Source organism: Bufo gargarizans, chromosome 3 (assembly GCF_014858855.1).
Source record: "Bufo gargarizans isolate SCDJY-AF-19 chromosome 3, ASM1485885v1, whole genome shotgun sequence".
In the NCBI taxonomy this organism is placed as follows: Eukaryota; Metazoa; Chordata; class Amphibia; order Anura; family Bufonidae; genus Bufo; species Bufo gargarizans.
The window spans coordinates 49871088-50159445 of record NC_058082.1 but is presented as its reverse complement, the minus strand read 5'-3'; positions in this window follow the sequence as shown (position 1 = coordinate 50159445).

Genomic DNA, 288358 nt, shown 5'->3' with positions numbered 1-288358 from the left:
ATGTGTAATAAAGGATGATTTGGAGTGTCGGTTCCTTGTAATATTTGGCAGCCCTTTCCCTTAGTGCATAGGCTTTATGAGTGTAGGAGTCCCACTACCTGAACAATTGTACCACAATGTGAATGCCCTCCTTTATGTGATATACAGGTTGTATCGGAGTGCCTATTCCTTGTAATTTTTGGCAGCACTTGCACTTTATATACAAGAAAATATACAGGAAAGAATGTTTCCTAACAATTTTTCCTCTAAAATTGATTTTATCTTCGGTTTTGTGAGTATTATTGTCAGTCTGTAAAAGTGGCGTACTACTCGGACACCATCATTCCCAGCAGCGACCTGGGAGTCCAAGATGAATTGAGACATCCTCCCCATGCTGTTCCCGAACCATTTCAGTGGTGTTTCCATCAATTTCTGATATTTTCCTGTGAACCAGTCACCCTCCCCTCTTCAGAGCAGGGGGTGCCTGGTTTAATGCTCTCGTTATCCCATTGACTTCCAATGTGCTATGGTGCTCTGTAGAGCACCCAAGCATCCCAAAGTGTTCTACTCGAGCACAAGAGCACCTGAGCACTTTGGTGCTCGATCCACACTAGTGTAGTTTCCAAAATGGGGTCACTTATTGACACTTTCTAATGTATAGGTGTTGTACCGCAGGGTCTCTGCAAATAAGATGGAGCGCCTAAAAACCATTCCACACTCTAAAAGCCAAATGGCGCTCCTTCCTTTCTGAGCGCTTCCATGTGCTCATACAAAAGCTTACATTCACATTTATGGGCCCTCCTCCACCAACCTGTACAGTTGGCACAATGCAGTCAGTCAATTAATGTTCTTTTGACATTTTCCAAACCCAGACGTCCATCACACTGCCAGATAGATAAGCATGATCTGTTACTCCACAGAACAATATTACAGTATCAAGCTCAAATTTATTGAGTTCTTTAGAACGAGCCATTCTTTCACAAATGTTTTTAAATGCAGACTGCATGGCTAGGTGCTGGATTTTATACATATGTGGCAATGGGACTGAATTATTCAATTATTAAGAGAAGTGCCCGAATATTTTTCTCCATATAGTGTATGTAAAATGTACAGATGGCATTAAGACCATACACCATGTGTTTATATACATATGTCTGGATTTACAAGACTGATCCAAAAACCAATTAGAATAGATATTAATGGTGATTATTGAGCACTAAGCTGCCATTGTTTTGTAATCTTATTAATTATCACTCACCCACCGTGCTTGCTCTCCGGCTAGCACGATATTTAGCTGTATCACTTCATGCATTTAATTAGTGACATGATTAAGCTAATTAAAGAGTGCATTTGCATACTAAATCAAAAGCTAATTCCTGGCATGTGTGTTTCTCCTTGATATCAAGATAACCAGATATTTCAGGATATACACCAGAAATGATTTTGCAATGATTTTTATTTATTTTTTTATTTTTAAAGAAGAAGTAATAACGATATTCATGCAATTTCAGAACTGAACAAGTGGACGTACTGAACCAGTGACAGGCAGCAATATCATAAAGATTGAGTGCAAACCCAGTTCAGTTCTCACTGTGTGAAAAACTAAATCGCAAAGATGTGATATTGATATATAGACACTGACTTCACTTTAAATACCTTTTCATGAGAAGGACCACTACAGTCAGTCACTGTACCTTTATGTGGCGGTCATGTGTAGACATGACTTCAGCCCTGCAGCCCTTTAAACAAAGACCAGTGGGAACGACCAAAACAGCAGCGCAGTTATGACAGTTAATTCAAGTAGTGCTTATTTTGCTATTTTATGACAATCCCTGCTTGCGTCCAAATGTTTCCTAAACCTCGATGACCCCTTTATTAATATTCCAGTTGCATTATCTTTAACATAGCCAAGACGGATCCATCTTGAACACCATTCAAAGTCAATGGAGAACGGATCAGTTTTCTATTGTCCCAGATTGTGTCTGTGAAACGGATCCATCCCCATTGACTTACATTGTGTATATTTTTTTACTTTAAATTTTTAACTATTCCTGTAGTGCAATGTATTTTAATGTCAGTGCTGTATTGACATTCTCCAGCAGGCTGCGCCAGAGAGACATGGCCTGCTGGAACGCTCTGTGGCAGGCCTGGGGCTTTCCGCGTTCTCACACATTGGCACCCCGCAATATCATTCATAGGGTGCCAATGGGAAGCAGAGGAAATCTGCTCCCTCTGTAACCACTTACATGCTTCAGGCGCTATTGACCACGGCTTGTACTGGGTTAAATGGCTCAGATTTGCACTGCTGCCAATCTGGGCTATTAGAGTAGAATCTTGGCTCTAATGTTAGAGCCAAGCCCAGCTCTTCACTGCATGGGAGACCTGTGCACCACTTAGACCGGGGTGCCATAAAAAGGCATATTAGTGGTCACTAATATGATACAAGTTAGCGAGAACAATTTAGAGTCAGTTTGGGTTACCTTGCAGCTTGATAATCATAAGGTAACTCATGTAGGTGTGATATATAAACCACCTAGCCAAGTCAAAGAATTAGATGATCTACTAGTTGAGGAAATAGCTAAAATGACATTGAAGGGGGAAGTTATCATTATGGGAGACTTCAATCTTCAAGATGTAAACTGGAAAACCAAAAAAGCTAGTTCTTCCAGGAGTACAGATATTCTAAATTCCCTACTGGGATTATCTCTACAGCAAGTAGTGGAGGAGCCAACCCGGAAGGAGGCCATTTTAGATTTAGTATTCACAAATGGGAATTTGGTATCTGATATTACTGTAGGGGAAAGCTTGGGATCTAGTGATCACCAGTCAGTGTGGTTTACTATAAGTACAGTGACTGAGTCACACCACACAAAAACAAAAGTTTTAGATTTTAGAAAAACTAACTTTTCTAAAATTAGATTAGTGGTATACGAGTCCCTATCAGACTGGAACAGTTTCATTGGAGTCCAGGAGAAATGGGACTACTTAAAAGTGGCACTATTGAAGGCAACAGAAAATTGCATTAGGCTTGTCAGTAAAAGCAAAAAAAGGAAGAGACCACTGTGGTACTCAGCAGAAGTGGCCAAAATCATTAAAAACAAAAAGATAGCATTTAGTAATTATTAAAAAAAAACTAAACAAGGCTGACAGACAAATTTATAAGATTAGGCAGAGAGAGGCCAAGCAAGTTATAAGAGCTTCTAAAGCACAGGCAGAAGAGAAATTAGCTCAGTCAGGGAAAAAAGGCGATAAGGCATTCTTCAGATACATAAATGAAAAAAGGAAACTAAAACAAGGAATTACCAAATTAAAAACTAAAGAAGGAAGGTATATGGAAGAAGATAAAGAACTAGCTGACTGCCTCAATGCATACTTCTGTTCAGTTTTTACAAAGGAAAATGAAGGAGAAGGTCCTCAGTTAGGAAAGAAGACTAATGAATCTTTTGACGCATGTGTCTTTACAGAGGAAGAGGTTCTAAGTCAACTGTCTAAAATTACAAATAAGTCACAGGGGCCTGATTGGATACACCCAAAGCTATTAAAAGAGCTCAGCGGTGAACTAGCAAAACCATTAACAGATTTATATAACCAATCACTGGCAACAGGAGTCGTGCCAGAAGATTGGAAATTAGCAAATGCTGTGCCCATTCACAAGAAAGGTAGTAGGGAGGAATCGAGCAACTATAGGCCAGTAAGCCTGACATCAATAGTTGGGAAATTAATGGAAACCATACTTAAGGAGAGGATTGTGGACCATCTAAACTCCCATGGATTGAAAGATGAAAAACAGCATGGGTTTACTTCAGGGAGATCATGTCAAACTAATCTTATTGATTTTTTTGATTGGGTGACTAAAATAATAGATGGAGGAGGTGCAGTAGACATCGCTTATCTAGACTTTAGTAAGGCTTTTGATACTGTCCCACATAGAAGGCTTATCAATAAAGTGCAGTCATTGGGCTTGAACTCCCATATTGTTGAATGGATTAGGCAGTGGCTGAGGGACAGGCAACAGAGGGTTGTAGTCAATGGAGTATATTCAGACCAAGGTCTTGTTACCAGTGGGGTACCTCAGGGATCTGTTCTGGGACCCATATTGTTTAATATCTTTATCAGCGAAATTGCAGAAGGTTTGATGTTCCTGGAGGAATACACCAAATGGCAACTAAAATTTAATGTTGATAACTGCAAGATAATGCACCTGGGACGTAAAAACCCAAGAGCAGAATATAAAATCAGTGATACAGTCCTAACCTCAGTATCTGAGGAAAGGGATTTAGGGATCATTATTTCAGAAGACTTAAAGGTAGGCAGACAATGTCACAGAGCAGCAGGAAATGCTAGCAGAATGCTTGGGTGTATAGCAAGAGGAATTACCAGTAGAAAGAGGGAGGTGCTCATGCCGCTCTACAGAGCACTAGTGAGACCTCATTTGGAGTATTGTGCTCAGTACTGGAGACCATATCTCCAGAAGGATATTGAATCAACAAGGTAAACGAGGAAAGAATATTTAAAAGAAGAAAAACTGCTATAAGAGGACATAGTTTTAAATTAGAGGGGCAAAGGTTTAAAAGTAATATCAGGAAGTGGAAAATTTCAGCCCGCACAACCCCTAGCAGGTGCAGATTGCTGTGGCGAAATAGAGATATAAATGTAAAAACACAAAATGCAATCAACATCCAGCATAAAGGCAGGGCAGAGTGCTGGTTGCAGTGTGCGATTGCATTTTGTGTTTTTACATTTATATCTCTATTTCGCCACAGCAATCTGCACCTGCTAGGGGTTGTGCGGGCTGAAATTTTCCATATTTTTCTCTTTGTAGTACGTATTGGAGGCGTGGCGATCTCCAAGCAGTCAAGCACACCTGTCCAGTTAATCTGCCCCCTGGAGGCTGGTCTTAAAGTCAGTATAAAACTGAGTCTGCTTATACAGCACCTACCAGTAGCCATTAGGCTCCAGGAGAAGTATAAAGTGGGCTCAGCATGCATGTGAGTACTTGCATCCCTGGATCCGATGAAAGCTGTAATGGCACCGGACGGGGTTAAAAGCAGAGTGTGCTTGGCGTGCATGCTGTACCTGCGCTCCCTGGACTTTATGTGGCTGTCATGGCCCATAAAAGGTAGGAACTAGTGTTAGGGACCACTCATGAAGGCGACCTTGACGTGGTGAGTGGCTTATTACGCTTTGGCCAAAATGTACACCAATGCCTTATTCAACATCCAGCATAAAGGCAGGGCAGAGTGCTGGTTGCAGTGTGCGATTGCATTTTGTGTTTTTACATTAATATCAGGAAGTATTACTTTACTGAGAGAGTAGTGGATGCATGGAATAGCCTTCCTGCAGAAGTGGTAGCTGCAAATACAGTGGAGGAGTTTAAGCATGCATGGGATAGGCATAAGGCCATCCTTCATATAAGATAGGGCCAGGGGCTATCCATAGTATTTAGTATATTGGGCAGACTAAATGGGCCAAATGGTTCTTATCTGCCGACACATTCTATGTTTCTATGTTTCTAAGGGGTTAAGATAGAAATTATTTCATAGCCATATACAAAAAGAGGTTCGTTATCAAAGAGACAGAACAAGCAGTTCTTGGAGACATTGGAGACAACAAGGCTAGCTTCAGGTGTATGAGTTTTGGCGCCTTGTCAACCACACCCTTGGCTTGACAAGTATAGAGAACATGCAACAGATCACAAGCCGGGGCCAGCGTTAGGGTCAAGCCTAGTGGTCCCAGACATCAGCCCATGTTTTCATGGTGATTACACAATAGTGCGCTGCAAACCAGGACAGTCATAGAAGGGACTTATGTGGACTGCAGAAGACCTCCATCCAACCCTATTATTATTATTATTTTTTTATGTTGTACAAAAAAATCATAGAAGACACATTGATCAAAAAATAAGAAATTTCAGACCACACACCACAAAGGGAAGAAAATGATTAATGAAAATGATGAAGGAACTAAAGAAAAGGGAAAAAATAGTGGAAAAGAGGGGGAGGGGATGGAGAGGGCTACAAGGGAGAAATATTACCCCTAAGGTAGTTTCTAATATCCTTAAAATAACCATAATAATTTATTCAGATGTTCCATCTTTGGAGGAAGGTACTTATTTTTTTGTTTGATCTGTATTATACCTATGTCATTCATCCATATATAACATACGTGTTAAATTTAAATATAACCTCCCAAATATCGGGAATAGTGTTAAGCGAAGTGAAGCATCTGAAATGGAATTCGGGGAAACGCATCCGAATTTCCTTGCTCTTTGTAGTAATTAATTACTTTTCCTAAAATAGCGGCTGCATGTGTTAGAAAGTGAGAGTAGGTGTAGAGGAGACAAGCCCAGGACCGTGAGATCGCCCATAATGCCGTGCAGCCAGCCATTCCACAGGTAGCCATCCCCCTGTGATGTCACAACTAGGCAGAGCCCTATAAAATCCTGATCCCACACAGTTACCATCATTTTCCTGTGAGCTGAGCATAGGTAGAGATGTGACAAAATGCTCATGCACTAGGGACAGTGCTGCTGCAAACTCTTAACAGAGAGTGTAGGACAATATTGGAGAGGGAGAGTGCAGGGAGAGTGCAGGAATAGTGTAGGAGACTTCTGAACTACAGACTCTGCTACAATTTATCGCTGTGTTGCTTATCTCTAGCACGCATCTAGAAATATAACTCATGAGGAATTGGCAAAGAGACGCAAATAAGGGCAAAAAGTCGAAAAAAAATGAACTTTGTGACTTTTTTAGACGAAAAACCAGGCATACCTGGCTTCATAAAAGAGCCCCACAGTTTTTTTTTATATCAAGTTACAGTTGTAGTACATTTCAAGGGGTATCCTCATCACAAACAATGGAGAAATATCGCTAGGATATGCCTCCATTGTCTGATAGGTGTGGGTCCCACCTCTGGGACCCGCCCCTACAATGTGAACGGAGCGGGGAAATGAACGGAGGGTGCACTGCACATGCACAACCGCCCTCCATTCATTTCTATGGGGCCGCCTAAAATAGCCGAGTGCTGGCTCGGCTATTTCCATCTGCCCCATATAAATGAATGGGAGCAGGGGCCACGCGTGCGATGTACACTCTTATTCCCGTCTATGGGAGCAGCGGGGAGCAGTGCTTGGGGGTGGACGGACCCTGGGAAATATCGGGGTCCTCCAGCCACAGCTCTCCCTGCTCCGTTCGCATTGTCCTAGCGATATGCCCCCATTGTCTGTGATGGGAATACCCCTTTAACACACATACTTAACTAGATGTGTTAACTAAACTAGTTGTGTTAAGTCGACACCTTTAATTGCTTTTCATTAGATTTTGTTTTGGGATATCACGATGACTTAAGAAATTTGAGTTAAGAGTGTAAGTGTTAACTCTGCTAAATCCGTACATGTGGCATCCAAAAAATGACTTATCATCCATCATGTTTCCAATCATATTTGATTCATTTTCATATCTAGGAGAGCTAACTCAGGCATATAGTTGGTATATCACAATAAATCTAATTTCTTCTCACTTCCTTCAAATATGAAACAAATCACTATCAATTCACATCTCTAATGAGGGAGCCCCTGTTTTCATCAAGGGCCTGGATTTCCAAAACAGAACCAATATATCTAATTATGAGATATTAAAGTCTGATAGCTTAAAAAGTTTGTCCAGGATTGTTTTTCAATACCCCACCAACGCCCCACCCACTAGGACCTGTTAAGACAGCTATGGTTACCTGTTCCCCACTGCTCCAATTAGGCTAAGTGGATCCTGGTCTGTCTTCACTGGATGTCCAGTTACTGCCCTGTAAACTTCCAGATAGTGTCAGGTGCACTACTGCAGCCAATGTCCCCAAGTGGTAGATCACAGCCGGACAATCCCCTTTAGGGTATAGATGGTTTTTATTATGGAGTTTTTTCCAGACACTGATCTCATCACTTCCCAACGATTTTTAAAATCAGGAACAGGAATGCCTGTTATTGAGAAGATCAGGATCTGCTTTATTTGCTTTAGTGTTCCACCTTTGTCTGAAGTTGATTTTTCAAGCTGTATCCAAGGATTTTGTACTTCATCTGACCACCAATGGGTCCAGTATTGACATTGGTCCCTCAAAAAACTAAATTTAAAAAACTTCAGCAAGCAATATTGAAACACGTATAAACATTTTAATGGTAGAAGCATGATTGCCCTAATCTAAAATTATTTGAATTTAGAGTTTTCCAACAGACTGTTTCAGAACAGGAAGGAGATAACAGAACAGATATGGTGGACCTATATACCAGTAATTTTTCATTAAAAGAACATCAGAAGAAAATAAACATATCGCCCAGCTCCTGTCAAACCAGGAACAAGTGATGTAAATGGTGCCTCTTAGAGAAGGTGTGACAGAACACACCAGTACATAGGTTGTCCTATGTTAAAAGCTATTGCTCAGCTGCTTGGCAGCACGAACTCTACCGGCTCTCAGTCTGACTAATGAGAGGAGTAGTGCCTGGCAGGAAACTTGCCTTCAAGTGTGTGACTAATCATCAATCTTCTTAATAATGCTGACAACATATTCTTTCCCTTTTCTCACCTAGTTAAAGTCTGCACAAATAGTAGCAAATTAGCCTCACACATGGAATGATAAAAAGCCTCTAAAAGGTTTTCCATGCTTTTTGCAGCTCTTGGGTTTTATCCAGAACTCAAATGAAATGCAATTATCTCATTTTAGAAACTTAAAATACTGAATATTTTTTGAGATTATATGTTGCCTTTCTATTATTTCTATGCATTTACAAAATAACCTGAAAGAAAAAACAGAATGGTTGCATCATGATTATAAGAGATGGGTCATAGTGAATATTGAGAATATTCCTAGTGCTGTATCTCAAGTCTTTTATTACAAAAAATATTTCAAGAGACTTTCTCACACTTGGAATAATTACTTGGATATCTAACAAATAAGTGTAAGAATGATGCATTTTGCTGCTTTTCTTTGAGAGGATATAGAGAATTAGAACATTTTATTAGTCTTGATGCTCGGGTGCTCGAGTAGAACACTTTGGGATGCTCGGGTGCTCGGCAGAGCACCAGAGCACAATAGAAGTCAATGGGATAACCAGAGCATTAAACCAGGCACCCCCGCTCTGAAGAGGGGAGAGTGTCTGGTTCATAGGTAAAGGTCAGAAATTGATGGAAACACCACGGAAATGGTTCGGGAACAGCATGGGGAGGATGTCTGGATGCATCTCGGATTCCCAGGTCGCTGCTGGGAATAATGTTGTCGAGTAGTAGGCCACTTTTACAGACTGGCAATAATACGCACCAAACTGAAGATAAAATCGATTTTAGAGGAACAATTGTTAGGAAACATTCTTTCCTATATATTTACTTGTATATAAAGTGCTGCCAAAAATTACAAGGAAGAGGCACTCCGATCCATATTCATGGATTAACTATGAATATGGGTGTACTAGAATGAGGAGCATGGATGGCCTATGAGATAGGAGAGATAGCACCCCCCAAATCCTGACTTAGGCCTCTCACCCAGTTAAGCCAGTACTCTCTGCTCTGTACTGATGAGGAGTAGAGATGGCCTTGCAGTTCGCCAGGCGGTCATTTTGTGGCGAACTTTGCTCGCGCCAAACAGATGAACATATGGCGATGTCTGCGGAGCCATATTGTTTTGCAGTGTGCCGAACTTTGACCCATGAAACATCCATCAGGTGGGACAGGACAGCCAATTGAGACACACCCATTTCAGCACATGGACACACCCACTACCCTATAAATAAACCCTGTGTGACAGCCATTTTACATTCAGTTTTTTGCCAGTGTAGGGAGAGGTTGCTGTGTGGAGCAGGGACAGGCTGTTAGGGACACCAAACGCTAGCTAATAGGGCCACAAAAGTCCTTTTAAAGACTGGTATAGGTGTGCTATCCATAGGTGTGACATACTGAGGGGTGTGATATACTTATAATATACTTTCTAACAAAGAAAGTATATTATTGTGCATTTGTATTGTGCAGCAGTTGAGTGCAGTTCTGCTGCGATACCGCAGCTAGATAGAGGGACAAACGCTATTGAAATAATTAATTGTAACTGGTGTGATATACCTGTTGCCACCCCCAAAAAAAATATTGAGGGGTGTGATATACCTATAATATACCTTCTAACATAGAAAGTATATTATAGTGCATTTGTATTGTGCAGCAGTTGTGTGCAGTTCTGCTGAGATACTGCAGCTAGATAGAGAGACAAACGCTATTGGAATAACTAATTGCAACTGGTGTGATATACCTGTTGCCCCCCCCAAAAAACAGATTAAGGGATGCGATATCTCTGCTTCCACAGCTTCCACAAAATACTGATTAGGGGTTTGATATACCTGCTTCCACAAAATATTGTTTGAGGGGTGTGATACACCGACTTCCACAAAATATTGATTGAGGACTGTGATACACTGTCTTTTACAAAATATTGATTAAGGGGTTTGATATACCAGCTTCCAGCAAATACTCATTAAGGGAATCTATATATATATATATATATATAGGTGGCCTTGCGGTTCGCCCTGCGGTCGCTTCGCGGCAAACTTTGCTATTGCGCGGTTCGCCAAACAGGCGAACATATGGCGATGTCGGCCTGCGCCATATTCTTTTACAATGTGCCGAACATTGACCCATGACACATCCATCAGGTGGGACAGGACAGCCAATTGAGACGTTTCAGCACATGGACACCCCCCCAACCCTATTACAGAACCCGATCTGGCAGCCATTTTACATTCAGTCTTTTGCCAGTTTAGTGAAAGGTTGCTGTGTGGAGCAGGGACAGACTGTTAGAAACACCAAACGCTAGCTAATAGGGCCACAAAAGTCCTTTTAAGGACTGGTATAGGTGTGCTATCGATAGATGTGACATACGGAGGGCTGTGATATACTTATAATATACTTTCTAACATAGAAAGTATATTAATTTTTCAGAATTATGTGATTTGCATCATTTATATATATATATATATATATATATATATATATATATGCGTTTTTATGTGACGTTACTCTCATGTTTGTAATCTTAAAACTTTTCAAAATAAAATAAAAGAATTTACAAGAAAGTATATTAAAGTGCATTTGTATTGTGCAGCAGTTGTGTGCGGTTCTGCTGCGATACTGAAACTATACAGAGGGACAAACGCTATTGGAACAACTAATTGCAACTGGTGTGATATACCAGTTGCCACCCAAAAAACTGATTGAGGCAGGGTGTGATATACCTATAAAATAATTTCTATATAATGCATTTGTATTGTGCAGCATTTGTGTGCGGTTCTGCTGAGATACCACAGCTATACAGAGGGACAAACGCTATTGGAACAACTAATTGCAACTGGTGTGATATATCTGTTGCCCCAAAATAAACTGATTAAGAGGTTTGATATGACCTGTGGCCAGAGATGGCACAATTTGCCATGGAACTCTTGGCTTGCCCCTCGTCGAGTGTACTGGCCGAAAGGACATTCAGAGCAGAAGGGGAGATCGTGACCGATAAGCGTACTCGCCTAGCTCACGACAGTGTGGACTACCTCACATTTCTAAAAATGAATAAGGCATGGATCTCGGTGAAATTCAACACCTGTGGCGACCACTTTTAATTGAATTTCCTCATGGAGAGTGTTCTTGATCTGGCCAACTGTTGTGAAGGGTGTTTTCTTCACCAGGGAAAGAATTCTTCGGTTATCCACCAAGCCTGGGACCCAAGTATCAGTGCTGCTGTCCGCAAACACAAACGACAGAGCACACACACCACACAGGACACCAGGAAACCATATGCTGCAAAGAATAGACATGACACACAAACACATCCTCATAACATCGTGTATAAAGAATACATAACAATTTGTTTATGACCACAAGGGTGGCCCCCACTGGCAGATGTAATTACCAGGAGGGTGTCTCCAGCAAAGCATGTCTGAAGAACCCCTCAGCTTCTGATCTCCAAAGAGGCTTTATAGCCCAAAGTGGCCACACCCACACAGACACACACAGGAGAGGGAATTAACCCATCCAACACTAACCAGGGAGTGAAACCACTTAAAGGGGAAGTGTCCAAAAGAAGATCACACTGCAGCTGTTACCGCAGGCAATGACATGGGTGGCAACCATGTCCTGGGAGTCAGCCAGAAGGCCGAGACACTGCCACCACATGTACACATCCAAACCAAACGTTGCCACGGGCAGCCACCTTAAAGGGAAGAGTCACAGTGCACACCTAACATAAGACCTAGTGCACACCAGACATACAAAGTGCATAACATACACATACACAACCAGGTGTAACCGCATGCACTTGACAGTAAGCTACCTAGCACCAGCTCCGGCTGCTATACTGCCAAGTACAATCATGTTACCAGAGGCAACATACAGCAGCCCTCACCATGTGGTTGACAATAAAACCAAACCGCAGGCAACTGCATGCAGATCCTGAGTCACGACCATGACCATGGTCGTGACAGATTTACACACACGCACATACACACACTCCCCTATGGCCCCCCGGACATTCTCGGTCGAGGAGGCATACGCCCAGCTTGCCTCCGACTCCGAGAGTCCCAGTGAAGACGAGGATGACCCCACTTTCCTGTTGTCATCCGCGTCCTCCTCATCATCTAGCGATGACGATTAGCCCCCAAGGCGGCGTAGACACCGCCAGGCGGACCAAGGGGACCGCCATGCTATGAACCCTGTGGCCCACACTAGTACAAGCAGCTCTGGGGCTCATGCTAGTTTTCCGGCCCACCAGTTAAATCCATCGGAGCATCCTGCCGGTGAACTTGTCTGGTGTACCCCAGAGCGATATTAGCCTGTGATTCCTGATTTTGTAGGCCAATCAGGAATCCAGATTTCCACAGTGAGCTACACTGAATATGACTTTTAAAAAAAAAAAATCAGTGACCCACTGGAAAATCTGATGGTGGAGCAGACGAATCTGTACGCCCAACAGTTCGTTGCTCAACACCCAGGCTCCTTTTTGGCCAGGCCTCGTGGCTGGACGCCGGTCAGTGCAGCCGAGATGAGGACATTTTGGGGCCTTGTGCTGCATATGGGCCTGGTCAAGAAACCTAGTGTTAGGCATTACTGGAGTAGGGACGTCCTCTACCAGCCCCACTTTACAGTACGGCCATGACACGCTCCCGGTTTGAGGCCATCCGGAAATGTCTGCATTATTCAGATAATGCAGCATGTCCCCCGCCAGTATGTTCCCTCCAAGTGGGCGAGGTATAGCGTGAAGCTATACAAACTTTGTGAGAGTACCTCAGGGTACACTTACAAGTTTTGTGTATACGAGGGGAGAGATTCCCGTATTCAACCCCCAGAATGTCCCCCCACTCTGGGTGTTAGTGGGAAACTTGTGTGGGACCTTATGTACCCACTGCTAGATAAGGGTTACCACCTTTACGTGGATAACTTTTATACTAGTATCCCCTTGTTCCAGTCCCTTGCCGCCAGATCCACGTCCGCTTGTGGGACCGTACGGGGTGCAATCCGTGCCCTTACCAGTGAAAACCTGTTGCTGGTCAGATATAAGGACAAGAGGGATGTCCTTGTACTGTCCACAATTCATGGTAACAGCATCACCCCTGTCCCTGTGCGAGGTTTCGTGGCAACGGTCCTCAAACCTGATTGTATCGTTGACTACAATCGGTATATGGGAGGAGTTGATCTCTCTGATCAAGTCCTCAAGCCATATAACGCCATGCGCAAAACCCGGGCATGGTACAGAAAAGTTGCGGTCTACTTGGTGCAGGTTGCCTTGTACAACTCTTTTGTACTATCCCGAAGCGCTGGCAACACAGGGACATTCCTTCAGTTCTATAAGGCAGTCCTCAAGTCGGACCAGGAAAGAGCAGGCCGGAGTACCTCGGGAGCTGGAGGTGCCCGGATCGTCCCTGGCCAAAACTTTCCAGGTGTGGTTCCCCCATACTGGAAAGAAGGGACAAACCCCAAAAAGGTGCAGAGTGTGTCGCAGCAGGGGGATACGGAAGGACACCACTACTCAGTGCGACACGTGCCCCGATCATCCGGGCCTCTGCATTGACGGTTGCTTCAGGGAGTAGCACACTTCCATGGAGTACTAAATTTATATCCCAATTTAGCCACTGACTATCGGATAAAAAAATTGGTTCTCAGACTTGAGACACCCAAAAAAAAATTTAAAACTAAAATAATTTTTAAAAAGTATACAAATTAGGTATCGCTGCGTCGGTAATAATCTCCTCTACAAAAATACCCCATGACCTAAACCCCCAGATTAACACGGTCCAAAAAAAAAAAAGTGTACATAACAAAAATGTTAATAGCAAGCGATCAAAAAGTCATATAGCCCCCCAAAATAGTGCCAATAAAACCGTACTCTCGTCCCGCAAAAAATGAGCCCCTACATAAGATAACCGGCTAAAAAACTAAAAAAATAAATAACTCTTAGACTTTTGAGATACAAAAACATTTTTTGTATAAAAAAAGATAATATAGTCTAAAACCTAAATAATTGTAAAAAAGGAGACTTATTAGCTATCACCGCGTCCGTAAGAATCTCCTCTATAAAAATACCCCATGACCTAAACCCCAGATTAACACGGTCCCCCCAAAAAAACGGTGCAAAAGAAGAACTTTTTCTGTCACCTTACATAACTAAAATTTTAATAGCAAGCGATCAAAAAGTCACATAGCCCCCAAAATAGTGCCAATAAATCCGTACTCTCATCCCGCAAAAAATGAGCCCCTACATAAGATAATCGGCTAAAAAAAAAATGACTCAGACTTTAGAGATACAAAAACATTTTTTTTTATCAAAAAGGATAATATAGTCTAAAACCTAAATAATTGTAAAAAAGTAGACTTATCACCGTGTCCGTAAGAATCTCCTCTATAAAAATACCCCATGACCTAACCCCCCAGATTAACACGGTCAAAAAAAACAAAACGTGCCAAAACAGCTATTTTTGTCACTTTTCCATTTCAATCCGTTTTTTTCCGGTAACAAAGCAAGGGTTAACAACCAAACAAAACCGACATGGTTTCTCGAAGGCCAATTTTGATGGCCTTTTTTATTGACACCATGTCCGTTTTGAAGCCACCCTGATGCCCCCCTAGAGTAAAAACTCCATAAAAGTGACCCCATCTAAGAAACTACACCCCTCAAGGTATTCAAAACTGATTTTACAAACTTTATTAACCCTTTAGGTGTTCCTCAACAGTTAATGGCAAATGGAGATGAAATTTAAAGAATTTCAATTTTTGGTAACCTTGCCTCACAAAAATTTAATATAGAGCAACCAAAAATCATATGTACCCTAAAAATAATCCCAACAAAACTGCCACCTTATCCCGTAGTTTCCAAAATGGGGTCACTTTTAGGGATTTTATACTCCAGGGGTGCATCAGGGGGGTTGAAACAGGACACGGTGTAAATAAACCGGTCCATAAAAATCAGCCCTCCAAAAACCAAACGGCGCACCTTTCCCTCTATGCCCCGCAGTGTGGCCGTACAGTAGTGTACGGTCACATATGGGGTGTTTCTGTAAACGGCAGAGTCAGGGCAATAAAGATACAGTCTTGTTTGGCTGTTAACCCCTGCTTTGTTAGTGGAAAAAATGAGTTGAAATTTAAAATTAGGCAAAAAAAAGACATTTTCAAATTTCATCCCCATTTGCCAATAACTCTTGTGTAGAGTTGAGCGAACACCTGGATGTTCGGGTTCGAGAAGTTCGGCCGAACTTCCCGGAAATGTTCGGGTTCGGGATCCGAACCCGATCCGAACTTCGTCCCGAACCCGAACCCCATTGAAGTCAATAGGGACCCGAACTTTTCGGCACTAAAACGGCTGTAAAACAGCCCAGGAAAGGGCTAGATGGCTGCAAAAGGCAGCAACATGTAGGTAAATCCCCTGCAAACAAATGTGGATAGGGAAATGAATTAAAATAAAAATTAAATAAATAAAAATGAACCAAAATCAATTGGAGAGAGGTCCCATAGCAGAGAATCTGGCTTCCCGTCACCCACCACTGGAACAGTCCATTCTCAGATATTTAGGCCCCGGCACCCAGGCAGAGGAGAGAGGTCCCGTAACAGAGAATCTGGCTTCATGTCAGCAGAGAATCAGTCTTCATATCATAGCAGAGAATCAGGCTTCACGTCACCCACCACTGCAACAGTCCATTTTCATAAATTTAGGCCCAGCACCCAGGCAGAGGAGAGAGGTCCCGTAACAGAGGATCTGGCTTCATGTCAGCAGAGAATCAGTCTGCATGTCATAGCAGAGAATCAGGTCAGGCTTCACGTCAGCCACCACTGCAACAGTCCATTGGCATATATTTAGGCCCAGCACCCAGGCAGAGGAGTGAGGTCCCGTAACAGACAATCTGGCTTCATGTCAGCAGAGAATCAGTCTGCATGTCATAGCAGAGAATGAGGCTTCACGTCACCCACCACTGCAACAGTCCATTTTCATAAATTTAGGCCCAGCACCCAGGCAGAGGAGAGAGGTCCCGTAACAGACAATCTGGCTTCATGTCAGCAGAGAATTAGTCTGCATGTCATAGCAGAGAATGAGGCTTCACGTCAGCCACCACTGCAACAGTCCATTGGCATATATTTAGGCCCTGGCACCCAGACAGAGGAGAGGTTCATTCAACTTTGGGTAGCCTCGCAATGTAATGGTAAAATGAAAATAAAAATAGGATTGAATGAGGAAGTGCCCTGGAGTCCAATAATATATGGTTAAGGGGAGGTAGTTAATGTCTAATCTGGACAAGGGACGGACAGGTCCGGTGGGATCCATGCCTGGTTCATTTTTATGAACGTCAGCTTGTCCACATTGGCTGTAGACAGGCGGCTGCGTTTGTCTGTAATGACGCCCCCTGCCGTGCTGAATACACGTTCAGACAAAACGCTGGCTGCCGGGCAGGCCAGCACCTCCAAGGCATAAAAGGCTAGCTCTGGCCACGTGGACAATTTAGAGACCCAGAAGTTGAATGGGGCCGAACCATCAGTCAGTACGTGGAGGGGTGTGCACACGTACTGTTCCACCATGTTAGTGAAATGTTGCCTCCTGCTAACACGTTGCGTATCAGGTGGTGGTGCAGTTAGCTGTGGCGTGTTGACAAAAGTTTTCCACATCTCTGCCATGCTAACCCTGCCCTCAGAGGAGCTGGCCGTGACACAGCTGCCTTGGCGACCTCTTGCTCCTCCTCTGCCTTGGCCTTGGGCTTCCACTTGTTCCCCTGTGACATTTGGGAATGCTCTCAGTAGCGCGTCTACCAACGTGCGCTTGTACTCGCGCATCTTCCTATCACGCTCCAGTGCAGGAAGTAAGGTGGGCACATTGTCTTTGTAGCGTGGATCCAGCAGGGTGGCAACCCAGTAGTCCGCACAGGTTAAAATGTGGGCAACTCTGCTGTCGTTGCGCAGGCACTGCAGCATGTAGTCGCTCATGTGTGCCAGGCTGCCCAGGGGTAAGGACAAGCTGTCCTCTGTGGGAGGCGTATCGTCATCGTCCTGCCTTTCCCCCCAGCCACGCACCAGTGATGGACCCGAGCTGCGTTGGGTGCCACCCCGCTGTGACCATGCTTCATCCTCATCCTCCTCCACCTCCTCCTCATCCTCGTCCTCCTCGTCCTCCAGTAGTGGGCCCTGGCTGGCCACATTTGTACCTGGCCTCTGCTGTTGCCAAAAACCTCCCTCTGAGTCACTTCGAAGAGACTGGCCTGAAAGTGCTAAAAATGACCCCTCTTCTTCCTCCTCCTCCTCCTCCTCCTGGGCCACCTCCTCTTCCATCATCGCCCTAAGTGTTTTCTCAAGGAGACATAGAAGTGGTATTGTAACGCTGATAACGGTGTCATCGCCACTGGCCATGTTGGTGGAGTACTCGAAACAGCGCAACAGGGCACACAGGTCTCGCATGGAGGCCCAGTCATTGGTGGTGAAGTGGTGCTGTTCTGTAGTGCGACTGACCCGTGCGTGCTGCAGCTGAAACTCCACTATGGCCTGCTGCTGCTCGCACAGTCTGTCCAGCATGTGCAAGGTGGAGTTCCACCTGGTGGGCACGTCGCATATGAGGCGGTGAGCGGGAAGGCCGAAGTTACGCTGTAGCGCAGACAGGCGAGCAGCAGCAGGATGTGAACGCCGGAAGCGCGAACAGACGGCCCGCACTTTATGCAGCAGCTCTGACATGTCGGGGTAGTTGTGAATGAACTTCTGCACCACCAAATTCAGCACATGCGCCAAGCAAGGGATGTGCGTCAAATTGGCTAGTCCCAGAGCTGCAACGAGATTTCGCCCATTATCACACACCACCAGGCCGGGCTTGAGGCTCACCGGCAGCAACCACTCGTCGGTCTGTTGTTCAATACCCCGCCACAACTCCTGTGCGGTGTGGGGCCTGTCCCCCAAACATATGAGTTTCAGAATGGCCTGCTGACGTTTACCACGGGCTGTGCTGAAGTTGGTGGTGAAGGTGTGTGGCTGACTGGATGAGCAGGTGGAAGAAGAGGAGGAGGAAGCCGAGAAGGAGGAGGTGGCAACAGGAGGCAAAGAATGTTGCCCTGCGATCCTTGGCGGCGGAAGGACGTGCGCCAAACAGCTCTCCGCCTGGGGCCCAGCTGCCACTACATTTACCCAGTGTGCAGTTAGGGAGATATAGCGTCCCTGGCCGTGCTTACTGGTCCACGTATCTGTGGTTAGGTGGACCTTGCCACAGATGGCGTTGCGCAGTGCACACTTGATTTTATCGGATACTTGGTTGTGCAGGGAAGGCACGGCTCTCTTGGAGAAGTAGTGGCGGCTGGGAACAACATACTGTGGGACAGCAAGCGACATGAGCTGTTTGAAGCTGTCTGTGTCCACCAGCCTAAATGACAGCATTTCATAGGCCAGTAGTTTAGAAATGTTGGCATTCAGGGCCAGGGATCGAGGGTGGCTAGGTGGGAATTTACGCTTTCCCTCAAATGTTTGTGAGATGGAGAGCTGAACGCTGCCGTGTGACATGGTTGAGACGCTTGGTGACGGAGGTGGTGGTGGTGGTGTTGGTGGTACATCCCCTGTTTGCTGGGCGGTAGGTGCCAACGTTCCTCCAGAGGCGGAGGAAGAGGCCGAGGCGGCAGCAGCAGAATAGGCCGAGGCGGCAGCAGCAGAAGAGGTAGCAGGGGGAGCCTGAGTGACTTCCTTGGTTTTAAGGTGTTTACTCCACTGCAGTTCATGCTTTGCATGCAGGTGCCTGGTCATGCAGGTTGTGCTCAGGTTCAGAACGTTAATGCCTCGCTTAAGGCTCTGATGGCACAGCGTGCAAACCACTCGGGTCTTGTCGTCAGCACATTGTTTGAAGAAGTGCCATGCCAGGGAACTCCTTGAAGCTGCCTTTGGGGTGCTCTGTCCCAGATGGCGGCGGGCAGTAGCAGGCGGAGTCTCTTGGCGGCGGGTGTTCTGCTTTTGCCCACTGCTCCCTCTTTTGCTACGCTGTTGGCTCGGTCTCACCACTGCCTCTTCCTCCGAACTGTGAAAGTCAGTGGCACGACCTTCATTCCATGTGGGGTCTAGGACCTCATCATCCCCTGCATCGTCTTCCACCCAGTCTTGATCCCTGACCTCCTGTTCAGTCTGCACACTGCAGAAAGACGCAGCAGTTGGCACCTGTGTTTCGTCATCATCAGAGACATGCTGAGGTGGTATTCCCATGTCCTCATCATCAGGAAACATAAGTGGTTGTGCGTCAGTGCATTCTATATCTTTCACCGCTGGGGAAGGGCTAGGTGGATGCCCTTGGGAAACCCTGCCAGCGGAGTCTTCAAACAGCATAAGAGACTGCTGCATAACTTGAGGCTGAGACAGTTTCCCTGGTATGCATGGGGGTGATGTGACAGACTGATGGGGTTGGTTTTCAGGTGCCATCTGTGCGCTTTCTGCAGAAGACTGGGTGGGAGATAATGTGAACGTGCTGGATCCACTGTCGGCCACCCAATTGACTAATGCCTGTACCTGCTCAGGCCTTACCATCCTTAGAACGGCATTGGGCCCCACCATATATCGCTGTAAATTCTGGCGGCTACTGGGACCTAAGGTAGTTGGTACACTAGGACGTGTGGATGTGGCAGAACGGCCACGTCCTCTCCCAGCACCAGAGGGTCCACTAACACCACCACGACCATGTCCACGTCCGCGTCCCTTACTAGATGTTTTTTTCATTGTTATCGTTCACCACAACAACAAAAATATTATTTGGCCCAATGTATTGTATTCAAATTCAGCGGGATATAAATTTGAGGCCTTGTATTTAGGCGCTGGGTGACCGGTATGGATTTACTAACAGAATTAGACTTGGAAATGCACAGTAGCGTGTGTGTGAAGTTATTCTGAATGACCCTATGTGCACCTTGAATATTATATACCCTTTCAGGGATAGATTTCAAATAGCTCTGATATAGCAGGAACCACTAAATTATGAAATTGCTAAATTGGGAATTGTACTTCAACCCAGAACAAAAAATGTGCTTTGACGGACACTAAATAACTTTCCCAGCCACAACAGTACAGCGGTAACGAGAGATTTAGCGGGATATAAATTTGAGGCCTAGTATTTAGGCGCTGGGTGACCGGTATGGATTTAGCGACAGAATTAGACTTGGAAATGCACAGTAGCGTGTGTGTGAAGTTATTCTGAATGACCCTATGTGCACCTTGAATATTATATACCCTTTTAGGGATAGATTTCAAATAGCTCTGATATAGCAGGAACCACTAAATTATGAAATTGCTAAATTGGGAATTGTACTTCAACCCAGAACAAAAAATGTGCTTTGACGGACACTAAATAACTTTCCCAGCCACAACAGGACAGCGGTAACGAGAGATTTAGCGGGATATAAATTTGAGGCCTAGTATTTAGGCGCTGGGTGACCGGTATGGATTTAGTGACAGAATTAGACTTGGAAATGCACAGTAGCGTGTGTGTGAAGTTATTCTGAATGACCCTATGTGCACCTTGAATATTATATACCCTTTTAGGGATAGATTTCAAATAGCTCTGATATAGCAGAAACCACTAAATTATGAAATTGCTAAATTGGGAATTGTATTTCAACCCAGAACAAAAAATGTGCTTTGACGGACACTAAATAACTTTCCCAGCCACAACAGGACAGCGGTAACGAGAGATTTAGCGGGATATAAATTTGAGGCCTAGTATTTAGGCGCTGGGTGACCGGTATGGATTTAGTGACAGAATTAGACTTGGAAATGCACAGTAGCGTGTGTGTGAAGTTATTCTGAATGACCCTATGTGCACCTTGAATATTATATACCCTTTTAGGGATAGATTTCAAATAGCTCTGATATAGCAGGAACCACTAAATTATGAAATTGCTAAATTGGGAATTGTACTTCAACCCAGAACAAAAAATGTGCTTTGACGGACACTAAATAACTTGCCCAGCCACAACAGTACAGCGGTAACGAGAGATTTAGCGGGATATAAATTTGAGGCCTAGTATTTAGGCGCTGGGTGACCGGTATGGATTTAGTGACAGAATTAGACTGGGATATGGCCAAAAAATAACCACACTATTGCTGGTTAAATGCACTTGGTGACGGGCGCAGCTTGCCCCTGATGTAGTATATGGCCAAAAAATGAACAGACTATTGCTGGTTAAATGCACTTGGTGTCACAGCTTGACGAACCACACTACTGAGGGTTAAATGCACTTGGTGACGGGCGCAGCTTGCCCCTGATGTAGTATATGGCCAAAAAATGAACAGACTATTGCTGGTTAAATGCACTTGGTGACGGGCGCAGCTTGCCCCTGATTTAGTATATGGCCAAAAAATGAACAGACTATTGCTGGTTAAATGCACTTGGTGTGATAGCTTTACCAACCACACTACTGAGGGTTAAATGCACTTGGTGACGGGCGCAGCTTGCCCCTGATGTAGTATATGGCCAAAAAATGAACAGACTATTGCTGGTTAAATGCACTTGGTGACGGGCGCAGCTTGCCCCTGATTTAGTATATGGCCAAAAAATGAACAGACTATTGCTGGTTAAATGCACTTGGTGTGATAGCTTGACCAACCACACTACTGAGGGTTAAATGCACTTGGTGACGGGCGCAGCTTGCCCCTGATGTAGTATATGGCCAAAAAATGAACAGACTATTGCTGGTTAAATGCACTTGGTGACGGGCGCAGCTTGCCCCTGATTTAGTATATGGCCAAAAAATGAACAGACTATTGCTGGTTAAATGCACTTGGTGTGATAGCTTGACCAACCACACTACTGAGGGTTAAATGCACTTGGTGACGGGCGCAGCTTGCCCCTGATGTAGTATATGGCCAAAAAATGAACAGACTATTGCTGGTTAAATGCACTTGGTGTCACAGCTTGACGAACCACACTACTGAGGGTTAAATGCACTTGGTGACGGGCGCAGCTTGCCCCTGATGTAGTATATGGCCAAAAAATAAACAGACTATTGCTGGTTAAATGCACTTGGTGTGACAGCTTCACCCTGATGTAGGCTTTAGCCAAAAAACAACCACACCATTGAGGGTTAAATGCACTTGGTGACAGGCGCAGCTTGCCCCTGATTTAGTATATGGCCAAAAAATGAACAGACTATTGCTGGTTAAATGCACTTGGTGTGACAGCTTCACCCTGATGTAGGCTTTAGCCAAAAAACAACCACACCATTGAGGGTTAAATGCACTTGGTCGCAGCTTGGATGCACTTGGTCGCAGCACCGCACAAGACACAAAATGGCCGCCGATCACCCCAGAAAAAAGTGACTGACAAACGGTCTGGGCAGCCTAAAAACAGTGAGTGAGCATTTGAATTTCAGCAGCTCAATGATGCACAGCTGCAGATCGATCGATTAATCAAGTGAAGTCCTTTGGAGGAGTTAATCTGCCTAATCTCGCCCTACTGTCGCATCCGCAACCTCTCCCTACGCTAATCAGAGCAGAGTGACGGGCGGCGCTATGTGACTCCAGCTTAAATAGAGGCTGGGTCACATGGTGCTCTGGCCAATCACAGCCATGCCAATAGTAGGCATGGCTGTGACGGCCTCTTGGGGCAAGTAGTATGACGCTTGTTGATTGGCTGCTTTGCAGCCTTTCAAAAAGCGCCAAGAAAGCGTCACAAAAGCGCCAAGAAAGCGACGAACACCGAACCCGAACCCGGACTTTTACGAAAATGTCCGGGTTCGGGTCCGTGTCACGGACACCCCAAAATTCGGTACGAACCCGAACTATACAGTTCGAGTTCGCTCATCCCTACTCTTGTGCAACACCTAAAGGGTTAACAAAGTTTGTAAAATCTGTTTTGAATACTTGAGGGGTGTAGTTTCTAGAATGGGGTCATTTTTGGGTGGTTTCTATTATATAAGCCTCACAAAGTGACTTCAGACCTGAACTGGTCCCTAAAAATTGTTTTTTTGAAAATTTCTGAAAAATATTAAATATAATTCCCCAAATGATCCAAACATGAAGTAGACATATGGGGAATGAATAGTAATAACTATTTTTGGAGGTATTACTATGTATTATAGAAGTAGATCAATTGAAACTTGGAAATTAGCATTTTTTTCAAATTTTTGGTAAATTTTGTATTTTTTTATAAATAAAAATGATTCATTTTACCAGTGTCATGAAGTACAATATGTGACGAAAAAACTATCTCAGAATAGAATGGATAAGTCAAAGCGTTTTAAAGTTATCAGCACTTAGAGTGACACTGGTCAGATTTGCAAAAAATGGCCTGGTCCTTAAGGAGAAATAAGGCTGTGTCCTTAAGGAGTTAAGAATGTTCCAAACTGTTGTTTTGGCCAAGTCAAATGTTTTTGTTATCTCTCTGATGGGTTTGTTTTGTTTTTTCAGCCTAATGATGGCTTGATTCACTGATAGTGACAGCTCTTTGTATTTCATCTTGAGAGTTGACAGCAACAGATTCCAAATGCAAATAGCACACTTGAAATTAACTCTAGACCTTTTATATGCTCATTGTAATTGGGATAATGAGGGAATAACACACACCTGGCCATGGAACAGTTGAGAAGCCAATTGTCCCAATTTAGGCACATATGCAAACTGTTGTAATTCCTACACCGTTCACCTGATTTGGATGTAAATACTCTCAAATTAACGCTGACAATGTGCAGTTAAAGCACATCTTTTTCGTTTCATTTCAAATCCATTGTGGTGGTATATAGAGCCAAAAATGTTAGAATTGTGTCGATGTCCCAATATTTATGGACCTGACTGTACCTCCTGCCACATAATCACTTGATCTTTTATGTACAGTGAATGCATAATTTTTGGGGCCTGTAGTCTACTGGCCTGCAGTAAAATTGATATCTAATGACCGTCTAATATATCTCCATTCATATAATCACTTGATGTTTTCTGTCCAGTGAATGAATAATTATTGGGACCTGTAGTCCACTGGCCTGCAGTTAAATTGATATCCATTGACTGTCTAATATACTTCCAGCCACATAATCACTTGATCTTTAATGTACGGTGAATGCATATTTTTTAGGGCCTGTAGTCTACTGGCCTGCAGTAAAATTGGTATCCATTGACCGTCTAATATACCTCCAGCAACATAATCACTTGATCTTTTATGTACGGTGAATGGATAATTTTTGGGGCATGTAATCTGACTGGCCAACAGTAAAATTGTTATACTGTAACCACCTAATGTACCTCCAGCTACATTATCAATTGTTCTTTTCTGCCTGGTGAATGAATAATTTTTGGGGCCTATAGTCCACTGGCCTACAGTTAAATTTATATCCAATGACCGTCTAATATACCTCCGGCCACAGAATCACTTGATCTTTTATGCACGGTGAATGTATAATTTTTGGGGCATGTAATCTGACTGGCCAACAGTAAAATTGTGACCGCCTAATGTACCTTCAGACAGATTATCAATTGTTCTTTTCAGTCCGGTGAATGAATAATTTTTGGGGGCTGTAGTCCACTGGCCTGCAGTCAAATTGATATCCATTGACCGTCTAATATACCTCCAGCCACATAATCACTTGATGTTTTCTGTCCGGTGAATGCCTAATGTTTGTGACCTAAAATAAAGTTTTTCTAGGCTCCAGCAGGCCACATTTTTGACAGTTTCCCTCTAAGAGGCATAAAAATGGCCCCTGATTAAAATACATTTTTGTGGGAATTTTTGCTATCGATCCCCCTCTGGTATGTCACTATCCATGTTGTGGGACGATTTGTGCACTTCTTGTAAGTATTTGGTGGCTGCAATAATGACTTGAAGGCTTTTCAGGTTTGCCTGCCATTAAAGTGAATGGGGCCCGCCGCAAACCTGCAGTTCGCGAACATTTGATCATGTTCGAGCGATCACGTTCACGAATCGTCTCGGCCGATGTTCGTTCATTACTAGTTCTATATGCCTGTTTCCAAATAATACTGATAAAGAGGATTGATATAGGGGCTTCCACCAAATATTGATTGAGGCCTGCGATACACCACCATCCACCAAATATTGATTAAGGGGTTTGATATACCAGCTTCCAGCAAATACTCATTAGGGGTTCTATATACCTGTTTCCACAAAAATACTGATAGAGGGGATTGATATACCAGCTTCCACCAAATATAGATTGAGGCCTGCGATACACCGGCTCTCCACTAAATATTGATTAAGGAGTTTGATATACTGGCTTCCATCAAATACTCATTAGGGGTTCTATATACCCGTTTCCACAAAATACTGATAGAGGGGATTTATATACCGGCTTCAACCAAATATTGATCGAGGCCTGCGATACACCAGCTTCCACCAAATATTGATTAAGGGGTTTGCTATACCTGCTTTCAGCAAATACTCATTAAGGGCTTATGCACAAGAACAGTTTTTGCGTTCCGAATACGGGCCGTATTTTGATTTCGGATGCGGTTTGTATACGGAACCATTAATTTCAATGGGTCCGCAAAACATGCGGACAGCACTCTTTGTGCTGTCCGCATCCTTTGCTCCGTTCCGTGGCCCCGCAAAAATTATGAGGCATGTCCTATTCTTGTCCGTTTTGCAGACAAGAATAGGCATTTCTATAATGGGCCTCCTGTTACATTCCGCAAATTGTGGAGGCACACGAGTGGCTTCCGTTTTTTGCGGATCCGCAATTTGCAGACCGCAAAAAACTTCACTGTCGTGTGCATAATCCCTAAGTGTTTCTTTATACCTGTTTCCACAAAATACTGATAGAGAGAATTGATATACTGGCTTCCACCAAATATTGATTGAGGCCTGCGAAACAAGAGCTTCCACCAATTATTGATACCAGCTTCCAGCAAATACTCATTAAGGGGTTCTATATACCTGTTTCCACAAAAAACTGATAGAGGGGATTGATATACCAGCTTCCACCAAATATAGATTGAGGCCTGCGATACAAAGGTTTCCACCAAATATTGATTAAGGGGCTTGATATACCGGCTCTTCTATAGGAACTTTGTCACAAGGTCATTTTGAAAATGACAGTCAGAGGGAGGCCATTCCGCAGGTGTGGTAGGGGTCGGGCAGGTGCACCAGGCCAAAGCCTAAGTAGGAAGTTGGAGAAGGTGTGTGCGATTACGTCAAAGGATGCACGAGAGTTGGTTGAGTGGCTCACTCAGCCTTTCGCTTTTGCACCCTCCTCATCCTCTGTATCTGCACCCTCCTCACTCTCTGCTGTGTGCACCCCCAAAGACATCCCCACCACCACTATAGCCCCTCCACTCGAGTCAGAGGAATTATTTTCCCATCCATTCCCAGACCTTACCGATGCGCAGCCATTCTTGGCATCGGATGAGGAAGAGGAGTTAGCAACGGCTGCCACCTTGCGGTCTGACAACAGTACCTAGATAGGCCCAAGGAGGGTGCTTCCTGCTGTTGCTGCCTACTCTAAGATCTCGAATGTCAGTGGTGGTGATGGCGACGATGATGACGTGTTGATGGACGTCACGTGGGTGCCCACAGAGAGGAAGAGGAGGGGAGTTCAGAGGGAGAGACGGAGCAGCAGATAGGGAGTAGGAGGAGAAGAAGCAGGCAGAACTCGCAGTGCACAGGAGGCAAAAAGCTCCAAAAAGCGTACTGCAAATGTATCTTGAGCGAGCTATCAACCATGCACGGTCACATCTAGTGCTCCCAGGACTGCGGCACATGGCAGTACGAACTCTGCAGCAGGACAGGTTCTGGGGAGCTTGGTTTCCTTTCACCGCGCCAGTGGCTGCTCATGCGTGACGCATGCAGACTTCTGCGGCCATTTGATGAGATCACCAAACTGGCCAGTGACATCGTACCTTACGCCTTCTTTCTGGAGCATGCATTACGTTGTGTCATTGATCAAGCCGTCGAGGAGCAGGAGCTGGAAGATGAGGAAGTCGCAATGCTGAATGAATTCCCAGGGGGCCAATACATCTGAGGCAAGCCAGCAGGAGTCTGAAGAGGAGTCAAAGGGGGATGGTGGCTGGGGGGAGGAGGAGGAGGAGAAGCAAGAAAAGCAGGCTTTAAACTTTTCGGGGAGCCCTGGTGTTGTCCGTGGCTGGGGGGAGGAGACGAAGACAACATTCTCCTGAGCGATAAGCAGGAGCCAGGGCGCTGCACCGCTTCCAATTTAGTGCAAATGGGGGCCTTCATGCTCCAGTGTTTATAGAGGGACCCCCGTAAAAAAAGGATAAAGGGCAAGGACCAGTACAAGGTGGCAACGTACTTAGACCGCCGGTACAAACACAAAATTGTGGACATATTATCAGCATCACAGAGGGGTGTTAGAATGCAGCATTTCCAGGCCTTGCTGCGAGAGATGCTGCATTCTGTTGTTGCGGGTGCTGGCAGAGGAATTTCCACCCACAGCGAAACAGGTGCGTGTACCAATCCTACCAAGAAGAGGGCGGTTTGAAGATGTGTTGGTCACTTAGGATATGAGATCATTCTTGCAGCTAACTTATCGACAGCCGCCCTCTGGATCCAGCCTCAGGGAACGCCTAGACCGACAGGTGTCCGAATAGATTGGGTTAACGGCCGATGTGGACGCTCTCATAAGTGAGGAACCCCTGGACTACTGGGTATGCAGGCTTGATCTGTGGCCAGAGCTGGCACAATTTACCATGGAACTCTTGGTTTGCCCCTTGTCAAGTGTCCTGTCTGAAAGGACATTCAGCGCAGCAGGGGGGATCGTGACCGATAAGCGCACTCGCCTAACTCACGACAGTGTGGACTACCTCACATTTCTAAAAATGAATGAGGCATGGATCTGGTAGGAACTCAACACCTGTGACAACCACATTTAATCGAATTTCCTCATGCCAGCCTACACATATTCCCCAGCACCCAAAACAAAGAATGGTCCCTGTCTTATATAAATACAGCGGCATAAAACGCCTTTTCCGTCCGGTGAATGCCTAATGTTTGGGGGCTGTACTCCACTGGCCTGCAGTAAAATTGTTATCCAATGACCATCTAATATATCTCCAGCCACATAATCACTTGATCTTTTTTGTACAGTGAATGTTTAATTGTTGGGGCCTTGGAGGAATTCAACACCTGTGACAACGACTTGTTATCGATTTTCACCTATTATCATTTGGGGTTTATTAAAGAGGGGGGATTTCGTTAGCCATGTTTTTAATCCAATTTTATATTTTTAGTTCTTTTAAACATATGTATTTGACATGTATTTGTACTGGACTACAGTAAAATCGTTATCCAATGACCGTCTAATATACCTCCAGCCACATAATCACTTGATCTTTTCTGTCTGGTGAATGCCGAATGTTTGGGGCCTATACTCCACTGGCCTGCAGTAAAATTGATATCCAATGACCGTCAAATATACCACCAGCCACATAATCACTTGATCTTTTCTGTACGGTGAATACCTAATGTTTGGGGCCTGTACTCCACTGGCCTGCAGTAAAATTGTTATCCAATGACCGTCTAATATGCCACCAGCCACATAATCACTTGATCTTTTCTGTACCGTGAATGCCTAATGTTTGGGGCCTGTACTCCGCTGACCTGCAGTAAAATTGATATCCAATGACCTTCTAATATACCTCCAGCCACATAATCACTTCATCTTTTCTGTACGGTGAATGCATAATTTTTATGGCCTGTAATCTAACTGGCCAGCAGTAAAATTGTTATACCTTGTCCGCCTAATATACCTCCATCCACATAATCACTTGTTTGTTTCTGTACTGTGAATGCCTAATGTTTGGGGCCTGTACACCACTGGACTGCAGTAAAATTGTTAGCCACTGACCATCTAATATACCTCCAGCCACGTAATCACTTGATCTTTTCTGTACGGTGAATGCATAATTTTTGGGGGCTATAGTCTATATGGCCAACAGTAAAATTATTATACCGTGACCGCCTAATGTACCTCCTGCCACATAATCACTTGGTATTTTCTGTACGGTGAATGCCTAATGTTTGGGGCCTGTACTCCACTGGCCTGCAGTAAAATTGATATCCAATGACCGTCTAATATACTGTCACCACCAGACATCTGAGAAGCTCTGCCAGATGTCCTTAAGAACCTCCTCCTTGAGGTTCCTTTTGTTTTGCTTTCATTTTCTCATCTCGTTAGCCTCTCTCAGCTGTCATGTAGTTGCACTGATTGCATCCCTTTAAATCCCTTCCTATACTGCATCACTTTGCGGTTTATATTACTTCCTGGAGTGTGTGCATGCTGATGCTACTACTGAGTCTTCTACAGATAAGTTTTGTTCATTCATTTGTGTTTTCCTATTTGCTGGATCCCAGGTGACCCTGACTCCCTCCATATCAAGTGTAGGGAGCCGGTGGTCGTGTCCCCTCACTATTATAGAGTGTTCAGGTGTTATACAGTCGAGGTACGAGGATATGCGATCATCTACCAATGAGATTTTCGCATAGGCTGAGCAGTTAGGGAGAGAGCCAGGTCTGTTGCAGGGCTCTCCCTTTTGTTCCTTAGTTTTGGATCCAGTCAGTCGGATCTTCATTTTGTGTCTTCTAGTTTTCTGTACACCTTCCGTGCCAGTATGGGGGTCCATAGGGAGACGTTATACTGTATGGGGGCAGCCACAAGAAGACATTTTAAACCGCCAAAACCGTCTCAAGCATGGATCCGGTTTCACTTTTGACTGAACACATGCAGGGTCTTTCATTGGAGGTAGCAGATCTCCGTAAAACTGTCTCTCAGTTTCAGGTGACCGGTTCAGCTTGCGTTCATGGAGTTTGTTCTGAGCCTAAGATCTCGCTCCCGGATACGTTCTCCGGGGGTAGTGAGAATTTTGTTCGTTTTAGAGAGGCTTGCAAACTTCCCCATTCCTCTGGTGATGAGGAGCGGAGGGTGGGGATCATCATCTCGCTACTCAGGGATAACACTCAGTCCTGGGCCTTTTTGCTGCCGGTGGGGGCACGGCCCCTCCGTTCAGTGGATGATTTTTTTTAGCCCTGGGTCAGATATATGATGATCTGGATCGTATTGCTCTGGCTGAGTCTAGACTACGTCTTTTATGCCAGGGTAAACAGTCTGCAGAGATATACTGTTCAGAATTTCGGAGATGGGCAGCTGATACTGGTTGGAATGATGCTGCACTCCGAAGTCAATTTTGCCATGGTCTTTCAGAGGGATTGAAAGATGCATTTGCCTTTCATGAGAGACCTACCTCCTTGGACTCTGCCATGTCTCGGGCCGTTCGTATTGACAGGCGTCTTAGAGAGAGAGGAGAGATCACTCCTTCCTGTCATACTCAGTCCAAGGACAGTGCGGCGGTCTGATTCAGTGCACAGGGGTCTCAGTCGCTCTCAATCCCTTCTGAGCAGGAGCCCATGCAGCTGGGTTTGATTGCCTCTGACAATACAAGATTCAGCCCTCATAGGAAGGCTTGTTTCTGTTGTGGGGGCATAATTTATTTGGCAAATGTTTGTCCCTCTAGGAGATTCAGGCAGTTTTTTGAGAGTAATAAAGTAACAAAAAGAAAAAAATCCTCTAAAAATGTTCCATCTGTTACTATTGGCAAGGTTGATGCGGAAATTGAAGGTTTTCCGTTTGCTTGTAGTTCCCGTTTTGTCCTACCTGCCAGGGTGGCGCTAGAGAGCAAGAACATTTTTTGTGAGATTTTTGTAGATAGTGGAGCAGCTGTCAATCTCATTGATAATCAATTTGCTATAACTCATGGTTTCCAGGTATACACTTTGGGAAAGGATATACCTGTTTTTGCTATTGATTACGTTCCACTTTCTCAGAAATCGTTAAAGGGCATAGTTCACAATATCCGTTTGATTGTGAGTGATACTCATGTTGAGGATGTGTCATGTTTCGTCCTAAGTGGGTTGTTGGGGCTACCCTGGCTCACTAAACATAACCCCACCATTGATTGGCAAGCGAGGCAAATAAATGGGTGGAGTGACTTTTGCAGAGAGAATTGCCTCACGACATCTGTTTCTGAGGTTTCTACTAAGACTGTACCATCTTTTCGCTCAGAATTTTCGGATGTGTTCTCTGACAGTGGTGTCCAGGAGTTGCCCCCCTCACAGGGAGTACGATTGCCCTATTAATCTCACCCCAGGCACCAAGCTGCCTAAATCTCGTTTATACAATCTCTCCCAACCTGAAAGGGTCGCTATGCGTGCTTATATCCCTGAGAGTCTGAGAAAGGGACACATACGAGCCTCAAAGTCACCTGTTGCCACTGGTTTTTTCTTTGTTAAGAAAAAAGATGGTTCTTTAAGACCATGTCTGGATTTCAGGGAGCTGAACAGTATCACAATTCGTGACCCTTATCCGCTTCCTCTGATACCGGACCTGTTTAACCAGATTGTTGGGGCTAAAGTTTTTTCCAAGTTGGATCTAAGAGGGACATACAACCTGGTCAGGGTCAGAGAGGGGGACGAATGGAAGACGGCCTTCAATACCCCTGAGGGCGATTTTGAGAATTTGGTTATGCTTTTTGGTTTGATGAATGCTCCAGCCGTCTTTCAGCATTTTGTGAACAGCATTTTTTATAATTTAATGGGGAAATTTGTATTAGTGTATCTAGATGACATTTTGATTTTTTCTCCTGATTTCAAAACTCATAAGGAACACTTACATCAGGTCTTGCTCATCCTGCAGGAGAATAAATTGTACGCTAAACTGGAAAAATGTGTGTTTGCGGTTCCAGAAATTCAATTTCTGGGGTTTCTTCTCTCCGCTTCTGGTTTTCGCATGGACCCCGAGAAGGTCCGCGCTGTGCTTGAGTGGGAGCTTCCTGAGAATCAGAAGGCGCTGATGCGTTTTTTGGGTTTTGCCAATTATTACAGGAAGTTTATTTTGAATTATTCCTCTTATGTTAAACCACTCACTGATATGACTAGAAAGGGGGTAGATTTTTCCTCCTGGTCGGTAGAGGCACGTAAGGCCTTTTCTAATATCAAGGAGAGTTTTGCTTCCGCTCCCATCTTGGTACAACCTGACATTTCTCTACCCTTCATAGTTGAGGTTGATGCTTCTGAGGTGGGTGTGGGTGCGGTCTTGTCTCAGGGTCCCTCTCCCAACTCTCCTCCGCAGAGAGAAATTACGATGTGGGAGATAGGGAGTTGTTGGCCATCAAGTTGGCTTTTGAGGAATGGCGCCATTGGCTAGAGGGAGCCAGACACCCTATTACCGTGTTTACTGACCATAAGAATCTGGCCTACTTGGAGTCAGCCAAGCGTCTGAACCCGAGACAGGCCAGATGGTCTTTGTTCTTTTCAAGGTTTAATTTTGTTGTCACGTTCCGCCCTGGGGTTAAGAATGTGAAGGCGGATGCCCTGTCACGTTGTTTTCCGGGAGGCGGGAATTTTGAAGACCCGGGTCCCATTTTGGCTGAAGGTGTGGTGGTCTCTGCTCTTTATCCTGAATTGGAGGCAGAGGTTCAGGTAGCCCAGTCAGAGGCTCCTGATCTTTGTCCTCCTGGGAGGTTGTTTGTGCCTCTCGCTTTAAGACACAAGATTTTTAAGGAACACCACGATACTGTCCTTGCTGGGCACCCGGGGACAAGAACCACAGTGGATCTCATCGCTTGGAGATTCTGGTGGCCGGCGCTTCGTAAGTCGGTTGAGGGTTTTGTGGCAGCCTGCGAGAACTTCGCTCGTGCCAAAGTCCGTCATTCACGGCCATCAGGTCCTCTCCTTCCGTTACCCATACATCTGTCCATGGACTTCATTACGGACCTGCCTCGTTCCTCGGGGAAGACTGTGATTCTGGTGGTGGTGGACAAAATGGTGCATTTCATTCCTTTTCCTGGCTTGCCCAATGCTAAGACGCTGGCGCAGGCATTTATTGATCACATTGTCAAATTGCATGGTATTCCTTCAGACATAGTCTCTGATAGGGGCACACAGTTTGTTTCCAGATTCTGGAAGGCTTTCTGTTCTCGCTTGGGAGTTCGGTTGTCATTCTCTTCTGCTTTCCACCCGCAGTCGTCCTTATTAAAACCTTATGTCCAACCCATTGTACCCTCGTATTTGCCTCCTCCTCCGATTGTGGTTGATGGTAATCTTGAATTTCAGGTCTCTAGGATTGTGGATTCTCGTGTTGTCCACGGTTCTCTCCAGTACCTCGTTCATTGGGAGGGTTATGGTCCTGAGGAGAGGATGTGGGTCCCAGTGATGGACATTAAGGCCACTCGTCTCATCAGTGCTTTCCATAGGTCCCATCCTGAGAGGGTGGGCTCTGAGTGTCCGGAGTCCACTTGTAGAAGGAGGGGTACTGTCACCACCAGACATCTGAGAAGCTCTGACAGACGTCCTTCAGAACCTCCTCCTTGAGGTTCCTTTTGGTTTGCTTTCATTTTCTCATCTTGTTAGCCTCTCTCAGCTGTCATATAGTTGCACTGATTGCATCCCTTTAAATCCCTTCCCATACTGCATCACTTTGTGGTTTATATTACTACCTGGAGTGTGTGCATGCTGATGCTACTACTGAGTCTTCTACAGATAAGTTTTGTTCATTCATTTGTGTTATCCTATTTGCTGGATCCCAGGGGACCCTGACTCCCTCCGTATCAAGTGTAGGGAGCCGCTGGTCATGTCCCCTCACTATTATAGGGTGTTCAGGTGTTATACAGTCGAGGTACGAGGATATGCGATCATCTACCATTGAGATTTTCGCATAGGCTGAGCAGTTAGGGAGAGAGCCAGGTCTGTTGCAGGGCTCTCCCTTTTGTTTCTTAGTTTTGGATCCAGTCAGTCGGATCTTCATTTTGTCTTCTAGTTTTCTGTACACCTTCCGTGACATATACCTCCAGCCACATAATCACTTGATCTTTTCTGTACGGTGAATGCATAATTTTTGGGGCCTGTAATCTAACTGGCCAACAGTAAAATTGTTATATGGTGACCGCCTAAAGTACCTCCAGCCACACAATCATTTGTTATTTTCTATACGGTGAATGCTTAATGTTTGGGTCCTGTACTCCACTGGCCTGCAGTAAAATTGATGTCCAATAACCGTCTAATATACCTCCAGCCACATAATCACTTGATCTTTTCTGTCCGGTGAAAGCCTAATGTTTGGGGCCTGTACTCCAGTGGGCTACATTAAAATTTTATCCATTGACCGCATAATTTACCTCGAGCCACATAATCACTTGTTATTTTATGTCAGGCGAATGCATAATTTTTAGGGCCTGTAGTCCCGTGGCCTAAAATAAAAAATTTCTAGGCTCAAGCAGAACACATTTTGGAGAATTTCCCTTTTATGATGCATAAAAATGGCCCCTGATTAAAATAAATCTTTTTTTGTGGGAATTTTTGGCATTGATCCCCCTCTAGTATGTCACTGTCCATGTTGTGGGACTATTTGTGCACTTCTAGTAAGTATTTGGTGGCTGCAAATATGACCTGAAGGTTTTCCCGGTTCGCCTGCCATTAAAGTGAATAAGGCCGCCGCGAACTTGCCGTTCGCGAACATTTAATCGTGTTCGCGAGCCATCCCGGCCGATGTTTGTCCATCACTAATGAGGAGTGATCACCCCAAAACAGCTGTCTGCAGATGAGGTGCTGGCTTAGCTAATATACGTGTCATGTCTTAAGGCCTATTTGAACGGTCAAACATTGACTTATAGGATAGCTGCTGTATAATGGGTGGCATTAGAGGCAGAGCTTGTTAAGAGCTCATTTGCATCCATTTCTTCCCAGAATTCCAGAGGAGCATGCATGGCCTATAAGTATCCTCATGCCGACTAAGGCGCTCTCTCCCCAAGGAGAGACAGTACCTTCCCCCCACAAATTCTGTACTAGAATGTAATGCACACGGAGATACACTCTCCCAGCAGTTTAACTTCCGAGCCTTCACATTGAGATTTTGCCAAGTGGGCTTAATATGATTAGTCGGAGTCGACTGGCTGTATCTATTTTTATCATGGTTTGTGAAATTCAGAACAAATCAAATTTCTTGTCGAAGTTCGACGATTCGGCCAAGTCATCTCATTATCATTAGATGGTAGCCACATTTTTTTTTTAAAGCTCTGTTGTTTAGCTGAAAGCTGATAAGGATGGATAGCAACACTATACAGTCTTTGTATGCAGATCACTGTAACTATGTCATATCTGGGGAATAAGGCTGTACATCATCTCTTCTGGAATACTATTTTAGTGTATGGACAATATGTAACAAGTTGTACTTACAGTACATTAAATGAATGAAACTGACATTTTTTAGATACATTCCATTAAATATTTTAATAGTCATATACTTTACCCTCTATGTTTATTTTATGCAGCCTTTTGTATTAGCATTTTTTTTATATGATTGTCTTATTTAGAAAGCCTAAAAATCTAATGCAGTGTGTGTCCCTGCCTGCATTGTGTGTAGCACAGGAGTTATTTAATTTCTCCTCCTTTATCCACAGACAGGTTTAGCCATTAGAGATGTATTTATCTGACAAATCTTAAAGCGCTATCTGCAAATAACCTTGCCCTGATGTTGCATTAATTAGTTAATTACATTAATTACTAAATAATTAATGCATTACATAATCCAGTGTTAATTACTGTTTACAGGGTATTTAACACACCTTGATGCTGAAACTAAACAAATATGGTGCTCAGCCTCTCACAGCTGCGTCTATAATAATGTTTCTGACAACCAGAAACAGCTATTTCAGGATGCACAATTTGGCCACATAATGAAGGTTATTAAAATGTAATGTTTTAATGATGTAAGGGTCTAGTTTGGATTTTGTTGTCCTTGCTATTAGAGATAACTATCTTAAAAGTATCTTACTATAAAGAGTTAATTGATACCAGCGCTGCCGCCACAAAGTCCACACTCTGCTAATTATGTCGCTAGTGATGGACGAACATCGGCCACGACGATTCGCGATGCAATCGCACAAACGGGCCCAATTCACTTTTATGTCAGGCGAACCTGAAAAACCTTCAGGTCATATTTGCAGCCACTAAATGTACTTATTAGAAGTGCACAAATCGTCCCACAACATGGACAGTGACATACCAGATATATTATGCGAATTTGCAATCTCCATTCATACATTTTTTTCATTGCCAAATATCGGCAATGTCATTTCCGCGTATGCGCATTGGCAAAATAGACGTGGCCTACTGCAGCAACTGGTTTCCACTGACCCAAAGTTGGATGCGATCAGAAAAGATGGCAGCAATTTTCGCGACGTTGAGGAAGAACTCCTGATCACTGTAAGTATTTTGACATTAAAGCAGTGTATTTGATTACATTTCACATGCATGTCAGAACAATCGCTTTATATGCAAAATGTGCCATTGTGAAAATCCCTAATGATGCAATTTTTTTTCACGGTACACACAACTTCACATTTTATAAGGTCTCAGTAGATATTAATGATTGGTGCACTTATTATTGTTGTAACATCACAGCACTATGTCTGTAGCATGTATGTATGGACAGCAGAGAAATATCTCTCACATGCACATTGCACATCCATTTTCCTGCCGCACGCTATATACCACACACACACAGTGTATAGAATATAGTTTATGTCCTGTTGGTCAGGACTCAGGAGAAGCTTTATTTGTCAGATCGCCAGTATTTGCTGGTTCATTTAGAGTTGGGTGCTCCAGCTTTGCACCCCATACCTTACCGTCCCTTCACTAAACAGGTACATCTCTGCTCAGCTGGACAATATCCGATTGCTCAGACCCCAAATAAGAAACATGGACACATAATATAAATGGATAAATTAGGCCACGGCCAACGTTATTTAATAATAGTTAAACAAATGAATAGATTCCATAAGACATATTAACCACTGAATAGTCCAGCCATAAGCTTTAAAAAAAAAAACATCTAGTCCACTCGCCACCTATCGGCAAGCGACTTTACCCCTCCTTCTTATAAAGTGACCGTGACCAAAAAATCAACAGGGAGGGCGGGTGGTAAGCAGATCTTCAAAATGTGGCTTGGAAAACAGCATAACACTGGCAGCCACTACAATTATATACCCACCATAACACCACCCAATAACCCCTTATCCAATGTCCTAATTGTTGCTGGGGTCCCCTAAACTTCAATAACCCAGCAACAGTACACTATAGGACACCTTCCTAAACAATCCCCTGCTACCTCATCCTACCTAGTAACAGACCATTTTTAGCCATCTTTACCACTTGTTTTGCTAGGTAATTTACAGCCAAAACAAGCCTAAGCCCCCATTGGGATAATTCTAATTCCATGCAGATCCCTCCATATTGTAATTTCTGGATATTTAAAGTTGTTATGATTTCTCAGTTGTTTGTCTAAATTCTGAACATTGTGTGATTACATATGTTCCCATTCCATTAGTCCACCGCATGCCTTCCACCGAGGAATTGGAGGTGGTGGAGGTCTCCGCGAAGGAGAAGGAGGGAGAGGAGACCAGACCCTCCCATCATGTGGATGCGCCACCCCCACCAGAGGTTGGCGAAGTGGTGGAGATGGAGGCGGAAACTGCAGAACCCTCCAGCATCGCACTAGCTTAGGATAAGGAGGAGGAGGTGCACACAGCAATATGTTTATGTATCCATAACAAGTACATAAATATTAAAAGGGCCAACAATGATGGGACAACATAAAAAATACTCCACACAATGCACTAATTTGCGCTTAATCTGAATTGCAATTAATTTTTATATATTTTTTATCCTAACAGTAATTAAGAAAATAAATGCGAAAATAAAAAAGCTGCAGCAGGAGCACCAAAAAGCAATCAAGGCGCTCCGGGAGTAGCAGGAGCTAAACATTAAGGAGCTGCATCGCAAGACATTTGTGCACAAGGTGCAAAAGTTGGATGAGCAGCACCGCACTGGGATGCAGGAGGTGCTAGACCTGCTGGACCAACTTAAAAAATTGCCATAAAGGCATGCTATTTTTGTAAAATTGTTCATAAATATTTTTTTCGTTTATAACGTGTGCTATCGTTTTTTAAATATTGTTATGTTTTGGTGTAATTTTAAAAGATAAGGTTACAGTAACTCATCAGGATGAGGACAGACAGCAGCATCAGCAGGTAAATGTAACGGTTGAGTATAAGGCCTACACATGATGCCACAAAACTCAGCAGGAACAGACAGCAGCAGGTTCTTAGCAGGAATGTGTTCCCAGGAATAGTCCACTACCAGACCGGGGCAAGACCTAAAATAGGCATTGACCTGACAGCAAAGAACTTTGGATTCTGTGGCTGGAGGGACATTAGATGGTCACAGGATAAAAATGTAACTGTCGGCCAGTACAAGCCCCAAAAATTTGCCAATAGGCATTCACCTAACAGCAAAGAACTTTGGATTCTGTGGTTGGAGGGACATTAGGCGGTCCCAGGATAAAAATGTAACTGTCGGCCAATACAGGCAACAAAAACTAGGCATTCACCTGACATAAAAGGCTGAATAAACATAAAGCAAGTACCATTCTTTGTTCTGGGTGGTGGCAGATATGTGTGGACTGGCATGAGGAAATTCAATTACACATGGTCATCATAGGTGTTGAATTCCTCCGCGATCCATGCCTCATTCAATTTTAGAAATGTGAGGTAGTCCACACTGTCGTGAGCTAGGCGAGTGCACTTATCAGTCAAAATCCCCCCTGCTGCGCTGAACGTCTTTTTGGACAGGACACTCAATGAGGGGAGAGCCAAGAGTTCCATGGCAAATTGTGCCAGCTCTGGCCAGAGGTCAAGCCTGCACCCCCAGAATTCAAGGGGTTCCACACATTTTTAAGAGCGTCCACATCAGCCGTTAACCCAATGTAGTCTGACACTTGTTGGTCTGGGCGTTCCCTGAGGCTGATTCCAGAGGGCGGCTGTCGATGGGTTGGCTGCAAGAATGATCTCATATCCAAAGTGACCAACATATCTTCAAACCGCCCTCGTTTTGCAGGCACGGTAGGATTGGTTCCCGCACCTGTTTCACTGTGGGTGGAAATTCCTCTGCCGTTGCCGCAACAGCAGAATGCAGCATCTCTCGCAGCAAGACCTGGAAATGCTGCATTCTGACAGCCCTTTGTAATGCTAATAACAAGTTTGCCATTTTGTATTTGTAAAGGGGGGTCTAAGTACGTTGCCACTCAGTACAGGTCCATGACTTTTATGTTTTTTTTACGGGGGTCCCTCTTCAAACAATAGAGCATGAAGTCCCCCATTTGCACTAAATTGGAAGCGGTGGAGCGCCCTGGTTCCTGCTCATCGAGGAGGAGAATGTCATCCTCGGTCTCCTCCCCCCAGCCATGGACAACACCAGGGATCCCCGAAAAGTTTAAATCCTGCTCTTCTTGCTCCTGCTCCTCCCCCCCCCCCCCAGCCACCATCCTCCTTTGACTCCTTTTCAGACTCCTGCTGACTTGTCTCAGATGGATTAGCCCCCACTGGGAATTCATTCAGCATTGCAACTTCCTCATCTTCCAGCTTCTGCTCCTGCAACACAATGCACGCTCCAGAAAGAAGGCATAAGGTACGATGTCACTGATGGTGCCCTGGCTGCGACTGACCAGTTTGGTGATCTCATCAAATGTCTGCAGAAGTCTGCATGCATCACGCATGAACAGCCACCGGTGCGGTGAAAAGGAACCAAGCTCCCCAGAACCTGTCCTGCCGCAGAGTTCGTACAGGTAGTCGTTAACGGCACGTTTCTGCTGGAGCAACCTATCAAGCATATACAAGATGGAGTTCCAGTGTGTCGGGCAGTCACAAATCAGACGTCTGACGAGCAAGAGATGTCCCTGCTGAACGTCAGCAAGGCGAGCCATGGCCGTCTAAGATCTTTGAAAATGGCCTGCTGCAAGACGTCCTGGATCCCGGGGTATTTGGCAACAAACCGCTACACGACTAAGTTCAGGATGTGTGCCATGCACGTGTGCCATTTTGCCCTGTTTCAGCGCGCTCAGCAGATTGGCACCGTTGTTGCACACCACTTTACCAACTGTCAAATTGATCGGGGTTAGCCACTGATCAGCCTGTGACTGCTGAAAGTTGAAAGCACTGCAGGACCGGTGTGGCTCTAGGCTTCCAGGCACAACAGCCGCAGCACAGCATGGCAACTTCTCACCGGGCATGTCGAATAGGTTCTGGGGAGCTTAGGGGGTGCAGCGGAAGAGGCAGTAGCAGTGGAAAAGGAGGAGTCAGGCGAGGAGGAGATGGAGGATGGAGTAGGACTAGGAGTAGAAGAGACAGGCCTGCATGCAATCTGTGGCGGTAACACCAAATCCACACGGGTGCCACGGGTTACATGTTTGACAGCCATCAGAAGGTTCCCCCAGTGGGCAGTAAAAGTTATTTACCTTCCCTGCCCATGTTTGCTAGACCACGTGTCTGTGGTCAGATGTATCTTGGCAACGACACTGTGTGCCAGATATATATTAACTTGCCTCTGAACGTGGCCATATAGTTCAGGGATGCCCTTCTGGGAGAAATATTTCCTTACGGGGACCTTCCATTGCGGTGTGCCAATAGCCACAAATTTTCTAAAGGCCTCCGAGTCCACCAATTTATATGGCAGTAGTTTGCGGGCTAGCAGTTCCAACAAACCAGGGGTCAACCTTTGGGCAAGAGGATTATCGGGCGTCATAATTTTTTTACAATCGAACATTTGGGCCACAGAAGCCTGCCTTCTGCTAGATGAACGCGACAACGGCACGGTGGAAGGTGGAGTGGAGGATAAATGGGAGAAGAGAGGAGAAGGAGAAGAGGAAGGACATGGAGCACCGGGAGTGTGGCTTTGTGTGCTCTGATGGCATTGCTTCCACTGTGCTCGGTGATGGGAGGCCAGGTGCCTTCTTAAGACGGTCGTAACTAGGTGAGTGTTAGGCTTACCGCAACTTATGCGTTGACAGCACAGGCTGCAGATGGCAACACTATTGTCAGCAGCTGACACGTTGAAAAAAAACACACTGTGGAGCCATGTGCCGATGTCCTGGAAGCGCCAGATGTAACCGCTCATGGTGGATGGCTCGCTCCAGATACATTTGCAGTCTGCTTTTTGCCTCCTGTGCACTGCGAGTTCTGCTTGCTTCTCCTCCCTATCTGTTGCTCCATCTCTCCCTCTGAACTCCTTTCCTCTTCCTTTCTTGTGGGCACCAATGTGTCATCCAACGACACGTTATCATCGTCACTTTCACCACAACTGACATTATAGATCTTGGAGTAGGCAGCAACAGCGGGGACCACCCTCCTTGGGCCAATATGGGTACTGTCGTCAGACCGCTGGGTGGCAACTGTTGCTACCTTCTCTTCCTGATCCGATACCAAGAATGGCTGCGCATTGGTAAGGTCTGGGAGTGGATGGGAAAATAATTCCTCTAAATCTAGTGGAGGGGCTATGGTGGTGGTGGTGGTGGTGTCTTTGGGGGTGCACACAGCAGAGAGTGAGGAGGGTGCAGATACAGAGGATGAGGAGGGTGCAGAAGCGGAAGGCTAAATGAGCCACTCAACTAACTCTGGTGCATTCTTTGAAGTTATTGCACGCGCCTTCTCCAACTTCCCACTTAGGCTCCGGCCTGGTGCGCCTGCCCGACCCCTACCATTCCTGCGGAATGGTCTGCCTCTTCCTCTGCCTGTCATTTTCTAAATTACCCTTTGCCTAAGTCCGTACAGAAAAGCAGTATAGGTATATGGCACCCCTCAATCAGTATTTGGCGTAAAAAGGTGTATTGCATCCCTTAATTGTTTTTTGGTGGAAGACGGTATATAGCAATAGCACCCCTCAATCAGTATTTAGTGGAAGAAGGTATATGGCACCCCTCAATCAGTATTTGGCAGAAACAGGTATATAGCACCCCTCAATCAGTATTTGACAGAAACAGGTATCTGGCACCCCTCAATCAGTATTTGGCCAAAACAGGTATATAGCACCCCTTAATCAGTATTTGGCAGAAACAGGTATATGGCACCTCTCAATCAGTATTTTGTGGAAGTAGGTGTATTGCCCCCCTCTATCAGATTTAGTGGAAGAAGGTATATAGCAATAGCACCCCTCAATCGGTATTTAGTGGAAGAAGGAATATAGCACCCCTCAATCAGTATTTGGCGGAAGCAGGTATATGGCACCCCTCAATCAGTATTTGGCGGAAACAGGTATATGGCACCCCTCAATCAGTATTTTGTGGAAGTAGGTGTATTGCAACCCTCAGTCAGTATGAGGTGGAAGAAGGTTTATAGCAATAGCACCCCTCAATCATTATTTAGCGGAGAAAGGTATATGGCAGCCCTCAATCAGTATTTGGCAGAAAAAGGTGTATTGCACCTCTCCATCAGTATTTGGTGGAAGAAGGTATATAGCAATAGCACCCCTCAATCAATATTTAGTGGAAGAAGGTATATGGTACTCCTCAATCAGTATTTGGCGAAAACAGGTATATAGCACCCCTCAATCAGTATTTTGCATAAAAAGGTATATTGCACCCCTCAATCAGTATTTGGTGAAAGAAGGTATATAGCAATTTCACCCTCAATCAGTATTTAGTGGAAGAAGGTAGAAGGTATATGGCACCCCTCAATCAGTATTTGGTGGAAACAGATATATAGAAACCCTTAATCAGTATTTGGTGGAAACAGATGTATGTCACCCCTCAATCAGTATTTAGTTGAAGAAGGTATATGGCACTCCTCAATCAATATTTGGCTTAAACAGGTATATAGAACCCCTCAATTAGCATTTGGCGTAAAAAAGTGTATTGCACCCCTCAATCAGTATTTGGTGAAATAAGGTAGCTAGCAATAGCACCTCTCAATCAATATTTAGTGGAAGAAGGTATATTGCACCCCTCAATCAGTATTTGGCATAAACAGGTATATAGCACCCCTCATTAGTATTTTGTGGAAGCAGTTGCATTGCACCCCTTAATCAGTATTTGGTGTAAGAAGGTATATAGCAATAGCAGCCCTCAATCAGTATTTAGTGGAAGAAGGTATATGGAACCCCTCAATCAGTATTTGGTGGATAATTGTGTATAGCACCCCTCAATCAGTACTTGGCGGAAACTGATAAATAGCACCCCTCAATTAGTATTTGGCGGAAGAAGGTATATGGCACCCCTCAATCAGTATTTGGTGGAAACAGGTATATAGCACCCCTCAATCAGGATTTTGTGGAAGAAGGTATATATCGCAGCCGTCAATCAGATTTTTTGGAGGCAACAGGTATACCACACCCGTTGCAATTAGTTAGGCAACTTTTTCACATTGGCGTTTTGAATTCGGTTTGTGAGATCCGTTTTAGGGATCTCACAAACGGTTCAAAATGGATCAGTTCAGCCCCAATACATTCTGAATGGATAAGGATCCGTTCAGAATGCATCAATTTGGCTCCGTTCCACCTTCATTCCACTCTAGATGCGGACACCTGTCCGCCTGGCGATGCGGAGCCAAACGGATCCGTCTTGTCTTACAATGTAAGTCAATGGGGAAGGATCCGTTTTCACTGACACAATATGGTGCAATTGAAAACGGATCCGTCCCCCAATGATTTTCAATGTAAGTCAGGACGGATCCGTTTTGACTTAGAATTTTTTTTAAAAGAATAATGCAAACGGATCCATTCTGAACGGATACAAGCGTTTGCATTATAGGTGCGGATCCGTCTGTGCAGATACCAGACGGATACGCAAGTAACGCAGTTGTGAAAGTAGCCTTACTCCAATAGCGTTTGTCCCTCTATCTAGCTGCGGTATTGCAGCAGAACCGCACACAACAGCTGCACAATACAAATACACTTTAATATAATTTCTATGTTAGAAAGTATAATATAAGTATATCACACCCCTTTATAATACATCTATCGATAGCACACCTATAACCGACCCTTAAAAGGATGGCCCCTATTAGCTAGCGTTTGGTGTCCCTAACTGTACCAGCTCCAAAATGCAACCTCTCTCTACACTGGCAAAACACAAAATGTAAAATAACTGCGAGATCGGGTTCTGTTATAGGGTAGGTGGTGTGTCCATGTGCTGAAACGTCTCAATTTGCTGTCCTGTGTCACCTGATGGATGTGTCATTGGTCAAAGTTCAGCGCTATGCCCAAAAATTTGGCACATGCGAATATCGCCATATGTTCGTATGTTTGGCGAATCACGAACGAGCAAAGTTAGCCGCGAAACGACCGTCGGACAAACTGCAGGGTCATCTCTATATGTCACCCACTGAGCATGTTTGGGATGCTCTGGATCGGCGTACCGTATACGACAGTGTGTTCCAGTTCCTGCCAATATTCTGCAGCTTCGCACAGCTATTGAAGAGGAGTGTACCAACATTCCACAGGCCACAATCAACAATCTGATCAACTCTATGCGACTGAGATTTGTTGCACTGTGTGAGTCAAATGGTGGCCACACCAGATACTGACTGGTTTTCTGATCCCCCCAGTAAGGCAAAACTGTGCACATTTCAGAGTAGTCTTTTATTGTGGGCAGTCTAAGGCACATCTGCGCAATATTCATGCTGTCTAATCAGCACTTTGATATGCCACACCTATGAGGTGGGATGGATTATCTCGGCAAAGGAGAAGTGCTCACTAACACAGATTTAGACAGATTTGTGAGCAATATTTGAGAATAATGGGTCTTTTGTGTCTGTAGAAAATGTTTCAGATCTTTGAGTTCAGCTTATGCAAAATGGGAGCAAATCTGAAAGTGTTGCTTTTATATTTTTGGTCAGTGTAAAGCTAATAATCAAAAAAGCCAAACCTGTGCTGACATAAAACAAATAATAAAATTTATAAGACACGATTGGTACTTGCTGTTGGTAATTCTCACGGATGGTGTTGCAGAAAGCTGGAACTTATAAATAAACATCCGACTGGCTTGATCCCAAACTAAGGAGCATATGGGTGAGCCCTATAAAACCCCTAGAGCTCTCCCTAACTGCTATGACCATGCAAAGGTCTTTATGGTAGACGATTGCATGTCCACGTACCTCATACTATGTGACACCTGAAAACCCTATAATAGTGAGGGGACACGACCAGCGGCTCCCTGCACTTAATACGGACGTAGTGTAAATAGGTGACAGCTGGGAGAAGGAAAGGAGATGACAAAGTGAAACCAAAACATAGAACTTCATGCAGGTAGAGAAGAACATCTAACAGACCTTCTCACAGAAGTGGCGGTGACAGTACCCCTCCCTCTACGGGTGGACTCCGGACACTCAGAGCCCACCTTCTCAGGATGAGACCTATGGAAAGCCCTGATAAGACGAGTGGCCTTAATGTCCGCCACTGGGACCCACATCCTCTCCTCAGGACCATAACCCTCCCAATGAACGAGGTACTGGAGAGAACCGCGGATAATGCGAGAATCCACAATCCTAGAGACCTGAAATTCAAGATTACCATCAACAACAATCGGAGGAGGAGGCAAAGAGGAGGGTACAGTGGGTTGGACATAAGGTTTTAATAGGGACCTGTGAAAAACATTATGGATCTTCCAAGTCTGAGGAAGATCAAGACAGAAGGCAACGGGATTGATGACGGACAAGATCTTGTAAGGCCCAATAAACTTAGGACTCAACTTCCAGGAGGGAACCTTCAGTTTGATATTCTTTGTAGACAACCACACCAGATCACCCACATTCAGGTCCGGCCCAGGCACACGTCTCTTATCCACCACACGCTTATATCTCTCACTCATCCTCTTCAGATTACCCTGAATCTTTTGCCAAATAAATGACAATGAGGAAAATCTCTCCTCATCAGGTAAACCAGAAGACCCCTCACCAGAGAATGTCCCAAACTGCGGATGAAACCCATATGCACCAAAAAATGGTGACTTATCAGAGGACTCCTGGAGACGGTTATTTAAAGCAAACTCAGCAAGGGACAAAATAGAACACCAATCCTCCTGATTCTCCGTCACAAAACAGCGCAGATATGCCTCCAGATTCTGATTGACGCATTCGGTCTGACCATTTGACTGTGGGTGGAAAGCAGAAGAGAATGACAACCGAACCCCCAAGCGAGAACAGAAGGCCTTCCATAATCTGGAAACAAATTGCGTGCCCCTATCAGAGATGATGTCTGAAGGAATGCCATGCAATTTTACTATGTGATCAACAAACACTTGCGCCAGTGTCTTAGCATTGGGTAACCCAGAAAAGGGAATGAAATGCGCCATTTTGCTAAAACGGGCCACTACTACTAGAATCACAGTCTTTCCCGAGGAACGAGGCAGGTCTGTAATGAAGTCCATGGACAGATGCGTCCATGGATGGGAAGGAATGGGTAACAGGAGGAGAGAACCCGATGGCCATGAATGAGGGACCTTGGCACGAGCGCAGGTCTCGCAGGCTGCCACAAAACCCTCAACCGTCTTACGAAGAGCCGGCCACCAGAATCTCCGAGCAATGAGATCCACTGTGGCTCTGCTCCCCGGGTGCCCAGCAAGGACAGTATCGTGGTGCTCCTTAAAAACCTTGTGTCGTAAAGCGAGAGGCACAAACAATCTCCCAGGGGGACAAAGATCAGGAGCCTCTGGCTGCCTGAAACTCTGCCTCCAAATCAGGATAAAGAGCAGAGACGACCACCCCTTCAGCCAAAATGGGACCCGGGTCTTCAAAGTTCCCCCCTCCCAGAAAACAACGTGACAGGGCATCCGCCTTCACATTTTTAACCCCAGTGCGGAACGTAACAACAAAATTAAACCTAGAAAAGAACATAGACCATCTGGCCTGTCTCGGGTTTAGACGCTTGGCCGATTCCAAGTAGGCCAGATTCTTATGGTCTGTAAACAAGGTAATAGGGTGTCTGGCTCCCTCTAACCAATGGCACCATTCCTCAAAAGCTAATTTGATGGCCAACAACTCCCTATCTTCCACATCGTAATTTCTCTCTGCAGAGGAGAGTTTCCTTGAGAAAAAGGCACACGGTCGCCATTTGGCAGGAGAGGGACCCTGAGATAAGACCGCATCTACACCCACCTCAGAAGCGTCCACCTCAACAATAAAAGGTAGAGAGACATCAGGTTGTACTAAAATGGGAGCGGAAGCAAAACTCTCTTTGATACTAGAAAAGGCTTTAAGCGCATCTACCGACCACAAAGAAAAATCTACCCCCTTTTTAGTCATATCAGTGAGTGGCTTAACAACAGAGGAATAATTCAAAATGAACTTTCTGTAATAATTGGCAAAACCCCAAAACCACATCAGCGCCTTCTGATTCTCAGGAAGCTCCCAATCAAGCACAGCGCGGACCTTTTTCAGGGTCCATGCAAAAACCAGAAGCGGAGAGAAGAAAACCAAGAAATTGAATCTCCAGAACCACAAACACACATTTCTCCAATTTAGCGTACAATTTATTATCCCGCAGAATCATCAAGACCTGACGTAGGTGGTCTCGATGAGTCTTGAAATCAGGAGAAAAATCAAAATGTCATCCAGATACACCAGTACAATTTTCCCCATTAAATGATGAAAAATGCTGTTCACAAAATGTTGGAAGACGGCCGGAGCATTCATCAAACCAAAATCAAATTCTCGAAATGACCCTCAGAGGTATTGAAGGCCGTCTTCCATTCGTCCCCTTCCCTGACCCTGACTAGGTTGTATGCCCCTCTTAAATCCAACTTAGAAAAAACCTTAGCCCCAACAATCTGGTTAAACAGGTCCGGGATCAGAGGAAGCGGATATGGGCCACGAATCGTGATACGGTTCAGCTCCCTGAAATCCAGACAAGGTCTTAAAGAACCATCTTTATTCTTAACAAAAAAAAAAAAAGCTGCAACAGGTGACTTCGAGGGTCGGATGTGTCCCTTTCTCAGGCTCTCAGAGATATAAGTATGCATAGCGACTCTTTCAGGTTGGGAGAGATTGTATAAACGTGATTTTGGCAGTTTGGCGTCTGGGATGAGATTAATAGGGCAATCGTACTCCCGATGCAGGGGCAACTCCTGGACACCACTCTCGGAAAACACATCCGAAAATTCTGAGAGAAAAGATGGCACAGTCTTGGTAGAAACCTCTGAAAGAGACGCCGTGAGGCAATTCTCTCTGCAAAACTCACTCCAACCATTTATTTGCCTTGCTTGGCAATCAATGGTGGGGTTATGTTTAGTGAGCCAGGGTAGCCCCAACACTAGAGGAGTAGGTAATCCGCTTAAGATGACATAACATGACATATCCTCAACATGAGCGTCATCCACAGTCAAACGGATATTGTGAACTATGCCCTTTAACGATCTTTCAGAAAGTGGAGCGGAATAGATAGCAAAAACAGGTATATCCTTTTCCAAAATACATACCTGGAAACCATGCGTTATTGCAAATCGATTATTAATTAGATTGACAGCTGCCCCACTACCTACAAAAATCTCACAAACAATGTTCTTGCTGTCCAGCGCCACCCTGGCAGGTAGGAGAAAACGGGCACTACAAGTAAATGGCAAACCTTCAATTTCCGCGTCAACCTTGCCAATAGTAGCAAATGGAAAGTTTTAAGAGGTTTTTTTTTTCTTTTTGTTTTTCTTTTATTACCCTCAGAAAACTCCATGAATCTCCTAGAGGGGCAAACATTTACCAAATGATTTATACCCCCACAACAGAAACAAACCCTCCTCTGAGAGCTGAATCCTCTACTATCAGAGGCAAGCAAACCCAGCTGCATGGCCTCCTCCTCAGAGGGGATTGAGACAGACTGAGAACCCTGCGCACTGAATGAGACAGTCCCACTGTCCTTGGACTGAATATGACAGGAAGGAGTAGTCTCCCCTCTCTCTCTAAGACGCCTGTGAATACGAACAGCTAGAGACATGGCAGATTATAACGAGGCTGGTCTCTCATGAAAAGCAAATGCATCTTTCAATCTTTCCGAAAGACCATGGCAAAATGGACTTTGAAGTGCAGCATCATTCCAACCAGTATCAGCTGCCCATCTCCGAAATTCAAAAGTTTGGACACACCTTCTCATTCAAAGAGTTTTCTTTATTTTTATGACTATGAAAATTGTGGATTCACACTGAAGGCATCAAAATTATGAATTAACACATGTGGAATCATATACATAACAAAACAGTGTGAAACAACTGAAAATATGTCATATTCTAGGTTCTTCAAAGTAGCCACCTTTTGCTTTGATTACTGCTTTGCACACTCTTGGCATTCTCTTGATGAGCTTCAAGAGATAGTCACCTGAAATGGTCTTCCAACAGTCTTGAAGGAGTTCCCAGAGATGCTTAGCACTTGTTGGCCCTTTTGCCTTCACTCTGCGGTCCAGCTCACCCCAAACCATCTCGATTGGGTTCAGGTCCGGTGACTGTGGAGGCCAGGTCATCTGGCGCAGCACCCCATCACTCTCCTTCATGGTCCAATAGCCCTTACACAGCCTGGAGGTGTGTTTGGGGTCATTGTCCTGTTGAAAAATAAATGATGGTCCAACTAAACACAAACCGGATGGAATAGCATGCAAGATGCTGTGGTAGCCATGCTGGTTCAGTATGCCTTCAATTTTGAATTAATCACCAGCAGTGTCACCAGCAAAGCACCCCCACACCATAACACCTCCTCCTTCATGCTTCACGGTGGGAACCAGGCATGTAGAGTCCATCCGTTCACCTTTTCTGCGTCGCACAAAGACACGGTGGTTGGAACCAAAGATCTCAAATTTTGACTCATCAGACCAAAGCACAGATTTCCACTGGTCTAATGTCCATTTCTTGTGTTCTTTAACCCAAACAAGTCTCTTCTGCTTGTTGTCTGTCCTTAGCAGTGGTTTCCTAGCAGATATTCACACATTATCCTCTTAACAGTTGTTCTAGAGATGTGTCTGCTGCTAGAACTCTGTGTGGCATTGACCTGGTCGCTAATCTGAGCTGCTGTTAACCTGCGATTTCTGAGACTGGTGACTCGGATGAACTTATCCTCCGCAGCAGAGGTGACTCTTGGTCTTCCTTTCCTGGGGCGGTCCGCATGTGAGCCAGTTTCTTTGTAGCGCTTGATGGTTTATGTGACTGCACTTGGGGACACTTTCAAAGTTTTCCCAATTTTTCGGACTGACTGACCTTCATTTCTTAAAGTAATGATGGCCACTCATTTTTCTTTACTTAGCTGTTTCTTTCTTGCCATAATACAAATTCTAACAGTCTATTCAGTAGGACTATCAGCTGTGTATCCACCTGACTTCTCCACAACGTAACTGATGGTCCCAACCCCATTTATAAGGCAAGAAATCCCACTTATTAAACCTGACAGGGCACACCTGTGAAGTGAAAACCATTTCAGGTGACTACCTCTTTAAGCTCATCAAGAGAATGCTAAGAGTGTGCAAAGCAGTAATCAAAGCAAAAGGTGGCTACTTTGAAGAACCTAGAATATGACATATTTTCAGTTGTTTCACACTTTTTTGTTATGTATATAATTCCACATGTGTTAATTCATAGTTTTGATGCCTTCAGTGTGAATCTACAATTTTCATAGTCATGGAAATAAAGAAAACTCTTTGAATGAGAAGGTGTGTCCAAACTTTTGGTCTGTACTGTATCTCTACGGACTGTTTACCCTGGCATAAAAGACGCAGTTTAGATTCAGCCAGAGCAATACGATCCGGGTCATCATATATCTGTCCCAGGGCTACAAAAAAATTCATCCACCGATCGGAGGGGCCGTGCCCCGACTGGCAGCGAAAAGGCCCAAGACTGAGCGTTATCCCTGAGCAGCGAGATGAGGATCCCCACCCTCTGCTCCTCATCACCAGAGGAATGGGGAAGAAGGCGAAAATGGAGTTTGCAAGCCTTTCTAAAGCGAACAAAATTCTCACTACCCCGGAGAACGTATCCGGAAGCGAGATCTTAGGTTTGGAACAAACTCCATGAACGCCAGCAGAACCAGTCACCTGAAACTTAGACACAGTTTTACGGAGATCTGCTACCTCCAGCGAAAGACTCTGCATGTGGTCAATCAAGGCTGAAACCGGATCCATGCTTAAGACAGTTATGGCGGTTTATAATGTCACGGATGGTGTTGCAGAAAGCAGGAACTTATAAATAAACATCCGACTGGCTTGATCTTAAACTAAGGAGCATATGGGTGAGCCTTATAAAACCCCTAGAGCTCTCCCTGACTGCTATGCCCATGCAATGGTCTTTATGGTAGACGATTGCATGTCCACGTACCTCATACTATGTGACACCTGAAAACCCTATAATAGTGAGGGGACACAACCACCAGCTCCCTGCACTTAATACGGACGGTGTCAGGGTCACCTAGAATCAAGCCAGCAAGGAAACACAAATAAAGGAAACAGACTTATCTGAGGAATCAGCAGAAGCAGCATCCAGCAGTGAACACAATCCAAGAACAAGAATAAACCGCAAAGTGAGGCAGTATGGGAGGGAATATAAAGGGAGACAATTAGACAGCTGGGAGAAGGAAAGTGAAACCAAAACAAGGAACTTCATGCAGGTGGAGAAGAACATCTAACAGACCTTCTCACAGAAGTGGTTGTGACAGTAATATAATGTAAATCCTATTCTGGTTGGTTTCACTTTCGCAGAAAAAGGTAGAGGATAGTGCACTCTTTAGCTTCCTTCCCAAGCGCGCGGCTCCTTCTGGTAGCTCACTGTCACGGATGGTGTACAGGAAACAAGACAAAACAACATGCATATATGACTCACTGGATCCAAAGCTAAGGAACCAAAAGGGAGACCCCTGCACAAGACCTAGCACTTTCCCTGGCTGCTCAGCCTATGCAAAGATCCCAAAGGTGGATGCATGCATATCCACGTACCTCGACTATATAACCCCTGAACACCCTACAATAGTGAGGGGACACGACCACCGGCTCCCTACACCAGACACGGAGGGAGTCAGGGTCACCTGGGATCCAGCAAACAGAAAATAAAAGATAAATGTACAGCACTTAACTTTGTAGCAGACTGGGAAACAGGATCAGCATGCACACACACTCCAGGAAGAAGTATAAGCCGCCCCGTAAGGCATTATGGGGAGGAATTTAAAGGGAAGCAATCAGTCCAACTATATGACAGCTGAGAGAGGCTAACGAGATGAGGAACTGAATACCACAACAAAGAAAACTCAAGGAGGAGGTTCTGAAAGGCCTCTGTCAGAGCTTCTCAGCTGTCTGGTTGTGACACTCATGCGCACAAGGAGAAGCCGTGTTGCTGTTTCCAGGAGTATGGGTCTTCAGTGTGACGTCACACGCTCGTATCTACAGATGCCTCCTCATTCCACCCTTCCAACGCGTTTTTGGAATACTCAGATTCCTTCATCAGGGATAAGAGGGGTTCTTACTGCTTGTGGTTTGATAGGAGTCCTTCTACATATTAACCAGCCTTTGAAATAGGAAACTGATATAGTTCTGACATAAGCCTCCTATGATTGCTCCAAAGCTGTCCTCTTATCTGTATCAACATATATTATTCCTCACTGTGCAATATGTTTATTATCAAGTGAAAGTGATAAGAATATCATTATTATAGTTTCACCAACCTTTATGTGGAATATATTACTGTCATATAACTGCCACAATATGCTTCCGTATTATATCTATATATAGTGTTACCTCTACTTACCCAATACTAATATATTCTCACTGAAAAGCCTTAGTCTTGAGGGACTTAAAGGAAACCTGTCATGTGGATATTTGATTATAATCTAACTAATTATACACAGTCATTAACTACTAAAAAGTACCTTAGATGTATTCACTTACTGGTGTGACAGATGGTTACCTCATAATATACACACAAAGATGCCACATGCCGCATGCTAATGACCTGATTTGAGTCCAGCGTGATGTCATTGAGTCCAGCGTTTATTTAATGAACCGCTATAGCCACTCCCCTGCCCACCTGCTGCTGAATTATATGGAAAAAAACTGTCACTCAGCAGCAGGTAGGCGGGGAGAGTCAGGAGCTCATAAATATTCATGACTCATCATTATCAGCTGGAGCTTTTCAATACAAGATGTTGGAAGATTGACTGGGTCAATTAAAGAAACTGACCCAACATTTTGCTAAGAGAATCAGTCATTCATTTATGTTGCCCTTAGTTAGGACACCATAAAACTGGTGACAGGTTCCCTTTAAGAAAAATAAACCCTAAAAAAGGACATATGCCCATAATTTGAGCAGAATGGAACAGAAATGTATTAAAATGTTACAGATGAATAATGATGTGATTTTCCGTCCCGCGGATAAGGGGGGAAGGGGGTTATGGTTATTTCAGACTATGAACAATACGAATCTATGAGATTGTTGAATGATAAAAAAAAAATATCAGAAATCCAATATAGCAATATAAGTAAACTATTACAACAAAATTGGCCACAGCACTCTGTTCATAGAATGGCAAGGGTGGGTGCACGTCCGGGTAGCGTTCTAAGGCTCCACCTCCAGAACTTGTAAGTGTCACAAATATTTAGACAGCACTCCTTTTTTTTAGTGATAATTAAATGATTTTATTTCATGTTATTTCAGCCGGAATATGTGTTTTTTTTTGTCAGTTGCAACGTTTCAGGCGTAATAATCGCCCTTCATCAGGCACTCTGAGGACCACAATAAGTATACAGGAATGGGAAGAAAAAGGGAATTATAACTACAGAAGAGGCCAAATTTATTAATAATCAACATCCTAGAACATCTATATTTTACTACATGCCAAAAGTGCATAATTCAGAAACCCACCCGCCAGGGAGACCCATAATATCGGGTATCGGAAGCTTGACCTCTAATTTGTCCAAATATGTGGCCGTTATTTTACAAAATTATCTTCAAAAACTCCCAGCTTTTTTGAAGGACACAAAACATATCCTACAAATTTTGCAGACTATAGAGTAGAAATCTGATTATATTTTAGGCACCTTGGATGTTACATCGCTCTACACTATAATAGAAAATAATAAAGGTAGGGAGGCGGCATAATATTTTTTAAATAAAGAGAATAAATTACCACTTGAACAAATCCAATTCATTGGAGAGTGCATAATGTTTATTTTAAATCATAATTATTTCTAATTTGAGGATGCTTTTTATTTGCAAACTTGGGGAACCGCAATCGGGATAAAATTTGGGCGGAGCTTTGCGAATCTTTATATGGGGAGGTGTGAGGAGCTTGCCATTTACCCCGACGGCGTGCTTCACACGAATCTGGTCCTCTGGGAGAGGTTCATTGACAACATCGCTTTTATATGGAGGGGGGGGATTCACTTTGAGAATTTTTAATTGATATAAATGCAAATGATTTTTATTTACAATTTACACCTACTTTCAGTAAGAAGGAAGTACTGTATTTCTTGCCCCATAAGATGCACTTTTTTCCCCCAAAAGTGTGGGGGGGGAATAGCAGTACGTCTTATGGGGCGAATGCTGCCATTTTTACTCTGCTAACGCTGATGTATCAGCAGGGAGGGAGGAGGGGCTGGAGGCCAGCAACTCGAGGCGGGGCGAGGTGCAGTCACTGTACCCTATAAGTAAAGTGTGGCCAATCCATATGTAAAGTGTAGGTAAGTTAGCGCAATCCACTACTCACTATGAAACTCCCGTACGAGCAGGCAGTGCAGACTGATCGGTCACTCACTTCGTCAGGAAGTGAGTTACCGGCCAGCCTGCAGTGCCTGCTAGTACGGGAGTTTCATAGTGAGTAGTGGATTGTGCTACCTTGCCTACACTTTACATATGGATTGGCTACACTTTACATATGAATACTGGTATGAGCTGGGCCCAGTGTAATAGAGTACAGTGACTGCACCGGGCCCCTCCACGATTAAGACACCAGTTGCAGGCCTCCACCCCCTGTATTGGGGTTCACTATTTAGACAAGGACAGTGTTATGGGGGGATCTGTGGATGACATTAAAGCATAAGATGCAATATATGTCATCCACAGATCCCCCACATAACAGTGTAATCCACAGATCCCCCATAACAGTGTAATCCACAGATCCCCCCATAGCAGTATAATCCATAGACCCCCCATAACAGTGCCATCCACATCCCCATAACAGTGCCATCCACAGATCCCCCATAACAGTGCCATCCACAGATCCCCCATAACAGTGCAATCCACAGATCCCCCCATAACAGTGCCATCCACAGATCCCCATAATAGTGTCATCCACAGACCAACATTAGTTCAAAACCCACCAAAAGCACACCTTTTGGTTCAAAATATTTTTATTCTTACTTTCCTCCTGAAAAAGATAGGTGCATCTTATGGGCAGGTGCGTCTTATAGAGCTAAAAATACGGTAAATTTTTTGAGCCGGAATAATTAAATATTTACTCAAACGTATTATAAACCAACAGATAGCAATAGCTTCATCTCATTGGATAGTTGCCATTTACCAATATGGCTTATTCATATTCCCCGTAGCCAATATATCAGACTGAGAAGGAATTGTACGTCGGTAGAACAATCTGAAGGAAAAGGCTATAAAATTAATACATTTGAAAAAAAAAAAAAAAGAAGTAAAGCAAATTGATAGAAGTACCTGTAACGGTATGTGAGGGAAGGGAAGCAAATAGAGTTGAGCGAACACCTGGATGTTCGGGTTCTAGAAGTTCGGCCGAACTTCCCGGAAATGTTCGGGTTCGGGATCCGAACCCGACCTGAACTTCGTCCCGAACCCGAACCTCATTAAAGTCAATGGGGACCCGAACTTTTCGGCACTAAAAAGGCTGTAAAACAGCCAAGGAAAGAGCTAGAGGGCTGCAAAAGGCAGCAACATGTAGGTAAATCCCCTGCAAACAAATGTGGATAGGGAAATGAATTAAAATAAAAATAAAATAAATAAAAATTAACCAATATCAATTGGAGAGAGGTCCCATAGCAGAGAATCTGGCTTCCCGTCAGCCACCACTGTAACAGTCCATTGTCAGATATTTAGTCCCAGGCACCCAGGCAGAGGAGAGAGGTCCCGTAACAGAGAATCTGGCTTCATGTCAGCAGAGAATCAGTCTGCATGTCATAGCAGAGAATCAGGCTTCACGTCAGCCACCACTGTAACAGTCCATTGTCATATATTTAGGCCCAGGCACCCAGGCAGAGGAGAGAGGTCCCGTAACAGAGAATCTGGCTTCATGTCAGCAGAGAATCAGTCTGCATGTCATAGCAGAGAATCAGGCTTCACGTCAGCCACCACTGTAACAGTCCATTGGCATATATTTAGGCCCAGCACCCAGGCAGAGGAGAGAGGTCCCGTAACAGAGAATCTGGCTTCATGTCATAGCAGAGAATCATGCTTCACGTCACCCAACATTGGAACAGTCCATTGTCATATATTTAGGCCCTGGCACCCAGACAGAGGAGAGGTTCATTCAACTTTGGGTTGCCTCGCAATATAATGGTAAAATGAAAATAAAAATAGGATTGAATGAGGAAGTGCCCTGGAGTCCAATAATATATGGTTAAGGGGAGGTAGTTAATGTCTAATCTGCACAAGGGATGGACAGGTCCTGTGGGATCCATACCTGGTTCATTTTTATGAACATCAGCTTGTCCACATTGGCTGTAGACAGGCGGCTGCGTTTGTCTGTAATGACGCCCCCTGCCGTGCTGAATACACGTTCAGACAAAACGCTGGCCGCCGGGCAGGCCAGCACCTCCAAGGCATAAAAGGCTAGCTCTGGCCACGTGGACAATTTAGAGACCCAGAAGTTGAATGGGGCTGAACCATCAGTCAGTACGTGGAGGGGTGTGCACACGTACTGTTCCACCATGTTAGTGAAATGTTGCCTCATGCTAACACGTTGCGTATCAGGTGGTGGTGCAGTTAGCTGTGGCGTGTTGACAAAACTTTTCCACATCTCTGCCATGCTAACCCTGCCCTCAGAGGAGCTAGCCGTGACACTGCTGCCTTGGCGACCTCTTGCTCCTCCTCTGCCTTGGCCTTGTGCTTCCACTTGTTCCCCTGTGACATTTGGGAATGCTCTAAGTAGCGCGTCTACCAACGTGCGCTTGTACTCGCGCATCTTCCTATCACGCTCCAGTGCAGGAAGTAAGGTGGGCACATTGTCTTTGTACCGTGGATCCAGCAAGGTGGCAACCCAGTAGTCCGCACACGTTAAAATGTGGGAAACTCTGCTGTCGTTGCGCAGGCACTGCAGCATGTAGTCGCTCATGTGTGCCAGGCTGCCCAGAGGTAAGGACAAGCTGTCCTCTGTGGGAGGCGTATCGTCATCGTCCTGCGTTTCCCCCCAGCCACGCACCAGTGATGGGCTCGAGCTGCGTTGGGTGCCACCCCGCTGTGACCATGCTTCATCCTCATCCTCCTCCACCTCCTCCTCATCCTCGTCCTCCAGTAGTGGGCCCTGGCTGGCCACATTTGTACCTGGCCTCTGCTGTTGCAAAAAACCTCCCTCTGAGTCACTTCGAAGAGACTGGCCTGAAAGTGCTAAAAATGACCCCTCTTCCTCCTCCTCCTCCTCCTCCTCCTGTGCCACCTCCTCTTCCATCATCGCCCTAAGTGTTTTCTCAAGGAGACATAGAAGTGGTATTGTAACGCTGATAACGGCGTCATCGCCACTGGCCAAGTTGGTGGAGTACTCGAAACAGCGCAACAGGGCACACAGGTCTCGCATGGAGGCCGAGTCATTGGTGGTGAAGTGGTGCTGTTCCGCAGTGCGACTGACCCGTGCGTGCTGCAGCTGAAACTCCACTATGGCCTGCTGCTGCTCGCACAGTCTGTCCAGCATGTGCAAGGTGGAGTTCCACCTGGTGGGCACGTCGCATATGAGGCAGGGAGCGGGAAGGCCGAAGTTACGCTGTAGCGCAGACAGGCGAGCAGCGGCAGGATGTGAACGCCGGAAGCGCGAACAGACGGCCCGCACTTTATGCAGCAGCTCTGACATGTCGGGGTAGTTGTGAATGAACTTCTGCACCACCAAATTCAGCACATGCGCCAAGCAAGGGATGTGTGTCAAACCGGCTAGTCCCAGAGCTGCAACGAGATTTCGCCCATTATCGCACACCACCAGGCCTGGCTTGAGGCTTACCGGCAGCAACCACTCGTCGGTCTGTTGTTCTATACCCCACCACAACTCCTGTGCGGTGTGGGGCCTGTCCCCAAAACATATGAGTTTCAGAATGGCCTGCTGACGTTTAGCCCGGGCTGTGCTGAAGTTGGTGGTGAAGGTGTGTCGCTGACTGGATGAGCAGGTGGAAGAAGAGGAGGAGGAAGCTGAGTAGGAGGAGGTGGCAACAGGAGGCAAAGAATGTTGCCCTGCGATCCTTGGTGGCGGAAGGACGTGCGCCAAACAGCTCTCCGCCTGGGGCCCAGCCGCCACTACATTTACCCAGTGTGCAGTTAGGAAGATATAGCGTCCCTGGCCGTGCTTACTGGTCCACGTATCTGTGGTTAGGTGGACCTTACCACAGATGGCGTCGCGCAGTGCACACTTGATTTTATCGGATACTTGGTTGTGCAGGGAAGGCACGGCTCTCTTGGAGAAGTAGTGGCGGCTGGGAACAACATACTGTGGGACAGCAAGCGACATGAGCTGTTTGAAGCTGTCTGTGTCCACCAGCCTAAATGACAGCATTTCATAGGCCAGTAGTTTAGAAATGCTGGCATTCAGGGCCAGGGACCGAGGGTGGCTAGGTGGGAATTTACACTTTCTCTCAAATGTTTGTGAGATGGAGAGCTGAACGCTGCCGTGTGACATGGTTGAGATGCTTGGTCACAGAGGTGGTGGTGTTGGTGGTACATCACCTGTTTGCTGGGCGGCAGGTGCCAACGTTCCTCCAGAGGGGGAGGAAGAGGCCGAGGCGGCAGCAGCAGAAGAGGCCGAGACGGCAGCAGCAGAAGAGGTAGCAGGGGGAGCCTGAGTGACTTCCTTGTTTTTAAGGTGTTTACTCCACTGCAGTTCATGCTTTGCATGCAGGTGCCTGGTCATGCAGGTTGTGCTAAGGTTCAGAACGTTAATACCTCGCTTCAGGCTCTGATGGCACAGCGTGCAAACCACTCGGGTCTTGTCGTCAGCACATTGTTTGAAGAAGTGCCATGCCAGGGAACTCCTTGAAGCTGCCTTTGGGGTGCTCGGTCCCAGATGGCGGCGGTCAGTAGCAGGCGGAGTCTCTTGGCGGCGGGTGTTCTGCTTTTGCCCACTGCTCCCTCTTTTGCTACGCTGTTGGCTCGGTCTCACCACTGCCTCTTCCTCCGAACTGTGAAAGTCAGTGGCACGACCTTCATTCCATGTGGGGTCTAGGACCTCATCGTCCCCTGCATCGTCTTCCACCCAGTCTTGATCCCTGACCTCCTGTTCAGTCTGCACACTGCAGAAAGACGCAGCAGTTGGCACCTGTGTTTCGTCATCATCAGAGACATGCTGAGGTGGTATTCCCATGTCCTCATCATCAGGAAACATAAGTGGTTGTGCGTCAGTGCATTCTATGTCTTCCACCGCTGGGGAAGGGCTAGGTGGATGCCCTTGGGAAACCCTGCCAGCAGAGTCTTCATACAGCATAAGAGACTGCTGCATAACTTGAGGCTCAGACAGTTTCCCTGGTATGCATGGGGGTGATGTGACAGACTGATGGGCTTGGTTTTCAGGCGCCATCTGTGCGCTTTCTGCAGAAGACTGGGTGGGAGATAATGTGAACGTGCTGGATCCACTGTCGGCCACCCAATTGACTTATGCCTGTACCTGCTCAGGCCTTACCATCCTTAGAACGGCATTGGGCCCCACCAAATATCGCTGTAAATTATGGCGGCTACTGGGACCTGAGGTAGTTGGTACACTAGGACGTGTGGCTGTGGCAGAACGGCCACGTCCTCTCCCAGCACCAGAGGGTCCACTAACACCACCACGACCATGTCCGTGTCCACGTCCTTTACTAGATGTTTTCCTCATTGTTATCGTTCACCACAACAACAAAAATATTATTTGGCCCAATGTATTGAATTCAAATTCAGGCCTTTTTTTTACAGACACCTAACACTATCTGGCTATCTATTTAGGTACCGTATTACACTAATACAGGCACAGCAGTAACCACAGATTTAGCTGACTATAAATTTGAGGCCTATTATTTAGGCGCTGGGTGACAGGTATACGTTTACAGACAGAATTAGACTGGGATATGCACAGTAGCGTGTGTGTGAAGTTATTGAGAATGACCCTATGTGCACCTTGAATCTTATATACCCTTTTAGGGATAGATTTAAAGTAGGTCTGATACAACAGAAACCACTAATTTAGAGAATTAATAAAATTGGAAATTGTATTTCAACCCAGAACAAAAACTGTGCTTTGACGGACACTAAATAACTTGCCCAGCCACAGCAATAACCACAGATTTAGCTGACTATAAATTTGAGGCCTATTATTTAGGCGCTGGGTGACAGGTATACGTTTACAGACGGAATTAGACTGGGATATGCACAGTAGCGTGTGTGTGAAGTTATTGAGAATGACCCTATCTGCACCTTGAATCTAATATACCCTTTTAGGGATAAATTTAAAGTAGGCCTGATACAGCAGAAACCACTAATTTAGAGAATTGCTAAATTGGGAATTGTATTTCAACCCAGAACAAAAACTGTGCTTTGACGGACACTAAATAACTTGCCCAGCTACAGCAATAACCACAGATTTAGCTGACTATAAATTTGAGGCCTATTATTTAGGTGCTGGGTGACAGGTATACGTTTACAGACAGAATTAGACTGGGATATGCACAGTAGCGTGTGTGTGAAGTTATTGAGAATGACCCTATCTGCACCTTGAATCTTATATACCCTTTTAGGGATAGATTTAAAGTAGGTCTGATACAGCAGAAACCACTAATTTAGAGAATTAATAAAATTGGAAATTGTATTTCAACCCAGAACAAAAACTGTGCTTTGACGGACACTAAATAACTTGCCCAGCCACAGCAATAACCACAGATTTAGCTGACTATAAATTTGAGGCCTATTATTTAGGCGCTGGGTGACAGGTATACGTTTACAGACGGAATTAGACTGGGATATGCACAGTAGCGTGTGTGTGAAGTTATTGAGAATGAACCTATCTGCACCTTGAATCTAATATACCCTTTTAGGGATAAATTTAAAGTAGGCCTGATACAGCAGAAACCACTAATTTAGAGAATTGCTAAATTGGGAATTGTATTTCAACCCAGAACAAAAACTGTGCTTTGACGGACACTAAATAACTTGCCCAGCTACAGCAATAACCACAGATTTAGCTGACTATAAATTTGAGGCCTATTATTTAGGTGCTGGGTGACAGGTATACGTTTACAGACAGAATTAGACTGGGATATGCACAGTAGCGTGTGTGTGAAGTTATTGAGAATGACCCTATCTGCACCTTGAATCTTATATACCCTTTTAGGGATAGATTTAAAGTAGGTCTGATACAGCAGAAACCACTAATTTAGAGAATTAATAAAATTGGAAATTGTATTTCAACCCAGAACAAAAACTGTGCTTTGACGGACACTAAATAACTTGCCCAGCCACAGCAATAACCACAGATTTAGCTGACTATAAATTTGAGGCCTATTATTTAGGCGCTGGGTGACAGGTATACGTTTACAGACAGAATTAGACTGGGATATGCACAGTAGCGTGTGTGTGAAGTTATTAGGAATGACCCTATCTGCACCTTGAATCTAATATACCCTTTTAGGGATAAATTTAAAGTAGGCCTGATACAGCAGAAACCACTAATTTAGAGAATTGCTAAATTGGGAATTGTATTTCAACCCAGAACAAAAACTGTGCTTTGACGGACACTAAATAACTTGCCCTGCTACAGCAATAACCACAGATTTAGCTGACTATAAATTTGAGGCCTATTATTTAGGCGCTGGGTGACAGGTATACGTTTACAGACAGAATTAGACTGGGATATGCACAGTAGCGTGTGTGTGAAGTTATTGAGAATGACCCTATCTGCACCTTGAATCTAATATACCCTTTTAGGGATAAATTTAAAGTAGGCCTGATACAGCAGAAACCACTAATTTAGAGAATTGCTAAATTGGGAATTGTATTTCAACCCAGAACAAAAACTGTGCTTTGACGGACACTAAATAACTTGCCCAGCTACAGCAATAACCACAGATTTAGCTGACTATAAATTTGAGGCCTATTATTTAGGCGCTGGGTGACAGGTATACGTTTACAGACAGAATTAGACTGGGATATGCACAGTAGCGTGTGTGTGAAGTTATTGAGAATGACCCTATCTGCACCTTGAATCTAATATACCCTTTTAGGGATAAATTTAAAGTAGGCCTGATACAGCAGAAACCACTAATTTAGAGAATTGCTAAATTGGGAATTGTATTTCAACCCAGAACAAAAACTGTGCTTTGACGGACACTAAATAACTTGCCCAGCTACAGCAATAACCACAGATTTAGCTGACTATAAATTTGAGGCCTATTATTTATGTGCTGGGTGACAGGTATACGTTTACAGACAGAATTAGACTGGGATATGCACAGTAGCGTGTGTGTGAAGTTATTGAGAATGACCCTATCTGCACCTTGAATCTTATATACCCTTTTAGGGATAGATTTAAAGTAGGTCTGATACAGCAGAAACCACTAATTTAGAGAATTAATAAAATTGGAAATTGTATTTCAACCCAGAACAAAAACTGTGCTTTGACGGACACTAAATAACTTGCCCAGCCACAGCAATAACCACAGATTTAGCTGACTATAAATTTGAGGCCTATTATTTAGGCGCTGGGTGACAGGTATACGTTTACAGACAGAATTAGACTGGGATATGCACAGTAGCGTGTGTGTGAAGTTATTGAGAATGACCCTATCTGCACCTTGAATCTAATATACCCTTTTAGGGATAAATTTAAAGTAGGCCTGATACAGCAGAAACCACTAATTTAGAGAATTAATAAAATTGGAAATTGTATTTCAACCCAGAACAAAAACTGTGCTTTGACGGACACTAAATAACTTGCCCAGCTACAGCAATAACCACAGATTTAGCTGACTATAAATTTTAGGCCTATTATTTAGGCGCTGGGTGACAGGTATACGTTTATAGACAGAATAAGACTGGGATATGCACAGTAGCGTGTGTGTGAAGTTATTGAGAATGACCCTATGTGCACCTTGAATCTTATATACCCTTTTAGGGATAGATTTAAAGTAGGTCTTATACAGCAGAAACCACTAAATTAGGAAATTGCAAAATTGGGAATTGTATTTCAAACCAGAACAAAAACTGTGCTTTGACGGACACTAAATAACTTGACCAGCTACAGCAATAATGACAGATTTGGATGAATATAAATTTGAGGCCTATTATTTAGGCGCTGGGTGACAGGTATACGTTTATAGACAGAATTAGACTGGGAAGAAGTACATCAGCGACTTAAAAAGATTAAAATAGACAAATCGCCAGGACCGGATGACATACACCCCCGTATCCTAAAGGAATTAAGTAATGTCATAGCCAGACCCTTATTTCTGATATTTGCAGACTCTATACTGACAGGGAATGTCCCACAGGATTGGCGCATGGCATATGTGGTGCCAATATTCAAAAAGGGGCCAAAAACAGAGCCTGGAAACTATAGGCCGGTAAGTTTAACATCTGTTGTGGGTAAACTGTTTGAAGGTTTTCTGAGAGATGCTATATTAGAGCATCTCAACAGAAATAAGCAAATAACGCCATATCAGCATGGCTTCGTGAGGGATCTTCATGTCAGACTAATTTAATCAGTTTCTATTAGGAGGTAAGTTCTAGACTTGACAGCGGCGAATCAATGGATGTCGTATGTCTGGACTTCTCCAAAGCATTTGACACTGTACCACATAAAAGGTTAGTATATAAAATGAGAATGCTCGGACTGGGAGAAAACATCTGTATGTGGGTAAGTAACTGGCTCAGTGATAGAAAACAGAGGGTGGTTATTAACGGTACACACTCAGATTGGGTCACTGTCACTAGTGGGGTACCTCAGGGGTCAGTATTGGGCCCTATTCTCTTCAATATATTTATTAATGATCTTGTAGAAGGCTTGCATAGTAAAGTATAAATTTTCGCAGATGACACCTAACTGTGTAAAGTAATTTACACTGATGAGGACAGTATACTACTACAGAGGGATCTGGATAGACTGGAGGCTTGGGCAGATAAGTGGCAGATGGGGTTTAACACTGATAAATGTAAAGTTATGCACATGGGAAGGAAAAATGCAAGTCAACCGTACATACTAAATGGTAAAACACTCGGTAACACTGACATGGAAAAGGATCTAGGAATTTTAATAAACAGCAAACTAAGCTGCAAAAACCAGTGTCAGGCAGCTGCTGCCAAGGCCAACAAGATAATGGGTTGCATCAGAAGGGGCATAGATTCCCGTGATAAGAACATAGTCCTACCACTTTACAAATCGCTAGTCAGACCACACATGGAGTACTGTGTACAGTTCTGGGCTCCTGTAAACAAGGCAGACATAGCAGAGCTGGAGAAGGTCCAGAGGAGGGCATCTAAAGTAATAACTGGAATGGGGCAACTACAGTACCCTGAAAGATTATCAAAATTAGGGTTATTCACTTTAGAAAAATGACGACTGAGGGGAGATCTAATTAATATGTATAAATATATCAGGGGTCAGTACAGAGATCTATCCCATCAGCTATTTATCCCCAGGACTGTGACTGTGACGAGGGGACATCCTCTGCGTCTGGAGGAAAGAAGGTTTTTACACAAACATAGAAAAGGATTCTTTACGGTAAGAGCAGTGAGACTATGGAACTCTCTGCCTGAGGAGGTGGTGATGGTGAGTACAATAAAGGAATTCAAGAGGGCCCTGGACGTATTTCTGGAGCTTAATAATATTACAGGCTATAGCTACTAGAGAGGGGTCTTCCTCTGGATCAACTTGCAGGATAACAGGCCGAACTGGATGGACAAATGTCTTTTTTCGGCCTTATGTACTATGTTACTATGTTATATGCACAGTAGCGTGTGTGTGAAGTTATTGAGAATGACCCTATCTGCACCTTGAATCTAATATACCCTTTTAGGGATAAATTTAAAGTAGGCCTAATACAGCAGAAACCACTAATTTAGAGAATTGCTAAATATGGAATTGTAGTTCAACCCAGAACAAAAACTGTGCTTTGACGGACACTAAATGACTTGCCCAGCTACAGCAATAACCACAGATTTAGCTGACTATAAATTTGAGGCCTATTATTTAGGCGCTGGGTGACAGGTATACGTTTACAGACAGAATTAGACCGGGATATGGCCAAAAAATAACCACACTATTGATGGTTGAATGCACTTGGTGTGACAGCTTGACCCTGATGTAGGATATAGCCAAAAAATAACCACACTATTGATGGTTAAATGCACTTGGTGTGACAGCTTTACCCTGATGTAGGATATAGCCAAAAAACAACCACACTATTGAGGGTTAAATGCACTTGGTGACAGGCTCAGCTTGACCCTGATGTAGTATATGGCCAAAAAATACCCACACTATTGATGGTTAAATGCACTTGGTGTGACAGCTTCACCCTTATGTAGGATATAGCCAAAAAACAACCACACTATTGAGGGTTAAATGCACTTGGTGACAGCTTGCCCCTGATGTAGTATATGGCCAAAAAATAACCACACTATTGATGGTTAAATGCACTTGGTGTGACAGCTTCACCCTTATGTAGGATATAGACAAAAAATAACCACACTATTGAGGGTTAAATGTACTTGGTGGCAGCTTGTGCTGGCGCACCACAAGACACAAAATGGCCGCCGATCACCCCAGAAAAAAGTTAATTAAAAAACGCTCTGGGCAGCCTAAAAACAGTGAGCATATGAATAGCAGCAGTTCAATCATCCACAGCTGCAGATCGATCTCTGAATGAAGTCTTTTGGAGGAGTTAATTACTGCCTAATCTCGCCCTAACGTTGCAGCTGCAACCTCTCCCTACACTGATCAGAGCAGAGTGACGTGCGGCGCTACGTGACTCCAGCTTAAATAGAGGCTGGGTCACATGCTGCACTGGCCAATCACAGTCATGCCAATAGTAGGCATGGCTGTGACGGCCTCTTGGGACAAGTAGTATGATGCTTGTTGATTGGCTGCTTTGCAGCCTTTCAAAAAGCGCCAAGAAAGCGACGAACACCGAACCCGAACCCGGACGAAAATGTTCGGGTTCGGGTCCGTGTCACGGACACCCCAAAATTCGGTACGAACCCGAACTATACAGTTCGGGTTCGCTAATCCCTAGAAGCAAACCAAATACAACCAAAGCAACAAAACGCCAGACTAGGCCCCAAAGCTAGGGAACCGAGAAAGGTCACCACTTGACAATCCCTAAGCCTTTGCCTGACTGCTGACAACATGAGCAAATCCTTAAGGTGGAAGTACTCATGCGCTGGAACCTAAGCCTAGCTGAAACTGTAACAAACCCTCAGCTAGGGAGATGGAGATAAGACAACCGGTTCCTAGCGCTAGATGCAGGAACCAGCGTCTTCCTGAGGCCTAGCCAGAACACACAACAAAAGAGATTGAGTAGGACTTAGCTAAAATTACAATAAAGGATCTTCACAACAATAAAACCTAATCCCATAGATATAGTAGATGTTAGATTAATCACTGATCAAATACATCCTTTTTGACCAACAACGTATATTATCAAAGTAGCTTAAATAAAGAAACCTCAAATAAAAAGTTAAGCGTCTGGATATATCTTCACAAAAAACAAATGAATGAAAGAGTCTCATTTAGTCCCATAGAGGTCACAGACTTTAGCCTGAACATCCACTCTGTCTTTTTTTGGAGAATGATTTTCTCTATATCTCTACCCCGTGAGCATGGACGAATTTGCTCTATTACACAAAAGCTTAAGGACCTAGGGCAGTGATGGCTAACCTTGGCACTCTAGCTGTGGTAAAACGACAGCTACCAAGATGCCCCCTTGCTTGGCTGCTCTCAGAACTCTATAGAAATAAATGGAGCATGCTGGGAGTTAGCCATCACTGACCTAGGGTTACCACCATGTCTTTCATGTACGTGTCTAGAAATTGGGGTGTCCCTTTTGTGACTAATATCACCTAAGTGATCCCCTATCCTCCTCCGTAGTTCCCTTACTGTTTTGCCTACATATTGGAGTGGTGCAGAGGTAAGTCACTCCTGAGGTTTTGCAATTTGCAAAATCTTGTATTTTGTATTCCCTCTGTGTAGTAGCACTCTTCAAAGCTCTTAGTGGTGTGTGTATATATATATATGGGCATGTTATACAGCCACTACATCTATATATTCCACAGGTTCTTCTCTCCAACCATGTGCCAGATTGTTTTGGGGGGGGGAGGGGTGTAGTGACTGTGTACAAATCTATCTCTCAGAGATCTCCCTATTCTTTAGGTGATGGCTGGATGGTCCAGTATTACATCTCTGATATCAGGATCCATTTTTAAGATATCCCAGTATTTATTAAAAACACTGCGCACTCTCCTGCTTTGATTATCATATGTCCCTACAATACGCATGATTTGTTTCTTATTACTTGTCCTCTCGTTGTCCTTAGATTTGGGGATGAGTTATTCAGTCCTCTCCTTATTGCAAGCATGTTTGTAGGCATTATTAGGTATTTGCTGTGGAAATCCTCTACTTATAAATCTAGATTGTAAATCCTTGGCCTGGTGGTGGAAGTCTTCCTTATTTGAACAATTTCTGCGAATACGCAGATATTGTCCCTTAGAAATACCCCGGCGAAGACTAAAAGGGTGATTACTTTTCCATTTTAGAAGATTGTTGGTTGCCGTGGGTTTCCTAAATGTTTGCGTGCGTATGACACCATGCTCCAAAGTGATGTCAAGATCAAGAACTGCTAAATAGCTATCACTAAGCTCATAGGTGAAATGCATCCATATCACATTTGTATTAATGGTCTTCATAAACTCCATGAATGCCTCCCGGGGACCGCTCCATAAAATAAAGATGTCAATGAAGCAAAAATAGTCCCATCTATTTATAAGTGTCTCCATTATCACTTATTTATATCTTATATTTTATTTGTGGGAATAATTATATATTTTAATGCATTTCTAATACATGTTTTAGGGTAATTAATATACTCATTGATAGCTCCTTATGAGGTCACACAGAACCTGGGTCCCTAGCAGTCAATTCCAACCTGCCATGCAGCGGGCTCTGGTGAACACCTACATAGCCTTAGATATACTAGTTGGATTGGTAAAGGAAGATAGGTAGCAGATTTTCACTTTGGCAGTTGTCCTGGAAGTTGTCGTCTTCTATATTCTTCCTCGGCTCTGTTTCATAACACAAGATATAGAGAAACCATACAAATGAGATCTGGTTACTCTGATCAATGTGATTATAATAAACAAAGTTGTGTCTTAAAAGTCCAGATGGCATTAAAGGGGTTATGTCATGACCTATTAGAGCATCGGGCAACTTTTGGTCACCTCTCTGAGCCACAAAAAGAGACACTGACACAGAGCTGTGCTAACTTTGGCAAACTCAAACCATCCATGTCTTATGTTTAAATGAGAATTTAGCTACCTCATAACCACATGAAAAAAAAAACACCACAAACTCCTACCTTGTAAAAGGCACTAAATTAAAGGAATAACCAAGAGCTTGAGGATTTTATAATATTGCAGTTCCCATCGCAGTCATAGTTTCAAGCAGATGAGTAGGAAGACACAGTTGTGCAGATAAGTGATAAATTAAAGCGTAGGTTGATATTTTAGCAGTTTGAGCCAATAGCTTTAACTGAAGCAAATAAAAGCAGCATGAAGAAGATGAAATTATCTTGGAAGAAAAATGACTACCACCTTTACACTTTACTGCAAATGTAATCAAAATGATCCAATCTGTACTTATAGTAGTTGCCTCACTATTCTTATCAGTGATGAGGAGGAGATATCCTACCAAAACACAAAAGTAAGAAAGAAATAAAAACAGGATGGCAGATTTATTAACCCCTTCCAGACCTCCGCTATATTTGTACAGTGGAAATCTGGGGTTTAAACATGGCTCAGCTTCTCAGCAGGTGCCATAGCTGCATAGACACTTGAAGACAATGCCCGTGACTGGCTATAATGTAGGTCCCAGAAATGTAACCCCTCAGATGCCATGGTCAATGGTTGAAGGCCATTTGCTATAGCATACTGAAGGATCCGAGGCCTGCCATATGGAACTTGTCATGGAGCCCTGCCATGGCAACTTCAATATGGCAGTAATGTCATTGCAGCCAATGGGAAAAGCAATCAGACAATCGCATATTGAAGTCCCCTAGGGGAACTTAAGTGAAAAAAATGTAAAAAAAGAAGTTTTTAAAAATATAAAAATTAAACTCATCCCCTCCCCCGTATTAAAAATAAACAATAAAAAAATAAACATTATTAGCATTGCCACATCCTAAAATGCCTGTACTTTTAAAATATTTATCTCATATGGTGAATAGCATAACAGAAAAAAAAAAATCGAAATGGCTGATTCACATTTTTTTCATCGCTTCAATGCCCCAAAAAATTGAATAAGAGGTGATTAAAACATTACACACATTACAAAATGGCATCCTGTGTTGTGAAGATCAGTTGTGGTGTTAACGATAAAAAAAAATGTACTGGTTATACAAATGAGAGTTTAGGGCAGGACCTCAATTCCTCAGCTTTCCCTTGATGGCCCTCGGTGCGCTAAAGCCATCATTTGCATACAGAATATGTTTTTTTTTTCTCAGGAACATGGCGATTAATTTTCACAAGGAAATATTTTTCTATTCACATAGACATATGAGGGCTTGATTTTTGCAGGATAAGTTGTACTTCCCAATGGCACCATTTAATATTGCTTATAATGAAGAGGGAAGCTGGGGGGGGGGGGGAGAATCAATTTGCGGGAAATAGGCAAAATAACACAATTCTCCAGGTCAGACTGATTATAGCAATACCACATTTATATAGTTTTTCTTTAGTTTAGTCTTTTAATACTATAAAAAAGCCCAAAAACTTTTTCCATCGCCATATTTTGACCACCACAACTTTTTTATATTTCTGTCAACAGAGCTGTGTGAGGTCTCTTTTTTGTGGGGCGATCTGTAGTTTTTATCGATTTTTTTTGTGTGCATGACTTCTTGATCACTTTTTATTCAACATTTTTTGGGAGGTGAAGCAATGAAAAAATGTTAAATCAGCAATTTTGTTTTTTTCCGCTAAGGTGTTTACTGTACTGGATAAATACATTTTTATTTTAATTGCATGGGCATTTTAGGACCTTTATTTGAGGGCTCTTTTTTGTGGGGGGATCTGTTGTTTTTAATCGATATTATTTTGTTATGAATGACTTCTTGATCCCTTTTTATCAAAGTTTTTTTTTTTGGGAGGTAAAGCAATGGAAAAAATTTCAAATCAGTAATTTAGTTTTTTTTTCTGTTATGGCGGTTACTGTACTGGGTAAATGCATTTATATTTTAATAGCATGGGCATTTTAGGACCTTTATTTTTTTTATTGTTTATTTTTAGTATGGGGAAAGGGGAGTGATTTTAATTTTTATACTTTTTTTTTTTTTTTACTATTTCACTTATTTTAAGTCCCTCCAGGGCACTTTAAAATGCAATTACCTGATCGCATTTCCCATAGACTGCAATGATTTAATATTACAGCCTATGGGAAATTCATTATGTTCGTATGGAGCCCATGACTGTGTCAGGCCTCGGAGCCTTGAGAAGGCCTAAGGCCAAACAGCTCCCTCGATCTTGGCGCAGGGCCCCAGAAGAACATGACTAACCAGCATTTGAAACAAAACCACACCCATCTCCTGGCCTTCTTTGTGGCGGCCAGGCTGCATCACCCAAGCAATACAGTGTCCTTGTCATCAACTTCAGATACTTCTGCTGAGACTCCTCTTTCTCCTTGTCCTTCACCACATTGTAGGACATCCATAACAGAATGTTTGAACATGAGAAAGCTATTTGTGACCAGCAATCAGCTTGTGTGCAAGCTGGACTCCCACCTGGCTAAGTTGATGGTGGTGCAGTTGCTGCCGTACCACTTAGCTGTGGTAAATGTGGCTCAGCTCTAGGCCTTAACCAAAATTCTATTCAGCTGGCATTAGTACAGTACTAACATTTAATTCACCCCTCTCCTGCTTTCTCTGCTACAAGTAGCAGAAGCCATTTCAGCCAGTGCTACATAACGGAATAGTTTTTTTAACTGCTGGTCCTACCTGACGCACATAAGCAAATGGACATGTACCGCTTTAACAATTAGTTGCAGTCATACCTGGAATGTGCCCTTTCTCCTCCACATATCCTGTTCCCTGACCTAATGGACTTCTGGAAAAACAGATTGGAACAAATTTGGGCAAAAATTTGCACCTCATCTCATTCCTTTCTAAATGTGAAAAGTAGGCATGGTCTCCAAGTAGACATACTTTTAGTCAAGTCTGGACCTGCTTATAGCAAATGGCAATTGACAATTAGTGATAGATGAACATCGGCCGGGACGTTTCGCAAACGCCCCATTCACGTTAACGGCAGGCGAACCTGAAAAACCTTCAGGTCATATTTGCAGCTACCAAATACTTACTAGAAATCGTCCCACAACATGGATAGTGACATACCAGAGGGGGATCAATGGCAAAAATTTCCACAACAAATATGTATTTTAATCAGGGGCCATTTTTATGCGTCTTAAAGGCAAACTCTCAAAAATGTGCCCTGCTGGAGCCTAGAAAATTTTTATTTTAGGCCATGGGAGTGCAGGCCCCAAAAATGAGGCATTCACCTGACAGAAAAGAACAAGTAATTATGTCGCTGGAGGTGTATTAGGCGGTCAGTGGATAACAATTTTACTGCAGGCCAGAGGAGTACAGGCCCCAAACATTAGGCATTCTCCGGACATAAAAGAACAAGTGATTATGTGGCTGGACGTATATTAGATGGTTAGTGGATAACAATAACAATACAGGCCTCAAAAATAATTAATTCATCTGACAGAAAAGAACAAATGATTATTTGGCTGGCGGTACATTAGGCGGTCACTGAATAGCAATTTTACTGCAGGCCAGTGGATTACAAGCCCCAAAAATTAGGCATTCATCTGACAGAAAATAACAAATGATTATGTGGCTGGAGGTAGAGATGGCCTTCGGTTCGCCCGACGGTCGTTTCGCGGCAAACTTTGCTCGTTTGCAGGTCGAACATATGACAATGTCCACCGGCGCCATATTCTTTTGCATTGTGCAGAACTTTGACCCATGAAACATCCATCAGGTGGGACAGGACAAGCAATTGAGACATTTCAGCACATGGATACACACCCTACCCTATAAATAAACCTGATCTGGCCGAAATTTTACATTCATTCTTTTGCCAGTGTAGGAAGAGGTTGCTGTGTGGAGCAGGGACAGACTGTTAGGGACAACACTAGCTAATAGGGCCACAAAAGTCTTTTTAAGGACTGGTATAGGTGTGCTATCGATAGGTGTGATATAAAGAGGAGTGTGATATACTTATAATATACTTTCTAACATAGAAAGTATATTATAGTGCATTTGTATTTTGCAGCTTTTGTGTGCGGTTCTGCTGCGATACTGCAGCTATACAGAGGGACAATAACTGATTGCAACTGGTGTGATATACCAGTTGCCCCCCCAAAAAACTGATTGAGGCATGAGTGTGATATACTTATAATATACTTTCTATATAGTGCATTTGTATTGTGCAGCAGTTGTGTGCGTTTCTGTTGCGATACCTCAGCTACACAGAGGGACAAACGCTATTAGAACAACTAATTGCAACTGGAGTAATATACCTGTTGCCCCTAAAAATTAAGGGGTTTGATATACCTGCTTCCCCCAAATAATCATTAAGGGGTTCTATATACCTGCTTCAACAAATACTGCTCTTCTGTAGGGACTTTGTCACAGGGTCATTTTGTAAATGACAGACAGAGGAAGAGGCAGGCCATTCCACAGGGGTAGTAGGGGTTGGGCAGGTGCACCAGGCCGGAGCCTAAGTGGGAAGTTGGAGAAGGTGCATGCGATTACATCAAAGGACGCACCAGAGTTGATTGAGTGTCTCATTAAGCCTTCCGCTCGTGCACCCTCCTCGCTCTCTGCTGTTTTTTTTCCCCCTCAAAGACACCACCACCACCAAAGCCCCTAAACTCAAGTCAGAGGAATTAGTTTACTATCCATTCCCAGACTTTGGATTTGGTGTTACCACCACGAATTGCATGCAGGCCTGCCTCTTCTTCTCCTTCTCCTACTCCATTCTCCGTCTCCTCCTCGGCTGACTCCTTTTTTTCCACTGCTACCGCCTCTTCCGCTGCACACCTCCTAGCTCCCCAGAACCTATTCGACATGCCAGGTGAGACGTTGCCATGCTGTGTTGCGGTTGTTGTGCCTGGAAGACAATCCCCTGAAAGGACTGGACTTTGTTACAGCCTAGGAAGTGCTGGAGCACAGGCTGGAAAAGCCGCATGGTCGTACCGTGTGTGAACGGTGTTATAAGTGAGGTAGGAATACTCCTGTTTAGTTAGAGCCTAGACTGGCAAGGTGTTTGTTTTGTTGTTTTGTTCTTTGAAAATAAACCTACGTTTGGACCGGCAGCCTGACTGTTGTGGAGATGATTGTGAGAATGACCCCCGAGAAAGAGTTAATCTCTCACAATTGGTGGAGGATGTGTGCAGGCATCCCTGGTGAAAGAAGGCAAAGTGGTTGCTAGGGGCAATGACATTACCAAAAAGAGCAGGTGCTGCTCGTGCTGTTCTGGACACTTTTTGCTGGATTGCAAAGGAGTTGCTGTGTGTATTTTAAAGGGCCAGAAGCCTGGTGAGAGAAACTGACTGAAAAAGTCTCTGGCTAAGCGGACTTGGTTGCCGAAAATGTCTGTTAAGGTAACTTTTATGACGGAATATGCCAGACAGTGGCAGCATATAAAGCGGCAAGAAAACCTAGACAAGGAGCTGGGTTATGGCCCAAGTGAAATGGCATGTTTTGATGTAGAGCCGGAGGCGTTGAGGGCGCAATTGCAGTGGGCCCGTGAGACAAATTCTCCAACGCTGAGTGGACCCTCTGTAAGCGTCCACGGTGGAGGTGGTGTGCCTGGAGTTCCAGAGGAAAAGCGAACCTATGCCGTTGCCAAGGGCAACAGTCGGGAAGACAATGAGGTGGAGAGCGATGCGGCTCTCAGGAGTGCTTGTGTTTCCTGTAATTCTGCACAAGGTCCTACAGGGTGCGCCTGGAGTGACCGTCCAGGAGAGGTCCGGACTCCAGCCCATATGGTTTCCGATGGTAATGATTGCAGTAAGGAGTCTGCCGGTGGTCGTGGTACCAGGAACCCAGATCTCTGGAGAGATGATCTTGGTATATCTTCATCTCCAGAGACTGCAGAATCCGCGATGTCAGGTGGTAAGAACATTACTGTATTTATTAGGCTGGCAGACCCCGGGACAGTACGCCGACGACAGTTGCTACCTGCTGGGCCGGCAGGTGGTAAGTCCCAGAGGCAAGGAACTGTGGTGTCTGAACAGGCGGGTAAGCCTGTTGCAGTTGCTCCCTCGCGGAAGTCTGCAAGGGAGAAGGGTATTGTGTTGCCCAAATGCCAGTGACCAAGGCTAGGCTCGGGGTCGTGAAACTTAGAGATGCTATGCTAGCCCGGGTAAGGGGTAGCACGATACTGAAAACTAAGACTGGTATAGCGATAAATATGCTGGATAGACATGCGATTAAAAAGGACTGTCAGATAGTTCCCACCGGACGTGAGACTATGGTGACAGCTGGGACTGAAGTGATAACTAGAACCAATGGTGCCAAGTTATCTGCATTGCCTAATGAAAATGTGAAGTTATGTAAACTATGTGATAATGATGACACCCCTTTTCCTTTACAGGCAAAAAGCTACCCCTGCTGGCTTAATTGTTTATGTGGTAGGGATGTTGATTGATGGTGAGAGCACACAGCTGAAGGAACTCCCTGTGATAAATGTACAGGAAAGTGAGGCAATGCTAGAAGGTGTACCACATGTACTAGGTGCAGATAAGCAGTCTCCCCAGGGTTCTGTGGTTAGTGAGCTCAGGTGCAAGATAGATGAAAGTGGTGCGACCTATAATGTGAACCAGGCACCTGAAAGAGAGCCTGAGCAAGTGGAGGTGGTTCTTACTGAGGTGGAGTCTCCAGTGAGAACTGGGTCTTGTGGACCTGATGTTACAAATATGATCATATATGATGTGATGTTGGGCTCTGATATAGTTTTGTTGTTGTGGGGTAAGGTAGACACTTCTGCAGATAGTGATGAAACTCCTGCAGAATCTGTACTTGCCCATTTAAATGAAGGTCTAAGGGAGCTGCACATTGACCACCATGGGGAAAGAATATTGCCTTGCAGAAGTGCAGATAAATGTTGTGAGCACCGAGTGGAGCAATCCTACTCTGGTGAACGTGCAAGAAAGGGTAGCAGTCCTAGAGGGTGTATCACACGTACCAGAGGTGGACATGTAGTCTCCACAGAGTTTTATGGGCAATAAAGTAATGTCCCAAGAAGTACATGAGCTTCTTTGAGGCATCTTGTCGCGCGTTCCCGTACATAGACTTCCGGGAACGCTCGACAATGGGCGTTCGCTTGTCTCTGTATGCGCGATTGCAAACGCCGGTACAATCGCGCATACAGAGCGCGACATCCCGAACGCTCAGGTCTGAACCCAGCATTAACGATTGGGGAACAATATCCTGAGTGAACCTCTGGAGGATTTGCCAGAAGGCGATAAGTCTGATGAAGATCCCGATGTCCCCAGTGCCTCCAACCTTGATGAAAAAGAGGAGGAGGAGTTAAGAAGGCAAGGATATGGTCCCATGGTAATGAAGGATGAAAAGGCTAATAAAGTGAACGGAGACTCCAAAGAAACAGAGGCCGAAGAAGCTACAGCCGAGGTCTTGAAATGGGAGAAATTCTCGGATGTTCCAAAGACCAAAGTGAGGGCGGAAGGAGCGACTGCTGAAGTGGGAAAAGCCACTGAAGACGCAGAAGACTCTGAAGCTGCCCCCAAACCCGAAGAAACCCCTGCTAAATATAATGGAAAAGTGGTCCAGGTGCCTGGAAAAGGAGCGAGTTGTAAGAAACATGCTCTGCTGAAGCAGCAGTGTAAAACAAAGGGAGAGCGAGGTCAAAGAATAGAAAGAGAGGGTCTGCTTGTCACCTGGACACTGGAGTCTCTTAGACAATATCTATTAGGCAGAAAGCCAGTTTTGATAATAAACCAATCTCTGCTGGCATGGGTATGGAAAAATAAAGGGAAAGATGTGCAGCGGATGCCCTCTTACGAGCATCCGGGTATTACAAGTCTTCACCCCCACAGGTGTGAACAAAGAGGGGGATATGTGGTAAGGTGTGCAGTGCTGGAAGGCGTGTTGTCCTACTCGGGTACCTCAGATGAGTGAGACAGATAAAATCCAGAGAGTGGCAGTGGTCTCAGCAAAAGCATAGTTTGCTGAGACAGTTTTGTATACATTTTCTGGGCTGGATTTTACTTGGACTGGTAGTTAGGCAGTTGGTAGAGGGAGCTGCCATCCACACTCTTCCGGCACGGGTATTCCCTTTCACCTGAGGTGATCGCAGGTGAGGCCTGCTCTAATCAGGCTGCGATAAAGCAGTCAGAGGAGTGCATGTTATTATAGATTCATTGTGCAACAGAGGCCTGTTGGAGTCTCTGGGAGAGTGGTCTCAGCCCGGCTGGCTGAGGGGCCACAGGGCTAGGTGTTAGCTGAAACATTGGGGGACTCTGCGAGGTCCGGAAAGTGACTGTTGCAAGACCAGAGACAGGCGGACTTCTGGGCCACAATCCCCTGAAAGGACTGGACTTTGTTACAGCCTAGGAAGTGCTGGAGCACAGGCTGGAAAATCCGCATGGTCGTACCGTGTGTGAACGATGTTATAAGTGAGGTAGGAATACTCCTGTTTAGTTACAGCCCAGACGGGCAAGGTGTTTGTTTTGTTCTGTGAAAATAAACCTCACGTTTGAACCTGCAACCAGGCTGTTGTGGAGATGATTGTGAGAATGACCCCAGAGAAAGAGCTAATCCCTCACAATGCTTAGACCTCCGGTACAAACACAGAATGGCAGACATGTTACCAGCAGCACAGAGGGCTGTCAGAATGCAGCATTTCCAGGCCTTGCTTCGAGAGATGCTCCATTCTGCTGTTTCGGGTGCTGGCAGAGGAATTTTGACCCACAGAGAAACAGTTGCGAGTACCAATCCTACAGCGCATGCAAGACGAGGGCGGTTTGAAGATGTGTTGGTCACTTCAGATATGAGATCATTCTTGCAGCCAACCCATCTACAGCCGCCCTCCAAATCCAGCCTCAGAGAACGCCTAGACCGACAGGTGTCCAACTACATTGGGTTAACGGCCGAAGTGGACGCTCTGCGAAGCGAGGAACTCCTTGACTACTGGGTTTGTAGGCTTGACCTGTGGCCAGAGCTGGCACAATTTGCCATGGTACTCTTGGCTTGCCCCTTGTCGAGTGTCCTGTCCGAAAGGACGTTCAGCGCAGCAGGGGGGATCGTGACCGATTAGCGCACTCGCCTTGCTCACAACAGTATGGACTACCTCACGATTCTAAAAATTAATGAGGCATGGCTCTCAGTGTTGATCAACACATGTGATGACCACGTTTAATTGAATTTCCTCATGCCAGCCCACACATTTCAGCCACCACACAGAACAAAGAATGGTCCCTGTTTTATGTAAATACAGCGGCATAAAACGCCTTTTCTGTCCGGTGAATGCCTAATGTTTGGGACCTCGGAGGAATTTAACACCTGTGACGACCACGTGTTATCGAATTTCAACTATTATCTTTTTTTTTTATTCAAGATGGTAGATTTAGTTAGCTATGTTTTTAATCCAATTTTATATTTTTTGTTCTTTTTAAACATATGTATTTGACATATATTTGTACTGGCCTGCAGTAAAATTGATATCCAAAGACTGTCTAGTATACCTCCAGCCACATAATCACTTGATCTTTTATGTACGGTTAATGCATAATTTTAGGGACCTGTAATCTAACTTGCCAACAGTAAAATTGTTATACGGTGAACGCCTAATGTACCTCCAGCCACATTATAAATTGTTCTTTTCTGTCCAGTGAATGAATAATTTTTGGGGCTTAGTAGTCCACTGGCCTGCAGTAAAATTGATATCCATTGACTGTTTAATATGCCTCAGGCCACATAATTACTTGATCTTTTCTGTACGGTGAATGAATAATGTTTGGGACCTGTAATCTAACTGGCCAACAGTAAAATTGTTATACGGTGACCGCCTAATGTACCTCCAGCCACATTATCAAGTGTTCTTTTCTGTATGGTGAATGGATAATTTTTGGGGCCTATAGTCTACTGGCCTACAGTAAAATTGATATCCAATCATCATCTAATATACCTCTAGCCACAAATTCACTTGATCTTTTCTGTACGGTGAATGCCTAATTGTTGGGGCCTCGGAGGAATTCAACACCTGTGACGACCACGTGTTATCGAATGCAACCTATTATCATTTGGGGTTTATTCAAGAGGGGGGAATTTGTTAGCCATGTTTTTAATCAAATTTTATATTTTTAGTTCTTTTAAACATATGTCTATGACATGTATTTGTACTGGTAAAATATATGGGGTTCGGACCGCGCTTCTGATCCAGGTCAGTATATAAGTTCTTAATCGTTCTTCCTTCTTCCTTTACCAAGAGAGCCGAGGGCTGCAAATATCCCTTAAGTAGATATCCTGCAACTAATAGGATTATAATAGTGTGAGTCCGTATGCAACAGTGACCTGCATTGCACAGATTATACTCACACAATGCTGTAAAGACAAGGCGTGAATACGATCCCTCCGTAGTAAGTTGTTCTTATTCTGTCGGAGCAGCCACGTTCTTATGCAATCCGGCTGGATCCCCACACGGACTCAAGTAAGGTATACCTCAGACAAATCTGCATTTCTTTTCTTCAGATTCCTAAAAATTCCTGTGGACAAGAATGGCTTCTGCAATAGTGAAGCTCCGTAGATATTTGTTTAAAACTTTTATTTGTCCATACTCACAAGACAACTTTTTTTAAAACGCATTAAAAGTCCCAGCGTCTGCTGCTTTTGCCCGACCCGGGTTTCACTCCTAGAGCTTCGTCAGGGGCACACTTGCTTTCACCCTCCCCCTCCTTTTTATTTGTCAGTTGTAATTAATCAGGAGTCAGGTGTGTTCCTCCACAGTGTTTTTCCTATCCTGCTATTAACCCTATACTAGAATCCCCTCATCCCCAGGGGAAAAAAACGGATGCTATTAAGTCCCCATTCACATGAGTATGTTTTTTCTGTCATTGTTTCACTCTAATTTAACACAGCTTGTAGGTCAAAATCCACATTTAGACCTCCCGGTTGTAGTGTACCCAATTCATATATCCACTTGGTTTCTTGTTTATTGATTTTTTACAAAAAACTGCCTCCCCTCCAATGATTTTGTACGGATTCCACTCCCATAAACTTAAGACCTTCTGGATTTTTTTGATGATATTTTTTATAATGGGCCGATACTCCGTGACTTTCAAGTCCTTTTTTTATATTTCTTATGTGTTCCTGTACACGGACTTTTAAAGGTCTAATAGTCCGTCCAACATACTGGAGGCCACAAGGGCACTCCAGTACATATGTACTGTAACAAGTCATCTCACCTACTACTTCTAATTGCTTATCTTTGGTGGTGCTTTTAATTTTACCAGATTCTTTTGTAATTTTTCTGTTCTTTTTCTGTTTTTGCAAGGGATGCAAAAACCGCACCAATTAAAGCTATTTTTCGTTTTTTTTGTTCTTGTTTTTATTTTCAAAATGATTGGCACTATGTACCAATTTATTTTGTAAGTTGGGAGCCTTTTTATAGATGACTGTTGGTTGTTCAGGAATCACAAGTCCCAGCACTGGGTCATTTTTTAAAATCGACCAGTTCTTTTTAATTGCGTTTTTCAATTCACCAGAGCACTGTGTGAACTGGGTTATAAATGAAAAACGAAAAATCCATGGTCTTCTCTGTTCTTTTAAGTTTATTAGGGGTTCCCTCCTGTTGTTTGGTTATATCTTTTATACACCTCTCCAGGTCTTCATTTCCATAGCCTTTTCCCAGAAAACGTTCCTTTATTACATTGCTTTGTCTCTTAAAAATAGCCAGATCAGTGCAGTTGCGGTGGATTCTCTGGACCTGTCCCTTCGGTATATTAAGTAACCAAGGGGCATAATGACAGCTCGTTAGATCTATATAGCCGTTAACATCTGTTGGTTTAAAAAAGGTCTTGGTTTTGAGCCGTCCTTCTTCGGCATATATAGTTAGGTCCAAAAAATCCACAGCAACCGCACTGATCGTACTAGTGAAACTAAGGTTCCATTCTTTATTTTCCAAACTAACAATGAAGGTCTCAAGTTGGTTTCTATCCCCTTCCCATATCAACAGGCAATCATCTATATATCTTTTCCAGGTTTTAAGGGTTCCCCTTTTCCTGGATTTTTTCAACTCGGGGTCAATAAACTGTTTTCCCCACATGGTCATAAAAATGTTAGCGAAACTGGGGGCGAATTTCGCCCCCATCGCCGTTCCGACCTTCTGTAGGTAAAACTGATCCTAGAACCAGAAATAGTTATGTTCTAAACAGAATTCGACACATCGTATTATAAAATCAGCTTGTGTCCTAGTCATATCAGGGTCATTGTACAGGGTCTCTCTTATTGCTTGTAGTCCTAATTTTTTCGGGATGATGGTATATAGGGACGATACGTCGATGGTAGCCATCCACGTATTCTTCCCAATCCCCTGCAATTCCTTTATTATTTCAACCACACTCCCGCTATTCTTCAAATAAGAAGGTGCCATTGGTACATACTTTTGTAGGAAATTATCTATATACTCCGTAATTCTGCTGGTAAGAGAATTGATCCCCGACACTATAGGTCTACCAGGGGGGATTTGTAATACTTTTATGTATTTTCGGTAGTATATAGATAATTGGGGTCATTGGTTCTTTTATATTTAAATAGTCTATTTCTTTTTTATTCAGGATGCCCTTGTCACCACCATATTTCACCAAAATTTGTAGTTTATTTTTATATTCTAGGAGGGGGTCTTTTTTCAGCACGGCATAGGTCTTATTGTCTCCCAACTGCCTTAGGACCTCTGCTTCATAGTCCTCAATGTTCATAATTAGTACCCCCCCTTTATCAGCAGGGTTTATTATTATATCTGGATTATCCTGTAATGTTTTTAGTGAATCTTTTTCTTTTTTAGTTAAATTGCCCCTTTTCTTTTTTACATCTATTTTTTCCAACTCATTCAAAATACTTCTCTTGAAGGCATCTATGCACTCATTATTTCTATTCTTTGGATAAAATTTTGATTTATCTTTTTTAATTTTTAAGTATTCTTGTTTCTGCTCTGTATTGTTTTGGTTATTCGCTAACTCCTTTCCTGCGAAAAATTTGGCTATATTCAGCTTCCTAATATATTTGTGGATATCTACAAAGGCATCAAATTTATTTAGACTTTTTGATGGCGCAAATTTCAACCCTTTTCTAAGTAAATTTCAACCCTTTTTTTTGGAAAAAATCAATAAACAAGAAACCAAGTGGATATATGAATTGGGTACACTACAACCGGGAGGTCTAAATGTGGATTTTGACCTACAAACTGTGTTAAATTAGAGTGAAACAATGACAGAAAAAACATACTCATGTGAATGGGGACTTAATAGCATCCGTTTTTTTCCCCTGGGGATGAGGGGATTCTAGTATAGGGTTAATAGCAGGATAGGAAAAACACTGTGGAGGAACACACCTGACTCCTGATTAATTACAACTGACAAATAAAAAGGAGGGGGAGGGTGAAAGCAAGTGTGCCCCTGACGAAGCTCTAGGAGTGAAACCCGGGTCGGGCAAAAGCAGCAGACGCTGGGACTTTTAATGCGTTTTAAAAAAAGTTGTCTTGTGAGTATGGACAAATAAAAGTTTTAAACAAATATCTACGGAGCTTCACTATTGCAGAAGCCATTCTTGTCCACAGGAATTTTTAGGAATCTGAAGAAAAGAAATGCAGGTTTGTCTGAGGTATACCTTACTTGAGTCCGTGTGGGGATCCAGCCGGATTGCATAAGAACGTGGCTGCTCCGACAGAATAAGAACAACTTACTACGGAGGGATCGTATTCACGCCTTGTCTTTACAGCATTGTGTGAGTATAATCTGTGCAATGCAGGTCACTGTTGCATACGGACTCACACTATTATAATCCTATTAGTTGCAGGATATCTACTTAAGGGATATTTGCAGCCCTCGGCTCTCTTGGTGAATGAAGAAGGAAGAACGATTAAGAACTTATATACTGACCTGGATCAGAAGCGCGGTCCGAACCCTATATATTTTACCTGTCTATAGCGTGATTGATCCCACATCACTTTTCAGACCTGCTGCATAGCATTATTGCGGACTGGTGATATATTTATTTTTTAATGTATTTGTACTGGCCTGCAGTAAAATTCATATCCAATGAGCATCTAATATTCCTCCAGCCACATAATCACTTGTTCTTTTCTGTAGATTGAATTAATAATGTTTGGGGCCTGTACTCCACTGGCCTGCAAAAAAATTGATATCTAATGACCGTCTAATATATCTCCAGCCACATAATCTCTTGATGTTTTCTGTCCTTTGAATGCTTATGTTTGGGGCCTGTACTCCCATGGCCTAAAATACATCTTTTCTAGGCTCCAGCAGGGCACATTTTTGACAGTTTCCCTATAAGCCGTATAAAAATGGCCCCTGATTAAAATACATATTTTTTGTGGGAATTTTTGCCATTGATCCCCCTCTGGTATGTCACTGTCCATGTTGTGGGATGATTTGTGCACTCCTTGTAAGTATTTGTTGGCCGCAAATATGCCATGAAGGATTTTTCATGGTTCGCCTGCCATTGAAGTGAATGGGACCCGCCGCAAACTTGCAGTTCGCAAACATTTGATTGCTTTCGCATGATCGCATTCCTGAATTGTCCCAATCGATGTTCGTCTATTACTACTGTTCACGCGCTGCTGATTTTACCGAACATGTGTCAAGTGTAAGCCTATATGTAGTTCAGTGGTCAGTGTGAAAACTTCAAGATTTAAGGATTCTACTAAAAAAAAGAAATTAAAATGAATTGCAGAGACAATGCTAATATGTGACAATTTAACTAAAAGATGTACCCTCTCTAAAAAAATATATAATTCTTAAAGGCTACGTACACATTTTGGGGGGATTTTTTTATTATTGCATTGTACTGGAATATAGTATATGGCAGGGGTACTCAACTAGTTTTATTAAAGGTCCACATACCTGGGTCTGCAGTCAGGTGAAGGTCCGAGCTCAACGCCAACAGTAAAGATGCCATGCGATCATGTGATCCATGCGAGTGGGGCGCTCTGAAGTGAAGTGAAGTGGAGCGCCCCGGGTAAGTCCCAGAATTAGTAATAGCCACATTAGTGCCCCAGTAAGAATAATGCCCCCATTAGTGCCCCCAGTAAGAGTAATGTCCCCATTAGTGCCCCCCTTCTCTGCTTTTGCAACAACAAAAAAATAATAATAATAATTTGCATTCACCTGGCTGCGGTGAACATTCGCTGCTGACTGCAAGCTCAGGACAGGTGCTCCAACGTGATGACGTCTTGTAGGTCCTGTCCTGAGCTTCTAGTCAGCAGGGAGTGTTCTCCACAGCGTGAGCAAATGGAGGTGGAGGTACCGTATTTTTATTTATTTTTTTACTAGCACAAGTAGCAGTGGAGGTAAAGGCTGTACTAATGGGCGTTCCATGATGGAAGCGCTCATTAGTAAGGGTACTTTCACACTTGCAGCAGGACGGATCCGACAGGCTGCTCACCCTGTCAGATCCATCTTGCCACTACTTCGCCGTGCCGCTGCTCTGTGCCCATCGACTATAATGGGGATGGGGCAGAGCTACGGCGCAGCTCGGTGAGAGGCCGCCAGACTAAAAGTACTACATGTCCGACTTTTTCGTCTGGCGGCCTCACGTCGTGCACTGCCATGCTGCGCCGTAGCTCCACTCCCGCTATAGTCAATGGGGAGTGGCAGTCTGGCGAAATAGCGGCAGGACGGATCTGACAGGGTGAACAGCCTGTCGGATCCATCCTGCCGCAAGTGTGAAAGTACCCTAACAGTCCTAACAGGAAAATTCTGGCAAGGGAACTAAAATAGCAGCCTTGCTGGTGAACTACTGGCCGGGTGGCAACCCAAGCCACAGAACAGACATATGATAGTTTTGTTCCGCATCCAATTCCCATTATTGGGGGATTGGATGCGGCCCCTTAATTACAATGGGGCCACAAGAGATGCAGACAGCACACTGTGTGCTGTCTGCATCTTTTTCCGCTCCATTGAAACTAAGGGGTCCGCATCCAATGCCCCAATAATGGGAATTGGATGCGGAACAAAACTATCATGGTTTGATGGGACTTTATTTAATTAGTTTACCTTTAATATTAAAGAAGATGGCCCAGGAGAGATGGGAACACGACACTGACTGGAGTCCTTTCCTGCAGTCAGTGACGTGTTCCCGCCTCTCTGTAGCCCTCTCCACGCCCCCCTTCCTTCCCAAATGTGACATTTATTTCGTTGGTGGCAGTGGTGATGTCCCTCCCCTCTCCAGCAGCACGTACGTGTCCTTTGGAGCTTGAAGCTCCCTTATGTGCTGCCGCTGCTGCAGGGGAGGAGGGACCTGTGAGCGCACGGAGGGAGAAAGCTCCCTCCACCTGCAGGTGGTGGATGAAAGCGCTGGTGCCTGCAGGTGGAGGGAGCCGTCTCTCACTGCGCCCCTTGGTGGGAAGGAGGAAGTGCGCCGGTAAGCTCCTCCTCCTGCACGTACCAGAGTGTGCAGGAGAGGAGGAGCGCTACATGTGAAGGAAGCCGTCTCTCACTGCGCTCTGGGACAGGCGGAAGTGTGCCGGTAAGCTCCTCCTCCTGCACAGTACAGTGTGCAGGAGAGGAGGAGCGCTCTGAAGGATGGCCGGGGTCCGAACAATTGGTGGCCGCGGTCCGTATTTGGACCGCGGTCCGCCAGTTGAGTACCCCTGGTATATGGAATCCTTTTTTGTGTACAGGGCTGAGATGCTGTAATAATCTTTGGATTCTGTCTATTCCGTCATCTGGAAAGCAGACGGATTCCTTATCTCTCTGAGAATTATAAACACTCATTATAGGTCAGTTCTTATGTTACTGATAAGAATGTGGCTTAAATAAGTGATTATGACCTCTTAGTAAATTACAGATAGGGGTTATTAGATGACCGGCACAAAGTGAATGTAGCAGTCATACAGTTAAAAAAAAACTGTTAACTCTTTGTGACAGACCAGCTGAATATTTTAAATAAGGGCCAATTGAAAAAAAGATTTTTAGCCAAAAATGAGTGACATGCAGTCTTAAAAAAAATTGCATCTGAAGTTGTTCATAGCCTTTACATTTTCAAAGCACTTTGAAGTGCATTGAAGTTTGTAAGAAAACTGCCATATGAACCTTCATTTCAATACAAGAAAATCTTCTTTATTTCCGAGTGAAAAATGCCACCACCCTTTCAGTTCACAGCTCAAAAATGAGAGCTTTGTCGTTAAGAGACCACTCTGAGACAAGTAGAAACCCGCATTTTTTTTTTTTTTGTATTAAAAATAGACTGCAATTAAAACATTCTAGACGAATGACACACACTAGACAGGTGATTTTTGCATATAAGTGTTTTTATCTTAGAATAACATCTTGCTGGATTATACTTGCCATGACTCAGCAATGATTTTCATTCCATTTAAAATCACATGAGCTGTTTAGAGGTTTAATTATGAAAATTGGCTTGCAGTAATTTCATGTACACCTACTCGGTGGTTTTAATATGTAGGTACTGTTTTGCTCAGCAAGTTCACCAATTAAGATAGCTTGCAAAAGAAAAAAAAAATAAGGTGGCTTGCAGATCACATACAGTATATGAGAAAGTTCTTAAAATATGGGAGAGTTGGCTATGCTTTCTGAACTACACATAGATGCCCTGTAATTTTCAGATATTGCTTCTAATAGTTATGTGTTTATCAATATTATTGCTAACTGGTAAAGCTGCAGCAGATTCAGATTGATATGCAAGTACCTGGATCTCATGTATATGTTGTCCGGGTTTATACAATGTACTAGCAAAGATCCCTTCTCCATTTTATTTAGTATTCTTAAAAAATATTATTACTTTTCATTGTTTCACAGTAGCTTTTTTTTACATCATTTTCAATATTTCAAAAAACCACATTGCTGGATGTTACTTACATAATACAGGCAGAATGGAGCAATCACAGAAATTATGTTAAAGAGGTCCTCCGGTTTTAATGATTACATTTAATTCTTTAGGATGTCAAACAATTTTGTAATATACATCTATTTAAAATTTTAGCACATAGTACATCTGTACAGGGCACAGAGTACTGATGTGTTGTGCCAGAAAAGCTTGAGGGGAGCACAAGCAGGAGCAGCTATCCATGCTCCGACCTGTGCAGCACCCCCCAGTGAAATCCGTACTTTAGTACAGTGCAGACATGTCAGCGCTGTATGAGAATAATGATTTTAAGGTGCTATTTAGAACAGTTAAAAAAAAAAGTTTTTAAAAAGTTTACATACTCTTTTACTATTAAATAAAAGGGGTTGTGCGGGCTTTTAATATTGATGACCTATCCTCAGGGTAGGTCATCAGCATCAGATCAGCAGGGGTCTGACACCCGGCACCCCCTTCGATCAGCTGTATCGAGAAACAGGGCACGACTGCTGTCTAAAGCAATACAGCAGCGAACAGGAAGAGAGACTGCACGTGCACACTGCACAAGATGTCTCCTCCTACAGCTAATCAGCAGGAGTGCCAGGTGTCGGACCCCCGACAATCTGATATTGATGACCTATCCTGAAGATAGGTCATCAATATTAAAAGCCCGGACAACCCCTTTAACCCTTTGTAGTGACCCACTGGGTCACTGCATACACAGTATATGGAAATACTCTTTCACAAATAGGCTAATCTGAAATGTTACATTTTATAGATGAATATGCTAAGGCTACACACATATGAATCTAAAATATCCTTTACTAAACCCAGAATCTGATCCAACAATTTGCCCCAATGGTCCAGCAGAAGACAACCCCATTTGGATCTGATTTGGATCTATCACTTACTACCAGGGTCTACTTTTCATGAGTTGGTTTGCATTTGCCCAGATTGTGGAATACACATGGTGTTTGCAAAGACACTGCGTTATAGGGAATACAAGTGTTTTATGGTGGGTATTATTTTTCTGGAAAATGCCAAGCGAAGAGAACCATCAGATAATGCATTATTGTGATATATGTCTGATTGGGTGCACAATGAATACTTCTAAACCCAGCTTTAATCAGATCTTACTGGTAGCATGCTGAAAGCTAGCTTTCCATATTTAGCCTTTCGTGCACCTTACAAATTCCGAACCCTACTTGATTTGCAGTAAATTGAAGGCTCTGATAGAGGAAGGAGGAAAGGGGGGAGGTTAAATGCAACCGCACCACCACACCTCATTTTTCAGCAGAGAGGGGGTGAAATGACTCATACGCCTGTTAATTCACTTGTCAGAAATTTGATTTGACAAGTATGAGTGCTTCACATTTTAATGATGCATAAATTATGTAATCACGATCTGCAGCCTTTGGCAGTATAAATCAAGATGGATTGGAATAACGAATTGCACTTTATTTCTTTGTATGCCCCCGAATAACTTTAGGACTTAAGATAGTAAGTATAAAAATAGTGAAAGCAAGATGAGATATGTATCGCTGAATGGGGAAAGAATGTATTTGTGTTTTTCTTTTACGGTAGCTAAAAGTGCCCTTATCATACAGTACAATATATTAACATTTTCTATAAAATAAAATGTCATCATATCCCATATTCATACAGTAGTTCTGGTTACATTTAAAGGGAGTCCGTCACCAGGAGACGTGACCTGCGGATGGCTGAGCCTGCTATCAGAAGTGCATGTGCACCTCAAAAGCAGCTACCTGCAAGCAAATACTTTCACTTTTTGTGGAGTTCAATACAATTAAGCAGTATATATATATATATATATATATATATATATATTTGTGATCGGGGCTATATGTGACAGAACCTATTACCTCCTAACTCATAAAAGATGTCAACGGTCTGAGTTGTGCCATAACCGCTACCGTCGAGAGTACACCTGAAAGAGGCCAAAAACCCAGCATGAAGTACAAAACATTTTATTAGTACATTATAACACCAATGTCTGAAAGGCACATGAAATCTCCCCCGTAGGGTTGGGAACATACCGATTAAAACAAGATGAGCGCCACCGGCCCAATTTACGAATAATGTGAGCCGGCATCTGATTCTTGGAAGCAGCAGATGCCGCACCAATCCTAAAGGAATGTCCTGACACGGTGAGTGGGTCTAAGCCTAAATTTATTGCCAGGATACGCACATGTGAGATGAACTGGGAGGTGGACAACGCTGCTGAAGGGTAACAGAGGTCGCCCAAAGCCCCTGACAATTGCTGTAGTACGTGGACTGGACACCATTTGTGCGTCGTATGGAAGAATTTAATCCAGGTAGGGGGGCCTGACTGGGAAGTCTTAGTCACGGGTAAAGACAGGATGAAGCCCTCTGAGCTAGGGGCCAACTGCCAACGGGCTAGGAATGGCCTACTGGGCGATGACGAGGAGAACTCTCCTGGCCTCTTGAAGCCGTAAAAGGCCAAATAGATGGCAGCTTTGATTACCAAGCTTTGCAGAGCCCCGAAGGGCCTTAAATCTAATAGATCGGACATGTCTCTGAATACCGGGCCGGAAATGGTCTGTCAGTGGTAACCTGGCGGACATGCTCCCCGTATCCAACACAATAACCAAAAAAGTAATGATGGTAGCAGGACCATCCACTTTTTGGGGGGAAACAGGAATCCCTAACTGCGCAAAACATGCTAAGAGACTTTGGAGATCGCCTCACGTGCTCTGAGGAGATTCAATCAGCAGGAAGTCGTCTAGGTAATGTATAACATGTTTGCAATCAAACTTATTCTCGAGGATCCAATTTAGGGCTTTCGCCATTTGATCGAAAATCCAAGGGCTGCTACGGGACCCAAATGTCAATTTTGTGGCAAAAAAATAATAAGTATTCCACTTGATCCCATGCCATTGCCAAAGCTCTGGCCTGATCGGGATTAACTTAAACGCGTCCGATATGTCTGCCTTGGACCTATCGCTAAGACCAGTGTGATTGCCTGATCGATGGAGGCGTATACCATACTGACCTCCTCCGCCGGTATGAGATAATTTAGACTAGGCGCATGTGTACCGTGAGGTGCCGATAAATCGAATATCAGTCTCTCTTTGTTGTTGAATTTAACTGAGACAACCCCTATGGGGCTCACCCTCCACCGATCGAACGGGGATGTTGTAAAGGGCCCGATGATGTAACCCTGGTCTAATTCCAACTGTAAGAGTCTATCTATGGACCCGGGGTTCAGTAATGCGGACTGCAAGTTTCTACACTCATGAGTGTCTTCAGGTAATGCTACTAGGCCTGTGTGGAAACCCGCAGAAAAACCAGACACTAGAAAATCACAAAAACAGGTATCCTCGTGCCCCTGCAGGTAAAACTTCAGGAGATCCACATTCACAACGCTCAAGCAATGTTTATCTGATTTTAATGAGCAGGTAACCTTCGGGTGAGCCCGGAAACAGTTAACACAAATGTGCAACAGGCGGCATTGACTATAATTGCATGCTGAAAAATTATAGTTGTACAGATTTGTGACCTGCCCAGGTATTTGATAGGACGGCCGAGTTTGTCTACAGTTGCCTGCTGCTGGGCAACAACCGATGGACCTGGGATAGGAGCAGAAGGATTGGACCTCGGTGTACTAGCTGCATTATGACACCATTCGCTAGTATGGTATATGGACTGGCATGAAGAACATGCTGGAGCTTTTAGCCCAGCGAAGTGCCTGCAAAAGATCTCTGTATCGATGTTTGCCTAGTTAGTGGTGAACTGGAATTGGCTGAGAGCCGCTGCAGCCTTCGCGGAAAAGGAGCAATGATAATCGTAGAAGCCAAAGCCGCCGTATTTGTATCCAAGCTCCGTGACCCTAAGGGTCCATTCACGCATCCGTTGTTTGTATCCTGATCTGTTCCGTTTTTTGCTGAACAGATCTGGACCAGATCTGGACCCATTCATTTTCAATGGGTCCTGAAAAAAAATCTGACATTGTGCTGTCCGTTTTTTTTCAGGACCCATTGAAAATGAATGGGTCCAGATCTGGTCCAGATCTGTTCAGCAAAAAAAAGGAACAGATCAGGAAAGAAACAACGGACGTGTGAATGGACCCTTAACAAGTAAAGGTCCAATTCTTCCCTCCTATCCGGTCGTACAGAACAAATGATGTCTCGGTACAAACTAAAAGCAAGTACAAATTCTGGTATGGTTAGTTTCCTACTCAGCCTAAGGTCGCGACCCTTCAGGACGACAGAGACATCGCCGCAAGTGATGACCCTATTGTCCGACAGGTCACGAGTGGCGATCAGCAGGGAAGCTAGGTTCACATCCCTCCCATCGAGAATGTCCTTTTTGATGTTGGCCGGGATAAAATGGGCTGGCGTGACATTGGGCAGCAGGTGAAGCTAAGCCAGAGACCCTTGACTCCACCGACTCCAACCTAGATTGTACGCTAGACATGGAGGACGTGAGACTATTAAGCATGACATTGAGTTGCGTCAAGGAGGTTTGAACCGTAGACATGGAAACTTCTTGGTGACTTGGCTCTATGGGGGTGGACACCAGTAGCCGATACAACTTGGCCTTCCGGGCCGCAGCCGGGAAGGGAATGCCTCTCTAAGGCTACTTTCACACTTGCGTTCGGGGCTCCGCTTGTGAGTTCCGTTTGAAGGCTCTCACAAGCGGCCCCGAACGGATCCGTCCAGCCCTAATGCATTCTGAGTGGATACGGATCCGCTCAGAATGCATCAGTCTGGCACTGTTTGGCCTCCGCTCCGCTCAGCAGGCGGACACCTGAACGCAGCTTTCAGCGTTCGGATGTCCGCCTGGCCGTGCGGAGGCAAACGGATCCGTCTAGACTTACAATGTAAGTCAATGGGGACGGATCCGTTTGAAGTTGACACAGTATGGCTCAATTTTCAAACGGATCCGTCCCCATTGACTTTCAATGTAAAATCAAAACGGATCCGTTTGCACTATCATGAACAAAAAAATAAATAATAATAATATTTATTTTTGTTTGTTCATGGTAATGCAAACGGATCCGTTCTGAACGGATCTAAGTGTTTGCATTATAGGAGCGGATCCATCTGTGCAGACACCAGACGGATCCGCTCCGAAAGCAAGTGTGAAAGTAGCCTTAGTTAACTCAGACATGAGTTTAGGCCGAGTCCAATTGCGCAGAGAAGGAATACTCCCGGATTCGGATACCCTTGAACCAAAATCTTCACCAGAAGCATCCACGACATCCGATATGTGCGACATGATCAGACTATTAAAACAAGCAATATTTAACGGGACGTCACCATCACAATCTAGCGAGCTGCTGACTACCCCCGTGAAAACACAGATACCACCACCGTTACTGCAGAAACCATCATGCAAGAAAGGAAAACCGACTCTGGTGAAACCAGACAGCTGAGGCATAGTGGGAAGCAGAAAACGTGTAAAGTCTGTATAGAGGACCTTACCAAAAGGAACGGGACACAATGTAAGTATGAAGGAAACCGGTAATAACTGAAACGGAACCTGACCACCTGAAGGAATCAAAAAATGTTTTTTTTTTTTTTTCAACCCTACCTAGAGTGTCACCACCTTTGAGCACGAACACCTCTCCCATCCACGTGATTGTAATCATACGGACATGCTGAGCATCAAACGGCGGTGCAACTGATGTTGGCTGAATGGCAAAGAGGTCCATGACAAACGGCGGGTACTTGAATGCTCCAACTCTGCCAACATGCAATGAAAGTGTAATGCTATACCAATGAGAACATCCCCCCCCCCCCCCCAAATCATGAAAAGGACAAAGCTATCCCCAATGACATCTGGAATGTGCAAAATGCCAAACATGGTGCATGGTACTGAGTGCTATCCTTTAAATCCTGCAGCAAGACTACTATGAGGCATCATCCCCCTACCTAACTAACAGCACGGCGGCCCGTGCTAGACCCCCCCCCCCCCCATAACAACAACTCTGTTCATCCATGTGGGTCATGCTTTAAGTGTAGACACCACAATATAGGACAGCTCACCATATGAATCTACTGAAAACCCTCCCCTCCGCTCCCCCCCCCCCCCCGTATCACCCCTAAACCTCCCCAACAGCTAAAGAGAAATTCTGCGTGTTGCCAAGGATATATATTCGAACGGAGTCCTGCTGACTCCTGCTACCTGCGTGCAAGTCACGTGGGAGCGGGGCGTGCTGCCGGACTGCCGCTCCGGTGTGGGGATGTCCCTTCCATACCTTGAAGGGACCGACCCCACCGACCAGACTGGAGATGCATTGCTGCGACGAGGCAGCTTACCCTTACCTGGCACCCGAGCTGCATGGCCGCCCGCTGCTGCTGTGACGGAGGAATCAGCTGACTGGAAGGCCGAAGGAGAACTTCCACTGACGTCGACCTGCCGGCTGGAACCTGGAGCGCTGAAAGCGCTGAATGCTGCTGCCGTCCGTACCCCCACGATAGAGGTGAGCAGCTGATATAGGCAAGGCCCCCCCCCCCCCCCCACAAATGCAGGCCAATAACTCGGCCTTGCTACATATACACGGACTGCAGGAATCTACCTGTATGTGTTAAAAAGGTTGTCTAGTCCGAAAATTTAAATTCTTTTTATGTGCTCCTATCACCCCTGACCATGCATATATATGCCCCCAATACTTGTTTTTCATGCCTGAGCTTTCTTTCTGCCTGTTTGGGCATCAGACTATCCAGGCAGATCTGTTTACTTTCTCCTCTTCCTGTTTTGTTGACTACATAACTTGATTGATAAAAAAAAGCCTGGCTGCACTGCACAGTGATGAGTCACAGGCTGGACACTCTCCCCCACTGATCAGCCTGAAGGAGCTACACCCACTATAATTTCTGTGGCCATCTTACTACTGCCATAATGCATCCTGCTAGTCTATTTCTCACTCATTTCTAAATCCTAAATCCCATCACTGACAGTCCACAGGCTCTTCCTAACCATCTCCAGAGTGTAATAAACAGCTTGAATCAGCAAGCACATCTAAGGACATCTGTACCTTATCCTATCATGTGTGTGTGCATGATACACAGCATGTTGTGTGCGGTACTGCCTGCTGATCTGTGTATCTAATTCCATCTTGTATGATACTGCCTGCTGAGATATATATCTAATCCCATCTTGTATGATACTGCCTGCTGAGCTGTGTATTTAAACCCTTATACACACGACTATATCCGTTTTGCGGTCTGCAAGTTTCGGATCCGCAAAATAAGTATACTGTCCATGTGCAAACCACATGTTTTTGCAGTCCCATTGAGTTCTATTGGTTCGAGGTCTGCATTTTAAGGACCAGAATAAGACATTTTCTATCTTTTGTGAAACTGACATATGGATATTGAAAACACATGGACGTTATCAATGTGCAAAAGACAGAACATGTTCTATTCTGGTCCTCAAAATACAGACCTCGAACCTATTGAAGTCAATGGGACTGCAAAAAATGTGGATCACAGACAGACTGTGGGCCAGATTTATGATTAGCTCAAGTCAAAATAATGGAGTGAAAAAGTCACACATTTTTTTGCTTTTTTCACTCTGCGCTCTGCTCGCCAGTTTTCTGAAAGTGGGCGTGTTTACTTATGTAAATTAATCTCTAGACAGATTTACTATTGCGACAATTTAGAAAGTCGCTAAAAATTGAGCAATTTCACTCCAGTGAGGATCATGCTTATCTTATGCGACTTTTTGATAGAACATGCGACTTTTTCGTAAAGACGTGCGACTTTTGTAAAACCGCTTACTGAAGGATAAACTGCTACCATCAAACCACATTTATCACAGTATTAAAGGACCATTAATAAATCTGACTTAGCCAAAAGTGACTTTGGACATATGTAAAAGTGGAGTAAGATGTAAGTGTAATGATAAATCTGGCCCTGTATCTTTATTTAGCGGATCCATGACTTGCAAACCGCAAAACTGATACAGTGGTGTGCTGAGGCCTAATCCTATCTTTTTCGGTCCTGAGTGCTGCATTGTTTATCTTGGCCTATCATGTGTGATACATGTGTGATACGACCATGATCAGCCTGGGGAACATGTTCCGTAAACGGGCCACATCTCCCAGACTGACCCCACTCTCCTGTCCCGAACTGACTGTATGACAGTAATGTACGATACAGCCAGTCTCTATCTGATCAGGTGGTATGTACACGTGATGAGGTGAGTACACGACAATCGCCCTGCGGTCACATAAAGACTGGTTGTATCATACATTACTATCACACAGTCAGTGCAGGTCAGGGTAGCCACAGTCGTCCTGTAAAATGTGGCCAACACACCGACCGTGACATGCATTCCTGGGCCAACCATAGTCATTTGCATGAGCCCCATAACTCATCCTGAGCCCCCATAATAGTGACAACCACAGTGCCCCCCATAAGAGTGACATCAATAGTGCCCCATGTGCCATCCACAGTGCTCCCAGTGCCCCCCGTGTGCCAGTCAGTGCCCCCCGTGTGCCTTCCACAGTGATCCCAGTAAGGGTGGGTTCACAGCGTTATGAATTCCGTTTTTGTTTTCCGTTATAACATGGTTATAACGGAAAATAACGGAATCCATAAGACGGAAGTCAAAACAGAAGCCTTTAAGAGGCATTTCGTTTTGATCCATCATAATAGAAGTCTATGGGAATCATAACGCATCCGTCTGTTTTCCGTTAAGACGGAAAACATAGTCCTGTCAACAGAATTTTTTTTCCATTCTGCATAACGGAAACCAGACGGATCCGTTATGATTCCCATAGACTTCTATTATGACGGAAAGCAAAATGGAAGGCTTCTGTTTTACATGCCATCATAATACAAGTCTATGGGAATGGACTCCATAATGGAAACCAGGATGGATCTGTTATGCTGCCCATAGACTTGTATTATGAAGGATCAAAATGGAATGCCTCTTCCGTTTTGACTTCTGTCTTATAGATTCCGTTATTTTCCTTTATAACTATGTTATAATGGAAAACAAAAACGGAATCCATAACGCTGATGTGAACCCGCCCTAAGATCCACAGTATAGCGATCAGCCTCTGTGGCTGATCACTATGCTGTCACTCATACACAACGCTTACATCGCTTACATCACGAGTCAGTACAAGATTCACATAGAATCCTGTATACTGCATGATTCGTGACACACCGTCCCCTGCTCAAGAAAGGAAAAGAGGACAGGAAGTGAAGAAGACAGAATTTAACCTATCGATCACGTGATCAGGAGGCGGATCTTGGACTGTGCTGTGAAAGGTAAGACTAACATTCTTCCCTCTACAGGTTAGAATGACGCGGCAATATTTAGGTTTTGCCCGGTGAACCCCTTTAAATTGAAATTGAGCATTAAGACTCAATCACACGTTTACGTATTTTCAGTTTCCAAACGGTTGGAATTTTTTGGGCGGGGATTGTTAAATTTAATTAAATCAGCTTATATGGGTGACATAAGGTATGTGTGTACCTGTGTGTGTTAAGTTGAAATTGGGCATCAAGCCTCAATCGTCCATTTACCTATTTTCAGTTTCCATACAGTCACAATTTCATTTTTTTGGGGGGAGGGGAGTTCTTTCAATTTAATTAAGTAGCTTATATATGATTACTGCAGCAATACCAATAGTATATTCCCCCTAAACTATAAGAAGCAAATTCTGTCAGGCAGAGCAAAATCACAGATTTTTAAAAAGGCTAATTTCCATGGGTTGAGGGCAGCATTTCAGGGCATAGACAGGGAGCAGCTACTGTCACATAAAAATTCTGAGGATAAATGGGAGAGCTTTAAATCCACATTGAGTAATTGCACTAAAAATTGTATTCCTTTAGGTAACGAGTATAAACGGCTAAAATTAACCCCCCCCCCCCCCCCCCCTCCTCCCACACAGGACTTACAGCTACTGGAAAAATGGCAATAAATGACAAAAAATTTAGAAAATACAAATCTGAGGGGTCAGTTGTAGCTTTTGAAGTTTACAAAGGGCTTAATAAAATCTGTAAATCTGTAGCAAAAGAGAGCAAAACAAATCCCAAAGAAGTCTTTAAATATATAAATGCTAAAAAACCAATGTCTGAGCAGGTAGATTTCCTAAATAATAGTAATGGGGATAGTCCCTAAAGATAAGGTAAAGGCAGAGTTACTAAATGTTTTTTTTAGGTCTGTGTATACAAAAGAAGAAGAAGGAGCTGATATCTATGGTGCCTGGCCTGTTAGAACATCCAGTAATATACTCAATTGGCTAACTGTAGATATGGTCTAATCTAAGTTAAATAAGGTAAACGTGAACAATAGAGATGCGCAAATTTCTTAAAAGTTTGATTCAGCAGTTTTCCCGAATTTAACAAAAAAAAAATTGTACCCCTCAGAGGCCACATTCATATTGCGTAATTTTTTTTTTTAGGATTCCTGGCTTCCTGGCTGCTCCAGTCAGTGCCCGTTGCTTCTGCCGACTTCCGTGCTCATGGAGCATCCCCATCATCATGGGAACGTCTCCATACTAGAATTTACTGTCGGATTTGAGAATTACATTGAAATCGCTATTCGATTAATTAAAGTTATAATAATCAAATTGCGATTTCAACTTCGACCTGGTTTATTATGGTTGGCTTGGTAGAATTAGTGAATATGACGTCATATTCCTCAAAACGAAGAAAACAAAGTATTCTCCATCTTCGTTTTAGCTACCTATTCGTCAACTTCGCTAATTCTAGCAATCAAATAGGAAAGTTGACTATAGAGACAGCTAAGTTTAATTCGCTACGCGATTATATTACTGTTTCTTTCAAATAAATAGAATAATTATAATACTTGATAATTATTATAATTATTCTATTTATAAAAAAAAAGCAAAGTAATAAAATCACGCGAATTAGCGAAGTTGACAAATAGGTAGCTAAAACGAAGATGGAGAATACTTTGTTTTCTTCGTTTTGAGGAATATGACGAATACATTCGTCATATTCGTCATCTTCGCTAATTCTAGATATCAAACCAATAGGAAAGTAGCCTTAAGTTACAATCGCTCATCACTACTATACATTAAACGAGGCATGGACTCGCGGGGCAGGGATGTAATATTACTACTTTGCAGTGTTGGTGCGGTCTAATCTGGAATATGCAGTTCAGTTCTTGGCACCAGTCCATAGAAAGAACACTCTGCAGCTGGAAAAAGTACAGAGGAGAGCAACTGAACTGATAAGGGGCATGGAGGGTCTTAGTTATAAACAAATATTAAAATAATTACATTTTTTTTAGTCTTGAGAAGAGACATCTAAGGGGGTACATGATCAACCTATATAAATATATAAATGGGCCATACCAAAAAATATGGTGAAAAACTGTTCTATGTAAAATGCCCTCAAAAGACAAGAGGGCACTGCCTCCGACTGGAGAAGAAAAAATTCAGTCTTCAGAAGCGTCAAAGCTTCTTTACTTTAAGAACTGTGGAATAGACTTCCTCAGGACACGGTCACAGCAGGAACAGTGGACAGTTTTAAAAAGGGTTTAGATTAATTCTTAAAAGTAAATTACATTAATGCTTATGAAAATGTGTAGAAATCTGAGTATCCCTTCCTTCTGGGATTCCAACCCCCGCCTCTCTCTTGATTGAACTTGATGTCTTTTTTCAACCGTATTAATTATGTAACTATTTAATCTACCTGTGTGTGCCAAGTTGAAATTGGGCTTCAAGCCTTAGCTGTCAGTTTACATATTTTCAGTTTCCACAAGGTTAGCATTTTTTTTGTTTTTTGGATTGTTAAAGGGAACCTGTCACCTGGATTTTGTATATAGAGCTGAGGACATGGGTTGCTAGATGGCCGCTAGCACATCCGCAATACCCAGTCCCCATAGCTCTGTGTGCTTTTATTGTGGAAAAAAAACAATTTGATACATATGCAAATTAACATAAAAGAGTCATATCTTACTTGTGTGACCAGAGAAGAGTCATATTTTCAAGCTCTGACTCATCTCAGGTTAATTTGCATATGCATCAAATCGGTTTTTATACACAATAAAAGCACACAGAGCTATGGGGACTGGGTATTGCGGATGTGCTAGCGGCCATCAAGCAACCCATGTCCTCAGCTCTATACACAAAATCCCGGTGACAGGTTTCCTTTAAATGTAATTAAACCAGAATATATATGTGATTACTACAAGGCACAAGGTATAGCAGTAATCTACCTGTGTGTGCTAAGTTGAAATTCAGCGTCAAGACTCAATCTTCTTTTTTTTTTTTTTTACGTATTTTCAGCAACACCCATGTTGTGGCAGCAATCTACCTATGTGCGTTAAGTTGAAATTAAGCGTCAAACCAGTTGTCCATTTACGTATTTTCAGTTTCCACACGGTCGCAATATCTTTTTTTTGTGGGGGTTCCATTTAATTAGCCAGCATCTATATGTCATTACTGCAGCAATACCCATGGTATGGAAGCAATTTACCCTTGTGTTAAGTAGAAATTGAGTGTCAAGCCTCATTTGTCTGTTTATGTATTTTCAGTTTCACACGGTCGCAATTTAAATATTTTTTTTGGTGTTTTCAATTTAATTAAGCAGTATATATATGTGATTACTGCAGCAATACCAACAGTGTGGCAGCAATCTATCTGTATGCGTTTACATATTTTCAGTTTCCACATGGTTGGAATTTACATATTTTTGGGGGGGCATTGTTAAATGTAATTAAACCACCATGTATATTTGATTATTACAAGACATAAGGTAGGGCAACAATCTAACCGTGAGTAATAGCAAGAAATTGAGCGTCACAATTGTCCGTTTCTATGAATTCCAATTCCACACAGTTGGCATTTAAATGTTTTTTGGGACTTACGTGATCAAAACCTATACACAGGCCAGCACACACACAAGTATTTGTGAGGGATAACAAATTTAGGCCTAAAACAGTCTCTCTATAGCTGTGTTTACAAACACGTTTCCAACAATTTATTCTATTTTTTTTTATTATTATATTCAAATTAGCAGCAAGTATATGTGATTACTGCATCAATAGACAGGGTAGCACACAAAAGTATCTGGGAGTGATAATAAATTTAGGCCCAACTCAATTTCCCAATTTTACAAGTTTTTAATATTTTTTTAATATTTTTTTAATATTTTTTTTTTGGGGGGGGCTAGCAGCATATATACGTTTTTAGTACACCAAGACACAGGGTAGTGCACAACATTATCTGAATGGCACAAAAATGTCCGGGCTGCGGAAGGGTTCCAAACAAAAGACCCAGGGTCAGAATAGTAGCAGCACCATGTTTCCGGCTAGAAGTGTTGGTAGTAGTAATGAAGAAATATCATGAGTAAGAATCACCATTGTAAGAGCCGAAACGCGTAGATGTTGTGTCTGAACTGGATTTTATCTGCACTTAGTAATAAAGGTTGTCACGTTATTTGGAAGCTCTTCTCTTTTTTAGTGGTAGTAGTAGTAGGCCACAGTTGTCCCTGCTGGCTTCAGAAAGGCGCAACATTATTGTTGAGAAGAAGGAGGATGAGATTATATATTGGATGGCACTCTCCATCGGAGCAGGATGACATGGAGACTGCTTCAGAGTCCAACACATTGCTGTGAAGCCAGTTGTCAAACTGTTCCTTGATTTTGCCACTTCGAGTGATACTTGTCTTGTGAAAATTGGTTGTGGCGTGTCCTAGAAAAAAATAATTACATTCTTTATGCAAACCAGGGATTCAGTGCACCAATGGCCAGCACTGTAAAAGTGAGGTGCACTGAAGGGCTAGGCCACACCCCTGGGTACAGTGATACCCTCATCTGCATAAAGACTGAAATGTCTTCTCTCTTGGAAACACCACAGCCGATTTTCACAAGTATCATTCTAATAAACTGGATCAACCTAACCAGGCAGTATGTCTGGCTTATAAGAGTTGATCCTGCTGACAGGTGCTCTATGTTTTGGAACCGTCTAATAATCCAGCATCTTATGAAAGTTTAGGTTCCTTGTTAAAGAGGTTGTCCAGGCAGCTACTGTAAAATAACACAAGAAGAAATACCCTTTTCCCCCCATGCTGGGAAAACAAACAGCGGTGGGGAGGACTGGAGCATAGCGCAGGAAGCAGCAAGTGAGGGGAAAAGGGGTGAGAATGTGTTCTTTACGCCATTAACAGGGACTGCTCAAGTTTTTATTGACCTTAGACAATGTTTTAGCAACTTCCAGGCCTCCAATGTAGAAGCCCACTCACGAGCACCATAACTGCTGGGTTTCTGCTATTTTACACTGACCGCCGATTGCGGAAATTTAACCCCTCAAATGCCGTGATCAAATGTGACCAAAGCATCTAACAGCGCTAAAACCAGGAGCCATGTGCTTCCTGGTCCAAGAGAGTTCCGGGTAGGCTGTCTGTACTATTAATAGGCCTAAGCCTGTACTAGGCTTACAGGCTGATTACTAGCATATTCCAATGCAGACCTGTAGACGGCAGCACTGCATTCGAATATACTAAGTTCAGTGTTCTGTGTTCTATAATACACAGATATGAATTACAGATTGCATGTCATAATCACCTAGGGTGATTTTAAAAAGGTAAAAAAAAATCTAAAGTTTTAAAAAAAATCTAAAATTTCAAATCACTCCCCTTTCCCTAGAATAAAAAAAAACATAAACAATAAAAGCCGCCATGTCCGAAAGCGCTTGTACTATTAAAATATAAAAATATTTATCCCATATGGCGAATGGCGTAACGGAAAAATAATCTAAATGGCTGATTTGCCATTTTTTTGTCACTTCATCTCCCAGAGACAACTAAGTACAAAGTGATCAAAAAGTCGTACACAGTCCAACAATAAACCGTAACAAATGAGCTCTCACACCCCATAACTATAAAAAAAGTTATGGAGGTTAAATTATGGCGATGAAAAGAAAAAAATTATTATTTCGGTGTTCAAACACAAAAAAAAAACTATAAAAATGTGGTATCGCCGTAATCGTACTGACCTGGATAATGAAGGTAACAGAACATAGGGAACATCATAAAAACAAAACCCATAAAACTGTGGTGGAATTAAGTTTTTTTTTTCCAATTCCATGCTTTTTAAAAAATGTTTCCCACTACACTGTATGCAATATTAAAGGGTGCCATTAAAAAGTACAACTTGTCCTTTAAAAAAAAAAAGCCCTAATACAGCTATGAGAATGTAAAAATAAAAAAGTTATGGCTCCGGGAGTAAAAAACAAAACAAAAAAACTTGCCAGGGGCTGAAGGGGTTAATTAAGACTCATAAGCAAAACTCACACTGATCCCCAGCACCAAAGTCCAAAATTCTGTTGTGGGAGACTAAACTGTTTCCCCCATTCGCAGGAATCTTTCAAATGAATTAGACTTCATTCAATACCAACGCTCAGCTACAATGACGACCCTCTGAACCTTCAAAGCTGAATTGATTTGAGCACATAATTATCATTCTAGCTATAAGTTAATACAGAATATTGGAAATAGCAAACAGCCTCAGCCCAGTGCAGGTTGCTCTTTGTTGCTTTCAAATACTTACTATCGGTTGCTATAGATACAGCCTTTGCTTGAACTTCAGCTTCTGGCTTTAACGTCCTATCCAGCTACATTGTGTTATACTATGATAATACCGTCTAATATTAGTTTATGCTATTATATAGTATTTATAAAATCTCTATATGCTGTAGGAGAATCCAGGGCCAATGGAATCTTTAAAGGGGTGGTCCACCTTGATAAAATAAAAGAACATACGTATACTCCTCGTTTAGTCTCTGCCATTTCCAGTGCCCGGTCCAGGGCCAGGACCATGGGCAGACAAGCGTAGGCATCTGCCTAGGGCACCACCTCGCTACCCTTAAAAGGGATATACAAACATGCCTGCATTTGGCGTCAGATCTCACTGGCTTCAGGCCGCTACGGTGTAGTGGCGCAAGAGGTTGCGATGACGTCACCGCGACCTCCTGCGCCAGGTCTTTTGTGATTATGTAATTGGGATGTAGCAATACAGGCCACAGATCAGAAGAGGTCTGTGGCCTGCAGCACAGTGAGAGGCAGGTAACAGGAGTGAGGTAATAATTATAATTTTTTTTAAACTAAGCACTGGTATACTGGCACTAAGGGGGAGCATTAAGTTCTGGGATGGGGGAGCATTATATATTGTCACTAAGGGAGGGAAAGCATTAAATACTAGCACTAAGGAGGGGGGAGCGTTTTATACTGGCACTGGGGTGGGAGAGAATTATATACTGGCACTAAGAAGGGGAGCAATAAATACTGGCAATAGGGTGAGGGAACATTATATACTGGCCCTAAGGGGGAAGCATTAAATAGTGGCACTGGGGTGGGGGAGCATTATATACTGGCCCTAAGGGAGGGGAGCATTATATACTGGTACTGGGGCTAGCATTGTATACTGGCACTAAGGGGGGGGGGCACTGCATACTGGCACGATGGGAGAGCATTATATACTGCCACTGGGGGGGAGCATTATATACTAGCATTTGGGAGGGTAGCATTATATAGGCACTAAGTCTGCCTATTTCTGGATCAAATGGAGTAGAAAAGGAAAATGAACTGAAATCTGTGGAAACGTTACCTGTAAGTCACTGGATCTGCTCCAGATTGCTTCTTTTAAATGTGTTTTAATTAGAGATAAGCAGATTTTTAAAAAATTTGATTAGACAGGTTCGCCAAATTTTTTCGAAAAACTTTGGTTCGATCTGAATTTAACTGCGGCGAATCGCGTTAAAAAATGGCTATTTCCTGGCTGCATTATAGTGGTGTAGAACACTGTGCCTTGCAGTAACACGCATAGGGAGTCTGCTGTGGTAGTGAAATAATACTGTGAGTCAGTATGACATGCAGATGACAGGCCTCACTCTTAGAATCACTGCACACTTCCCTTATTTGGGCAGCCACTGGGCCAAAACTGACCAAATAACTCTACTATGAACTCAGCCTTACAGGTCGATGTTAGCGCCAAAAAGAAGCGCACTCCTTTTACACCGTCGTCAGCTGATTCCACATAGATTTCTACAGAACCTGTTCTATTAAACGCGCATACAAGTAGAGCCCCCTCCCTGACAGAGTGGAGAGGGTGTCAGCAGTAAGTTTGTGTTGACGTCACTGATTATTTTGCCCTTCCTCTGATCCGTCAGAACAATAACCCCCAAAAAACAGATCCGGTCTGTGGAGCATCTGGCTTCACTCAGTCAGCATTTGGTCAGTAATCCATCAGTATTGCTAATGCCAAAAAAAAGAGTGGATCTAAAACAGAGATGAATGGAATATTTGCATGTCTTCTGTGTTTTGTACCCACTCCTACTTTTGGCTACCAAATCATAAGCCAATTCTGATGGGACCATACAGGCCTTACAGATGCTACACAGACATAATCTGTTGTGCGTTTCATTTTTCCTTCCTTCTGACAGATCAGAAGAAGGTTGAAATAAATGATTATGTCAGCCAGGCCAAAAGGCAAAATCATGGCCCAGTCATGAAGTGGGGAGGGTGGGAACAGCATGAGAAGTCCATAGAATGGCCCTATGACACAGTGGTGAGGTAGAAGCAGCATGAGGAGGCCACAGAGTGGCACAATGATAGTGTGGAGGGGGCAGCATCAGGAGGCCACAGAGTGGCACATTGACAGTGTGGAGGTGGCAAAAGCATCAGGAGGCCACAGAGTGGCAAGGTGACATAGTGTAGAGGTGGCAGCAGCATGAGGAGACCACAGAGTGGCAAGGTGACACAGTGTGGAGGTGGCAGCAGCATCAGGAGACCACAGAGTGGCAAAGTGACATAGTGTGGAAGTGGCAGCAGCATGAGGAGACCACAGAGTGGCAAGGTGACATAGTGTGGAGATGGCAGCAGCATCATGAGACCACAGAGTGACCCGGTGACAGAGTGGGGAGGTGGGTGGCAACACTAGTACCAGCTGAAGATGGTGGGTGAAAGAAAGAGCACTTGGCATCAGATGTGTGGCATCAGGCGTAGTGGCGTACACACAATCCATGGGGCCCCAGTGCAAAACTGATCCATGGGGCCCCCTCCCCGTTGCTGCCTCCCCCCCAACCGCCGCCACCCCAACCTGCCTCCACCCCCCCACTACCACCCCTACCATTCATCAACATGCCTCCCAACAGTACCGCTTTGTGCGGGACAGGCCGATTTTGGATGGCAATCCTGCTGTACTGCCATCTGTGGAGGACACTTATGGGGATATCTGTGGATGACACTCATCGGGATATCTGTGGATGACATGTCATTCACAGATCCCCCCATAACAGTGTCATCCACAGATATCCCCATACCAGTGTCATCCACAGATATCCCCATAAGTGTCATCCACAGATATCCCCATAAGTGTCATCCACAGATATCCCATAACAGTTCAATCCACAGATCCCCCATAAGTGCCTTCTTGTAATGTATCAGTGGGGAGGGAGGAGGCGGGGAAACTGGCGGCAGGGCCGGTGCAGTGACTCTACTCTAATACACCGGCCCCGCACACAGCTGTAAAGTATATTCATGTAAAGCTTAATCTTTGTAAAAGTAACCCAAACCCTGCTGTACTTACTAACTAGGGTGGCATGCAGACTCACCAGCTTGCGCTTATAATATCTCCCTCCATCATGCGCCTCCGGCCCCGCCTGCCTGCTTCATTCATAAAGTGGAAGGAGCAGGCAGAGGGGGCAGGAGGCGTAAGACGGAGGAAGAGATGTTAAGTTTAAGCTGCCAGCACGGCGACGAGTCTGCATGCCACCCTAGTTAGTAACTACATCAGGGTTTGAGCTACTTTTAAAAAGATTAAGCGTTACATGAATAAGGTATACCACTACTGCAGGCGGTGTTCCCTCTAAGCCTTGGCAGCTGCTGAGCGGGGTCGGCTTATAAATGGGCAATGCTTAGTTAAAGGTGTTCCTACATGGAACAACCATGGAATAACGTAATGTGCTGCAGATTTAACAACAGTTTAACAGGATAGGGGATAACTATAAGATTGGTGGGGGTCCTACCACTGGGACCCCCGCTGATCACAAGAACAGGGGTCCCATATACTAATAATATACTATAACTTCTAACAACCGGAATACCCCTTTAAAATCCAAAGCACATCTCTAGCTATGTGCTGATTCCATTGCGCAAATTTTCCACCGCCCCTGGATGAGATTCTCCTGTATACGCTGCAGACTGTCCACATGCAATATTGTTTCCAAAAAGATCCAAAGACTGCCACAGGTGGACATACCCTAAAACGTATAATCTTTTTTCCTCCAAACGGCGATGACGTAAGACAAGATGGCGCTGACAGACGTGCACACCATAATAAAAGTGATATCTGTCACGTGGCAGCTCACATCGCCTCACACCTACAACTACATATAAAAACAGGGAAATAATACCCTTCACCCGGCAACAGTGCCCCAAAGTGCAGAATAAAAAAGTTTTGCACACTAGGACACCGTAAGTAGGTGCCACCATAACGCCACGACCGCGCCCTGCTGCTTGGTCTCTCCTTCTCCTCTTCCGGCTAAAAGAAGGAGGAGGCAGCAGTAGTGTGGCAATATTTGGTAGGCGGCGCCCAGCACAAGATTACGAGGAGGATGTCAGCGCCACAATAATTGCTGCAAGGCCACGCAGCTTAGAGGGAACACTGACTGCAGGGGCCAGGGGGGTCCACAGGCGGCCGGGGTAACTATGGCCCCCGCCGCACTAAACACCTGCTCTGATGCCACACTACTGGCCGGGCAGGACAGCTTTTTCAGGGCAAACTCGGCCAATTGCGGCCACAAATCCAGTTTAGCTGTCCAGTGGATCTTCAAGGTCAGCTGGCAGGGTGCATTCCAAGTATGCCACCACTTGCTGGTTCAGGTTCTGGTTCTACTTCTAGTTGCTGGTGAGTAGTTTCTTCACTATGCCGGTGAAGAAAGCTGCTCATCAGCGACTGTAGACTCAGGCTGCTGCTGATGGAGCTGGTACTGCTCCTGCCACCCTACCCCTCCCCAGAAGCCATGCCAGTGGAACGTGAGCACAGAGGGCAACCCCGGTCAAACCTGGAAGAGGATGGACGATGGCGCAGATAGGCAGCGGCCAACTGACTACATAGTATGTCTCTATAGTAGTTCAGTTTGTCCTCCCTCTTAGCGTGTGTAAAAATGGCCCCCACTTTGGACTGAGAGCGGGGGTCCAACAAGGTGGAGAGCCAGAAGCCATCACTCTGCCGAATGGTGACAATTCGGCTGTCACTACGTAAGCAAGTGAGCATGCATCGAGCCATTTGTGCAAGTGACTCGGAGGGACTCCCTGCCTCCATCTCTACTGCATACTGCCATGGTATGTCTGGGTCCTGCCCCGTCTTGCTCATCGCCCTGTAGCTCCTCTGGCTTCTCCTGCTCCTCCTCTCCCTGTCACCTGTGTAGAAAAACCACCCATTTCGCTACACATTACTTGTGATCCAATGTCCTACTCCTCCTCCAGTTCAGCCCCCACAGGGCTCATGTGGCCGTGAGATGTAGGCGGCACGTCTTCAGTCCCCTGGCCAGAAGATTTACCATCATCTATTCCAGGACATAAAACTGTGGAATTACATTGTTCATCCCGTAGTCCTGGTAACTGACAAATAACGTGGCCTTCTCAAAGGGCCTGAGCAAACGGCAGGTGTCATGCATGAGCTGCCACTGGCTGACATCGAAGTTACACAGGGGAGTACTCCTGTCTGTTTGGATCATCAAGAAATCGTTTATGGCCTTTATCTGTTCGTATAGTCGTTCCAACATATGTAGGGTGGAATTCCAATGGGTGGAAACGTTGCATATCAGCCTATGTTGGGGGATGCGAATCTGCCGTTGCAGCTCAAGGAGGATGTGATTTGCGATTTACGAGTGGTTGAAGTGCATGCAAAGTTTCCTGGCCATTTTTGGGATGACTTGCAGATGGATGACAACCAGATTGAACACGTGTGCCATGCAGGGAGCATGGCTCAGCCCTCTTTGACGCAGAGCCGACGCCATGTTCTTCCTATTGTCGGTCACCATGGTTCCGCTTTTCATTTGTCGCGGAGAAAGCCAGGATTTGATTTCTTGATGAAGGACACAGAGCAGTTCCTCCCCTGTGTAACCTCGTTCGCCCAGGCAAACAAGGTGCAGAACAGCGTGACACTGCCATGCCCTGCACATGTGGTATGCTGGAGGGGCACTGTGAATTGTCCCTGCAGTGGAAACTGAGGAGACGGTGGAGGATGAGGAGGCAGAGGTGGACATTGTCGCAGGACCAACAAAGTGAGAATGTGGAGGTGGAAGCGGCGTCACCTGGCCAAGTTGCTGCTGTGGATGTGCAGGAACCATAAAGAACATGTATTGTCCCTGACCATAGTTACAGATCCACACGTCTGCACTGCCGTGCACTTTGGCAGACACCGACAGGCTCATGGATTCGTCCAACTTCTGTTCTACATGTGTGTGCAGGGCTGGTACTGCCTTTTTGACAAATAATTGATGGCTTGGAGCTCTCCACCTCGGTAGGCAAAAGCCATCAGTTCCTTTTACCAGGAGCACGTTCAGCTTCAGCGCTGTTGGATGAGTGTACGCATTCTTTTGTCTTTTGGCAATCGCTTCGGTGATCGAGTGCTGACGGAATGACTGATGAGAAGTAGCAGGAGAATCAGGACCAGCAGATGATGCAAAGGACAAACAGCTTCCCTCAGCTGAGGTGGTGTAGCTTTGACTGCCTGAAATCGTGAAATGTGTGCAGCGGTCGCAGGCTGGACAACCACATCTGTGCCACGTTTCTCCCAGGCCACTGTATGGTGATGCTGCATATGTTGACGTAGTGTCGGGGTGTTAACATTGGCACGCTGGCCGCGCTTCATCTTCTGCCCACAGATTCTACATATGGACATTTTCACCTGCTCCGGAAGTGACTTTACCCCTAACACTACGCACATGCTAGCAACTTGCTGATTTTGCCGCTGGCTCACGAGCAAGCTGCCACCCTCTTCTCCCAATGATGATGAAGCCCCTTCGTCACTCAGCTCCCAAGTGTTATCAGCTACTTCATCATCATCGAGTACTGTCTCCACGTCACTGATGTCCTCCTCAACTGTCTCTGGGTCAGGAGCCTGACCGCTTACAAAACCAGCTCCCATGCCACTCTCCTCATCACTACTTGCCTGCCTAGTGGAGGAAGCGGCGGATGTCTTCTTCACATCTTGGCTTGCCAGTAGCTGCTGACTGTCTTCTAGTAGCTCGTCCTCACTGTATAGTGGAGCTGAGCCCACAGCATATACTACTTCTCTATCTGAGGGAAAAGAAAAGGACAGAGGCAGGTTGAGGACAGGTGAGGTCACAGGGCCTACTCCCGGGCCATGCCAACTAAGGCTTGTGTCTGATGAACCCACCGACTCTTTGCTGGGGGTGTCTGATGTCACTTGCGACCAAGTCTAAGATCAAGTTAACCATTCAAGAACCGCTGGGTTGCTGGTCAAGACACGACTTCTAGCTGACACTGGGAGCTCAGGCCTCTCAAAGTGACCCCTGTTGCCACGGCCCCTTACTCTGCTGCGACCTGTGCCTGCACCAGAAACATTTAGGCCTCAGCCACTCCCCTGTGAAGGGGCTGGCACTTCTCTGTCTGACACACTGTTAGATCAAATAAATAAATAAATAAAAAGGAAATTAAAACACCCCAAAAAAGTCTATAATTTTCCCACTTCACCACACAACGTCAATCCCCCCCCCCCCCCCACTAATACACACAAAAAAGGGCTTAAGAACATATAACTGCACCGCTGAACGGCAAATATATTTTTATTTTGCCACTATTACACAACAAAAAGGGTTGTCATTTTCACACTTCACCACACAATGGCTAATAAGCCCTTTTTTCCCACTAATACAAGCAAAAAAATGCTTTAGAACATTTAACTGCACCGCACAAGGGCAAATAAGAAGTAGAAATATTTCCTTGTAATAAACCCTGTTAATGCCTGTATCAAACAGGACTTGCACTCCAATAACAAGAACAGTTTGCTGGAATTACAGAGCGTTATAATGGCAATTTGGGTCCCCAGTCAGTGCAGCAAGGTGTAATAGGATTCTTCCTATTATCCAGGCTGTAACCTCCCTTACTGAACCATGTTCAACATAAATGCTGTGGAATGATTCCTCCCTATCCTTTCCCTACACCTTAAATAATCTTTTCCTGAACTTGTAAATCGTTTTTTTAGCACAATTAGGTTTTTTCTAGCACTGTCCCTAGCACCTGCTGACATTTCTACCTGCATTAAGTACACTGGAAAATGGCAGAATCCAAGATGGCCGGGGCTATTTATAGGGCTGTGACATCACAGGGCTGGCTGGCTGCTGATTGGCTGCATGCATGACATTATGGGTGATCCTACCTTCCCAGAGTTCCTTGCTCCATGCCTTTACACGTGCAGCAGCCATTTTAGGAGAAAATGTGATTCGTTACCACGAAGCGTGAGGAAATTTGGATTCGGTGCAAATCAAATTTTTCCTGAAATTCTGATTGAATTCCACTTTGTCAACTTCGATTCGTTTATCTCTAGTTTTAATCTCTTTATTAGGCCTCATGCACACGACCGTTGTGTGCATCCGTGGCCGTTGTGCCGTTTTCCGTTTTTTTTCGCGGACCCATTGACTTTCAATGGGTCCGTGGAAAAATCGGAAAATGCACCGTTTTGCAGCCGAGGCCGTGATCCGTGTATCCTGTCCGTCAAAAAAATAGGACCTGTCCTATTTTTTTGACGGACAACGGTTCACGGACCCATTCAAGTCAATGGGTCCGTGAAAGAACACGGATGCACACAAGATTGGCATCCGTGTCCGTGATCCGTGGCCGTAGGTTGCTTTCATACAGACGGATCCGAAGATCCGTCTGCATAAAAGCTTTTTCTGATCTAAGTTTTCACTTCGTGAAAACTCATTTCCGACAGTATATTCTAACACAGAAGCGTTCCCATGGTGATGGGGACGCTTCTAGTTAGAATACACTGCAAACTTTGTACAAGACTGCCCCCTGCTGCCTGGCAGCACCCGATCTCTTACAGGGGGATATGATAGCACAATTAACCCCTTCAGGTGCGGCACCTAAAGGGGTTAATTGTACTATCATATTCCCCTGTAAGAGATCAGGGCTGCCAGGCAGCAGGGGGCAGACCCCCCCCCCTCCCCAGTTTGAATATCGTTGGTGGCACAGTGTGCCCCCACCATCGCCCCCCCTCCCTCCCTCTATTGTATTAAATCGTTGGTGGCACAGTGTGCCAACCACCATCGGCCCCCCTCCCTCCCTCTATTGTATTAAATCGTTGGTGGCACAGTGTGCCAACCACCATCGGCCCCCCTCCCTCCCTCTATTGTATTAAATCGTTGGTGGCACAGTGTGCCAACCACCATCGCCCCCCCTCCCTCTATAGCAGTAACATTGGTGGCAGTGTGCGGTCTCAACAGTAGAAGATTCATACTTACCTGCTTGCTGCTGCGATGTCTGTGAACGGCCGGGAGCTCCTCCTACTGGTAAGTGACAGTTCTTTAGCAATGCGCCGCACAGACCTTTCACTTACCAGTAGGAGGAGCTCCCGGCCGGACACAGACATCGCAGCAGCAAACAGGTAAGTATGAATCTTCTACTGTTGAGACCGCACACTGCCACCAATGTTACTGCTATAGAGGGAGGGGGGGGGGGCGATGGTGGTTGGCACACTGTGCCACCAACGATTTAATACAATAGAGGGAGGGAGGGGGGCCGATGGTGGTTGGCACACTGTGCCACCAACGATTTAATACAATAGAGGGAGGGAGGGGGGCCGATGGTGGTTGGCACACTGTGCCACCAACGATTTAATACAATAGAGGGAGGGAGGGGGGCCGATGGTGGTTGGCACACTGCGCCACCAACGATTTAATACAATAGAGGGAGGGAGGGGGGGGGGCGATGGTGGGGGCACACTGTGCCACCAACGATATTCAAACTGGGGAGGGGGGGGGCTGCCCCCTGCTGCCTGGCAGCCCTGATCTCTTACAGGGGAATATGATAGTACAATTAACCCCTTTAGGTGCCGCACCTAAAGGGGTTAATTGTGCTATCATATCCCCCAGTAAGAGATCGGGTGCTGCCAGGCAGCAGGGGGCAGTCTTGTACAAAGTTTGTAGTGTATTCTAACCTGAAGCGTCCCCATCACCATGGGAACGCCTCTGTGTTAGAATATACTGTCGGATCTGAGGTTCACGAAGTAGCTCATATCCGACAGTATATTCTAACATAGAGGCGTTCCCATGGTGATGGGGACGCTTCAAGTTAAAATATACCATCGGATTGGAGAAAACTCCAATCCGATGGTATAAAAGAACTCCAGACTTTACATTGAAAGTCAATGGGGACGGATCCGTTTGAAATGGCACCATATTGTGTCAACATCAAACGGATCCGTCCCCATTGACTTGCATTGTAATTCAGGACGGATCCGTTTGGCTCCGCACGGCCAGGCGGACACCAAAACGACTTTTTTTTCATGTCCGTGGATCCTCCAAAAATCAAGGAAGACCCACGGACGAAAAAACGGTCACGGATCACGGACCCACGGACCCCGGTTTTGCGGACCGTGAAAAAAAACTGTCGTGTGCATGAGGCCTTAGGAGGTAATTTGACTTTAAATTGATTCAGTGGGGGCGCACTTTTTCCATACCGCCAATGGCACCGATCAACTTCATCCTGACACTGCCACTGTTGCTTCGCTCTTCTCCTTTGTTTTCTGTTTACAGGCTGAAGTGGTGACAAATGTATATGACACGTTGACCGTTGCAGCCAATCTCTGGCATAAAAGGTATCATGTCTTATACGGCTATATTGTCGCTGCAAAGGTAAAACCATAGGCAAAGGCAGGAGCTGCAGTGATGGAAATGGCAGGGGGATAAAGTGCTGCATTCTTTCATTATTTTATATATTTAAGGTCATTGGAGGACACATACTGTAAATTATTTAAAGGTTGTAACTATAAAACCTTAACAAATAGATGTTATATTTGATACTCATACTCATTTAAAAACTCATCAAGTTCCATGGGTTGCATGGGAGTTGCAGAGAGCGATAAGGAGAAAGAAAAGCTATTAAATATTTTTTTTCTCCACTGTATTTTTGAGGAAAATAAACTGTCAGATAAAATGCAGAAAGGAAAAATATGTTTCCCATTAAAAGTGGCCTGTCTGACCCAGGAAGAAGTGTAGCAACTTCTTAAAAAGATAAAAATGGACAAATTGCCAGAACCAGATGGCATATGCCCACCGCATTTTTTGTTTTATAAGACACACTTTTTTCCCTCCAAAGTGGAGGGGAAAAGTCACTGCGTCTTATAAAACGAATGCAACACAAATTAGGTGGCTCAGGAGCTCTCACTAACAGTGAATGCTTCTGCCTCCAGCCATGCTTCCTTAACAAGACTGTACCAGTGATGGGCGGGCTGGCGGCTTCACTTATTGTGCTCTGCTGCCACCAGCCCGCACATCCGGTGCGCACCCGGGACCAGAGCCCGCAGCTCCAGTAAGTGACAACTTCTCCCCCTATCCTCTCCTCCAGCTGCTGCTGGGGGACTCCCAGGCACCCCAGAATTGACTTGAGCTCCAGGGTCCTGTGTGCACTTCTAGTCCATATGCTGGATGCCTGTCCCAGTGTGCGCTCCAGCTCCTCTGTCATTGTGCCTGCCAGCCCTGTTGCTCTCTGCTCATACATATACACATGGATGCAGGCAGGCACTGCTGGAGTGTCACTGCTCTGTATACTGCCCTGCTAGACACCCTGCTCCCACTCTAGTATTGTTACTGCACTGTAAAAAATTATCACTATGGATTCCTATGGGTTATATCACGTAGATCAGTCGGCACTGTGTGTTGGCTAGTGGGTGCACTGTCGTAGGTTTGGTATCCCCAATATCAATAATAATAAAGCAGGTCCGGCACTCCAAAATTGCTGTGAGTTTTTCTTTTATTGTCACTCTGTGACACGTTTCAGCACCAGCAGTGCCTTTGTCAGACAGTGAAACACCACTATAGCAAACACAATTTTAAACCCCGCCAAAATCCTAAAGCCATGACATCATGTTGTCAGGGTAACTAAATAAACAATTAAATCACAGCTGAAGGTGTGCGTAGAATGAAGATCAGCAGTCCACTGCATTGGTAAGTTCCGGAAGATAAATGAATCATCTCACGTTCAATTGCGCTGTAGAAATATCATATAAGAATACATAAATAAAAACATAAACATTAGAAAATAAAGCTAATAAGTGCAATTACAGAAAACTGTTAAGCGCATATTCCCAAATCAAACCCTTCGGTTCAAGGGTCTGAAGACGGTGGGTTCCTATGGATTAGGTGGATGAGGTGGATATGGATTCCTATGGATGAGGGGGGTTATAGTCATATTTAATATAAACACATTCCAGGGACTGTTTTGTAATTGGCATGTGTTTATATTAAATATTACTATAACCCCCCCCCCCCCCTTATCCATAGGAATCCACCTATGTACTACAGTATATGAGTGGATTCCTATGGATGGGGGTGGTTATAGTCATATTTAATATAAACACATGTCAATTACAGAACAGTCCCTAGATAGTGTTTACATTTAATCTGACTTTAACTCCCCTCATCCTTGAAAATACCCCAATGTACAGTACCTACAGTACATCAGTGTATTCTTTAGGATCATGGGGGTTATAATCACATAAGTGTCATCCACAGATACCTCATAACATTGTGTCATCCATAGATTCCCCATGACAATGTCATCCACAGATCCCCATAATAGTGTCATCCACAGATCCCCCATAAGTGTGTCATCCACAGATCCTCCATAACAGTGTCATCCACAGATCCCCCATAAGTGTGTCATCCACAGATCACCTATAACAGTGTCATCCACAGATCCCTCAATATCAATGTGCGATCCACACATCTCCCCATGACAGTGTCATCCACAGATCCCCATATTAGTGTTATCCACAGATCCCCCATAAGTGTTTCATCCACAGATCACCCATAACAGTGTCATCCACAGATCCCTCAATATCAATGTGCGATCCACACATCCCCCATAACAGTGTCATCCACAGATCCCCCATAATAGTGTCATCCACAGATCCCCCATAATAGTGTCATCCACAGACCACCATTAGTTCAAAAACCACCAAAAGCACACCTTTTGGTTCAAAATATATTTCTTTGTAATTTCCTCTTCAAAAACCTGAATGCGTGTTATCAGGTGTGTCTTATAAAGTGAAAAATACCATAATGTCATAGGCAGCCCCCTGTTTCGGATATTTAAGGACTCTATACTGACAGGGAGCATTCCACAGGATTGACGCATTGCAAATGTGGTGACAAACTGACAATATTCAAAAAGGGGTCAAAAACTGAGCCTGGAAACTATAGACCGGTAAGTTTAACATCTGTCTTGGGTAAACTGTTGGAAGGTTTTCTAAGAGATGCTTGGCTCAATGAAAATAAGTGAATAACGCCATATCAGCATGGCTTCATGAGGGATCAGTCATGTCAAACTAATTTAATACGTTTCTATGTCTGTATGTTGGTAAGTAACTGGCTCAGTGATATAAAACAGAGGGTGGTTATTAACGGTACACACTCACATTGGGTCACTGTCACTAGTGGGGTACCTCAGGGGTCAGTACTGGGCCCTATTCTCTTCAATATATTTATTAATAATTTTTGCAGATGACACTAAACTGTGTAAAGTAACATGGAAAAGGACAGTATACTGCTATAGATGCATCTGGATAGACTGGAGGCTTGGGTAGAAAAGTGGCAGATGAGGTTTAACACTGACAAATGTAAGGTTATGCACATGGGAAGGAATAATATAAGTCACACGTACATACTAAATGGTAACACTGGGTAACCCTGACATGGAAAAGGACTTAGGAATTTTAGTGGACAGTAAATATATCCCTCTTGATGCAGCCCATTATCTTATTTGCCATTCATGGCAGGTTTGGCCGAATTTGAACTAATGTGTATAGGGACCTTAATGCTTCCTTCACACCTTTTTTTCTTTTTTTGATCGTAAAACTGGCATGTGCTTTTTTAGTGTTTTTAATGGCTTTTTTATATCGTAACAGATTAAACATGCATTTTTGTCTAGTGATTTTCAACTTCTAAAGAGAAGGCTATAGGAAAAAAGGCATGCAAAAAGGCCATACCTAGAGCATTTTGGAAAAAAAACTGCCAGAAACACTCAAACACAACACAAAAAGTGTAGGAAATAACACTTTGTCTGTAGTGCATTTCACACTGCCCTGTAAACTTTAAAGTAACTTATATCTGCATGAAAAAACACTAAAGAACACAGTTCAACACTGTAAAAAAAAACACTGTTTAAAACATCAAAATAAACTGTTTCAAACCACCCTAATTGCTATTTCCTCTGTGAGGTTGTCCAAAGTGAATTACCCCTTTAAAGTGGCTGCCCAGGATTTCTTTTTAGCCCCACTCCTCACCCACAAAAAAAAAAACCACAGTGGTACTATTTTTTTTTAAATGCACAAAGGTGGGCATTCTGGGTGGGGAACACAATTGAGTGGTACAAAATGGAAAGTTGCCATTGTGTGGGGGTACAATTGCTTTGGGACATAAAGGGGGAATAATTTATTTGTAGTTGGCACAAAGAGGGGTAATATTACTGTATTGTGGGTCATTGAACAGGAGGAGGACTTTGCATGCAAGACAGTCTTGGCTGACAAAATTCTTCATGGTAGCCTGGCCCAGATGTTAATGAAACAGGAAATGCAAACCACGAAAATCAGACATCACCTGAGAGTCGCTCGTTTTTAATGGTTATTCCAGACCAAAAAATGGTTATAAAAATACAAACTCATACCCCCCTCTGCCACTTGAACAATACTGTAGTCCGCACTGTGGTCCTCACTGTGCTCCACTTCCTGTTCCTGTCTCTGGGTGGCAGGAAATGACTGGGAATGCCACTCGGCCAATCACTGGTTTTGGTGAGTAAAATGGTTTATTTGTTTAGCACTGGTACATACATTGCCATACCCCATGGCCTGTTTGCTTCTTTTGTCTAGCTTAGGTGGTAATGGATAACAAGTATGGTAGATCCTTCCAGATGCACTTATTTACTTTCTAACTAGACTGTGTGGTTAAATGCTGTCCCCGCTATTCCTAGAATCACCCATTGGTTACAAGGCTAAGAACCACAAATTACTTCTGTATTAACTGTTACTTTTTACAGCTAACAACTCCAATTTTGAAGGCTTACCATTCATATCGAATACCTTCTACCTGAGGTTTCCATTGAAAACAAGTTTGCCTAGAAGCCACATTGAGCTAATTCAAAATTATTTGATTAATGCCGTTATTCACAGACTTTTAGTTTGTACAAAGGCAATTTTCCAAATGTGGATTCACTATGAATTTTCCGAAAATCTGTATTTTAAATCATTTTGCAAAATTGCTGTCCACATTACTGACAAAAGTACCTGCTGACATTAGGTGCAATACAATTAGATGCAATACAAAATTGCTGTCCACATTACTGACAAAAGTAAATTATGTTTAATAGAGAAAATAGTAATGCCAGCCATTTATTTCCAAAGTAATTAATCAGAGCACTTACAGGGGAACTTTACAAAAATGTATTTTTACTGGAAAACCCTTAATGGGTTTTAAAAGGTTTTCCAGTAAAAAAAAGAATTTTTGAAAAGTTCCTGCAGCATGTCCCCTGCTCTACACCTGTCTAGTGGTACATGCTGCCTCCACTGTCTCCATATTCTGGTCGTGGCACTGTTTACAACCGGCTGGCTGTGGGCATGGTCACATGCACTGATCCAGACAATTACTGACTTCAGCGGTGATGTCAGTACTTAAATAGAGCATTTACAGGGGCAAGTATTAAGACCATTGTATTGCACACATTTTAAAAATGATTTTTAAAAGTTCCCTCAGCATGAAACAGAAGATTCATACTTACCTGCTCCATGCTGCTCCAGTGGTCCACGCTACTTCCATTGTCTCCATATTCCAGTTGCGCAACTGTTTACATCCAGCTGACTGTGGGCATGGTCACATGCATCGATCCAGACAATGACTGACTTCAGCGGCCACAAGCAGCATGTCATGAATGTGACCGTGCTCATAGCCAAGTGGATGTAAACAGTGCTGGGATCGGGAGATGAAGAGAGGGGAGGCAGTGCAGAGGACTGGAGTGGCATAGAGGAGGTTGTTATGTATCTTATGTTTAAGGGGCCATGCTGCAGGAACTTTTTAAGACATAATAAAAAATAAAATAAAAAAACTAATCTATTACCTGCTGTCATTAGATGCAATACAATTAAGAGACACTTGATGAGTGATTTTTTATTAAAATTTGATTCAGTCGGTCAGGCGATTTGGGTCCGTATAAATTCAAAATGAATTGAAAGTATACCAATTGCCTTGAAAAGTCCTGGATGACATGCTGAAGTCTCCTGAGACTGTATGCAGGGGTGCACTTAGCCTGTCAGCCCTTAGCCTTTGAAACAGTGCCCTTCATGCCAAATTCTCAACCTCACCCCATGTCACGGTACCTTCTGTGACAGAGGTTAGAAGATCGGAGAGGCTGACTGCACGTGTGGTTAACTGACAGTCTCTTGATTCTCAGTGTTGTGGTTTGATAATGACCACACCTCTTTTCAAGTGCAGCCCATGGTCATTACTGCATTTCCTACTTAGTTTGGTCTCACTTCATACCATGCGGTTGATATTCTCTCTTTGGATTTGGAAGAGTTGGTGTGTGGACCTTACCTGTGTTCCTGCTCATCCATTTCTATAAGTTAAGTTGTATTGCTCTTTGTATTTGGTTGTTCCCCTGTGATTGTTGTTACTAGGCCTCAGGGAGACGCCGGTTCGTTCACCTCAGAAGGAACCAGTAGTCTCATTCCCTGCCACTACCTAGGGAATTTAAGGGCTCCTAGGGTCTAGGTTCTGGAGTATGTATTTTCCCACCTTCAGGGTCTATACATACTGACAGGAGTCCGGGCCAGGTTTAGGGGCTTCCTAGGAGGTGACCTTTTCCATCTCCCTAGTCTTGAGGCCTGGTTTTGTGTCCCTCTCCTCCCCTGTATTTGTGACACCCCATCCCTCCAGCCCTACTGTTAAAGACATATTTGTAAATCATTACATACAGCTCTAAAAAACATACAGGGCAATACAACGCCAAAACCTCTTACATTCGGTGATGTCTCCTCTGATGTAGAAGTTCTCTGTCCTCATCTCCATTCTCCATTCGGTCCAGACCACGATGATGATTCATTTCAACCATTTCTTGTCTCTGCAGAGTTTGACACACAGACATCTTAGTTTAATACTTTTCCATCATCTTTCTGTATGCCCCTTCCTGCCACCCCAATACTGTGCCCACTATGCTCCCCAACACTATACTGAAGAAACAGAAAATCTCCCTGAAAATACTAGTACTACACAGTGCCTCCTTCAATAATTATTGGTACACAGTGCCCTAAATTATAACTGCGCCCATTGTGCTAAGCTGATATGTGTCATGGTGCTGCACACAGTAATAGTGTTCCCAAAAGTCCCACCAATAGAAATACTTTTCTGCCTAAGTGCATTTAGTGTTAACAGTGCCCCCAATAATAATAATGTCCCTCAATGTGCCCATACTAGTAATCATGTTCCCCATAATCCCCCAATATTAAAGGGGTTCTCCAGGAATTAAAAAAAATTAAAATACTTAAATATTATTTTATAATAAATATATTCACAAGTGCCTTTCATTACTTAGAATGGCTTGTTTTGTCTAGGGAGCAATCATTAGGAGTAATAAAATGGCTGCCGTCCTATTAGTACATTCAAAACCTGTCTTAATCACACAGGAGGACAAATTACTTCACCACAATGAGCCATAGTGCTGCCTCATCCTCCTCTCTGCTCTGCTTGTCAGGAATCATAATCCTGAATACAGGTGAATCTCTGTGGGAATAGAGATGATGAGGAGACATGAGAGGAGGGTGAGGTGTGGCTAATGAGCAGCAGCACTTGTTTACAGTCTCCATCAGGGCTTTTTTTCTGGCGGAACGCACCGGAACGGCGTTCCGCCACCTTTTGACATCGCAGCCTGCCGTGCTCCAGCGTCGCAGGCTGCGATGTATCAGCGTGGAGGGACTGGGAGGAGGAGCTGGGGGCCGGTGCGTTCACTGTGCTCCGGCCCCCAGCTCCAGTAGAGTTATAGAATGTGGAAAATGAATAATGATTCTTCTATTCATGCTGCCCCCTCTGTGTACTTTATAACATTCAAAATATCCATCCGATCCTACTCACAGGGGCAGGGCTACTGTTCTCTTAATGCAGGGCGGCCGGGCAGATGAGCGGCAGCGTCACTGACTGACGTCACGTGCCTGCGCCGCCTACTTCATAAAGTAGGCGGCGCAGGCACGTGACGTCAGTCAGTGACGATGCCGCTCGTCTGCCCGGCCGGCCTGCATTAAGAGAACAGTAGCCCTGCCCCTGTGAGTAGGATCGGATGGATATATTGAATGTTATAAAGTACACAGAGGGGGCAGCATGAATTGAAGAATCATTATTCATTTTCCACATTCTATAACTCTACTGGAGCGGCAATGGGGGGTCTGTGGATGGCACTGTTAAGGGGGGGGGTCTGGATGGCACTGTTAAGGGGTGGGGGGGGTCTGTGGATGGCACTGTTAAGGGGTGGGGGGGGGGTCTGTGGATGGCACTGTTAAGGGGTGGGGGGGGGTCTGTGGATGGCACTGTTATGGGGTGGGGGGTCTGTGGATGGCACTGTTATGGGGTGGGGGGGGTCTGTGGATGGCACTGTTATGGGGTGGGGGGGTCTGTGGATGGCACTGTTATGGGGTGGGGGGGGTCTGTGGATGGCACTGTTATGGGGTGGGGGGGGTCTGTGGATGGCACTGTTATGGGGTGGGGGGGTCTGTGGATGGCACTGTTATGGGGTGGGGGGGTGTGTGGATGGCACTGTTATGGGGTGGGGGGGGGTCTGTGGATGGCACTGTTATGGGGTGGGGGGGTCTGTGGATGGCACTGTTAAGGGGTGGGGGGGGGGGTCTGTGGATGGCACTGTTAAGGGGTGGGGGGGGTCTGTGGATGGCACTGTTATGGGGTGGGGGGGTCTGTGGATGGCACTGTTATGGGGTGGGGGGTCTGTGGATGGCACTGTTATAGGATGGGGGGGGGTCTGTGGATGGCACTGTTATAGGATGGGGGATCTGTGGATACCATCCACAGATCCCCCATAACAGTGCCATCCACAGATCCCCCATTAACAGTGCCATCCCCATCTGGGGGGTTTCTTTGCTGGGCTGGACTTTTAAAACCCCACTCAAATTTTACTTGCATCCCTGTTCTCTAAAGGGGCGGTTTTAGGGGGCGGTCCTAGGGGTGGGTAGGGGCGTGGCCAGGGGAGGGGGGGGTGAGTTCCACCACCTTTTCTCTGAGAAAAAAAGCCCTGGTCTCCATTACCACAGCAACACATTACCACAGTCTGTCCTGTCCGTCCTCTCTGTACTTTATGTCTGCTCATGAGCAAAATTCCCCAGAGATTCATCTAAAGTTCTTATCATCTGTATTCAGGATCATAATCCCTGACAAGTAGAGAGGAGGATGAGGCAGCTCTTTACCTCAGTGTTGTAAAGTAACTTGTCCTGATGTGTGATCTAATCGGACAGCGGCCATTTTGTTTCCCCCGATGATTGCTCCCCAGACAAAAAGAGCCATTATAAATAATGAAAGGTATTTGAGAATATATTTATAATAAAATAATATTTAAGTATTTTCATTTTCTTAATTCCTGGAGAACCCCTTTAATAAAGCCCACTATGATGCCCCCAGCAGTAATAATTCTTATAATGTGTGCCACTAGACAAAAATGCTACCTGAGGACAGCAATATAGTTGAATTTAGAGAAATGAGTGCTTCCGCAATGAAAGTGCTCATTGCCCATGGTCCTGCTGCCATCCCCCACTTGTCCCTACCTGTTGCCGCCTGGGGCAATCACCTCACTTGGCCTCATTGGTAATGCGCCTCTGATTGTATGCAAATTATTTTAAGCATTTTTTTTTCCTTTTTTATTCTTTATTCCAACAATAATTTATACAAACAAAATTCCTAAAACATACATGGGTATTTTATAATTATATCCCTAGAAACCCCAACCCCACCCCAGAGAGGAAGGAGGAAAAAAAAGGGAAAAAAAAGGGAAGAAAACTTAGCCACTCAATTTATTTATAAAAATCTTCCATTTGCTCCATAATCTACTATGAATATGCATTTTATTTGATTTAATATAACCTGCTTTCTCGATAGATTATGTAAATGCTTGCCAAAAGCTCCACCGTTGTTCCTCGGTTAAGGGACCTATATCCTTTTCCCATGCAAACTTATTATTACATCTCTCCCCACTGTTAATAACTATTCTTAATTTTTTTATAAAGTTGAAACCAGTCTATATTGCCCCTCCACCCAAAGATAAAATTAATCTATTCATGTGAAGATAATACCATAGATTTCTTACTCAACTTTTTTGAAAATTGCAGATAATTGAATATATCTAAAATAACTGTGCCTGTTCTTTTGTACATTCCCTAATAAGTCTTCCCTAGACTTCAACTCCCCTTCCTTAATATATTGATATATATACAAAAAACCTTTTGATGTCCAATACTTAGCATCCCTACAAAAGTAGTTTCCCCCAGTGTCCTATTATATCAAAAGGGGGTCAAACATGTAATACCCTCACAACCCGAATATTGCTTAACCATAACTCAAGTCTCCACTAAAGATTTTACCATGGGAATCCTATATTCTCCTTTACTATTTACTTGTCCTGATTCAAGTAATGCAAACATATTTGGCAAAAAGCTTTCACTATTACTCACTAATTGTTGTAAAAAGTCCACCTGTTCCCATTTCATTATCAATGCAATATTAGCCTCTAAATAATAAAGCTTCATATCCGGTACTTCCAAACCTCCTTTATCGTAAGCCCTAGTCAACCAACCTATTTTGTTCCTAACTCTCTTACCTGCCCACAACACATCATTAAATAATTTCTCCATTTCTATAAAGATGGATTTACCTAAATAAATGGGGTAATGCTTGATAATATATAATATTTGAGGTAGCAGAACATTTTAATATGACCTATTTTATCTGCTTTATTTATGAGGAGTGTGTTCCATATCCTAATCCTTTCTTTAATTCTCAAAAACAGTGGCATAAGATTCAAATCTCTAAATCTAACAGGGTCCTTTGCTATTACTAATCCTAGATATTTAAAACTATCATGAGGGCCCAGTATCCTTAGCTTCTTATCTGTTACCTCAACCTAATCACTCAATGGCAGTAAAATTGATTTACTCCAGTTAATTACTATGCCCGAAAGCATACCAAAATCACTCATCATTGCCATAACATAATTTAGATCCCTATTAGTATCACCAAGAAAAAATAAGATCATCTGCATAAAGTGATATTTTGTCCTCTATCCCCCTAACCCCAAATCCCTGAAAGCATAAATCCTGTCTAATTTTAATTGCTAATGGTTCAACAGCTAAAGCAAAGAGTAAAGGGGATAGAGGATATCCCTGTCTCATACCCCATTCAATATTGAAACTTTCAGACAACTGACCATTAACAGATATACGTGCTCTCGGATCACTATAAATAATCTTCAACCATTTTATAAATTCAGGACCAAAAGCAAATTGACCCAAAACATTCCATAGAAAACCCCATTCCACACTGTCAAAAGCTTTTGTCGCATCTATTGACAAAATAGAGCACCGACTAGTATCATTCCCCACCCATCAGATATTGGCTAAGATTCTGAAAAGGTTTAAAGACGTAGATCTTCCAGGAATAAATCTATTTTGATCTGGATGCATTAAACTAGTAATTACCCTTTCAGTCTCTTCGCAAGAATCTAAGGCAGAATCTTATAATCATTATTCATTAGAGATATTGGGGGATATGAACCCGGATCTAAACTATCTTTACCCTCTTTAGGAATTAAGATCATCGTTGCTTCCCCCGTTGAAGCAGGTAAGCAGGCCGTTTGTATTGAATATGAAAAAAACCTCCATTAATCTATTCGCCCAAAACTCCCTGTCTCTTATATAATTCTACGGGTAATCCATCTGGGCCTGCTACTTTCCCAAGTGGAGATTCGGCTATTGCTGATAACACCTGACTTAGTGAAATAGGTAGATCTAAATCTTCCTGTTGGGTAACACTAAGTTTTGGAATATTAATATCCTTAAAAAAAAACTCATCAGTATACAACAATCTATTTGAATCTGTGTTGAATACAGATCTGAGTAATATTCCCTAAACACATCCATTATCTGTTTCATTATGTATTATACCCCTGTTGTCTCGAATTGCGGAGATATTTGCCACTGTTTCCATCTTATTAATTTTCCTAGATAGGAATTTACCTGGCCTGCCCCCTTCCCAATACCTTCTAGATCAGGGGTCAGCAACCTCCGGCACTCCAGGTGTTGGGAAACTAGATCTCCCATCATGCACACTTGCTTGGCTTTTCTCTAAACTCCTACACAAGTGGAAGGAGCATGCTGGGAGTTGTAGTTTCACAACAGCTGGAGTGCCGATGGTTGCTGATTAGGGATGAGCGAACTCGAACTGTATAGTTCGGGTTCGTACCGAATTTTGGGGTGTCCGTGACACGGACCCGAACCCGGACATTTTCGTAAAAGTCCGGGTTCGGGTTCGGTGTTCGTCGCTTTCTTGGCGCTTTTGTGACGCTTTCTTGGCGCTTTTTGAAAGGCTGCAAAGCAGCCAATCAACAAGCGTCATACTACTTGCCCCAAGAGGCCGTCACAGCCATGCCTACTATTGGCATGGCTGTGATTGGCCAGAGCACCATGTGACCCAGCCTCTATTTAAGCTGGAGTCACATAGCGCCGCCCGTCACTCTGCTCTGATTAGCGTAGGGAGAGGTTGCGGATGCGACAATAGGGCGAGATTAGGCAGATTAACTCCTCCAAAGGACTTCACTTGATTAATCGATCGATCTGCAGCTGTGCATCATTGAGCTGCTGAAATTCAAATGCTCACTCACTGTTTTTAGGCTGCCCAGACCGTTTGTCAGTCACTTTTTTCTGGGGTGATCGGCGGCCATTTTGTGTCTTGTGCGGTGCTGCGACCAAGTGCATCCAAGCTGCGACTAAGTGCATTTAACCCTCAATGGTGTGGTTGTTTTTTGGCTAAAGCCTACATCAGGGTGAAGCTGTCACACCAAGTGCATTTAACCAGCAATAGTCTGTTCATTTTTTGGCCATATACTAAATCAGGGGCAAGCTGCGCCTGTCACCAAGTGCATTTAACCCTCAATGGTGTGGTTGTTTTTTGGCTAAAGCCTACATCAGGGTGAAGCTGTCACACCAAGTGCATTTAACCAGCAATAGTCTGTTCATTTTTTGGCCATATACTAAATCAGGGGCAAGCTGCGCCTGTCACCAAGTGCATTTAACCCTCAATGGTGTGGTTGTTTTTTGGCTAAAGCCTACATCAGGGTGAAGCTGTCACACCAAGTGCATTTAACCAGCAATAGTCTGTTCATTTTTTGGCCATATACTAAATCAGGGGCAAGCTGCGCCTGTCACCAAGTGCATTTAACCCTCAATGGTGTGGTTGTTTTTTGGCTAAAGCCTACATCAGGGTGAAGCTGTCACACCAAGTGCATTTAACCAGCAATAGTCTGTTCATTTTTTGGCCATATACTAAATCAGGGGCAAGCTGCGCCTGTCACCAAGTGCATTTAACCCTCAATGGTGTGGTTGTTTTTTGGCTAAAGCCTACATCAGGGTGAAGCTGTCACACCAAGTGCATTTAACCAGCAATAGTCTGTTCATTTTTTGGCCATATACTAAATCAGGGGCAAGCTGCGCCTGTCACCAAGTGCATTTAACCCTCAATGGTGTGGTTGTTTTTTGGCTAAAGCCTACATCAGGGTGAAGCTGTCACACCAAGTGCATTTAACCAGCAATAGTCTGTTTATTTTTTGGCCATATACTACATCAGGGGCAAGCTGCGCCCGTCACCAAGTGCATTTAACCCTCAGTAGTGTGGTTGGTCAAGCTGTGACACCAAGTGCATTTAACCAGCAATAGTCTGTTCATTTTTTGGCCATATACTACATCAGGGGCAAGCTGCGCCCGTCACCAAGTGCATTTAACCAGCAATAGTGTGGTTATTTTTTGGCCATATCCCAGTCTAATTCTGTCACTAAATCCATACCGGTCACCCAGCGCCTAAATACTAGGCCTCAAATTTATATCCCGCTAAATCTCTCGTTACCGCTGTCCTGTTGTGGCTGGGAAAGTTATTTAGTGTCCGTCAAAGCACATTTTTTGTTCTGGGTTGAAGTACAATTCCCAATTTAGCAATTTCATAATTTAGTGGTTCCTGCTATATCAGAGCTATTTGAAATCTATCCCTAAAAGGGTATATAATATTCAAGGTGCACATAGGGTCATTCAGAATAACTTCACACACACCCGCTACTGTGCATTTCCAAGTCTAATTCTGTCACTAAACCCATACCTGTCACCCAGCGTCTAAATACTAGGCCTCAAATTTATATCCCGCTAAATCTCTCGTTACTGCTGTCCTGTTGTGGCTGGGAAAGTTATTTAGTGTCCGTCAAAGCACATTTTTTGTTCTGGGTTGAAATACAATTCCCAATTTAGCAATTTCATAATTTAGTGGTTTCTGCTATATCAGAGCTATTTGAAATCTATCCCTAAAAGGGTATATAATATTCAAGGTGCACATTGGGTCATTCAGAATAACTTCACACACACCCGCTACTGTGTATTTCCAAGTCTAATTCTGTCACTAAACCCATACCTGTCACCCAGCGCCTAAATACTAGGCCTCAAATTTATATCCTGCTAAATCTCTCGTTACCGCTGTCCTGTTGTGGCTGGGAAAGTTATTTAGTGTCCGTCAAAGCACATTTTTTGTTCTGGGTTGAAATACAATTCCCAATTTAGCAATTTCATAATTTAGTGGTTTCTGCTATATCAGAGCTATTTGAAATCTATCCCTAAAAGGGTAGATCATATTGAAGGTGCATATAGGGTCATTCAGAATAACTTCACACACACCTGCTACTGTGCATTTCCAAGTCTAATTCTGTCACTAAACCCATACCTGTCACCCAGCGCCTAAATACTAGGCCTCAAATTTATATCCCGCTAAATCTCTCGTTACCGCTGTCCTGTTGTGGCTGGGAAAGTTATTTAGTGTCCGTCAAAGCACATTTTTTGTTCTGGGTTGAAATACAATTCCCAATTTAGCAATTTAAAAATTTAGTGGTTTCTGCTGTATCAGAGCTATTTGAAATCTATCCCTAAAAGGGTATATAATATTCAAGGTGCACATAGGGTCATTCAGAATAACTTCACACACACGCTACTGTGCATTTCCAAGTCTAATTCTGTTAGTAAATCCATACCGGTCACCCAGCGCCTAAATACTAGGCCTCAAATTTATATCCCGCTGAATTTGAATACAATACATTGGGCCAAATAATATTTTTGTTGAATTTACAGCGATATATGGTGGGGCCCAATGCCGTTCTAAGGATGGTAAGGCCTGAGCAGGTACAGGCATTAGTCAATTGGGTGGCCGACAGTGGATCCAGCACGTTCACATTATCTCCCACCCAGTCTTCTGCAGAAAGCGCACAGATGGCGCCTGAAAACCAACCCCATCAGTCTGTCACATCACCCCCATGCATACCAGGGAAACTGTCTCAGCCTCAAGTTATGCAGCAGTCTCTTATGCTGTTTGAAGACTCCGCTGGCAGGGTTTCCCAAGGGCATCCACCTAGCCCTTCCCCAGCGGTGAAAGATATAGAATGCACTGACGCACAACCACTTATTTTTTCTGATGATGAGGACATGGGAATACCACCTCAGCATGTCTCTGATGATGACGAAACACAGGTGCCAACTGCTGCGTCTTTCTGCAGTGTGCAGACTGAACAGGAGGTCAGGGATCAAGACTGGGTGGAAGACGATGCAGGGGATGATGAGGTCCTAGACCCCACATGGAATGAAGGTCGTGCCACTGACTTTCACAGTTCGGAGGAAGAGGCAGTGGTGAGACCGAGCCAACAGCGTAGCAAAAGAGGGAGCAGTGGGCAAAAGCAGAACACCCGCCGCCAAGAGACTCCGCCTGCTACTGCCCGCCGCCATCTGGGACCGAGCACCCCAAAGGCAGCTTCAAGGAGTTCCCTGGCATGGCACTTCTTCAAACAATGTGCTGACGACAAGACCCGAGTGGTTTGCACGCTGTGCCATCAGAGCCTTAAGCGAGGCATTAACGTTCTGAACCTGAGCACAACCTGCATGACCAGGCACCTGCATGCAAAGCATGAACTGCAGTGGAGTAAACACCTTAAAACCAAGGAAGTCACTCAGGCTCCCCCTGCTACCTCTTCTGCTGCTGCCGCCTCGGCCTCTTCTGCTGCTGCCGCCTCGGCCTCTTCCTCCGCCTCTGGAGGAACGTTGGCACCTGCCGCCCAGCAAACAGGGGATGTACCACCAACACCACCACCACCTCCGTCACCAAGCGTCTCAACCATGTCACACGGCAGCGTTCAGCTCTCCATCTCACAAACATTTGAGAGAAAGCGTAAATTCCCACCTAGCCACCCTCGATCCCTGGCCCTGAATGCCAGCTTTCTAAACTACTGGCCTATGAAATGCTGTCATTTAGGCTGGTGGACACAGACAGCTTCAAACAGCTAATGTCGCTTGCTGTCCCACAGTATGTTGTTCCCAGCCGCCACTACTTCTCCAAGAGAGCCGTGCCTTCCCTGCACAACCAAGTATCCGATAAAATCAAGTGTGCACTGCGCAACGCCATCTGTGGCAAGGTCCACCTAACCACAGATACGTGGACCAGTAAGCACGGCCAGGGACGCTATATCTCCCTAACTGCACACTGGGTAAATGTAGTGGCAGCTGGGCCCCAGGCGGAGAGCTGTTTGGCGCACGTCCTTCCGCCGCCAAGGATCGCAGGGCAACATTCTTTGCCTCCTGTTGCCACCTCCTCCTTCTCGGCTTCCTCCTCCTCTTCTTCCACCTGCTCATCCAGTCAGCCACACACCTTCACCACCAACTTCAGCACAGCCCGGGGTAAACGTCAGCAGGCCATTCTGAAACTCATATGTTTGGGGGACAGGCCCCACACCGCACAGGAGTTGTGGCGGGGTATAGAACAACACACCGACGAGTGGTTGCTGCCGGTGAGCCTCAAGCCCGGCCTGGTGGTGTGCGATAATGGGCGAAATTTCGTTGCAGCTCTGGGACTAGCCAATTTGACGCACATCCCTTGCTTGGCGCATGTGCTGAATTTGGTGGTGCAGAAGTTCATTCACAACTACCCCGACATGTCAGAGCTGCTGCATAAAGTGCGGGCCGTCTGTTCGCGCTTCCGGCGTTCACATCCTGCTGCTGCTTGCCTGTCTGCGCTACAGCGTAACTTCGGCCTTCCCGCTCACCGCCTCATATGCGACGTGCCCACCAGGTGGAACTCCACCTTGCACATGCTGGACAGACTGTGCGAGCAGCAGCAGGCCATAGTGGAGTTTCAGCTGCAGCACGCACGGGTCAGTCGCACTACAGAACAGCACCTCTTCACCACCAATGACTGGGCCTCCATGCGAGACCTGTGTGCCCTGTTGCGCTGTTTCGAGTACTCCACCAACATGGCCAGTGGCGATGACGCCGTTATCAGCGTTACAATACCACTTCTATGTCTCCTTGAGAAAACACTTAGGGCGATGATGCAAGAGGAGGTGGCCCAGGAGGAGGAGGAGGAGGAGGAGGAGGAGGAGGAAGAGGGGTCATTTTTAGCACTTTCAGGCCAGTCTCTTCGAAGTGACTCAGAGGAAGGTTTTTGGCAAAAGCAGAGGCCAGGTACAAATGTGGCCAGACAGGGCCCACTACTGGAGGACGAGGAGGACGAGGATGAGGAGGAGGTGGAGGAGGATGAGGATGAAGCATGGTCACAGCGGGGTGGCACCCAACGCAGCTCGGGTCCATCACTGGTGCGTGGCTGGGGGGAAAGGCAGGACGATGACGATACGCCTCCCACAGAGGACAGCTTGTCCTTACCCCTGGGCAGCCTGGCACACATGAGCGACTACATGCTGCAGTGCCTGCGCAACGACAGCAGAGTTGCCCACATTTTAACCTGTGCGGACTACTGGGTTGCCACCCTGCTGGATCCACGCTACAAAGACAATGTGCCCACCTTACTTCCTGCACTGGAGCGTGATAGGAAGATGCGCGAGTACAAGCGCACGTTGGTAGACTCGCTACTGAGAGCATTCCCAAATGTCACAGGGGAACAAGTGGAAGCCCAAGGCCAAGGCAGAGGAGGAGCAAGAGGTCGCCAAGGCAGCTGTGTCAATGCCAGCTCCTTTGAGGGCAGGGTTAGCATGGCAGAGATGTGGAAAACTTTTGTCAACACGCCACAGCTAACTGCACCACCACCTGATACGCAACGTGTTAGCAGGAGGCAACATTTCACTAACATGGTGGAACAGTACGTGTGCACACCCCTCCACGTACTGACTGATGGTTCGGCCCCATTCAACTTCTGGGTCTCTAAATTGTCCACGTGGCCAGAGCTAGCCTTTTATGCCTTGGAGGTGCTGGCCTGCCCGGCGGCCAGCGTTTTGTCTGAACGTGTATTCAGCACGGCAGGGGGCGTCATTACAGACAAACGCAGCCGCCTGTCTACAGCCAATGTGGACAAGCTGACGTTCATAAAAATGAACCAGGCATGGATCCCACAGGATCTGTCCGTCCCTTGTCCAGATTAGACATTAACTACCTCCCCTTAACCATATATTATTGGACTCCAGGGCACTTCCTCATTCAATCCTATTTTTATTTTCATTTTACCATTATATTGCGAGGCTACCCAAAGTTGAATGAACCTCTCCTGTGTCTGGGTGCCGGGGCCTAAATATATGCCAATGGACTGTTCCAATGTTGGGTGACGTGAAGCCTGATTCTCTGCTATGACATGCAGAATGATTCTCTGCTGACATGAAGCCAGATTGTCTGTTACGGGACCTCTTTCCTCTGCCTGTGTGCTGGGCCTAAATATATGCCAATGGACTGTTGCAGTGGTGGCTGACGTGAAGCCTCATTCTCTGCTATGACATGCAGACTGATTCTCTGCTGACATGAAGCCAGATTCTCTGTTACGAGACCTCCCTCCTCTGCCTGGGTGCTGGGCCTAAATATATGCCAATGGACTGTTGCAGTGGTGGCTGACGTGAAGCCTCATTCTCTGCTATGACATGCAGACTGATTCTCTGCTGACATGAAGCCAGATTCTCTGTTACGGGACCTCTCTCCTCTGCCTGTGTGTGTGCTGGGCCTAAATATATGCCAATGGACTGTTGCAGTGGTGGCTGACGTGAAGCCTCATTCTCTGCTATGACATGCAGACTGATTCTCTGCTGACATGAAGACAGATTCTCTGTTACGGGACCTCTCTCCTCTGCCTGTGTGTGTGCTGGGCCTAAATATATGCCAATGGACTGTTGCAGTGGTGGCTGACGTGAAGCCTCATTCTCTGCTATGACATGCAGACTGATTCTCTGCTGACATGAAGCCAGATTCTCTGTTACGGGACCTCCCTCCTCTGCCTGGGTGCTGGGCCTAAATATATGCCAATGGACTGTTGCAGTGGTGGCTGACGTGAAGCCTCATTCTCTGCTATGACATGCAGACTGATTCTCTACTGACATGAAGACAGATTCTCTGTTACGGGACCTCCCTCCTCTGCCTGGGTGCTGGGCCTAAATATATGCCAATGGACTGTTGCAGTGGTGGCTGACGTGAAGCCTCATTCTCTGCTATGACATTCAGACTGATTCTCTGCTGACATGAAGACAGATTCTCTGTTACGGGACCTCCCTCCTCTGCCTGGGTGCTGGGCCTAAATATATGCCAATGGACTGTTGCAGTGGTGGCTGACGTGAAGCCTCATTCTCTGCTATGACATGCAGACTAATTCTCTGCTGACATGAAGACAGATTCTCTGTTACGGGACCTCTCTCCTCTGCCTGTGTGTGTGCTGGGCCTAAATATATGCCAATGGACTGTTGCAGTGGTGGCTGACTTGAAGCCTCATTCTCTGCTATGACATGCAGACTGATTCTCTGCTGACATGAAGACAGATTCTCTGTTACGGGACCTCCCTCCTCTGCCTGGGTGCTGGGCCTAAATATATGCCAATGGACTGTTGCAGTGGTGGCTGACGTGAAGCCTCATTCTCTGCTATGACATGCAGACTGATTCTCTGCTGACATGAAGCCAGATTGTCTGTTACGGGACGTCTCTCCTCTGCCTGTGTGTGTGCTGGGCCTAAATATATGCCAATGGACTGTTGCAGTGGTGGCTGACGTGAAGCCTCATTCTCTGCTATGACATGCAGACTAATTCTCTGCTGACATGAAGACAGATTCTCTGTTACGGGACCTCTCTCCTCTGCCTGTGTGTGTGCTGGGCCTAAATATATGCCAATGGACTGTTGCAGTGGTGGCTGACGTGAAGCCTCATTCTCTGCTATAACATGCAGACTAATTCTCTGCTGACTTGAAGACAGATTCTCTGTTACGGGACCTCCCTCCTCTGACTGGGTGCTGGGCCTAAATATATGCCAATGGACTGTTGCAGTGGTGGCTGACGTGAAGCCTCATTCTCTGCTATGACATGCAGACTGATTCTCTGCTGACATGAAGCCAGATTCTCTGTTACGGGACCTCTCTCCTCTGCCTGTGTGTGTGCTGGGCCTAAATATATGCCAATGGACTGTTGCAGTGGTGGCTGACGTGAAGCCTCATTCTCTGCTATGACATGCAGACTGATTCTCTGCTGACATGAAGCCAGATTCTCTGTTACGGGACCTCCCTCCTCTGCCTGGGTGCTGGGCCTAAATATATGCCAATGGACTGTTGCAGTGGTGGCTGACGTGAAGCCTCATTCTCTGCTATGACATGCAGACTGATTCTCTGCTGACATGAAGACAGATTCTCTGTTACGGGACCTCTCTCCTCTGCCTGTGTGTGTGCTGGGCCTAAATATATGCCAATGGACTGTTGCAGTGGTGGCTGACGTGAAGCCTCATTCTCTGCTATGACATGCAGACTGATTCTCTGCTGACATGAAGCCAGATTCTCTGTTACGGGACCTCCCTCCTCTGCCTGGGTGCTGGGCCTAAATATATGCCAATGGACTGTTGCAGTGGTGGCTGACGTGAAGCCTCATTCTCTGCTATGACATGCAGACTGATTCTCTACTGACATGAAGACAGATTCTCTGTTACGGGACCTCCCTCCTCTGCCTGGGTGCTGGGCCTAAATATATGCCAATGGACTGTTGCAGTGGTGGCTGACGTGAAGCCTCATTCTCTGCTATGACATGCAGACTGATTCTCTGCTGACATGAAGACAGATTCTCTGTTACGGGACCTCCCTCCTCTGCCTGGGTGCTGGGCCTAAATATATGCCAATGGACTGTTGCAGTGGTGGCTGACGTGAAGCCTCATTCTCTGCTATGACATGCAGACTAATTCTCTGCTGACATGAAGACAGATTCTCTGTTACGGGACCTCTCTCCTCTGCCTGTGTGTGTGCTGGGCCTAAATATATGCCAATGGACTGTTGCAGTGGTGGCTGACGTGAAGCCTCATTCTCTGCTATGACATGCAGACTGATTCTCTGCTGACATGAACCCAGATTGTGTGTGTTTTACGGGACGTCTCTCCTCTGCCTGTGTGTGTGCTGGGCCTAAATATATGCCAATGGACTGTTGCAGTGGTGGCTGACGTGAAGCCTCATTCTCTGCTATGACATGCAGACTAATTCTCTGCTGACATGAAGACAGATTCTCTGTTACGGGACCTCTCTCCTCTGCCTGTGTGTGTGCTGGGCCTAAATATATGCCAATGGACTGTTGCAGTGGTGGCTGACGTGAAGCCTCATTCTCTGCTATAACATGCAGACTAATTCTCTGCTGACATGAAGACAGATTCTCTGTTACGGGACCTCCCTCCTCTGACTGGGTGCTGGGCCTAAATATATGCCAATGGACTGTTGCAGTGGTGGCTGACGTGAAGCCTCATTCTCTGCTATGACATGCAGACTGATTCTCTGCTGACATGAAGCCAGATTCTCTGTTACGGGACCTCTCTCCTCTGCCTGTGTGTGTGCTGGGCCTAAATATATGCCAATGGACTGTTGCAGTGGTGGCTGACGTGAAGCCTCATTCTCTGCTATGACATGCAGACTGATTCTCTGCTGACATGAAGACAGATTCTCTGTTACGGGACCTCCCTCCTCTGCCTGGGTGCTGGGCCTAAATATATGCCAATGGACTGTTGCAGTGGTGGCTGACGTGAAGCCTCATTCTCTGCTATGACATGCAGACTGATTCTCTGCTGACATGAAGCCAGATTCTCTGTTACGGGACCTCCCTCCTCTGCCTGGGTGCTGGGCCTAAATATATGCCAATGGACTGTTGCAGTGGTGGCTGACGTGAAGCCTCATTCTCTGCTATGACATGCAGACTAATTCTCTGCTGACATGAAGCCAGATTCTCTGTTACGGGACCTCTCTCCTCTGCCTGGGTGCTGGGCCTAAATTTATGAAAATGGACTCTTACAGTGGTGGGTGACGTGAAGCCAGATTCTCTGCTATGGGACCTCTCTCCAATTGATTTTGGTTAATTTTTATTTATTTAATTTTTATTTTAATTCATTTCCCTATCCACATTTGTTTGCAGGGGATTTACCTACATGTTGCTGCCTTTTGCAGCCCTCGAGCTCTTTCCTGGGCTGTTTTACAGCCTTTTTAGTGCCGAAAAGTTCGGGTCCCCATTGACTTCAATGGGGTTCGGGACGAAGTTCGGATCGGGTTCGGATCCCGAACCCGAACATTTCCGGGATGTTCGGCCGAACTTCTCGAACCCGAACATCCAGGTGTTCGCTCAACTCTATTGCTGATCTATGTTCGAGATCTAACAAATAAATCTATGTTCTGAGTTTTTTCTCTGAGGTAATTGTCATAATTATTAGATGCCAGAAGCCAAGCTTCTCTTGTTTCCTCAGTTTTTTAAGTAATCATATTTTCCATTTTCAGCTCTTTAATGTCAAGACAGCATTAGTAATAAAAGTGGCAGTGACATATAAGGCTAACACACTGCATTGTGTTATTTTTCCTGTTTAAAAAGAATGCTCCGAAAAGTTTTGCTTTTTAGCAGCAAATGCCTACCAGTGTGTATATACATACACACTGCCTGGGGTCATGTTATCCTTCTTCATCTTTCCTGTTTTCTGATCAGAAAAATGGTTCATGGCGTTTGAGAAATCACCTGGATCGAATCACCAAAAATTAAGACTTGACCTGAATTTTTTGAAAACTCAAGTCAAATCCCATTAATTTAGAATTGATTCTCTTGTCTCTAATTGTGCCACAACTGTGCAGGTCCATGTACCAAAAGGACAAGCTACACCAGCAGGGGAGTTGGTGTAGATTACCAGTAAAATGTATGTCAGTTTATTGGCATAGATGATAATACATGGCCGGAGTCAGGTAAAGCCGTCTCTGAACCACCCACTGCTAGCCTACTTCTAGGAAAAGTGGAAAGCGGGACCCTAAACTTCCACATCACGCTAGATTTCTGGCATAAAAGGGTTGATAAATGCAAACAATTGTATGCAACATAAAATAATTAGGTATATGTTTTTGCAGGATACCTTTTTTTTTAATGTATGCATGATCATGCTTATAAAAAAAAAAATGTATGCCTGATTCATGCTGCTCAAACATATGCCTAAAGGACACACTTGGGTTCAAAAAAATAAATAGTTGTGTTCTTAACCACCCCAGCTCCCCTAGCTTAAACCCCCTTAATGACCAGACCAATTCTGCACTACACTACTTTCACGGTTTATTGCTCGGTCATACAACTTACCACCCAAATGAATTTTACCTCCTTTTCTTCTCACTAATAGAGCTTTCATTTGGTGGTATTTCATTGCTGCTGACATTTTAACTTTTTTGTTATTAATCAAAATTGACCAAAATTTTTGCAAAAAAATGACATTTTTCACTTTCAGTTGTAAAATTTTTCAAATAAAACTGCATTTCTTTATAAATTTTTCTCAAAATTTATTGTTCTACATGTCTTTGATAAAAAAAAATGCAATAACTGTATATTTATTGGTTTGCGCAAAAGTTATAGCGTTTACAAACTATGGTACAAAAATGTGAATTTCCACATTTTGAAGCAGCTCTGACTTTCTGAGCACCTGTCATGTTTCCTGGGGTTCTACAATGCCCAGACAGTAGAAACACCCCACAAATGACCCCATTTTGGAAATTTATTTATTTTTTTAAAAAGTCTCATATTCCACTAATTTGTGACAAAAAATTAAATTTTACATGAACTCACCATACCCCTCACGGAATACCTTGGGGTGTCTTCTTTCCAAAATTGGGTCACTTGTGGGGTATTTATACTGCCCTGGCATTTTAGGGACCCTAAAGCATGAGAAGAAGTCTGGAATCCAAATGCGTAAAAAATTCCCTGTGAAATCGTAAAGATACTCTTTGGAATTTGGGCCCCTTTGCGCACCTAGGCTGCAAAAAAGTGTCACACATGTGGTATCGCCGTACTCAGGAGAAGTAGGGCAATGTGTTTTGGGGTTTATTTTTACATATACCCATGCTGGGTGAGAGAAATATCTCTGTAAAATGACAACTTTGTATAAAAATTTTTTATACAAAGTTGTCATTTTACAGAGATATTTATCTCACCCAGCATGGGTATATGTAAAAATACACCGCAAAACACATTGCCCTACTTTTCCTGAGTACGGCGATACCACATGTGTGACACTTTTTTGCAGCCTAGGTGCGCAAAGGGGCCCAAATTCCTTTTAGGAGGGCATATTTAGACATTTGGATTCCAGACTTCTTCTCACGCTTTAGGGCCCCTAAAATGCCAGGGCAGTATAAATACCCCACACAGTGACCCCATTTTGGAAAGAAGACACCCCAAGGTATTCCGTGAGGGGTATGGTGAGTTCATGTAAAATTTAATTTTTTGTCACAAGTTAGTGGAATATGAGACTTTGTAAGAAAAAAAACAACAAAAATAAATTACAATTTCCACTAACTTGTGTCCCAAAAAAATTAAATCTTCTATGAACATGCCATGCCCCTCAAAAGTGATCTTTATAGCGCCGCAGCGATTCTACAGTGTTTTTGCAGTGATCAGAAGAAAAAATTCTGTCACTGCGGTGGGGCGGACTGAACGCAAGTGTGCACACAAGATCAAGCCTGATCGGGCGAACACTGTGTTTTTTGTAGAGCCTATAGAGCATGTCCTATTTTTGTCCGCAATTGCGGACAAGAAAAGGCATTTTCTATATAGTTCTGGCAATGTGCGGATCCGCAAAATGCGGAAAGCACATTGTCGGTGTCCGTGTTTTGCAGATCCGTGGTGTCCTTGTTTTGCGGATCCGCAAAACACATACGGACGTCTGAATGGAGCCTTACAGGGGGGTGATCAATGACAGGGTGTTATCAGGGGTTAATAAGTGACGGGGGGGTGTAGTGTAGTGTGGTGCTTGGTGCTACTTATTACAGAGCTGCCTGGTGGTCGATCCAAGCAAAAGGGACCACCAGAGGACCAGGTAGCAGGTATATCAGACGCTGTTAACAGAACTGCGTCTGATATACCTTTCAAGGGTTAAAAAAATCGCATCTACCGCCTGCCAGCGAATGATCGCCGCTGGCAGGCTGTAGATCCACTTGTTTACCTTCCGATCCTGTGAGACAGGAAATCTCGCCTCTCGCGAGATGACATGCCGGCACATCCAGGAGGAACAGACTGACCGCCCGCAGGACGCAATCCTGCGTTAGGCGGTCGGGAGGAGGTTAAAGGGGTTATCTGTCACGGAAATATTGCGTTGACAATTGTCTTTTCTGTCTTAACTACTAAGATATTGCCTTCATTTATATCTGATTTTGCTGACATATTTTCTGAGAGTGAATTCCAGGATTTACCTCCTGTGGGGATTCGCTCTTATAGTTAAGACTAGCGGATGCAGTATAGAGGCAAAGTACACAGTTCTTGAATCAAATAGCGGTGTTTATTCACAAATTGATGTATAACAAAATGCAGATAAGCTGTATCACAAAACGAAGGTGGCTTGGTGTTTGTTCACACACAAGGAACGTCCATAAACAATAAAAGTCACCTTTTCTCCTGGGTGTTAATTCACACCCTGTTAGCAGTTCAGCCTCATCAAGTCCATAGGCAGGCTTGTTCACCTTTAGAAGGGCCTCAGTCCTCCAGCACGGCTCAAACCTGAAATCCCAGCACAGCCCTCAGGTCACAGCACACAGACTCCTGAGCTCCACTGTCAGAGGGAGGTAAATCCACCACAACTGGCAGTGCTGGCTGGTTTTTATGTCTGGCAAAACCCGGCCTGGAACATGGGGAGTAGTCACCCACCCAGCACTTTGACTACTCCCAGTAAGAGCCGTCCCGGATCAGCTATGGCAGCCATGCTAAATCTCAAGGTGTCAGCAATAGCTTCTGCTGACACATAAAATACTGGCTCTTACTTCACCGAGGCAAGGAACCTCGGTGACACATACCTTCCATCCACGATGATTCCAGGTACCTTCTTACACTCTACATCGGGAATATGATTTTCCTATCAACCTTATTCCCAGAGCTAAGTTTCCCAAATCTAGGTTTATACAACCTTTCTGGACCTGAAAGACTGGCCATGAGAGAGTTTGGCTAAAGGACACATAAGACCTTCCAAATCTCCAGTGGCAGCAGTTTTTTGTTTAGTTTTTTGTGAACTCAATCGGATTACTGTCCATGATCCTTATCCCCTTCCTTTGATTCCTGATTTGTGTCACCAGATTGTTGGTGCCAAGGTGTTCTCTAAATTGGACTTAAGGGGGGCATATAATCTGGTCAGAATCAAGGAAGGGGATGAATGGAAGACGGCTTTTAATACTCCTCAGGTCACTTTGAGAACCTGGTCATTCCTTTTGGGTTGACCAATGCTCCTGCGGTTTTCCATCATTTTGTGAATAACATTTTTCATCACCTAGTGGGGAGGTTTGTAGTTGTGTATTTGAATGACATTCTAATTTATTCTCCAGATGTGGAGATACATCAGGATAGATCATCACATTAGACAGGTGTTGCAGATCCTAACGGATAATAAATTGTATGCAAAATTAGAGAAGTGTGTTTTTGCTCTACACGAGGTGCAATTTTTGGGATACCTGTTGTCGTCTTCGGGTTTTCTAATGGATCCGGAGAAAGTCCGTGCTGTATTAGACTGGGATCGACCCAAAAATCTGAAGGCTCTTATGCGTTTTTTGGGGTTCAACAATTATTACCGAAAATTTACTTTGAACTATTCGACAGTGGTAAAACCCTTAACTGACATGACTAAGAAAGGGATGGATGTCTCAGTGTGGTCTGATTCAGTATTGCGAGCTTTTTCTGCAGTTTAGTGCTTCTTTTCTGCCCCTATATTGGTGCAGCCGGATGCACCACAACCTTTCATTGCGGAAGTGGACGCGTCTGAGGTGGAAGTAGGAGCAGTTTCATTGCAGGGCACGTCACCTGGTAAATGGCGTCCATGTGCCTTTTTCTCAAAGAAACAAAAAAACTCTCTTCCGCAGAGAGAAATTACGATGTGGGTAACAGAGAGTTACTGGCTATTAAGTTGGCTTTAGAGGAATGGCGTCATTGGTTGGAAGGAGCGATTCATCCTATAATGGTGTTCACAGATGACAAAAACCTGGCTTACCTGGGGTCAGCTAAATGACTAAACCCCACTTATCGTCCTGGGGTTAAGAACGTCAAGGCAGATGCTTTGTCATATAGTTTTCCTGGAGGTGGTGATTATCAAATCCGAGCCCTATTCTATACGGAAGGGGTGGTGATTAGTGTTGATCAAGCACCAAAGTAGTCGGGTGCTTGGGTGCTCTGGCCGAACACATCAGGATGCTCTGGTGCTCAACCGAGCACCGAAGTATAATGAAAGTCAATAGGAGAACCCGAGCATGAAACCAGGCACCCCCTGCTCTGAAGAGGTTCACAGGAAAAGGTCAGAAATTGCTGGAAACACCACCGAAATGGTTCAGGAACAGCATGGGGAGGATGTCTGGATGCATCTTGGACTCCCAGGTCGCTGCTGGGAACGATGTTGTCCGAGTAGTACGCCACTTTTACAGACTGAAAATAATATGCACAAAACTGGAAAAATAAATAAATTTTAGAGGAAAAATTGTTAAGAAGCATTCTTTCCTGTTTATTTAGTGCAAGTGCTGCCAAAAATTACAAAGAAGAGGTACTCTGATACAACATGTATGTCACATAATGGAGGGCCTCATTCACATTGTGGTACAACAGTTCAGGTAGTGGGACTCCTACACTGATAAAAACTATGCACTAATTGAAAGGGCTGCGAAAATTACAAGAAACCATCACTCCAAAACACCCTTTGTTACAAATAAAGGAGGGCATCATGCACACCCTTGAAAAATTATGATTGATGGCCTGCTGATGTTACCATCTAAAACATTAGGGGCGAGGGCCTGCTGCTGTATTGGTGACGCTAGATAACCTCTGGGCGATTTCACGTCCCTGTGACGGCAACGATCCATTCGGATGTCTGCCCTATCAACTTTCGATGTTCTTTTCTGCGCCTACCCAGGTGATCACAGGTAACGGGGAATCAGGGTTCGATGCCAGAGAGGAAGCCTGAGAAACGGCTACTACATCCAAAGGAGGTCAATGGCTGAAATCTAATTGGTTGTTGTTGCCTTACCCCTTTTTTTCCTAACTGTGAACCACCCAGAGAGTGTGGGTCAAGTTATTAAAGCACAAGCGTCCAAGGAAGGCAGCAGGCGCGAGACAATTACCCACTCCTGACTCGGGGAGGTAGTGATGATAAATAACAAGAGGCCCTGTTATTGGAATGAGTACACTTTCCGTTAACGAGGATCTATTGGAGGGCAAGTCTGGTGCCAGCAGTTGACTTGCTCCTGGCCTCCAATACGTTCACCCAGTGTGCCGTCATGGTGAGGATTTTGTTGACCAGACTCTTGGCTACTGAGACTGGACTTGTAGTTGAGGGCCTGCTGCCGCATTGTTGACTCTAGATAACTTCTAGGCAATCGCCATTCGGATGTCTGCCCTATCAACTTTGGAGCAATTTTTCAACAAGGACCTTCTGGTATAGTACCGATTTGCTTGTCATCGTCCACCACCTCCTCTTCCACTTCCTCACTCTGATCATCCTCTTGATTTGTTGACCTAACCACAACCTCAGTGATTGACAACTGTGTCTCATCCTCTTCATCAACCTCTTAATTGCGGTTCACTCATTGGCAACTGTGTCTTATCATTATCCACCTTATTAAACACTAATTGCTGTTCTCCACTGACATGTGGCTGTGGATGCTCAAGAGGTTGGCAATCAGGGCACAAGATCTCATGTCGCTCTTTAAGTGTGCTTGGCGAGAGGGTCAAATCAAGTAATGGCAATGAAAAGAGCTCCTCGGAATATCCGAGTGTGGGATCACTTGTTTGGCCAGACTCTCCATGGTGGGAGGAAGAAGGATCAGGGTGAGGATTCTGTTGACCAGACTCTTGCTACTGAGACTGGATTTGGTGGAAGACAGGGTGGTGCTTAACCGACTGGAAGCATTATCTGCTGCAATCCAACCGACCACCTGGTTGCACTGGTCTGACTTCAAGAGTTTTGGCCTGCGATGCCCTGCAAACTGGGACATGAAGCTAGGTATCATGGATGATTGTTTTTCTTGTGCTCTGGCAGCAGGCACAGTTTCAACGCGCTCAGGGCCATGGCCTCTGCATAAACAATCAGCATCACGGCCACTTCCCCATCCCTTAATGCTCGCCTTCTTCATACTAAATGTTATATGCACGCTTGACACACAAGATGTGGCACGGATGTCACAGTTCACAGCAAGCACAGTATATGGAAAAAGTACGTTAAAGTATGGAAAAAATATACTAGTTTTTACTTATATTTTTTTCTATCTCTGGCCTTGACACACAGAAGGTATTGCACAGATGTCACAAGTCACTGCAGACACCCTTCAATAGGAAAAGTATGGAAAAAATATACTAGTTTTCACTTACCGTATGTTTTTTCTATCTCTGGCCCTGACACACAGAAGGTATTGCACAGATGTCACAAGTCACTGCAGGCACCCTCTATAGAATAAGTATAGAAAAGTATGGAATTTCTTTTTTTTAAAGGCTACATTATATTGCTGCCACCACACACGATAGTCCTTAAAAGGACTTTTCGGTCTTTGAAACATTTTTCAACTAAATAGATTGGGATCACACTCCCTACACTATCTGTCCCTTCCTAAGCGCCGCCGAACACACGCCATCGGGTGCTATATAGTACCCGATCACGTGTTTCGGCCAGCCGATCACTGTAATGCCAGTAACCAACAAGGCTTCAGCATTACAGTAATTACAGTACTTACCTGCATGTTTATTGGCTGCATAGCAGCCATGAAACATGCTGGAAGGAGACTAGAGCATGGCGCTCGAGCACATGCGGTACTCAGCCAAGTACTGCCATGTGTCGAACATAGCAGTTCAGCCGAGCATGCTCGCTCAACACTAGTGGTGATATCCGCCTTATGCCCTGACCTAGAGGTGAAGGTGTTAGAGGCCCAGGGAAACGCACCAGATTCTTGCCCCTCTGTGAAATTGTTTGTGCCATCAGAATTGTGTTACAGGGTGTTTGAGGAACATCACTGTATGGTTCTTACGGGGCGCCCTGGGAGCAGATCTCCCGCCGACCTCATCTCTAGTAGATTCTGGTGGACGGGGTTGCATAAGTGTGTTGAGGACTATGTGTAGGCCTGTAGTGTCTGTGCACGCATACTCGACCTTCCGGATCCCTACTTCCGTTGCCTATCCTATCCAGACCATGGACACATTTATCTATGGATTTTATCACTGATCTGCCTAATTCGTTAGGAAAGACAGTTAATTTGGTGGTGGTTGATCATTTTAGTAAAATGGTATACTTTATAGCATTGTCTGGTCTACTTAAAGGGGTTGTCCGGGTTCAGAGCTGAACCTGGACATCCCTCCATTTTCACCCCGGCAGCCCCCCTGACAGGAGCATCGGAGCAGTTCATGCTCCGATGCTCTCCTTTGCCCTGCGCTAAATTGCGCAGGGCAAAGGCATTTTTAGGAGTTCCGGTGACGTACCGGGGCTCTCCATTGGGCTGACAGGAACCCCGGTGACGTCACCGGCACTGATGGGCGGGATTTAGCTGTGCCCTAGCCAGTAAAACGGCTAGGGCAGAGCTAAAGCCCGCCCCTCAGAGCCGGTGACATCACCGAACACACTGCCGGGCGGAAGTTACCGCCCGGCAGTGTGTTATTGAAAACAAAAGAGCCCGTGCCCTGTGCGGTTTAGCGCAGGGCACAGGAGCGCATCGGAGCATGAGATGCTCCGATGCCCCCATTAATGCTTAAACTCTTGCTCAAGTGTTTGTTGATAACATTGTGAAACTCCATGGCATTCTCTCTGACGTGGTTTCGGATCGTGGGACTCAGTTTGTGTCCAGATTCTGGAAGGCATTCTGTACTCGGCTGGGGTACAACTGTCTTTTTCTTTGGCTTTTTATCCTCAGTTGAATAGACAGACAGAGCGCACTGATCAGAGCCTGGAGACTTACTGTATTTTTCACCCTATAAGACGCACCTAGGTTTTTGAGGAGGAAAATAATAAAAAAAATATTTTAAAACCAAAAGGTGTGCTTTTGGTGGGTTTTGAACTAATGGGGGTCTGTGGATGACACTATTGTGGGGATCTGTGGATGATGCACTGTTATGGAGGTCTGTGGATGACACACTGTTATGGGGGTCTGTGGATGACACACTGTTAAGGGGGTCTGTGGATGACACACTGTTATGGGGGTCTGTGGATGACACACTGTTATGGGGGTCTGTGGATGGCACTGTTATGGGGGCATCTGGGGATGGCACTGTTATGGGGGCATCTGTGGATGGCACTGTTATGGGGGCATCTGGGGATGGCACTGTTATGGGGGCATCTGGGGATGGCACTGTTATGGGGGCATCTGTGGATGGCACTGTTATGGGGGCATCTGGGGATGGCACTGTTATGGGGGCATCTGGGGATAACACTATTATGGGGGCATCTGGGGATAACACTATTATGGGGGCATCTGGGGATGGCACTATTATGGGGGCATCTGGTGATGGCACCATTATAGAGGCATCTGGGGATGACATGACACTGCTATGGTGGGGATCTGTAGATGATACACAGCATCTTATGCTATGTGTCATCCACAGATCCCCCCCATAACAGTGTCCCTGTGGGTCGGCATCTTGTTTTGTAATAGCACTGATACATCGCTGCCGCGCAGCGTGGAGGGCATGTGTATCAGCGTGAGGGAGGAGGGACCCCTGAGCCGGCATCCTGTTTTGTAATGGCAGCGGGGCCCGGTGCAGTTACTGATTCTTCTACACCGGGCCCCTCTCACTGTAGTAATCATATAGGCAATGTTAATTCAACTCCTATCCAGGCTTTATTATGGTACTTACAACTAACTTGCATAGCAGGCAGGAGGCTGGGCGAGTGGGCGAGCCGCCTGCTTTATGAATGAAAATATATAATGTGTTTCATAAATCTTTGTTGAAGAGCTATGTTGAACCTTTGGAGCCGTCTTCCTTGCCACCTGCTCCTGTCATGGTGGACGGCAGTTTGGAATTCCAGATCGCCAAAATAATTGACTCTCAAGCTCTTCTGACGAGAGGATGTGGGTGCCAACAAGTGATGTGAATGCCAGTCGTTTGGTAAAAGCTTTTCACAGGTCTCACCTGGATAAGGTCGGTCCTGGGTGCCCGGAGGCCACTCGTAGAAGGGGGGGTACTCTCACAGACATACCGAGACATATGGACGTCCCCGTGACAGTGAGTGGCAGGAGATCTTTGAGACTGGCAACACTTGGTTTGGTTTTACATGTTTACCTTATGGATCAATAGGCATCTTGTGTTATTTCTGATACTGCCCACATCATTAACCTCCAGGTGTTGCTATTGTGGTTATTTAATTTTCCCTATTTATAGTTGTTTCTCCCACAATGCTGTGCGGTTCATAGCTTTACTCTCAGCAAGCAGATTGCCAGGATTATTTGTAATAATTAGGACCTAGTCAAAAGAACCACTTATTTAATGGACTCTCCCATTATGGCGTATAGAAGAGGGAAAAATGTGAAGGACCTGTTGGTTACCACAGATGTGGAAAGTGGTTCACAGAACAAACAAACCTAGCTACCTCCACAAAAAATGAGGAATTTTTCATGATTGAAGCACAGCCATTGTAACAGTATCATTGTACCGTGAAAGGTGACACCTTCGTACATCTCCATGCGGGTCGGAAATACATTAACCCCTTATGCACCAGGCTTATTTTCACTTTAAGGACAAGGTCATTTTTTTCAAATCTGACCAGTGTCACTTTATGTGTGAATAACTTTAAAACGCTTTTACTTATCCAGGCCATTCTAAGACGGTTTTTCATCACATATTGTACTTCGTCACATATTGTACTTCATTACACTGGTAAAATCGAGTTAAAAAAAATCATTTTTATTTATTAAAAAAATATATAAAATTACCATAAATTTAGAAAAATTTGCACATTTTCAAGTTTCAATTTCTCTACTTCTATAATGCATAGTAATAACTCCAAAAATATTTATTACTTTACATTCCCCATATGTCTACTTCCTGTTTGGATCATTTTGGGAATGCCATTTTATTTTTTGGGGATGTTACAAGGTTTAGAAGTTTAGAAGCAAATCTTGAAATTTTTCAAAAACCCACTTATTAAGGACCAGTTCAGGTCTGAAGTCACTTTGTGAGGCTTACATAATAGAAACCACCCAAAAATGACCCCATTCTAGAAACTACACCCCTCAAGGTAATCAAAACTGATTTTACAAACTTTGTTAACCCTTTAGGTGTTCTACAAGAAATAATGGCAAATGGAGATAAAATTTCTGAATTTTGTTTTTTGGGCAAATTTTCAATTTTAATCCATTTTTTCCAGTTACAAAGCAAGTCTTAACAGCCAAACCAAACTCAATATTTATTGCCCTGATTCTGTAGTTTGCAGAAACACCCCATATGTGGTCATAAACTATTGTACAGGCACACGGTAGGGCGTAGAGGGAAAGGAGCGTCGTGTTGTTTTTTGGAAGGCAGATTTTGCTGGACTGGTTTATTTACACCATGTCCCATTTGAAGCCCCCCCTGATGCACCCCTAGAGTAGAAACTCCATAAAATTGACCCCATCTAAGAAACTACACCCCTCAAGGTATTCAAAATTTATTTTACAAACTTTGTTAACCCTTTAGGTGTTCCACAAGAGTTATTGGTAAATGGAGATTACATTTAAGAATTTCAATTTTTTCACAAATTTTACATTTTAATTTATTTTTTACCTATAACAAAGCAAAGGTTACCAGCCAAACAAAAATCAATATTTATTGCCCTGATTCAGTAGTTTTCAGAAACACCCCATATATGGTCGTAAACTACTGTACGGGCACACGGTAGGGCGTAGAGTGAAAGGAGCGCCGTGTGTTTTTTGGAAGGCAGATTTTGCTGGACTGGTTTATTTACACCATGTCCCATTTGAAGCCCCCCTGATGCACCCCTAGAGTAGAAACTCCATAAAAGTGACCCCATTCTGGAAACTACGGGATAAGGTGGCAGTTTTGTTGGGACTATTTTGAGGGTACATATGATTTTTGATTGCTCTATATTACATTTTTGTGAGGCAAGGTTGCCAAAAATAGAAATTCAGAAATTTAATCTCCATTTGCCATAGGTGTTCCTGTTGAGGAACACCTAAAGGGTTAATAAATTTTGTAAAAATAGTTTTGAATACCTTGAGAGATGTAGTTTCTTGAACGGGGTCACTTTTATGGAGTTTCTACTCTAGGGGTGCATCACGGGTTCATCAAATGGGACATGGTGCGAAAACAAAAGGCCATGAAAATCTGCCTTCCAGAAACCATATTGCATTCCTTTTCTTTTGCGCCCTGCCGTTTGGTCATACAGCAATTTACAACCACATATGGGGTGTTTCTGTAAACTGAAGAATCAGAGTAATAAATATTAAGTTTTGTTTGGCTGTTAAACCTTCCTTTGTTACTGCAAAAAAAGGATTAACATGGAAAATTTGCCAAAATGGCACAGTTTTTATTTCATTTTTTTGACTGTGTTCATCTGAGGGGTTAGGTCATGGGGTATTTTCATAGAGCAGATTCTTACGGATGCGGCAATACTTAATATGTCTACTTTTTTAAATGTATTTAGGTTTTACATTATATTATCCTTTTATTAACAAAAAATTATATTTTAGTGTCTCCATAGTCTGAGTCAGTTTTTGTTTTTTTGTTTTTAGCCGATTATCTTAGGTAGGGGCTCATTTTTTGCGGGATGAGAGGTTGGTTTTATTGGCACTATTTTGGGGGGCATATGACTTGATCGCTTGCTGTTACACTTTTTGTGATGTAAGGTGACAAAAAAATACCTTTTTTTTGCACCGTTTTCTTATTTTATTTTTTTGACCGTGTTCATCTGAGGGGAAAGGTCATGTGGTATTTTTATAGAGCAGATTCTTACAGACGCGGCGATACCTAATATGTCTACTTTTTTTATTAAATTTAGTTTTACAAAATAATATTTAAAAAAATTAAATTTTTATTTTAGTGTCTTAAGTCTGAGAACCATAGTTTTTTTTCGATTGTCAGTGGCTAAATGGAATTAAAATTGGGGAAGGGGATTATAAATTTAGTACTTCATGGGAGTGTGGTACTCCCTGAAGCAACCAATAATGCAGAGACCCGGATGATCAGGGCATGTGTCTGTCACAACCAGACAGCTGAGAAGCTCTGACAGAGTGTCACAACCAGACAGCTGAGAATCTCTGACAGAGGCCTTTCAGAACCTCCTCCTTGAGTTTCTGTGTTGTGGTATTCAGCTCCTCCTCTCGTTAGCCTCTCTCAGCTGTCATGTGTTGGACTAATTGCTTCCCTTTAAATTCTTCCCCAGAAGGCTTTTCTGGGCGGCTTATACTACTTCCTGGAGTGTGTGTGCACGCTGACTCTGTCCTCCTGTTTGCTTCAAAGCTAAGTGTCGTACCTTTATCTGTTATTTTCTGTTTGCTGGATCCCAGGTGACCCTGACTCCCTCCGTATCTTGTGTAGGGAGCCGGTGGTCGTGTCCCCTCACTATTGTAGGGTGCTCAGGGCTTTATAGTCAAGGTTCGTGGATATGCAAACCTCCACCATTCGGATCTTTGCATAGGCTGAGCAGCCAGGGAAAGTGCCAGGTCTTCTGCAGGGGTCTCCCTTGGTTCCTTAGTTTTTGGATCCAGCAAGTCGTTTATACATGTTGCTTTGCCTTGTTTCCTGTACACCGTCCGTGACATTATAAGCCGCCGTAACCGTCTCAAGCATGGATCCGGTTTCACTTTTGGCTGAACGCCTTCAGGGTCTTTCATTGGAGGTAGCTGATCTCCGTAAGACTTTTTCTCAGCTTCAAGTGACCGGTTCAGCTGGCGTTCATGGAGTTTGTTCTGAGCCTAAGATCTCGCTCCCGGATACGTTCTCCGGGGGTAGTGAGAATTTTGTGCGTTTTAGAGAGGCTTGCAAACTCCATTTTCGCCTTCTTCCCCACTCCTCTGGTGATGAGGAACGGAGGGTGGGGATCATTATATCGCTGCTCAGAGGTAACGCTCAGTCCTGGGCCTTTTCGCTGCCGGAGGGGGCACGGCCTCTCCGTTCAGTGGATGAATTCTTTTTAGCCCTGGGTCAGATATATGATGATCCGGATCGTATTGCTCTGGCTGAGTCTAAACTACGTCTATTATGCCAGGGTAAACAATCCGCAGAAATATACTGCTCAGAATTTCGGAGATGGGCAGTTGATACTGGTTGGAATGATGCTGCGCTCCGAAGTCAATTTTGCCATGGTCTTTCAGAGGGATTGAAAGATGCATTTGCCTTTCATGAGAGGCCTAGTTCTTTGGACTCTGCTATGTCTCAGGCCGTTCGTATTGACAGGCGTCTTAGAGAGAGAGGAGAGATGTCCCCTTCCTGTCATACTCAGTCCCAGGACAGTGCAGCGGTCCCGTTCTGTGCGCAGGGGTCTCAGTCGCCGTCAGCCCCTTCTGAGCAGGAGCCCATGCCGCTGGGGTTGATTGCTTCTGACAATAGAAGATTCAGCCCGCATGGGAGGGTTTGTTTTTGTTGTGGAGGTATAAATCATTTGGCAAATATTTGTCCCTCTAGGAGATTCAGGCAGTTTTCTGGGAGTAATAAAGAAACAAACAGGAAAAAATCTTTTAAAAATGTTCCGTCTGTTACTATTGGCAGGGTTGAGGCTGGAAATTGAAGGTTTTCCATTTGCTTGTAGTTCCCGTTTTGTCCTGCCGGCTAGGGTGGCGCTAGAGAGCAAGAACATTTTTTGTGAGATTTTTGTGGATAGTGGAGCAGCGGTTAATCTCATTGATAATCAATTTGCGATAACTCATGGTTTCCAGGTGCGCACTTTGGGAAAGGATATTCCTGTTTTTGCTATCGATTCCGCTCCACTTTCTCAAAAATCATTAAAGGGCATAGTTCACAATATCCGTTTAATTGTGAGTGATGCTCATGTTGAGGATGTGTCATGTTTCGTCCTTAGTGGTTTACCCACCCCTCTGGTGTTGGGGCTGCCCTGGCTCACTAAGCATAACCCCACCATTGATTGGCAAGCGAGGCAAATAAATGGTTGGAGTGACTTTTGCAGAGAGAATTGCCTCATGACATCTGTTTCTGAGGTTGCTACTAAGACTGTACCATCTTTTCTCTCTGAATTTTCAGATGTCTTCTCTGAGAGTGGAGTTCAGGATTTGCCCCCGCACAGGGAGTACGATTGCCCTATTAATCTCATCCCAGACGCCAAGCTGCCTAAATCTCGTTTATACAATCTTTCCCAACCTGAGAGGATCGCTATGCGTGCTTATATCTCTGAGAGTCTGAGAAAGGGACACATACGACCCTCGAAGTCACCTGTTGCCGCTGGTTTTTTCTTTGTTAAGAAAAAAGATGGTTCTTTAAGACCTTGTCTGGATTTCAGGGAGCTGAACAATATCACAATTCGTGACCCTTATCCGCTTCCTCTGATCCCGGACCTATTTAACCAGGTTGTTGGGGCTAAAGTCTTTTCCAAATTAGATTTAAGAGGGGCATACAACCTGGTCAGGGTCAGAGAAGGGGACGAATGGAAGACGGCCTTCAATACCCCTGAGGGCCATTTTGAAAATTTGGTTATGCCTTTTGGTTTGATGAATGCTCCAGCCGTTTTTCAGCATTTCGTGAACAGCATTTTTTATCATTTGATGGGAAAATTTGTATTGGTGTATTTGGATGACATTTTGATTTTTTCTCCCGATTTCAAAACTCATAAGGAACATTTACGTCAGGTCTTGCTCATCCTGCGGGAGAATAAATTATATGCGAAACTGGAAAAATGTGTGTTTGCGGTTCCAGAAATTCAATTTCTGGGGTTTCTTCTCTCCGCCTTCTGGTTTTCGCATGGACCCCGAGAAGGTCCGCGCTGTGCTTGAGTGGGAGCTTCCTGAGAATCAAAAGGCGCTGATGCGTTTTTTGGGCTTTGCCAATTATTACAGGAAGTTCATTTTGAATTATTCTTCTATTGTTAAACCACTCACTGATATGACCAGAAAGGGGGTAGATTTTTCTTCTTGGTCAGTAGAGGCGCGTAAGGCTTTTTCTGATATCAAGGAGAGTTTTGCTTCCGCTCCCATCTTGGTGCAACCTGATGTTTCTTTACCCTTCATAGTTGAGGTTGATGCTTCTGAGGTGGGTGTGGGGGCGGTCTTGTCTCAGGGTTCCTCTCCTGCCAATTGGCGACCGTGTGCCTTTTTCTCAAGAAAACTCTCCTCCGCAGAGAGAAATTACGATGTGGGAGATAGGGAATTGTTGGCCATCAAGTTGGCTTTTGAGGAATGGCGCCATTGGCTAGAGGGAGCCAGACACCCTATTACCGTATTTACTGACCATAAAAATCTGGCCTACTTGGAGTCAGCCAAGCGTCTGAACCCGAGACAGGCCAGATGGTCGTTGTTCTTTTCTAGGTTTAATTTTGTTGTCACGTTCCGCCCTGGAGTTAAGAATGTGAAGGCAGATGCCCTGTCACGTTGTTTTCCGGGAGGCGGGAATTTTGAAGACCCGGGTCCCATTTTGGCTGAAGGTGTGGTGGTCTCTGCTCTTTTTCCTGAATTGGAGGCAGAGGTGCAGGCAGCCCAGTCAGAGGCTCCTGATCTTTGTCCTCCTGGGAGGTTGTTTGTGCCTCTCGCTTTAAGACACAAGATTTTTAAAGAACACCACGATACGGTCCTTGCTGGGCACCCGGGGGTAAGAGCCACACTGGATCTCATCGCTTGGAGATTCTGGTGGCCTGCGCTTCGTAAGTCGGTTGAGGGTTTTGTGGCAGCCTGCGAGACTTGCGCTCGTGCCAAAGTCCCTCATTCACGGCCATCAGGTCCTCTCCTTCCCTGACCCATTCCTTCCCGTCCTTGGACACATCTGTCCATGGACTTCATAACGGACCTGCCTCGTTCCTCGGGGAAGACTGTGATTCTGGTGGTGGTGGACCGTTTTAGCAAAATGGTGCATTTCATCCCTTTTCCTGGTTTGCCCAATGCTAAGACGCTGGCGCAGGCATTTGTTGATCACATTGTCAAATTGCACGGTATTCCTTCAGACATAGTCTCTGATAGGGGCACGCAGTTTGTTTCCAGATTCTGGAAGGCTTTCTGTTCTCGCTTGGGGGTTCGGTTGTCATTCTCTTCTGCTTTCCACCCGCAGTCGAATGGCCAGACAGAGCGCGTCAATCAGAATCTGGAGACATATCTGCGTTGTTTTGTGGCGGAGAATCAAGAGGATTGGTGTTCTTTTTTGTCCCTTGCTGAGTTTGCTTTAAATAACCGTCGTCAGGAGTCCTCTGATAAGTCACCATTTTTTGGTGCATATGGGTTTCATCCACAGTTTGGGACTTTCTCGGGAGAGGGGTCTTCTGGTTTACCTGATGAGGACAGATTCTCCTCGTCTTTGTCATCTATTTGGCAAAAGATTCAAGATAATCTAAAGAGCATGAGTGAGAGATATAAGCGTGTGGCTGATAAGAGACGTGTGCTTGGTCCGGACCTGAATGTTGGTGATCTGGTGTGGTTGTCTACCAAGAATATCAAATTGAAGGTTCCCTCCTGGAAGTTGGGTCCTAGGTTTATTGGGCCTTACAAAATCCTGTCTGTCATCAATCCTGTTGCATACCGTCTTGATCTTCCTCAGACTTGGAAGATCCATAATGTTTTTCATAAGTCCTTATTGAAACCTTATGTTCAACCCATTGTACCCTCGCCTTTGCCTCCTCCTCTGATTATGGTTGATGGGAATCTTGAATTTCAGGTCTCTAGGATTGTGGATTCTCGTCTTGTCCGCGGTTCTCTTCATTACCTTGTTCAGTGGGAGGGGTATGGTCCTGAGGAGAGGATGTGGGTCCCAGTGACGGACATTAAGGCCTCTCGTCTCATCAGGGCTTTCCATAGGTCCCATCCTGAGAAGGTGGGTTCTGAGTGTCCGGAGTCCACTCGTAGAGGGAGGGGTACTGTCACAACCAGACAGCTGAGAAGCTCTGACAGAGTGTCACAACCAGACAGCTGAGAAGCTCTGACAGAGGCCTTTCAGAACCTCCTCCTTGAGTTTCTGTGTTGTGGTATTCAGCTCCTCCTCTCGTTAGCCTCTCTCAGCTGTCATGTGTTGGACTAATTGCTTCCCTTTAAATTCTTCCCCAGAAGGCTTTTCTGGGCGGCTTATACTACTTCCTGGAGTGTGTGTGCACGCTGACTCTGTCCTCCTGTTTGCTTCAAAGCTAAGTGTCGTACCTTTATCTGTTATTTTCTGTTTGCTGGATCCCAGGTGACCCTGACTCCCTCCGTATCTTGTGTAGGGAGCCGGTGGTCGTGTCCCCTCACTATTGTAGGGTGCTCAGGGCTTTATAGTCAAGGTTCGTGGATATGCAAACCTCCACCATTCGGATCTTTGCATAGGCTGAGCAGCCAGGGAAAGTGCCAGGTCTTCTGCAGGGGTCTCCCTTGGTTCCTTAGTTTTTGGATCCAGCAAGTCGTTTATACATGTTGCTTTGCCTTGTTTCCTGTACACCGTCCGTATCCCCCTCCTGTAACACACTTTGCACCTTTTTTGGGTTCGTCCCTTCTTTCCAGTATGGGGGACCACACCTGGAAAGTGTTGGCCAGGGACGATCCAGGCGCCTCCTGTTTCCGAGGTACTCCTGCCAGCTCTTTTCCCATCAGAGGCCTTGAGGACTGCCTCATAGAACTGGAGGAATTTCCCTGTGTTGCCAGCGCTGTGGGACAGTACAAAAGAGTTGTACAAGGCAACCTGTACCAAATAGACCGCAACTTTCTTGTACCATGCACGGGTTTTGCGCATGGCGTTATATGGCTTGAGAACTATATCAGAGAGATCAAGTCCTCCCATATACCAATTGTAGTTGACGATACAATCGGGCTTGAGGACTGTTGCCATGGTACTTCGCACAGGGACAGGGGTGATGCCGTTACCGTGAATTGTGGACAGTACAAGGAAATCCCTCTTGTCCTTAAACAAATCGGATTCCCAAAAAGTTGGGACACTAAACAAATTGTGAATAAAAACTGAATGCAATGATGTGGAGATGGCAAATGTCAATATTTTATTTGTAATAGAACGTAGATGACAGATCAAACGTTTAATCCGAGTAAATGTATCATTTTAAAGGAAAAATAGGTTGATTCAAATTTTCACGGTGTCAACAAATCCCCAAAAAGTTGGGACAAGTAGCAATAAGAGGCTGGAAAAAGTAGATTTGAGCATAACGAAGAGCTGGAAGACCAATTAACACTAATTAGGTCAATTGGCAACATGATTGGGTATAAAAAGTGCTTCTCAGAGTGGCAGTGTCTCTCAGAAGCCAAGATGGGTAGAGGATCACCAATTCCCACAATGTTGCGCATAAAGATAGAGGAGCAATATCAGAAAGGTGTTACCCAGCGAAAAATTGCAAAGACTTTGCATCTATCATCATCAACTGTGCATAACATCATCCAAAGATTCAGAGAATCTGGAACAATCTCTGTGCGTAAGGGTCAAGACCGTAAAACCATACTGGATGCCTGTGATCTCCGGGCTCTTAAACGACACTGCACCACAAACAGGAATGCTACTGTAAAGGAAATCACAGAATGGGCTCAGGAATACTTCCAGAAACCATTGTCAGTGAACACAATCCACCGTGCCATCCGCCGTTGCCAGCTGAAACTCTACAGTGCAAGGAAGAAGCCATTTCTAAGCAAGATCCACAAGCTCAGGCGTTTTCACTGGGCCAAGGATCATTTAAAATGGAGTGTGGCAAAATGGAAGACTGTTCTGTGTTCAGACGAGTCACGATTCAAAGTTATTTTTGGAAATCTGGGGCACCATGTCATCCAGACCAAAGAGGACAAGGACAACCCAAGTTGTTATCAATGCTCAGTTCAGAAGACTGCATCTCTGATGGTATGGGGTTGCATGAGTGCGTGTGGCATGGACAGCTTGCATGTCTGGAAAGGCACCATCAATGCAGAAAAATATATTCAGGTTCTAGAACAACATATGCTCCCATCCAGACGTCATCTCTTTCAGGGAAGACCCTGCCTTTTTTAACAAGATAATAGCAGACCACATTCTGCATCAATCACAACATCATGGCTGCGTAGGAGAAGTATCCGGGTAATGAAATGGCCAGTCTGCAGTCCAGATCTTTCACCTATAGAGGAAGGTGCAACAAAGAAGGCCCAAGACGATTGAACAGTTAGAGGCCTGTATTAGACAAGAATGGGAGAGCATTCCTATTTCTAAACTTGAGAAACTGGTCTCCTCGGTCCCCAGACGTCTGTTGAGTGTTGTAAGAAGAAGGGGAGATGCCACACAGTGGTGAAAATGGCCTTGTCCCAACTTTTTGGGGATTTGTTGACACCATGAAATTTTGATTCAACATATTTTTCCCTTAAAATGGTACATTTTCTCAGTTTAAACTTTTGTTCCGTGATTTATGTTCTATTCTGAATAAAATATTAGAAGTTGGCACCTCCACATCATTGCATTCAGTTTTTATTCACGATTTGTATAGTGTCCCAACTTTTTTTGAATCCGGTTTGTATTTGACCAGCAACAGGTTTCCACTGGTAAGGGCACGGGTCTCACCACTGGGAATAGGTACCTGGAGGGGGTGGGTAGGGAGGCCGCGTTGATTTTTAACGCACACGGTCCCACAAGCGGACGTGGATCTGGCGGCGAGGGACTGGAACAAGGGGATACTAGTATAAAAGTTATCCACGTACAGGTTGTAACCCTTATCTAGCAGTGGGTGCATAAGGTCCCACACAAGTTTCCCGCTAACACCCAGAGTGGGGGGAAATTCTGGGGGTTCAATACAGGAATCTCGCCCCTCATACACACAAAACTTGTACGTGTACTCTGAAGTACTCTCACAAAGTTTGTACAGCTTCACGCCATACCTCGCCCACTTAGAGGGAACATACTGGCGGAAAATGAGTCTCCCCTTGAAAGCAATTAGAGATTCATCAACCGCGACCTCTTCCAGGTACATAGGCCTCCAAAAATTTGGCCCCAAAGTGATCGATGACCGGCCTGATTTTATACAGGCAGTCATAGGCAGGATTACCTTGGGGGGGACATGCTGCATTATCTGAACAATGCAGGCATTTCTGAATGGCCTCAAAACGGGAATGTGTCATGGCCGTACTGTAAAGTGGGGTCTGGTAGAGGATGTCCTCACTTCAGTAATGCCTGACACTGGTTTTTTTTGACTAGGCCCATGTGCAGCACGAGGCCCTAAAACGACCTCATCTCGGCTGCACTGACCAGAGTCCAGCCACCGGCCCTAGCTAAAAAGGAGCCCGGGTGTTGAGCAATGAACTGTTGGGCGTACAAGTTCATTTGCTCCATTATCAGATTCACAAAGTGGTCACTGAACAAAAGACTAAAATAGTCATATTCAGTGAAGCCCACTGTGCGAATCTGGATTCCTGGCTGGCCAACAAAATCAGGAATCACAGGCTCAAAATCATCTGGGGTACACCATGCAAGTTCACCGGTATGGGGCTCAAGTGGACTTATCTGGTGGGCTGGAAAACTAATACGAGCCCCAGAGCTGTGTGGGCCACAGGGTCCCTTGCATGGGGGTCCCCTTGCTCCGCCTGGCCGCGTCTCTGCCGCCTTGGGAGCTCATCATCATCGCTAGATCAGGGTGGTGCAACAGTTTAACATTTTTTTTTCCCCTAACCTTTCCCTGAATATCCCTGCCTAACCTTTCCCTAACCTGTCCCTATGTACCTTTTAGTGCCAGAGGGCGGTCAGAAGGGGGGTGCTGGGCAGAGATTGGGGGTGGTGGGCACAGATCCGCCGCTGCTCCTCTCTCCACGGGCTCCGGACACAGAAAGCGAGAGGAGGCAGAGCCGCAGTAAGTTTAAACCTCCCGCCCGCCCTGCAGCCAATCAGAAGTGATCCTGAGAGGTCTGAATTGACCTGCGGTTTGCTGCGATCGCCGATACCGGGGGGTCACAGGACCCCCCCGCCGCATTGTCCCAGGGTGCCTGCTGATTGATTTCAGCAGGCACCCAGTTCCGATCGCCGCCCGCCGGTACGTCATGTGTCCTTAAGTACCAGGGCATTATGACATACCGGTTATTTAGCAAAAAAAACTTGCACCTGCTCCTAGAGGCTTACCTCTTTCCACGCCCTTGATTGACAGGGCCAGGCCAGTGTTGGTCTCCTGTCTGCTGGGGAACTCTCGCGCCCGCGCCGTCCCGTTCAGTATTTGGCGCAGTGAGGGAAGGACATTCACCGGCAGCCGGCTTCCTCACTGTGACCTATACAGAGCAGAAGCAGTAAAGAAGTCGGCTGTCGGCGAACGTCCTTCCCTCACTGCACCTGCACCGAATACTGAACGGGACGACGAGGCGCGAGATTTCTCCAGGAGACCGACGCTGACCTGGTCCTATCAATCAATTGTAGAAGGCGCGGAAAGAGGTAAGTGAACAGAGCCTCTAGGAACAGGTGTAACGCCCCCCCCCACACACACACACCCCACCCCCCCCCACCCCCTTGCTCCTAGAGGACTGTTTGCATAGTCTAAAAGTTTGTTTTTCTAAACGCTTTCTAAGCACTTAATACCCATTTTTCTGATGACAGAAACCCTTTAAGGGCAGATACACGTGTAGGCCTGAATACGTCATTTATATGATATATTGCCCTTGTGGTCTATACTACATAGGGGAAACAAGCGATGAATGCAGAAATTGTCTGAATAATCACAAATCATCCATCTGCAAAAAAACGTATTGAGCAAAACCATAATATTAACAAATTATGTTTCAAAATCATAGATCATATTCCTCCTCCACGTAGAGGGGGGGACAGAGAAAAATTATTCAGGAATTATGGTGGATTAGGGAACTAGACACTTTTAGAGTCATTTATCAAACTGGTGTAAAGTTGGACTGGCTTAGTTGCCCATAGCAACCAATCAGATTCCTCCTTTCATTTTCCAAAGGAGTAGTCAAAAAAGCTGGAATCTGATTGGTTGCTAAGGGCAACTAAGCCATTTCTACTTTACACCAGTTTGATAAATGACCCCATTTAAGTGCTAAGAGGTGAAACATCGATTTTCTTTATATATAAATATATATATATATATATATATATATATATATGTATATATATATAAAATACTAAGGACATTATGTACAGTATATACATACAAATTACTTGTTTTTAACCTTCACCTTTTATTTCATTATAGGTAACATGTATGGGTCTACAAATGTCAGATTTTGGGGTGGCACCCTGACATTTAGAGAACACCTATGCACTTGCTGTGCTGGCTCGTCACAGTGGAGGAGTAAGGGCAGCCAGTATCCAAAATGGCGTGGGTGTGTCCCACATGTATGCCCAGTTCTGCACACACAGAGATGATGCTTTGAGTAGGAGGATTTTGGCTCTGTTATCCCCACATGCTGCTGCCCTTCTGTTGTTTATATGTCCCAGCAGCGGGAGCACCGCCCGAGCACCTTCTGGGGAGGTTTTTCCAGCTTTTACTCAGGAAGAAGACATTCTATCAGCATTCTTATTGTCCATGTCTCTTATATATACAATCGGATGGAGCGGTCCGGTATGTGTCTGTCCAAACATGGATACCTTATATTTAATCTAATATATAAAGCTGAGTGTATGTATTTATGTCTGCTAAAGGAATCCACACCGTCGCATGTACAATCACAAAATTTGGCACACAGGTACATCAGGTGTCCAGGAAGGTTTTAGACCAGGTCTCAGCTCTCTAGGATATAAGTTCCTGAGATATTCCCCAAAAATGCATGAGCCAATAGAAGCTTGGTCACATGACCCTTATCAGTCAATAGAAGCTCGCAGGTCCTCCAGTCTCCACATACACACAGTTTTACTCCAGGTTTCCATAACATTTATCTTCACTGCTGTAGGAGAGCTTTAAAGGAAATCTCTCACAAGGATAATCGCTATTAAAGTAAAGCTATGGCCTAATAGCACTTAGTACCAGTGATGCTCAGTTTGCAGTGTTCACCAGTGAACACATGCGGGCTGCCATCTTTAATAAGGTAGACTCACCTGTCCGGCGATGCACAGGTAAGCCTCCGGGGGCCTTCATCGGGCTGTTCTCGGAACTGCCTGCTCCCAGTGACCGCATTTGATTTCAGACCAGCTTGCGGCACAGGCACAGGTAAGGGCTTACCTGTGCATCGCTGGACGGGTGAGTCTACCTTACTAAAGATGGCAGCCCGCATGTGTTCGCTGGTGAACACTGCGAACTGACCATCACTGCTTAGTACCTTATTTCAAGATGTGCCTTTGTTGCAGCAATAGATGTTTTTGTCCTCTGAAAATCCAGGTTATTTGGTATGCAAATGAGCCAGTAATATGCCCAGAGGGGTGTCACTCTTGCAGGAAGGAGCCTAGACACGCCCCCTGCCACAATGTGTCCACCCTCAAAAGACTTAAAACCCTGCCCCCAGGTCCCGCTAAACCACGCCCCCTCCCACTCCTGAGCAGACCGGAATTGAAAAAATGATGGTAAAAATCATCTTCTGCTGCAGGGGTGGGAGGGAGGGTGACTTTCTCCCTGAAGCTTACACTCAGACAGCACAGTGCTGCTGTCTTAGAGTGAGCTTTTCCAAAACACACGCCCCCGATATGGTTAGGCCACGCCCCCTCCCACTCAGCCAACTGAGATTTAAAAAGTGAAGTTAAAAATCAACTTCTAGGTCCCACTAAGCCACGCCCTGATCTGGTTAGGCCACACCCTCTCCACTCCTCAGCGGACGGGGATTGAAAAAGTCACTGTCAAGGGGGTGGTATGCTATGAAAGTCACTGTTAGAGGGGAAGGCTGCTGTGGAGGTCCAATTTTAAAGGACGGAGCACTGTGGGGGGGAAGTGGTAAGGGGTGGGGGGCTGTGGAGGTCACTGTTTTGGGGACGGGGTGCTGTAGATGTCACTGTTATAGTGGATAGTGTTGATATCTTTTAACGACACACACAAACATTAAATGAAATAGATTAAATATACCCGAGCAAAGCCGGGTCTTTCAGCTAGTTACACATATTCATTATGTTTATAACACTATTATGTGGTCCAAGGGAGGAGTTGCTATGTGCTTAATTATAGATGAAGGACATCTGTGGTTTAACCAATGGTGTATTAGGTGGGGGTATATATGTATTTGACTTGCAATTTGTTTTTATGCTTGAAAGAGGCAGTTGTACTGCCACAATGTTGCATTTTTGTATGGTGGACTTGACTGTTTGAATAAACAGTTTGGAGCTACATTTGGAACCTGAGATGCTGTTGTCTTTTGTTCCTGTGTGTATATATACTGTATATATTATATATGTATATATATATATATATATATATATATATACAGTACAGACCAAGAGTTTGGACACACCTTCTCATTCAAAGAGTTTTCTTTATTTTCATGACTATGAAAATTGTAGATTCACACTGAATTAACACATGTGAAATTATATACATAACAAAAAGTGTGAAACAACTGAAAATATGTAATATTCTAGGTTCTTTAAAATAGCCACCTTTTGCTTTGATTACTGCTTTGCACACTCTTGGCATTTTCTTGATGAGCTTCAAGAGGTAGTCACCTGAAATGGTCTTCCAACAGTCTTGAAGGAGTTCCCAGAGATGCTTAGCACTTTTTGCCCTTTTGCCTTCACTCTGCAGGTCCAACTCACCCCAAACCATCTCAATTGGGTTCAGGTCCAGTGACTGTGGAGGCCAGGTCATCTGGCGCAGCACCCCATCACTCTCCTTCATGGTCAAATAGCCCCTACACAGCCTGGAGGTGTGTTTGGGGTCATTGTCCTGTTGAAAAATAAATGATGGTCCAACTAAACGCAAACCGGATGGAATAGCATGCCGCTGCAAGATGCTGTGGTAGCCATGCTGGTTCAGTATGCCTTCAATTTTGAATAAATCCCCAACAGTGTCACCAGCAAAGCACCCCCACACCATCACACCTCCTCCTCCATGCTTCATGGTGGGAACCAGGCATGTAGAGTCCATCCGTTCACCTTTTCTGCATCGCACAAAGACACGGTGGTTGGAACCAAAGATCTCAAATTAGACCAGATTTCCACTGGTCTAATGTCCATTCCTTGTGTTCTTTAGCCCAAACAAGTCTCTTCTGCTTGTTACCTGTCCTTAGCAGTGGTTTCCTAGCAGATATTCTTCCATGAAGGCCTGATTCACACAGTCTCATCTTAACAGTTGTTCTAGAGATGTGTCTGCTGCTAGAACTCTGTGTGGCATTGACCTGGTCTCTAATCTGAGCTGCTGTTAGCCTGCGATTTCTGAGGCTGGTGACTCGGATGAACTTATCCTCCACAGCAGAGGTGACTCTTGGGCTTCCTTTCCTGGGGCGGTCTGCATGTGAGCCAGTTTCTTTGTAGCACTTGATGGTTTTTGTGACTGCACTTGGGGACACTTTCAAAGTTTTCCCAATTTTTCGGACTGACTGACCTTTATGTCTTAAAGTAATGATAGGCCACTCGTTTTTCTTTACTTAGCTGCTTTTTTCTTGCCATAATATAAATTCTAACAGTCTATTCATTGGGACTATCAGCTGGGTATCCACCTGACTTCTCCACAACGCAACTGATGGTACTAACCCCATTTATAAGGCAAGAAATCCCACTTATTAAACCTGACAGGGCACACCTGTGAAGTGAAAACCATTTCAGGTGACTACCTCTTGAAGCTCATCAAGAGAATGCCAAGAGTGTGCAAAGCAGTAATCAAAGCAAAAGGTGGCTACTTTGAAGAACCTAGAATATGACATTTTTAGTTGTTTCACACTTTTTTGTTATGTATATAATTCCACATGTGTTAATTCATAGTTTTGATGCCTTCAGTGTGAATCTACAATTTTCATAGTCATGAAAATAAAGAAAACTCTTCGAATGAGAAGGTGTGTCCAAACTTTTGGTCTGTACTGTATATACATATATACAGGGAGTGCAGAATTATTAGGCAAGTTGTATTTTTGAGGATTAATTTTATTATTGAACAACAACCATGTTCTCAATGAACCCAAAAAACTCATTAATATCAAAGCTGAATATTTTTGGAAGTAGTTTTTAGTTTGTTTTTAGTTTTAGCTATTTTAGGGGGGATATCTGTGTGGGCAGGTGACTATTACTGTACATAATTATTAGGCAACTTAACAAAAAACAAATATATACCCATTTCAATTATTTATTTTTACCAGTGAAACCAATATAACATCTCAACATTCACAAATATACATTTCTGACATTCAAAAACAAAACAAAAACAAATCAGTGACCAATATAGCCACCTTTCTTTGCAAGGACACTCAAAAGCCTGCCATCCATGGATTCTGTCAGTGTTTTGATCTGTTCACCATCAACATTGCGTGCAGCAGCAACCACAGCCTCCCAGACACTGTTCAGAGAGGTGTACTGTTTTCCCTCCTTGTAAATCTCACATTTGATGATGGACCACAGGTTCTCAATGGGGTTCAGATCAGGTGAACAAGGAGGCCATGTCATTAGATTTTCTTCTTTTATACCCTTTCTTGCCAGCCACGTTGTGGAGTACTTGGACGCGTGTGATGGAGCATTGTCCTGCATGAAAATCATGTTTTTCTTACCTTGCAGACTTCTTCCTGTACCACTGCTTGAAGAAGGTGTCTTCCAGAAACTGGCAGTAGGACTGGGAGTTGAGCTTGACTCCATCCTCAACCCAAAAAGGCCACACAAGCTCATCTTTGATGATACCAGCCCAAACCAGTACTCCACCTCCACCTTGCTGGCGTCTGAGTCGGACTGGAGCTCTCTGCCCTTTACCAATCCAGCCATCTGGCCCATCAAGACTCACTCTCATTTCATCAGTCCATAAAACCTTAGAAAAATCAGTCTTGAGATATTTCTTGGCCCAGTCTTGACGTTTCAGCTTGTGTGTCTTGTTCAGTGGTGGTCGTCTTTCAGCCTTTCTTACCTTGGCCATGTCTCTGAGTATTGCACACCTTGTGCTTTTGGGCACTCCAGTGATGTTGCAGCTCTGAAATATGGCCAAACTGGTGGCAAGTGGCATCTTGGCAGCTGCACGCTTGACTTTTCTCAGTTCATGGGCAGTTATTTTGCGCCTTGGTTTTTCCACACGCTTCTTGCGACCCTGTTGACTATTTTGAATGAAACGCTTGATTGTTCGATGATCACGCTTCAGAAGCTTTGCAATTTTAAGAGTGCTGCATCCCTCTGCGAGATATCTCACTATTTTTGACTTTTCTGAGCCTGTCAAGTCCTTCTTTTGACCCATTTTGCCAAAGGAAAGGAAGTTGCCTAATAATTATGCACACCTGATATAGGGTGTTGATGTCATTAGACCACACCCCTTCTCATTACAGAGATGCACATCACCTAATATGCTTAATTGGTAGTAGGCTTTCGAGCCTATACAGCTTGGAGTAAGACAACATGCATAAAGAGGATGATGTGGTCAAAATACTCATTTGCCTAATAATTCTGCACTCCCTGTATATATATATATATATATATATATATATATATATATATTCACTTTTATAAATCACTGTTAGACGTCCAGTAAAGGATATTCCAAGCCAAACCAAAAACTTGAATGAATTTTTACCCACCATACTTCTCCTGTGTCAGTCTCTGACTTCTACCATTTGTCAGCCATATTTTCTGTCAATCAGATTGTTTGATTCAGGAACAAATCAATTAAAAAATCTAATCAAATATGTTCCAATTCTCTTAAAAATTGGTACATAACACTTTCTGGTCTGATATTTTCTGGAAAGACTCTAGGATGAGAGCAAGAGAGACAGATTACTTACTATACTACTTTAGGTTTCTGAGCAAAATATATGTATGTTGTCTGGGGTTTTCTCTGTTCATTACAGAGAGTGCCTAGTATGTGTGGTACGTGTATTGTAAGTCAGTCAATCCAGAGGACCATGGACTGGCTTACAATGATACGCCTCACATATACTTGGCACCCTCCTTAAGTAAAAATAAAACCCCAACCAAGGTCTCTCTGGCAGACTGGCAAGTATTCTTTGCTTAGCTTTGCTAAAGTACATGGTAGTCACCCAGAAAGAGCTGGGTTTCTGGTCTGAGATAATCAATATTCCTTCTTTCTTATTGGAAAGGAGACTAGCTCGTATGTGTGAAACATTATGTGGGGAAAAAATCTTATTATGAAAAATTACTGATTGAACAGTTTGAGGCGACCACCAAGGGAAAATCTTATTATAAAAAAAGAAAATATTAACCTCTTCCCGACATATGACGTAATAATACGTCATGGCGGCAGGTACCCCTGTTGTATCCGGCACTGACCGCGGCATAGAGGGGATTTGCGGCGGGTGAGGGAGCCCATCGGGTCCCTGCATTGCTGTGGCAGGGACCTGATGGGTGAGAAGGCAGCCCGATGCTGCGCAGAGGCAGCCTAATACCTTCCACAGCATTGGGACCTGCCTTCTACGGGTGCCCATGAGATCCAGCCTCAGGCTCGTCTCTTAGGCAACCTGTTAGTGTATTACTCAGTGTGATACACTAACAGGCACTGCATTACAATAAAGATTTATTGTGATGCATTGCAGAGGGGATCAGACCCCCAAAAGTAAAGTCCCAGAGTAGGACAGAAATAAAGTTAAAAAAAAAGTAATTTTAAATAAAAAAGAGGTTTCAAGTAAAAAATGAAAAAAACACCCATTTCCCCTGATTTTATATTTAAAAAAAAAGGAAAGAAAAAAGAAAACACACACATATTAGGTATCGCCGTATCCGTAACGACCAGCTTTATAAATATATCACATGATTCACCGATAAACACAGTAAAAAATAAATAAATAAAAACTGTTTAAAAAAAGCCATTTTTGTCACCTTACATTACAATAAGTGCAACACCAAGCAATCAAAATGGCACAAATAAAACTTTAAAACATTCACCTCATCCCGCAAAAAAAGAGCCCCTACATAAGACAATCACCCTTAAAATACTATAGCTCTCAGAACATGGAGACACTAAAACATAATTTTTTTGGTTTCAAAAATGCTATTATTGTGTTAAAGTGAAATAAATTAAACAAAGTATACATATTAAGTATCGCCGCGTCTGTAACAACCAGCTCTATAAAAATATCACATGACTTAACTCCTCAGGTGAACACCATAATAAAAAATATATAAAAACAGTGACAAAAAAGCAATTTTTTGCACCTAACATTATTTAAAGTGGAACACCAAGCGATCAAAAAGGTGTATGCCCCCCAAAATAGAACCAATCAAACCATCATCTCATCCCACAAAAAATGGGCCCCTACCTAAGACAATTGGTCAAAAAATAAAACAAACTATGGCTCTCAGACTATGGAGACACTAAAACATCATTTTTTTGGTTTCAATAATGCTATTATTGTGTAAAACTTAAATAAATAAGAAAAAGTTTGCATATTAGGTATTGCCACGTCCATAACGACCTGCTCTATAAAAAATATCACATAAACTAACCCCTCAGGTAAATGCTGTAAAAATAAATTATTAAAAACTGTGCCAAAACAATTTTTTTTTGTCACCTTGCCTGGTTTCTATTATGTAAGCCCCACAAAGTGACTTCAGACCTAAACGGGTCCTTAAAAAGTGGGTTTTGGAAATTTTCTTAATTTTTTTTTTAATTTCTTCTAAAATTCTAAGCCTTCCAATGTCCCCAAAAAATAAAATGACATTTACAAAATGATGCTAAAATAAAGTAGACATATGGGGAATGTTAAGTAATAAATATTTAATGAGGTATCACTTTGTTTCAAAAGCAGAGAAATGAAAATGTTGAAAATTGGGGATTTTTTGGTCAATTGGGGATTTTTTCATAAATAAAGGTGAAATATATTGACTCAAATTTATGAATGTCATGAAGTACAATGTGTCACGAGAAAACACTCTTGGATAATTGGCTTGGATAAATAAAAGCATTCCAAAGTTAATACCACATAAAGTGACACATGTCAGATTTGCAAAAAAAATTGGCCTGGGCAGGAAGGTGAACATTTTCCTGGAGTAGAAGGGGTTAAACAGTTGGAGTTTAACACCAAAAACTTAGTGTCCAAATATTAGAAGAAAATTGATCTATGAAGCACAAGGAGATATGTATTTTTTTTTTACATTCTTTTATTTTGACCTTAGAAAATACAAAAAAACAAGACCTTAGAGAATACTGAAAAAGAAAAAAAAAAACAAGTGAAAAAGGGGGAATGGCCTACCATATGGACCTTATTTTGGACCAAACATCAAATGTATTTATTGTTAAGTAAATAATTCTCTCATAAACTTTCGCTTTCTCCACTAAGTTAAACCAGTAGTTTATAGCAGGGGGTTCTCTAGAGATTCACACCCGTGCAATAATCACATGGGCGAGGTGAAGCACTATGGTAAAACACTCAGGAATTTGGTTAGGGCACATGGAACCTCCCAAAATATTAGGAACTGCAACTTGAGGATCAAAAGGAAGTACAATACTAGTCCTACCTCTAATAGTTTTGTATACGTCTGCCAAAATTCCTGAACATTTATAGGACCAGCATAGATGTAAGAAATCAGCCACATCCTGATCCCCACGCAGACAGCAGGGGTTCCGCCCCTTCATTCCTATTATCCTGGCAGGGGAAACATACAACCAATGAATAAAAATAACTGAACCGTAACGTGATTAGTATTGAGTGAGCAAAAGCTCAAATATTTGTGAATCCTATCCCAATCCATTTGGTTCAGTCGCTTATCCTCCCGACACCATCTCTGTTGCCCAGGTGATAGATATTTGGAGGAGGCACACTGAACCAAGTGTTTGTATATCCCTGACAACTTAATTTTTCTCATCAATAGTGAAAATAGGAGATTTACCTGTACGAATATAAGCTGAAACTAATTGGTTATATCTAGAGTTGAGCGAACACCTGGATGTTCGGGTTCGAGAAGTTCGGCCGAACATCCCGGAAATGTTCGGGTTCGGGATCCGAACCCGATCCGAACTTCGTCCCGAACCCGAACCCCATTGAAGTCAATGGGGACCCGAACTTTTCGGCACTAAAAAGGCTGTAAAACAGCCCAGGAAAGAGCTAGAGGGCTGCAAAAGGCAGCAACATGTAGGTAAATCCCCTGCAAACAAATGTGGATAGGGAAATGAATTAAAATAAAAATTAAATAAATAAAAATTAACCAAAATCAATTGGAGAGAGGTTCCATAGCAGAGAATCTGGCTTCCCGTCACCCACCACTGGAACAGTCCATTCTCAGATATTTAGGCCCCGGCACCCAGGCAGAGGAGAGAGGTCCCGTAACAGAGAATCTGTCTTCATGTCAGCAGAGAATTAGTCTGCATGTCATAGCAGAGAATGAGGCTTCACGTCAGCCACCACTGCAACAGTCCATTGGCATATATTTAGGCCCAGCACCCAGGCAGAGGAGGGAGGTCCCGTAACAGAGAATCTGTCTTCATGTCAGCAGAGAATTAGTCTGCATGTCATAGCAGAGAATGAGGCTTCACGTCAGCCACCACTGCAACAGTCCATTGGCATATATTTAGGCCCAGCACACACACAGGCAGAGGAGAGAGGTCCCGTAACAGAGAATCTGGCTTCATGTCAGCAGAGAATCAGTCTGCATGTCATAGCAGAGAATGAGGCTTCACGTCAGCCACCACTGCAACAGTCCATTGGCATATATTTAGGCCCAGCACACACACAGGCAGAGGAGAGAGGTCCCGTAACAGAGAATCTTGCTTCATGTCAGCAGAGAATCAGTCTGCATGTCATAGCAGAGAATGAGGCTTCACGTCAGCCACCACTGCAACAGTCCATTGGCATATATTTAGGCCCAGCACACACACAGGCAGAGGAGAGAGGTCCCGTAACAGAGAATCTGTCTTCATGTCAGCAGAGAATTAGTCTGCATGTCATAGCAGAGAATGAGGCTTCACGTCAGCCACCACTGCAACAGTCCATTGGCATATATTTAGGCCCAGCACACACACAGGCAGAGGAGAGAGGTCCCGTAACAGAGAATCTGGCTTCATGTCAGCAGAGAATCAGTCTGCATGTCATAGCAGAGAATGAGGCTTCACGTCAGCCACCACTGCAACAGTCCATTGGCATATATTTAGGCCCAGCACACACACAGGCAGAGGAGAGAGGTCCCGTAACAGAGGATCTGGCTTCATGTCAGCAGAGAATCAGTCTGCATGTCATAGCAGAGAATCAGGCTTCACGTCAGCCACCACTGCAACAGTCCATTGTCATAAATTTAGGCCCAGCACCCAGGCAGAGGAGAGAGGTCCCGTAACAGACAATCTGGCTTCATGTCAGCAGAGAATTAGTCTGCATGTCATAGCAGAGAATGAGGCTTCACGTCAGCCACCACTGCAACAGTCCATTGGCATATATTTAGGCCTAGCACACAGGCAGAGGAGAGAGGTCCCGTAACAGACAATCTGGCTTCATGTCAGCAGAGAATCAGTCTGCATGTCATAGCAGAGAATGAGGCTTCACGTCACCCACCACTGCAACAGTCCATTGGCATATATTTAGGCCTAGCACACAGGCAGAGCAGAGAGGTCCCGTAACAGACAATCTGGCTTCATGACAGCAGAGAATCAGTCTGCATGTCATAGCAGAGAATGAGGCTTCACGTCACCCACCACTGCAACAGTCCATTGGCATATATTTAGGCCTAGCACACAGGCAGAGCAGAGAGGTCCCGTAACAGACGATCTGGCTTCATGTCAGCAGAGAATCAGTCTGCATGTCATAGCAGAGAATGAGGCTTCACGTCACCCACCACTGCAACAGTCCATTGGCATATATTTAGGCCTAGCACACAGGCAGAGCAGAGAGGTCCCGTAACAGACAATCTGGCTTCATGTCAGCAGAGAATCAGTCTGCATGTCATAGCAGAGAATCAGGCTTCACGTCAGCCACCACTGCAACAGTCCATTGTCATAAATTTAGGCCCAGCACCCAGGCAGAGGAGAGAGGTCCCGTAACAGACAATCTGGCTTCATGTCAGCAGAGAATTAGTCTGCATGTCATAGCAGAGAATCAGGCTTCATGTCAGCCACCACTGCAACAGTCCATTGGCATATATTTAGGCCTAGCACACAGGCAGAGGAGAGGTTCATTCAACTTTGGGTAGCCTCGCAATATAATGGTAAAATGAAAATAAAAATAGGATTGAATGAGGAAGTGCCCTGGAGTCCAATAATATATGGTTATGGGGAGGTAGTTAATGTCTAATCTGGACAAGGGACGGACAGGTCCTGTGGGATCCATGCCTGGTTCATTTTTATGAACGTCAGCTTGTCCACATTGGCTGTAGACAGGCGGCTGCGTTTGTCTGTAATGACGCCCCCTGCCGTGCTGAATACACGTTCAGACAAAACGCTGGCTGCCGGGCAGGCCAGCACCTCCAAGGCATAAAAGGCTAGCTCTGGCCACGTGGACAATTTAGAGACCCAGAAGTTGAATGGGGCCGAACCATCAGTCAGTACGTGGATTGGTGTGCACACGTACTGTTCCACCATGTTAGTGAAATGTTGCCTCCTGCTAACACGTTGCGTATCAGGTGGTGGTGCAGTTAGCTGTGGCGTGTTGACAAAAGTTTTCCACATCTCTGCCATGCTAACCCTGCCCTCAGAGGAGCTGGCCGTGACACAGCTGCCTTGGCGACCTCTTGCTCCTCCTCTGCCTTGGCCTTGGGCTTCCACTTGTTCCCCTGTGACATTTGGGAATGCTCTCAGTAGCGCGTCTACCAACGTGCGCTTGTACTCGCGCATCTTCCTATCACGCTCCAGTGCAGGAAGTAAGGTGGGCACATTGTCTTTGTAGCGTGGATCCAGCAGGGTGGCAACCCAGTAGTCCGCACAGGTTAAAATGTGGGCAACTCTGCTGTCGTTGCGCAGGCACTGCAGCATGTAGTCGCTCATGTGTGCCAGGCTGCCCAGGGGTAAGGACAAGCTGTCCTCTGTGGGAGGCGTATCGTCATCGTCCTGCCTTTCCCCCCAGCCACGCACCAGTGATGGACCCGAGCTGCGTTGGGTGCCACCCCGCTGTGACCATGCTTCATCCTCATCCTCCTCCACCTCCTCCTCATCCTCGTCCTCCTCGTCCTCCAGTAGTGGGCCCTGGCTGGCCACATTTGTACCTGGCCTCTGCTGTTGCCAAAAACCTCCCTCTGAGTCACTTCGAAGAGACTGGCCTGAAAGTGCTAAAAATGACCCCTCTTCCTCCTCCTCCTCCTCCTCCTGGGCCACCTCCTCTTCCATCATCGCCCTAAGTGTTTTCTCAAGGAGACATAGAAGTGGTATTGTAACGCTGATAACGGTGTCATCGCCACTGGCCATGTTGGTGGAGTACTCGAAACAGCGCAACAGGGCACACAGGTCTCGCATGGAGGCCCAGTCATTGGTGGTGAAGTGGTGCTGTTCTGTAGTGCGACTGACCCGTGCGTGCTGCAGCTGAAACTCCACTATGGCCTGCTGCTGCTCGCACAGTCTGTCCAGCATGTGCAAGGTGGAGTTCCACCTGGTGGGCACGTCGCATATGAGGCGGTGAGCGGGAAGGCCGAAGTTACGCTGTAGCGCAGACAGGCGAGCAGCAGCAGGATGTGAACGCCGGAAGCGCGAACAGACGGCCCGCACTTTATGCAGCAGCTCTGACATGTCGGGGTAGTTGTGAATGAACTTCTGCACCACCAAATTCAGCACATGCGCCAAGCAAGGGATGTGCGTCAAATTGGCTAGTCCCAGAGCTGCAACGAGATTTCGCCCATTATCACACACCACCAGGCCGGGCTTGAGGCTCACCGGCAGCAACCACTCGTCGGTCTGTTGTTCAATACCCCGCCACAACTCCTGTGCGGTGTGGGGCCTGTCCCCCAAACATATGAGTTTCAGAATGGCCTGCTGACGTTTACCCCGGGCTGTGCTGAAGTTGGTGGTGAAGGTGTGTGGCTGACTGGATGAGCAGGTGGAAGAAGAGGAGGAGGAAGCCGAGAAGGAGGAGGTGGCAACAGGAGGCAAAGAATGTTGCCCTGCGATCCTTGGCGGCGGAAGGACGTGCGCCAAACAGCTCTCCGCCTGGGGCCCAGCTGCCACTACATTTACCCAGTGTGCAGTTAGGGAGATATAGCGTCCCTGGCCGTGCTTACTGGTCCACGTATCTGTGGTTAGGTGGACCTTGCTACAGATGGCGTTGCGCAGTGCACACTTGATTTTATCGGATACTTGGTTGTGCAGGGAAGGCACGGCTCTCTTGGAGAAGTAGTGCCGGCTGGGAACAACATACTGTGGGACAGCAAGCGACATGAGCTGTTTGAAGCTGTCTGTGTCCACCAGCCTAAATGACAGCATTTCATAGGCCAGTAGTTTAGAAATGCTGGCATTCAGGGCCAGGGATCGAGGGTGGCTAGGTGGGAATTTACGCTTTCTATCAAATGTTTGTGAGATGGAGAGCTGAACGCTGGCGTGTGACATGGTTGAGACGCTTGGTGACGGAGGTGGTGGTGGTGGTGTTGGTGGTACATCCCCTGTTTGCTGGGCGGCAGGTGCCAACGTTCCTCCAGAGGCGGAGGAAGAGGCCGAGGCGGCAGCAGCAGAATAGGCCGAGGCGGCAGCAGCAGAAGAGGTAGCAGGGGGAGCCTGAGTGACTTCCTTGGTTTTAAGGTGTTTACTCCACTGCAGTTCATGCTTTGCATGCAGGTGCCTGGTCATGCAGGTTGTGCTCAGGTTCAGAACGTTAATGCCTCGCTTCAGGCTCTGATGGCACAGCGTGCAAACCACTCGGGTCTTGTCGTCAGCACATTGTTTGAAGAAGTGCCATGCCAGGGAACTCCTTGAAGCTGCCTTTGGGGTGCTCGGTCCCAGATGGCGGCGGTCAGTAGCAGGCGGAGTCTCTTGGCGGCGGGTGTTCTGCTTTTGCCCACTGCTCCCTCTTTTGCTACGCTGTTGGCTCGGTCTCACCACTGCCTCTTCCTCCGAACTGTGAAAGTCAGTGGCACGACCTTCATTCCATGTGGGGTCTAGGACCTCATCGTCCCCTGCATCGTCTTCCACCCAGTCTTGATCCCTGACCTCCTGTTCAGTCTGCACACTGCAGAAAGACGCAGCAGTTGGCACCTGTGTTTCGTCATCATCAGAGACATGCTGAGGTGGTATTCCCATGTCCTCATCATCAGGAAACATAAGTGGTTGTGCGTCAGTGCATTCTATGTCTTTCACCGCTGGGGAAGGGCTAGGTGGATGCCCTTGGGAAACCCTGCCAGCGGAGTCTTCAAACAGCATAAGAGACTGCTGCATAACTTGAGGCTGAGACAGTTTCCCTGGTATGCATGGGGGTGATGTGACAGACTGATGGGGTTGGTTTTCAGGCGCCATCTGTGCGCTTTCTGCAGAAGACTGGGTGGGAGATAATGTGAACGTGCTGGATCCACTGTCGGCCACCCAATTGACTAATGCCTGTACCTGCTCAGGCCTTACCATCCTTAGAACGGCATTGGGCCCCACCATATATCGCTGTAAATTCTGGCGGCTACTGGGACCTGAGGTAGTTGGTACACTAGGACGTGTGGATGTGGCAGAACGGCCACGTCCTCTCCCAGCACCAGAGGGTCCACTAACACCACCACGACCATGTCCACGTCCGCGTCCCTTACTAGATGTTTTTCTCATTGTTATGGTTCACCACAACAACAAATATATTATTTGGCCCAATGTATTGTATTCAAATTCAGCGGGATATAAATTTGAGGCCTAGTATTTAGGCGCTGGGTGACCGGTATGGATTTAGTGACAGAATTAGACTTGGAAATGCACAGAAGCGTGTGTGTGTGAAGTTATTCTGAATGACCCAATGTGCACCTTGAATATTATATACCCTTTTAGGGATAGATTTCAAATAGCTCTGATATAGCAGAAACCACTAAATTATGAAATTGCTAAATTGGGAATTGTATTTCAACCCAGAACAAAAAATGTGCTTTGACGGACACTAAATAACTTTCCCAGCCACAACAGGACAGCGTTAACGAGAGATTTAGCAGGATATAAATTTGAGGCCTAGTATTTAGGCGCTGGGTGACCGGTATGGATTTAGTGACAGAATTAGACTTGGAAATGCACAGAAGCGTGTGTGTGTGAAGTTATTCTGAATGACCCAATGTGCACCTTGAATATTATATACCCTTTTAGGGATAGATTTCAAATAGCTCTGATATAGCAGAAACCACTAAATTATGAAATTGCTAAATTGGGAATTGTATTTCAACCCAGAACAAAAAATGTGCTTTGACGGACACTAAATAACTTTCCCAGCCACAACAGGACAGCGTTAACGAGAGATTTAGCAGGATATAAATTTGAGGCCTAGTATTTAGGCGCTGGGTGACAGGTATGGGTTTAGTGACAGAATTAGACTTAGAAATACACAGTAGCGGGTGTGTGTGAAGTTATTCTGAATGACCCAATGTGCACCTTGAATATTATATACCCTTTTAGGGATAGATTTCAAATAGCTCTGATATAGCAGAAACCACTAAATTATGAAATTGCTAAATTGGGAATTGTATTTCAACCCAGAACAAAAAATGTGCTTTGACGGACACTAAATAACTTTCCCAGCCACAACAGGACAGCGTTAACGAGAGATTTAGCAGGATATAAATTTGAGGCCTAGTATTTAGGCGCTGGGTGACAGGTATGGGTTTAGTGACAGAATTAGACTTAGAAATACACAGTAGCGGGTGTGTGTGAAGTTATTCTGAATGACCCAATGTGCACCTTGAATATTATATACCCTTTTAGGGATAGATTTCAAATAGCTCTGATATAGCAGAAACCACTAAATTATGAAATTGCTAAATTGGGAATTGTATTTCAACCCAGAACAAAAAATGTGCTTTGACGGACACTAAATAACTTTCCCAGCCACAACAGGACAGCGTTAACGAGAGATTTAGCAGGATATAAATTTGAGGCCTAGTATTTAGGCGCTGGGTGACAGGTATGGGTTTAGTGACAGAATTAGACTTGGAAATGCACAGTAGCGGGTGTGTGAAGTTATTCTGAATGACCCTATGTGCACCTTGAATATTATATACCCTTTTAGGGATAGATTTCAAATAGCTCTGATACAGCAGAAACCACTAAATTTTTAAATTGCTAAATTGGGAATTGTATTTCAACCCAGAACAAAAAATGTGCTTTGACGGACACTAAATAACTTTCCCAGCCACAACAGGACAGCGTTAACGAGAGATTTAGCAGGATATAAATTTGAGGCCTAGTATTTAGGCGCTGGGTGACAGGTATGGGTTTAGTGACAGAATTAGACTTGGAAATGCACAGTAGCGGGTGTGTGAAGTTATTCTGAATGACCCTATGTGCACCTTGAATATTATATACCCTTTTAGGGATAGATTTCAAATAGCTCTGATACAGCAGAAACCACTAAATTTTTAATTGCTAAATTGGGAATTGTATTTCAACCCAGAACAAAAAATGTGCTTTGACGGACACTAAATAACTTTCCCAGCCACAACAGGACAGCGTTAACGAGAGATTTAGCAGGATATAAATTTGAGGCCTAGTATTTAGGCGCTGGGTGACAGGTATGGGTTTAGTGACAGAATTAGACTTGGAAATGCACAGTAGCGGGTGTGTGAAGTTATTCTGAATGACCCTATGTGCACCTTGAATATTATATACCCTTTTAGGGATAGATTTCAAATAGCTCTGATACAGCAGAAACCACTAAATTTTTAAATTGCTAAATTGGGAATTGTATTTCAACCCAGAACAAAAAATGTGCTTTGACGGACACTAAATAACTTTCCCAGCCACAACAGGACAGCGGTAACGAGAGATTTAGCGGGATATAAATTTGAGGCCTAGTATTTAGGCGCTGGGTGACCGGTATGGATTTAGTGACAGAATTAGACTTGGAAATGCACAGAAGCGTGTGTGTGTGAAGTTATTCTGAATGACCCAATGTGCACCTTGAATATTATATACCCTTTTAGGGATAGATTTCAAATAGCTCTGATATAGCAGAAACCACTAAATTATGAAATTGCTAAATTGGGAATTGTATTTCAACCCAGAACAAAAAATGTGCTTTGACGGACACTAAATAACTTTCCCAGCCACAACAGGACAGCGTTAACGAGAGATTTAGCAGGATATAAATTTGAGGCCTAGTATTTAGGCGCTGGGTGACAGGTATGGGTTTAGTGACAGAATTAGACTTAGAAATACACAGTAGCGGGTGTGTGTGAAGTTATTCTGAATGACCCAATGTGCACCTTGAATATTATATACCCTTTTAGGGATAGATTTCAAATAGCTCTGATATAGCAGAAACCACTAAATTATGAAATTGCTAAATTGGGAATTGTATTTCAACCCAGAACAAAAAATGTGCTTTGACGGACACTAAATAACTTTCCCAGCCACAACAGGACAGCGTTAACGAGAGATTTAGCAGGATATAAATTTGAGGCCTAGTATTTAGGCGCTGGGTGACAGGTATGGGTTTAGTGACAGAATTAGACTTAGAAATACACAGTAGCGGGTGTGTGTGAAGTTATTCTGAATGACCCAATGTGCACCTTGAATATTATATACCCTTTTAGGGATAGATTTCAAATAGCTCTGATATAGCAGAAACCACTAAATTATGAAATTGCTAAATTGGGAATTGTATTTCAACCCAGAACAAAAATGTGCTTTGACGGACACTAAATAACTTTCCCAGCCACAACAGGACAGCGTTAACGAGAGATTTAGCAGGATATAAATTTGAGGCCTAGTATTTAGGCGCTGGGTGACAGGTATGGGTTTAGTGACAGAATTAGACTTGGAAATACACAGTAGCGGGTGTGTGTGAAGTTATTCTGAATGACCCAATGTGCACCTTGAATATTATATACCCTTTTAGGGATAGATTTCAAATAGCTCTGATATAGCAGAAACCACTAAATTATGAAATTGCTAAATTGGGAATTGTATTTCAACCCAGAACAAGAAATGTGCTTGAACGGACACTAAATAACTCGCCCAGCTACAGCACTAAGGACAGATTTAGCTGGATATAAATTTGAGGCCTAGTATTTAGGCGCTGGGTGACAGGTATGGGTTTAGTGACAGAATTAGACTTGGAAATGCACAGTAGCGGGTGTGTGAAGTTATTCTGAATGTCCCTATGTGCACCTTCAATATGATCTACCCTTTTAGGGATAGATTTCAAATAGCTCTGATATAGCAGAAACCACTAAATTATGAAATTGCTAAATTGGGAATTGTATTTCAACCCAGAACAAGAAATGTGCTTGAACGGACACTAAATAACTCGCCCAGCTACAGCACTAACGACAGATTTAGCTGGATATGAATTTGAGGCCTAGTATTTAGGCGCTGGGTGACAGGTATGGGTTTAGTGACAGAATTAGACTTGGAAATACACAGTAGCGGGTGTGTGTGAAGTTATTCTGAATGACCCAATGTGCACCTTGAATATTATATACCCTTTTAGGGATAGATTTCAAATAGCTCTGATATAGCAGAAACCACTAAATTATGAAATTGCTAAATTGGGAATTGTATTTCAACCCAGAACAAGAAATGTGCTTGAACGGACACTAAATAACTCGCCCAGCTACAGCACTAACGACAGATTTAGCTGGATATGAATTTGAGGCCTAGTATTTAGGCGCTGGGTGACAGGTATGGGTTTAGTGACAGAATTAGACTTGGAAATGCACAGTAGCGGGTGTGTGAAGTTATTCTGAATGACCCTATGTGCACCTTGAATATTATATACCCTTTTAGGGATAGATTTCAAATAGCTCTGATACAGCAGAAACCACTAAATTTTTAAATTGCTAAATTGGGAATTGTATTTCAACCCAGAACAAAAAATGTGCTTTGACGGACACTAAATAACTTTCCCAGCCACAACAGGACAGCGGTAACGAGAGATTTAGCGGGATATAAATTTGAGGCCTAGTATTTAGGCGCTGGGTGACCGGTATGGATTTAGTGACAGAATTAGACTGGGATATGGCCAAAAAATAACCACACTATTGCTGGTTAAATGCACTTGGTGATGGGCGCAGCTTGCCCCTGATGTAGTATATGGCCAAAAAATGAACAGACTATTGCTGGTTAAATGCACTTGGTGTCACAGCTTGACCAACCACACTACTGAGGGTTAAATGCACTTGGTGACGGGCGCAGCTTGCCCCTGATGTAGTATATGGCCAAAAAATGAACAGACTATTGCTGGTTAAATGCACTTGGTGACGGGCGCAGCTTGCCCCTGATTTAGTATATGGCCAAAAAATGAACAGACTATTGCTGGTTAAATGCACTTGGTGTGATAGCTTGACCAACCACACTACTGAGGGTTAAATGCACTTGGTGACGGGCGCAGCTTGCCCCTGATGTAGTATATGGCCAAAAAATGAACAGACTATTGCTGGTTAAATGCACTTGGTGTGACAGCTTCACCCTGATGTAGGCTTTAGCCAAAAAACAAACGCACCATTGAGGGTTAAATGCACTTGGTGACAGGCGCAGCTTGCCCCTGATGTAGTATATGGCCAAAAAATAAACAGACTATTGCTGGTTAAATGCACTTGGTGTGACAGCTTCACCCTGATGTAGGCTTTAGCCAAAAAACAACCACACCATTGAGGGTTAAATGCACTTGGTCGCAGCTTGTGCTGGCGCACCACAAGACACAAAATGGCCGCCGATCACCCCAGAAAAATGTGACTGACAAACAGTCTGGGCAGCCTAAAAACAGTGAGCAATTGAGGATCAGCAGCTCAATGATCCACAGCTGCAGATCGATCAGTTAATCAAGTCCTTTGGAGGAGTTAATCTGCCTAATCTCGCCCTACTGTCGCAGCCGCAACCTCTCCCAAACCTCAAAGTTATTTTGCATCTGTTGTATGGCTTGGATGGACCTGCACACCTAGATCAATATAATTAGAGGGACAAAAAGTTTTCCGATTGTTCTACATTATATTCAATAACCTTTCTATATAGTTTTGTCATGTACAAACTCATTTGCATAAACATGGGCATATGGGAAAGACATGCAAATGAGCAGAATCTGCTTCGTTTTTCAGCTGTCATAAGACTATGAAAACCAATAGATGGCGCTATTGAGTTATGAACAACGCCCTCTATTGGTTTCACAGTCTTATGACAAGGCAAATATTCTTGTCAGTAGACTATGAAACCAATAGAGGGCACTGTTCATAACTCAATAGTGCCATCTATTGGTTTCATAGTCTTCTGACAAGAATATTAAACTGAGTCTTATGACAAGCTTATTAGTGTAGCCTTTTGCATGGAAAATTCACGATAAAAATTAGCAAATAGAATATTCGCGATCTACACTAGGATGATATCTGACACTGGGAAACATATTAACTTAAGCAGCTACCTAACCTATGTGAAATGACCCATATCCTCAGCAGTATTTATACTACTCTGTGGCAATACAGCTTTCGGGAGGAAATGGTTTTGCTGCTAAGTGGTAAGTAGACACTCAACCTTAAAATTCAATCCTGCCACTAAGTTGGTCAATATTTAATTATCATATAATACGGTTAAGCAGTTACTTTAGTTTATTTGCTTTACAATAATCTCACGTGTTTTACTTTACAGATATGGTGGGTACATAATGGAGGTTCTGCACTTATACTTAAGAGATGATCATGCAAACAGGCTCGATAGTGCACTAACAATCTGATACACATATGAGGTTAATGGAGTAGTGGAGACAGTGCTAGGAATAAGCAGAAGCAATGTACTTACATGTATATAGAGGATAGAATACAAGATAGATAGATAGATATATAATCTGCTATTTATACAAAGAGCAAGCTCTGCGTTTGTGAACATTCACAAAACTGTATGTATTTTTCCAGTCTGCAAAACGTGGATCCGCAAAATACAGATCACACACGTGTAATGTCTATGTGACATCCATTTTTTTTGTTTGTTTTTTACCCATTGGTGTCCGCATTTTGCAGATAAGGATATATATACAACATGTGCTAATTTTTTGTGTTCACACTGGGATCTTCTAATCATAAAAGCCTAATGGTCAGCCCTTTCCTTTTGCGGAGTATATAATTGAGTGTTTTGGTGTAAACATCTTTGTATCTAAAAAGTTACTTGATGGCCCCAGAAAATAATTTAAACTTTGTGAATAAAACTTTCTTGGAAGATCTTTGTAAGTACAAAGTTATTATGTATACTCTCTGTTCCTTGGTTTGAAAAATTACATTCTTTGGTGTGACAAAAATATGGACCATATAACATTCAACCAATGGCCGGCTCTCAGTAATTCATATAACATTTATAAAAAAAAATACAATGTATATAAAAATACAATTCATATAAAAACAAAAAATAAAAAATTAATTAACAAATATCCCTCTTTTTAGTTCTGAATGTGGAGCTCTTTGGAACTATATTTATATATTGAGGTATATAGAAGCAAATACTTCTCCAATTCATATATTCATATATAGTATTATTTTATGTTGATATATAAAGTTCAGTCTTATTGAGGCTTTGTGCTGTGTTTTGCTATTGGTATCAATATGAAGCGTACTTTGCATGCGATTAAGCAATTAAACAATATACTGTATATTGTGCGGTTATATTGCTTACCAGTACTCTGGTGTATTCATCTTGTTATACAATCATCCACTACCATAATAATTGATCCCTCTGTAGTCCTCTTCCGTGTTAATTACTTTACACAGTTTAGATATACAAGCAGAGCCTTTGTAGCACTCAGTGGATCTTTAAGCTGGAGTAGGGTTCCCACCCCTTTTATAATAGTTACAGAGACTCCAGCCAAGTCGTATTTGGTGCAATTTGTTTTATTTGCATATAAACGGTGGTTGCTGCAGCAGAGTGACGTTTCGGCACCTCCGTGCCTTCATCAGACTAGTGCCGCTGGTGGAGGAGGGAGTCACACAGGTGTGGACGCAGTCGGGAGTAAACATGCGGTAGTACCGCTAAGAGGTATAGGCGCCTATACCTCTTAGCGGTACTACCGCATGTTTACTCCCGACTGCGTCCACACCTGTGTGACTCCCTCCTCCACCAGCGGCACTAGTCTGATGAAGGCACGGAGGTGCCGAAACGTCACTCCGCCGCAGCAACCACCGTTTATATGCAAATAAAACAAATTGCACCAAATACGACTTGGCTGGAGTCTCTGTATCTATTTTACACAGTTTAGTAGAGATTTTACTGTGCAAGCCTACTACAAGATCATGAATAAATATATTGAAGAGAATAGGGCCCAATACTGACCCCTGAGGTACTCCACCAGTGACAGTGACCCAATCTGAGTGTGCACCATTAATAACCACCCTTTGTTTTCTATCACTGAGCCAGTTACTTACCCCATACAGACATTTTCTCCCAGTCCAAGCATTCTCATTTTATATACTAACCTTTCAAGCTGTACAGTGCCAAATGCTTTGGAGAAGTCCAGATACACGACATCCATTGATTTGCTGCTGTCAAGTCTAGAACTTACCTCCTCATAGAAACCGATTAAATTAGTTTGATATGACCAATCCCTCATGAAGCCATGCTGATATGGTATAGTTTGCTTATTTATTTTAGGTACTCCAAGATGTCATCTCTTAGAAAACCTTCAAACAGTTAACCTACAAAAGAGGTTACACTTACCGGCCTATAGTATCCGGCTTCTGTTTTTGGACCCTTTTTAAATATTGGCACCACATTTGCTATGCACCAATCCTTTGGAACACTCCCTGTCAGTGGCGTGCCCAGGGGGTTTGATTTCTCTGGCACCCCCCCCCCCCGCCAATAATTGACCACATACCTCTTATATCCAGGGACATCTCCTGTCATGTAGACCTTCTCTTTCCTCTTCTCCTCTGTTAGACCGCCATGAGAAATTCTTTCAGCCGCATCTCGTCTCTACAGAGTTTGTAACAGACATGTTAGATTTCTCAATTTTTCCAATTTACCTGTGCCCGTTGTGCTCCCCAATGCCCCAGGTACTATACTGCTGAAAAAATAGTGACCCTAATAGACATACAGTTGTGTTCAAAATTATTCAACCCCCACTGAAATTGAGTGTTTTGGCCAGTTTGACATTGATTTTGATCATTTCAGTTATCTCGTTTACAATTAAATCAAAGAGGCACTTGTAAGTCAGATAAATATAACATAACATTTATAATGAAATAACCACAAATGTCTTTTCTGTGCTCACATCATTATCAGTTTTATTCAACCCCCAATGACATTCAATCTTAGTACTTAATACAACATCCTTTTCCAGTTATAACAGCTTTTAAACGTGAAGCATAGCTTGACACAAGTGTCTTGCAGTGATCTACAGGTATCTTCGCCCATTCTTCATGGGCAAAAGCCTCCAGTTCAGTCACATTCTTAGGCTTGCGCTGCAACTGCTTTCTTTAAGTCCCACCAGAGGTTCTCAATCGGATTTAAGTCTGGTGACTGCGATGGCCACTTCAAAATGTTCCAGCCTTTAATCTGCAACCATGCTCTAGTGGACTTGGAGGTATGCTTGGGATCATTGTCCTGTTGACAGGTCCAACGTCTCCCAAGCCTCAGGTTTGTGACGGACTGCATCACATTTTCATCCAATATCTCCTGGTACTGAAGAGAATTCATGGTACCTTGCACACGCTGAAGCTTCCCTGTACCTGTAGAAGCAAAACAGCCCCAAAGCATGATTGACCCCCCGCCTGCTTCATAGTAGGCAAGGTGTTCTTTTCTTCATAGGCCTTGTTCTTCCTCCTCCAAACATAGCGTTGATCCATGGGCCCAAACAGTTCTAATTTTGCTTCATCAGTCCACAGAACACTATCCCAAAACTTTTGTGGTTTGTCCGCATAACTTTTGGAATACTGCAGTCGACTCTTCTTATTCTTTGGAGACAGCAAGGGGGTGCGCCTGGAAGTTCTGGCATGGAGGCCTTCATTACGCAGTGTGCGCCTTATTGTCTGAGCTGAAACTTCAGTACCCACATCTGACAAATCTTTTTTCAGTTCCTCAGCAGTCACATGGGGACTTTTCTCCACTTTGCGCTTCAGGTAGCACACAGCAGTCAAAGTCAGCATCTTCTTTCTGCCCCGACCAGGTAGCGTTTCAACAGTGCCCTTTGCCTTGAATTTGCGAATGATGCTTCCTATGGTGTCTCTTGGTATGTTTAACATCTTTGCAATCTTCTTATAGCCATTGCCCTTCCTGTGAAGAGAAATAACCTCTTCTCTTGTCTTCCTGGACCATTCTCTTGACTCCACCATGTTTGTAAACACACCAGTAATTGTCTAGAAGGAGCTGAGTATCACAGTCCTTTTAAATTTGCCTAATTGGTGCTTATTATGCTTGATTGCTGCTCCTTGACATCCACAGGTGTTTTCAATACCTGATTGAAAACACTTGAATGAACCTCTGTTCTTAAGAGTGGTAGTCTTTAAGGGGTTGAATAATTGTGTCAATGAAGAAATCACAAAAAAACAATTAATACTGTATTACAAAAACAATTGATGTCATTTTAGTTGCATTTGGCTCTTTAAAAAGTCCTTGTAAGATTTCATTCTGAACACAATTACAAATGTACACTAAATTCCTTAAAACCCTTTACAGCATTGGGGGTTGAATAATTTTGAACACAACTGTAATTGGAGTCCTTTATCAAACTGGTGTAAAGTAGAACTGGATTTCCAAAAGAGCTGTTAAAAATGAAAGGTGGAATCTGATTGGCTGCTATGGGCAACTAAGCCAGTTCTACTATACACCAGTTTTAAAAATGACCCCAAATGTTCCTATAGTGTCTACAGCAGCTATAATGTCCCCTAGAGTGCCCCCAGTAATAATAATAACCCTATATTGTGCTCCAGGTAATAATCCCTCTATAGTGTCCCCAGAAATAATAGACTGGCCTCTACAGTGCCTCTCCAATAGAAAGGCCCCCATGCTGCCCCCCCACACAGTAATGTCCCCCACACTTCCCCCATACAGTAGTGTCCCCCACACAGTAGTGTCCCCCACACAGTAGTGTCCCCAACGCTGCCCCCCACACAGTAGTGTCCCCCACACAGTAATTTCCCCCACGCTGCCCCCACACAATAGCCCCCCCACAAAGTAGTGTCCCCCATGCTGCCCCCCACACAGTAGTGTCCCCCATGCTGCCCCCCACACAGTAGTGTCCCCCACATTGCCCCCCACACAGTAGTGTCCCCCACGTTTCCCCCCACACAGTAGTGTCCCCCATGCTGCCTCCACACAGTAGTGTCCCCCACACAGTAGTGTCCCCCACGTTGCCCCCCACACAGTTGTGTCCCCCATACAGTAGTGTCCCCCACGTTGCCCCCAACACAGTGTGCCCCCCACGCTGCCCCCACACAGTAGTGTCCCCCTCGCTGCCCCCACACAGTAGTGTCCCCCACGCTGCCCCCACACAGTAGTGTCCCCCACATTGCCATCCCTCCCATAATAAATTGCCCCCCCCCCCACTGTGCCAAACAGTATCCCACCATATTCCCCCCATGTCCTCCTGTGTGCACCCCCCTCATGTCCCCCAAAGTTTCTACATTATAAAATAAAAGTTTGCCCCCACATGTCCTCTGTCCACCCTGGCCCCCTCATGTACCCCAAAGTTGCCACATCATAATATAAAATGAAAGTTTGCCCCCACACGTCCTCTGTGCACCCCGGCTCCCTCATGTCCCCCAAAGTTGGCAAAAGAAAAAAAAAGAAAGAAGGAAATGGGGAACCCTAAAGCTAAATACTTACCTGCGCTTGCTTGCAGAGTCCCAGCACAGGCGCGTGCGATGACGTCTTCACGCGCGCCTGCGCCGGGATTTCACTACCGCATAGGCTTCAGGCCTAGTAGGCCTGAAGCCTATGGCGGTGATCGGCGGCGGTGCAGGGAACTATGCGCTCCGCTCCCTGCCCCGCCGCAGTATATGTGGGACTGAGTCATGGGTGTCAGCGCTTGAGTAATGAGCGCTTCCATCTGTATTAATGGAAGCGCTCATTGCTTCTGGGCCTGCTGGCACCCCCGTCACAGCCGGCACCCGGGGCGCACAGCCCCCCTTCCCTGGGCACGCCACTGCTCCCTGTCAGTATAGAGTCCTTAAATGTCAGAAATAAGGGTCTGGCTATGACATTACTTAATTCTCTTAGGATACAGGGGTGTATGCAATCTGGTCCTGGCGATATGTCTATTTTAACCTTTTTAAGACGCCGCTGTACTTCTTCTTGGGTCAGACAGGGCACTTTTAATGCAGTATTTACTTTACATTCTGCATTTCATCTGACAGTTTATTTTCCTCAGTGAATACAGTGGAGAAAAAATATTTGATAGCTTTGCTTTCTCCTCATCGCTCTCTGCGACTTCCCCCTCATTACTCTGTAGAGGACCGACACCTTCAGTTTTATACTTTTTACCATTTATATAATTGAAGAACATTTTAGGGTTAGTTTTGCTCTCTTTGGCAACTAATCTCTTGGTCTCTAGTTTGGCTGCTTTTATTTGTTTTTTACATTATTACATTACCTTATAGTTTTTCAGTACCTCCTCGCTACCCTCCTGTTTTAGTGATTTAAATTCTTTCTTTTTGTCATTTATTGCTTTCTTTACAGTTCTATTTATCCACCTTGGTTTTTTTTTGTGGCTGCATTTTTATTTTTGAGTATTTTGTCCCAGTTAGTTAGGCCTATGGCCTCTCTTAGTTGGCTAAATTTCAGCTTTTTTGAAGTTTGGTATTTTTGTTCCTCCTGAAGAAACATTCTTTTGAATGACAATTGGAAGGTTATTACTTTCTGGTCACTATTTCCCAGGTGTCCCACAACCTGCACATCTGTTGTTCTGTCAGGTCTATTGGTTAATACTAAGTCCAGTATGGCTGTCCCTCTAGTCAGGTCCTGGAACAGTTGGGAAAAGTAATTGTCTTTGGTTATTGCCAAGAACATGTTTCCTTTATTAGATATATAGGTTTCAGTTTCCCAGTCTATATCTGGGTAGTTGAAGTCCCCCATAATAACGGCCTCATTATGATTTGCCACCTCGTCTATCTCGTTTAATAGCAGATTTTCTGTGGACTCTGGTATATGACGTGGTTTATAATAAACTCCTATTAGTATTTTATTATTGTTTTTGCCTCCATGTATTTATACCTACAGCGACTCCACATTTTCATGTCCCTCACTTATATCTTCTCAGACTGTGGGCTTTAGACAGGACTTTGCATAAAGGCAGACCCCTCCCCCTCTCCGTTTTTTGCTATCCTTTCTAAACAGACTGTAACCCTGTACATTAACTGCCCATTTATAGCTATCATCCAGCCATGTCTCAATTATTCTCCCTATGTCATAGTTCTCCTCAGTAGAGTTGAGCGGACACCTGGATGTTCGGGTTCACCGGGTTCGACCGAACTTCACAAAAAAGTTTGAGTTCGGGACCCAAACTTGACCTGAACTTGACCCCGAATCCAAACCCCATTGAAGTCAATGGGGACCCGAACTTTGGAGCAGTAAAATGGTTCTAAAAAGTCATGGAAAGGGCTAGAGGGCTGCAAAAGGCATCAAAATGTGATTAAGAGCATGGCAAGTGCTCTTCAAACAAATGTGGATAGGGAAATGACTTTAAATAATATAAAATACATAAAAATAAAAAATAATAATCTTGATCTAGAAGGACGTGGTGCATATGGAGTAGAAGGTTGAGGAGGCAGTGGATGTGGCGGTGTAGGTGGACGCGGCGGTGGAGGAGGAGGAGGTAGCCAACACTGGTTTTTGGTTTTGGCTGGGTGAGGGCGGTATACATGTCTATTCTGCACAAGGTACGGACAAGTCCTGTGGGATCCTTGCTTGGTTCATTTTAATGAACGTAAGCTTGTCCACATTGGCTGTGGATAGGCGGCTGTGCTTGTCTGAGATAACCCACTCCTGCCGTGCTAAATAAACGTTCAGACAATACACTGGCTGCAAGGAAGGCCAGCACCTCCAAGGCGTAAAGGACAAGCTCAGGCCATGTGCCCAATTTGGAGACCCAGAAGTTGAAGGGGGCAGACCCATCAATCAGTACGTGTAGGCGTGTACACACATACTGCTCCACCATGTCGCACGTCCCCGTGATGTCCACGATTCAATTGGATATCTTCCCTATTAACTTTCGATGTTCTTTTATGCGCCTACCATGGTAATCACGGGTAACAGGGAATCAGGGTTCCATGCCGAAGAGGGAGCCTGAGAAAGGGATACACACCCAAGGGAGGTCAATGGCTGAAATATGATCGGGCGGAAATGTGGGACAAGTTATTAAAGTAGAAGAATCAAATGAAAGGAGGGGGCGCACGTCAATTACCTACTCCCGACTCAGGGAGGTAGTGACGATAAATAACAATACAGGACTCTTAAGATGCCCTGTTATTGGAATGAGTAATAAAAAATTACAGGGAATGTCACTGCGGTATTTTGGATTAGGAAACGTTATACAGGAGAGGCCCTGCTGCCACATCCTCTGTTTGCGGGGTGGCAGGTGCCACTGTCACTCCAGAGGGGGATGAAGAGGCCAAGACTGCAGCAGAAGAGAAAACTGGAGGAGCCAGTTGGTTTTTGAGGTGTCTACTCTGTGACGAGGTTACCCCCAAGTAGAGTCCCCTTTTTGAATACACACACACACTCACAAGCCTAGAGTCCCTCTTTATTCCTTTGCTTGGAGCTGTGTCTTAGTAATTGAAAATGACACTTCCCCGTCATAAAGATAAGGATGGGAGCTTCAAAAGCACCCCTGCCGAGGCTCATCGTAAAATACTGGATCCTGGGATTACAAACCGGATTCCAAAAAAGTTGGGACACTAAACTAATTGTGAATAAAAACTGAATGCAATGATGTGGAGATGGCAAATGTCAATATTTTATGTGTAATAGAACGTAGATGACAGATCAAACGTTTAATCTGAGTAAATGTATGATTTTAAAGGAAAAATCAGTTGATTCAAATTTTCACGGTGTCAACAAATCCCAAAAAAGTTGGGACAAGTAGCAATAAGAGGCTGGAAAAAGTAAATTTGAGCATAACGAAGAGCTGGGAGACCAATTAACACTAATTAGGTCAATTAGCAACATGATTGGGTATAAAAAGAGCTTCTCAGAGTGGCAGTGTCTCTCAGAAGCCAAGATGGGTAGAGGATCACCAATTCCCACAATGTTGTGCAGAAAGATAGTGGAGCAATATCAGAAAGGTGTTACCCAGCGAAAAATTGCAAAGACTTTGCATCTATCATTATCAACTGTGCATAAAATCATCCGAAGATTCAGAGAATCTGGAACAATCTCTGTGCGTAAGGGTCAAGGCCGTAAAACCATACTGGATGCCCGTGATCTCCGGGCCCTTAAATGACACTGCACCACAAACAGGAATGCTACTGTAAAGAAAATCACAGAATGGGCTCAGGAATACTTCCAGAAGCCATTGTCAGTGAACACAATCCACCATGCCATCCGCCGTTGCCAGCTGAAACTCTACAGTGAAAAGAAGAAGCCATTTCTAAGCAAGATCCACAAGCTCAGGCGTTTTCACTGGGCCAGGGATCATTTAAAATGGAGTGTGGCAAAATGGAAGACTGTTCTGTGGTCAGACGAGTCACGATTCAAAGTTCTTTTTGGAAATCTGGGACGCCATGTCATCCGGACCAAAGAGGACAAGGACAACCCAAGTTGTTATCAACTCTCAGTTCAGAAGCCTGCATCTCTGATGGTATGGGGTTGCATGAGTGCGTGTGGCATGGGCAGCTTGCATGTCTGGAAAGGCACCATCAATGCAGAAAAATATATTCAGGTTCTAGAACAACATATGCTCCCATCCAGACGTCATCTCTTTCAGGGAAGACCCTGCATTTTTCAACAAGATAATGCCAGACCACATTCTGCATCAATCACAACATCATGGCTGCGTAGGAGAAGGATCCGGGTACTGAAATGGCCAGTCTGCAGTCCAGATCTTTCACCTATAGAGAACATTTGGTGCATCATAAAGAGGAAGGTGCAACAAAGAAGACCCAAGACTATTGAACAGTTAGAGGCCTGTATTAGACAAGAATGGGAGAACATTCCTATTTCTAAACTTGAGAAACTGGTCTCCTCGGTCCCCAGAAGTCTGTTGAGTGTTGTAAGAAGAAGGGGAGATGCCACACAGTGGTGAAAATGGCCTTGTCCCAACTTTTGGGGGATTTGTTGACACCATGAAATTCTGATTCAACATATTTTTCTCTTAAAATTGTACATTTTCTCAGTTTAAACTTTTGTTCCGTGATTTATGTTCTATTCTGAATAAAATATTAGAAGTTGGCACCTCCACATCATTGTATTCAGTTTTTATTCACGATTTGTATAGTGTCCCAACTTTTTTGGAATCCGGTTTGTACATTAGCCAGATATTCTGACTACAGTCCCAGCAGGGGACCAGAGAGAGATGGAAAAGCAACCTATTGAACCTTTGAGGGACTCAAACATAGTAATTTTTCATATCTCTGGTCGTAGGCATATTCTGCACTGGCTAAGGCCGGATTCAACCTCTGTGGACGAGGGTGATCATGGAGATATCAAACAGTATGTTTTTGCGCCCTTGGAAGGCTGAAAAGCCAGCTTTAAGCCGTCATGGAGAACCACAAGCCCCAGCAGAGTCAAGTTTGTTCTTGTTAGACTCATAAAATCATAAGGGTCATTAATACATGAATGTGGTTCCACAGAACTGTGAGCTCAACCAGAATAAGGACATTCTGGGCTGACCTTAGCTGGGACATAAACCTTGCTGACACCTCCTCGACCCTGCCCACATGTTCGTACCATTGGTGGGCAGAACTGCTGGCACCTCCTGTTTTAGAACTGTTATAAGATGCTGTCAGGGCATTGTGTGGCAAACCTGCCTTGCCTTAACACCTGGATTTGTATCGCATTCTGAATGTCAGTGCTCAGGGTCCATTGCACAACGGCTTCAAGGACTGAAACAGAGGAACTTAAGTATACTTTTCATCCATTATCCCTTTTATTTTAACTGTCATGAATTACTATTACCTTGTATTATTATTATTATCTAGAATAGTAATTTTTCTGTAAATGTATATATGCACAGTTTTTACTTTCACCTCTTATTAAAAGATTGAAAAATCTTATTTGCTAAGTCTTCCGTGTTCTAAGGAAAGGAATTAACGAATCCCGTCTCTGAAGAGAGTAACCTTACCATTTTGTGTGAGAAAGGTCATTTTGATTGTTGCTTGGCTGAACGATTGTGATCGGTTAGGGTTAGGGCAAGCGGTAGCTGGTTCATTCGCTGCTCTGCGTGAGGGTGAGTGACCGGTAGTCGGTTTGTGTGCCGTTTGGTGGCAGTATACCGAATTGTATCTATAAAGCGTTAACCGGAAGATAACCACCCCTTGTCACGTGCGGTATCCGTCTGCGTACAGGTACGTTCGTGACATGCTCCACTGCAGCTCGTGCTTTGCCCTTAGGTGCCTAGTCATGCAGGTTGTACTTAGGTTTAGAACGTTTATGCCTCGCCAAAGGCTCTGATTGCACAGCGTGCAAACCACTCGTGTCTTGTCATCAGCATATTGTCTGAAGACCTGCCATGCCAGGGAACTCCTTGGAGCTGGCTTTGGTGTGCTCGGTCCCTTGGTGCGGTGGGCAGTAGCAGGCGTAATGTCTAGGGGACGGCCGCTCCGCTGTTGCACCCTGCTCCCTCTTTTGCTGTGCTGGTGGCTCTGTGCGACCACCACCTCTTCCTCTAAACTACGCAGGTCACTCGCATGACCTTGATTTCATGTGGGGTCGAGGACCTCATCGTCCTCCACATCATCTTCCACCCAGAAATCCACAGCAGTTGGCACCTGTGTTTCTTCATCATCCGAGACGTGCTGCGATGGTCCTCCCATGTACTCATCCTGAAACATAAGTGGTTGGCCATCGGTGCACTCAATCTCTTCCACTTCTGGGGCAGGGCTATGTGGGTGGCCCTGGGGAAACCTGTTAGCAGAGTCATCAAAAAGCAGAAGAGACTGTTGCATGACTTGGGGCTCAGACTGCTTGGCTGATTTGCAAGGGGGTGGGGTGAAAGACTGATGGCCATGGGCTGCAGGTGCCAACTCTGATCTTTCAGCAGGGGACTGGGTGGGAGAAAATGTGAAGGAACTGGAGGCACTGTCAGCCACCCAATCTACTATTGCCTGTACTTGTTCTGGCCTCACCATTCGTAGAGCGGCATTCGGGCCTACTAAATAATGCTGAAGGCTCTGTCGCCTACGCACACCTGAAGGTGTTTCGTTAGGGCGTGTAGCTGGCACAGATCGACCACTTCTTCGCCCTGTAACAGGAGCTCCACCAACACCAGCAGCACCACGACCAGGGCCATGTCCCTTATTTAACGCTCTCCTCTTTTTTTGCGGGTCACCCACCGAAGTATAGACTATTTTAAACTAAATTTAGTTCCCTGTCAGCAATGCAGAGCAGGGGTTTTTCAATGGCAAAAATGGGTTAATGTCACCCACCAATGGACAGACGAATTTTAGAAATTTCGGTTCCTATCACCTATGCAGAGCAGGGGTTTTTCAACGGCAAAATGGGGTTAATGTCACCAGCCAATTTTTTCACCCACAGTGAAGCAGATGGATTTACTGATTATATTTCGCTATCAGATTTGCAGCACAGGCCGCAAAGCTACTTTATGGGGAAAAAAATAAGATTTTTTCACCCACAGTGAAACAGATGGATTTACTTATTTTATTTCTCTATCACAGTGTTTCCCAACCAGTGTGCCTCCAGCTGTTGCAAAACTACAACTCCCAGCATGCCTGCACAGCCAAAGGCTGTCCAGGCATGCTGGGAGTTGTAGTTTTGCAACAGCTGGAGGCACACTGGTTGGGAAACACTGCTCTATCAGATTTGCAGTGCAGACCGCAAAGGTACTTTATGGAAAAAAATATGATTTTTTTTACCCACAAATGAAAGAGATGGATTTAACTGATTTTCTTTCACTATTACAAATGCAGTGCAGGGTGCAAATATACTTTTAAGCAAAAAATAATAATTTTTCCCTCCAGAATCTAACAGATGGATTTACTGTATTAATTACACTCACATATGCAGCACAGGGGTACTGCCGGCGCCCATCTAACTAACAGACATCTAACTAACAGAAGGATAAAACTTATTTTTCTGTGTCACTGAGATCAGGGCAGAGTACAAAAATTGGGCAGAGTACAAAAATGTTGCATTGCACCCACAACAAAAAATCGCTGTAGATCGCAGAGTTAACAACAAGTTCTGATATCAGATAGATTATTTCCTATTCCCTCCCTCACAGCAGCAGCATCCTATCCCTACACTAGTAAGAGCAGAGTAACGAGCGGCGCTACGTGACTCCAGCTTATATTGAGACCACTGGCTGATCCGGGGGGGGACAACGAGACAATTGCCCCCCCCCCAAGCTGGCGGCGCAGCCCTGCTCACAAGCGGGGGGCGGCGGCGGCAGCAGGGCACAGGGAGATGAGCGCTTCCATTGTACTGTATTGTGGCGGGGCAGGGGAGGGAGAGGTGTGTCCCTTCTCTGTCCCTCTGATAGACTGCCGGCACTACCAGAGGCCGGTGCAGGCGGCGCGATGACATCATCGCGTCGCCTGAGCCATACAGCCCGAGACACAGGCCGGAAGAGGCCTGCATCGCATCGCTGACATGGAGTTAAGTATAAGTTTTTTATATTTTTTATATGTACAATACTTTTACTGGCACATGATGGGGGCTCTTGTTACTGGCACATGATGGGGGGCTCTTATTACTGGCACTTGATTGGGGGCTTTTATTACTGGCACATGATTGGGGGCTCTTATTACTGGCACATGATTGGGGGCTCTTATTACTGGCACATGACTGGGGGGGCTCTTATTACTGGCACATGATTAGGGGGGCTCTTGTTACTGGCACATGATAGGGGGCATCTATGGGGGCACATTTTACTGGCACATGATTGGGGGCACGTAATACTGGCACAATATTGGGGGCACCTAATACTGGCACATTGTTTGTGGGCACTATAGGGGCATCTACTGAGGCCACAAAGAAAGGGTATTTTATATGGGGGGCTCTGTACAGTAGCATTTTATACTGGGACACATTATGGTGGGTACTATGGGGAAGGGGGAGAGGAGTATTATGGGGTCATCTACGGGGGGCACTAAGAAGGGGTATTTTATACATGCAAATTATGGGGGACACTGAAGGCATCTACTGGGGCACATTATAAGGAGAAATATTTTTACTGGGGGGACATTATGGTGGGCTTTATTACTCCCTCATGGTATGATCCCCCTAGTAGCAGCACCAGCCTCTCCCTGCTCTGCTATCCCTCTGCCCCTTCTCCAAATCCTTGTTATGAAATCTTTCTCATTAGGATAAAACACATCAGCTCCACTGAGCCCCCCAGCCAAAGTGTTGAGGTAGTGTCCGAGATCCCCAGGGCAAAGCCAAGTAATTTTAAGTTTTCATGTGAAATGTGTTTGTTGTACACATATAGCATCCACTGTGCCACACAATATACAGTGTACCTCTACACTGTGTAGTCTGTTCTATAAGCACCATTGTTTTGTGGTGGCGGACAGAAAATTATCTGGAAGTTCTCTTCCCGAGACCAGGCTCTGGATCCGCCACTAATAGAGGCTGGGTCACATGCTGCACTGGCCAATCACAGCTATGCCATTAGTAGACAAAACCCTACTCCTCACACCATCACTAATTCCAGTTCACCAGTTTTATTAGTCAGGCTTCTGGCATTAGTATACAAACAATTAAGAGGTTTATGTATATTTTTTTCCCTATACCTTTCCTTCTGAACTGTTCTGGTCCCTCCTTCCATTTCTCCCCCAGTCCCATTATCTTGCACCTTGTCTCTATCTGCACTATCTTCCCATCCTATAACGTAATTACCCTCCCCCAGTCCCTAGTTTAAACACTCCTCCAACCTTCTAGCCATCTTCTCCCCCAACACAGCAGCCCCTTCCCCATTGAGGTGCAGCCCATCCCTACGATAGAGCCTGTAGCCAACGGTGAAGTCGCCCAGTTCTCCAGGAAACTAAACCCCTCCTTCCTACACCAGTTCTTGAGCTACTTGTTAACCTCCCTAATCTCCCGCTGCCTTTCTCGTGTGGCTCGTGGTACAGGTAGTATTTCTGAAAACACTACCTTTGAGGTCCTTGCCCTAAGCTTCTGACCTAAATCCCTAAAATCATTTTTAATGACTCTCCACCTACCTCTAACTTTTTCATTGGCTCCTATATTGTCACGGACGTTCCGGTGGCCGGTACCAGGGTATCGGAGAGACTGGCAACTCGTGGGTTAAATTGATAAGTTCGATGTGGATCATATTGTCTGTGTTTTGGTGAATGCCACACCCCTTGCTTCAGGTGTTGCTTGTTGCTAATTTACTTTTCCCATAAGTAGCCGCTTCTCACTCTTGGTGGTGTGGTTTATAGATTTTCTTCCTGCTTTCTAACTAGCTGGTCGGTTGTACTCTGTGGTGCTTCTGGAGTTGCCAGTTTTCTACTTTCAGATAAGTCTTGTCTGTTCTTATTGTTTTGTATTTGTTATATTCTTTGTTGTTTGTATCTGGGCATGAGACAGAGATTGTCTCAGGGAGGAATGGGTTGTCTCTAGTCCTAACCTCACTCCAGGGCCTTATAGACCTATAAGGGCCTAGGTATCCAGCATATGAATATTCCTACCTTCAAGACCGATTCATATTGATAGGTTATTAGGGCCCGGATTAGGGTTGTTTAGGAGGTGACCTGTTCCTTCCCTAGTTTCCAGGCCCAGTTACTGTTCCCCTTCCCTCCTGTGTTTAGTGTGGAGTTTTTCCCCCACACTGATCATGACAGACATGAACCATGACTGCTAGATCTTCTCCAGCCCCTCCCAGTAATCTGTCAACCCGATCCGCGATGTGTCAAACTCGAGCATCAGAAAGAAAACACAGTTTGTGACAGATCGCCCTATCTGTACCCCTAATAATTGAGTCTCCCACTACCAGCACCTGTCTGGCCTGCCCTGCTCTCATGGTACCCTGCTTACTGGAGCTGACTTTCCCCTGACTGGCAGAGGAAGTGTCCGGCTGCAGCAGTTCTGTCCTTGAACTAACATCCCCCTCATCTGCCACCCTTGCAAACTTGTTGGGGTGTGTCAGATCAGGGCTAGCCTCCCTGGCACTCTCCCCTCTACTACGCTTTCAAATTGTCAATGCTTCTCGGTGTTGAAACTCGTCCGGTTGCGATTCCAAACTGGCAATTTGCTCACATTTTGAACAAAGATATGCACCCTCAAACCGCTGTTCCAGGACTGCATACATTAGACAAGATGTGCACTGGACTGCGCTGTCAGTAATGGAACACATACTAAGTGGGGATTACACAAGAAAAGAGAAAAATACAATACAGTGCAGTGATAAGAATCTAACTTACTGTAGTCCCCTCCTAAAGTCCCTGAATCTCAAGTCACATAATCTAAAGTCACAAACTTAATACAAACACACACATACTGTATAGCCTTGACGTGAACTTGCTAGGCCAGTGTAAAGTTTTTTTCAGCCAATGAACCTGATTTTGGAGAATTGCCTGTATATGTGTCTCTATTTCACCGAGTGGGTTTGTACAAAACATACATTATTTTTCTAATAAGTAATAATTTCCTGTCAATGTTATTGCATTGGATGGCAACGCAGTGGACTGTATGTAAACAGTGCTTCCAGTAGGTATTTCCTCTGACCTGCACTGTACATCCATTATCAAGTAACCCAGCATCCTGTTTGCTGTTTTTAAACTTGTTGCATAATGCGGAACATTTATAGTAATTTCCTTTCTGACATGTTCTCTAGGAAAACTTGTTTGCCTCGTATGAACAATAAAAATACACTGAAATAAACTAACTAGTAAATCAAAGCAAACACTGTATAAAAATGACAATGAGCTGGAAACTCTATTACGCCAAGTCTTGTTTTTCACTTAGTAAGTGTGAAAAATACTCAATGCAGGACAACAATTTTCTTCGACTCCAAGAATAATATTGATGTAAGATATAAATATATCCAGTTAAACTTTCCAGTGGGTCTCACTTTAATTCCTTATTACAAGGACTAATTTCATGACCTTCTCTAAGGCTACTTTTACATCTGCATTTTTAAATCCGGCAGGCTGTTCCTCTGCCGGAGTAGCAGACATAGCTGGATAGAACCACACACCACTGAATACCCATCGACTACAATGGGATCTGACGGGTATCTGGCCAGTTCCGGCATGACTGCTAGTTTTCAGCCAGACAAAGATCTGTGCATGCACCTGGTCATGAGTAAGGATCTTAAAGGGACACTGACAGGCCCAAAAAGCATATTTAGGGGTATATATGACAGTATAGGTCTTATAAAGGGTATTAGAATCATCTAAGTATCCCCCCTGTCCGCCTCATAAATACAGTAATCTGAAGTTTTCTAACCTGCTTTCCTGGTGTTCAATCTGCCCAAGGGGCGGTGCTTCATATCAACTTGCGCCCAGCCAGTCTCGCCACAACTGCCGTTTGAAGCGCCGCCCAGCTCATCAATATTTACTGAGCTGGGCAGCTACTCTGAAGCGCTGTACTAGTGTCCCCGGCCATCTTCAGCGCATGCGCCCGGCACCCTCGTCTGCTTTATGCGCATGCGCTGAACAGCTGAAAAATAATTTGATCTGATTCAAACTGATCTTAATGATCCGTGAAACACGGATGCAACACGGATGGCATCCGTGTTGCATCAGTGGTTTTCACAAACCCATAGAGTATAATGGACGTGATGGATCCGTGAACACGGACAAAATAGAGCAATGCATCCGTGCTAAAAACACGGACCCACGGACCGTGCTAAAACACTGATGAATACACACATTAAAATAAATGGGGATGTGTGCTATCTGTGGAGAACACATATAGCAGACGTCCGTGAAACACTGATGTGTGAATGAGGCTTTAGTCCCGGCGGTGACGTGACCGCTGGGGGTGTATGGGGCAGGAGCAGAGCTGCAGGGTCTAAGGAGACCTGGATCAGCTCTGCCTGTGTGTCATGCCCTCACAGGGGGCTGTTGTCCCCTGTAACTGGGGCTCCTGTGGATGCCCCAGTTACAGTGGAAAGAGTAAAAAATAACTTACAAAAAAAGTCAGTGTCTACAAGAGGTCTTTTAATGACCTCCTGGGGGACATATTATTTGCCAAAAATAAATTTAAATATAAGTAAAAAATGCAAATAAAAAAATGTAAAAAAGAAGTAAAAAATGCAGTCGATAACAGAAACCGTCACTATAGTCGCCCTGTTTGCTCAAACCTATACATGTTACATATGAAAACGATTGTCACCAATTTTTTGTGTCATTTTTAATGTTTAAAAAATAAAAAGCTATCATAAAAAAAAATACTTTTTAATAATAATTAGCAGTTTTCCTCCAAATTAAACCTAAAAAAAAGAAAAAGAAATCTCTAAAAAAAAGTGTCAAGTAAAAAATAAAAACGCAAAAATTATTTTGGTAGTCAAACAAATAAAAAAGCTATGGTCACTAAACCACCACGTGCACAAAATCACAAAAAGTTACCTGGAGATTCAGGCCATTTTAGGGCCCAGTCATGAAAGAGTTAAGTTGGCTCCTGAAATGTATTCTGTTTTATTTTTTATCACATGGAATTTTCTTTGCGCCGAAAAAACTCAATTTGAGATTATTTCTAAATAAATCAAATTTGACCCCATTTTTTCAGCTAATTTTCTGCTAAGAAGACAGGAAACATCAAGAAAGCAGACCACTTGACCCCAAGCGGTGAGTGTGTATGTGTTTGTATTTACATCGTAGGTATTTGCTGACAAAAAGCAAACATTTTTGGACTATATTTTAAGAAACATAAAATTTCTTACAGTTTGCTTTTAAAAAGGTTGTTTGTCACCACAAGCAGCCTTGCGTTTATCCATAGCCAAATATGTTGCTTTAAGATTACTAATACTGGGTTTTGGCATTTAAGAGTTTAAAATTAATTGCATATGGTCCTAGGAGAGGAGAGCTCGTTATTGGGGGATGATAGTCAGGACAGAACTTAGCCTAGGATCACTAAGACTATTCAATAAGTCTGATGAATGCGGTACCAATCATTGGCTTTTAGTCCTTTAGCACTATCGCCCCCTGGTGTGTTTAGCACATTTATGCGATTGTTGGTGTTGTATCTCAATCATCACAATAGGCATATGACCGCTTGACTGTGCGGTGTGCTTGTGGCACAGATTGCCGTTTGCAGGGAATAGCCTGCGCGTTTGTGGATGAATTGAGAGTCAATACCACCCCTCTTTTACATTTATCCACTTGACTATTACCCTGTGTAGTGATGGACGAACATCGGCCGGGAAGGTTCTTGGACTCAATCAAATGTTTGCGAACCGCAAGTTCGCGGCGGACTCCATTCACTTTAAAGGCAGGCAAACCTGGAATATCTTCAGGTCATATTGCAGCCACCAAATACTTATTAGAAGTGCACAAATAGTCCCACAACATGGAAAGTGACCAGATGTATTATTAAAATTTGCGATCTTCATTCATTATTTTTTTCAATGCGAAATATCGGCAATGTAATATGCGCCGCCTACTACAGCAACTGGGTTTCCACCAGACCGAAGTTGGATGTGATCAGAAAAGATGGTTGGCAACAATTTCACGACGTTGAGGAAGAATTTCTGATCACTGAAAGTAATTTGACATTAAAGAAGTGTATTTGATTACATTTCACATGCATGTTATAACAACCGCTGTATATGCAGATCGAGTGTTTAAAAAAAGCGAAAATCCCTAATGATGCGATAATTTTTTTTCTCGGTACACACAACTTTACATTTTATAAGGTCTCATGAGATATTAGTGTTTGGTGCACTAAGTATTGTTGTGAGAACTTGCCACTCCAGTACAGGCCCCAAATATTAGTCAATAGGCGTTCACCTGACAGCACACAACTTTGTAGGATTCTGTGACTGGAGGGACATTAGGCGGTCACATGATAAATATGTAACTGTCGGCCAGTACAGGCCCCAAAAATTAGCCAATAGGCATTCACCTGACAGCAAAGAACTTTGGATTCTGTGGCTGGAGGTACATTAGGCGGTCACAGGATAAATATGTAACTGTCGGCCAGTTCAGGCCCCAAAAATTACCCAATAGGCGTTCACCTGACAGCAAAGAACTTTGGATTCTGTGGCTGGAGGTACAATAGGTGTTCACAGGATAAATATGTAACTGTCGGCCAGTACAGGCCCCAAAAATTAGCCAATAGGCGTTCACCTGACAGCAAAGAACTTTGGATTCTGTGGCTGGATGTACATTAGGCAGTCACAGGATAAATATGTAACTGTCGGCCAGTACAGGCCCCAAAAATTAGCCAATAGGCGTTCACCTGACAGCAAAGAACTTTGGATTCTGTGGCTGGATGTACATTAGGCAGTCACAGGATAAATATGTAACTGTCGGCCAGTACAGGCCCCAAAAATTAGGCATTCAACGGACATAAAAGGCCTTTTACGTTGCTGTATTTACCTAAGACAGGGACCATGATTTGTTCTGGGTGGTGGCGGATATTTGTGGGTTGTCATGAGGAATTTCAATCAAACATGGTCAACTTGTCACATGTGTTGAATTCCTCCGAGATCCATGCCTCATTCATTTTTAGAAATGTGTGGTAGTCCACACTGTCGTGAGCTAGGCGAGTGCGCTTATCGTCACGATCCCCCCTGCTGCAGTGAACGTCCTTTCGCACAGGACACTGGACGAGGAGCAAGCCAACAGTTCCATGGCAAATTTTTCCAGCTCTGGCCACAGGTCAAGCCTGCACACCCAGTAGTCCAGGGGTTCATCGCTTCTCAGAGCGTCTACATCGGCTGTTAACCCGATGTAGTTGGACACCTGTTGGTCTAGGCGTTCCCTGAGGCTGGATCCGGAGGAAGGCTGTTGATGGGTTGGCTGCAAGAATGATCTCATATCCAAAGTGACCAACACATCTTCAAACCGCCCTCTTCTTCCATGCGCTGTTGGATTGGTACCCGCAACTTTTTCTCTGTGAGTGGAAATTCCTCTGCCAGCGCCCGCAAAAGCAGAATGCAGCATTTCTTGAAGCAAGGCCTGGAAGTGCTGCATTCTGAAAGCCCTCTGTGACAGTGGTAACATTTCTGCCATTTTGTGTTTGTACTGGGGGTCTAAGTACGTTGCCATCCAGTACTGGACCTTGCCCTTTATGCTTTTTATACAGGGGTCTCTCTGCAAACACTGGAGCATGAAGGCCCCATTAGCACTAAACTGGAAGAAGTGGAGTGGCATGACTCCTGCTCATCATCCAGGATAATGCCGTCCTCGTTCTCCTCCCCCCATCCACGGACAACACCAGAAATCCCAGAAACATTTAAAGCATGCTCTTTTTGCTCCTCCTCTGCCCCGGCACCATCCTCCTCTGACTCCTCTTCAAACTCCTGTTGTTGACTTGTCTCAGATGGAGTAGCCAAGATGGTGTTCCAATGGCCACAAATTTTCTAAAGGCCTCTGGGTCCACCAGTTTATATGGCAGTAGTTGGCGGGCTAGCAGTTCTTACAAGCCAGCGGTCAGCCATTGGGCAAGAGGGTTATCCGGCATCATCATCTTTTTTTGCTCGAACATTTGGGGCAAGGAAGCCTGCCTTTTGCCAGATGAACTCGACGATGGCACGATGGAAGGTGGAGTGGAGGATAACTGGGAGGAGAAGGAGAAGAGGCAGGATGGTGAACTCCAGGAGTGTGGCTTTGGACGGTGTTGCTCCCACTGGGCTCGTTGATGGGAGGCCAGGTGCCTTCTTAAGGCGGTCGTCCCTAGGTGAGTGTTGGGCTTACCGCGACCTATGCGTTGATAGCACAGGCTGCAGATGGCAACACTATTGTCAGCAGCGGACACATTAAAAAAAGCCCACACTGCGGAGCCATGTGCTGGCGTCCTGGGAGCGCCAGATGTGACCATGCATGGTGGATGTTTCAGATACATTAGCAGTCTGCTTTTTGCCTCCTGTGCACTGTAAGTTCTGCCTGCTTCTCCTCCCTATCTGCTGCTCCGTCTCTCCCTCTGAACTCTCCTCCTCTTCCTCTCTTGTGGGCACCCACGTGATGTCCATCGACACGTCATCATTGGATTCATCACCTTCACCATCACTGACATTAGAGATCTCAGAGTAGGCAGCAACAGCGGGGACCACCCTCCTTGGACTGATCTGGGTACTGGCATCAGACTCTTGGGTGGCGACCGTTTATACCTCCTCTTCCTGATCCGATGCCAAGAATGGCTGCGCATCGGTAAGGTCTTGGAATGTATGGGAAAATAATTCCTCTGACTCGAGCGGAGGGGATATGGTGGTGGTGTCTTTAGAGGTGGACACAACAGAGAATGAAGAGGGTGCCGATAGAGTGGATGAGGAGGGTGCGGAAGGCTGAGTGAGACACTCAACCAAGTCTGGTGCGTCCTTTGACGTAATCGCACGCACCTTCTGCAACTTCCCACTTAGGCTCCGGCCTGGTGCACCTGCCCGACCCCTACCACCCCTGCGGAATGGCCTGCCTCTTCCTCTGCCTGTCATTTTCAAAATGACCTTGTGACATAAGTCACTATTGAAGATCAGTATTTGTGGAAGAAGGTATATCACACCCCTGCCTCAATCAGTTTTTTGGTGGGGCAACTGGTAAATCACACCAGTAGAAATTATTTCTTCAAATAGTGTTTTTAGCTCTGTGTAGATGTGGTAAAACACAGCAAAACCGCAGTAAATGCTGCACTACCTAAATGCACTATATAGAACATATATTATTGGTATATAAAATCCCTGCTTCAATCAGTTTTTTGGGGGGGCAACTGGTAAATCACACCAGTAGAAATTATTTCTTCAAATAGTGTTTGTCACTCTGTGTAGATACGGTGACGCAGCAAAAACACAGACAAATGCTGCACTACCTAAATGCAATATATAGAACGTATATTATTGGTAAATAACACCCCTGCCTCAATCAGGTTTTTTGGGGGGCAACTGGTAAATCACACCAGTAGAAATTATGTGTTCCAATAGCGTTTGGCACTCTGTGAGGCTGCAGTATCACAGCAGAACCGCACACAACTGCTGCACAATACAATTGCACTATAATATACTTTCTATGTTAGAAAGTATATTATAAGTATATCACACCCCTCAGTATGTCACACCTAAAGGACTTTTGTGGCCCTATTAGCCTGTCCCTGCTCCACACAGCAACCTCTCCCTACACTGGCAAAAGACTGAATGTAAAATGGCGCCCAGATCAGGTTTATTTATAAGGTAGGGGGTATGTTCATGTGCTGAAACGTCTCAATTGGCTGTCCTGTACCACCTGATGGATGTGTCATGGGTCAAAGTTCTTCGCAAAGCAAAAGAATATGGCGGGTGCGAATATCGCCATATGTTCGGCGAATCGCGAACGCGCAAAGTTCTCCGCAAACCGACCGCCGGGCGAACCACAAGGCCGTCTCTAACCCTGTGTATATGTTGGTTGTGGGGTTTTTTACTATTACATCCCCTGTATTTTTTTTATAGAAACTAATAAAGAATACATTTTAGCGCCTCTTTTTTCTTCTGTGAATCCCAGTCCTAGGAGATCCCACAATTTTTCAGGCAAGTGGAGCAATTTCAATTTACGACCCAATCAAATTGCCTGACCATTTCGGCCGCATCTAATCCAAATTGAATTTCAACAAATTCACTTTTCACGGCTGACAGTGTAATCTCCCTCTCAGCCAGAAGTACAGATATATGGAAGCACCAGTTTCATAGGAAATTATTTATTCTATCATGACATTGTGCTTTACAGTAGGTCTTATGCCATAGAATTACAGTTTATGGCAATACTGCTACATTCTTATTAAGACCTGCCTGTGGGGCAAGACTTAAAGGTTTTTTCCAAGATTTTGATACTGATGCCCTATCCTCAGGATAGGTTATCAGTATCTGATTGGTGGGGTATGACACTCAGGACCCCCGCTGATCAGCTGTTTGAGAAGGCACCGGCACTCCTGTAAGCATCATTGCCTTCTCCATGCTTACCAAGTGCAATGTATAGCTGATGTGCTTGGTATTGGGCTCAGCCCCATAGAAGTAAATGGGGCTGAGCACGATACCGAGCACACCCACTATACAATGTACGGAGATGTGCTTGGTAAGTTTTGATAAGGCAGCAGAGCTTAAAGGAGAGCTGGAGCCTTCACAAACAGCTGATTGTTGGATAGGTAATCAGTATCAAAGTCTCAGAAAACCCCTTTAATAGGAACTTTACATCAACAGGCCTGGCTGCCATAGTAACCAAAAGGTTTCCGCAGTTTTGACATTGAGGAGGGGGTGCTCAGTCATTAAATGGAGCCCCCTCCCTCTAAATGACCTCTCAGTTTCCATTATCCCACTAGAGGGGTCTGAGGGGTTCAATGTCCATGATCAGAATTGTCTCCAATTATGGACCCTGCCAGTGGATGTCTGTTGTGTAAAACAGCAGGTGCCCGCTCAGTGACTGAGCTGGCTCCATATTTAAAGACCTAAAATCCACTGTACATGTACATACAGCAGATGTTGGGAAAGGGTGATGGGATGTGAACCATTTAGAGGTTGAGTGTTGTTCACTAGTGATGAGCGGGAGGTGCCATATTCGATTTCGACGAAATTTGCGAATATTCGCTAGAATATTCGTCTGATATTCGCCGAAATCGAATATTTGTCATTATTCTAGTTATCGCGATTAATAAGCAATTTAAATAATCGCGTATTGCGATTTCAACTTAAGGCAACTTTCCTATTGGTTTGATATCTAGAATTAGCGAAGAATAGGAATATGGTGAATGTATTCGTCATATTCCTCAAAACGAAAAATACAAAATATTCTCCATCTTCGTTTCAGCTCCATATTCGTCAACTTCGCTAATTCTAGCAATCAAATAGGAAAGTTGACTATAGAGACAGCTGTGTTTAATTCGCTATGCGATTATATTACTTTGCTTTTTTTATAAATAGAATAATTATAATAATTATCAAGTATTATAATTATTCTATTTATTTTAAAAAAAAGCTAAGTAATATAATCGCATAGCGAATTAAACTGAGCTGTCTCTATAGTAAACTTTCCTATTTGATTGCTAGAATTAGCGACGTTGAGGAATATGGAGCTAAAACGAAGATGGAGAATATTTCGTTATCTGCGTTTTGAGGAATATGACGAATACTTTCGCCATATTTCTCATCTTCGCTAATTCTACCAAGCCAACCATAGTAAACCAGGTCTAGGTTGAAATCGCAATGTGAATACTTATACAAGTTATATTAATCACATTGCGATTTCAACTTAGCACTGCTATATTCCATATTCGTTAACTTCGTTAATTCTAGATGGCTGACCCATTAGAAACCCAGCTCTAAGTTGGAATCGCAATGCGATTACTCAAGTTATATTAATCGCGTTGCGATTTCAACTTAATTCTCACATCCGACAGTACATTCTAGTATGCAGGCGTTCCCATGGTGATGGGTACGCTCCATGAGCACGGAAGTCGGCAGAAGCAGCAACGGGCACTGACTGGAGCAGCCAGGAAGCCAGGAATCCTCAGAACAGGTAAGAACTACTTTTGGGAAGTGGGAAAGAAAAAAAAATCTAGCAATAAAAAATAAATAAAAAAATATTCGAAAATATTGAATTTATAGCGCTATATTCGAAATATTAGCGAAATCACGATATTCACTTAAAAATTTGCTATTTGAATATTCTCGCTCAACACTATTGTTCACCTGCTTTCTTATGTGGCAAGACCAAGGCACTGATGCATCTAGAAAATCTCTTCACCCCCTATATATTTGCCCAACTGAAATTTATACAATCACAAGAAGAATTGGAGACACAGGGCAGAGCTCCTGTGCTGTGTGTGGAGGAAATTACTAGGAGTTGTAGTTCTTTCCTAATACTCCCTCCCTGTAATGTCCTCTGATAGCCGATAATAACAGTGTGGTCATGCTAGGAGTTGTTGCTCTCTCCTGTTATATCCCTCTCCATGTAATTTCAACGGATGCTTCACAATAACAGCCTGGACATGCTGGGAGTTGTAGTTCTCTCCTCATATCCCTCTCCCTGTAATGTCCACTGATGTCCTAAAATAACAGTCTGGACATGCTGGATGTTATAGTTCTCTCCTTATATCCCTCTCCCTGTAACTGATGCCTTATAATAACATTCTGGATATGCTGGGAGTTTTAGTTATCTCCTTTTATACCTCTCCCTATATTTTTTAATGATGTCCTATATTAACTGTCTGGACATGCTGGAAGTTGTAGTTATTTTCTCTTATACCTCTCTCCCTGTATTATCCACCAATAGTTTATAATAACATTCTAGAAATGCTTTGAGTCACCCTGTGTCCTGTGACCTGTCAATGCTGTGGCCAGTCATTAGCTGCGGTGGTCACCCTTTCCCCCTGTCAAAATGTATGTTGATGCGGGGACACCCAGGACCTGCAGAGCTGGTGGTGGAGCCCAAACTCAGTGGCTGGGATCAGGTAAGTATGATCACCACCACAGGTCTGGTCACTATGTGATCCCACGTCATATGTGGCAGGTGCCTGCTGGGGTTAAGGGGAAGTATCTGGGGGGCCCATTTAAAAATTTGCTGTGGGGTCCAGTCATTTATAGTTATACACCTGTCTGACATACAAGCAAAGCCATGGACAGGTTTTAACTCACATGACAACCACTGGGTGGCTGCACACAGACCAATATAGTATAGACAACTTGTGACAGAGTGTCAGAATCTTGTTTTGCTTTTAAGAAACGCTACTCATTGTGTACCATACATCGCGGGATATTATGGGGAGGGATTTACCTGCACTCCAGAATTCTGTTTTCAAAAAGCTGAAAAATAGGGCTTCTGCAACTTTTTGGGGTCGCACACAATTTTTTGAGTATTTTTACATCACTCACTCCAGTTAGAAAAAGTGGGTGTAATTAGCTATCTTAATGGATTTCACTCCAGATTTATGATTAGGACTAAAGTCTCAAAAAAGTCACTCCGGAAAGGGGGGTGGTGCAGAAAACTGGAGTAGCATTTCTGCACTGTTTGATAAATTTGCCACAAAATACACCAAAGCAGACTCAATGAAAATGAACTTTGAGGGGGAAATTTAGCAAGACCAGTATTTTCTCCTCTGCACAGCGCCTAATTTATGGTGAGGTGCAGGCCTCATCATGTTGCATCCACTGGCAGTCTGCGTGCCTAAACTGAAATATGTGGCAGTGGATACTCTCATGGACAACGTACAAATGCCACTTGCAACTATATTTGTTGCAATGGTGTTTAAAAAGTTGCAAACACATGGCATGCAACTTTTTTTCACCATGAAATTGGCATAGGTTGATAATAAATTCCCCCCAAATAGTACCCTCATGATAAATTCCCCCATTTGAGTCTATAGGAAAAGTAAGGAGGAACATCTTCCATCTTCATCTGTAGATGAAGGCAAAAACAAACTGGTTTCTGCCAGTAATCCCCATATAAATTCAACTGCTCACCTTATTGGTTCTTGTGCCCGATCAAGTATTAAGTCTGGCAAGTCTATGAGCGAACCATTCATTACTTGAGCCTGGTTAAATAACACACAGTAAATCCCTGTTCCATGCCGCTAACCACATCTCGGATTAGTCTCAGTGCACATAGCGGGGCATTCCATGCTGTTCCATACACTTAACTAGAGTTGAGCGAACACCTGGATGTTCGGGTTCGAGAAGTTCGGCCGAACATCCCGGAAATGTTCGGGTTCGGGATCCGAACCCGATCCGAACTTCGTCCCGAACCCGAACCCCATTGAAGTCAATGGGGACCCGAACTTTTCGGCACTAAAAAGGCTGTAAAACAGCCCAGGAAAGAGCTAGAGGGCTGCAAAAGGCAGCAACATGTAGGTAAATCCCCTGCAAACAAATGTGGATAGGGAAATGAATAAAAATAAAAATTAAATAAATAAAAATTAACCAAAATCAATTGGAGAGAGGTTCCATAGCAGAGAATCTGGCTTCCCGTCACCCACCACTGGAACAGTCCATTCTCAGATATTTAGGCCCCGGCACCCAGGCAGAGGAGAGAGGTCCCGTAACAGAGAATCTGTCTTCATGTCAGCAGAGAATTAGTCTGCATGTCATAGCAGAGAATGAGGCTTCACGTCAGCCACCACTGCAACAGTCCATTGGCATATATTTAGGCCCAGCACCCAGGCAGAGGAGAGAGGTCCCGTAACAGACAATCTGGCTTCATGTCAGCAGAGAATCAGTCTGCATGTCATAGCAGAGAATCAGGCTTCACGTCACCCACCACTGCAACAGTCCATTGTCATAAATTTAGGCCCAGCACTAGTGTTGAGCGGCATGTCCCATATTCGAATTCGCGAAATTTTGTGAATATTCGAAAGAATATTCGTAAAATATTCGCGATTATTCAAATTCGTTATTATTTCGCATATGCGATAATTCGAATTTTCGCATCGCATAATACATATGCTATGCAAAATTCACATGTGCGCTAATGAAATCGCCTTACGAAGATTCGCAACTCAATTCAATCACTAATGTATGAATGCAATGCCCTTTGCCTCTGTTCTGGGACAAGTGTAGATATTCGCATGTGCGCTAATAAAATCGCCTTACGAAGATTCGCACCTCAATCACTTTCTAGGGAATGTGAGACTTTTGGGAATCAATCGAGATACAGTGGGGGGTGATGACAGTAGTTGACAGAGTACAGATCAATGTAATCTGTAAGGTGGAAAGTAAAATAAAAAATACGAATTTTCGTTAATCAAATTTTACGAAGTTCTACGTATTCGCGAATATGGTGCTATACTATATGAATGCACAGGCCTTTGCCTCTCTGTTCTGGGGACAAGTGTAGATATTTGCATTTGCGTTAATAAAATCGCCTTACGAAGATTCGCAGCTCAATTCAATCACTAATGTATGAATGCAAAGCCCTTTGCCTCTGTTCTGGGACAAGTGTAGATATTCGCATGTGCGCTAATAAAATCGCCTTACGAAGATTCGCAACTCAATCACTTTCTAGGGAATGTGAGACTTTTGGGAATCAATCGAGATACAGTGGGGGGTGATGACAGTAGTTGACAGAGTACAGATCAATGTAATCTGTAAGGTGGAAAGTAAAATAAAAAATACGAATATTCGTAAATCGAATTTTACGAAGTTCTACGTATTCGCGAATATGGTGCTATACTATATGAATGCACAGGCCTTTGCCTCTCTGTTCTGGGGACAAGTGTAGATATTTGCATTTGCGTTAATAAAATCGCCTTACGAAGATTCGCAGCTCAATTCAATCACTAATGTATGAATGCAAAGCCCTTTGCCTCTGTTCTGGGACAAGTGTAGATATTCGCATGTGCGCTAATAAAATCGCCTTACGAAGATTCGCAACTCAATTCACTAATGTATGAATGCAAAGCCCTTTGCCTCTGTTCTGGGACGTGCCGATATTCGCATGTGCGCTAATAAAATCGCCTTACGAAGATTCGCAACTCAATTCACTAATGTATGAATGCAAAGCCCTTTGCCTCTGTTCTGGGACGTGCCGATATTCGCATGTGCGCTAATAAAATCGCCTTACGAAGATTCGCAACTCAATCACTTTCTAGGCAATGTGAGTAAGATCTGAGCTGTTGGACCTTTGGGAAACAATCAATTATATGTGTACTGTAATTTTGTGGGGGGGGGAAAAAACAAAAAACGAATATTCGTTTTTACGAATATATAGCACTATATTCGAAATATTCGCGAAATCGCGAAGTTGCGATATTCGCGAAAAAAATTTGCTTTTCGAATATTCGCGCTCAACACTACCCAGCACCCAGGCAGAGGAGAGAGGTCCCGTAACAGACAATCTGGCTTCATGTCAGCAGAGAATCAGTCTGCATGTCATAGCAGAGAATGAGGCTTCACGTCAGCCACCACTGCAACAGTCCATTGGCATATATTTAGGCCCAGCACCCAGGCAGAGGAGAGAGGTCCCGTAACAGACAATCTGGCTTCATGTCAGCAGAGAATCAGTCTTCATATCATAGCAGAGAATCAGGCTTCACGTCACCCACCACTGTAAGAGTCCATTTTCATAAATTTAGGCCCAGCACACAGGCAGAGGAGAGAGGTCCCGTAACAGAGGATCTGGCTTCATGTCAGCAGAGAATCAGTCTGCATGTCATAGCAGAGAATCAGGCTTCACATCACCCAACATTGGAACAGTCCATTGGCATATATTTAGGCCCCGGCACCCAGACAGAGGAGAGGTTCATTCAACTTTGGGTAGCCTCGCAATATAATGGTAAAATGAAAATAAAAATAGGATTGAATGAGGAAGTGCCCTGGAGTCCAATAATATATGGTTAAGGGGAGGTAGTTAATGTCTAATCTGGACAAGGGACGGACAGATCCTGTGGGATCCATGCCTGGTTCATTTTTATGAACGTCAGCTTGTCCACATTGGCTGTAGACAGGCGGCTGCGTTTGAGGCCTAGTATTTAGGCGCTGGGTGACCGGTATGGATTTAGTGACAGAATTAGACTTGGAAATGCACAGTAGCGTGTGTGTGAAGTTATTCTGAATGACCCTATGTGCACCTTGAATATTATATACCCTTTTAGGGATAGATTTCAAATAGCTCTGATATAGCAGAAACCACTAAATTATGAAATTGCTAAATTGGGAATTGTATTTCAACCCAGAACAAGAAATGTGCTTGAACGGACACTAAATAACTCGCCCAGCTACAGCACTAACGACAGATTTAGCTGGATATGAATTTGAGGCCTAGTATTTAGGCGCTGGGTGACAGGTATGGGTTTAGTAACAGAATTAGACTTGGAAATACACAGTAGCGGGTGTGTGTGAAGTTATTCTGAATGACCCAATGTGCACCTTGAATATTATATACCCTTTTAGGGATAGATTTCAAATAGCTCTGATATAGCAGAAACCACTAAATTATGAAATTGCTAAATTGGGAATTGTATTTCAACCCAGAACAAGAAATGTGCTTGAACGGACACTAAATAACTCGCCCAGCTACAGCACTAAGGACAGATTTAGCTGGATATAAATTTGAGGCCTAGTATTTAGGCGCTGGGTGACAGGTATGGGTTTAGTGACAGAATTAGACTTGGAAATACACAGTAGCGGGTGTGTGTGAAGTTATTCTGAATGACCCAATGTGCACCTTGAATATTATATACCCTTTTAGGGATAGATTTCAAATAGCTCTGATATAGCAGAAACCACTAAATTATGAAATTGCTAAATTGGGAATTGTATTTCAACCCAGAACAAGAAATGTGCTTGAACGGACACTAAATAACTCGCCCAGCTACAGCACTAAGGACAGATTTAGCTGGATATAAATTTGAGGCCTAGTATTTAGGCGCTGGGTGACAGGTATGGGTTTAGTGACAGAATTAGACTTGGAAATACACAGTAGCGGGTGTGTGTGAAGTTATTCTGAATGACCCAATGTGCACCTTGAATATTATATACCCTTTTAGGGATAGATTTCAAATAGCTCTGATATAGCAGAAACCACTAAATTATGAAATTGCTAAATTGGGAATTGTATTTCAACCCAGAACAAAAAATGTGCTTTGACGGACACTAAATAACTTTCCCAGCCACAACAGGACAGCGTTAACGAGAGATTTAGCAGGATATAAATTTGAGGCCTAGTATTTAGGCGCTGGGTGACCGGTATGGATTTAGTGACAGAATTAGACTTGGAAATGCACAGAAGCGTGTGTGTGTGAAGTTATTCTGAATGACCCAATGTGCACCTTGAATATTATATACCCTTTTAGGGATAGATTTCAAATAGCTCTGATATAGCAGAAACCACTAAATTATGAAATTGCTAAATTGGGAATTGTACTTCAACCCAGAACAAAAAATGTGCTTTGACGGACACTAAATATCTTGCCCAGCAACAACAGTACAGCGGTGGGTAACGAGAGATTTAGAGGGAATTAAATTTGAGGCCTAGTATTTAGGCGCTGGGTCACCGGTATGGATTTAGTGACAGAATTAGACTTGGAAATACACAGTAGCGGGTGTGTGTGAAGTTATTCTGAATGACCCTATGTGCACCTTCAATATTATATACCCTTTTAGGGATAGATTTCAAATAGCTCTGATATAGCAGAAACCACTAAATTATGAAATTGCTAAATTGGGAATTGTACTTCAACCCAGAACAAAAAATGTGCTTTGACGGACACTAAATATCTTGCCCAGCAACAACAGTACAGCGGTGGGTAACGAGAGATTTAGAGGGAATTAAATTTGAGGCCTAGTATTTAGGCGCTGGGTCACCGGTATGGATTTAGTGACAGAATTAGACTTGGAAATGCACAGAAGCGTGTGTGTGAAGTTATTCTGAATGACCCAATGTGCACCTTCAATATTATATACCCTTTTTGGGATAGATTTCAAATAGCTCTGATATAGCAGGAACCACTAAATTATGAAATTGCTAAATTGGGAATTGTACTTCAACCCAGAACAAAAAATGTGCTTTGACGGGCACTAAATAACTTTCCCAGCTACAACAGGACAACGGTAACGAGAGATTTAGAGGGATTTAAATTTGAGGCCTAGTATTTAGGCGCTGGGTGACAGGTATGGGTTTAGTGACAGAATTAGACTTGGAAATACACAGTAGCGGGTGTGTGTGAAGTTATTCTGAATGACCCTATGTGCACCTTCAATATTATATACCCTTTTAGGGATAGATTTCAAATAGCTCTGATATAGCAGAAACCACTAAATTATGAAATTGCTAAATTGGGAATTGTACTTCAACCCAGAACAAAAAATGTGCTTTGACGGACACTAAATATCTTGCCCAGCAACAACAGTACACCGGTGGGTAACGAGAGATTTAGAGGGAATTAAATTTGAGGCCTAGTATTTAGGCGCTGGGTCACCGGTATGGATTTAGTGACAGAATTAGACTTGGAAATACACAGTAGCGGGTGTGTGTGAAGTTATTCTGAATGACCCTATGTGCACCTTCAATATTATATACCCTTTTAGGGATAGATTTCAAATAGCTCTGATATAGCAGAAACCACTAAATTATGAAATTGCTAAATTGGGAATTGTACTTCAACCCAGAACAAAAAATGTGCTTTGACGGACACTAAATATCTTGCCCAGCAACAACAGTACAGCGGTGGGTAACGAGAGATTTAGAGGGAATTAAATTTGAGGCCTAGTATTTAGGCGCTGGGTCACCGGTATGGATTTAGTGACAGAATTAGACTTGGAAATGCACAGAAGCGTGTGTGTGAAGTTATTCTGAATGACCCTATGTGCACCTTCAATATTATATACCCTTTTTGGGATAGATTTCAAATAGCTCTGATATAGCAGGAACCACTAAATTATGAAATTGCTAAATTGGGAATTGTACTTCAACCCAGAACAAAAAATGTGCTTTGACGGGCACTAAATAACTTTCCCAGCTACAACAGGACAACGGTAACGAGAGATTTAGAGGGATTTAAATTTGAGGCCTAGTATTTAGGCGCTGGGTGACAGGTATGGGTTTAGTGACAGAATTAGACTTGGAAATACACAGTAGCGGGTGTGTGTGAAGTTATTCTGAATGACCCTATGTGCACCTTCAATATTATATACCCTTTTTGGGATAGATTTCAAATAGCTCTGATATAGCAGAAACCACTAAATTATGAAATTGCTAAATTGGGAATTGTACTTCAACCCAGAACAAAAAATGTGCTTTGACGGACACTAAATATCTTGCCCAGCAACAACAGTACAGCGGTGGGTAACGAGAGATTTAGAGGGAATTAAATTTGAGGCCTAGTATTTAGGCGCTGGGTCACCGGTATGGATTTAGTGACAGAATTAGACTTGGAAATACACAGTAGCGGGTGTGTGTGAAGTTACTCTGAATGACCCTATGTGCACCTTCAATATTATATACCCTTTTTGGGATAGATTTCAAAGAGCTCTGATATAGCAGGAACCACTAAATTATGAAATTGCTAAATTGGGAATTGTATTTCAACCCAGAACAAGAAATGTGCTTGAACGGACACTAAATAACTCGCCCAGCTACAGCACTAGGGACAGATTTAGCTGGATATAAATTTGAGGCCTAGTATTTAGGCGCTGGGTGACCGGTATGGATTTAGTGACAGAATTAGACTGGGATATGGCCAAAAAATGAACAGACTATTGCTGGTTAAATGCACTTGGTGTGACAGCTTCACCCTGATGTAGGCTTTAGCCAAAAAACAACCACACCATTGAGGGTTAAATGCACTTGGTGACAGGCGCAGCTTGCCCCTGATTTTGTATATGGCCAAAAAATGAACAGACTATTGCTGGTTAAATGCACTTGGTGTGACAGCTTCACCCTGATGTAGGCTTTAGCCAAAAAACAACCACACCGTGGAGGGTTAAATGCACTTGGTGACAGGCGCAGCTTGCCCCTGATTTTGTATATGGCCAAAAAATGAACAGACTATTGCTGGTTAAATGCACTTGGTGTGACAGCTTCACCCTGATGTAGGCTTTAGCCAAAAAACAACCACACCATTGAGGGTTAAATGCACTTGGTGACAGGCGCAGCTTGCCCCTGATTTTGTATATGGCCAAAAAATGAACAGACTATTGCTGGTTAAATGCACTTGGTGTGACAGCTTCACCCTGATGTAGGCTTTAGCCAAAAAACAACCACACCATTGAGGGTTAAATGCACTTGGTCGCAGCTTGTGCTGGCGCACCACAAGACACAAAATGGCCGCCGATCACCCCAGAAAAATGAGACTGACAAACGGTCTGTGCAGCCTAAAAACAGTGAGCAATTGAGGATCAGCAGCTCAATGATCCACAGCTGCAGATCGATCAGTTAATCAAGTCCTTTGGAGGAGTTAATCTGCCTAATCTCGCCCTACTGTCGCAGCCGCAACCTCTCCCTACGCTAATCAGAGCAGAGTGACGGGCGGCGCTATGTGACTCCAGCTTAAATAGAGGCTGGGTCACATGGTGCTCTGGCCAATCACAGCCATGCCAATAGTAGGCATGGCTGTGATGGCCTCTTGGGGCAAGTAGTATGACGCTTGTTGATTGGCTGCTTTGCAGCCTTTCAAAAAGCGCCAAGAAAGCGTCACAAAAGCGCGAAGAAAGCGACGAACACCGAACCCGAACCCGGACTTTTACGAAAATGTCCGGGTTCGGGTCCGTGTCACGGACACCCCAAAATTCGGTACGAACCCGAACTATACAGTTCGAGTTCGCTCATCCCTACACTTAACTAATTCATATATTTGTTTAAAAAAAAATAAGTAAAATGAAATCCGTGTTTTCCCTTCTTCATTTGTCTTTGAAGCCTCTTGGAGTCCGGGGCTGCAGGGAGATAGTAGAATGTGTTATCCAGCTGGCAATTATTTTCTCTCTGCGATGAGAAAATTGTTCACATTAATCATGAATATTAAGACCCAGAATAATATCTCCTCTAAATATTTTATCGTAATTAATTCTGGAGTATGTAAATTAGAGAACTGTATGCCTGAAACTGCTCTCCCATTTAACAAATAAAGGCATTAAAAATCAACTGTACAAGAGACAATTTCTTTCATTTGCTGTGTACTTTAGAAATTACAGCGAGCAGCTTGAAAGTAATGAGTAATCCAGCGTGTTAGACTGATGATATCAAGGTCAAATCACTGCCTTCATCAGTTTGTTTACGGTGCAGAACGGCATGTATGGAATCTATATTATGCAATATTCTTTAAAACAAAGCCAAAAAGTTGCCCTATTCTCAACTTTTTTGGAGTTGGAGCTCTATTATTTTCACCCATAGAGCTCCAAATTTTTTACTTCCCTTCACACAGCCATAAAAAGTCAAAATTCTTGCTGCTATAACCACTACTAGGGGGAGCTCTCTAGTTATGGATTTTATACAACTGTTATTGAACACCAAAGGATATATATAATTCTGCTGTGCAGTGAATTTCCCAAGGAGCGTCAGCAGGAAATCCAGTATGGCCCACATTTATTAATACTATTATTTCATATGCCAGTCAAAGGGTACATTCACATGACCATATTTAATTTGCGTCAGCAAAATGCGGATCCGGATACAGATGACATCAATGTAAAGTCTGTGTTGCATCTGTATTTTTTTGCTGACCCACCGTAACAATCCCCATTCTTGATCGCAAAACAGACAATAATAGGACATGTTCTATCTTTTTTGTGGGCTGGCAGAATGATCATATGATTGCTGACAGAGATGAGTGACGTATTGAAAAATTTGATTCAGCTGCTTAGCCGAAATTGCAAAGAAATTAACTTTGTGATGAATTACTTCGTCACGAAGCGCATTTCTTTGTAAGTAATAGGTGCAATGACAGGGAGCGGCGATTGCGCCGCTCCCCATCATTGTAACCCTCAGATTCCGTGTTCATAGCTGAACGCAGTAGCGGATGTTGATATTACATTGCATAATTTAAAAAAGTAATAAAATCATACTTACCTCATCCATTTGATCAAGAAGAGATGGCCGCCGCCACCTTAATAGAAGATCTTGATTGAAGATAGTGGCCCGTAATGGCATCATCACCTTGGCTGGCGTGCTAACTTAATACGTCACTGCGCACGGGATCTCGCATGGGATCTTCAATCAAGATGGCAACAGCTGGCGCTCAAACCAATAAGGTAAGTATGATTTTTTTAACTTTTTAACGCCATTCAAGGAAAATCAATTCGATGCCATGAAGCACGAGGAAATTCTGATCGAATTCCACTGATTCGCTCAAAGCTAGTTACGGACAGCAAACGGTGTGCTGTCTGCATTTCTTGCGGACCTATTCAGATGAATGGGTCGGCATCCAATCCGCAAACAATGCAGATTGGATGGGAAGCAAAATTATGATCGTGGGAATGGGGCCTTAAAATGTACATAGCGCCAAATTTATTTATAATTTATAACACATGGCATATTAAGTTTTGTCAGAAAGTGAAATATATTTGCCTGGTATGAGCAGTTGTAGTTTGGTGGTAAGATATGTGATATTTTCTGGCTTTAGAACTAATAATACATATGATGGAAAGTTAGAGACCACATTCAGTCCTGGTAAACCCCACTTCTCGGTACTAAGAAAAGTAACATTTTTTATTTTTTTACAAATATGAGATCCAACATGATCTGCAAATTTATAACATCAAAAGTGGTGCAAAGATATTAAAAAATGAATTCCTATGACTGAGTATCTTAAACCAGTTCAATACCAGACTCCTTTCCCCACTGTTTGCATAGCAGTCAATTTAAACTAGATGTCAATTAAAGTGAACCCATCACATTGAAAATGCAATCCAATCTGAGGCTGAGTGCAGCACATTCTAGAGCAGGAGGAGCAGAGCAGATCAGTGTATGACTTTATGGGGAAAGTTTCAGTATATTTGTAATTTCTTCATTAAAATCTCTGCTCCTTGTATGCTAAGCAGTCCAATGTGCTGCTCAGTGAGGCAAAGATATTAAAAATGGTGCAAAGATATTGAAAAATGAATTTCTATGACTGAGTATTAGAGATGAGCGAATTGAAGTTGACGAAGGCGTCCCCCAACATAGGCTGATATGCAACGTTTCCACCAGTTGGAATTCCACCCTCTATATGTTGGACAGACTGTACAAATAGAGAAAGGCCATAAACGATTTCTTGATGATCCAAGCGGACAGGAGTAGTCCCCTGTGTAACTTTGATGTCAGCCAGTGGTAGCTCATGCGTGAAACCTGCTGTTTGTTCAGGCCCTTTGAGGATGCCACATTATTTGTCAGTCGCCAGGACTACTGGATGAGCAACGTCATTCCACTGCTTCATATCCAAGAACAGATGCTGGTAAATCTGGCTGGTCAGGGGACTGGAGACATGGTGCCTACATGAGCCCTGAGGGGGCTGAACTGGAGGAGGAGGAGAACATTGGAGCACAAGCAATGTGTAGCGAAATAAGTGGTTATTCTACACAGGTGACAGGAGAGGAGGTGCAGGAGCAGCCAGAGGAGCAAGAGGGAATAAGGAAGACAAAGCAGATGACCCAGGCACAGCTTTGCAGTATGCAGTGGAGATGGAGGCAGGGAGTCCCTATGAGTCACTTGCGCAAATGGCCCGCTGCATGCTCACTTGCTTGGGTAGTGACAGCTGAACTGTCACCATTCGGCAGAAGGATGACTTCTGGCTCTCCACCTTGTTGGACCTTTGCTACCGGTCCAAAGTGGGGCCTTTTTTTACACCCGCTGAGAGAGAGAGGACAAACTGAACTACTATAGTGACATCCTATGTAGTCAGTTGGCCTCTGCCTATCTGCGCCATGGTCCATCCTCTTGCAGGTCTTACCAAGGGGGCCCTCTGCACTCTCATTCCACTGCCATGGCTGCTGTGGTGGAGTGGGGGGGGGGGGGTAGGACCAGTACCAGCTCCATCAGTAGCAGCTTGAGTCTAGAGTCGATGATGAGCAGCTTTCTTAACCCAGCTAGTGAAGAAACTACTCACCAGCAGCAGCCTTGAGCAGAACCTGAACCAACAGGTGGTGGCATACTTGGACAGCACCTTGCCACCCCACATAGAAGATCCACTGGACTACTGGGCAGCCAAACTGGAATTGTGGTCGCAACTGGCCGAGTTTGCCCTGGAAAAGCTGTCCTGTCGTCCAGTAGTGTGGCATCAGAGCAGGTGTTTAGTGCGGCGGGGGCCATAGCTACCCCAAACAGAACTCACCTGTCCACCTAAAATGTGGAGAGACTGACCTTTGTCAAGATGAATCAGGTGTGGATCAGCCAGGATTTGTACCCACCAATGCCTGATGCATCAGATTACATCGTCCATGCTGCCTCACCCAAACCTTAACAAAAGAGACCGGTTTCTTCCAGCTACCTGCCTCAGCTACTATTCTGATGCTGCCACCCGCCAGATGCTACACATCTGATGCCAAGTGCTCTTTCTTACACCCACCATCGTCAGCGGGTACTGTTATTTCCACCCCACTCTGTCACCTTGCCACTGTGCGGTCTCCTTATACTGCTGCTAGATCAACACTATGTCACCTTGCCAGTCTGTGGCCTCCTCATGCTGCTGCTACGACCTCCACACTATGTGACAGTATGCGGCCTCTTCATGCTGCTGCTGCTGCTGCCACCTCCACACTATGTCACCTTGGCAGTCTGTGACCCCCTCATGCTGCTGCTGCTGCTGCCACCTCCACACTATGTCACCTTGCCACTCTGTGGCCTCCTCATGCTGCTTCCACCTCCACACTATCCCACCTTGGCACTCTGTGGCCTCCTCATGCTGCTGCTGCTAACTTAACACTATGTCACTTGGCCACTCTGTGGCTTCCTCATGCTGCTGCCATCTCAACACTACTTAAATGGGCCACTCTGTGGTCTCCTCATGCTGCTGCTGCTAAGTCAACACTATGTCACTGGGCCACTCTGTGGCTTCCTTATGCTGCTGCTGCCACCTCCACACTATGTCACCATGCCACTCTGTGGCCTCCTCATGCAGCTACTAAATCAATAACATGTCACTGGGCCACTCTGTGGCCTCCTAATGCTGCTGCTAAATCAACTCTATGTAATTGGGCCATTCGGTTGCCTCCTCATGCTGCTGCTGCTTCCACCTCCACTATGTCACTTTGCCAGTCTGTGGATTCCTTGTGCTGCTGCCACCTCAACACTATGTAAATAGCCACTCTGTGGTCTCCCCATGCTGCTGCTGCTGCTAACTCAACACTATGTCACTGAGCCACTCTGTGGCTTTCTCATGCTGCTGCTGCTGCCACCTCTGTCACCTTGCCACTATGTAGCTGGGCCACTCTGTGGCTTCCTCATGCTGCTGCTGCTAACTTAACATTATGTTACTGGGCCACTTTGTTGCTTCCTCATGCTGCTCCCATATCAACACTATATAAACACTATATCACTGGGCCACTCTGTGGCCTCCTTATGCTGCTGCTGCCACCTCCACACTATGTAACATTGACAGTCTGTGGCCTCCTCATGTTGATGCTAACTTAACACTATGTAGCTGGGCCACTCTGTGGCTTCCTCATGCTGCTGCCACCTCAACACTATGTAAATGGGCCACTCTGTGGTCTCCTCATGCTGCTGCTGCCACTTCCCTACTATGTTACTGGACCACTCTGTGGTCTCCTCATTCTGCTGCTACTTCAACACTGTGTCATCGCTTCACTCTGTGGACTTCTCAAGCTGTTCTCCCACCCACCCAACTCTATGACTGGGCCACTATTTTGCCTTTTTGGCCTGGTTGACATCATTATTTATTTGACCCTTCTGATCTGTCAGAAGGAAAGAAAAATTAGATGCACAACGGATCCTATCTGTGTAGCAGCTGTAAGGCCTGTATGGTCCCATCAGAATTGGCTTATGATTTGGTAGCCAAAAGCAGGAGTGGATACAAAACACAGAAGACATGAAAATATTCCATTCACGTGTCATCTCTATTTTGGATCTACTCCTGTTTTTTTTTTTTTTTTTGCTTTAGCAATACTGATGAATTACTGACCAAATGCTGACTGAGTGAAGGCGGATGCTCAACAGACAGGATCCTTTTTTGGGGGGGGGTTATTGTTCTGACGGATCAGAGAAAGGGCAAAATAATCAGTGATGTCAACACAAACTTACTGCTGACACCCTCTACACTCTGTCAGGGGGCTATACTTGTATAAGCGTTTAATAGAACAGATTCTGTAGACATCTATGTGGAATTATCTGACAACGATGTTAAAGGAATGTGCTCTTTCACTCTATAGTAGGATCTTGGGCCTCTGCACGGTTCTTTATACCTGGCGCTAACATCGACCTGTGAGGCTGAGTTCCCACTTAAATTATTTGGTCAGTTTTGGCACCGTAACTGCCCAAAGAAGTGAAGTGTGCAGTGATTCTAAGAGTGACGCCTGTCATGTACTCACAGTATTGTTTCACTACCACAGCAGACTCCCTATGCGTGTTACTGCAAGGCACAGTGTTCTACACCACTTAACAGGCTGTCTGCAGCCAGGAAATAGCTGTTTTCTAACACGATTCGCAGCAAAAAAATGTAGATCGAATCTTTTCAGAAAATTCTATGAACTGTCCGAATCAAATTTTTTAGAAATTCGCTCATCTCTACTAAGTATCTTAAACCAGTTCAGTACCAGACTCCTCTCCCCACTGTTTGCAAACCAGTAAATTTAAACTAGAATATCTTACATGTCAATTAAAGGGAACCCATCACATTGAAAATACAATCCAATCTGAGGCTGAGTGCAGCACATTCTAGAGCAGGAGGAGCTGAGCAGATCAATGTATGACTTTGTGGGGAAAGTTTCAGTATATTTGTAATTTCTTTATTTACTGTAAATCTCTGCTCCTTGTATGCTAAGCAGTCCAATGTGCTGCTCAGTGAGGCTCAGAGACCGACAGCCTGCCCTGTTTGCACAGTCACCCTGATTCATTAAAACAATGTGAAAAAATGGTAATAATAAATAAGTAAATAAAAGTGAAGTGAAACTAAATAAAACATAACAATGGGAAAAGTGATAGAAGTGAAAAATGTAAATAAGGGTCCAGAGGGTAAACAATAATTATAAAAAGATTTAAAAACAAATCTAGAAAATCAGAAAAACTGCAAAAATAATTCCTCATTTAGGCCAAGAGGACTCATAGAACTAGGGCTCTTGCACACAAACGTATTTAATTTCCATGTCCGTTTTATTTGCGGCCCGTATGCGGAACCATTCACTTTAATAGGGCCACAAGAAAAGGAAATGACTCCGTGTGCATTCCGTTTCTGTATGTCCACATGGCTGTTCCACAAAAATACAGAACATGTCCTGTTATTGCCTGCATTGTGGACAAGGATAGAACTGTTCTATTAGGGGCCGGCCCTTCTGTTCCACAAAATACGGAATGTAAATGACTGGGATCCGTGTTTTGCATATCCGCAATTTGTGGACCACAACACATCCAACGGTTGTGTGCATGAGCCCTTAGGGTTATATATCCACCTGGAATCAAATTTTATGGCTAATATCTCCCGCACGAATTCTGTCCAGGCCAACCACTCGTAAACTCTCGTATTACCTGCATGGGAATAAAAAAAATGCATGAGGTAAGTTTTTTATCTTGCGCCTGGTCCAATTGGGCCGACAATATAGTCATAACATGTTTCTGGATACGTTTCTGTAATTGTTTGGCTTGGTTGACATAGAACTTGGAGAAAGGACAGATACGTGCATAGATGACAAAATGAGATTTATATAATGTATTAGTGGACAAATTGCTCACAGGCTTTTCATAGAATTGGCTATGAAAATGTTGCTTTAGCCCCCGATTTTTCATTTTCAGAAGGGATAACAGGAGAAAAATTACCCCACAATTTGTTATACATTTTCTCCTGAATAAGGGCTTATGCGCACAAACGTATTTTTTGCCCGTGTCCGTTTTTTTGCTACCCGTATACGGATGTAATACGGACATCACATGAATGTCATCCGTTTTTTTGCGGATCCGTGTTTTTTGGACCTCCAAATACATTCTAGCGATATGCCCCATTGTCTCAGATGAGACACCCCCTTTAACAGTAACACTTGGTGAGTTATCACATCTAGTTAACACATTAAGACTGTGACTGTTGTCTGTACCTCTAACATATACGTACAGAAGATGTGAACAGAACCTAATCCTGACTGACAGGAAAGGGCATACATCATCTTCACCCATGTAGAAAAGTACGGAGATTATATGTGTGACTCACGGGGTGGCATGGGTGATTGCACTGATGCATACAGACGAGCGTAGGCACTGATAATCACATAGTCCTGCCAAAAAAATCCTACTTTAACAGTCTGTGCAAATAGAGTTTTGGAGTTTGCAAAAGTTTTCCTCATGTGAACTCTCCATGACATGGTGCCAGTTCCCAACATGCAGAATAACAGACTATCGGGGCAGATGTTAGCACACATTGGGAATCACAATGTGTCATCCTGTGTACTCTGGCCGGTGTTCACACACACAGTCATCTATGGGCACAGATATAATCAACCAAGATCCCATTAAGCAATTTGATACAGACAAAGAAATGTGTTTCTGTCCAGTTTATAATTGGATATTTTTAGCGAATGTCTCCAGACAATGTAATTTCAAGGCAGAATTCTGATGGTTTAAATATACATGTGGGAGTTCTATACTTAACCTTCACATCTTCTTTCACGTTCCTCTGATGTGTCCATAATGAATAGGTAACACGGCTGAGCATGACAGATTAACATTGTGTCCTCATGTGACCTCTTATATTATTTCATTTGAAACTTTTTTTTATTTTTTAGAAAAGTATACCAAATTTATATCTATAATAAAATATTACAATGTCCATTCAGCATAGTTAAAGGAGTTCTCTGCCTCAGGCAATTCCTATGTTTTAGAAGGATTCTTGAAATCAAGCTGATCACAAAGTTTCCTCCAATCTGGACTCCTAGAATTCAGCTTTAATCCACAATGGAAACCTGGCATAAAACTAATGTTTAGTTTCCCTGCAGCTCCACCACTGTAGGCATTGTCCCCATGCTGTGACTTTACTGTTGACATTATTTTGCCGCTATACACCAAAATTATAAATACACAGCACATAAATAATCAAATTATTCTTTATTAATTCATTACCAAACAATCATGTACAATTTTTAAAAAGTCAGCAGCAGCGAAGCAACTTGCGAAACGTGCGTTAGGGTCTGAGCCACATTGGTCTGTATAAATTTATTTTGATGTATTCCCTGATGAACTTTAAATGTTATTTATTGCACATAACACTTTTGCCCCCCTTGTACTGAAGACTACATAGATAGGTTTGCACTATGCAGAAATTGATCGTTTTTTAATCCCTTTCAGGGGAGTGTATCATACTAAAATATAAGACTCGTTGTTGGGATTTCTTCTTTTTACTGATATATGACATGTACAGTATTGTGGCCTTTTTCTTTGTATATGCCACTGCTGCTGACTTTTTTAAAATTGTACATGATTGTTCGATAAGGAATTAATAAAGAATAATTTGATTATTTATGTGCTGTGTATTTACAATTTTGGAGTGTAGATTCAAATTGATTATACACAGTGGTTACCTATAGGATCCAGTGTAGGTTGGTGTTACATAGTTACATAGTTATTAGGTTTAAAAAAGACATACGTCCATCAAGTTCAACCAAGGGATAGGTGGGGATGCAAATCCCAGAAGGAAGTGAGACTCAGATTTCTACACATTTTCATAAGCATTAATGTTTTTTACTTTTAAGACTTCGTCTAAACCCTTTTTGAAAATGTCCACTTTTCCTGCTGTGACCACGTCCTGAGGAAGTGTATTCCACAGATTCACAGTTCTTACAGTAAAGAAGCTTTGACGCTTCTGGAGACTGAACTTTTTCCTCTCCAATCGGAGGCAGTGCTCCATTGTCTTTTGAGCGCATTATACATGGAACAGCTTTTCACTGTGTTTTTTGTATGGTCCATTTATATTTTTGTATAGGATAATCATTGAATATGGGCACCACGTTTGCCTTGCGCCATTCACTTGGCACTGTACCAGTACCTAGAGAATCTTTAAAAATTATAAACAGTGGCAAAGCAATGACTGAACTGAGCTCTTTAAAGAGGACCTTTCATCAGTTTAACGCTAGTCTAATTATGGTCTAACATTATTTTTTTCAAAAGAAAAGATCCCCCCCATCCCGTTCGTCCGCTGTTGGCCCTGTTGATTTCGGCACCTAATATTATCAAGAGCCGACTCGGTTATACTAGGCGGAGACTCGCAGTTTTGCTGGGGGCGGTTCTATTCTCCCTGGCTGTAATCGCATCCAATCAGAGCTCACCGCTCTTAGCCAGGGAGGAGCTCATTCTCCCTGGCTAAGAGCGGTACTGTCATGAAACCATGAACCAGACGTACAACAAGAGATAAGTGGGAATAAGAAGGCTTTATTGAAAATCAAGCTGTAAGCAAAAGTCCAAACGGATGGCTAAACCGAAGCAGGGTCTTGCGTAGCCAGAGGTCAGGAACCAGAAGGGTAGTCAGACGAAGCCAGGATCAGGAACCAGCGGGGTAGTCAGACGAAGCCAGGATCAGGAACCAGCGGGGTAGTCAGACGAGGCCAGGATCAGGAACCAGAAGCAGCAGCAGTCTTAGAAGCATGTGAACACAGGAGGACCAAGCAAGGAACTGAAGCCACAGACCTCCTATATATATGAGCTAGGCATCCAGCTCCTCCCAGTGGGAAGGAGAAGCCGCAGGGTGGGAGGCTACAAGAAACCCAGAAACCAAGATGGCCGCCAGCACATGTCAAACGAAGGAGAACAGCAAGAAGGTAAGACCATGACAGTACCTCCCCCTCAAGGGCCCCTCCTCCGCGGAGTAAGGAACGGTTTCTGAGGGAAGCGTGCGTGGAAGGCTCGGAGCAACGCAGGAGCATGGACATCTGCGGAGGGAACCCAGGAACGCTCCTCTGGACCATAACCACGCCAATGGACCAAAAACTGCAACCGACCGCGGACCAGGCGTGAGTCCAGGATATTGCTCACCTCATATTCCTCACGATTGCCCACTTGGACCGGACGGGGCCGAGGAACCGAGGAAGTGAAACGATTACACACCAATGGCTTCAACAGGGAGACATGAAACACGTTGGAGATCCGCATGCCAGGAGGAAGCGCAAGGGCATAGGCTACCGGGTTTACCCTGCGAAGCACTCGGAAGGGACCAACAAAGCGAGGCGCCAGCTTGGGAGTGGGCACTCGAAGGTTGAGGTTGCGGGTGGACAACCATACACGGTCTCCGACCTGGTAGAAAGGAGCGGGCGCTCGTCTGCGATCAGCCTGGAGTCTCTGGCGCTGCGCAGAGACCTCAAGGGCCCTCTGGATCTGTACCCAAGAAGCATATAGGACGGAAAGGTGATCCTCCACAGCCGGAATATCCTGGGGAGAGAATACCTCCGGTAACACGGCAGGTTGGAACCCATAATTGGCCATGAAGGGAGACTTCGGAGCCGACACAAAGGCGGACTTTAGAGCCTCAAAAGCTCGGATGGCCTCGAGCGGCCAGACCTGGAAATTACTGCCCTTCCTGGTCAGATCCATGAGAGGCTTGGCTAGCATAGAAAAGTCCCTGATGAACTTCCGATAATAATTGGCGAAGCCCAAAAAGCGCTGCAGGGCACGGAGACCACTGGGCTGGGGCCACTGTAAGACAGCCGAAACCTTCTCAGGATCCATGGAGAACCCCTCAGCGGAAATGATGTAACCTAAGAAGGTTACCTGGGATCGGTGAAATTCGCATTTCTCAAGCTTACCGAACAGCCTGTTCTCTCGTAACCGTTGCAACACTCGTCTGACATCCATAATGTGGGCCTCCATGGATTCAGAATATACCAAGATGTCATCCAAATAGACCACCACACACTGCTGCAACAGGTCACGGAAAACATCGTTGATGAATTCCTGGAAGACTGCGGGCGCATTGCACAACCCAAAGGGCATAACCAAGGATTTATAATGACCGGTCCTGGTGTTAAACGCGGTCTTCCACTCATCGCCCGCCTTGATCCTTACCAGGTTATATGCCGCCCTCAGGTCGAGTTTGGTAAAGACCGTGGCCCCTTTGAGGCGATCGAACAGCTCGGAAATCAAGGGTATCGGGTAAGCGTTCTTTTGATCGTGATGCGATTAAGACCCCTGTAATCGATGCAAGGCCTCAACTCACCGCCCTTCTTTTTCACAAAGAAAAATCCAGCCCCTGCCGGGGACGAGGATTTCCGAATGTGTCCGCGTGAAAGCGCCTCCCTCACGTACTCCTCCATGGCCTCATTCTCCGCTACCGACAGTGGATAGACTTTGCCACGAGGAGGAACGGCACCAGATTGTAACTCTATGGCACAATCGTATGGGCGGTGTGGAGGTAGGGCAACCGCGCGCACCTTATCGAATACATCCCGGTACTCTTCGTATTCAGGAGGCAACAGAGAGTCCGAGGAAGTACACAGCAACTTGACAGGCCCATGGATGCAACTAGCCCCACACTGCGGTGACCACGAGAGGATCTCGGCCGATCTCCAATCGAAAGTCGGATTATGCTTCTGGAGCCAGGGGTACCCCAAGACCACCGAGTAGTGTGGAGACGAAATCACCTGGAGACAGACCGACTCTCTGTGAACGGCACCAATGGCTATCCCCACTGGAAGGGTCTCATGAGTCACGTGTGGCGGCAGAAGGGGTCTGCCGTCTATCGCCTCAAGAGCCAGTGGGGAACCTCGAGGCTGCAGAGGAATGGAATTGGCGGCAGCGAACACACTATCAATGAACAAACCACCAGCACCAGAGTCCACCAACGCCTGGGTCGTCACCGAGCCCCCGACCCAGGAGAGGACAACAGTGATCAGTGGTTTGTCAACACGGTAAACCGGGGACGAGGAGACTCCACCCAAGATCTGCCCCCGACAGGATCTCAGGTGCGAGCGTTTCCCGGACGGTTCGGACATGCCAACCGAAAATGCCCACCGAGACCACAGTACATGCATCGGCCCTCGCGTCTCCGGAGTACCCTCTCCCCCTCGGACAGGCGAGCAAACCCCAGCTGCATGGGTTCACCCCCAGACAAGTCATCTCCAGGAGGCGTGGGAGGAGAGGGAGGCACGGGTGGGACAGCAAACGTAGGCGCCAATCTGTTAGAAGGCCTCCGCAGGCTCTCCTTAAAGGAAGGTCTCTCCCTGAGTCTGGTGTCAATCAAAATCAGGAAAGAAATAAGAGACTCGAGCTCCACTGGTAGGTCCTTAGCTGCAACCTCATCCTTCAAGGCATCCGAGAGACCATGAGAGAAAGCAGCGACCAGAGCCTCATTATTCCAGCCCACCTCTGCTGCCAGGGTACGAAACTCAATGGCGTATTCAGCTACGGATCGTGAACCCTGTCTGATGGACATAAGGAGCTTCGCAGCAGAGGCAGCACGAGCCGGCACATCGAATACCTTCCGAAGAGAAGCAACAAAACCGGAAAACTCGGCAACCACCGGATTGTTGTTCTCCCATAAAGGGCTGGCCCAGGCCAAGGCCTTGTCCGAGAGCAGCGAGATCAAGAAGCCCACCTTTGATCTCTCAGTAGGAAAGGCATGTGGCAGCAACTCGAAATAAATGCCCACCTGGTTAAGGAAACCTCGGCACTGAGTTGGCTCTCCCCCAAAGCGCTGTGGAAGGGGGGCAGAACCGGTCATACCCCGAGACACCGCAGGCGCAGCAACAGGTGTCGGGGTAGACTCTGGCGCAACAACCGGAGCGGCAGTAGGAGCGGGCCCAGGAGCGACAACCGACCCATCGGCAACGGAAGCGAAATGAGCCGTGCGTTCAAGCAGGGTTTGCAACGCCACAGCGAACCGACCCAACAGGTGATCCTGCTGATCAAGTCTGGCAATCAGCGTAGGTAGCGAGGATGGCCCTGTACCGTCAAAATTCATGGCTTGGTCCTAATGTCATGGAACCATGAACCAGACGTACAACAAGAGATAAGTGGGAATAAGAAGGCTTTATTGAAAATCAAGCTGTAAGCAAAAGTCCAAACGGATGGCTAAACCGAAGCAGGGTCTTGCGTAGCCAGAGGTCAGGAACCAGAAGGGTAGTCAGACGAAGCCAGGATCAGGAACCAGCGGGGTAGTCAGACGAAGCCAGGATCAGGAACCAGCGGGGTAGTCAGACGAGGCCAGGATCAGGAACCAGAAGCAGCAGCAGTCTTAGAAGCATGTGAACACAGGAGGACCAAGCAAGGAACTGAAGCCACAGACCTCCTATATATATGAGCTAGGCATCCAGCTCCTCCCAGTGGGAAGGAGAAGCCGCAGGGTGGGAGGCTACAAGAAACCCAGAAACCAAGATGGCCGCCAGCACATGTCAAACGAAGGAGAACAGCAAGAAGGTAAGACCATGACAGGTACACTCTGATTGGATGCGTTCAAAGCCATGGAGAAGAGAACAGCCCCCAGCGAAACTGTGAGTATCCGTCTAGTATAACCGAGTCGACTCATTATAATATAAGGCGCCAAAATCAACGGGAGGGGGGTCTTTGGGAAAAAAAAGTGCCATGGCATCAGTGGGGGCCGCCCTATGAGGTAAGACCATAATTAGGCTAGGGCTAATCTGATAAAAAGTCCTCTTTAAACACTCTTGGGTGTAATCCATCTGGACCCGGAGCATTGTTCACATTTACCCTGTGAGGGATATCACCCCTCGTGCCCGCTTGACGTCAACTAAGTAGAGCTCACAAGATGCGGTATGGTCACTGGTTACCAAGGTGTGACGTTACGCCCTCCCGGAGGAGCATGTGAGGTCAGCTTGGTACAGTTTACACTGACTCCTCCTGTCCACACGGGCACAAAGAGGCAACAAGCTGAGAGAGTCTGGTCACTGCCCCAGCAAAACATCCCTTTCTCAGCCCGGGAACCACCAGCTTCTCGTTTTATATAAGCCCGGTCCGCTAACGGGATTATATAGGGTGAGAAACCAACCCGCGGTAGCTTATAACTAGGTTGAAACACAGACAGCACAAGATTATATATTAAATCGCCTTAAGGGCACACTAGATAACACAGTATACACAAAGAATATATACAGTGGTCTGAGGTTACAAGAACAGGTAGTATGGTACAAACAGGATTACACAGAGTACAAGTCAATTACCTGGTAGATGAATGTTCCTTTGGGTTATGATGGTGGAATAGTCCTTGGCTGCGGTCACGTGGGGGCAGTAATGTCAGCAGTTCTCAGGTCTCTTCAAACACATGGCACGATGTGACCCCCTTTCAGAGAAATGCGCCCGCTGGCTTGCATGGGCTTTTGACCTGTAGCCGGTCCCTCCCCTCCCTGCCTCTGGGAAGGATCCCCTCCTCTTCTTCTGGGCTGGCAGCCAAGAACTTACAAAACCCATTAGGGCCCATAGCTCCAAACCAGGAGTTCACAGGGAGATGGTTCTGGGACCGACAGATCTGCCTGGGTTCCGTCTACAATTAGAGTCCAAGCATGGTACTGTTATTGGGTTTCTGTGGGGAGCTGTGTATATCTCCCTTCCCTGGCACCCGACCTCCAACCTATGACCATGGGCATGTTCATCGTGGCCACCGGGACATACATATGTATCCGGTTTGCACCTGTAATGGTCGGCGATACATAATTCCTTATAAATTGCCATTTCCATGCTGTCTGCTAGATTTGATTGAACTGGGGAATGGACTAGACCTCATGCTGAGAGATTCTCCCTGTCACATCATCTTGGTTCCTTGCTGACTGGTTGAGGTGTGAATTCGTATGCATGTGGCCTCCTTGAAGCCAAAACCCCTGTGGAGTTCACTACCCCCGCTATCTGACAAGCAGAGGGTTGAAGTGAGAACTTATTTTTCATGTACACTGACAAAGGTGAATCAGATGAAAATCATGGCTACCAGTGAATAATGATCCATATTCCTCACATCTTCCACTTTTAGAGGGTGCCAGGGGGCAGCACCATCCTGTGTTCCCCCGGGCCCCCATCCGCACCCTATCCTTACCAGGATAGCCCGTCGGCATTCCCGTGGTCACAGCCCTTCTTGTGGCGAATGGTCAAGTGATACTGCTGGAGCGCGAGGCTCCAGCGTAGCAGCCTTAGTGCAATTACTCAATGTGGATTTAAAGCTCTCACATTTATTCTCAGTATTATTTTGTGACAGTAGCTGCTCCCAGTCTATGCCCTGAAATTCTGCCCTCAAGCCAGGGAAATTAGCCTTTTTGAAATTCAGTGTCTTTGCTCTGCCTGACAGAGTTTGCTTTTTATAGTTTAGGGGGAATATAATTATATTGTGGTCACTATTGCCTAGTGTTTCTCGAACAGTAACATTACCAACAAGCTCTGCATTATTAGAAATTACCAGATCCAACAGAGCATCGCCCCTAGTGGGAGCTTCTACAAACTGGCCCATAAAGTGGTCCTGCAGTTATTATTATTATAGCTATTATTTTGCAGCTGTGACATCACTGTTGGCATTATCTCTATGCTGTGACATCGCCGATTGCATTATTTCAACGCTATGACTTTACTGCAGACATTATTTCTATGCGATGACATCACCATTGAAATTATCTCCATCATATGACATCACTGTTGACATTATTTTGCCGTTGTTACATAACTGTTGGAATTATCTCTATGCTGTGACATCACCTTTGACATGATTTATATATTGTAACATCATTGCTGGTATTATTGCAGCCACCGGGACCGCAGAGTGAGTGAGTGTGGTGGCCTGATGGATGTACTGTAGTAGTTGGTACTCAAGTTTCTGCAGTTCCCTGGGCCAGCAAGCAGTGATGAGAAGAAAGGCACCTGATTCCTTTGGGGCAAACTCTGGTGTTGGTGGATCTCCTGCCAAATGTTGGTTGAGGTGCCCTTGGTGGTATAGATTTGAGGTGCAGGGAAGGCAGGGTCCCTGAGGTTATTGATACCAGCAACCTTGGGTGCAAATGAGGTGGAAAAATAAAGAGGAGTCCTTTTGAATAAATATCTGGAATATTTACTGGTAATCACTTGCGTGGAGGTAGATATACAGATTATTTCAATGCAAAGCGGTAGTTGTAATCTATTCAGTTAGTTGTATCTATAATCCTAGTAAAAGGCTCTTGGTGAGGTATTGACTCTGGTCACACTCAGGCTATTGCAACTTCTGGCTGACTGTCTATCTTCCAAGTGTGGAGTATAGATCAATAAACTTCTCTGTTTCACACGGCAGGTACATATATCTCGCCTTCCTGGCTTACTCACAATTTTCAATAACATGTCCACACTGTCCATAGAGATATGCGGCTCCAAATACAGCTTGTACTTCACTGTAGACTGTGAACAGGCCCAGTAGGCTAACTTCTTTCTCGCATTGGTTGCTAATGGAGTCCATAGGCTGAGGTAACACTCTTGTCTCCACTAGTCTCTCCTTATACTGTTTCAACACTCTGGGTTTCTGTTATTCCTCTCTTAAGGCCTACCCTTGGTCCGCGCACAACTCACAGGGTAGCTACTTGTCAGTTTACTTGTCTTCTGCGTTTAGCAGGTCCAGCCGTAGCTTCAGCTAGCCAGCTGTTTTGTCTGACTCTGAAGTTAGCTTTCCTTGGCTCTGCAAGGTAAAATGGAAAAATTCTATAGGTAACACATCATACACATAAATTCCCACAATCTCATTTATTCTACTTACAGGAATATCTAAGATCCCATGTAGCCAAACTTTGTGTCCCTGTTAGCGGCTAACAGGTGGTTTCACAAAATTAGCTTTCTCCAGGCCTCCTGAAACGGCATAAATTGAAGATCACAATGGTGACAGTTTTTTTATATTTAAATTAACTGCAGAAGGTAGCCAAGGTTGAATGGAGTCTCGTTTCAAATTTTGCTGTGGGACCCTATGTTTGCAGGATTATACCGTTTAATCTAGGCTAAATAGCACAGAGCAATTAGTATTATAAAACAGAAGGATTTGTAGAAGTTGAACGATTGGGCTGAAAATGAAGTTTAAAGTAGATGTCCCACGAAAAAATATTCTACATTTTTCAAACCAGCAACGGGATGTGAGTACTATTGTAACATAGTAACATACACTGCCTGTCCAAAAAAAAAAGTTGCCACCTGGATTTAACTAAGCAAATAGTTATGAGCCTCCTATTGGATAATTACTGCATGAGCGATTATCTTTCAGCTGGTAATAAGTTATTTAACCCCAACTGGTGCAATGAGTTGCTTCTCATTTCTTAAACAACCATGTCGAAAGACACATCTCGTGGTCGTAGAAAAGATGTTAGTCTGTTTGCGAAGGGTCAAATCATTGGCATGCATCAAGCAGAGAAAACATCTAAGGAGATTTCAGAAACGACTAAAATTGGATTAAGAACTGTCCAACGCATTATTAAAAACTGGAAGGATGGTGGGGACCCATGGTATTCGAGAAAGAAATGTGGCGGGGAAAAAATCCTGAATGATCGTGATTGCCGATCACGTAAACGTTTGGTTAAATCAAATCGAAGAAAAACAACAGTAGAACTCAAGGCTATGTTTAATAAAGAAAGTAAGAGCATTTCCACACGCACAATGCAAAGGGAACTCAAGGGCTTGCGACTGAACAGCTGTGTAGCCGTAATAAAACCACTAATCAGTGAGGCAAACCAGAAAAAATGTGGTACGGCCATGGTTATGGTCGTGACTCCTGAACCGCATGCGGTTGTCAGCGGTCTTTGGTTTGGTTGTCAATCACAGGTAAGGTCTGTGGTATTTGCCTCACCTGTGGTTGCCGCTGGCAACAGTATGTATGTGGCAGCATAGCAGTCTGAGCTGTGTTATGGCAGCTTGCTATGTTGTGCATGCGGTTGAGTGTGATATGTATGTATTGTGTGCACTTCCCCTTTAAGTGGTGTTTTCCCTTCCCTGGTGGTGGAAGGGTTAACTCCCTTTCTGTGTGTGAGTCATGGGGTGTGTCTTACTGTTGGGTGTGGCCTCTCGGCCCTATATAGCCTCAGTTGTAGGCAGTAGTCAGAGAGGGTGCTTCAGCCATGCTTGCTGGAGACATCCTCCTGGTTACTCACCAACTGCCAGTGGGGGCCATCCTTCTGGTCATAGCAAATATTATGTCGTTTGGTGTCTAGAAGATGTGTTTGGTTTTATGCTTGTTTATTGCACCTATGGTCCTGGGTTCCCGTGTGATGTGTGTTGTGTGCTGTGTCCTTTTGTTTGTGGATAGCAGTACTTCCACACGGGTTCCAGGCTTTGTGTCTGTGGCAGGTGAGTGTTATGTTTGTGGCAAGAATCTGCCATTGCCATAGGTTGTACTTGTTCTCCCTTCCTTGCAGCTTGGCCAGTAAGACTCCTGTTCCTCCGTATCCAGAAGGAACAGGTTGTCTTACCCGGACTCCTAGTCCAGGGACCGGTCGGAGGGTGAGTTAGGGCTCCGAGGTTCCTGAGCATGGGTCCTCCTACCTTAAAGGTCGGCCCATGCAGCAAGGAGTTAGGGTCAGGTTAGGGAGGCTTTAGGAGGTGACCTGCTCCCCAATCCTGTCGTCCTGGTTAAGCAGCGACCATCTTCCATCAACGCACGGCTGAGGGTTTTCCCCATCCTCAGCCGTGACAGTATGACCAGAACGGCTCCTCACCTGGTCTCCCTCGAAAGAGGGTAAAGCATGCATCGCCATAGGTTAATGGATGGGGTGCATGCGCGTTCTTCGGAGGGAGAGCGTTATGGGGGTTTCGCCGCTGACGGCGCGGTGAGTGGCGTTCTCCGCCATCCCTTCACCGTTGCCTCGTTTGGCGTCCCCTAATTTTATCTTGCACTTGTGGTGTTTGTTTGGTGTGCGGTTTGCACACCTTCGAAAGAGGGTGCAGCATGCAGTGCCATCCTCTTTTGGCCTGCATGCGCGTTCTCCGGAGGGAGAGCGTTACGGGGGGATCACCGTTAACGGCACGGTTGGTGGCTTATTCCCCGCCACCTTACCTTCCGTGTCCGTGTTGGTGATCCCTCGTCCCTCTCCATGTTCCCATCTCTGGTCGTTTGCTGGCAGCATTCCGTTAGTGGTCCGGCTGCGTGCTGGTTAGGAGTGTCTGCTGGCAGCGACTGGAGTGGGGACGTGAGTGGAGAGTCCCCTCGTCCACCTCTCAGTGGTTCTCTCCCCTGTGTCGGTGTGGCTGGCTGCAGGCCTCGTTGGACTGGCTTAGTGTGTGCTGGGAGAGGATGCAGCTGGCAGCGACTTTCTGGGAACCATTGTCCTGAGAGTGGATGTTCCCTTTTCCTATCCCCTTGTGTGAGTCCCTCACTAGTTTTCTTTTTTTTTGGTGGGGGGGCTTTGAGGGGTGGGAGTGTCACGGCCATGGTTATGGTCGTGACTCCTGAACCGCATGCGGTTGTCAGCGGTCTTTGGTTTGGTTGTCAATCACAGGTGAGGGCTGTGGTATTTGCCTAACCTGTGGTTGCCGCTGGCAACAGTATGTATGTGGCAGCATAGCAGTCTGAGCTTTGTCATGGCAGCTTGCTATGTTGTGCATGCGGTTGCGTGTGATATGTATGTATTGTGTGCACTTCCCCTTTAAGTGGTGTTTTCCCTTCCCTGGTGGTGGAAGGGTTAACTCCCTTTCTGTGTGTGAGTCACGTGGTGTGTCTTACTGTTGGGTGTGGCCTCTCGGCCCTATATAGCCTCAGTTGTAGGCAGTAGTCAGAGAGGGTGCTTCAGCCATGCTTGCTGGAGACATCCTCCTGGTTACTCATCAACTGCCAGTGGGGGCCATCCTTCTGGTCATAGCAAATATTATGTCGTTTGGTGTCTAGAAGATGTGTTTGGTTTTATGCTTGTTTATTGCACCTATGGTCCTGGGTTCCCGTGTGATGTGAGTTGTGTGCTGTGTCCTTTTGTTTGTGGATAGCAGTACTTCCACACGGGTTCCAGGCTTTGTGTCTGTGGCAGGTGAGTGTTATGTTTGTGGCAAGAACCTGCCATTGCCATAGGTTGTACTTGTTCTCCCTTCCTTGCAGCTTGGCCAGTGAGACTCCTGTTCCTCCAGTATCCAGAAGGAACAGGTTGTCTTACCCGGACTCCTAGTCCAGGGACCAGTCAGAGGGTGAGTTAGGGCTCCGAGGTTCCTGAGCATGGGTCCTCCTACCTTAAAGGTCGGCCCATGCAGCTGGGAGTTAGGGTCAGGTTAGGGACGCTTTAGGAGGTGACCTGCTAACTAATCCTGTCGTCCTGGTCAAGCAGCGACCATCTTCCATCAACGCGACGGCTGAGGGTTTTCCCCATCCTCAGCCGTGACAAAAAGGCTTCAATTTGCTAGGGATCATAAAGATTGGACTCTGGAGCAATGGAAGAAGGTCATGTGGTCTAATGAGTCAAGATTTACCCTGTTCCAGAGTGATGGGCGCATCAGGGTAAGAAGAGAGGCAGATAAGGCAGATAAAGTGATGCACCCATCATGCCTAGTGCCTACTGTACAAGCCTGTGGGGGCAGTGCTATGATCTGGGGTTGCTGCAGTTAGTCAGGTCTAGGTTCAGTAACAGAATGTGCTCCAAGAATGAGGTCAGCTGACTACCTGAACATACTGAATGACCAGGTTATTCCATCAATGGATTTTTTTTCCCTGATGGCACGGGCATATTCCGAGATGACAATGCCAGGATTCATCGGGCTCAAATTGTGAAAAGTGTGGTTCAGGGAGCATGAGACATCATTATCACACATGGATTGGCCACCACAGAGTCCAGACCTTAACCTCATTGAGAATCTTTGGGATGTGCTGGAGAAGGCTTTGCGCAGCAGTCAGACTCTACCATCATCAATGAAAGATCTTGGTGACACTGAATGGAAATAAATCTTGTGACATTGCAGAAGCTTATTGAAACAATGCCACAGCGAATGCATGCCGTAATCAAAACTAAAGGCAGCCCAACTAAATATATGACCTATTTTTTTTTTGTGGCAACTTTATTTTTAGACAGGCAGTGTAGTTTATAAGGCTGAAAAAGACATTTGTTCATCCAGTTCAGCCTGTTATCCTGCAAGTTGATTGAGAGGAAGGAAAAAAAACCTATGAGGTAGAAGCCAATTTTCCTTATTTTAGGGGGAAAAAATTCCTTCCCGACTCCAATCAGGCAATCAGAATAACTCCCTTGATCAACGACCCTTCTCTTGTACCTATAACCTGTAATATTATTACCCTCCAGAAATACTCCAGGCCCCTCTTGGACTCTTTTAGTGAACTCACCATCACCACCTCCTCAAGCAGAGAATTCCATAGTCTCACTGCTCTTACCGTAAAGAATCCTCTTCTATGTTTGTGTACAAACCTTCTTTCCTCCAGACGCAGAGGATGTCCCCTCTCCAGCTCTGCTATTTCTGCCTTGTTCACAGGAGTCCAGAACTGTACACAATACTCCATGTGTGGTCTGTAGAGCAAATTTTTCAAAAGTTTGATTCGGCTGATTCGCCCAAAAAAAAAAAAAAGAAAAGCGCTTTGTGATGAATTACTTTGTCACAAAGCGCATTTTTTTGTAAGTAGGAATAAATCTAACACAGTAATTGTGGCAAAAATCTCTGGATCCATGCAAGGTACAGGCCTAGTTGCAAGTTTGTAAGAAAGACACTGCCATTTACTGTATGATGTCTGATTTAAATTTTTTCCACTATTCATGGGATATCCTGTTTAAAAAATATAATCCAGGCTTATAATTGATGGTCTATTTTTTATAATGGGCCATCAAATTAGGTCTGTGGGTGTGGGACACTCAGCACCTTGCCATTCAGTTGATGAAGGAGCACTGAGGCCCCTTCAAAAAGTTAATTGGCAGAATTGCCAATAGCTGGACCCCCAATCAATTAAAAAATAAAAATAAATGACAGCCGGTTTAATATAGATAAAATGCACATTTAGGGGGACATTTATCAAGCTGTTGTAAAGTAGAACTGGCTTAGTTGCCCATAGCAACCAATTAGATTCTCCCTTTAATTTTACAAAGGAGCTGTCCAAAATGAATGGCCGAAGCTGATTGGTTGCAATGGACCCCCTTAGTACTTGGGACAACAGAACAAATGGAAGAATTACAGATTTTTGGGGCAAATGAAATTGATTCCAGGGAGAAAAAAACTGAGTAATAAACTTTTGCTTCTTTATGGATTTATCTGAATAATGGCATCACCTCAATAGGTACAAGTCATCATAAGCCCCTGTGGGGATTCGCTCTGGTAGTTAGGATTAGCGGGTGCAGCACAGAGGCAAAGTACAAGCTCTTGGTTCATCGCTGTACGGACTGCTTTCCAGGCATCGTGGGGTTGCTCCTGCTGTCTGCAACGCCATCAGATGTTGTAGCAGCAACTGGTTGGTCTCTTGCTGCTACTTATTAGCTTCCCGTTTGTGCAGGTTAGTCTCTCGCTGCTGTAGATTAGCTTCCATGAGGGCCTTCACAGCAGCCTCCATTTTGTCCCAGGATACGGGTTGTAACACCGCTGGTTTGATGTACGACATACAACCATGCCAAAAAATGCGAACCAAAAAAATATATCGACGTTCACGCCAGCCTCACTGCGCTTGCCAGCCTCCTCCACCAAATGTGGGAATTCGCTCTGGTGGTTAGGATTAGCGGGTGCAGCACGGAGGCAAAGTACAAGTTCTTGGTTCAAAACATCAGTGTTTATTCACACGTGAAAGGAAAACAAAAACACAAGTTGCTTGGTGATCACTGACACACATTAAAAGTTCATATACAAAACAGTCACCTTTTCTCCTGGGTGTTACTTCACACCCTGTTGGAAGTTCTGCCTTGTCAAGTCCGCAGGCAGGCTTTAGGCGGCCTGTTCGCCCCCACCGGGGTCTGAGCCCTCCAGCCCAGCTCAAGCCACGGATCCAAACACAGCAGACAGACCTCCTGATATACACTGTCAGATGGAGGTAATCCTCCTCACCTGTCAGTGCTGGCTGGTTTTTATGCCTGGCAAAACCCGGCCTGGAACATGGGGAGCACTTTGACTACTCCCAGTAAGAGCTGTCCCGGATCAGCTATTACAGCCATACTAAAACAGCATATGCTGCTGACACATAAAAAACGGCTCTTACTCCACCGAGGCCAGGAACCTCAGTGACACGTACCTATCAGCCACAATTATTCCTTGTACCTTCTTACACCCCCCACAGATGGTCACTCTGGATGACACCTCTTAAAGCAGAGGGCCGTGAATGGACACCGAGGTAATGCTTTGTATGACATCTTATTAGGTCAGTGGGTAAACTATAGGGGGCAACTTGTTCACACAAAAGGCATTTTGTATAGACAAAAATAATTTTGTAGAATTCTATGTCACAAAATGACATTCTCTGCAACACCATGAATGTTGTATTACAAAATAATTTTGTGACACAAAATACAGTTCTTTCCACTATACAAAATGCATTTTGTGTCAAATGGCACCGCATAGTAAACAGAGGACTGGCAGGGGAAAGGAATGATTTTGTACATTATCATGCCTGATATTGACTTGATATGTCCAGAAAAGCTCAGTACTGGAGAAGAAGAGCTCTTTCAGAAAGCAGTCTCTTTCATCAATCAGTCTTCAACAGAAGAGCATTGCAGTAAAACGCCCCAAAATGTTATAAAGATGTCAGAATGGTGCAACCCAAGCTCCCTGCCAATGAAACCCACCCCGTTGACCCCTTAAGGACCGGGCTCATTTTCACCTTAAGGACCAGGCCATTTTTTGCAAATCTGACCAGTGTCACTTTATGTGGTGATAACTTTAAAACGCTCTGACTTATCCAGGACATTCTGAGATTGTTTGTTCATCATATGTTGTACTTCATGACACTGGTAACAAAAATACCAAATTTACCAGAAGTTTGGAAAAATTAGCACATTTTTAAGTTTCAATTTCTCTACTTCTATAATACATAGTAATACCTCCAAAAATAGTTATTACTTTACATTCCCCATATGTCTACTTCATGTTTGAATCATTTTGGGAATGATATTTTATTTTTTGCGGATGTTACAAGGCTTAGAAGTTTAGAAGTAAATCTTGAAATTTCTCAGAAATTTTCAAAAACCAACTTTTTAAGGACCAGTTCAGGTCTGAAGTCACTTTGTGAAGCTTACATGAAAAAGCTTACATAGAAACCACCCAAATGACCCCATTCTAGAAACTACACCCCTCAAGGTATTCAAAACTGATTTTACAAACGCTGTTAACCCTTTAGGTGTTCCACAAGAATTAATGGAAAATAGAGATACAATTTCAAAATTTCACTTTTTGGGCAGATTTTCCATTTTAATATTTTTTTTACATTTAAAAAGCAAGGGTTAACAGCCAAACAAAATTCATTATTTATGGCCCTGATTCTGTAGTTTACACTAACACCCCATATGTGGTCATAAACTGCTGTACTGGCACACGGCAGGGCGCAGAAGGAAAGGAATGCCATACGGTTTTTGGAAGGCAGGTTTTGCTAGAGTGTTTTTTTGGGCACCATGTCCCATTTGAAGCCCCCCTGATGCACCCCTAGAGTAGAAACTCCATAAAAGTGACTTCATCTAAGAAACTACACCCCTCAAGGTATTCAAAACTGATTTTAGGTGTTCCACAAGAGTTATTGACAAATAGAGATGACATTTCTGAATTTCAATTCTTGGTTGCTCTATATAACACTTTTTTTGAGGCAAGGTAACAAGAAATAGCTTTTTTGGGTTTTTACAACATTCATCTGACAGGTTAGCTCATGTGGTATTTTTATAGCGCAGGTTGTCACAGAAGTTTTATACAATGATTTCATTTTTGAAAAAAAAAATAATGTTTTAGTGTCTCCATAGTCTGAGAGCCATAGTTTATTCAGTTTTGGGGCGATTATCTAAGGTAGGGTCTCATTTTTTGCGGGATGATATGACTGTTTGATTGGCACTATTTTAGGGTGCATATGACTTTTTGATCACTTGCTATTACACTTTTTGTGATGTAAGATGAAAAAAATGTTTTTTTACACAGTTTTTATTTTTTATTTTTTACGATGTTCACCTGAGGGGTTAGGTCATGTGATATTTTTATAGAGCCGGTCGATACGGACGCGGTGATACCTAATATGTATACTTTTTTTATTTATGTAAGTTTTACACAATAATATCATTTTTGAAACATAAAAATTATGTTTTAGTGTTTCCGTAGTCTAAGAGCCATAGTTTTTTCAGTTTTTGGGCGAATATCTTGGGTAGAGTATGATTTTTGCGGGATGAGATGACGGTCTGATTGGCACTATTTTGGGGTGCATATGACTTTTTGATCGCTTGCTATTACACTTTTTGCGATGTAAGGTGACAAAAAATGGTTTATTTAGCACAGTTTTTATTTTTTATTTTTTACGGTGTTCATCTGAGGGGTTAGGTCATGTGATATTTTTATAGAGCCGGTCGACACGGATGCGGCGATACCTTATATGTATACTTTTTTTATTTATGTAAGTTTTACACAATAACAGGTTTTTAAAACCCAAAAAAATATGTTTTAGTGTCTCCATATTCTGAGACATATTTTTTTTTATTTTTTGGGTTATTGTCTGAATTAGGGGCTAATTTTTTGCGGGATAAGGTGATGGTTAGATTGGTACTATTTTGATGGGCGTACGCCTTTTTGATAGCTTGCTGTTGCACTTTTTGTGATGTAAGGTGACAAAAAAATTGTTTATTTAGCACAGTTTTTATTTTTTACGGTGTTCATCTGAGGGGTTAGGTCATGTGATATGTTTATAGAGCTGGTCGTTTTTTACTTGAAACTTTTAATTTTTTTTTGTAAAACTTTAATTTTATTATCTTTTTTTTTTCACTTTATTTTTTGTCCCACTATGGGACTTCAACATTACAGGGTCTGATCCTTGTTTCAATTCAGCACAATACATCTGTATCGTGCTGTATTGAACTGTTAGTGTCTTACACCGTAAGACACTAACAGTTGCCTAGGAGACCCAGCCTGGGGGCTTCCGTAGTTAACAGGCCCCAAGCCTCGGAATGGCTTGGGGCTGCCATGGCAACGATTGAGTCCTCGCCACAGCACAGCGGGGACCCGATCCATCAGGTGAGGGAGCGCAAACCTCCCATATGCCGCGGTCAGCGGTGAGCGCGGCATATGAGGGGTTAATCCACCGGCATCGTTGTTATCGCCGATGCTGGTGGATGCAGCAGGGATCTGGGGGTCAGTAACCACCGGATTTCTGCTGCTGAACGGGGCAGGGCACAGTTTTATTGTGATGGGTTGCACACAGTAAGTTGCTTCAGGCCTTGTGCACACAACCGTATTTTTCATCCATGTGCTATCCGCATTTTTACGCGTTCATTTCTATGGGGCTATGAACACATTTGTATTTCTTGCGGATCCATGTGGCCATTCAGCAAATTATAGAGCATGTCCTATTCTGGTCCGTAGTACAGATTCCATTGCTATTGATGGTAGGAAGAAAAATGTGGAATGCACATGCAAGGTACCCGTACTTTGTGGATCCGTTGTTTTCGGACCAAAATATAGACACGGCTGTACCTGTACTTTGTGGATCCGTTGTTTTCTGATCAAAATACAGACACGGCCATGTAGATGGAGCCTTATGGGACTTGTTTTCAACGACGCCTTTGCTTAGTCTCCTGACTGCACATAAAACACCTATAAATAGCAATATTGAGGTGTAAAGCACGTCCAGGAGAAATGGGATGAAAATATGAACAATGGCAGGAAAATGGCTTTGCAGTTTTGTATCCTCTTGAATCACAGGTATTGCAATTATGATTTGCCTATAAATATGTTATTTTATGCTTGATAGAAAATTGCTTTTTATACAATGCAGTAGCTCTCCCATTGAATGGATAGATGGTGATGCTGAAAAGTTATGGCCACCTTTGAACACCACTTTACAGTGTGTTAAGTATAGGTTTAATCTTCATAACCATGTGAGTCATTTTGTGTTTGTATTACACTCTGAGGAAACCGTATTTGCGGATGCAAAAAGGGGGGACATGGTGTCATGCCCCCAGTTATTTGCATGCGCAATGATGTGTGTGATGTATTACTTACCTGGTAACAGTTGTACTTGGTGCAGGCTGAAGTCATCTGGAGCATCTTGATTGGATGATGGATCAACTGCTGGTTGCGTGGAGAAACCTATAAAAGAAAGGAGATGTCAGTTGCTGCGCACTCACGTAAGTGGCAGTGAAGAATCCGGACCTGCACCTGTAAGAAGAAATGGAAGAATTAAACAATTAATCACAAAATCAGAAACTTACGGCGGGGAAGACTGGCTCATGAGATGTCTTCAGCTTGAGCACAGGCGTCGGGGATCCGGATCGGCAATCCTTTCATCCGGTCTGCGCATCCACTTCAGCCAGATGTGCAGAGCCGGCAACTACAGATGACATCATCGCTGGTCACAGCCGCAGCGATGCTCCGCAGACTCCTCCACCTTCAAAAAGGGCCAGAAAAGAGAAAAGAAGTTATTCTCCACCACAAGAAGCTATAAGACACAGAAATACAATTATTTCAGCGTTACACAGCGTGAGGGGCAGAGAGAAGAAATGGTCACATACTCACCAACGGTCGCCAGTCCCTCCAGGCAAGTCATCCCAGGGAGCTGAAAAAGACAGGACAACAATCAGGACTCGGGACGGTGAAATTCCTTTGACACCAATAGACGCTAGTGACTGCTTACAGCAGTGCACTAAATCTACAATAAAAAGTTTTATTCCTAACTCTGACACCATATTAGAAGATAGGGTTCAATTATTTAAAGAATGCATTTCTTTCCTATCTCACAAGGAGCAAAAACTGAATCCAATGTCTCTATGGTCTTCACCAGGCAGGAATTCGGATTCAGATAGTATTAATGAAAATAAGCATAATTCCAGAAATATTTACATAACTGATAATTCAGGGATTTCTAATGACAATTGTTTAATCCCATCCCTGGAATCGGGCAGCGGAATTATAGACACATCACTAACCCTGGGTTCACACCTGATCGTTCGCGATGGAGCGCTCTGTATGCGCGATTGTACCGGCGTTTGCAATCGCACATACAGAGACAAGCGAACGCCCATTGTCGCGCGTTCCCGAAAGTCTATGTACAGGAACGCGCGACAAAACGCCCCAAAGAAGCTCAAGAACTTTTTTGAGTATAGGGCGTTTTTCAGCGTGTTCAAACGCGCTGTAAAACGCTCAAGTGTGAACCAGGGCCATAGGGAAGCATTGGTTTTCATGTGTTGAGCGTTTTACAGCGCGTTTGAACGCGCTGTAAAACGCTCAGGTGTGAACCCAGCGTAAAAGAAACAATGCCCTGCCACATTTCCCCTCTGGGAATCCATTTGTCCAAACAGATCAAAGAAAAAATTTGGAACAAAAAAAATATATATCAATGTTTTTTTCTCTCCTCCCTTCAGCTACGGAAACATTAAAATTAGACAAAAAGGAGAGGAAGAGAGAAAAAGAAACCAACTAAAGACGTTTTTATACTGGCTTCTAGCATTCTGCATTTATGCAGCAGTATTGGGAGAAAAACACCAGAATTTTTGTAGTGGCTTATTTCATCATCTTGACAGTATCCTAGAAGCTTATAAAAACTTCGGAAGGTACTGCATGGTGTAATTATGACAAATCTTTTCATCAAAAACTAGCAGTATACCCTGAGTTAAAATGGGGTTCAAAGGATGTGGGTCTTTGGATCAACCTTATGTTGCCCCAAAGATCTAGTTTTTTTCGTCAACAATTTCGCCAAAAAGGAATTTGCTTTGCATTTAATGAGTCAGTATGTAGATCGCAAGCAAATATAAACATGAGTGCACTTTCTTCACAGGAAACCACCTATCCAACAATAAATAATCCAATAGAGAAGGTGACCCCATTGAACCTACCAAGGCTCATATACTATTTAAAAATTTACCTAAACAAAATGACGGCTCAAACATTAATTGAAGGTTTTTCATATGATTTTTATGTTCCGCCTTGTTCTAATTCAGGATGTTCTTTTGTTAAAAACGTAAAATTGGTTAATTTAAATAAAACAGCTGTTCAAGAAAAAATAGACAAAGAAATTTCAGAAAACAGAGTTGCTGGTCCTTTTAAGCAACCTCCTTTTAAAAATGTTAGATTATCTCCACTAGGGTTAGTCCCTAAGAAAGAAGCTAACAGTTACCGACTCATTCATCACTTGTCATACTCAAAAGACAACTCAGTAAATGATTTAATCAATAAAAAATTGACATCAGTACAGTGGTGTGCCTAGGTTGTTTGGCAGCCGGGGTGGGTCCTTTCTCTGCCCCCCCCCCCAATACTTTGCACTCATTGTACAACCTTCACAGTAGTTGTCTACAGATGTGTGCCCCCTAACAGTAGTTATGCTGACATTGTGACCCCTAACAGTCGTTATTAGTGTTGATCGAGCACCAATGTGCTCGGGTTCTCTGGCCGAACACATCGGGATGCATGTATAATGGAAGTCAACGGGAAAACCCGAGCATTAAACTAGGCACCACTTGCTCTGAATAGGGGAGGGTGCCTGGTTCATAGGAAAAGGTCAGAAATTGATGGAAACACCACCGAAATGGTTCGGGAACAGCCTGGGGAGGATGTCTAGATGCATCTTGGACTCCCAGGTCGCTGCTGGGAATGATGTTGTCTGAGTAGTATGCCACTTTTACAGACTGACAATAATATGCACAAAACTGAAGCTAAAATCGATTTTAGAGGAAAAATTGTTAGGAAACATTCTTTCCTGTATATTTACTTGTATATAGAGTGCAAGTGCTGCAAAAAATTATAAGGAAGAGGCACTCCGATACAACCTGTATATCACATAAAGGAGGGCCTCATTCACATTGTGGTACAATTGTTCAGGTAGTGGGACTCCTACACTCATAAAGGCTATGCACTAAGTGAAAGCAAAAAATTACAAGGAACCGGCACTCCAATACACCCTTTGTTACACATAAAGGAGGGCATCATACGCATCCTTAAATAATTATGATTGATGGCCTGCTGGTAACCCTCAAAAACATTTGGAGCAAGGGCCTGCTGATCTGACTATCTAAAACATTATGGGCGAGGGCCTGTGGCTGCTTTGGTGACTCTAGATAACCTGAGGCCGATCGCACGTCCCCGTGACGGCGACGATCCATTCGGATGTCTGCCTTATTCACTGTTATTGTTATTTTCAGCTCAAACCATGGTGACCACAGGTAACGGTGAATCAGTGTTCGATTCCGGAGAGGGAGCCTGAGAAACAGCTACGTCTACCACATCCAAACAAGGCAGCATGTGTGCAAATTACCTATTAGGCATAATTAGGCAAGAGCCTGCAGGTGAGCTGACCCTGTAAAAGATTTTAGGTGCAGGTCTGCAGGTGAGCTGAACCTGTAAAAGATTTTAGGTGCAGGCCTGCTGGTGAGCTGACCCTGTAAAAGATTGTAGGTGAGGGCCTGCTGGTGAGCTGACCCTGTAAAAGATTGTAGGTGAGGGCCTGCTGGTGAGCTAACCCTGTAAAAAATTATATGCGAGGGCCTGCTGGTGAGCTGACCCTCTAAAAGGTTGTAGGTCAGGACCTGCAGGGGAGCTGACCCTCTAAAAAATTATATGCAAGGGCCTTCAGGTGAGCTAACCCTGTAAGAGATTGTAGGTCAAGGCCTTCTGGTGAGCTGACGCTGTAAAAAATAATATGCGATGGCCTGCTGGTGAGCTGACCCTGTAAAACATTGTAGGTGAGGGCCTGCTGGTGAGCTGACCCTCTAAAAAATTATATACAAGGGCCTGCAGCTGAGCTGACTCTGTAAAACATTATATGCAACGAATAAGCATGTTGATATGATGGAAGAGGAGGAGGATGAGAAAAGAAAGATTTAACCATATACCTATACCTATTACCCATATACCTATAATATACTTATTTGTGGTGGAAGGGGTGCATGGGAATACAGTGTATTCAGTACATTATAAACAACACATTTAAAGTGCCTTTATGTTCATCAGCTTTCCTCTGGTGGACATGTCATGGTCAATCCAGGCCTTGTTCATTTTTATAAGAGTCAACCTGTCAGCATTTTCAGTTGACAGGCGTATACGATTATCTGTTGTAATGCCACCAGCAGCACTAAATACCCGCTCAGACAAAACGCTAGCGGCAGGGCAGGCCAGCACCTTCAAGGCATAGAGCACCAGTTTGTGCCACGTGTCCAGCTTGGACACCCAGTAGTTGCAAGGCACTGATGGATCATTGAGGACACTAACACGGTCTGCTATGTACTCCTTCGCCATCTTCCAAAATGTTTCCCTTCTTATGACACTAGGCCATACATCAGGGTGAGGGTGCTGGTGGGGTGTCATGAAACTGTCCCAGGCTTTGGAGATTGTTGCCCTGCCTATGTTGGAACTGCTGTGTGTTCCCCTTGTCTCCCCTCCTTGATTGGCCAAGGAACTACGGACTCTGCTGCCAGCGTTGTCAGATGTAAATTTTTCAACAAGGACCTCTTCTGGTATTGCACCGTTTTGCTCTTCCTCTCCACCAGAGGAATGAGAGATGAGAAGTTCTCTTTGTAGCGGGAGTCGAGAAGGGTGAACAACCAGTACCAACAGGCAAGACTTTGCTGTTGTCATCAGAAGGATCAGTCTCAATCTTCTCATCCTCTTCCGCCCACCCACGCAGAACAGGTGGAATTAAATTTCCATGGGTACTACCCTCTGTAGCGGATGCAACTGTCTCCTGCTCCTCCTCCTCCTCCTATTCATCGTTCAATTCGTGCTGAAAAGACAAACTGAGAGTGGTCTGGCTATCACCCTGTGTAATGTCTTCTCCCATTTCCACCTCTTCCACATCTAAAGAGTCGTCCTTAATTGTGAGCCGCGAGCGTTTCAGTAGACACAGAAGAGAGATGGTTACGCTTATAATAGCGTTATCGCCGCTCACCATCTGTGTTGATTCCTTTAAAGTTTCTTAAAACGTCACAGAGGTCATACATCCATGCCCACTCCTCACTTGTGAATAGCGGAAGCTGACTGGAATGGCGACGACCATGTTGCAGCTGGTATTCCATTACTGCCCTCTGCTACTCACAAAGCCTGGCCAACACGTGGAATGTCCAGTTCCAGCACATGCTCACGTTGCACAACTGGTGAGCTAGCAATTTTAAGCGCTGCTGAAGCATTGACAGAACGGCTGAAGCTGTTGATGACTTGCTGAAATGTGCACACACGCGGCGCACCTTCACCAGTAGCTCATCCAAATTGGGGTAGGTTTTGAGAATCCACTGAACCACTAAGTTTAAGATGTGGGCTAGGCATGAGATGTGTGTGAGCTTGCCGAGCTCCAAAGCCGCCGCAAAGTTACGGCCATTATCAGACACAACCATGCCTTGTTCTAGGTTGAGTGGCGAGAGCCACTGCTCAGTCTGGTCTCTTATACCCTGCCACAGCTCTGCGTTGGTACGCTATTTGTCCCCTAAGAATATCAGCTTCAGCAAGGCCTATTGCTGCTTCCCCACTGCAGTGCTACACTGCTTCCAGGTACCAACTGATGACTGACTGGTGGTGCACGTGGATAATTCGGAGGTGGAAGTGGAGGAGAAAGCAGAGGAGGATAAATGGGGGCTGGAGCCACTAACGTAGCTGTTGGCGGAAACCCTGATGGAAATAGGGCCCGCAATCCATGGCGTCGGTAGCACCTGTGTCATCCCAGGGTACGAGTCGCTCCCAGTCTCCACAACATTCACCCAGTGTGTGGTCAGGGAAATGTAGCATCCCTGGCTGAATGCACTTGTCCATGTGTCCATGGTTAAGTGGACCATCCCAGTAACTGCGTTGGTCAGGGCACGTGTGATGGTACGGGACACAAATTGGTGTAAGATGGACACGGAACACCTTGAAAAATAGTGGCGGCTGGGGACTGAGTAACGCGGGATGACCGCCGACATCAGGCCGCAGAAGGCCTCAGTGTCCACAAGCCTAAATGGCAACATTTCCAGGGCCAGTAATTTGGAAAGCTGCGCATCTAGTGCTATGACCTGTGGGTGGGTGGCTGGGTATTTGCACCTGAACATGCCTGGGGTAAGGACATTTGGACACTGCGCTTGGTCACGGAAGTGGATATGGTCACTGATGGTGCTTGAGAAGGTTCAGGTGCAGTCCGGGAGGCAACGGGGCCTGCAACTTCGACAGGGAATTGGCCAGCACGTAACACAGGGGAAGAGGAGGCAGTAGTGTGACCCACAGACACAGATTGTGGAGCCAGGTGTTCATCCCACTTATTACAGTGCTTGGATGCCATGTGGTGGTGGTGAGGTTGCTAGTGTTCATGCCCTGGCTCATTTTGGTACGGCACAGGTTGCAAACTGCTATTCTTTTGTCAGTCCGCACTTTCCTCAGAAAAGCGCCATACTGGGGAACACCTACCCCTTGGCAAGGGAGATTTCTGCAAGGGGTTGCTCAGTGGAACAGTTTCAAGCCTTTTGGGTGTGGCCCACCTACTTCCTTTTGCCACCCACTGCCTCATCCAGCCTGTTGCTGTGCAGCAGATCCCTCCCCCTCTATACTGCTGTCCTCGCTTGGCTTTCCACTTTGCCAGGTTGGGTCAGTGACTTCATCGTCCACCACCTCCTCTTCCACTTCCTCACTCTGCTCATTCTCCTGACTTGTTGATCTAACCACTAGTGATTGACAACTGTGTCTCATCATCATCCACCTCATTAAACAGTAATTGCCATTCTCCACCATCATCTTCTTGTGATTGTGGATGCTCAAGAGGTTGGGAATCGGGGCACAAGATCTGTCCCTGTTTAAGCGTGCTTGGCGAAAGGGCCAAATCAAGGAATGGTGCATAAAAGAGTTCCTCGGAATATCCGAGTGTGGGATTACTTGTTTGCCCAGACTCTTCATGGTGGGAGGAAGGAGGATCAGGATGAGGATTGGGTTGAGCAGACTCTTGGCTACTGAGACTATACTGAGACTGTACTTGGTGAAAGACAGGGTGGTGCTTAACCGACTGAAAGCATTATCTGCTGCAATCCAACCAACCACCTAGTCGCACTGGTCTAACTTCAAAAGTGGTGTCCTGCGCTGCCCTGCAAACTGGGACATGAAGCTAGGTATCGTGGATGATTGTTTTTCTTGTGCTCTGGCAGCAGGCACAGTTTCACCGCGCCCAGGGCCACGGCCTCTGCCTGCACCATCAGCATCACGGCCACTGCCACGTCCCTTACTGCTCACCTTCTTCATATTAAATGTTGTTATATATGATTGAAAGTCTGTCACCCGTACAGTAGCGTAGGATTTGGAAGTGTATGCGCAAACAAATTTAAAAATATATTTTGGATGTGGAAACGTCACACAGGAGATATCCGGCAGGAAATGTCAATGCTATCATTAGCTGCTAATAAAAAAAATACAGGAAATGTCACAGGTACAGTATTTGGGATGAGAAAACGTTATACAGGAGAGGTACGTACCACCAGTAATGTCACTGTCCGCAGCGTCTACGCAAAAAAAACAAGTACACTGTATGTTACACTGCAGATGTGGCCCTGGTAATGTCACTGTCAGAAGCGGACACCGTGTACAGAAAAAGTACACTGTATGTCACAGATATTTTTGGGATGTGCATACTTTACACAAGAGATGTGGCGCAGCTAATGTCACTGGCCGCAGCGGACACCGTCTACGGAAAAAGTACACTGGATGTTAGATATTTTTTGGATGCCCACACTTTACACTAAAGATGTGGCACAGCTAATGTCACTGTCTGCAGCAGACACAGTCTACAGAAAAAGGACACTGTATATCACAGATAAAAAAAATTGCGCACACGTTACACTGGAGATGTGGCACTGGTTATGTCACTGTCAGAAGCGGACACCGTCTATTGACAAAGTACACTGTATGTCACAGATATTTTTTGGATGCGCACACTTTACATAGGAGATGTGGCGCAGCTAATGTCACTGTCCGCAGCGGACACCGTCTAAAGAAAAAATACACTGTATGGCCTCAAGCACACGACCGTTGTTTTTGTCCACATCCGAGCCGCAAAAACCCATTCACTTCAATGGGGCCACGAAAGATGCGGACAGCACTCCATGTGCTGTCCGAATCCGTTACTCCGTTCCGTAGCCCTGCAAAAAAAATATAACATGTCCTATTCTTGTCCTTTTTGGGGACAAGAACAGGCATTTCTACAATGGGCCGCCCGTTCCGCAAATTGCGGAACGCACATGGGCGGCTTCCGTGTTTTGCGGATCCGCAATTTGCGGACCACAAAAAACGGAACGGTCATATGCATGTAGCCTTTTTCAGATATTTTTGGGATGTGCACACTTTACACTGAAGATGTGGCGCAGCTAATGTCACTGTCCGCAGGGGACACCGTCTATGGAAAAAGTACACTGTATGTCACAGATACATTTTTTCTGTGCACACGTTACACTGCAGATGTGCACTGGTTATGTCACTGTCAGAAGCAGACGCCGTCTATTGAAAAAGTACACTGTATGTCACAGATATTTTTTTGGATGTGCACACTTTACACAGGAGATGTGGCGCAGCTAATGTCACTGTCCACGGACTATATAAATGATAGAGATATTGCATCTCTGAAATAAAGCTAATCACGGGTGAATAATTAGAGGCGCTAAAACTGCAACGTTTATTGATATGCACTAAAAGAGATGAGACGGGGATTCATGTGTGGTGAGCAAACAGAAACCACACTCAGAGGACTTTAATACATAGGTCTTGAGTGTATCAGGTGAACTACATGTGCCTACACCCACCTGTAGGGGGAATATATATTGTAGGCAATTGACTTATCAAACCACTGAGCCTGGAGTGTATCAAAGATTTAACACTCTATATGCCGGTACAGTGAATGAAATATTAGACCGCCAATTGCCGCACTTAGCTGAGCCTGAGACCAAAGCAACTCACAGCCCCCTGGATACGGGGGAGGAGAGGCACACAGCGATGTGTTAATACACCAACCCACTTATGGTCTTAATGCAAAGAGAGACACAGACCTATTAGTATAGATCACAGGGGTATCTCCTAAAAGATTCATGCAGATTGCGGAGGAGACCCTCATTGATCTGTATGATAACTGATTTGTATAACAGATGAGGGGACTGCTCCGCTATACTAATAGGGCTACCAACTACTTCAAGGCTCTATTTCAACTGACTAAAGCAGCGCGTCATGGCTTGACGCGTTTCCTCTAATAAGAATTCATCAGGAGCTATATTGGCTGCTTGAAAAAAGTACAGAGCATCGGCTGTCCCACCAACATGGTGACAGCTTTGGCGCTAGTACAGCCGTGAAGCGGCGGCCGAACGCGCTTCTTTTTAAGGAAGAGGCCCCTCCCACACTGTGACGCGGGGATCCCATGCAGGCGAATAGCGGGCCAGGGGGCGGCGCACACCGCCTGTCAGCTCCTGGCTCCGTAATCGTATGCATACAGTAAGGGATACCCACAGTAAGGTATGTAAAGAAGTAGTGAAGGCAAATAGCGGCGGGGATAACTCCATACTGAGACGGGATAACTGGTAGCATAGAGACAGGGAAGGCAGGCATATCAATAAACGTTGCCGTTTTAGCGCCTCTAATTATTCACCCGTGATTAATGTCACTGTCCACAGCGGACACCGTCTACGGAAAAAGTATACTGGATGCCAGATATTTTTGGGATGCGCACACTTTACACTGGAGATGTGGCACAGCTAATGTCACTGTCCGCAGCGGACACTGTCTACGGAAAAAGTACACTGGATGTCACAGATTTGTTTTGGATGCGCACACATTACACTGGAGATTTGGAGCAGCTAATGTCGCCTAACTATTGTTCGCTATTTAGTGCAGGATGCACTAAAAATAGATATTGCTGCCACACACAATAGTCCTTAAAAGGACTTTTGGGTCTGTAAAGTTTTAGTAATTTAGCACAGGTTGCACTAAAAATATAGATTGCTGCTGCCACACACAATAGTCCCTTCCTCAGCACTGCTCTCCCTGACTAAGAATGAGCCGAACATGCGTTATCAGGTGCTATATAGCACCCGATGACGCATTCCAGCCAGCCAATTCTGTAATGCCAGCAGCCAACATGGCTACGGCATTACAGTGAGGGCAGTACTTACCTACATGTTTATTGGCTGCATAGATGCGGGGGCGGAGACTCGAGCATTGCGCTAGAGCACATGCGGTATTCGGCCGAAGACCGCCATGTGCCGAACTGGTGTTTGGCCGAGCATGCTCGATCATCACTAGTCGTTATGCCCACATTGTGCCCCCTTAAAGTACTTTACCCTTCATTGTGCCCCCTTCATAGTAGTTATGCAATCATCCTTCACAGTAATAATGCCCCTTATTAGTAGTAATTCCCATTGTCCTCTTCACAGTAATAATGCCTATTGTGCCCCCTTAATAGTAATAATGCCCATTGTGCCCCCATTCACAGTAATGCTCTGTGTCCCCTCCATAGTAGAAATCCCCATTGTGCCCCTTTAATAGTAGTAATGCCCTCTGTGCTAGTAATGTCCATTGTGCCCCCTTCACAGTAATAATGCCCTATTACTTCATAGTAGTAATGCCCTCTGTGCACTGTGCCCCCTCCATAGAAATTCCCATTGTGTCCCCTTCACATTAGCAATGCCAATTGTACCCCCTCCAAAGAAGAAATTCCCTCAGGATCCCCTTCACATTAGCAATGCCCATTGTGTCCCCTTCATATTAGCAATGCCCTCTGTGTCCCCTCCATTGTAGAAATGCCTATTGTGCACCCTTCACATTAGCAATGCCCATTGTGTCCCCTTCACATTAGCAATGCCCTTTGTGCCCCCTCCAGAGTAGAAATGCCCATTGTGCCCTCTCCATAGTAGAAATGCCCATTGTGCCCGTTTCACATTAGCAATGCCCATTGTGCCCCCTCCAGAGATGAAATGCCCATTGTGCCCCCTCCAGAGAATAAATGCCGATTGTGCCCCCTTCAGAGTAGAAATGCCCATTGTTCCACTTCACATTAGCAATGCCCATTGTGCCTCCTCCAGACTAGAAATGCCCAATGTGTCCCCTTCACATGATCAATTCCCTCTGTGCCCCATCCATAGTAGAAATGCCCATTGTTCCCCTTCACATTACCAATGCCCATTGTGCCGCCTCCAGAGAAGAAATGCCCATTGTGCCCCCTCTAGAGTAGAAATGCCCATTGTGCCCCTTTCACATTAGCAATGACCATTGTGCACCCTCTGTGTTAAAAAATAAAAAATAAAAAAAAACACAGTACCTACTCACCTTGTCCCATTCCTGAAGCTCACAGTCCTCTCTCCCCTGCAGGCACATATCGCTCTGCAGCACGATGTGGGCGGGGCTTATGCAGATTCCCGGACTGCAGGGTCCGCCCACACAGTCCGGTATCGCGATCCGTGTCTGCAGGCTGAGTGGTGGAGCGGGGAGAAGTCTTCCTGCTCTAGCATTCAGAGTGCCGCTGGCCTGAAGGAGGGGAGGAGCGCGGGGAGCTGAGGGGTGAGTGACAGGACCCAGCTCCCAGTGCTCCAGCAATGAGCGTTTCCATTATTATTGATGGAAGCGCTGATTGCTTCTGGCACCCCCTGAGAGCAGGCATCCGGGGTGGAAAGCCCCCCCCCCCCCCTCCTTAGTTCGCCACTGCATCAGTACACTATGCATCCTTTAATTAAGCATTATCACCACTTAAAAAAGCAGGAAGCAATGCATTGATTGCAAAAACAGACATAAAATCTGCCTTCAGGTTATTGCCTATTAACCCAGATGGGTATAATTCTTTTTTTTTATTTTTATTTGTATTTTTTAAAATTTTCATTTCTTTATTGTAGAAAATTGTGGTATTACAGATAAGTCTGTTGCGAGACAATAGACATAGTATGAAAAAACTACTTTTTCAGGTACATTATCAAAATGGTTTTACAGATCATTGTGTGAGGACAATCATGCAAGAATCTAAGTGAAAAAGCAAGTGGTTAATTTCAGAAATGATCTACACAGAGAAGGATATACAGTATAATTGCTACGCTGTTAATAGTTCCTGAAAGAAGACCAGGGTAGCCAACTGTTCCTAAATGTGACGTTTCTATTATTTTCCCAGGAGGCTAATTCTTCAAATCTATATAGTTGATCTATTTTAGCTAGCCATTGGAGTATGGGTGGGTTTTCTTCAGATAACCAGTAACAGGGAATCAAGAGGCGTGCTGCGTCTAGGAGGTGATTGAACAATGGTGGGATAGGCTCCAAAGTACTGGGAGTATATATACCTAAGAGTGCTAATTGTGGTGTCATTAAGAATTTGAGTGACATATCTTGTTACATTCTTCTAATATTTCTGACCACCATGTTTTAATTTGGGGACAGGGCTACCAGATATGAAAATATGAACCTTTATCTTTACCGCACCTCCAACATAAATCTGAGCTTTCTATATCATATCTACAGGTTATGTCAGGGGTTCTATACCATCTTGTTAAAATCTTGTAGGCATTTTCCTGTATACGGATACATCTTGACACTTTATGGGGTCTCAAAAGGATTTTTGAAATTATTGTCTGGGAGAAGGAGGTCTCAAGATCTTTTTCCCACTGGCCAATAAACGCAGGCTTAGGCATGAGGATAGGGGTAGATAGTTTTTTGTATATCAAAGAGATCAGTTTAGGTCGTGGATCAGAGCTTGCTAACAGGCTCTCAAACCAAGTTAGCGGGCGTACCAAGGAACTCTTTGTTACATGTTTGGATATAAAGGAACTTAAAAAGGAAGTTAAAGGGGGTGAGAATTTGCATTCTGAAAAAAGTTGAGATATGGGAGTCGGGTCTAATAATTTCCCGTAATCATCAAAAAGGGACACTACTGGATAAGTTGAGTGTCTTATAGATGCAGGTAGACTACCAAACAAAGCTTTAGGTGCAAATGCAAAGATATATCTAATTTGGAGTAGTGGGGAGGGCAATTGGAAAGCATGTTGAGAAGACTGGAACCATTCCCAGGCTCTCATAGTAGATTTGATTACAGGGTTAAGGGATTTGGCTGTGTTTATAGAGGTTTCAGTTCCCACTAAGAGTCCTCTAAAAGGGAGGTCAAACTGCTATTGTTCTAGGTCAACCCAAGGCTCACCCAGTGTCCCTTTAATCCAACCTACCATTCTAGCCAGGAGGACTGCGTTATTGTACAACACAGGGTTGGGCATCCCTATCCCACCATAGGGTTTAGGTTTGTGTAAAGTAGTAAATGCTAAACGTGCTCTTTTCCCTGCCCAAATAAATGACCTAATCATTTGGTTCGCTGTTTTGTAGAACGACTTCGGCACTGAAATTGGTAATACCTGTTGCAAATACGTCAATCTGGGTATTATAAGGGTGGTTACAATGTTCTTCCTACCAAACCAAAATAACATACAGTATGTACTGAAGAGAAGAAGGAGTAGTCCTGTGCTTTCGGATTAAAAAGTCTCCAGACATCACAGACAGACCAACTATGTAGGTATTTAGCTTGAGATGTCTGAGAGCTTTAGTTGATATTGCTGATCTTTTAGAAGTAGAATCTAATTCTGGTTCAAGCGTAACATTAAAATCTCCGCCCAAAATCACTATACCCTCTTTATGCGATTCCAGCAGTGACAGGACCTCCGTTTAGAGATGTCCCGAACTATTCGCCGGCGAACATAGCTTGTTCGCGTTCGCCGCGGCAGGCGAACATATGCGATGTTCGGTCCGCCCCCTATTCGTCATCATTAAATAAACTTTGACCCTGTACCTCACAGTCAGCAGACACATTCCAGCCAATCAGCAGCAGACCCTCCCTCCCAGACCCTCCCACCTCCTGGACAGCATCCATTTTAGATTCATTTCGGAAGCTGCATTCTTAGTGAGAGGAGGGACAGTGTAGCTGCTGCTGATTCAAAAGGGAAATCAATAGCTAGGCTAGTGTATTCAGTGTCCACTACAGTCCTGAAAGACTCATCTGATCTCTGCTGTAAGGACAGCACCCCAAAAAGCCCTTTTTAGGGCTAGAACATCAGTCTGCTTTTTCTTTTTTTTTTTTTCTGTGTAATCTAATTGCAGTTGCCTGCCTGCCAGCGTGTGTGTTTCAGGCCCTGCATGTGCACAGTGTCACACCAGTGCAACTCATATCTTGTGTCACAGTTGATTACATTAAATTAAAAATATATATTTTGACTGTGAAATATTAGCAGTCAGTTGCCTGCACGCGTGTGTGTTTCAGGCCCTGCAAGTGTGAAGTGTCACACCAGTGCAACTCATATCTTGTGTCACAGTAGATTACATAAAAAATAAAAATAAAATTTGGACTGTGATAGATTGAATAGCAGTTAGTTGTCTGCAAGCGTGTGTGTCAGGCCTACAGCGTCTACTCTGCCAACTTCTGCCAGTGCACAGTGCCATTCATATCTGGTGTCACAGTAGCTTGCACACATAGTACAACTTAACTAATCTAAAAAAAATGACAGGGAGAGGCATGCCACCCCGCAGGGGCCGTCGTGGTCGTGGTGCTGTGATTCCCTTTGGCCCTAGAATAATGCCCAGTGTTCAGAGGCCACGTACCCTGAACTCGAAAAGTTCTGAGGACATAGTTGACTGACTAACACAGGACACCCAATCTTCTACAGCTTCTGCTCTGAACCTTGACGCACCATTCTCCTCCAGCTCAACTTCGGGCACCTCTCAAGTTACCACTCACCCGCATGCCACCTCCACCAACACTAGCACCACAGCTGCTTCACTAGATCTGTCAGAGGAGTTATTTTCATATCAGTTGGAAGAAATGAGTGATGCGCAACCATTATTGCCAGAGGATGTAGATAACAGGGATATGTCTCAGTCAGGCAGCATTACACAGATGGACGTACGGTGTTATGATAATTATGTTGTACCCGCTGCTGCTTCCTTTGCTGAGTTGTCAGATACAAGTGAAGTGGTTGATGGTGACGATGTGTCCGTGGATGTCACATGGGTACCCGCTCGAAGAGAAGAAGAACAGGGGGAAAGTTCAGATGGGGAGACAGAGAGAAGGAGGAGACGAGTTGGAAGCAGGGGGAGGTCGTCGCAAGGAGCTAGTGGCACAGTCAGACAGCATGTATTGGCACCCGGGGTCAGCCAGACAGCACGGCAATCAACGCATGCTGTTGCAACCACCAGAACGACGTCATTGCAGAGATCAGCAGTGTGGCATTTTTTTTTGTGTGTCTGCCTCTGACACCAGCGATGCCATTTGCAACCTGTGCCAAAAGAAACTGAGTCGTGGGAAGTACACTGCTTTGCGAAGGCACAAGATCTCAAATCACAAATGGCTATGGGATCAACACATAAGTACAAGCAGCACACAAACTCAAAGCCGCCATCCTCCTCCTGGTCCAGCATCTTCAGCCACGTCAACCACTGCTGTCCTCCTTGCCCCCTCTCAACCATCCGCCACTCGGTCTCTCGCCTTGAGCAGTTTCTGCTTATCTGCCCACAGTCAGGTGTCTGTCAAGGACATGTTTGAGCGTAAGAAGCCAATGTCACAAAGTCAGCCCCTTGCCCGGTGTCTGACAGCTAGCTTGTCAGAACTCTTAGCCCGCCAGCTTTTACCAAGCTGGTAGAGTCTGAGGCCTTCAAAAAATTTGCAGCTATTGGGACACCGCAGTGGAAGGTACCCGGCTGAAATTTCTTTGCTCAAAAGGCAATCCCCAACCTGTACTCGATTGTGCAAAAGGAAGTCATGTCATGTCTGGCACACAGTGTTGAGGCAAGGGTCCATCTGACCACTGATACCTGGTCTGCAAAGCACGGTCAGGGCAGGTATATCACCTACACTGCGCATTGGGTAAACCTACTGACTGATCTAAGGTGATCATTAAAGCCTACTAGGCCAACAATGGGCCCACACTGCAGAATCATTGTTTTCTGGGTCACTTAACTGTCACTGAACTACCTCAGCACGACCATAGGCTTTGAAAAAAAAACATCGCCTGCAATCTCCCAAACGTGCGCACGAGCACAGTCATCACTACACTAAGATTGACGCATAGAGGAATAAAATTTATGTCATGAGTGTGTCAACTATTGACAACTCTTTGCGGTTGTCTAAAATCTATTCCATACACGTCCCCTGATAGGGGACGTAACAGGGATTAAACTGATAGGAATAGTACTACTTAACACACCACTCATATCTGGTGGCACACGTGCCCGCGCAGTGCCCCAAATTGGAAGGAGGACCGACCAAGCATCTTTTTCCATCTCCCGGTTCCTAAAATCGATTCCATAGACCGTCCCCTGATAGGGGACGTAACAGGGATTAAACTGATAGGAATAGTACTACTTAACACACCTTATAATAATAATAATAATAATAATAATAATACTAGTGGATGTAACAGGGATTAAACTGATAGGAATAGTACTACTTAACACACCACTCATATCTGGTGGCACAGTACATTGCACGGCGCACGCACAGTGCCCCAAATCGGCAGTAGGAGGACCGACCAAGCATCTTTTTCCATCTCCCGGTTACTAAAATCTATTCCATACACGTCCTCTGATAGGGGACTTAACAGGGATTAAACTGATAGGAATAGTACTACTTAACACACCACTACTATCTGGTGGCACAGTACATTGCACACGCAGTGCCCCAAAATTGGAAGTAGGAGGACCAACCAAGCATCTTTTTCCATCTCCCGGTTCCTAAAATCTATTCCATACACAGGACCCTGATAGGGGACAAAACAGAGATTAAACTGGTAAGAACAGATGTTTTTAATAAAAAGAAAAAAAATGAGGACAGCCTCTGCGGAGCTGGGTATTTTTTGGCCGCGTTACTGAACGCTCATGCACAATGGCTGTAGGCTCATGCGTCCTTTTGCGGAGGTGACAAACCTGGTCAGTCAAACCCAAGGCAACATCATCAACCTCATCCCATATGCGTTTTTTCTGGAGCGTGCCCTGCGAAGAGTGCTGGATCAGGCCGTAGATGAGCATGAGGAGGAAGAGTTGTGGTCACCATCACCACCAGGAGCAGCCTTGTCATCGTCGATTGCTGAACCTGCGGCAACGCAGAGAGGAGTCTGAAGAAGAGGAGTCAGAGGAGGAAGGTGGCTTTGAGGAGGTGGAAGACCAAACACAGAAGGCGTCCCAGGGGGCTTGTTGTCACCTTTCGGGACCCTTGGTGTTGTACGTGGCTGGGTGGAAGAAGAGACCTTCAATGACATTAGTGAGGACAAGGAACGGGACATGGCTAGCTTGGTATCCAACCTTGTGCAAATGGGGAGTTTGCGGTTGTGCAAATGGACTCTCTGCGGTGCGTTAAACGGGGAGTTTGGTCTGTCAGAGTTTGGTCTGTCACTGTGAAGCGGGCATAACCCTTACACTACCTGATCGATACAACATCATACCTGATGTTTTAAAGCACGTTATTCCAAACAATTTAGGAATGTTAGGTGATTTATGCCCTTTATGGATTAAAACCAGACTCTGCGTCAACTACGTAATTTTCCACGGGAGTTTTGCCATGGATCCCCCTCCGGCATGCCACAGTCCAGGTGTTAGTCCCCTTGAAACAACTTTTCCATCACTATTGTGGCCAGAAAGAGTCCCTGTGGGTTTTAAAATTCGCCTGCCTATTGAAGTCTATGGCGGTTCGCCCTGTTGCCCGTTCGCAAACATTTGCAGAAATTCACGTTCGCTGCTTGCGAACGGAAGATTTTATGTTTGCGACATCTCTACCTCCGTTATCCATGCAACCTGGCCAGCATTGGGTGCATAAAGATTGATAAGGGTATATACTTGGTTTGCGATGGAACCTTTAAGCATTAGATACCTTCCCTCAACATCTTGAATATGGTGAATGTAAGAGAATGGAAGGTCTTTCCGGATCCCAATACTTACGCCCCTGGAGGCCGAGGAACCCAAAACACAGTGGAACTAATTTGAAAATAATGATCGCGTGATATTCGGGTATCTGTCAAACTTAAAGTGAGTTACTTGGAGGAAAATGATTGAACACTTTTCCTTCTTTAGGTATGAGAAAATTTGGCTACGTTTAGAAGGGGAGTTAAAACCCTTCACGTTGAAGGAGGCTATGCAAAGGTCAGCCATGGTTCAAGGCGAAGGGTAAAGTAAAAGGAACTGTTGGTAAGGAGCTGAAAAGCGGTATAAAATAGTAATAAATAACACACAGCCTCCCCGGGCGAAGCAGCAGGATGTCCCAGTGATCCATGAGAGGTTTGTAGATCATGTATGAGTGACAAGGTACCTGAAAGGAAAATAAGAACAAAAGAAAAAGGGAAAAACAGGACATAAAACATAACATCACAGTAATGAATAACCAATAATATGGCAGAGCAAAGGAGCTCCACGAATTCTATGGGGGTAAGGTAACTTTTCCATGTGTTTCCCTCTAAGGAGCATCAGATGGTATTGTGGTCAAAGAACAAAAAGCTAACTTTCTCCCATATGCTGAGGTTGAGCACAGAAAAGATGCAGAGATAAGCGCAGAAAAAATCGCATTGGTTCACGCTGATGAAAAAATCGCATTGGTTCACGCTGATGAAAAAATCGCATTGGTTCGTGCTGATGCTTCAAGGGAGCACAGGGAGAGGTGAACGGTGGGGTGAAACTTACTGCAGGTGCTTAAACATGTTTCGCCATTTTGAGGATATACACTGAATCCGCTTGGATGTAAGGTAAGGTGACAGAACAATTAAACATGAATAAACTAGGTGGCTAACTTTGCGAGAGTATAAGGGTTTCCTAGAACACAAAGTCAGATAAAAGCGTTATAGTTATCTGTGCCAGTAAAGTCCCGGATCTGTATGTAAGTGGGAGTTTTCTTGGAGTAGAGATGTTCCCTCTTCTTGCTCTTTGCCGCTTGGGGGTGCGATGAAGCTCCCAGGGTATGATGTTTGGGAGATCAGGGAGAGCTGCCATCCCTTGGAATGCATCCCAATTCTCAACCGGGAGTGGCTTGATCTTAAGGTGAGCATAGATCTTCTCAAGGTCCTTGAATGAGGATATGAATAGGCGATGGCCGTCATGAGAGAAGGAGAGGCCAAAAGGGAATGACCATCTATACAGGATCTTATGAGATCGCAGCCAATTGGTAAGTGGCTTCAAAGCTTTGTGCTTTTTAAGTGTGGATTGCGCCAAGTCCTGAAAGATGGAAATATCGTTGCCTTCCCAGTTCAGGGACGGATTGTTTCTGGTGCTTGAGAGAATAGCTTCCTTGACTGGGAAGTATAAGAATTTGCAAATTACATCTCGAGGTGGCTCGTTAGGTTGCAGCTTAGACCTTAATGCCCTATGTGCCCTTTCACTGGTAACTTCATGCGCTGTATCAGGGCCCAAAAGATGTAAGCAGATCTGCATCACCGTTTCTGGAATGTCGCTAGGAGCGATAGATTCGGGGATTCCTCTAAAGCGAAGATTGTTTCTTCTTCCCCCATTTTCTTGGTCTTCAACAGCCGTGTACAACATACCGTATTTTTCGCCCCATAAGACGCACTTTTTCTTCCCCCAAAATGGGGGAGAAATGCCCCTGCGTCTTATGGGGCGAATGCTGCCACTTTTACATCGCTGGCAGCGATGTATGAGCAGAGCGGGGACTCGGGGAGGGACTGGGAGGAGCTGGGGGCCGGCAATAGCGGCGGGGCGGTGCAGTCAGTGTAATATAGCACCGCCCCGCCGCTCCGGTATGCTAATATATGATCTCATATTGAAGTAATAGTTATTAAACATGCCCCCCAACTGCTATTACTACCTTACCTCCTAATCGCTGCTGTAGAATTCAGGCCAGGCGGGCGGGCGGCAGCGTAACTCGTGTCACGTGCCTGCGCCGCCTACTTTATGAATTAAGTAGGCGGCGCAGGCAAGTGACGTCAGTGAGACGCGCCGTCCGGCCGGCCTGCCTGCCTGATTTCTACAGCAGCGATTAGGATGAAAGGTAGTAATAGGAGTTGGGGGGCATGTTTAATAACTATTAATTCAATATGACAACTTATATTTTGTGCGGCGGGCGGGCGGGAGGAGGGGGGGCGGTTCGGATTGCGATCTGTGGATGGCACTGTTACAGGGGGGGGGGGGGCATCTGTGAATGGCACTGTTATGGCCTGGGGGGGTCTGTGCATGGCACTGTTATGGGCTGGGGGGTCTGTGGATGGCACATATATAACAGTGCCACCCACAGACCCCCCCCAGCCCATAACAGTGCCATGCACAGACCCCCCCAGGCCATAACAGTGCCATTCACAGATCCCCCCCTGTAACAGTGCAAGCCACAGATCCCCCCCCCCATAGCAGTGTCAGTTATCCACAGATCCCCCCATAACAGTGTCAGTCATCCACAGATCCCCCCCATAACAGTGTCTGTCATCCACAGATCCCCCCATAACAGTGTCCGTCATCCACAGATCCCCCCATAACAGTGTCCGTCATCCACAGATCCCCCCCCATAACAGTGTCCGTCATCCACAGATCCCCCCATAACAGTGTCCGTCATCCACAGATCCCCCCATAACAGTGTCCGTCATCCACAGATCCCCCATAACAGTGTCCGTCATCCACAGATCCCCCATAACAGTGTCCGTCATCCACAGATCCCCAGTAATAGTGCCATCCACAGACCACCATTAGTTCCAAACCCACCAAACACACAGCACACCTTTTGGTTAAAAAATTTTTTTTTCTTATTTTCCTCCCCAAAAACCTAGGTGCGTCTTATGGGCCGGTGCGTCTTATAGGGCGAAAAATACGGTATTAATGTGTGCATAACATTCAGCCATATTCGAAGACACTTCTCTCTGGTGCATAATAAACTTGGTTTGATTCTCCTCTAGTGTCTCTACTCTCGCGCCTATATGGCGTATGTCACTCCTGGTAGCTGCAATTTCTGAGCTTAGGGGTTCAAGAGCTTCGGGTAGGGATTCTTTTAGAAAACTCCTAGAGATTGGAAAGGCATCTGGGCCAGGGGAATCATCCCTACCTCCATCGGCACCATTAGCAGCTTGTTGTTTGTAGCCGGAGGATTTCGGTGTTCCGGGCGCCATCTTAGATTCTCTTACCACACATGCAGCTGCTGCCTTTTTGATGAATTTATCCATTTCACCAGAATGAATCATCGCTTTGGCAGGACCGGAAGGTTCTTTGGGTTTCTGTCCACCGATTTTGACAATTTTTAGTCTGGAAAGCGAATGATAACAGGCTATGAGGGATATTCAAGTAACAGCGTTGCTTCACCCAGCCATCCACTCTCAGCGCAGGCTCTGCCCCCCCCAGATAGGTATAATTCTTTTAGCTTTCAATTTGAAGGTAAATTTTATTATGGTAAATCACTTCCCATGGGTTTTTCCCTATCCTGTTTCTACTTCAAAGCATTTTCAACATTCTTACAATGGATGCTAGAAAGTCATTCAAAAAGAGGTTACACAATCCATTACTTAGACAATTTTTTATTCATTGGTAAGGAAAAAAAAACAATGATTGTATGAATTTGTTAAACATCTTTAGAAATATTGCTGAGTTCTTCCAAATTCCATTAGCGGAAGAAAAGACGGTATACCCAATAAAGGATATCATATTTTTGGGTATCTCCATAAATACAGAAAAAATGGAATTCAAAATACAGGAAGAAAAAATATCGTCCTTGTGGATTTTATTAAACAATTTGTTAACATCCAAGAAAACTACATTAAAATATTTACAATCAGCTTTAGGTTTGTTAAACGGCATAACTAGAGTGATACCAATGGAGAGAGTCTATTCTAGAAGTATGTATTCGGCCACAGTGGGGAAAGCCACCCATTTGATCACATGGTAAAAGATTATATTCAAATCTGGCTTTGTTTCCTGGAAGATTACAATGGTAGAACTATGCGGCAGCAAGAATTTATAGATTCTGATTTACTACAGTTATTCACTGAGGCTGCAGCTTCAGTGGGTTATGGAGTAAATTTTATGAACCATTAGTCCGCAGAAACATGGCCAAAAAATTGGCTGGATGAACCATTCATAAAAAACATTGCTTTCTTGGAACTTTTTCCAGTATTGGTAGCTTTATCTATTTGGCATGAAAATTTCAAAAACAAAGGGATTTTATTCTCAACAACAAGGGAGTGCTTTTTTTCATACATTGTTTATCTGCTAAATCCGAAGTAGTAGTCAACATTTTGAGACAAATCGTCCTTACATGTTTAAAATACAATATTTGGTTAAAAGCTAAATATATTGAAGGCAGGTCAAATATAATCGCAGATTCTTTGTCTTGGCAGAACTTCTCCTATTTCAGAAAACTGGTCCCAGAAGCAGAAGAAAATCCCATGGCCATCACATCTGTGGAAGACGATCTGTGATTGATTAAAGGTTTGATTAGTAATTCATTAGCCCCGACTTCATGGCTGCCTACACAGCCGCATGGAATAATTGGAGAACATATTGTTCGGCCAATAATTTCCTTATATGAGATGACAGCAGTTTACATGTCATCTTATTCTTTTTGAATCTTATTAAAAATGGCTATAAAGGGGACTATATTCAAAGCTGCATTTTCACTCTCCTTTTTCGGTGCACTTCGCATCAGTGAAATAGCAGCTGTGAATAGAAAACAGAAGCACCATTACAAATTAACGACCTGGCTATCCAAAGGGAAAAAATCAAATTATTCATAAAGAGATCAAAAGCTGACCAGCTAGGTAAAGGGACTTGGTTAACCCTAAAATAAATTTACAGTCATCTACAATTTGCCCTGTTTAGGTTATAAAAAAATTGGATGGTTGCTAGATCACGTAAACCAAGCCCTCTTTTCATGCATATTGATGGGTCTCCATTAACCAAGTTCCAATTCAATTGCATTCTGTCTAAATGCAAAAAAACATTTTGACTTACAGGGTGAATTTTTTTTAGCACATTCGTTTAGAATTGGAGCTGCAACGTATGCATATGAATTGGGTCTTAACCCCTTATGGACCGGGCTCATTTTCACCTTAAAGACCAGGCTATTTATTGCAACTCTGACCAGTGTCACTTTATATGTGAATAACTTTAAAATGCTTTTACTTATCCAGGCCATTCTGAGAATGTTTTTTCATCACATATTGTACTTCATGAGTCAAAAAGGAGTCAAAAAAAATAAATTTTTATTTATAAAAAAAATCCAAATTTACCCAAAATGTTAAAAAATTTGCTAATTTACAAATTTCAATTTCTCTACTTCTATACTACATAGTAATACCTCCAAAAATAGTTATGGATCATGGATCATTTTGGGAATGCCATTTTATTTTTTGGAAACGTTACAAGGCTTAGAAGTTTAGAAGCAAATCTTGAAATTTTCATAAAATTTCTAAAACCCACTTTTTCAGGACCAGCTCAGGTCTGAAGTTACTTTGTGAGGCTTACATAATAGAAACCACCCAAAAATGACCCCATTTTACAAACTACACCCCTCAAGGTATTCAAAACAGATTTTACAAACTTTGTTAACCCTTTAGGTGTTCCACAAGAATTAATGGAAAATAGAGATAAAATTTCAAAATGTTAAATTGTTGGCAAATTTTTCATTTTAATAATTTTTAAGAAAAGGAATGCCATACGGTTTTTGGAAGACAAATTTTTCTGGACTGGTTTTTTGACACCATGTCCCATTTGAAGCCCCCCTGATGCACCCCTAGAGTAGAAACTCCCAAAAAGTTACCCGTTTTTAGAAACTATGGGATAGGGTGGCAGTTTTGTTGGTACTATTTTAGGGTACATATGATTTTTGGCTGCTCTATAGTACACTTTTTGTGAGGCAAGGTAACAAGAAATAGCTGTTTTGGCAACGTTTTTATTTCTTGTTATTTACAACATTCATCTGACAGGTTAGATCATGTGGTATTTTTATAGAGCAGGTTATTACGGACGTGGCGATACCTAATATGTCTACTTTTTAATTTATGTAAGTTTTACACAATTATTTCATTTTTGAAAGAAATAAAATCATGTTTAAGTGTCTCCATAGTCCGAGAGCCCAAGTTTTCTCAGTTTTTGCGCGATTATCTTGGGTAGGGTATGATTTTTGCGGGATGAGATGACGAATTGATTGGCAGTATTTTGGGGTGCGTATGACTTTTTGATCGCTTGCTATTACACTTTTTGTGATGTAAGGTCACAAAAAATTGCTTATTTTAAACAGTTGTATTATATATTTTTTTACGGTATTCACCTGAGGGGCTAGGTCATGTGATATTTTCATAGAACAGGTTCTTACTGACGCAGCAATACCTAATATGTATACTTTTTAATAAAATTTATGTAAGTTTTACACAATTATTTCATTTTTTAAATAAAAAAAAAACATGTTTTAGTATTTCCATAGTCCGAGACCCATAGTTTTTTTTTAAGTTTTTGGCCGATTATCTTGGGTAGGGTATGATTTTTGCGGGATGACATGACGGTTTGATTGGCACTATTTTGGGGTGCATATGACTTTTTGATTGCCTGCTATTACACTTTTTGTGATGTAAGGTGCCAAAAAATTGCACAGTTTTTATTTTAATTTAATTTTTTACGGTATTTACCTGAGGGGTTAGGTCATGTGATATTTTTATAGAGCAGGTTAGTAAGGATGCGGCGATACCTAATATGTGTAGTGCATTTTATTTTTTTATCAGTGATAAATGTGTTTTTTTATTTTTACCTTTTTTTTCACTTTATTTTTTATTTTTTTTTGCCAGTGTACTGTACTGTATTTTCACTTTACACTTAGTCTGATCAGACTTCTGCTTTTAGCAGAAGTGTGATCAGCACCATGGAAAGCTGGAAGCCTGTGAAGGTGTCTGGTTGCCATGGTAACCATCACCCACTGCCACAACAGAGCAGCTGGTTATGGGGAGGGAGGGGGCCCCCTCCCTCTGTGATCCTGTCAAGAATCGGGGGCTGAAATGGCACAGCAGCCCCCGATGGGAGAGGGAGGGAGCTCCCTCCCTGTTAACCCCTTCCATACAGCGGTCCCTACAGACTGTGAGCACAGAAATCAGCCGTTTCAAGAAGAATGTCAGCAATGTGCTGACACTCTGCTAACCGCTCGGCCATCCTGAGAAAGGTTGCGGGCAGATGATCGTGCTCCCGCCCACCCCCCAAGTACCACCCGCACCAGGGGGTTAAAAATGAAAATTTAGGTAATTTTGAAGTGTCTGATCAGAAACTTCAGAAAGCGCTGCAAACCGCAGGTCTGAATTGACCTGCGGTTTGCTGCGATTGCTGATACGCTGGTGGTAACAGAACCCCCCTCGGCATTGTCCCAGGGTGCCTGCTGATTGATTTCAGCAGGCACCCAGTTCCGATCATCGCATTCCGCACGGCGGTGATCGGAAATACACATGATTTACCGGTAAGTCATGTGTCCCCAAGAGGTTAAAGAAAGTACCATAAAGAAATTAGGTAGATGAAATTTAAACAAGTATAAAAAGTACATTAGACCACCTGAATCTTCAGCCAGTAAAAGAGCATCTATTAAATTAAAATCTGAGAATTTAGGCTAAGATAATAAGGTATCCATTTGTTGGAGAGGGATAAATGATCTACAAATAAAAACATTAATTCTGTATGTATATCGGCCAATAAAATGTGGCCGGATCCTAATATGATAATTTTTCACATTGGATCATCTGGCAGAATTCGTACTCATGATTTAAAGGGCTTCTGTCAGCCCACTAAACCGTTTTTTTTTTTTTGTTTACTAATAATCCCTATACTGCGAGCTCCCTATACATAAGGTAAATAATCATTTTGGTTCAGTAGAATTTTATAAAAAGCTATTTTTAAAATATGTAAATTACCTTGCTACCAGCAAGTAGGGCGGCTACTTGCTGGTAGCAGCCGCATCCTCCGATCCTAATGACGCCCCCTCCGCATTGTGATTGACAGGGCCAGGGAACGGAATCGTTCTCTGCTGGCCCTGCCTGTTAGCATTCAAAATCCGGCGCCTGCGCCGCGGCCGTACCTATCTTCAATGTGCGCAGGCGCACTGAGAGGCGGCCGCTCGCTCGGTGCTCCATCCTCAATGCGCCTGCGCCGATGACGTCACATATACACCCGGCGCAGGCGCATTGAGGATGGAGCGGCCGAGCGAGCGCAGGCGCCGGATTTTGATTGCAAACAGGAAGGGCCAGCAGAGAACGATTCCATTCCCTGGCCCTGTCAATCACAATGTGGAGGGGGCGTCATTAGGATCGGAGGATGCGGCTGCTACCAGCAAGTAGCCGTCCTACTTACTGGTAGCAAGGTAATTTACATATTTTAAAAATAGCTTTTTATAAAATTCTACTGAACCAAAATGATTATTTAACTTATGTATAGGGAGCTCGCAGTATAGGGATTATTAGTAAACCAAAAAAAAATAAACGGTTTAGTGGGCTGACAGAAGCCCTTTAATAAGAGAATTAACTTACACTATTTTAGAAGTTCATACTCAATTCCCACAATCCAAGATCGCATTTTCAGAAACAGTACCCAGATGGGAATGGAGTTCAAATACATTGTACATTATGGAAAAAATGTGAATTCGAATAAACAAAAGAATGGAGAAATTTGTGGCTGGTATTCAAGATATGTCTTAAAGACACATAGCGTTAGAAGGATTTATTGAAGGATTATGCAGTCATTCTATACAATCATTATTAGATATTGGTTTTGACATATTAAATGTTGGTTTACAGAATTTGATCGAAATAGGGTGCGGTGCTGTTTAGCCATTTAGCTGTGCTCTATGGCGGTTGGGGTAATAGTCACTCACTGAGTGGACTAGTTGGATATTAATTCGGTATTTATGTTGGTATTTATTAATATGGTTTAATGAAATATAATTATTAGGTAACATTAAGCACCGTGGCCAATTATATTCCAACAATAAAAACATATTTAATGATTTAAGTGTGGTTAATTATTTAGGGTTTCTTAATTTATGTTGGATACAAGATTGGGGTCTATGACACCATGCGTTTGTTCTGGTCTTCATTGAAAACACATAGCTGAGCAGCTCAGATGCAGCAGGAGCGTTGAATTATAGATTACTGTACAGTATCTGGTGGAAAGATTGCATTTCCTAGAATGCAGATAACTAGAGTAAACTCTGGGTAAAGCCTCAATGATTTAATGAGATTTCCATTTATCCCCTTAGTGACCAGCCTGTTTTGGGCCTTACTGACCACGGCTTTTTCTTACTTTTTTCATCGTCGCATTCCAAGAGCAATTACTTTTTTATTTTTCCGTCTATATAGCTTTATGAGGGCTTGTTTTTTGCGGGACAAGTTGTAGTTTTTAATGGCGCCATTTTGGGGTACACATAGCTTTCTGATTAACTTTTAACTCTTTCTGAGAGGGAGACGGAAAAAACAGCAATACTGCCACGGCGTTTTTAAATTATAAATTTTATGGCGTTCATTTTTTTGTATAAATACCATAATATCTTTATTCTATGGGTCAGTACAATTACAGTGATACCAAACACATTTTTATTTTTAGGTTTTACAACTTTTTTGCAATAAAACCCCTTTTTTTAAAGAAAAAAATGTTTTTACATTGACGCTTTCCAAGACCCTTAATTTTTTTATTTTTCTTTCTATGGAGTTGCGTGAGGGCTTGATATTTGCAGGACGACTTGTATTTTTTATTGGTATCTTATTTGAGTAAATGGCGCTTTTTGATCACTTGTTATTACGTTTTTTTCAGTGGCAACTAAGAATAAATTAGCAATTCTGTCATTTTTTATTTAAATTTTTTATGTCGCTCATCGTAGGGGATAATTTATGTGATATTTATGTAGTCTGGGTCGTTACAGATGCGGCAATACAAAATATATGGGGAGATTTTTTTTTTCAATTTTTTGAATGGGATTTTTTTTATTTAATGCATGTTTTTTTACCACTTAATAGTCCCACATGGGGACTATAACAGACAGTGTTTTGATTTTTTTTTAAATGCAATGCATTATCCCTATAATGCATTGCATTTTAATAGCAATGCTATTTTAACATTGACCAGCAGGCTGCGCTAGAGAGGAAATTACTACAGCCAGGATCGGAGCCTACATCGGAAGCCAGGTAGGATTCACACACATTGGCACCCCGTGATCGCATTTGCGGGGTGCCGATGGGAGACAGAAGGAGTTCGCTCTCACTCTGTCACGGATTTACATGCGGCGGGCGCCATTGACCGCAGCATGTAAAGTGTTAAACATCTTGGATCGGCACTCCTGGCGGTCTAGGCTGTTAGAGCAGGGCCGTGGCTCTTATGTGAGAGCCGAGTCCCCGCTCCCCGTGCAGCGCTCAGACTGGTCCGCCGTAAAGAAAGGGCTGTTAGTGACCGCCGTAAAAGCATGTATTGGTGGTCACTAAGGGTTTAAAGAGGACCTGTCACTAGAGATGAGCAAAGTTTTGGTAATATTCAATTTTGGCCAATTCACTTCAACAAGGAATTCGATTTTGTCCCAAAAAAAAGTCGCCACCTGGATTGAACTAAGCAAATAGTTATGAGCCTCCTATTGGATAATTACTGCATGGGCGGTTATCTTTCAGCTGGCAACAAGTTATTTAAACCCAACTGGTGCAATGAGTTGCTTCTAATTTCTTAAACAACCATGTCAAAAGACACATCTCGTGGTCGTGAAAAAGATGTTAGTCTGTTTGAAAAGGACCAAATCATTGGCATGCATCAAGCAGAGAAAACATCTAAGGAGATTGCAGAAACTACTAAAATTGGGTTAAGAACTGTCCATGCATTGTTAAAAACTGGAAAGATAGTGGGAACCCATCGTATTCGAGGAAGAAATGTGGCGGGGAAAAAATCCTGAATGATCGTGATCGGCGATCACTTAAACATTTGTTGAAATCAAATCAAAGAAAAACAACAGTAGAACTCAGGGCTATGTTTAATAGTGAAAGTAAGAGCATTTCCACATGCACAACGTGAAGGGAACTCAAAGGATTGGGACTGAACAGCTGTGTAGCCGTAAGAAAACCACTAATCAGTGAGGCAAACAAGAAAAAAAGGCTTCAATTTACTAGGGAGCATAAAGATTGGACTCTGGAGCAATGGAAGAAGCTCATGTGGTCTGCTGAGTCAAGATTTACCCTGTTCCAGAGTGATGGGCGCATCAGGGTAAGAAGAGAGGCAGATGAAGTGATGCACCCATCATGCCAAGTGCCTACTGTACAAGCCTGCGGGGGCAGTGCTATGACCTGGGGTTGCTTCAGTTGGTCAGGTTAGGTTCAGCAACAGTATGTGTGCCAAGAATGAGGTCAGCTGACTACCTGAACATACTGAATGACCAGGTTATTCCATCAATGGATTTTTTCTTCCCTGATGGCACGGGCATATTCCAAGATGACAATGCCAGGATTTATCAGGCTGAAATTGTGAAAGAGTGGTTCAGGGTGCATGAGACATCATTTTCACACGTGGATTGGCCACCCCAGAGTCCAGACCTTAACCCCATTGAGAATCTTTGGGATGTGCTGGAGAAGGCTTTGCATAGCAGTCAGACTCTACCATCAACAATGCAAGATCTTGGTCAAAAATTAATGCAACACTGGATATAAATAAATCTTGTGACATTGTAGAAGCCTTTCGAAACAATGCCACAGCGAATGTAATCAAAGCTAAAGAAGGCCCAACAAAATATTAGATGGTGTGACCTTTTTTTGTTAGTGGCGACTTTTTGGGGGGACAGGCAGTGTATATATACAGGTGAAACTAGAAAAATTAGAATATTGTGCAAAGTTCATTTATTTCAGTAATGCAACTTAAAAGGTGAAACTAACATATGAGATAGACTCATTACATGCAAAGCGAGATATTTCAAGCATTTATTTGTTATAATTTGGATGATTATGGCTTATAGCTTATGTGATACCCCAAAGTCACAATTTTGAGGTGCCCTTTGCTCAGAGGATATGGATTAATTAGCTGACTAGAGTGTGACACTTTGAGCCTAGAATATTGGACCTTTTCACAAAATTCTAATTTTAGGCTGCATTAATGCAATTCCTTTTAAGTTGCATTAATGAAATAAATGGACTTTTGCACGATATTCAAATTTTTCGCGTTTCATCTGTACATACAGTACAGACCAAAAGTTTGGACACACCTTCTCATTCAAAGAGTTTTCATATGACTATGAAAATTGTACATTCACACTGAAGGCATTAAAACTATGAATAAACACGTGGAATTATATACATAACAAAAAAGTGTGAAACAAATGAAAATATGTCATATTCTAGGTTCTTTAAAGTAGCCACCTTTTGCTTTGATTACTGCTTTGCACACTCTTGGCATTCTCTTGATGAGCTTCAAGAGGTAGTCACCTGAAATGGTTTTCACTTCACAGTCGTGCCCTGTCAGGTTTAATAAGTGGGATTTATTGCCTCATAAATGGGGTTGGGACCATCAGTTGCCTTGTGGAGAAGTCAGGTGGATACACAGCTGATAGTCCTACTGAATAGACTGTTAGAATTTGTATTATGGCAAGAGAAAAGCAGCTAAGTAAAGAAAAACGAGTGGCCATCATTACTTTAAGAAATGAAGGTCAGTCAGTCCAAAAAATTGGGAAAACTTTGAAAGTGTCCCCAAGAGCAGTCACAAAAACCATCAAGCGCTACAAAGAAACTGGCTCACATGCGTACCGCCCCAGGAAAGGAAGACCAAGAGTAACCTCTGCTGTGGAGGATAAGTTCATCCGAGTCACCAGCCTCAGAAATCGCAGGTTAACAGCAGCTCAGATTAGAGACCAGGTCAATGCCACACAGTGTTCTAGCAGCAGACACATCTCTCGAACAACTGTTAGGCCTCATGCACACGACCGTTGTGTGCATCCGTGGCCGTTGTGCCATTTTCATTTTTTTTTCGCGGACTCATTGACTTTCAATGGGTCCGTGGAAAAATCGGAAAATGTACCGTTTTGCAGCCGAGACCGTGATCCGTGTATCCTGTCCGTCAAAAAAATATGACCTGTCCTATTTTTTTGATGGACAACAGTTCACGGACCCATTCAAGTCAATGGGTCCGTGAAAGAACACGGATGCACACAAGATTGGCATCCGTGTCCGTGATCCGTGGCCGTAGGTTACTTTCATACAGACAGATCCGAAGATCCATCTGCCTAAAAGCTTTTTCAGATCTAAGTTTCCACTTCGTGAAAACTCATTTCCGACAGTATATTCTAACACAGAGGCGTTCCCATGGTGATGGGGACGCTTCTAGTTAGAATACACTACAAACTGTGTACAAGACTGTCCCATGCTGCCTGGCAGCACCCGATCTCTTACAGGGGGCCATGATCAGCACAATTAACCTATTCAGGTGCGGCACCGGAAGGGGTTAATTGTACTATCATATCCCCCTGTAAGAGATCAGGGCTGCCAGGCAGCAGGGGGCAGACCCCCCCTCCCCAGTTTGAATATCATTGGTGGCCAGTGCGGCCCCCCCCATCCCTCCCTCTATTGTAATAATTCGTTGGTGGCACAGTGTGCACCCCCCATCGCCCCCCCCTTCCTCCCTGTATTGTAATAATTATTCGTTGGTGGCACAGTGTGCACCCCCCATCGCCCCCCCTTCCTCCCTGTATTGTAATAATTATTCGTTGGTGGCACAGTGTGCGCCCCCCATCGGCCCCCCCCTTCCTCCCTGTATTGTAATAATTATTCGTTGGTGGCACAGTGTGCGCCCCCCATTGCCCCCCCCCCTTCCTCCCTGTATTGTAATAATTATTCGTTGGTGGCACAGTGTGCGCCCCCCATCGCCCCCCCCCTCCGATCATTGGTGGCAGCGGAGTTCCGATCGGAGTCCCAGTTTAATCGCTGGGGCTCCGATCTGTAACCATGGCAACCAGGACGCTACTGCAGCCCTGGTTGCCATGGTTACTTAGCAATAGTACAATAGTAAAAGATTCATACTTACCTGGGAGCTGCGATGTCTGTGTCCGGCCGGGAGCTCCACCTACTGGTAAGTGACAGCAATGCGTGGCACAGACCTGTCACTTACCAGTAGGAGGAGCTCCCGGCCGGACACAGACATCGCAGCTCCCAGGTAAGTATGAATCTTTTACTATTGTACTATTGCTAAGTAACCATGGCAACCAGGGCTGCAGTAGCGTTCTGGTTGCCATGGTTACCGATCGGAGCCCCAGCGATTAAACTGGGACTCAGATCGGAACTCCGCTGCCACCAATGATCGGGGGGGGGGGCGATGGGGGGCGCACACTGTGCCACCAACGAATAATTATTACAATACAGGGAGGAAGGGGGGGCGATGGGGGGCGCACACTGTGCCACCAACGAATAATTATTACAATACAGAGAGGAAGGGGGAGGCCGGGGGGGGGGGGCGCACACTGTGCCACCATCGAATTATTACAATAGAGGGAGGGAGGGGGGGGGGGCCGCACTGGCCACCAATGATATTCAAACTGGGGGGGGGGGGTCTGCCTGGCAGCCCTGATCTCTTACAGGGGGATATGATAGAACAATTAACCCCTTCAGGTGCGGCACCTGAGGGGTTAATTGTGCTGATCACGGCCCCCTGTAAGAGATCGGGTGCTGCCAGGCAGCAGGGGGCAGTCATGTACACAGTTTGTAGTATATTCTAACTAGAAGCGTCCCCATCACCATGGGAACGCCTCTGTGTTAGAATATACTGTCGGAAATGAGTTTTCACGATGTAACTCATATCCGACAGTATATTCTAACATAGAGGCGTTCCCATGGTGATGAGGACGCTTCAAGTTAAAATATACCATCGGATTGGAGAAAACTCCGATCAGATGGTATAAAAGGGACTCCAGACTTTACATTGAAAGTCAATGGGGACAGATCCGTTTGAAATGGCACCATATTGTGTCAACGTCAAACGGATCCGTCCCCATTGACTTGCATTGTAATTCAGGACGGATCCGTTTGGCTCCGCACGGCCAGGCGGACACCAAAACGTCCGTGGATCCTCCAAAAATCAAGGAAGACCCACGGACGAAAAAACGGTCACAGATCACGGACCGTGAAAAAATACTGTCGTGTGCATGAGGCCTTAAGAGGAGACTGTGTGAATCAGGCCTTCATGGTAGAATATCTGCTAGGAAACCACTGCTAAGGACAGGCAACAAGCAGAAGAGACTTCTTTGGGCTAAAGAACACAAGGAATGGACATTAGACCAGTGGAAATATGTGCTTTGGTCTGATGAGTCCAAATTTGAGATCTTTGGTTCCAACCACCGTGTCTTTGTGCGACGGAGAAAAGGTGAACGGATGGACTCTACATGCCTGGTTCCCACTGTGAAGCATGGAGGAGGAGGTGTGATGGTGTGGGGGTGCTTTGCTGGTGACACTGTTGGGGATTTATTCAAAATTGAAGGCATACTGAACCAGCATGGCTACCACAGCATCTTGCAGCGGTATGCTATTCCATCTGGTTTGCGTTTAGTTGGACCATCATTTATTGTTCAACAGGACAATGACCCCAAACACACCTCCAGGCTGTGTAAGGGCTATTTGACCATGAAGGAGATTGATAGGGTGCTGCGCCAGATGACCTGGCCTCCACAATCACCGGACCTGAACCCAATCGAGATGGTTTGGGGTGAGCTGGACCGCAGAGTGAAGGCAAAAGGGCCAACAAGTGCTAAGAATCTCTGGGAACTCCTTCAAGACTGTTGGGAGACCATTTCAGGTGACTACCTCTTGAAGCTCATCAAGAGAATGCCAAGAGTGTGCAAAGCAGTAATCAAAGCAAAAGGTGGCTACTTTGAGGAACCTAGAATATGACATATTTTCAGTTGTTTCACACTTTTTTGTTATGTATATAATTCCACACGTGTTAATTCATAGTTTTGATGCCTTCAGTGTGAATCTACAATTTTCATAGTCATGAAAATAAAGAAAACTCTTTGAATGAGAAGGTGTGTCCAAACTTTTGGTCTGTACTGTATATATATATATTTTTATATATATATATATATATATATATATATATATATAATGTCATTAATTTTTATCCTATCTGTCAATAGTGTTCAAACTCAAGTTTCCAATATGTTAAATAATAAATGACCACAGTGGAAAATGAATAATTATCTAAATAAACAAAACAAAAAAATGTGGATCCTACTATCCTTTCATTTCATTTCTGTTCTTGTTGAAAGCTTAAGTTAATGACAAATAATAACTCATTGGATTTCAATTTGCTTCCTTTGATGAGCAGTTCAATTATGGGGACTATATATATTGTAGGGGCACTTTTCTAACTGGTACTGCAACAGATGAAAGTTCAAGTAACAAAATAAAACTGTAGAAAATACAAAGAAAAAGAATGAGCTTTCATCATAAAAACATAAATTAAAAAAATTAGCAGATGATGGAAACTGCATACAAACTATGGCACTAACATAAGACAGCAGAATATAATATGCTAGCGCAGGGGTCTCAACCTCAGCCGCATATATGGGCTGCGCACAGAAAAAAATTAGGGTTATTGGTCCGTGTTAATTTCAAATATGAAACAATTTATTATTATTGTTAATAGAATATAGAACCGCATACCTATTGCACTTAGTGAAGCCTCTTGTGATGTAGACATTCTCTTTTCTCATCTTTTCCATTCAGACCAGACAACACAATGTCTTTCTGATGCATCTCGTCTCTGCAGAGTTTGACACACAGATATCTTAGATTCCTCACTTTTATATAACTCCCCCAATCCTGGTGCCCCAACAGCATCCTCTGGCTTTCTTAGCAATATACAGTGGATTTAAAAAGTCTACACACCCCTGTTATAATGTCAGGTTTCTGTGCTGTAAAAAATTGAGACAAAGATAAATCATTTCAGAACTTTTTCCACCTTTGATCCGACCTATAAACTGTACCACTCAATTGAAAAACAAAATTAAATCTTTTAGGTGGAGGGAAGAAAAAAGTTTGTTTTTCAATTGAGTGGTCAATTTCAAGGTGGACAAAGTTCTGAAATGATTTATCTTTGTCTCATTTTTTTATATCACAGAAACCTGACATTTTAACAGGGGTGTGTACACTTTTTATATCCACTGTATATGTGTTTTCTTGGGGGTACTCTTTCTAATTAAAGAGAGTGCCTAGTATTTGTCCAGAGGAACATTGACTTATGATACTTCTCTTGAATAATCAGCAGCCTCCATAAAAAAAAAAAAAAAGGTATACCAACTAGAAATGAGCAAATCGAAGTTGAGGAAGTGGAATTCGATAAAAATTTCAGGAAAAATTAGATTTGCAACGGTCAAATTTCCTCACACTTCATGGTAATAAATCGCATTTTTTCCTAAAATGGCTGCTGCACGTGTTAGGACATGGGGCAAAGAACTCAGGGAATGAGGGATCAGCCACAATGCCATGCATGCAGCCAATCAGCAGCCATCTAGCCCCTGTGATGTCACAGCCCTAAAAATAGCCTCATCAATTTTGGATTCTGCCATTTTCCAGTGTGCTTAGTGCAGGGAGAGACGTCAGCAGGCGCTAGGGACAGTGCTAGGAAAGACTTCATTGTGCTCAAAATCTATTTAGAAGTTAAAGAAATGATTATTCAAGGATAGGGTGGCATCATTTACACTATAAAACAGGGTGCAATAGAGAGTGTACAGACTGGGTAATAGGAGTGATTCTATTACACCTTGCTGCACTAATTGGGGATCCAAATTGCTGTTATATTGCTGCTTTTAGATTGTTTGCACTATATGATGCATCAGTAATTTCAGCAAACCTTGCTTGCTATTGGGGTGCAAGTTCTGTGTGACAGCCATTTACGGGGTGTATTAACAGTAAATACATGAACGTCCTACTAGCCGTTCTGCGTTGATTTTACATTGTTTTACCTTTTTTTGAGGGGTGTATTAACCGCCTCCGGACCGCCTAACGCAGATCTGCGGTCCGGAGGCGGCAGCTCTACGCAGAGTCACGCATATATGCGTCATCTCGCGAGAGCCGTGATTTCCTGTGAACGCGCGCACACAGGCGCGCGCGTTCACAGGAACGGAAGGTAAGCGAGTGGATCTCCAGCCTGCCAGCGGCGATCGTTCGCTGGCAGGCTGGAGATGTGATTTTTTTTAACCCCTAACAGGTATATTAGACGCTGTTTTGATAACAGCGTCTAATATACCTGCTACCTGGTCCTCTGGTGATCCCTTTTGTTTGGATCAACCACCAGAGGACACAGACAGCTGTGTAAAGTACCACAAAACACCACACTACACCCCCCCCTGTCACTTATTAACCCCTTATGAACCCCTGATCACCCATGATCACCCCATATAGACTCCCTGATCACCCCCCTGTCATTGATCACCCCCCTGTCATTGATCACCCCCCTGTCAGGCTCCGTTCAGACGTCCATATGATTTTTATGGATCCACGGATACATGGATCGGATCCGCAAAACACATACGGACGTCTGAATGGAGCCTTACAGGGGGGTGATCAATGACAGGCGGGTGATCACCTATATAGATTCCCTGATCACCCCCCTGTCATTGATCACCCCCCTGTAAGGCTCCATTCAGACGTCCGTATGATTTTTACGGATCCACTGATACATGGATCGGATCCGCAATGACAGGCGGATGATCACCCATATAGATTCCCTGATCACCCCCTGTCATTGATCACCCCCCTGTAAGGCTCCATTCAGATGTCCGTATGATTTTTACAGATCCACGGATACATGGATCCGATCCGCCAAACACATACGGACGTCTGAATGGAGCCTTACAGGGGGGTGATCAATGACAGGCGGGTGATCACCTCATATACACTCCCTGATCACCCCCTGTCATTGATCACCCCCCTGTCATTGATCACCCCCCTGTAAGGCTCCATTCAGACGTCCGTATGCGTTTTGCGGATCCGATCCATGTATCCGTGGATCCGTAAAAATCATACAGACGTCTGAATGGAGCCTTACAGGGGGGTGATCAATGACATGGGGGTGATCACCCATATAGACTCCCTGATCACCCCCCTGTCATTGATCACCCCCTGTAAGGCTCCATTCAGACATTTTTTTCGGCCCAAGTTAGCGGAAATAGTTTTTTTTTTGTTTTTGTTTTTTCTTACAAAGTCTCATATTCCACTAACTTGATAAATAAACTAACTAATAAAATCTCACATGAACTCACCATACCTCTCACGGAATCCAAATGCGTAAAACTTTTTAGACATTTATATTCCAGACTTCTTCTGACGCTTTAGGGCCCCTAAAATGCCAGGGCAGTATAAATACCCCACATGTGACCCCATTTCGGAAAGAAGACACCCCAAGGTATTCCGTGAGGGGCATATTGAGTCCATGAAAGATTGAAATTTTTGTCCCAAGTTAGCGGAAAGGGAGACTTTGTGAGAAAAAAACAAAAAAAAAAATCAATTTCCGCTAACTTGTGCCAAACAAAAAAAATTCTATTAACTCGCCATGCCCCTCATTGAATACCTTGGGGTGTCTGCTTTCCAAAATGGGGTCACATGTGGGGTATTTATACTGCCCTGGCTTTTTAGGGGCCCGAAAGCGTGAGAAGAAGTCTGGGATCCAAATGTCTAAAAATGCCCTCCTAAAAGGAATTTGGGTTGCTTTGCACATCTAGGCTGCAAAAAAGTGTCACACATGTGGTATCGCCGTACTCAGGAGAAGTTGGGCAATGTGTTTTGGGGTGTCATTTTACATATACCCATGCTGGGTGAGATAATATCTTGGTCAAATGCCAACTTTGTATAAAAAAATTGGAAAAGTTGTCTTTTGCCAAGATATTTCTCTCACCCAGCATGGATATATGTAAAATGACACCCCAAAACACATTCCCCAACTTCTCCTGAGTACAGCGATACCATATGTGTGACACTTTTTTGCCGCCTAGGTGGGCAAAGAGGCACACATTCCAAAGAGCACCTTTAGGATTTCACAGGTCATTTTTTACACATTTTGATTTCAAACTACTTACCACACATTAGGGCCCCTAGAATGCCAGGGCAGTATAACTACCCCACAAGTGACCCCATTTTGGAAAGAAGACACCCCAAGGTATTTTGTGATGGGCATAGTGAGTTTATGGAAGTTTTTATTTTTTGTCACAAGTTAGTGGAATATGAGACTTTGTAAGAAATTTATTTTTTTTTTTAAATCATCATTTTCCGCTAACTTGTGACAAAAAATAAAAAGCTCTATGAACTCACTATGCCCATAAGCGAATACCTTAGGGTGTCTACTTTCCGAAATGGGGTCATTTGTGGGGTTTTTCTACTGTCTGGGCATTGTAGAACCTCAGGAAACATGACAGGTGCTCAGAAAGTCAGAGCTGCTTCAAAAAGCGGAAATTCACATTTTTGTACCATAGTTTGTAAACGCTATAACTTTTACCCAAACCATTTTTTTTTTTGCCCAAACATTTTTTTTTATCAAAGACATGTAGAACAATAAATTTAGCCAAAAATTTATATATGGATGTCGTTTTTTTGTCGTGAAAAATGTAATTTTTTTGCAAAAAAATCTTTAAATTTCGATTAATAACAAAAAAAGTAAAAATGTCAGCAGCAATGAAATACCACCAAATGAAAGCTCTATTAGTGAGAAGAAAAGGAGGTAAAATTCATTTGGGTGGTAAGTTGCATGACCGAGCAATAAACGGTGAAAGTAGTGTAGTGCAGAAGTGTAAAAAGTGGCCTGGTCATTAAGGGGGTTTCAGCTAGCGGGGCTGAAGTGGTTAATAGGGAAAAAAAAGGAAAAAATATATGTCATAATTGCCGTTCAGTGGTGATGTTACATTGTACTACAGCCATTTACGGGCTGTATTAATAGGAAAGATATGTACGTCCTATTAGCCATTCTGCATTGATTTTACATTGTTTTACTTTTTTAGGGGGCTTTATTAATAGTAAAAAGAATACGTCTTAATTACCGTTCTGCGGTAAAGTTACATTGTACTACAGTTATTTACGGAATGTTTTAATGGGAAATATACCTCTGTCCTAGTAGTCATTCTGCAGTGAATATTAATTTATTTTTGGGGGGGTGTATTAATAAAAAAAAAAAAGGAAACCAAATATGTCATAATTGCCATTCAGCGGTGAAGTTAGATTGTACTACAGCCATTTACGGGGTGCATTAATAAGAAATATATACGTACGTCCTATTAGCCTTTCTGCGTTGATTCTACATTGTTTAACTTTTTTTGGGGGGGTGTAATAATAGGGGGAAAAAAAGGGAAAAATATAAGTCATAATTGCTGTTCAGCGGTGAAGTTACGTTGTACAGCCATTTATAGGGTGTATTAATAGGAAAGATATGTACATCCTATTAGCCGTTCTGCGTTGTTTTGACATTATTTAACTTTTTGGGGGGTTTATATTAATAGGAAAAAAAAATTCCAAATGCCGTTCAGTTACATTGTACTACAGCCATTTCCGGGGTGTATTAAAGGGGTTGTCCGGGTTCAGAGCTGAACCCGGACATACCCATAATTTCACCCAGGCATACATGAGTATCAGAGCAGTTCATTCTCCAATGCTCTACCTTGCCCTGCACAGGATCGCACAGGGCAAGGGCTCTTTTATTTACTATAACACACTACTGGGCAGAGGCTTCCGCCTAGCAGTGTGTTCAGTGACGTCACCGGCTCTGATGGGCGCGCTTTAGTGCTGTCCTAGCCGTTTTACAGACTAGGGCAGCGCTAAAGCCTGCCCATCAGTGCCGGTGATGTCACTGGTCTCACTGCTGGGCGGAAGCCTCCGACTGGCAGCCCGAAGAAGAGCCTGGTTCATTACCCGGACTGCACAAAATGCCTTTGTCCTACACATTCTGCATCAATCACAACATCATGGCTGCATAGGAGAAGGATCCGGGTACTGAAATGGCCAGTCTGCAGTCCAGATCTTTCACCTATAGAGAACATTTGGCGCATCATAAAGAGGAAGGTGCAACAAAGAAGGCCCAAGACGATTGAACAGTTAGAGGCCTGTATTAGACAAGAATGGGAGAGCATTCCTTTTTCTAAACTTGAGAAACTGGTCTCGTCAGTCCCCAGACGTCTGTTGAGTGTTGTAAGAAGAAGGGGAGATGCCACACAGTGGTGAAAATGGCCTTGTCCCAACTTTTTGGGGATTTGTTGACACCATGAAATTCTGATTCAACATATTTTTCCCTTAAAATGTGACATTTTCTCAGTTTAAACTTTTGTTCCGTGATTTATGTTCTATTCTGAATAAAATATTAGAAGTTGGCACCTCCACATCATTGCATTCAGTTTTTATTCACGATTTGTATAGTGTCCTAACTTTTTTGGAATCCGCTTTGTAATTATCACAGGCAGGAAAATACACAGTTTTACACAATATTCATAACTTTAAAAGTATGCATCACATTCACATAAACCTTACATTTACAGAATTGGCATACTCCAAATCCAAACATAGGTCAAAATCATACAACTTAGTCCAGTGGGTCAGAAGTTAGATCGAAGTCCTTTGTGACCAAAGGAACCATGGCTTTCCGGCCCAAACCAGTTTCCACAGAGTCTTCTGTCCTGGAGATAATTGGGAAGTAATCCAATTTATCTCCAAGGACAGAGGCAAAACTCCATTAGCCACATGGTAGCTAAAGACAATAAAAGACATAAAAATATATAACTATGCAGCTATTGCATAAAACAGGTACATTCAACATATCCCCAGATAGCTTGGATCTGAGCGCACATTATTACTGAATGGCGCTCAGATCACATACATACAGTTCAATTGCCATAGAGCCAAATTCTTTCACATAGTCCTTCGTTATCCGAATGGGCTCCATGGCATAGCTATCTGGGGTATCACTGTTCAAATAGGGCAAGTACCAAATTACCCGGCTTTCATGTCTTTGCAGGGGAAAATCAAGCGTTTCAACATGGGGCCATAGTCTAAAGGAAGAAGGTGGGCAACCAGGCTTCTCCAAAGCAATGTGGAGAGACTGGTCTCGTCACAGGCAGCCACTGTGGAGGTCAACGTTAAAGGGGCGGCCACTGTGGAGGTCACTGTTAAAGGGGTGGGCACTGTGGAGATCACTGCTAAAGGGGCGGGCACTGTGGAGGTCATGGTTAAAGGGGCAGGTACTGTAGAGGTCTCTGTTATGGGGGAAACTGTTGATATCTTTTTACGACACACGGAAACATAAAATGAAATAGATTAAATATACCCATGTAAAGCCGGGTCCTTCTGCTAGTATACTATACAAATACAGATATAGCGCTGCAGAGTATAAACCATGGGGGAGGGGATGCAGACCGGGGGAAAGAAACCCCAATTCTATTCTATAATGGTTGATGAACCTCTGTTGGGGGAAAATAGTATGCTTAGTGAGAAATACAAAATATATAGCACATGTAAAAAAACACATCCAAGGCAGAACACATGACAACAAAATTATATCCAATATGATACTAAAATAATGGTCAGATGAGGGACCATTTTTAAATAATTGCAATAATGACGCTTCATGTGTCGATAATAATTTCCATCTCATAAAGGAGGTGAAAGCTGATTATACACAGAAAGGAGCTAGCCTCAAATATAGCAGGAATAAGTAAGTATCTCATTTAATCCCCCAGGTGCCTGAGACCGGAACCTGTATATTCATTCTGTTTCTTTTTGGAGGATTCTACGGTCCCAGTCACCTTTTCTGGGGGAAGGTCTTATAAGTTCCAATGCTGAAAAAGACAGAGACCTAAAATCTCCATTATGATATTCCCAGATGTGATTTGCCACGGGAGTATTGTTCTTTTTCTTGATGTCATTGCCATGCTCAAGAATTTGACGACAAAATTCTCTAAAAGTTTTCCCCACATAATCTAAGGGACAGGAGCACTGACAGAGATATACTACTCCTTTGCTCCTACAGTTAATAAAATCCCTTACAGTGTAACTTCTATTTGTGGCTGAACATACAGTACAGACCAAAAGTTTGGACGCACCTTCTCATTCAAAGCGTTTTCTTTATTTTCATGACTGTGAAAATTGTAGATTCACACTGAAGGCATCAAAACTATGAATTAACACATGTGGAATTATATACATAACAAAAAAGTGTGAAACAACAGAAAATATGTCATATTCTAGGTTCTTAACAGTAGCCCCCTTTTGCTCACACTCTTGGCATTCTCCTGTTGAGCTTCAAGAGGTAGTCACCTGAAATGGTTTTCACTTCACAGGTGTGCCCTGTCAGGTTTAATAAGTGGGATTTCTTGCCTTATAAATGGGGTTGGGACCATCAATTGCTTTGTGGAGAAGTCAGGTGGATACACAGCTGATAGTCCTACTGAATAGACTGCTAGAATTTGTATTCTGGCAAGAAAAAAACAGCTAAGTAAAGAAAATCGAGTGGCCGTCATTAGTCATCAGTCAGTCCGAAAAATTGGGACAACTTTGAAAGTGTCCCCAAGTGCAGTCACAAAAACCATCAAGCGCTACAAAGAAACTGGCTCACATGCAGACCACCCCAGGAAAGGAAGACCAAGAGTAACCTCTGCTGCGGAGGATAAGTTCATCCGAGTCACCAGCCTCAGAAATCGCAGGTTAACAGCAGCTCAGATTAGAGACCAGGTCAATGCCACACAGAGTTCTAGCAGCAGACACATCTCTCGAACAACTGTTAAGAGGAGACTGTGTGAATCAGGCCTTCATGGTAGAATATCTGCTAGGAAACCACTGCTAAGGACAGGCAACAAGCAGAAGAGACTTGTTTGGGCTAAAGAACACAAGGAATGGACATTAGACCAGTGGAAATCTGTGCTTTGGTCTGATGAGTCCAAATTTGAGATCCTTGGTTCCAACCACCGTGTCTTTGTGCGACGCAGAAAAGGTGAACGGATTTATTCTACATGCCTGGTTCCCACCGTGAAGCATGGAGGAGGTGGTGTGGGGGTGCTTTGCTGGTAACACTGTTGGGGATTTATTCAAAATTGAAGGCATACTGAACCAGCATGGCTACCACAGCATCTTGCAGCGGTATGCTATTCCATCTGGTTTGCGTTTAGTTGGACCATCATTTATTTTTTAACCGGACAATGACTCCAAACACACCTCCAGGCTGTGTAAGGGCTATTTGACCATGAAGGAGAGTGATGGGGTGCTGCGCCAGATGACCTGGCCTCCAGAGTCACCGGACCTGAACCCAATCGAGATGGTTTGGGGTGAACTGGACCGCAGAGTGAAGGCAAAAGGGCCAACAAGTGCTAAGCATCTCTGGGAACTCCTTCAAGACTGTTGGAAGACCATTTCAGGTGACTACCTCTTGAAGCTCATCAAGAGAATGCCAAGAGTGTGCAAAGCAGTAATCAAAGCAAAAGGTGGCTACTTTAAAGAACCTAGAATATGACATATTTTCAGTTGTTTCACACTTTTTTGTTATGTATATAATTCCACGTGTTAATTCATAGTTTTGATGCCTTCAGTGTGAAGCTACAATTTTTATAGTCATGAAAAAAAAGAAAACTCTTTGAATGAGAAGGTGTGTCCAAACTTTTGGTCTGTACTGTATATTCATCTTTGTATTTCTGACCTAACGACAGGCTGATCATGCCCCACAACGGAAAGTACCAAATGGCTTCCTGTCTCACTTTGTCCCTGTCAGAACTTGGAGTGAAAAGTGGTTGTGGACCAGATTGTCCCGGCAGCATCGACCACGTCCAAATGTGATACTTGGATGAGGTAACAGTACATCAGCCACATCCGGATCCATTCGGATGATTGGCCAGTATTCATCAATTATCTCCCTCACTTTACGATTTTCAGCATCAAAAGTGGAGATAATCCTAATGACCTTCCCCCCTGGAATCAGATTCCTTGGGGACCAAGAGGGTACTTCATTCCTGTATTTCTGCATTCTGGAATGCATCTCTTAAGACATATTGGGGGTAACCTCTCACCCTAAAGCGGTTATAGAGGTTCCTTGATCCATGATAAAAGCTCTCTGGATCTGAACAGTTTCTTTTCATCCTCAAATATTGACCACAGGGTATCCCTTTCTTTAGGTTTGTAGGGTGGTAACTGACCCAATGAAGAAGATTGTTTGTAGCAGTGGTCTTCCTAAAGGTGGTTGTGATCAATCTGTTAACCTCCTTGGTGACCTTGACATCCAAAAATGTTAATGTATCTGGATGAAACTCAAAGGTAAAGGCCAGGCCAATCTCATTCGTATTCAACATCCTGACAAATGATTTAAATTCGTCAAGGTCACCATTCCAGATCACGAAGACATCGTCTATGTAACATGTCCAGAAGACAATTTTGTCACATCACCAAACTTGATTATCAGGAAAGACCACTTTATCCTCCCACGAGCGCAGGAGGAGATTAGCATAAGTTGGGGAACAGGGGCTCCACATAGCCGTCCCCCTGAGCTGGTGGAAGAGATGTGAATCAAACAGAAAAAAATTGTGTGTCAGAACAAACTCAAGGAGAGTCAGCACATTCATTATGAGATTGATAACAGACTGCCCTTGTCTTTAAAAATTCTGCTACTGCAATCATCCCTTTAGAATGAGGAATAGAGCTATACAGTGACTCCACATCAATGCTCACAAGGGAGCATGATAGTTCTAGATTAATGGTTTCAATTTTCCTTAGGAAATCCATTGCGTCCCTCGTGAAGGATGGAAGGGCTGAAACAAACCCTTTAAGGACTCTTTGTAGTGGGGGTCGAGAAGGGTGAACAACCAGTAATCGGTGTTGGCCAAAATGCATATAACGCAAGGGTCACGGGAAAGGTAGCATAACATAAAGTCAGCCATGTGTGCCAGAGTCCCAACAGACAAGACTTCGCTGTATTCATCGGGAGGATGACTCTCAATCTCCTCATCCTCTTCCTCCTCTTCGGCCCATCCATGCTGAACAACAGATGGAATAAACCTGCTATGGGTACTACCCTCTGTAGCGGAGACAACCGTCTCCTGCTCCTCCTCCTCATCATTATCATCCAATTCGTGCTGAGAAGATGAACGGAGGGTGGTCAGGCTATCACCCTGTGTACTGTCTTCCTCCATTTCCACCTATTCCACATGTAAAGTGTCTGCCTTCATTGTGAGCAGCGAGCATTTCAGTAGACACAGAAGTGGGATGGTTACGCTGATAATAGCGGCATCACTGCACACCATCTGTGTGGATTCCGCAAAGTTGCGTAAAATCTCACAGAGGTCAGACATCCATGCTCACTCCTCACTTGTGAAGAGCGGAAGCTGACTGGAAAGGCGATGACCATGTTGCAGCTGGTATTTCACTTCTGCCCTCTGCTGCTCACAAAGTCTGGCCAACATGTTTAACGTAGAGATCCATCGCGTGCTCACGTCGCACAACAGTCGGTGAGCTGGCAATTGCAAGCGCTGCTGCAGGGTTGCCAGACCAGCGGCAGCTGTAGATGACTTTTGGAAATGGGCACATACGCGGCGCACCTTCACTAGTAGCTCAGGCAAATTGGGGTAGGTTTTGAGAAACCGCTGAACCACTAAGTTGAACACCTGGGCTAGTCATGGTCATGCTCAAAAACAGCCACCATGTTACGGCCATTATCAGACACAACCATGCCTGGTTGTAGGTTGAGTGGTGAGAGCCACAGCTCAGTCTGGTCCCTTATACCATGCCACAGCTCTGTGGCGAAGTGCTGTTTGTCACCTAAGCAAATTAGTTTCTGAACTGCCTGTTGCCGCTTCCCCACTGCAGTGCTATACTGCTTCCAGCTACTGACTGATGGCTGACTGGTGCTGCAAGATGACAATTCAGAGGTGGAAGTGGAGGAGGAGGAGAAGGGGGGGTTGCAGCCACTTATGTAGCTGGTGGCGGAAATCCTGATGGAAGGAGAGCTGGAAATCCTTGGCGTCGGTAGCACCTGTGCCATCCTAGGGTATGACTCACTCCCGGCCTCCACAACGTTCAACCAGTGTGCCGTGAGGGAAATGTAGCATCCCTGGCCAAAAGCACCGGTCCATGTGTCAGTCGTTAAGTAGACCTTCCCAATAACTGCATTGGTCAGGGCACGGGTGATGTTACGGGACACATGCTGGTGTAAGGCGGGGATGGCACACCGGTAAAAATAGTGGTGGCTGGGCACTGAGTAATGAGGGACCGCTGCCATCAGGCTGTGGAAAGCCTCAGTGTCCACAAGCCTAAATGGCAACATTTCCAGGGCCAGCCATTTGGAAAGGTGCGCATTTAGTGCTATGGCCTGTGGGTGGGTGGCTGGGTATTTGCGCTTTCGTGCAAAGGTCTGGGGTATGGACATTTGTACGCTGCGCTGGGACACAGAAGTGGATGTGCTAGCTGAGGGTGCTTGCGAAGGTCCAGGTGCAGGGCGGGAGGCACCCAGACCTGCATCTTGGACAGGGCATTGGCCAGCACATAACACAGGGGAAGAGGAGGAAGTGGTGTGACCTGCAGACACTGATTGTGGACCCAGGCGTTTGGCCCCCCTTTTAGGGTTCTTTGATGCCATGTGGCGGATCATGCTGGTGGTGGTGAGGTTGTTAGTGTTCATGCCCCTGCTCATTTTGGTACGGCACAGGTTGCAAATGACAATTCTTTTATCGTCCGCACTTTCCTCAAAATAGCACCAGACTGCGGAACACCTACCCTTTGGCAAGGGAGATTTCCTCAAGGGTGTGCTCCAGGGAACAGTTGTAGGCCTGTTTAGTGTGGCCTGTCTACTCCCTTTTGCCACCCCACTGCCTCTTCCAGCCTGTTGCGGTGCTGTGGATCTCTCCCCCTCTGTATTTCTGTCCTCGCTCGGCTTGCCACCTTTCCAGGTTGTGTCAGTGATTTCATCGTCTACCACCTCCTCTTCCACTTCCTCACTCTGGTCATCCTCCTGACCTAACAAGAACCTTACTTATTGACAACTGTGTCTCATTCTTATCATGAACCTCTTGAGACACTAATTGCGGTTGACTTTTTGGCAACTGTATCTCAATCATCCACCTTGTGAAACACTAATTGACCTTCCCCACCGTCATCTTTTTCTGACTGTGGATGCACAAGAGTTTGGGAATCAGGGCACAAGATCTCCTCATGTCCCTCTTCAAGCAGGCTTGGCGAGAGGGCCAAATCAAGGAATGGCGATGAAAAAAGCTCCTCGGAATATCCAAGTGTGGGATCACTTGTTTGCCAAGATTCTCCATGGTGGGAGGAAGGAGGATCAGGGTGAGGATTCTGTTGACCAGACTCTTGGCTACTGAGACTGGACTTTGTGGAAGACAGGGTGGGGCTTAACCGACTGGAAGCATTATCTGCTGCAATCCAACCGACCACCTGGTGTCAAGGTCATATTGGTGTTTGACCGTTATACGGTTGCCATGCAGACTGGTTGCCGGTGGCAACATGTTGTTGGCAGTTTGCATATGCACTTCCCCTTTAAGGTTTGCCTCCCTGCTATCTGGTGAGCAAGGGGTTAATCCTCTTGCTAGTGGGGATTAAGGTGTTTCCTGGGTGTGGCCGCGGGCTTAATCTATACCTGGGGCTTGCTGGCTGGGGGCTGTGTTAATACAGCCTTGCTTGGTGTTGGAGATTTGTTCCTTGCCTAGGTGTTTCTGCCCAGTCCTTGAAGGCCACCATATGGAACATAAATTGTCCTCCCTTATGTACCCTCCATGTACCTTTACCCTCACTTGTTGTATGTGTGGTGTGGGTTTATGTTCAAGGTGTGTAAAGCGTTTTGTTTGTTGTTACATGTCTGGGCTGTTGTTGGTGTTGGTCCC